The sequence below is a fragment of the Odocoileus virginianus genome, chromosome 8 (genome assembly GCF_023699985.2).
Source record: "Odocoileus virginianus isolate 20LAN1187 ecotype Illinois chromosome 8, Ovbor_1.2, whole genome shotgun sequence".
Classification (NCBI taxonomy): domain Eukaryota; kingdom Metazoa; phylum Chordata; class Mammalia; order Artiodactyla; family Cervidae; genus Odocoileus; species Odocoileus virginianus.
In genome coordinates, this window is record NC_069681.1 from 14,186,451 (window position 1) to 14,434,071 (window position 247,621).

Sequence of the window (247,621 nt, forward strand, 5' to 3'; positions counted from 1 at the left end):
GAAATTTATTCTACAAGTATGCTCACATAAGTGTAGAATGACAAGTCATTTTCAATTGAGCATTGTTTATAACAGCAAGAAATTAATGTCCATGGAGGACTGGTTATAAATAAATTGTTGCCTTCATTCTATGGAGCATAAGGCCGTTGTTTAAAAGATTCAGTCGTATTCTGACATGGAACCATCTCCAAGAGATATTAAGTGAAAATACTAAAGAGCAAAAAAGAAAAAAATTAAAGAAGGGAGAAAAGGCGGGAGGAAAAACAATGTCCAATATGTGTGTGTATGTGTGTGTGTTACTTAGAATATCTCTGTAAGGGTAATCAAGGAACCCACTATAGTGTTGCTTCTGGTCCTCTAGAGAAGAAACTTTAACAACCGGGGTACTAAAATGAGAGATTTATTTTTCACTACATATTTTTGTACTTTTAAATTTTATAATTTTTAATTATAATTAAAAATAGAAACTCATGTATCCTTAGTGGATGAGCCCTCTCTCATGAAATTTTCATAATGTTCAAATAAAAATAAACCTGCTTCAATTTGCCATCCCTAATTAGTCCATTAAAATTGTTGTCATTAAGATTTTCAGTGACCTTTTTGAAACTAAATCTAATAGTCTTTTTCAACTTTTCTGCAGTTTTGGAGTGATGACTCCCTTCTTGAACCCCTTTCCTTTCTGGGACCCCAATCTTCATGTCTCAGGGTAAGATGCAGGAGCAGAAGGCTTGCAGGTCATTTGAGCTTCTTTGGGGCAGGGCGAGCCCTGTATCTGGATCCTGATATTTGGAACTCAGCATCTGCCCTTCTGAGAGTAAATGCTGGGAATGAAGGGGCGCATCAGCTCTTCACAACAACCCCCCGCCCCCGGGGGTACCTAGCGCAAGCTAGGTACACCCTGGTCTGTCCCCAGGTCAGAGTGTGTGAGTGCTCCCGCTGTGTAGATTTGTCTCCTATAGGTTATGCTTGGTCTAAGTTTATAGAAATAGTCTTGTTAGCAAAGGGCAGAAATCCAAGGCGGACTATGAGAGTTTCTTTGGAGGAGCCCTGGGCCATTTGTAGGCTGGGAGACAGTAAACAGCAGAGCCCGGGAAAGGCAAGGAGGCTCTGGGCTTCCTGGGCCACTGGAACCGGAAACTCCTGCCCTCAGGACTGGTTTTGTTCTTCTTTGGGGGTGGGGGAGCACACGGTGTGGCATGTGGGATCTTAGTTCCCTGACCAGGGATCAAACACACGCCCGCGGCATTGGATGTGTGGAATCGTAACCCCTGGACCACCAGGAAAATCCCAAGACTGGTTGTGTTCTAAATCTGCTCCCCTTTGAGTTTCTGTGTCATCAGCCTTAGTCCCTGCAGGTTAATCTTCTCCACGTGGTAGAGTGCGCAGCTGCAGAACTTGACTTTTACAGTTTCAACCACGCCAGGGAGACAGGCTCTTTTTTCATTTGGGCATGAAAATTCCCAGGGAGTTCAACCTGGCCCTCCTTCGGCCCTTCCCGGGCCTTGATTACTGCGTGCTCCATCCACGCTGGTGGCCCATGCATGCTCTGCACTACGGCTCTCGCACTTGTCAACCCCTTCTCCTCCCAGGACTCCAAGACCTGAGCCAGCAGCCCGTTGGAGTGTGCTGCTGGATGCTGGGCTTCGGCTGGACAGGATACCGGGCTTCGGCTGGACAGGATACCACCCCTCTTCCAATATCAGCTCGCTAACTCCACCCTCTCACAGGGCTCTGAGTTTGTCCCCAGATGTCCCCTGGGCATCAACAACACCCCCAGAAACTGACCGCAGGGACACTCAAAAATGGGGTGTCAGACTTAGCGCAGTGGCTCCACATGGAGAGATGACTGCTTTCTCCTGGGGTTCACCAGCAGACTGCCGGCCTTGGCCAGAGAGAGGGCTTCATGTCTCAGGGTAAGATGAAGGAGCAGCAGGTCCTTTGAGCTTCTCTGGGGCAGCGTGAGCCCTGGTAGCTGGATCCTGATATTTGGAACTCAGCATCTGCCCTTCTGAGAGTCCGTGCTGGGAATGAAGGGGCGTGCCAGCTCTTCACCCCCGGGCCCCCACCAGCTGGGGACAGCACAAGCTAGGTCCACCTGTCCCCAGGTCAGGGTGTGTGAGTGCTCCAGCTGTGTACTGAATGTTTTATTTGTTAAGAAAATTCCTTGGGAGAACTCAGGGTCGGCTTGGGTCAGCTCAGCCGCCCACCCCTGGGTCAATGAACTGTGGCTGGAACAGAAGAGGCACTCTTGTTCTGGTTTGGGATAGGGGCCCACCAGGCCCCTGGTGGCTCAGATGGTAAAGAAGCTGACTGCTAATTCAGGAGACTCAGGTTCGACCCCTGGGTTGGGAAGATCCCTTGGAGAAGAGAATGGCTACCCACTCCAGTATTCTTGCCTAGAGAATCCCATGGACAGAGGAGCCTGGCGGGCTACAGTCTATGGTGTCACAAAAAGTCAGACACGGCTGAGCAACTAACACTTTCACTTTCTTTCCCCTGTTTGCCAGCCATCTCCACTTAGAAGTTCCACAGGTGCTTCAGACCCATGCCCAACACAGAATTTCATTATCCACTTGAAGTCAAAATATGCTGCTTTGAGAGAACACGTAAGAAGCCGGTCTGCGGCCGCCGTGTTCCAACCTCTTCTCCTAGGTTCTCTCTCTCTCTCTGTGAACAGTACCACTGTCGATGATGTCACTCAACCCAGAGCCCAGGAGTCATTCTTGACCTCGGTTATGAATGTAATGCCATAGAAATGACCTCTATAACATGCAAATTTGATTCTATTCCTGCCCTACTTAAATCTTTCAATGACTCCACAGCCTTCGGGTTAAGGCACCATCTCTTCTGATGGGCTCATTGTTGAGGGGAAGACAAGGGGTATCTGTGCCTTCCTCCTCACCTACATTTGTGCCACTCTTCACACACACACACACACGGCACCCTCTGCCCGGTGACCAGCCTGGGCCTTCCAGGAGCTGCCTGTCGCCTCTGCCCGGATGCCCCAGAACTGATGCTGTGCTGACACTGCGTTGCACTGGGGCGAATATTGCCCGCTTCTTCTCGGCTCTTTTTCAACAGCACTGAGTCTTTGTACCTGCTTCTGTCAACAGAGCTGCCTTGAGGTAGCAAGTACATGAACTCGGATAAAGACAGCTGTGACTATGATTTATACTCCTGTTTATTTTGATGACAGAAACTCCTCTTGGATGAAACATGGTCATTTTTAAAAATCTTGCAACCTTGAACATCCAGCTTTACAATGTCTTCTAGCTCCATAGCTGACACAGCTTCCCTAGCCAGCGGGTCCCTCCCTCTGTCTTTCTCCCATAGTTCTTGGTACTCTTAGGAGCTGTTTGATTATTTGGTCCCCTCCCTACCCATCATTTTGCCGACAAAGGTCCAGATAGTCAAGGCTATGGTTCTTCTCGTGGTCATGTATGGATGTGAGAGTTGGACCATAAAGAAGGCTGAGTGCCGAAGAACTGATGCTTTTAAACCATGGTCCTGGAGAAGACTCTTGAGAGTCCCTTGGTCTGCAAGGAGATCAAACCTGTCAATCCTAAAGGAAATCAACCCTGAATATTCATTAGAAGGACTGATTCTGAAACTGAAGCTCCAATACTTTGGCCACCTGATGCGAAGAACTGACTCATTTGAAAAGACCCTGATGCTGGGAAAAGATTGAAGGCAGGAGGGAAAGGGGGTGACAGAGGATGAGATAGTTGGATGGCATCATTGACCCAATGGACATGAGTTTGAGCAAATTCCGAAAGGCAGTGAAGGACAGGAAGCCTGTTATGCTACAGTCCATGGGGTGGCAAAGAGTCAGACACGACTGAGCAACTGAACAACTATACTCAGATTGTGAATTCTGTGAAGGAAATAGCCTATACTTCTTATTAGTATTATTGCTAGGGTCTAGCTGAAATATAATAGATACACAGTAAAGTTTGTGGGAAAGAGAGAGTTGGGTGGAAGGATAGATGGATGGATACATTAATACATGGGAAAAGAATATTTTTACTTCCTAAAGATAGCAAGTAAAAACAGCTTTTCTCGGAGTGAAGTAGAGCTGGAAATGTTAGATCTACCACAAGGAGGCACTAGAGTTCCACATGGGTTCCTTCTGCCAAGAAAAGCCAGATCCAACCAAGTGTCTTGACCCGGGCTGATGCCTTCTGACAGATGTCTGATGGAGCCAAAATGGGCCAGGAGGGGCTGTTTGAAATGAGGACTGTGGGGGAAATTAATGCAAAGTGATTACAGCACTGCTATGGCAAAGCGGGAAGATCACATTAAAAGGACTCTGACATAGAAGGACTCCCCTCCACCTTTGGAAAACATCCCCCACCTCCCACTGAAGCCATATCAGATGTTCTTGCCTTTCCCATTTTCCTCCTCCACTAATTAAGCAAAACACTCAGGCTCATGATACAGCAATTTCATTCTACTGCCATGATATTTCCCTGTTGGATCCTCTCTTGCTCACTCAGTGAGAATGAGGAAAATAGAACTGTTACAAATATTATCACCATTTCCCCCTTTTCTTCCTAAGAGGTCACTGAAATGTTCACCCCAGACCATAGAACCCTGGATTTCTGTGTAGGCTGGCAAAAGAAAAGAAAAAAAAAATCCTTTTAAATTTCAAGTATATATCTCTAACTCCTGTGAGGGACTGGGAAATGTAACCATGGAAACCAGAGCATGCCTGTAACCATGGAGACCCATTTAAACCAGCTGGGCCATTACCATGTAGAAGCTGGTAGGGCTTTGACTGTTAGAAGGACAGTTAATATGGTTGGATGATTTCAGTTTAGGTGAGTGTTTTACAGACATTTAAGTAATTTCTGGGTACTGTCTTTTTCCATATACTAATGTATCCATCCATCCCTGCGTCCATCCATCCTTCCACCCAACCCTCTCTCCTACAAACTTTACCGTGTACCTATTATATTTCAGCTAGGCCCCAGAAATAACACTAATAGAAATATACACTATTTCCTTCACAGAAGTGGAAATCTGGGTATAGGGAGGGGACAGTTGGGTATAAGGAAGGTGACAGGGAGCCACCATCACCCTCCCTCAAATGAGACTTTTTGAGAGAATTTCCTCTGTTAGGCTTTTATTTTTTTCGAACTCGTGCCCACTTCAGTGGATGTGTGGAGTCTTAACCACTGGCCTATCAGGGAAGGCCCTACACCAATTTCTGATGGATCTCCCAAATATTTTTCCCTCGCCCTCCTGAGCCATCACTTTATCAGCAAGCAAACATTAATCACCTTGGTGTGCCAGGTACTGCTGGATCTACCAAGTGTATATCCCAGACAATCTGTCACATCTGCTTTAACATTGAGCCAAGTCCTTGAATAAAGGATGCATTTACCAAAAAGCTTCAATACCATTGTTGGAAAAGGAAATGGCAACCCACTCCAGGATTCTTGCCTGGAGAATCCCATGGACAAAGGAGCTTGGTGGGCTACAGTCCATGGAATCACAAAGAGTCAGACAAGACTGAGTGACTAACACACACAGACACACCAGTGTTAGTCATTCAGTTGTGTCCAACTCTTTGTGACCCCAAGGACTGTAGCCTGCCAGACTCCTTGGTCCATGGAATTCTCCAGGCAAGAATCTTGGAGTGGGTTGCCATTTGCTTTTCCGGGGGGATCGTCCCGATCCAGGAATCAAAACCTTTAGTCCCTCTCATTGCAGGCAGACTCTTTGCCATCTGAGCCACAGAATTTGACTTTTGTGTTTCCGGTAAGTGAGCTGTGAACTAGGCTAGTTTCATGTTGGAGGAAACGGTCACTAGCCAGTGTCATAGCAGTGCTTGGCACAGTTCATAAGCATCCTGTTTGTCCGTTTCTTTGTTCTTTCCCTGTGTGTGTTACAACCTCATTATCACCCCTGCAACCACAACTTCGAAGGCCTGATGACAGTTTGGTTTGTGAGCTGCTTTGTAGCATGTTTTTTATACCAGGGGGTTAAAAGGTGGAGCGCTGGAGTCACATCCCTCGTGTCTGCCACTAGCCAGCCTGTGACCCGAGGCAGGTGACTGGACCTTTCTAAACCACAAGTTTGCATCTAGAAGAGGGAAGTAAAACCCTGTCTCATAGGTTGTGTGTGCATACTAAGTAGCGTCAATTGTGTCCAACTCTTTGTGACCCTACAGACCGCAGCCCACCAGGCTCCTCTGCCCATGGGATTCTCCAGGCAAGAACACTGGAGTGGGTTGCCATGATCTCTTCCAGGGGATCTTCCCGACACAGGGATCAAACCCAGATCTCTTAAGTCTCCCCTGCATTGGCAGGCGGTTTCTTTACCACCTGTGCCACTTGGGGAGCCGCTATTACAGGTTCTCCAGTGATAATTTCACACAGCTGGGAAGATTCACACTGCTGGCAAGCTTTATCTTCCAGTCTTATCTGTACCCCACAGTATAACTCAGCAATCTTTCATGTTCTTACTCCCTTCTCCTATTTTGCTTAACAGCTGGCCCAAATCTTGACAGCATCCAGCTTGCATGTGAAACCCTCTGGCTCCACAGAGAACGGGGATAGAAGATGATAACAACAATAGCTACTATACAGAGCTTGTTCTGTGCCCAGGCTGTGTGAAGCCCTTCACAGATTCTAACTAATTTAATTCTTACAATGATCCAGGGACTCCCTAGTGGCCCAGGTTTTAAGATTTGGCCTTCCAATGCAGGGAGTGCTGATTCAATCCCTGGTGTCAGGAAGCTAAGATCCCACATGCCTCAAGGCTTAAAAAAAAACAGAACGTAACAGAAATAATGTTGTAAAAAAAAAAATTCAATAAAAACTTAAAATGGTTCACATCAAAAAAGTCTTAAAATTCTTACAACGATGCATTGAGGAGTATTTGTCACCTCCGCTGTACAGATGAGAAATGGAGACACAGGGTGTTCCAGTAAATTTCTCAAGGATGTAAGCTGGTCAATAGCAGAAAAAGAATGTGAACCCCAGCTGTGCCCCTGGAGCCTGCATCACCGTGAGATGGTCCCGTGTGCGTGTGCGCTCAGTCGTGTCCGACTCTTTGCAGCCCCATGACTGTAGCCCACTAGGCTCCTCTGTCCATAGAGTTCTTCAGGCAAGAATACTGGAGTGGGCATCCATTTCCTCCTCCAGGTTATCTTCCTGACCCAGGGACCGAACCCGCATCTCCTGCTGATCCTGCATTACCAGTGGATTCTTTACTGCTGAGCCACCATCACGCCCCCTCAAATGAGGTGTTTCCTAGCTCACTTAGCTAGAGTCCACAGGCACAGTCTCCCTCAGACGTCTCTCGTTGAACCCCTACACGTGCCACTGCTCGCAGACTTGTTCACCAGCACCTGTCCCCATGCCCTTCCTCTATGGTTCGAAGGGTCAGCCTTCCTCCAATCCCCCACTGCACCCAACCTCCAGGCCCCCCACCCCGGTCCCTTCAAATTCCTTCATGCCTCAATTATCCCCTTCTTTCCTGATCCTCAGCCCATCCCCTCATTTGGCATTTTCCTCTCAACGTACAAGCAGGTCCAAGTCTATTTTCTCTTATTTAAAAAAAAAATTTTTTTTTTTGCTTCCTGGTGGTCCAGTGGTTAAGACTCTGCACTCCCAATGCAGCAGGGGCCATGGGTTCAATCCCTGGTTGAGGAAGATCCTGCTTGCCATGTGGCACAGCCAAAAGATAATTATTTAGAAAACAATTTTTTTTTTTTGGCTGCACAGCATGTGGAATCTTAGTTCCCTGACCAGGGTTCAAACCTGTGCCCTCTGCATTGGGAGCATGGAGTCTTAACCACTGGACCATCAGGGAAGTCCCTGAAAATTTTTTTTTAACTCTCTCTGATCATCTCCTTCTCTTTCCTTTTCACAACCCAATTCCTAGAAAAAGTCTTCTACCTTTGTCTTTAGGCTTCCTGACTTTCCTCCATAGCAGATGAGGGAGAGGACTCCATACATGGTCACCTTCTGGACATTCATTCTGACTTGTGGGTGGTAAGGGGACAAGGTGGTATGTCCGGTGTTAACTTCATCAGTCTTCTGATTCCAGTCGGTCTTGGGGCCTTCTTGCTTGTGGTCAACATGCAGTTAACTTCTTCCACCCGGTGGGGGTTTTAATATCTGCACAACAATTCAAGGGTATGGTTCAGGATATTATCTATATCCCTGGAAGAGGAACTAAAGGTCCTTGACTTTGTTTTATGGCTAAACTCTCATTTTGTCTTGCTTGCCTCTTTCCCTTTGTTTCTCCATTTTCTCACTTCTCTGGTTAAATTTGCTCTTTGGAACTCAGTGAAAGCCTAGGAGACTAAAGCTTTTCTACAAGCAAGAGATGGGAGTATGGCCCCGGGGTGGGGGGAGTCTGTTCCCCGGAAGGCCCACAGTGCTCTGCTCAGGCCCGGGGCAGGAGCTGGGGCATAACGGTAAGAACCGTGTGTTCTCCGCCGTCAGCTCGCTCACGGCCCAGCGAGGTAGACAGGCATGTAACCATCAAACACAAAAGGCTGGGGAAACTGCTGTGATTGAATCTGCCTGGAGAGGGAACACAGGTCTCAGTAAATATCCCAGGCATGGCATTTGGTCTGACGTTCAAGGGGCAAATGTGTTTTTTCAAGTGGCGATGGGAGAGATCCACCCAGAGGGAACTGCACGAACAGAAACCTGCAGGGTTTGAAGCTGAGGCACCTTGGAAACCATTGATTTTTCTCCAGGACACAGACAGCAACAGCCGAGCTGCTTGCTCAGAACTCCACGGGGGCATTCCAGAGCCCGAGGGATGATGTGTGGGTGGGGTGGAGGAGTGATGAGCAGGCAGTGGGGCTGAAGCACATGATGTGAGCTGGGAGGTAAGGAAATAGAGCAGGGTAACAAAAAGTTAACTGTTTAAGAGTTGGGCCACAAGGAAAGCTGAGTGCCCAAGAATTGATGTTTTTGAATTGCGATGTTGGTGAAGCCTCTTGAAAGCCACTTGGGACAGCAAGGAGATCAAACCAGTCAATCCTAAAGGAAATCAACCCTGAATATTCATCAGAAGGACTAATATTGAAGCTGAAGCTCCAATACTTTGGCCACCTGATGTGAAGAGCCAACTCATTGGAAAAGACCCTGATGCTGGGAAAGATTGAGGGCAGAAGGGGAAGGCAGAGGATGAGATGGTTAGACAACATCACTGACTCAATGGACATGAATGTGAGCAAATTCTGGGTAATAGTGGAGGACAGAGGAGCCTGACCTGCTGCAGTCCATGGGGTCTCAAAGAGTCGGACACGACTTATCGTCTGAACAACAACTGCCACTGATCCAACTTTCCTTCTCTGCCTTATCCACACCTTTGCCAGATACAGAAGTAACTCAATAGCTAATACAACAATTTGACCATTCCTGTAGGTAACCTGTGGTTCCCAGACAGCCCCTCTTGCTCTCTCCTTCTCTTCCTGAAAGAGTGTTGAGTTCCACGGTTTTTGCAAACTTGTCACTGTCAGGAAGAGCTGGGGACTCCGGGAACCTGGCACAGCAGCTCTTTTCCCTGGGGTGCTGCCTGCCATGCTGGTATCTGAGTCTGGAAATCCATGATGACTCAGTCTAACTCAGGTGAACCCAGCCCAGAGGCAACCCCTGGACGATGAGCCCTCATTGACCCATTGTTCTGAGGTCGTTCTGTGACTCCCCATCAACCCAGGCTGGGGTGTTCTTCCTTGCACGGGTGTTAGCTGCAAAACCACCTCTTTTGACCCCATCAAGCTCCTCAGCTACACTCTAGGTGGTATCTGGGCCACCCGGCAGTCAAGGGAGACTTTGGACAGCTAAACCTCCACAACTCCTTCTGCCCCACCAAGATGAAACGCTTGCACTCAAGAGCAATTTCAAAATATTTAAGAGCCGTCGGAGGCTGTCTGCACTGTCACACTCATACGCAGTGGCCAAGAGCTAGAAGCAACCCAAGTGTCCCCTGATCGGTGAATGAGGGAAGAAAATATGGTCTGCACATGCAAGGGGACATTATTTAGCCTTCAAAAGGAGATCCTGTCACATGCTACAAACGTGGATGAACTCTGAGATTGTGTTGAGTGAAATAAGCCAGACACGAAAGGACAAATAGTGTATGAGTCAAATTCATAGAAACAGAAAGAAGCTGGAGGATGGGAAGGAGTTTTGTCTCATGAGGAGAGAGTTTCAGATTTCCAAGACTAATAAGTTTTGGAGATCTGCTTTATAACAGTGTGAAGGCTCTGACTACTGCTGAACTCAACCAAATAATAATGGGCTTCCCTTGTGGCTCAGCTGGTAAAGAATCTGCCTGCAAAGCGGGAGACCTGGGTTCAATCCCTGGGTTGGGAAGATCCCCTGGAGAAGGGAAAGGCTACTCTCTCCAGTATTCTGGCCTGGAGAATTCCATGTGACCACATGTCCATGGGGTCACAGAGTCAGACATGACTGGGCGACTTTTGCTTTCACTTTCAGCCTAATAATGGTTAAGATGGCAGCTTTTATGTTATGTGTTTTTTAGCTACAGTTTTAGAAAGGAAAAATTAAACAAAAATATTTGAATGCTTAAAGAGCACAAGCACGATGCAGTCCAAATGGACACCCATCCTTATAATCCCCATCAGGCTGCCAGAACTGGCTGCAAAGCCCCAGGACAGCCGAGTGAAGCACAGGAGTGCCCCCCAAGGCCTCCGCCCTCCCCAGCTTACTGTGTCCATCCCCTCTCCAGACACAGTCCTGCCCACTCTGTTCTCTCCCGGGCCATTCTCTTCTCGCTCCTCTGTATTCTTCTCTCCACAATTTCTCGGGTCTGGAAAGGCTTATATTTCACCCTTCATGGGCTATACATGCACACTTTTTATATGCAAGGGACAGAACTGACTCTGACATAGTTAAGGAGCAAAAAGCACTCATTGGAAGAACGTTGGCACCTTGCAGGGTCCCAGGGGGCACCAGAACTCTGCACCAGGCACCAAAGGCTCTGCAGACAGGAATGGTGCTCAGGGCAAGGCCTTAGAGACGCTGCTGTTGCTATGGACGCTGGACCCCAGAGCTTCCTCCACTGACAGCACCGGACCCTGGGTGCGGCCAAGGTCACCGTCATCACCAACACCAGGATGGACTCTGCACGGCGCCTGCGGCTGCTGAATGCCAGCTTTCAAATCAGAGTCAGGGTAGATGGAGCTCCCTGGCAAGTGCCCTCATATATATTTAAGGAAGCCTGGGAAATCAAGCCTCTCGTGCTTTCTGATTCTACACGGAGTACATGCTCTGCTCAGAGAAAAGGGCCGCAAAGTTTGGCCAGTCGGTGTGAATAGCAGGCCCTGGATTTCCCTCACGTCTTATTTTTCTGTTTCTGTAGGGCAGTGCTTGTCTTGCTCTTCTACACCTTGGAGGTACAATTGTCAGGTTTAGCAAATAAAAAATACAAGATGCCCAGTTAAATCTGAATTTCAGAGTAACAGTGAATAATCTTTTAGTATAAGTATGTCCCATGCAATATTTGGCACAGGCTTTATACTAAAATGAGTATTCATTGTTTATCTGAAATTCAAATTTAATAGGAAATTTAAATTAAATGTAATGTGTCTTATCCAGTGACTCTCCCTAGGGAAATCTTTTTCATATTTTCTGGCTGCCCTACTGGCTCAGATGGTTAATCTGCCTGGGTCGGGAAGATCCTCTGAAGAAAGGAGTGGCTACCCACTCCAGTACTCTTGCCTGGAGAATTCCATGGACAGAGGAGCCTAGCAGGCTACAGTCTCTGGGATCACAGAGAGTCAGACACGGTTGAGTGACTGACACTTTCACTTTTCATGCTTTTCTACACTGTATCAAGACCTGCTTCCTGGGTTTGCTAAACATGCTAACATACAAAATCCATACTTAAAACAATAGTTTTAGCTGACAAATCCTGGATTTTTTTCTGTGTGTGTCTGTGTGTGTCTGGCCTCACCTCAGGGCATGTGGAATCTTAGTTGCCTGACCAAGCATCACACCTGCACCCCCTGCATTGAAAGCATGGAGTCTTAACGACTGGACCACCAGGCACGTCCCCATCCTTGTTTTGCATTCCAAAAATTGGAAACTATCCTGTCTTTCTCTCAGCTTCCCCCCATAACAGATTTTCATCTCCTCCAAATCAGATACATGCCTTTGCAAGGGGAAGGTTATGTCCTTCGGAAAGCAAAGGAGACAAAGCACATTAAAACTGAGGAAAAAAAAAAAAAAACCAATTACCCAGTTGCAATAAGGAGAAGTGAAGTAAACAGTGCAGAAAAATTTCATGAATTTTTTATACTGGGCTCTCTCAAACTCCAGGACCTCACATTTACTGTGACTCACACTTAACAAGGCTTTCATCGGAGGTGAAATTATCAAGTAAATGAAACCGATTTTCCTGAGCAGTGTATGGAAATGAGCTTCGTGAGTCAAAGATTATTGCTGCTCTCACCTCCCATGTGGCAAGGTGGATTCGTTACCCAAATGCCAACATGTTCCTTTCATGAGAAAAGGCAAACGATTTTCAAAGCACCGGATTTCAATATGCTATAGACATGTCCTATTATACCATGTCCTAATGTTACTTAAAGTCCTAAATAACACAAACCAGGCACACAATTTTGCCAAATTTTTCTAGGGAACACACACAAAGACTTCTCTCATTTGCTTCAGTCTTCTGTGAGAAATAATTAGACCTTCCCAAACCAGCATCAGCTTTCTCTGGGCTGCCGGACGAACCACAATGGGATACTTCCAAACCACAGTAAATAAACAGTGTCTTTTAGACCATTAGGCATGCATGTTAGAATATAGTTCACTCCGATCCTTGGGAAGAGAACTGATTGATGTATTTGCTTCAATTACACCTTTTTCTCAGTTCCTCAAATACGCCTTGTGCCTCTCCTTAGTACATATGATTCTCTACTCCTGGAACCCTCTTTCTTGTTCCATCTAAGCAAGTCCTTTAGATCTCTGCTGGAAAATGTCAATTCCCTGATGCCCAAGACTAGAGCGGGGCTCCTTTCTTATCCTGAGTCCACTCTACCATGCCTTCGTAGGCTTTATGAATCTATAGCTGTGTGGGTTTGGGCTTCACGTCTGCCTCCCTGTCATCTTTCAGAAGTTCTGGCTGTGTGCATGTCAGCCAGAGACCACATCTTCCAGCTCCCTTGCAGCTAGATGTGACCATATGACCCAAGTGTGGCCAATGGGATGTGTTCACCCTCTGAGTGTAGCCCCTAGAAGGAATGGAGCACACCTTCCCCATTCTTTTTCCTCCCTCTGGCCAACTGGAAGGCAAACATAATGATGAATGGTCTTTACTGGTGCAGGGACGAAAAGGATGGAAGAAGGGCAGGATGAAAGTGGCAAGCGTTGCCCCAGAACCACCAGGTCAGCCCTCAGCCAGCGATCAGGATCATTACTTCAGAAACACTGAAGCTGTTTGCTTGCTTAAGCCACTGTACTGTGTTTCTTTTGAAAGCAGCCTCTATCCAGCAAATGCAGATTTGAACCCAAGGTTCCTTGACCCCAGGTTGCAAGCCTGGAAACACCACCCCGTGATGTTTCCTCACACCATCCACCTCTTGTCTATATACCCCTTACATCGTGTATCACAGATCATGTAGTGGAACACTTGGATGAAAGGGTCTCACTCCTTGGATCTGTGTTAGATCTCAGAGTGAATAAAAGATGGTACCCTCCAGGAGTTTTTTTTTTTTTTTTTTTCATACTTCTTCCTCTCACTCCATTTTCATGTTTTTACCTCTGGGAGCTTCTTGTAAGGTCCTCAGGACCACCTTAATTTCTATTATTATAAATAAGTAATTTGACTCTTCCCATGCCAGGCAGCAGGCCTTTCTCCCATCACAGCCAGGAGAGAGGCATGATCAAGAGTCTTGACTTCTCTTAGAGGTCAGCATAGCTTTAGGCTGTCTTTCCATCTGTCAATAATATGAATATTTCAGAAATGATGGCTCAAAGCTAAAGAGCAGCCCTTGACCTAGGGAAAGACCTGCATAATTTTTTTTTGGCCACACTGTTTGGCACACAGGATCTTAGTTCCCTGACCAGGAATCCAACCCGTCCGTGCCCCCTGCAGCGGAAGCAAGGAATCTTAACCACTGGACCCCCAGGGAAGTCCCCGCACAATTTTTTAAACTTAATTCCGTCTATATCGCATATAATTTTACATCAATATGCATCATGTGCTACTATTAATATTTTGGTGCAATGCTCTTTTTTCTTTTCTACCTGGTTTCCCCCTTCCTCTCCCCTTTTTCTTCCTCCCTTGTAACAACAGCCATTCCTTCACTAGGACACACACAAAACAGATCACCAACCAAGAACTCATCCTCCCATATTTTCCTCCATGCTCGCGGAATCACATACAGAGATTTGGAGGGGGTTGTCATGGGGTAGGGGGAGCTTTTATAAAAATGAGATCATATTATATATAATTTTTCTGCATCTTTGTCTTCTCATTTAACAATACCTCATAAAAATCTCTCTAAGTCTATTGCTTTAGATTTAATTTAGTCTTTCTAATAACTGAATGGGGCTTCCCTGGTGGTTCAGATGGTAAAAAAAAAAAAAAAAATCCGTCTGCAGTGCAGGAAACCTGGGTTCAATCTCTGGGTCTGGAAGATCCCCTGGAGAAGGGAATGGCAACTCATTCCAGTATTCTTGCCTTGAGAGTTCAATGGAGAGAGGAGTCTGGCTGGTTATAGTCCATGGGGTTGCAAAGAGTTGGACACAGCTGACGACTAACACTAACTAATGACTGAATAATGATTCATGGTGTCGGTATACCATAAGTTATTCAGCCCTGAGCTCTGTTCCCAGCTTTCTGTCGCGAAGGCTAGTGCTACATAGCTATCCATGTACACATATTTTTATGAACTAGTGATTTTCTCTCTATAGGATAGATTCCCTGGTGTGGGCTTGATGGGTCAAAATGCATATGAATTTTTAACTTTAATAAGTACTGTCTTCAGTGGCAATTGATACCTTCCTTAGAGCCAACATTCTGTGTTGTTGTTGTTTTTTTTTTTTTGCCTCACCAGGTGACTTGCAGAATCTTAATTCTCCGACCAGGGATCTACCCCCTTGTGTCCTTGGCAGTGAGAGCGTGGAATCCTAACATTGGACCACTAGGGAATTCCCAGGGCCCATCTTTTTTCCCCTTTGCTCCCTATAACTCTCCTCTTTCCCCACTTCCTACTATGTCATTTCTCTCTTATTTTCTAAAATTAAAGGGCTAAAATGTTCATTGTAGGGCTTCCCAGGTGGCTCAGTTGTCAAGAATCTGCCTGCCAATAAAGGAGAGACAGGAAACATGGGTTCGATCCCTGGGTTGGGAAGATCCCCTGGAGGAGGAAATGGCAACCCACTCCAGTATTCTTGCCTAGGAAATCCCGTGGACAGAGGAGCCTGGTGGGCTACAGTCCATGGGGTCACAAAGAGTCGGATACAATTGAGCACACATGTACGGATGTTCATTTTAGGTCTAACATGCTAAAATGTCAGTTATTTGTACTTAGCTGTGAAAATAAATAGCACAAAACTGGGGGAGAAAATCATAGTCATTAAAAAGCTTCATGAGAAGGAAGCCCTATTCTGCAAGGGACCAAATGATTAAGAATGTGACTATAGGTATGTAACATACTTGTTTTTCCTATTTCTATATTTAATCAAGATCAGTCAGTTAGTCAGTTCAGTCGCTCAGTCATGCCCAACTCTTTGAGACTCCGTGGACCATAGCACACCAGGCTTCCCTGTCCATCACCAACACCAGCTTGCTCAAACTCATGTCCATCGAGTCAGTGATGCCATCCAACCATCTCATCCTCTGTCGTCCCCTTCTCGTCCTGCCTTCAATCTTTCCCAGCATCAGGGTCTTTTCCCTGATGAGTCAGTTCTTTGCATCAAGTCACCAAAGTATTGGAGTTTCAGCTTCGGCATCAGTCCTTCCAATGAATATTCAGGACTGATTTCCTTTAGGATGGACTGGTTTGATCTCCTTGCAGTCCAAGGGACTCTCAAGAGTCTTCTCCAACACCACAGTTCAAAAGCACCAACTCTTCGGTGCTCAGCTTTCTTTATAGTCCAACTCCCTCATCCATACATGACTACTGGAAAAACCATAGCCTTGACTAGACGGACCTTTGTTGGCAAAGTAATGTCTCTGCTTTTTAATAGGTAATATTTTTAATCAGGACACATGTTCACAAACACCAGGCATGGTGGCAACTGAATATTGTCAGTAGCAAATTTCTCAGTCCCCTGTCAGTTTTTTTGTAGGTGGCTCATTATATGGAATACTGCTTTCGTGAGGCATACTCTGCCCCCCAAACCCCACTCCCAAGACCGTTTATTCACTTGACAAATATTGATGGAGTGACTCCACTAGGCTAGGCACTATTCTAGACGGTGAACACACCGTAGTAAAAAAGATGGGGAAGAAGCCACTCTAGCTCTAGGGAAAGATGTTAACCACTAATTACACATGTGTTTGGATCATTTTTTTTATTGTGATTAAAATACATATAATGTAAAACTTGTTGAAGCCACTGCCTTGTGTGTCTTCATGAAACAGCCTGTATCCAAGAGTATAGAGTTAACCATTTCTAAGTATACGATTTAGTGGTATTATGTACATCCACATTATGGTTTAACCATCAACAACATCCATCTTCATAACTCTTTTATCTTGCAGAACTGCAAATCCATGCCCATTAAACGACTTCCCACTCCCGTCCCCCCCAACCCCTGGAAACCACCACTCTGCTGTCTGTTTCTATGAATTTGACAACACTCAGATTCAAACTCTGTAAGTGAAATGGTGCAGTTTGTGTTTTTAGGAGTGACATTTGACTGATCATAATGTCCTCAGGGTCCATCCATGTTGTACTGTGTGATAGAATTTTCTTCCTTTGGAAGGCCGAACAACACTTTACTGCATGTGTAAATATTTTATTTATTCCCCAGTGGACACTTGGGCTGCTTCCACCTTTGGGATAATATTTTTAAATTTGTTTCCCTTGACTTTTTGACTTTTTTTAAAAAGAAATTTAAGCTCCCACACTAGACTTACAGAGCCAGTAAGGACTGGCAAGTCATATCTCCCACGTAACTTTCACTACACATTCCCAAAGAGTAAATATATGTTTGGAGTACTGTTTTTTAAATATTTACCAATGTTTTCTCTCTCTAGTGATTTCCTTGCTTCTCCTTGCTTTCTCCCTTTGAAAAGCTCAGGCTGTGTTCATTGCCCCTGGACACCAAACTTTCCAAAGCTCTCTCTGACTGCTGTTGTTCAACAGCCGAGGGGCCTCAGGCAACAGAACCAGGCAGGACTCGGGGTATATTAGCAGAGAGTTTCAGGGACAGATGACACTAAAGGCAAAATGATCACCCTCGGCACCTCCTTCCCCCCTTCCTCTCTCCAACTACAGGCCTTTGCGTGTGCTCAGTCGTGTCGGACTCTTTGCGACCCCATGGACTGAAGCCCACCAGACTCCTCTGTTCATGGGATTCTCCGGGCAAGAATACTGGAGTGGGTTGCCATTTCCTTCTCCAGGGGAACTTCCCAACCTGGTGATCATACTCACAGCTCCTGCATTGCAGGCAGATTCTTTACTGCTGAGCCAGCAAGGAAGCCCTATAGGCCTTTAGCCCTTCAGAACTACTGAAACTTTGGGGACCCCCAAGTTGACTGAAACTGTATTTCTACCACCATGGTTGAATGGGATTTTTAAATATAAATTAAGTCATATTTCTGGCTCAGCTGAGCCGTGGACTATCTCTACGCCTATAGACAATGAATGATTTATTTTTTAAAATTGACTTATTTTTACAATTTTGGCTGCACTGGTTCTTTGTTTCGGCGTGCAGGACTTTTCTCTAGTCGCAGCGCACAGAGGCTTCTCTAGTTGCACCTTGCGGGCCCTTAGTTCCCAGACCAGGGATCAAACCCGAGTCCCCTGAATTGCAAGGTGGGTTTTTAACCCCTGGACCACGGAGGAAGTGTCCACAATGGAAGATTTAATTACAATGGTATCACATGCTGTGAAAGAAGGACTGGGTTCTTTGAGCACCTATGACAGGGGCCTCATCTGAATGAGGGAAAAGGCATGGCTGGTGATCAAGTTAGGTTTCCTTGAATTTTAGCTGAGAGCTCAAGAATGAATAGGAAGTATTTAAAGAGGGTGTGAAAAAAAATTTTTTTAATAAATTAAACAAATAAAGTGGACATGGGTCAAGCACTTCTTATCTACAATCCTGCTAGACCCCATACTCCCATGTTCTCTGCCTAGGGGAAAAAAAAAAAAATCCCATCATTGCTTTGTTACCAGGAAAATTTGTCCAGCACATCACCTTGCAATAACCCTAGTTTCCCAATTCTTATTATTAATAGTATTTTTGATATGCCCAAAGCTCCTTGTGGATGTTATCATTTTCCAGGAGTTTTAATTCAAGAATTCTGTAGATGCTTTAAGATGCCAGCTTGGTCTTTGCAGCATATCTGCTAAACATCTGGGCATTCTTTATATAATACAGACCTATCAGCTCACATATTTTTCACCCTGTGGCATTCATATTCAATCTGAACACTCCCCTATCCTTTATCATGCAAAGCCATCATGTTGAAAAGCAAATAAAGGAAAAATATTTTTCCCACATCATTAATTGCTCCATTTTGAAGCAGACACAAACACTTTTCCTGTTTGGCTTTGAAACAGCTACTATGGCTGCCAGCTGGGACTCCTGGAGGCTTTAAGAATGTTAATCACTAGAATAATCTTTGTTTTTTTAAAGAAAATAAGACTAAATTAAAGGCACACTCAGATATTTTCCCCCCTGGTTAGAGTAGACACAAAATGTGGGTAATTAATTTCTCAGTACCCACCAGTGATTTTTTTCAGTTACTATTAATATAATTTTAATAACTTTTTAAAAAAATATCAGCAAATTATAATTTAACTATTTTGCCTAAATCTATTTTCTGAGCTTCAGGCTCATTTCCAATTACCTACAGCATCTCCCCTTAGATATCTCCTGAGCATCTAAAAGGAGAAAAATAAATTTCTGGACTCACAATACTTCTGACACAAAAGTCTAAGTTATTTTCCCACGCCAGTTTTCCAGTTCTCTGTAGACATGAACTAGATATCCTGCAATTTTCATTTCAACTCTGACACTCTACCTGAAGTTAGCATCAGATGCCTCAAGTTAAGGGTTCAGTTCCCGACTCAGACAGCAGTCACAAGGCCCAGGTTACCCGCTGTTGTTCTTCTGACCAATCAGCTGGAAGTCAGGGTTCTCAGGACTCTCTTTGAGGTGTATAACTTGGTAGAATGGCTCACAGAACTCAGGGAAACATTTTGTTACTGTTACTGGCTTATTGTGAAGGATGCAACTCAGGAACAATCGAATGAAGAGATGCAGAAGGCAAGGGGAGGAAGGAGGGGTGTGGGCAGCTTCCATGCTCTTTCTGGGTGTGGATTCTCCCTGTGAAACTTACCAGAGAGGGGACCCCTTTAGGACCTGAGAGTGGGCTCTTGTCTAACACTCGGAAGTGAATTGTCCAAGGAGACACACGCACTGATGTGACAAAGCCCAAGACTTTACTGGAAAGGGGCACCCGGCTGGAGAAGAGCAGGCTAAGGGAACCCAGGAGAACTGCTCTGCCGTGGGGCTCACAGCCTCAGGTTTTATGGCGATGGCACTAGATTTCCTGGTTGTCTTTGGCCAACCATCTTGCTAGTTGCCCGTATGTGGTCGGACTCGGGTCCCTCCTGGTGGCGCAAACATCTGTCAGCCAAGGTGAATTCCAGCGTGAGGGTTTCTGGAAGGCTGGCAGGACACATTATGGGCTCATGTCTCCTCTCTCCTTTTGGCCTTCCTGACTTTTCCCTCCCTTTGTGAGAGGGAGTCATGCAAGCTGTTACATGGTGCCTGGCCAAGGCGGACAGTTTCTGTCAATGGTTCCCTAACAAAACTGTATCTCAGATGAGACTTGAACTCAGTTGCACCTCAGATGGGAAGCAAACCCACCATCTCCCCACAGAAATGACATGAGTTATTGAAGCTCGGGTTCTTTATGTCTCTGTGCAGAAAGTATAAAGTAAGAGACAAAGTGATAGGTAAGAAGTGGATTTATTTAGAGAGATACACATCCTATAGGAGGACCTATAGGCGGTCCAGATCAGAAAGTGAGAGCAGCCTTGAGAAAAACACACTCCACAGAGTGTGGGCCGTCTCTGAAGGCAAAAAAGGCCCCACAGTGTGGAGATGGTTAGTTTTCATAGGTTGGGCAATTTCATAGGCTAACAAGTGCAAGGATTATTCAAACTATTTTGGGGGCAGGGGCAGAGATTTCCTGGAATTGGCCACCACCCACTTTTTGGCCTTCATGGTCAATGTCAAGAACTGTCATGGTGCTGGTGGGTAGTATTTAGCATAAGCTAATATATTACATTTAGCATAAGCTAGTTATATGACCTGCCTCTTGAGAAACCTATATGCAGGTCAGGAAGCAACAGGTAGAACTGGACATGGAACAACAGACTGGTTCCAAATAGGAAAAAGAGTATGTCAAGGCTGTATATTGTCAACCTGTTTATTTAACTTATATGCAGAGTACATCATGAGAAACACTGGGCTGGAAGAAGCACAAGCTGGAATCAAGATTGCCAGGAGAAATATCAATAACCTCAGATATGCAGATGACAACACCCTTATGGCAGAAAGTGAAGAGGAACTAAAAAGCCTCTTGATGAAAGTGAAAGAGGAGAGTGAAAAAGTTGGCTTAAAGCTCAACATTCAGAAAACTAAGATCATGGCATCTGGTTCCATCACTTCATGGCAAATAGATGGAGAAAGAGTGGAAATAGTGTCAGACTTTATTTTTTTGGACTCCAAAATCACTGCAGATGGTGATTGAAGCCATGAAATTAAAAGACGTTTACTCCTTGGAAGGAAAGTTATGACCAACCTAGACAGTATATTAAAAAGCAGAGGCATTACTTTGCCAACAAAGGTCCGTCTAGTCAAGGCTATGGTTTTTCCAGTGGTCATGTATGGATGTGAGAGTTGGACTATAAAGAAAGCTGAGCGCTGAAAAATTGATGCTTTTGAACTGTGGTGTTGGAGAAGACTCTTGAGAGTCCCTTGGACTGCAAGCAGATCCAACCAGTCCATCCTAAAGGAGATCAGTCCTGAATATTCATTGGAAGGACTGACGCTGAAGCTGAAACTCCAATATTTTGACTACCTGATGTGAAGAACTGACTCCTTGGAAAAGACCCTGATGCTGGGAAAGATTGAAGGCAAGAGGAGAAGGGTATGACAGAGGATGAGATGGTTGGATGGCATCACCGACTCGATGGACATGAGTTTGAGCAAGCTCTGGGAGTTGGTGATGGGCAGGGAAGCCTGCCGTGCTGCGGTTCACGGTGTCACATAGAGTTGGACACGACTGAGTGATTGAGCTGAATTGAACTTGCCCCCTTCCCTCCTGCCTCACCAACACCTCCATGTATTCACCAACTTAGAAGCTCTCTAAACCCTGTTGTTTAGGGATTTTTATTAAGGCTTTATTACATAGGCATGATTGATTAACTAATTGGCCATTGATGGTTAAGTCAATCTCCAGCCCCACACCCCTCCCCAGAGACAGGTGGGGAGCTGAAAGTTCCCTTTGTTCACAAGGTTAGTTCCTCTGGCAGCCATCCCTATCCTCCAAGAATCACGGCATTAGCATAAATGCAAGTGAGGCAGAAGGACTGACTGTGAATTGAAAGGAAGTTACCAAGATTTTAGAAGCTCTGTGCCAAGAACGGGGAGCAGAGACCAAACACGCAGTTCTTATTTTGTCACAGCATCTCAATGTAATCGTGTCTAAACCTGAGACCTTGATCTTTCCCCATAAATTAATAAATATTTTTGATATCCCCCACGTACATACCCCATCCTTCCTTCCTGCCCAGTATGCTTCTCCTCACTCAATACTTCGTTGGCTCCTATCCATCTTTCAGACTTCAGCTTAAATATCACTTTGTCAAAAAAAGATCTTCCCTGACTTTCTCCTAGTTTAAGTGCTATTCTCTCAAGTTTCCTGCACTTCTTTTTCATCGCACTTACTGAAGTTTTAAATAATGTGTTTGATGATTATTTGAGTAGTGTCTGGCTCCCCTGCTGGTGTGTTAAGTGTGAAAAAAAAAAAAAAAAACGGGAGACCTGACTCTTCCTACAATCTCCCAGCAGAGTGCCTGCTGCATAGTGGGTGATCAGAGTTTTTCGATGATGAGTGAGCTGTCTATAACTGTAAGCTCCATAGAAGTTGTTTTCATGATGATATATTTTTCATGACAGAAGGGTTCTGCAATCAAATAAGTTTGACGAATAACCGAATTAAACAGTTTAGCAGATTTCTGTGCTGCAAGATTTCTCCCAGCCTATAATTTGTCCAAGAACATGTGAATTCAGTACATGACAGGGGAAATGAGACTTTAGAGCTCTTGTGTCACAGAGTGCCTTTCAAGATAAGCAAACAGTAACGATTTACCATTTAGCTTAAAAAATACTCCTTTTAAAAAATACGTGTATGTATAATATTACCATTCTATGGTCACTTTCTATGCCTTCTGTAAGCATTATTCTTTTCATTTACTTCTTTTTTCTTTTTTGAGGCTTTATTGTTTTCAAACAGGTTTAAGTTTATAACAAAACTGAGAGGAAGATACAGATATTTCTCATATACCCTACACATGCATAGCCTCCCCTGATGAACATCACTCACCAGAATAGTATATTTTTTTAACCAAAGATGAACCGACATTGACATGTCATGATCGCCCACAGTCCTTAGCTTACCTTTTTATTCACTCCTGGTGTTGTACATATTATGGGTTTGGATCAATGTTTGATGATGTACATGCATTTAAGTTTCTTCCATGCCTTTGCCTGACTTGATAGATTATTTCTTTTTAGTTCTAAATAATATTCCATGGTCTGTAAGCACTACAGTTTATTTACCCATTTACCTATTAAAGGACATCTTGATTGTTTCCAAGTTTAGGCAATTATCAACAAAGTTTCTATAAATATCCACAAAACTTGGTGCCTACAACTGAATGCTATGATATGCAAATTGACAGTTGCCACGCTTAGGACTCTCCGGCTGCAGCTAAAAATAATCAATTCAAGCTGGCCTCAGCAATAAGATCAGAAGTAGGCAAACTCACAAAGACTGCTAGCTTCTTCTCCCAGTCCAGCCCTGCCCTGATAGAAGGATTACAATTATGCTGAAACGATTTTGTAAATTTATTAAAATTAAAAGAGCTCGACATTCTAATAGGATGATACATAATAAAAAAATAAAGTATATAGAATTTTGATGCTAATAAATGCTATAGGGAAAAAGTGTATGGACCTAGAGACCTATAAAGACTGTTGAGAGCTCTAATCTTCCTCCGTAAGAGAGAGAGAAAGTGGTTGTGATTTGGTTCTTGAAGACACACTCCGAAAGAGGGAGGGATCTTCTCTTTCTTCTGCTGACTGCAACCCTGAACTAAAGCCAGGTGATTCCCAGTGTGCTGGAGAAGGAAGTAGGGTTTGCTGGAAACCAACCAGAAATCAAGAATATGGTATCATACTGGTCTTACATGGAGGAAAGATAGAGATTTTATTTGTGTAAGAAAGTGCTAGGGGAAAGTAAATATAATTAAAGATCTTAATGCAATTTACCCAGTAGAAGTCTGGAAAGGAGAGATGAATCTGGAAAACGGAAGTATAGAAAATACAAGATAAAATGGCAAAAAAAAAAAGCCAGAGAGAAGCAAATGAAAACTTTGAACTCACCATTTAGAAGGCAGAAACTCTCAGAGTCTTAAAAAAATTAGTAAGATCAAGTAATGTTTTAGCTGCAATAAGAGACACACTTTGAAGGATCTAGGTAGATAAAACATAAAGTAATGGGGAAAGATTAAGGCATGAGAACTAAAAGATAACGAAGATAGCGATCTGAATACTAAAAAAATTGATTCAAAGTTTAAATGTCATAAGCAATAAAGAAAAATGTTACATATTGAAGAAAGGAACAATAGACCAATAAAATAATGATCACAGATCAACAACAACTCCAATATATATAATGCATCAATGAATAGAATCCCAGAGAGGAACAAACATATCAACAGGTATTTTTAGAGATTTTAAACACAACAGCTCTAGAAACTGGTAGATCATTTTGTGGGGGGAGGTAAGATTATTTGAAAACTTTATTTAACCAATAGTTATTGAACACCTGTTATGTACCATTGCTCTAGATACTGGGGCTATGTAGTAGTAGCGATAGTTGCTCACTTGTATCTGACTCTTTGTGACCCCCATGGACTGCAGTCCACTAGGCCTCTTAAGATCCCCTGAGGAAAGGGGATTCCAGAATTCTTGCCTGGAGAATTCCATGGACAGAGGGGCTTGGCAGGCTACAGTACATGGGGTCCCAAAGAGTCAGAAATGACTGAGTGACTAACACTTTCACTGGGGCTATAGCAGTGAGCCAAACAGTCAAAATCCTAACTTCCAAGTTTATAAAGACAGAAGCAAATCAGTGGTTGTCTGAGACAGGAATGGAGGGGAAATTACTATAAACAGGACATGGAAGCTTTCAGGGGTGAAGAAAATATTCTAGATATGATGATGATTGATCCATAAATTTACCAAGTTAAAAGAACTCACATTTTTAAAAAACAAATTTATTGAAATATAGTTGATTTACAATGTTGGGTTAGTCTCAGATATACAGGAAAGTGATTCAGTTACACACATACACACATATATATTCTATTATTATTATTTTAAATATTTATTTATTTGGCTGCTCCAGGTCTTAGTTGCAGCATTTGGGATCTAGTTCCCTGACCAGGGATTGAGACCCCTACACTGGGAGTGCAGAGTCTTAGCCACTGGATCACCAAGGAAATCCCTATATTCTTTTTTTTCAAATTCTTTTTCTTTATAGTTTATTATAAGCTATTGAATATAGTTCCCCATGCTGTACAGTAGGTCCTTGTTGGTTATCTACTTTATATATAGTAGCGTGTCTGTTTTAATCCCAAACTCCTAATTTATTCCTCTTCCCTTTTCCTTTCGGTAAGTTTGTTTTCTATGTCTGTGAGTCTATTTCTGCTTTGTAAATAAGTTTATTTGTATCATATTTTTAGATTCCATGTATAAGCAGTATCATATGATATTTGTCTTTCTCTGATTTACTTCACTTAGTATGATAATCTCTAGGTCCATCCATGTTTTTGCAAAGGGCATTAAAAATAACTCACATTTTAATGTGGGGAAATAGACAATAAATAATAAAGAAGGAAAATATATATTGTGTTGATGGTAATAAATGCTGGAGAGAAAGATAAAGAGGGGAATGGGAAAGGGGAGGGAGGAGGAATTGCAAGTTTGAATAGAGTGGGCAGGGAAGACAGATGAGAAGGAGACATTTAAAGGACAATTGGAAGGAGGGGAGAGCACTTCATGGAGCCATCTTTGGGAAGATATTCCAAGCAGAAAAAGGAGAAAACAAACAAACAATCAAAAACCAAAATACTAAAAACAAACAAGCTTAAGAAGTCAGAAAATAAGCAACAGGTCACACCCAAAGAAATCAGAAGAAAGAAATCAATAAAAATAAAAGCAGAGAACATCAACTTTTAGAAAACTAAAAGCTGGGTTTTTTTTAACTGATCAAGAAAACAGTAAACAAGAAGCAACTGAATCACAAAATCAAAAAGAAAAATAACTGCAAACACAGTAGTTTTAAGTAATAATAAAATGAGTAGCTATTTGACAATCTGGATAAAAGAGATTCTTTCCGAAAACAAAAATGTCAAAACTGATACAAGAAGGAAAAGAAATTTGAAGAGACTAATAATAGTTAAAGAAATTGACATTGCTATCAAGGACGTCCCCAATCTTACCCTCAACAAAGAGGCCTGCTCCAAATGGTTCTACTGCTAAATTTTTTAAAGACTACTTTAAAAAATTGTTGTTATTATTTTTGATATTTATTTATTTGACTGGGCTGGGTCTCAATTGCAGCATGTGGGATCTAGTTTCTCGGCCAGGCATTGAACCCGGGCTGCCTGACTGGAAGCTCAGAGTCTTAGCCACTGGATCACCAGGGAAGTCCTCACTGTTGAGTTTTGATGATTTTCGAGGAACAGAAAATAACCATTATACAAATCATCCAGAAAATAGTAAAAGAGGAATAACCTCTTTTCCTAAGACTGGTGTAATTAATTTCAAACCAGGCAGTATCAGGACAAGAAAAGGAAACCTGAGTCCTTTGTACTTCTGAGCATGGATGTAAAAAATCTTAATAAGCTATTAACCATCTGAATCCAACAATATATTCCAAATAAGATACACCATGACCAATCAGTGTTTATCCTAAGGATGGGAGAGAAGACAAAATTAAACTTCTACCAGTAAGTGACTGCCTGGAATATGATGAATGCTAGTAAATATTATTGGTTGTTTAATGATTACTAATATTAGATGGTGAGAGCACAAGCTAGTACAATGAGTTCAGAAAATAATTTGACATTATCTTGTAAAGTTAAACATACAAGTAACTTCCACTCCAAGGACTATACCCTAAAGATTCTTAATTATATGCAATTGTAGACATATGGAAGAAATTGTTAGCAGCTTTCTTTGAAATGGCAAAAAAGGAAATTAAAATTTTTTTGGATAAACAACTTGTGTTATAATCATAATGGATTGCTATTTAGTGGTAGGATTGAAGTAGGAAAATGGAGGTCCAAGATGAAAAAGGAAAAGTAACTTAAAACAGGGGAGAAGATTTGCACCATTAAATGAGCTTGGTGTGCTGTAATTTGCAACTGACTAGGAAAGAAATGAAAAGTCAAGGAATTGCTGTAAGGATATGGTGTCATTTCATGGACCGGGGATGTGACTGGGCTGGGCTTCAGCAAGCAAATGAAATTAAGGTCTACGAAGTTTCCAGATCTCTTTCTCATTCTTTTATCACTGCATCTCCATGTGAATTTGTTACACTCTTAAAAGACGTATTTCCTCTGCATCACCTGCAGATTATCAGTGAAGGTGGCTGCTTCATGGTTGTTAAATTTATAAATTTCAGCTCCAGCCACCTAATGTGTATGACCTAACTCTTCCTGAATCCCAGTTACAGATTTTCAGAAAAAGAGATTCCTTTACAGGGTGTCAAGCACTAGCTGTAAAAACTGTACCCTATGATGCAAATACGGCTGCCAGAGGCCCGCTCCTGAGACCTGTGGATCAAGATGGCATTTCCCAAAAGCAGAGATCCTTGTGAGCCGAGCCAGTATCTACTTACAAATAACCAGGCTCAGAATCAAACTGACATTCACATATAGGTGAGAGGACAAGGAGCTTGACTCTGATGCCCAAAATCTGGGTTTGCAAGCACAAACATTTTGCCTACACCCTCAACTAATTCATCATTTGAACTGATCCAGAGACATATTCCAGGGAGATCAGTAGGGCAGTTTCTAATATTGTCAGAAACAAGGAGACATTAAATGAACATCCCAGATGAGAAGTGGCAGGGCCCCTGATGTGGCCCCTGTACCGATTCCATCAGTTCAGTTCGGTTCTATACTGATTCTGTACTGGGGGTCCCAAATGCAGGGGCTAAGAAAGGCAGAGTAGCTGGGGTCAGACTGTAAATTACTTTGTATGCCTGACATCTGAATTTACCTTTGACTATGTAGAGAGTCCCTGAAGGTTCCAGACCGCAGGGGTGTCATGTGTCTTCTACCGTTAAGGAAAATAAATTCAGAGGACTTAGCATCATCCCTGGGTTTCCCCAGTGGCTCAGTGGTAAAGAAGACACTTGCCATGCAGCAGACACAGGAGATGCTGGTTCGATTCCTGGGTCGGGAAGATCACCTGGAGGAGGGCAGGGCAACCACTCCAGTATTCTTGCCCGGAGAATCCCATGGACAGAGGAGCCTGGTGGACTACAGTCCGTGGGGTTACAAAGAGTCAGACGACTGAAGTGACTTAGCACTAGCATCATCCGTAATGTTAAACAATGAAAAACAATCGTGATTCCTCATGGAAATTATTTCTTGAATTTATTCTGTTCTTCACTTAGTTTATATTTATTGGCAAATATCTCTTGGCTACATCTGGGAAGTTGTTAAGCGATTGTTGCCCTGGGCAGTAGATAAGGCAGTTTATTCACAGAATCCTCCTCTTCACCACCTGCAGAACAGAAGGCAAAACACTGCACCTTCACCCGCTGAGTGGTTGGAAGACATTAAATATAGAACCCGTGGAGAAGGCTCATCGCATTGTGTCTCCCAGGGAAAGTCAGTTCAGTTCAGATGCTCAGTCATGTCCAACTCTTTGCGACCCCATGGACTGCAGCATGCCAGGCTTCCCTGTCCATCACCAACTCCCGGAGCTTGCTCAAACTCATGTCCATCGATTCGGTGATGCCATCCAACCATCTTATCATGGTTTTCCTCATGACAGGGAAAGTCAACACTTTGCAAATCCCAGGCAGTACTACGAGTAGAAGACGCTCTGAAAGTCAGGGATATGAACGAGCCACACTTTAAATGGCCCAGTATTCTTGCCTGGAGAATCCCATGGACAGGCGAGCCTGGCGGGCTACGGTCCACGGAGTCTCAAAGAGTCGGACACGACTGAAGCACTGAACAACAAAGTGCTTCTCACCCTGGCGCCAACTATACCCCAATTACGTTCAGACGCTAAGGGGAGTAAAAAAGAAGAAAGAGATTTGCTAATAGTGGTCTGCTCTTACATTCAAACCACTGTCTCATGGGTGAGAGAAAACTTTTCATCTTGCTAGTTACTCTGTTCTCTGCTGGTTGAAAACCATCTCTTGTGTGAAATGTGGGAAGTCCTGTTCTGAAATTTGATTTCATGTTTACTCATGAATAGCAGTTGCCCACGAAAGCTGTTCACTTTTTGAATAAATTATGTTTGCCTCTGGGCACATAAACATCCCAAAGATTTATTTTATCTTGTGTCTCAAGAGAAGCAAATGGGACCAAACAAGCTGGCTGCTGATCGGGTGGCAGCCTGGAGGAAGGGGCCGTGGAGGGAGGGATGGCAGGGGCCCCATTTCTGGGCATCCCTCTGTCTGGATCCATATCCAGATTGCCACCTAAGCAGGGGCGTGGTGGAGTCAGGACTCTTCTAAGAGCACTTGAAAACATCCCAGTATTTACCCAAAAAACAGACCCTCTGCTCTGAAATCTCCCCCAAGCTTTTCTGGTTATTTAAAACCTCTCCCCACCCCCCACTTTGGGGAGGATGAAAGGGGGGTGCAGCCCACGTGATCCCCCCTCTCCCGTGGCCCCTGCTCTCTGCCTCACCCCTCAGAACCCAACAGGATGTGTTTTTCCTTCCCTGTCTGCCTGGAAGGGATTTCCCTCCTATCCATTCTCTTCCTTCCTGGATTTTATATTCCCCTTGGGCATGATGGCCAAGGAGCTGTAGGGAAAGAATCACAGTCGCTGATGAAGGGGCAACAGGAGGAGCTAATTGGAAACTACTACCCTTAGGTTGGGCTTCCCTGGTAGCTCAGTTGGTAAAGAATCCGCCTGCAATGCAGGAGGTCTCGGTTTGATTCCTGGGTTGGGAAGATCCCCTGGAGAAGGGGACGGTCCAGCCAATAGTCATCTTTTTCCTTGTCTGGGTCCCTTGCAGGGCAGAGTTGGGTTTGTCTTGGGAACTATTGTATCCCCAGCACTTATCATGATGCCGTGTAGCAAATCACCTGGGATGCAGCACCCTAACATATATATTATTTATATATATGCATTAGCTCCCAGTTTCCCTGGATCGGGAGCCATGGCACAGCTGGGTCCCCTGCTCTGGGTCTCGCAAAGCTCTAATCAGGCACCAGTGCTATGAGATGGTCTCACCTGAGGCTCCAAGTGCTCTTCCAGCCTTACCTGGTTGTTGGCAGGATTCATTTCCTTGCAGTTATAGAGCCCATGATGGCTGCTTCAAGGCCAGTAGGAGAACCTAACACTTTCAAGAGTTCAATTCAAGAGTTTCCTCTGATTCAAATCCACTCAGGTAATTTCCCTTTTGATTAATTTAAAACCAATTGATAGGAAAAAAACCCCTTAACCTTTGCCATAAGTACACAATCTCATCACTGGAATGACACCTATCATAGTCACAGATCCTGCCCACCTTCAAAGGGAGGGAATATACAAGGTCATAGGGTCGTCATTTTAGAATTCTGCCTACCCAAAATATGTGCGTTTACTTATGCACCAGATATTCTTCACCTTTTCTGTGTCCGCCCCACAATGGTTTCTTTTCCTCCCTGCCTCTTAATTTCCCCTCATCTATATATGATCTTCTATACACAACACACTTTTCAACTACCTTTGTGTTGATAGATACATTTTTATCATATGGAAACTCTGTATTACATATTAAAGTCCCTCCTTTATAGTATAACATGCATAATACAAAAGCGATCATCCCACCACAGTTTCACAGCACGCCAGGCATAAATCCAAGGCAGAAGCTGTTGGATTGCATATTTTTATAATTCACTTTAGGTTTTAATTACAATGAAGCAATAAAAAAAAGATATAAGGACATTGATCTTGTGGCTAGTGTCTTTATCATTCACTTCATGTTGACAATTCCCATTGAAATTCAAACATTTCTCCCCTTGACTGCTATTCTCTCAGTCTACTGAAAGTATTCAAAACAAGTTACCTGCAGCCTTATGAATATCCAGCTCATTCTTCCCCACTTACTTCTCCTGAGACACAAAACAAAATAAACCTTTAGGATATTTATGTGCTCAGAGACAAACTTCTAATTTACTCAAAAGTGAACCACTTTTGAGAGCAGCTGCTATTCATGAGCAAACATGAAATCAAATTTCAGAGAGGAACTTTTCATATGTCACACAAATAAACCTTTTAATTGCAACTTACGTAAAGCCAGACAAAGTGGTAAAGAGACCTCCAGGACGTAGTTCGGTTGTCCAGAGGAAACTTTTACTGTCGAAATATGAATATCTGGGAACTTCCTGTCAGTCCAGTGGTTGAGATCCCACCCTTCTGCTACAGGGAGTGAGGGTTCGATCCCTGGTTCGGGGAACTAAAATCCTACATGCTGTGCCATGCAGCCAAAAAATGAAATATGAACATTTGGAACCACGGAGCCTGTTCACATTACCCTCTAAACCTGCTCCCTACAACCATTCCACCCTGTTGATTTTCCTTCCAGCATCCAACCTGATTCATTAAAGTGGAAAGAGGAACAACATTTACAAAAGCATGGAGGTGTGGGAAATCCTTCATTTGTGGAAATAAAAGCAACAATTAAAAGACGCTTACTCCTTGGAAGGAAAGTTATGACCAACCTAGATAGCATATTAAAAAGCAGAGACATTACTTTGCCAACAAAGGTCCATCTGGTCAAGGCTATGGTTTTTCCAGTAGTCATGTATGGATGTGAGAGTTGGACTGTGAAGAAAGCTGAGCACCGAAAAATTGATGCTTTTGAACTATGGTGTTGGAGAAGACTCTTTTTTTTTTTTTTTCTTTTTTTTTTGATTTTTTTTTTTTTGAGAAGACTCTTGAGAGTCCCTTGGACTGCAAGGAGATCCAGCCAGTCCATCCTAAAGGAGATCAGTCCTGGGTGTTCATTGGAAGGACTGATGCTGAAGCTGAAACTCCAGTACTTTGGCCACCTGATATGAAGATCTGACTCATTTGAAAAAACCCTGATGCTGGGAGGGATTGGGGGCAGGAGGAGAAGGGGATGACAGAGGATGAGATGGCTGGATGGCATCACCAACTTGATGGACATGGGTTTGAGTAAACTCCGGGAGTTAGTGATGGACAGGGAGGCCTGGTGTGCTGTGATTCATGGGGTCGCAAAGACTCGGACACGACTGAGCAACTGAACTGAACTGACTGAATCACCCATTGAAGTCAGGGGAAGTAGTGGGTGATGGGACTTGAAAGATACTGGAATCATGGTCATTCATGAAGGAGTTTGTGTTCTTCCCAGAGATGCTCTGAATGAGTGTCCTCTGTGATGGTTGAATGGTGGCCCCTACCCTCCAAAGACGTGTCCACATCCCAACCCCAGCATCTGTGAATGTTACCTTATCTGCGGCTATAATTTAAGTATCTTAAGATGAGATCATGCTCAGCCATCCAGTAGGGCCCTAAATTCAATGACAGGTGTGCTTTGAAGGGACAAGAGAGGAGAAGGCCACATGGAGATGGAAGCAGAGACTGGAGTGATGTGACCACAAGCCAAGGAGACCAGCAACCACGAGAAGGCAGAAGAGGCAAGGATGGGAGTCTCCCCCTGAACCCCAAGGGGGTGGGAGGTGTGACCTTGCCAACATCTTGATTTTGGTCACCTGGCCTCCAGACTGTGGGAGAATATACTTCCGTTGTTATCAGCCATCCAGTTCCTGGTCATTTGTGAGTGCTGCCCTAGGCTGCATATTCACCCTTCTCCACACCCTGCTCTTCATGGAGGTGTGCTATTCATCCTTCAAGCTCAGCTCAGGGGTTGCACTGTCTGTAGACTCCCCTGACCAGCCCAGGTAGAGGTGGCCCTTCCTGCTTCCAGTTTCCCAGGTTTCCCAGCGGCTCTCACCCTTCCCCTGCTGTTTCTCCCATTGCGCTTGTTTCATTTTCTGGTGACACTCAGCTGTCCTTGGTCATCTCTTCCACACGGTTGCCTAAACCCTTCTGGGGTGCTCTAGCTGGATTCCCAGGCCCCATTCCAGAGGTGTGACTGAAGCCTTCTGTTTAAGTGATCCCCTCACCTTCACTTGCTTACATGGGTTTTGAAGGCAGGGTAAAGCAGATTTAGAAGTGTCCTTAAAACTGTACCCAGGGCAAGCCTGCAGTTATGCTTTCTTTTTTCCCTTTTTAAAAAATATTTATTTTATTTAATTGATTTGGCTGTGCCAGGTCTTAGCTGTGGCACACATCATCTTCCATTTTTGTTGCTGCATTAGGGATCTTTAGTTGCAGCATGTGAATTCTTAGTTGCAGTATGTAAGATCTAGTTCCCTGACCAGGGATCAAACCCAGTCCCCCTGCACTGGGAGCTGGGAGTCTTAGCCACTGGACCTGCAGGGAAGTCCCAGATAAGATATCTTATCCTTCGGTGGCAACCTTCCCTCACCTTCTTCTGCTCTTGCCATTAGAAATTGGTCCTCATGGCCAATTTCTCTTCTCTGTGATGAAACAGCTCATTAAAACTGTACAGCTGCCTTCCTGGGACAAAGGCCAGAACTCACCAGCTCACAAAATCTCTAATCAGAGGTGAAATATCAATATGTATTTGGAAGTTCCATTGACATGGTAAAGAATAGAATTCATGAACTCTAGGAAATGGTATATTCACTTCCAAAGTCCTTTCTACTTGTCCTGCGTCTGGGTTTACCTCCAGCCCAGTCTTCTTGTCCCTGGCTTCTGGGACCTTCCTCTCAGAGTCCCCATTCCATCTGCTACCTTCAAATCCTCTCCTCTGGAATGCTGAAGATTCCATTCTGGCTCAGGGCTTACTCTGAAATGCAAGCTCAAAAAAACCGGAAGTCCATCTTCCAGAGGGGCTTCCCAGGTGGCGCTAGGGGTAAAGAATCCACCTGTCAGTGCAGGAGATGCAAGAGACGCATGTCCTGCATCCAGATCAATTGTTTGATCCCTGAGTTGGGAAGATCCCTTACAGTAGGAAATGAAGTGGCAACCCACTCCAGTATTCTTGCCTGGAAAATTCCATGGATGGAGGAGCCTGGCGGTCACCACTGAGTGACTGAGCACACATCCTCCCAAGGGAGTTTCTCACCGAAACATCCCAGGGAAGAACCTCTCACCCCAGGCAGCTACTCGGACATCTCCTTCCAGCAGGCACAGTGTTCTCCTTGAGAGGTCCAGTGAAAGAAATTCCCTCCATCTTCTGAAACACATATATTAATATGTATTTACCAAAAAGTTAGATAACATGTGTGAAAGCGTGTATCATACCCATGTTTAAGTAAGTGTGAAGGAGTGCCCTGACAGTTGATAGAATTATGGCATGAGTGGAATACTACTCAGCCATTAAAAAGAATTCATTTGAATCAGTTCTAATGAGATGGATGAAACTGGAGCCCATTATACAGAGCGAAGTAAGCCAGAAAGATAAAGACCATTACAATATACTAACACATATATATGGACTTTAGAAAGATGGTAACGATAACCCTATATGCAAAGCAGAAAAAGAGACTCAGATGTATGGAACAGACTTGTGGACTCTGGGAGAAGGAGAGGGTGGGATGTTTCAGGAGAACAGCATTGAAACATGTATATTATCTAGGGTGAAACGGATAACCAGTTTAGGTTGGATACATGAGACAAGTGCTCGGGCCTGGTGCACTGGGAAGACCCAGAGGGATCGGGTGGAGAGGGAGGTGGGAGGGGGGACTGGGATGGGGAATACATGTAAATCCAGGGCTAATTCATATCAATGTATAACAAAAACTACTGTAATGATGTAAAGTAATTAGCCTCCAACTAATAAAAAAAAAAAAAAATCCAGTATCAAACACGGGGGAAAAAAAAAAATAAATAAAAGTTCTAAAATTAAAAAAAAAAAAAAAAAAAAAGAATTATGGCATGAGAACAGTCTTTTAGGAAGGTTGCAAGAATCTATCAGTGGTTGAAGATGCTCCCTCTTAGACCTGGACATCCTCCCCCTAAGATTCTCCCAGGAGAATCTCTCAGAAGGACATCTGGATGTACATTGAAGCTGCTGGTATAATAACAAATACCAGAGAGTGGATGTTTATTGATAAATTGAAAAATAGGGGACTTCTCTTGATTCAGTGGCTAAGATTCCATGATCCCAATGCAGGGGGCCAGGGATCGATCCCTGGTCAGGGAACTAGATCCCGCATGCCACAACTAAGAGTTCACATACTACAGCTAAAAACCCCGCATGCCACACCACAGATCAAAGATGCTGCGTGCCATAACTAAGACCTGGAGCAGCCAAATACATAAATAAATGTTTTTAAAAATAGTTAAATTAATGTCAGTACATTCACATAAGAATGTCCTTGATGCGTATATTCTGACCTGAAAGGACGTTTCTGGTACATTGTTGAGTGTCTACTCTTCACCTGTGTCAGGGTTGTGAATTCACTCATGCTGCACTCAGAGGATAAATAGAATATTACACCACCATATACGATAACAAATCCGATCTGATGAACTCACGTCATTTGGGGTAACAAGGGTAAACATTTAGTACAAAGCCTCAGTCTTCATCCAATCCCATGATCTCAATAACCACTTGAGTTACTTTCTCTCTGCTTGGATACCTCTATGGTCTGGCTCTATGGGAAGGAGTATGGTTTGGGGAAACTCCTAGGTCTGGGGGAGAAGGGACCTGGCCTTCTGCTTCCTCTGAGGGTCTCACAGAGTGTCTGCTGAGCGTGGTTTGTCATCCATTCCTATTCCCTGGGCCCTTTGCTGGCATCAAACTCTCCCCTTCCCTCCAACCTGCATCCCAACTGCTGTCAGAGTCATCTTTTAAAAAGAGATTTATTTTTATTTATTTACTTGACTGTGCTGAGTCTTAGCTGCAGCAAACAGGATCTTCCATGCAGCACGCAGGATCTTTAGTTGTGGCCTGTGAACTCTTAGTTACGGCGTGTGGGATCTAGTTCCCTGACCAGGAATCAAACCCACATCCCCTGCATTGGGAGCTCGAAGTCCCAGCCACTGGACCACCGGGGAAGTCCCCAGAGTCATCTTTTCAGGTCGCTGCTTTGTATGGCAAACCTTAACACCTCCTCACTGACCTGAGGAGAAAGACACAAAACCCGAACATCATCTGGGTGCCTTGCACGTGTCATGCCTTCCTTGCCTTCCTGCCTCATCTGTGCAAGTCAATTCCCACCCCAGTCCCTCTTTCATTTCCTTGAACACATCGGCTTTCGTGCCTGCCATCCTTCCGTATCCTGTTTCCCCTTGTTAATCCCTCCTTTTCCTCCCGTTCCCTTTTCTCAGCTTCACTTTCTTCGGTCTCCTTCATGCTTCCCTGGTGGTTCAGATGGTAAAGAGTCTGCCTGCAATGCAGGAGACCCAGGTTTGACCCCGGGTCGGGAAGATCCCGGAGAAGGGCATGGCGACCCACTCCAGTATTCTTGCCTGGAGACTCCCATGGACAGAGGAGCCTGGCGGGCTGCAGTCCACAGGGTCACAAAGAGTCGGACACGGCTGAGCAACTAACACTTTCATGTCCACAGTCTCTTTGAAGCACAGTTGTAAGTTTATATTTATTTATGACACCTATCACAGTTGTAACTTTATCACAGTACTAACTTGATATTTATTTGTGACACTTAAGGTGCCTGAACCATATCAGATGCTGAATTAATATTAGTTTCTCCTTCCTGATGTATAATTTAGGCTGGTGCACCTCAAGGGAATGCCTGTTATTCTGCTATTTCCCCCTGCACACTAATAAGTTGAAGTCTGAGTTTATAAAGCAGTTGGCGAATTTTGCTTAGAGTGAGTCAGCTCCCCAAAGCCCAGCTGAAGAGGACCCCGCAAGGCTGTGTTAGGCTCCTGGGGCCACTGAGGCACATTATGACTACTTGGATGACCTAGAGCAACAGAAATGTACTCTCTCACTGTTGCAGAGATCAGAAGCCCAAATCAAGGTGTCTCCAGGATATGCTCTCTCTGCAGACTCTAAGGGAAGGTCCTTCCTCGTTTCTTTCTAACTTCTGGTGGATCTGCCAGCAATCCCTGGTAATCCTTGGCTTGAAGACACAGCACTGCAATCTCTGCCTCCATCATTACATGGTTTTGGCTCAGCGTCCTCTTGTCCAAGTTTCCTTCTCCTTATAAGGACACCAGTCATTGGATTAAGGCCCACCCTCATCCAGAAAGACCTCACTTTAATTTGATTAATCATCTCTGCAAAGACCTTACTTCCAAATAAGGTCACCTTCTGAGGTTGTGGGTGAATATGTATTTGGGGGGACACTATTCAATCTAGTACAAATGTCCATAAGTCATTATTAATTATGTCTAATTTTTAGGCTTTCTAACATGCTTACAGCCAAAGGAGTAATGAACAAAGCATTCCTTTCTCTAGTTAATAAAGTCAAAGTATAAATCTCAAAACAAACTGAAATCTCCTTTAAAAGCAACAGCCATAATATTTTTTAAAATAATATCCTTATTTTGCTTTAGCTTTAAAAAAAAAAAAAACCTACTTATTTATTTATGTGGTTCTGCCAGGTCTTAGTTGCAGCATGTGGGATCTAGTTCCCTGACCAGGGATCAAACCCAGACCCTCTGCATTGGGAGCCCAGAGTCTTAGCCATTGGACCATCAGAGAAGTCTTGAAAAGTAATAACTATAGCATTTTGTTGACATGAAAGAAAGTTTGTGAAACACTGTTCAGTGTTTGCTCTCCTTTGTTGTAGCTGTCAGTCCACTCCCACTACACTCAGATCTGTAAATATAGTGTTACTCTACTTTCATTAATTTTCTGGTCTACCTAACAAGCTCACCTACTGCCCCTATGATATGAAAGAGAAAATGCTGAAAGAAAAAGATTGAAAAATAAATAAAAAAAGAAAACATCTTCAGACTATAGATTTTTCTTCCTCTGCGTGAGTTGAGTTCTCATTAGCTAATTCCTTTCTTTTTTTTTTTAGGATAGTAGTTAATTTATTCTTTTTTTTAAATTTATTTTAGTTGGAGGCTAATTACTTTACAATATTGTAGTGGTTTTTTAATTCCTTATGGCTTAAGTTTTCCCCTTGTCTGCTTTAGATGTATACAGCAAGTATATTTGTATTTTATACTTTATATTTAATCAATGATGAGCTTTTATTTTTTTAACAAAACCCTAAGGCTATGTAATTTATTCGCATTGTGAAAGAGAAGATAAAAGCATTGAGAGGTGATCCATCTGAACAGCCACGTTCTGAGTCACCTATCGGGTCCGCAGAGGTGCAGGCTTGCACTGCTGCCATAAGAATGACCTCTGAGCCTTTGGAACCACAGCCAAATATTGACTCTTGACACACTCCCGAGGTCAACATTAAAGACTGATGTTTTCTTGTAGAGAACGGACATGTGGACACGGGTGGGGAGGGAAGGGGGCTGGGCTGAATTGGCAGACTGGGGTTGGCGTATATACACTACCAGGTGTAAGATGGATAGCTAGTGGAAGCTTGCTGTAATCACACGGAGTTCAGCTGGGTGCTCTGAAGTGACCTGGAAGGGTGGGCTGGGAGGGGTGGGGCGGGGGACCCTAGAGGGAGGGGACACGTGTATACATGTAGCTGACATACTTCATCGTACAGCAGAAACTAACAGCATGGTAAAGCAACTATACCCCAATACATTAAAGAAAAGGTTGGTACTTTCTTGCCGTGCTATTTCTTACCATTCAACATTGTGATCTCTAAGGAAGAAAAGAGAGTTAGAGGACGTGGCAACCAATTACAAATATCTGACTTTGGACTGAAGCTTGGTATGGACAAATAAACTCTAAAGGACATTTCTGGAAATGTCCAGAAAATTATGGGGCATTATGCATCATAGGAAACTACACGTGAACTGGGTGTTAGATAATTTTAAGGAATTATTCTTCAATCTAAGGTGCTGATGTTATTTCAGCAACCTAGGAAAGCAGGAAATGTTTTTAAATTTTTAGCAATGCATACTCAAACAAAAAAGGAAATTATTTTTAAGCAACATTGTGAAGTTCTAAAAGGTTCTAAAAATCAAGATGCTAACATTTATGGTGAAGGGGTTGGAGAAGACCCTTTTTATTTCTACTTGAAGGACTTCTCTGAACTTTTTGCAACATACAGGTGTTATATATATAATATATATATATAAATTATATATATATATATGCATGCATGCATATATATATATATATGTATGTATACATGTGAAAGTGAAGTCGCTCAGTTGTGTCTGACTCTTTGCGACCCCATGGACTGTAGCCTACTAGGCTCCTCCGTTTATGGGATTTTTCCAGGCAAGAATACTGGAGTGGGTTGCCATTTCATATATATATATGTATATATATATATATGTATGTGTGTATTTAAAACTGTCGAAAAAACATCCAGATAAATCCAAAATTGAGTAACATTTTTAAAATAATTGTCTTGCATACTCAAAAATGTTAAGGTTAAGACAAAGCCAGGCTAAAAAACTATTCCAGTTAAGGGAGACTAAATTGGCTTCAGAACTGAATGCAATTTGTGAGTCTGAATTGAGTCTTGGACCAGAAGAAAAGATTTCTCCTTTTTTCCTGTTAAGGACATTATTCGAATAACAGGCAAAGCAGGACATCTGTAGATTAGAGGGTAGTATGGTATCTGTGTTAAGCTCCTGATTTTGATTATTGTACTGTAGTTATATAAGTGAATGTTTATTCTTAGAAAATATACACAAAGGTTTCAGTTCAATTCAGTTGCTCAGTCGTGTCTGACTCTTTGCGACCCCATGGACTGCAGCACGTCAGGCTTCCCTGTCCATTACCAACTACTGGAGTTTACTCAAACTCATGCCCATCGAGTTGGTGATGCCTTCCAACCATCTCAGCCTCTGTCGTCCCCTTCTCCTCCCTCCTGCAATCTTTGTCAGCATCAGGGTCTTTTCCAATGCATCAGTTCTTCGCATCAGGTGGTCAAAGTATTGGAGTTTCAACATTAGTCCTTCCAATGAATACTCAGGACTGACCTCCTTTAGGATGGACTGGTTGGATCTCCTTGCAGTCCAAGGGACTCTCAAAAGTCTTCTCCAACACCACAGTTCAAAAGCATCAATTCTTGAGCACTCAGTTTTCTTTACAGTTCAACTCTTACATCCATACATAACTACTGGAAAAACCATAACCTTGACAAGAGGGACCACTGTTGGCAAAGCAATGTCTCTGTTTTTTAATATGCTGTCTGGGTTGATCATAACTTTCCTTCAAAGGAGTAAGCATCTTTTAATTTCATGGTTGCAGTCACCATCTGCAGTGATTCTGGAGCCCAAAAAAATAAAGTCTGCCCCTGTTTCCACTGCATCCCCATCTATTTGCCGTGAAGTGATGGGTCCGGATGCCATGATCTTAGTTTTCTGAATGTTGAACTTTAAGCCAACTTTTTCACTCTCCTTTTTCACTTTCATTAAGAAGCTCCTCTTCACTTTTTGCCTTAAGGGTAGTATCATCTGCATATCTGAGGTTATTGATATTTCTCCCGGCAATCTTGACTCCATCTTGTGTTTCATCCAGCCCAGCATTTCGCATGATGTACCCTGCATAGAGGTTAAATAAGCAGGTTGACAATACACATCCTTGACGTACTCCTTTTCCTATTTGGAACAAGTCTGTTGTTCCATGTCCAGTTCTACCTGTTGCTTCCTGACCTGCATACAGATTTCTCAGGAGGCAGGTCAGGTGGTCTGGTATTCCCATCTCCTTAAGAATTTTTCAGTTTGTGGTGATCCACACAATCAAAGGCTTTGGCACAGTCAAAAAAGCAGAAATAGATGTTTTTATGGAACTCTCTTGCTTTTTTGATGATCCAGCGAATGTTGGCAATTTGATCTCTGGTTCCTCTGCCTTTTCTAAAACCAGCTTGAACATCTGGAAGTTCTCAGTTCATGTACTGTTAAAGCCTGGCTTGGAGAATTTTGAGCATTACTTTGCTAGCGTGTGAGATGAGTGCAATTGTGTGGTAGTTTGAGCATTCTTTGACATTGCCTTTCTTTGGGATTGGAATGAAAGCTGACATTTTCCAGTCCTATGGCCACTGCTGAATTTTCCAAATTTGCTGGCATATTGAGTGCAGCACTTTCACAGCATCATCTTTTAGGATTTGAAATAACTCAACTGGAATTCCATCTATCACCTCCACTAGCTTTGTTCGTAGTGATGCTTCCTAAGGCCCACTTGACTTCACATTCCAGGATGTCTGGATCTAGGTGAGTGATCACACCATTGTGATTATCTGGGTCATGAAGATTTTTTTTTGTACAGTTCTGTATATTCTTGCCATCTCTTCTTAATATCTTCTGCTTCTGTTAGGTCCATACCATTTCTGTCCTTTATTGAGCCCATCTTAGCATGAAATGTTCCCTTGATATCTCTAATTTTCTTGAAGAGATCTCTAGTCTTTCCCATTCTATTGTTTTCCTGTTTCTTTGCACTGATAATTGAGGAAGGCTTTCTTATCTCTCCTTGCTATTCTTTGGAACTCTGCATTCAAATGGGAATATCTTTCCTTTTCTCCTTTGTTTTTCGCTTCTCTTCTTTTCACAGCTATTTGTAAGGCCTCCTAGACAGCCATTTTGTTTTTTGCATTTCTTATTCTTGGGGATGGTCTTGATCCCTGTCTCCTGTACAATGTCACGAACCTCTGTCCATAGTTCATCAGGCACTCTGTCTATCAGATCTAGTCCCTTAACTCTATTTCCCACTTCCACTGTATAATCATAAGGGATTTGATTTAGGTCATACCTGAATGGCCTAGTGCTTTTCCCTACTTTCTTGAATTTAAGTCTGAATTTGGCAATAAGGAGTTCATAATCTGAGCCACAGTTAGTTCCTGGTCTTATTTTTGCTGACTGTCTAGAGCATCTCCATCTTTGACTGCAAAGAATATAATCTTTATATATATATATATATATATATATATATATATATATATATGTTTAAAATATATATAAACATCAAAATGTTTAAATTAGTATAAATTTTAGAGGCTTACTTAAAAGTTTTTATAGTGCAGAACAATGTCCTCAGCTGCTGGGTTACTCTTGTGTCACCATACTGCACATTAGGAATGCTAAATCTTCGCTCACTTTCAAGTGAAGTTGGAAGGGTAGCAGACTTCTTTCTAGCTCTGCCAACAGTCCTTGGCTGATGGGGATGGTACCACTACAGTATAAAGCTTTCCTTCTTCTTTAATCATAATTGACTCATAAAGACTCATTTTCAACTCCTGATCTTGAAGATCAGTAACTCATGATAATGCACTTTCACAGAAGCACCTCACCCACTGAAGCCCTATTCACTGCTTGAAAGAGCTTTCTGCATATTTTTGGAGGTAGACATAAGATTAGAGAAGTGACTTGTGCTCTTCCATTTCCATTTCGGCATGATTTTTCAGCTTCAAACAATCACTTAGGAAAATCTTATCCTTAAATCTTTTTATTTTAATCTTTAAAAAAATTATTTATTTTTTCAGCTTTGCTAGGTCTTAGTTGTGGCATGTGGAATCCAATTCCCTGACCAGGGATCAAACCTGGAAGCCCAGAGTCTTAGCCACTGGATCACCAGAGAAGTCCCTGTCCTCAAATCTTGAAAATAGAAATTTTTCAGGGAACAGTGTAACTCTTTTGACTAATGAGAACATAACATGTTTTGGAGACATCACTTTCTCTATCCGCTTTCTTCGTTCTGGATACCTTCTCTATTCTTCTCTACACATGGATCACAAATGCCTGTCATGATCTATGCAGTTTTGGAGGGTTTTTGCCTATAAAATTTTGAGATGGTAGAGTTGATACTCTACTTTAAAATTAAAGTTCTGCCTTACAAAATGTGATGAAATCTCTAATACGACCTTAAAAAAAAAAAAAACCCTGTAGCCTAAACTTAATTAAGTACAAAAAAAAATTATAGTGTTACCAGTCAGAACCATAGTCTTTTTTTTTTTTTTTGAATAAACAAGTTTATTTGTAAATTTAGTCAACATACATAATTGGCCTAAAAACTTCAATAGAAGGATAAATTTTAAAACCACTTGGAAAGCCGTCTCTATGAAGTGATTTTCCCAGAACCGATGCCACATGAACACCATTTTAACTGGCAGAGGTTCCATAAGCTGAAGCTGTGTCCCTCCCCCACAGCAAGTTTACCCTAACAATTATAATACAAACCCCACAAGGAAAAAAAGTTCGGTATTGTTTCCTCTTGGTAGAGAAAAGTTCAACCTAGTTATGAGACCAATCACAACACAAAGAAAAGCTGCACTAACTACTGTATTAGTAACAGACGATGCTGGTGTGAATAACTTGTATTATAGTCTAGAGCCCTTATAAATAAATCCCCCTCCCCGTTAGTGTTTGCATTATCAGCTAGAGGGTTAGTTTAACATGTGGTAGAATGAGGACTTATGCAAGGTATAACGCGCCAAGCATTTTGCTACGTAAACAAGTGCAGTCTACTCAGGAGAAAACCAATCGAACTCTAAATTACACACACCTTAAAGACAACACTCCCCACCACATGTCAATGTAAAACATTTAATTTAAAAATGTTGACACTACAATATATAAAATAGCTATTATAAATGCACATAGTGTATTCTATAGCTGCCAGGTTTACTTTTTTTTTAAGGAAACTGTAAGTTACACTGTGGTTAAGACTTGTATCTTCACCCTTGAAAAAGCCCACATTCTATCACAGTGATGTATGGTCAGACTTAACAGCCCCAATTGTTAAACACTTGGATCAAGTCATAACCAGTTTTATTGCAAAAGGACCCTGTACACATTTATCAATTCTAGTACCTTAATAGCTACCCAACAAGTCATTAACATATAGAAACATGCATCATGAGAAGCAAGAAATATCACCCATCCCTTCTGCATATTAGCAACTTGTCACTCCTGAGCAACAGTGCTCACATCACTGAGGTCTGTGAACAGTCACTTTTCGCATTCATCCTGAGTGAAAGATGGAATGACTTAAGTACAAATGCAACATATTATAAACAATTTCTTACAAAAAAAGTCACAAATTAAACCGAAGTATTTTACAGAATTTACTACAAAACACCATAAAAACTGCCTTCACTTAAGCTCTCTCTCCCCTATCCGGCGAGCCAATTGGATGTCTTTGGGCATGATGGTGACTCTCTTAGCGTGGATGGCACACAGATTAGTATCTTCAAACAAACCCACCAGGTAGGCTTCGCTAGCCTCCTGCAGCGCGCCGATGGCGGCACTCTGGAACCTCAAGTCGGTTTTGAAATCCTGGGCGATCTCCCTCACCAACCTCTGGAAAGGCAGTTTCCGGATCAGAAGCTCGGTGGATTTCTGGTAACGACGGATTTCTCGAAGCGCAACAGTCCCGGGCCTGTAGCGATGAGGTTTTTTCACCCCGCCGGTAGAGGGGGCGCTTTTCCTGGCCGCTTTGGTGGCCAGCTGCTTGCGGGGCGCTTTCCCACCCGTTGACTTACGAGCAGTCTGCTTCGTTCGGGCCATTTTCTTTTACCTAATGCAGAAGTTATAGGCCGCTTCTCCGACCACCGCGCAGCCGCTGCTGCCCAAAGAGCCGCAGAAGCTGAGACAGGAGAAGCACCCCTTCCAACGAACCACCAAACTGCTCTGCGCTCCCAGAACCATAGTCTTAACCACTGAACCATCCGAAAAATCCCAGAGCCAGAATGGAATTCAGATTCGGCTGCTCACAGCTATAAAGGCCAATACTGGAGAGACACGTGTTGATTAAAAAGGAAACACTGTTTTACTCAGGAAGCCAGCAACCTGGAGAGATGGTGGACTAATGTCCCCAAGACCATCCCCTTTGTTAGAGGACAGGGTTTTTTTTGTTTGTTTGTTTTGTTTTTTTTTTCTCTTGGCTAATTACTTTACATCATTACAGTAGTTTTTGTTATACATTGATATGAATTAGCCATGGATTTACATGTATTCCCCATCCCAGTCCCCCCTCCCACCTCCCTCTCCACCCGATCCCTCTGGGTCTTCCCAGTGCACCAGGCCCGAGCACTTGTCTCATGTACCCAACCTGAGCTGGTGATCCGTTTCACCCTAGATAATATACATGTTTCAATGCTATTCTCCTAAAACATCCCACCCTCTCCTTCTCCCAGAGTCCACAAGTCTGCTCCATACATCTGAGTCTCCTTTTCTGTTTTGCATATAGGGTTATCGTTACCATCTTTCTAAAGGAGGACAGGGTTTTAAAGGAAGTTTCGGTGGTATACAGGCAGAGTGGCTACCTGCAGACAGCACAGTTAGTTCTGACAACCCTCTTAAAGCTAGTTGTGAGGTGGTCTGGTTAGTGTCATCTGGATGGTTTTATGTGCAATTAATCTTCTACTCCAAAGTCAGCTCACTCCCATTTCACTGAAGCCAGTGCCTGGAATTGTGCAAACCATAAGTTCAGAAATGCTTAAGATGGGCGTGCTTTTGTCATAGCTCCAGTCTGGCCATCATGCAGTCAGCTTTTTTCCTCTGGTGGCGGTTCTAGTGTCTGGAACACAGCTCAGGAATGTGCATCAGATACTCTTATCTATGTCCTTCAGGGGGGAACCAAAGATTCTGTGTCAGCTACAGAGCTGATCTCTTGTTTCAATTGTTGCCAGTTCTCCTGCCCCAACTGTCATCTTTTGTTACTGCATGTTCACATTTTTCCAATCCTAAACTCTTTTTAAAAAATTACTTGATTGATTCTTGGCTGTGCTGGGTCTTTGTTGCTCCGAGTGGGCTTTCTCTGGCTGTGACAAGTGGGGCTGCTCTCTAGCTGCGGTGCAAGGGCTTCATCAGTTGTGGCCCACAGGCTTTGTTGCCTGGCAGCATGTGGGATCTTCCTGGACCAGGGATTGAACCCGTGTCCCCTGCATTGGCAGGCAGATTCTTAACCACTGGACCACCAGGGAAGTTTAGTCCTTAACTCTTGAGCAAGCCTTCTGTGACTCATGAAAATCCTGACAGACTAAAGCTTTTTTACAAATAAGAGGCATGCAGAGAATATGGCGGCAAAGAGGTTAGGGTGGGGCAGGTCTGTCCAGGGAAGTCTCCACAAGGGTCTTGCTTGATTATAATATAGATTCTTAAAGGAAACACATTTGCCTACCATCACGCTTCAGCCCACTGTAGAAGGGGAATATGAGAAAAAGTAAAGACAGCCAGAAGACAGAACAGAAGACCATGAGGCAGACAGGGGAGTGGTAGATGATCAGACATTCATCCCTGGGGAACTAGGTTTCAGGAAGCATGAGGTGCTGAGCTTGCGCTTGAGAATAATGCATCCACAAATTGTGAGCGCTGAGTACCTTGCTTACCTGACTCTAGATTGGTACTTCTGAGTTTCCATTAATATGCATACAGCAAAGACGCAGGTTGAGAGACAGTAGTCTTCTATGGGTCTTGTTGCAATGGGGCAATGACCCTGCGACGGAAGCTGCAAGTGGATTACCGAGAAAAGAAATGGAGTAAGGATAGAGATTCAGGGAACAAGAAAGGATACTGAGCCAATTTCCCCAATAGCTTCTCTTCCCCCTCCTGTATTCTTCTCTCTAGCAGTCTTGGTCTTCCTGATCCAATATGGACCAATCTCTCTAGCCAGACATAGAGCTGTCATTGTGCCTTTCAACACCTTCCTCCTGTGTTGGGTCTCCTCTTACCAAATCTCATGTGCTTCCTCTTACTGGTATATTACTAGACTATTTTGGAGAGCATCCTCCACTAGCTTCCTGAACAATAAGGTACATGGAGGTTACTTTTTGAAACGTTACATGGCTGAAACATTTTTTTTTAATTTCAGTATAAAATCTCACTGATAATTTTGCTGGGACTAGAACTATGCATTGAAAGTCACATTCTTAGAGAATATTTAAGGCAACACTCCTTTCCAATATAGTTGTTGATAAACCAGAGAACATAATTTATTTTTTTTCCATTTATTTTTGTTAGTTGGAGGCTAATTACTTTACAATATTGTAGTGGTTTTTGCCATACATTGACATGAATCAACCATGGATTTACATGTGTTCCCTATCCTGAACCCCCCTCCCAGCTCCCTCCCCCATAATTTATTTTTTATGTTTTATTGTTTCCTGTTCCCTACCTCTTGCCCTGTCTCCAAATTCTTCAGATATTTTGTAAAGGAGTTTACTCTTGGTATATATATACCTTTCTATATTTATTTTTCTGGGTAATCTGAGAGTATTAATAAAAATACTTAAAGTTTTCTCTTAAATTCCTCTTTCAAAATTCTTTATTTAGGTCTTGGTCGTTCATGTCGGAGATCTTAGTAAAATACTTAGTGATTCCAAGCTGCCCATTCATAATAAAAAATGAGGCATTAAAATATCTGATTGGCTTCCTTTGCTTCTGGCCAGAGTGGAGTAACAGTGACCAGATTTATTCTCCTACTTGAAACAAAATTAAGCAAAAAAACAGAAAGATATATAAAACAATGTATTTTTTTTTTACATTCAGTACCAGGTAGCACAGGCCAATGGTTTCTGAGAACAGGAAAACTACATAACATAAGCCCTACAAATGTCCCAGCTTACTGGGTTTAGCAAGGTTGCAGAATTTAAGTTCAATACAAAAAAAAAAAAAGAGTTGTGTTTGTACATACTAGCTATACACAGAAGATGAAATTTGAAAACAATGCAATTTACAGTCATTTCACAAATATGAAATATTTAGGGGAAAAAATTGTCAATGGATGTGAAAGACCTGCACGTTGAAAACTCAAAACACTGATGAGAGAAATTAAAGACTTAAATAAATGGAGAAACATACTATGTGTGCTAATCAGAAGAGTCAGTACTATCAAGAAGACAATTCCTTTCAAACTGAATTGTAGAGTCAATGGAATTTCAATCAAAATCCCAGCAGGTGTTTTTGCAGAAATTGGCAAGTTACTTCTAAAGTTCAGATGGAAATGCAGAGACTAAGACAGCCAAAGCAATTCTGTAAAAGAAGAACAAAGTTGGAGGACTTAAGGACCTGATCTCAAGCCTTATAATAAACTACAGTTATCAAGACAGTGAGCTATTAAGGCAAACATAGTCATATAGGTCAATGGAACAGTAGAGATATGGTCATATATGACATATATGGTCAAATGATTTTTGACAAGGGTGTCAAAGCAATTTGCTGAGGAATAGTTTAGCCCAGTTAATTATCCTGGATAAATTGGATGGTCACATGTCAAAAAAAAAAAAAAAAAAGAACTTTTACCCTTACCTAATACCATTAATAAAAATCTACTAAAAATTAACCTAATGTAGAGTTAAAATTATAAAGTTTCTAAAAGAAAGCATAAGAGAAACTTAATAACCTTGCATAGGCAAAGATTTCATAAGGGACAAAAAGTATGAATTATAAGAGAAAAACCTGTTAAATTGGATTTAATCTAAATTAATGACTTTCACTCTTTAAAAGATGCTGTTAAGAAAATGAAAAACAAGCTATAGAGTAAAAGATAATATTCAGAAAACACCTATCTGACAAAGGATTTGTATCTAGAATATATCAAGAATTCTCACAATTCAATAACACAAGACAAACAATCCAGTTAAAAAATAGGCAAAATATTTGAGCAGACTCTTAACAAAATAAGATATACAGATGGCAAATAAGTACATAAAAAGATGCTCAACACTATTTGTCATTATGAAAATGCAAATTAACACCACAATGAAATACCATTACATAAAGTATAAAGACCATCATACCAAATGTTGCAAGGATGTAGATCAACTGGAATTTTCAAACAACGTTGGAAGGAATATAAAATGAAATAATCATTTTGAAAAACAGTTTGACAGTCTCTTAAAAAGTTACACATACATCTATGTTATGACCCAGCTGTTTCAGTCCTGATACTTATTCAAAAGAAATCAATGTATATATTCACACAAAGGCTTGAACACGAATGTTCACAGCAATTATGTTTAATATTCCAAATGTCCATCAATCAGTGAATGGCTGAACAAACTGTAGTATATCCATAAAACAGAACACTACTCAGCTATATAATAGTGAATTATTAATACATGCAGCAACGTGGCCAAATCTCCAAATTGTTATGGTGGATAAAAGAGAAGCAAAAGATACATGCTATGTGATTCCACATATATGTAAGTATAGAAAGCACAAATTAATCTGTAGGTCAGAAGCAGACTAATTTTGCCCAGGCAGAGAAAAGGTGCGTCAGAGAGGATCAGATCACCGAAAAACAAGAGGAAACATTTTAGGATGATTAAAAGGTTTATTTATCTTGGTTTTACAAGTGTAGACATTGGGAAAAGATACAATTGTACATTTAAATAAATGCAATGTGTCATATGTTAATATGGGCTTCCCGGGTAGCTCAGCTGGTAAAGAATCTGCCTGCAATGTAGAAGACCTCGGTTCGACTCCTGGGTCAGGAAATTCGCCTGGAGAAGGACTAGGCTACCCACTCCACCACTCCAGGATTCTTGGGCTTCCCTGGTGGCTCAGATGGTAAAGAATCCACCTGCAATGCAGCAGAGTTGGGTTCGATCTCTGGGTTGGGAAGATCCCCTGGAGGAGGGCATGGCAACCCACTCCAGTATTCTTGCCTGGAGAATCCCCATAGACAGAGGAACCTGGTGGGCTACAGTCCATGGGGTCGCAAAGAGTTGGGCATGGCTGAATGACTAAGCACACACACGTTATATGTTAATATTCCTTAGTAAAACTTGGGAGGGAATTCCCTGGCAATTCAGTGGTTAGGACTCTGCACTTTAACTGCCAAGGGCCTGGGTTCAGTCCTTGGTGGGAGGGAACTAACATCCCACAAGTCACGTCGCTCAGCCAAAAAAAATAAAGTAAAACTTGATTGGCACCATCTGCAGTGATTCTGGAGCCCCTCCAAAATAAACTCTGACACTGTTTCCACTGTTTCCCCATCTATTTGCCATGAAGTGATGGGACCAGATGCCATGATCTTAGTTTTCCGAATGTTGAGCTTTAAGCCAACTTTTTCACTCTCCTCTTTCACTTTCATCAAGAGGCTTTTAGTTCCTCTTCACTTTCTGCCATAAGGGTGGTGTCATCTGCATACCTGAGGTTATTGATATTTCTCCTGGCAATCTTGATTCCAGCTTGTGCTTCTTCCAGCCCAGGGTTTCTCATGATGTTATATATTAGGTACTTATTAAACATTCACTGAAGAAATTAATGTCCCATGGATAGATTGAATATGTCAATTTATTGAATTATATGTATAATAAAATATAACATTTTAAACTTTAAAAAAAACTTGATTGGTTTCTTAGTGTGCGCAGATTAATTCAAAAGCTCATGTGATGGAACTTCCCTGGTGGTCCCCTGGTTAAGACTCCAAGCTCCCAATGCAGGAGCCTAGGTTCAATCCCTGGTCCGGGGAACTAGATCCCACATGGGGCAACTAAAAGTTCAAATGTAGCAAAGATGTTTGAAGATACCAAGTGCCAAAACTAAGACCGTGGCACAGCCAAATAAATCAATAAAAATACTTTAAAAACTAAAAAGCTCACAGTGTTAAACTGTCTCTGGGATTTTCCCTCCTGGAGAGGAATAGTCACTGTAACTTGCATTCAATCTATTAATAATCCCAAATTTATTAATATTTCAGCCATTAGTGTTCCTTTAAGTGTGTGCGAACTACTTACATAACTAATAAAAGTCATTATTTTGGAAATGAACCTTCTTCAAGAATACAAACATCAATTGCAAATTTAGTCAAATTCTTTGCAAGTCTAATGCCTTAGATCCCTTTAAATGCAGCAGTTACTTTAAAGGCAAGGAAAATATTTATATAATAGTTCAAAGGCTACAAAATGATCAGCATACTCAAAAACATGATGAAGGAGTAAGTACTGTTTGTCACAGGGCCTAGTAGTAAGGGACTAGAGATACATGAAACAGTGGCCAGTATTCAATGCACGATCACTGGGTTATTGGCCACAGCAGAGCAGGCTAGTCAGAGTAGGGAAAGCGGGGATGAACACTCCAGGGGCGTCTCAGCATAAGCTGTGGTCTCCGGTCAGGAAATAGGTTTCCCTGAAAGCATGAGTGGGAAGACGCCTTCTGCTCCAGCAGGATCTCAGCAGTGTCTGTCTGGGATGGGTCTCAACATCATGACGTCAGGCCTCCAGCAAGGAGCCTTCAAGTCACCAGGTTTAGTGGTCTTCTTTCAGGGAGTAACTGTTAGCTCAAGAGAGGGGACCCTGACCCTATCAGTTGCTCCTTCTGTTCCAGTAAAATACATTGCCCATCAAGTTCAGTTCAATCACTCAGTCGTGTCCAACTCTTTGCGACCCCATGGACCGCAGCATGCCAGGTGTCCTTGTCCATCACCAAATCCTGAGGCTGGCTCAAACTCATGTCCATCAAGTTGGTGATGCCATCCAACCAATCTTATTCCTCTGTTGTCCCCTTCTCCTCCTGCCTTCAATCTTTCCCAGCATCAGGGTCTTCCCCAATGAGTCAGTCCTTCACATCAGGTGGCCAGAGTATTGTAGCTTCAGCTTCAGCATCAGTCCTTCCAATGAATATTCAGGACTGATTTCCTTTAGGGTGGACTGGTTGGATCTCCTTGCAGTCCAAGGGACTCTCAAGAGTCTTCTTCAACACTACAGTTCAAAAGCATCAATTCTTTGGCGCTCAGCTTTCTTTATGGTCCAAGTCTCACATCCATACGTGACTATTGGAAAAATCATAGCTTTGACTAGATGGACTTTTGTTGCCAAAGTAATGTCTCTGCTTTTTAATATGCCATCTAGGTTGGTCATAGCTTTTATTCTAAGGAGCAAGCATCTTTCAATTGCAAGCCTTCAGTCACCATCTGCAGTGCTTTTGGAGCCCAAGAAAAGAGTTTGTCACTGTTTTCAGTGTTTCCCCACCTATTTGCCATAAAGTGATGGGACCAGATGCCAGGATCTTCATTTTCTGAATGTTGAGTTTTAACCCAGCTTTTTCATTCTCTTTCATTTTCATCAAGAGACTCTTTAATTCCTCTTCACTTTCTGCCATAAAGGTGGTGTCATCTGTATACCTGAGGTTACTGACATTTCCTGGCAATCTTGATTCCATCTTATGCTTCATCCAGCTTGGCATTTTGCATGAAGTACTCTGCATACTTAAGTGAAATAAGCAGGGTGACAATACACAGCTTTGACATATTCCTTTCCCAATTTGGAACCAGTCTGGTGTTCCATGTTCAGTTTTAGCTGTTGCTTCTTGACCTGCATACAGATTTCTTAGGAAGCAGGTAAGGTGGTCTGGTGTTCCCATCTCCTTAAGAATTTTCCACAATTCTTGTTGTGATCCACAGTCAAAGACTTTGGTGTAGCCAATGAAGCAGAAATAGATGTTTTTCTGGAATTCTCTTGCTTTTTCTATGATCCAATGGATGTTGGCAATTTGATCTCTGGTTCCTTGGCCTTTTCTAAATCCAGTTTGAACATTTGGAAGTTCTTAGTTCATGTGCTGTTGAAGCCTAGCTTGAAGAATTTTGAGCATTACTTTGCTAGTGTGTGAGATGAGTGCAATTGTGTGGTAGTTTGAACATTCTTTGGGATTGCCTTTCTTTGGGATTGGAATGAAAACTGACCTTTTCCAGTCCTGTGGCCACTGCTGAGTTTTCCGAATTTGCTGGCATATTGAGTGCAGCACTTTCACAGCATCATCTTTTAGGATTTGAAATAACTCAGCTGGAATTCCATCATCTCTGCTAGCTTTGTTCATAGTGATGCTTCCTAAGACCCACTTAACACTTCCAGTGTCTGACTAGAAGTTCTGTATTTCCCTGCTCTTAGTCATCCCCACCTGGTCCACCTTCTAGTTTGAGAAATCATTCTAAACTGCAAGTCTTACCACAGTGTTCATCTGCTAAATCCATTTCCTTTTGTTACATAACAGTAACAATGAGTTGCCCCAAGACTTGAAAATAAAAGCTAAACTCCAAGCAGAATGGATACGATTATTTTTTTCCAAGATCCTACTATATTGCCATGGGAGGAAGTACCAGCCCATAGTCCACCATTCCCACCCAGGGAAAATCACAGGCCATGGTTGCTATTAATAATTGATACCTGTTGCATCCATGGATGCAGTGCAGATGAAAAGGCAATTAAGAACCACATTTTAAAAGATATTGTGCCAAAGAGACAGGAGTGGAGCCAAATAGAGATGTGATAAGTGAAATGTGAAGTTAGTAATGAGCTTGTTATTTCTGCCTGACATAAACTAGCTGAACAGAATGGGGTTTCTCATTAGGGAGGGGTGAGAGACAACAAAAGTGATTGTGTGTCCATTGTGATGGGCACCCACAGGTGGCCTTCAACCTACCAGCCCTTTCAAGGGATTACCTGAGCTTTGTAGACAAAAACCCTGTTGCTTCCTGCGGCAGTTCAGTTCAGTTTAGTTGTCAGTCATGTCTGACCCTTTGCAACCCCATGGAGTGAAGCACACCAGGCTTCCCCGTCCATCACCAACTCCTGGAGCTTGCTCAAACTCATGTCCATCGAGTCGGTGATATCATCCAACCATCTCATCCTCTGTCATCCCCTTCTCCTCCCGCCTACAATCTTTCCCAGTATCAGGATCTTTTCCAATGACTCAGTTCTTTGCATCAGGTGGCCAGAGTATTGAAGTTTCAGATTCAGCATCAGTCCTTCCAATGACTATTCAGGACTTATTTCCTTTAGAATTGACTGGTTGGATCCCCTTGTAGTCTAAGGGACTCTCAAAAGTCTTCTTCAACTCCATAGTTCAAAAGCATCAGTTCTTCGGTGCTCAGCTTTTTTATAGTCCAACTCTCACATCCATACATGACTACTGGAAAAACTATAGTTTTGATTCGTCAAAGCTTCCTGGGGCAGCCCACATCCAATAACTGATTGACTGAGGGTGTCTGAGTCAGCCTGGGCCCTTGTAACAAATGCCATAGACAGGGTAGCTTCCACAACAGACTTTCATCTTCTTGCTGTTTGGGAAGCTGGAAGTCCAAGATCAGGCTGCTAGCACGGTCCGGTTCTTGGCGAAAGCGCTCTTCCAGATCTGCAGATGGCTGCCTTCTCAGTGCGTCCTCACACAGCGGGGAGAGAAGGAGCTCCGGTCTTTCTTTCTCTTACAAGGACCCACTAATCCCATCACAGGGCACCCTCATAGCCGCATCTCAATCTAATCACCTTCCAAAGGCTTCACTCCAAATTCCATCACATAGGGGTTAAGTATTTGACAATGAATTTGGGAAGGACACAAACATTCAGTTCACAACAGAGGGGAAAGAAGCCCTGGTCATACTAGCCCTATTTGGGATGATCCTGAAGGGTCTTTCTAGCTTCAAAGTTAATAGGGGTTTATGCAAAAGCTACTGTCCCCTGGATCAGTAACTTTCACCTGCTTTGCAATTTACAAGTAGGTTTTTTTTTTTCTCTACAAGTAGCTTTTGACCACATGTTCTCATTACCCTCTCTAACCCCCATAAACAACATTGTGAAGGATCACTATTTTTCTGCTTTGAGGATAAGGTAACTGAAGGTCAGAGAGGGTACTTGCCCAGGGCAAGTAATATGGCTTATTAAAAACAAGGCAGTGGTGGGGATTTCCCTGGTGGTCCAATGGCTAAGACTCCATGCTCTCAAGGCAGGTGGCCCAGGGTTCCATCCCTGGTCAGGAAACTAGATCTCACAGGCCACAACTAAGAATCTGCATACTGCAACTGAGAACCTCGTATGCCAAAACTAAGACCTGGTGCAGCCAAACTAAAAAAAAAAAAAAAAACTAGGTTGGAAGTGACATATAAGCAGGGTGAGTAGTTCTGAAAACAAAGAAGCAAAAACACAAAGTGAAAAGGAAATGAAAATGAAAAAACAAACCAGGAAAGAAATGGCAACCCACTCCAGTATTCTTGCCTGGAAAATCCCTTGGACAGAGGGGCCTGGCGGGGTACCGTGGGGTCTCAAAGAACCGTATGCAACTAAGTAACTGAGGACGCATACCATCGGCAGAATCAGGGAATTTGGCAGCCACAGCCAGACCACTCACGTTTCTATTTTCTATAGCAAGGCTGCACTGTCATTTGTGAGAGTGTTCTCATTTATATGCCAACATGTTCACAAGTTAGATTCCAAGGCCAGAGGCACTCAAAACATCCAAGAGACCTGCAGAATTTTAAAGTGAAAACCCTAATGAGTTTTCAGGTTTTTTTCTCTGGGAAAGTAACAAGCAAAGCTGCTGTAATTCTTTCCCAAGCAATATGGAACCTAAGACACAGAGATGCCAATAGTCTCCTTAGCAACCACCCAAAATTGAGTTGCTAGAAGATAAAATCCTGGTCTCTATTCTTGCAGCAGATCACATGGGGTCAGGTACTGTTTATCTCTCGAGCAGAAACCACAAGTCACTGAGATTTTAATTGCATCCTTCAGATCAGTAAGAAAAGAAATAAATCAGAGAAATGAGGGCAGCTACTAACAAGCATGCCGTGAACATAAAACATTGCGCTAGCTTCTTTGAAGCATGTGCTTTTGTAAAGTGTGCTTCAGAAGCCACTGCTTACACACACACACACACACACACACACACTGTCTTAGGGCTTCAAACATTGCCTCCTCTTCATTATAATTCTAAACCCACAATCCAAGTGAATTGGATTGCTTTGGGAAGATTTTTCAGTTACATAGTCGTTTGACCATTATATATTTGCTTCATCCAGCATTGCTTTTAACAGTCCTGCTTCCTCAAAAGCCATAATATTGAGCAATCTTGGAGCCAAGGGATGTCTTATAAATCAGTGCTATTCCTTTTCATTAAAATAGGCTTGCTGAGGTAGCAGGTGGTGACTGAGCTTGAAACCAACTGCCGAGTCCTTGATAGATGGGGATTTAAATTACATTTTCTGTTGTCTTTCTGAACTCTATTTCATATTTTCATTTACTAGTATGTTCTTGGTAAAGTATATGTCAAGCGCTCATTAAGATTTAAAAGGATTGATACCCAGTGGTTTAATTAGTTTAACAAAAAATTTCCCCCAACAAATAATCTGATCCACATTGTTTAATCACATGTGTGTAGATTTACAGGACTGGAGATGTTACAGGCAAAAAGCAGCCTGCTTCTCATATGCATAAAAAGAGGAATCTTATTTGCAAGGGTTAAAAAAGGAGCAACTTTATACAATTGACAAAGGATTTTGTCTTAAAAATCAATTTTTTCTTTCAACCTTTGAAAAGAGTCGTTTTGGAAATCTGACCTCTGAGAGAAAGGAAATGACATTTTAAAATAATAGCTTTAGCTTTTGCTTTACTGGCTGCTAAATGAAGGAATTAGACCAAAGGCAGGCAGCCTGAGGCACCTGGGACCAGTAAACAGACACGGAGGTTAGTCCTTGTGTTACACTTCTTTTTTTGTCATACTTTCTTTTACTTTTTTCTGTTCTTTTATTCTCTTCTCTATTTTCTTTTTTACTGCCTACAGGCCTATTCATGGAATTTAAAAGATAAAAATGTTTCTAGACCTGTGGTTAGTTTTTAAGTAGCAAGTTTTGGCTTTGCCACTTTTTCTAGCCCTGTGGCTTACTGTTAGAGACACAACTTTGCAAGACAAGACAATGGATGCCTGGCATGCTGTCAGAATCTCACTGTTTCTGAAACACAACTTTCCCAAGGATTTGTGAAGCAGTTTTGAAAGTGGAGTCAGAGCACCTTGGAACCCTTAAGGAGGCACTTTGCTGCAAGCTGTCAGTGGCAGTGGTGGGTGTTTTAATGTCTATGTGCATACTTCTACTGTAATTTTAGGGAAGCAGTGTTCTGATCTCAAAGGAATTTCTACACACACCCTACCCCACTTTCTCTGGCACCTGCTTTTTCTCTGCAGAGTTTCATGGTACTGTCATCATGTGATGATGGAAGAAAAGCCAGAGAAAAATAATTCTACCTGTCAAAGATTAGATTTTAAAAATGCAAAATTTGAGAGCTAGAAGAGAATTGAAAGTTTCTGACTTGCCTTGTTCACTGCTCTATCCCTGATGCAATGAATATTCAAGAAATATTTGTTGAATAAATGAACGCATGAATTAACCACCCCCACCCCACCTCCATTCTCAAAGTTTCAAGGGCATATGAATCACCCAGGGATGTTTAAAATGCAGACTCTGATTCAGCAGCTCTAGGGTAGGGCTTTTAATTCTGCATTTCCTATAGGGCTCTAAAATGATGTGATGTCAGTCTGGGGACCACACTTTGAATATCAAGGTTCTAAACCATAAGTCTTGGGCTTCCCTGGTGGCTCAGAGGATAAACAATCTGCCTGCAATGTGGGAGACTCAGGTCTGGTCCCTGGGTTGAGAAGATCCCCTGAAGAAGAGAATGGCTTCCCACTCCAGTAATGTTGCCTGGAGAATTCCAAGGCCAGAGAAGCCTGGTGGGCTATAGTCCGTGACATTGCAGAGTTGGACATGACTGAGTGACTAACACACACAAACCATAACTCTCAAACTTCCCATTATTATTATTTTCATCTTAAAATATACACAACTGACCTTTCCTATGGGGGGGGCTATTTTGTTTTATTAGTTAGAGATTTTTTAATTGGATTGTGTTATAATTGTTATATTTACAAATGAGAATTTGGGGACTGCCTGCAGGTTCAGTCGCTCAGTCGCTGACTCTTTGTGACCCCATGGACTGTAGCCCACCAGGCTCCTCTGTCCATTGGATTCTCCAGGCAAGGATACTGGAGTGAGTTGCCATGCCCTCCTCCAGGGGATCTTCCCGACACAGGGATTGAACTTGCGTCACTTCTGTCTCCTGCATTGGCAGGTGAGTTCTTCACCACTAGCACCACCTGGGAACCCCTTGCAGACTGTATGTATGCTAAATAAACAGATTCAGCTAGCTGCTGAGAGACAGAAAGGAACAGGTGGAAAACTAGCCTTGGTATCCTAGGAATGGAAATCATATAATTTCACTTTCATCACCTTCTCTTTGAAGTGAGTCATTATACGAGGGGAACGGGTCCTAGGCTTCACATTCACATTTTGAAGGAAGGAGTATCAAAGAATTGGGATATATTTTACTTTATTTTTCAGTGTTAATACTATTTTATTGAAATTTAGTTGATTTACAATGTTAATTTCTGCTGTACAGAAAAGTGATTCACTATACATATATACATTCTTTTAAAATATTTTAATACTTTAAAATATTTATAATATCTTTTAAAATTATAAATTAAGATTATAATATTAAATAAAATACTCATAGCATTTTAACATTCTTTTCCATTATGGTGTATCATAGGATATTGAATATAGTTCTCTGTGCTATATGGTGGGACCTTGTTGTTTATCTATTCTCTATATAAAAGTTTACATCTGCTAACCCCAACCTCCCACTCCATCCCTTCCCCAACACCCTTCTCCTTGGTGACCACCAGTCATTTCTCTATGTCTGTGAGTCTACTTCTGTTTTGTAGATATGTTCATTGTGCCATATTTTAGATTCCACATATGTGATATCATTTGGTATTTGTCTTTCTCTTTCTGACTTACTTCACCTAGTATGATAATCTCTAGTTGCATTCATGTTGCAGCAAATGGTATTATTTTGTGCTTTTTTATGGCTGAGTAGTACATTGTACATATGTACATATGTACCACATCTTTATCCATTCATCTGTCAATGGACATTTAGGTTGTTTCTGTGTTTTGACTATGGTGAATAATGCTGCTATGAACATAAGGGTGCATGTTTCTTTTTGAATTAGAGTTTTGTCCAGGTATATGCCTCAGACTGGAATTACTAGATCATATGGTAATTCTATTTTTAGTTTCTGAGGAATCTCCATACTGTTTTCCATAGTGGCTGCACCAATTTACATTCCAACCAACAGTGAGGAAGGTTTCCTTTCTCCACACCCTCTCCAGCATTTGTTATTTGTAGACTTTATAATGATGGCCTTTCTGACAGGTGTAAGGTGGTACCTCACTGTCGTTTTGATTTGCATAATTAATGATGTTGAACATCTTTTTATGCGCTTTTTGGCCAACTGCATTTCTTCTTTGTAGAAATGTCTATTTAGGTCTTCTGCCCATTTTTCCATCGGGTTGTTTGCTTTTTGTTGTTGAGTTCTATGAGCTGTTTGTATATTTTGGAAATCAAGCACTTGTCAGTTGCATCGTTTGCAAATATTTTCTCCCATTTGGTAGGTTGTCTTTTCGTTTTGTTTATGGTTTCCTTTGCAGTGCAAAAGATTGTAAGTTTGCTTAGGTTGGGATATATTCTAAAACCACTGTAGAGTCAGCCAATGGCAGCAACAGGAAGGTAGGCAGTAACTCACATCCAAAAGTTTGTTCTGGCATTCTCTCAATAGAAGTAGTAGAGTTTTCCTTTTTCTTCCCTAGTGGAATTTAAATAGCACATAGAAAGTTCATCTAAATTCAACATAGTAACATAGCAGCTGCAACATATTTGCCCCAGTCTGCCTCTTCAACAAGAAGATGTTAGTTAAATCTGCCTGAATATGGAGAGGAATTTCTACCCCAGCATTTGTCTCTCTACCACCTGTCAACATCATCTCTAGAGGCAATACAGAAAATCAGAACTGTTGAGTGCACTTTGTAAATCATCAGTGACCCGAGAAAAGAGAGAGGGAGAAGGAGCAAGGGACACACACAGAGAGATCTTTTAGTCACTGAGGGAAGAATTCTTGGAAAGAATCCTCAGAGTAAATTAATAATCTGAGTCTAAAGAGTCACAGTGATTATTTCATTTAGAAGATGATAGAAGAGAAAAAGTCCATTGAAAACAATCTGCTTTAGAGTTAAGTGAAAAATGCTCAATTATAACTCTTGTAAGACTGATGGTCAATTCTTCATCTGGGTTCTTAGCGAGAGTCGGATTCATGATTTACAAAGAGCATGTTTGACCCCAGGGAAAGCAATTAACATCCTTTTCACAGCAAAGCATTCCTGGCTTAAGGTCTCTGCAAGCTGGAAGTAAAAGAATCAATATAATAAAGTCAATTTAAAAGTGTGATTTATGTAATGCTCTCTGGATTCAGGAAATAGGCAAATCCTGATTATTTTTATTAATGAGGGCTACATAGGAACAAAAGGATATAGACTAATAAATAATTGCTAAGGGCTTTCTGTCCTGCTAGAGTTGAATCTGCACCTTGAAACCAGAAAAATAAAATAGCAGTGGAGCAGAAATATCACTAACTGCGGACTCCCCTCAGGAGTCATTCCATCTCGATCAGTGTTGTCTTCCCAGAGGACAGTAAACAAATAACTTGTTTATTGGTCCCGAGGCATTGCAGTGATGTGCCCACACGGGGCAGCTACTTCCAGAACCAACTTGCTACCCAACCTAGTTTACCCCCACCCAGAGCCAAACTTTAGTGTAAATTGAATAGCGTTACTTGGCACTTGATTCTCTTCGTTTAGCAAAGACAGTGCCTTTCTTTCTGGATGTTTGAGAGGCAAATGCTGTAAAAATCCATTATGTGGGGAAACAAAAACAGTTTGGCAATCAGCCGGTAGCAAGTCTGGGAGCTCCAGTTTTAACAGGCTCTTCTTGATGGGTGATCGAAGGATGTTGTGGGAAAAATAAAACAGAAAAGTCTATGACTTTGGGGTTAAAAGATAAAGAGGATGCAAGCCTGGGTGTCAGAGTACTGCAGTTGGATTGAGAGCCCAACTCCCTGGAGTACTCCTCCAGTACTTGGATTTTGGAATCCAAGTACTCATTGGTCAACTTCATGTGATAAAAATCTACACCTTCTTTACTCAGGTCTGTTCCAGAGTCCAGTTTTTATCTTCTGTCTCATGGGGAATGATGTTGGGAAAGTTTTTACAAAGAAGAAATGACAGAATTTGATTATAACAGTTGTGCAATCCCTAATGAATTATTGGGCTTCTCTGGTATCTCAGCTGATAAAGTATCCATCTGCAATGCAGGAGACACTGGTTCAATTCCTGGGTTGAAAAGATCCCCTGGAGGAAGGCATGGCAACCCACTCCAGTATTCTTGCTTGGAGAATCCCATGGACAGAGGAGCCTGGTGGGCTACAGTGCATAAGGTCACAAAGAGTTGGACACAACTGAGCACTGCTACTGCTAAGTCACTTCAGTCGTGCCCAACTCTGTGTGACCCCATAGACAGCAGCCCACCAGGCTCCTCCATCCCTGGGATTCTCCAGGCAAGAACACTGGAGTAGGTTGCCATTTCTTTCTCCAATGCATGAAGGTGAAAAATGAAAGTGAAGTCGTTCAGTCGTGTCTGATTCTCAGCGACCCCATGGACTGCAGCCTACCAGACTCCTCTGTCCATGGGATTTTCCAGGCAAGAGTACTGGAGTGGGGTGCCATTGCCTTCTCCGACAACTGAGCACGGTCATAATGAATTACTGGCTGTAAGCAGTACTCATCAATGGCTGCCAATATCACAAAAAGAAAGAAAGTTAGACGTGATCCATATCTTACTGGTAGTGCATAAGAGCACATAGCGAGGACGTTATCTTCACCTCCATCAAAATTAAGCCCAAGTCTGACCACACCTCAAGATCTAACTAGGACTTTGTAGAAAATAAAAGGGAAAGAGAAACATCGTAAATGATACCCTGAAGACACAATGAGTAAAATGCAGAATGTAGCAAAGTGCATACTTGGAGACTTCCCTGGTGGTCCAGTGGTTAAGAACCCGCCTTGCAGTGCAGAAGATATGGGTTCGATTCCTGGTTGCAGAACTCAAAATCCACTTGCCGCGAGGCAACTAAACTCATGACCACAAATGATCCTGCATGACTCAGTGAGAATTCCCTGTGTGCTGCAACTAAGTCCCAATGCAGCCAAATAATTTTTTAAATAAGAAAAGTGTATAAAGAACTATATCTAAGAAATGAATCTAATTTCTTTAACAATGAGACAGAGAATGAGAATGAAGAGACATTTCAACCAAACACAGTGTATGGCCCTCATTTGGGTCCCAATTCAGATGATAAATTTTAAGTGTTTTTTAAAACTGTGGCAAAATATACAGAATATTTACTCTTTCAAAAATTGTGTTTATTTTATTAATATTTTGGCTGCATCAGGTCTTGGTTGCAGCACATGGGCTCTTAGTTCCCTGACCAGGGATCAAACATGCACCCCCTGCATTGGAAGTGCAGATTCTTAACCACTGGAGCACCAGGGAAGTCCTAGAATCTTTACTCTTAACCATTTTAAAGTGTACCACTCAGGGGGCAGTAAGTCCATTCACATTTTTGTGCAACCATCACCATCATCCTGCTCCAGTATTCTATCATCTTGCAAACTGAAACTCCATACTCACTAAACAACTCTCATCCCCCCTGCCTCCTAACCCACTATTCTACCATTTTTTCTACTATGCTTTTGTGAATTTGACTACTCTGGATACCTCATGTCAGTGGAATCACACATATTTCTCTTTTTCTGACTGGCTTATTTCACTTGGCATAATGTCATCAAGGTTCATCCATATTGCAGCATGTGACAGAATTTCATTCCTTTCTTCAGGCTGAATAATATCACATTGTATATATAGACCATGTTTTGTCTATTCATTCATCCCTACTTGGACACTTGGGTAGCTTCCACCTCTCAGCTCTTGTGAATAATGCTGCTGTGAAAAAAATTATTTTGAATCTCTGATCAAAGTGATGTATAATTCTTTGCCCCTTTCCCTTTTTCCTGCTGGTTGGAAGATGCAGACTTTGTGGTCCATGATGTAGACAAGGACAACATCAGAGATGGTGAAATAATAAGATGGAAGAACCCTAGGTCTCCAGCAAGTATATGGAGCGGTGGTTGTTTAGTCACTAAGTCATTTCTGACTCTTTGAGACCCATGGACTGTGGCATGCCAGGCTTCCCTATCCTTCACTATCTACCGGAGTTTGCTCAGACTCATGTCTGTTGAGTTGGTGATGCCATCCAACCATCTCAGCCTCTGTTGCCCTCTTCTTCTGCCCCCAATCCCTCCCAGCATCAGGGTCTTCTCCAATGAGTTGGCTCTTCGCACCAGGTGGCCAGACTATTGGAACTTCAGCTTCAGTGTCAGTCCTGCCAATGAATATCCAGGGTTGATTTCCTTTAGGACTGTTTGGTTTAATCTCCTTGCTCTCCAGGAGACTCTCAAGAATCTTCTCCAGCACCACAGTTCGAAAGCATCAGTTCTTCAGCACTCACCCTTCTTTACGGCCAACTCTTACAACCGTACAGGACTGCTGGAATAACCACAGCTTTGACTGCTGCTGCTGCTAAGTCACTTCAGTCGTGTCCGACTCCTAGCGACCCCGTGGACTGCAGCCCACCAGGCTCCTCCGTCCATGGGATTTTCCAGGCAAGAGTACTGGAGTGGGCTGCCATTGCCTTCTCCGTAGCTTTGACTAAATGGACCTTTTTCAGAGCCGTCATCAAATCAGTCATTACAGAAGAATTGAGTAAAGATAACACTGACAAAGCTATTGCAAGAGCTCTACCTGTAGAAAAGAACCTTAAACTGAACTTTTTTTGGTTTTAAAAGATATATGCATGTTTATTTATTTATTTGACTGCACCAGGTCTTTGATGTGCTTGTGGGATGTTTTAATTGCAGACTGTGGGATCTAGCTCCCTGGCCAGGGATAGAACCCAGGTCCCCTGCATGCGGAGCTTGAAGTTTTACCCACTGGACCACTAAGGAAGTCCCTACACTGAACTTTTCTTGACTTTACCTATTGATAGGAGAGGCACAGCTTTGCTTTAGCCAATATTTTCACTGTACCTTGCATGTGGACATGATCCTGCCCCTGATGTTTGTAGATTTGGGTGGGAAGTCGGATCCATCAATAAGGAAGCCTCTAGTTTTAGCTTGTAGCAGGAATATGGCCATAATTCCTCATTGATATTCAGCCCACATGGCTTCCCTGGCTTTGAAATCAACATACTAGTGAGGATCCATCTGTTTAATATGATATTTTAGGACTTAACTGTCATTTGTGATTTTTATCTGGGCACTTTGATCAAGTATTTCAGTGCTGTTTCCTAACTATAATTTTATTTAATATATAAAGTATGATATGACTGTTTTGGTAAATCATATATGAAAACAAATTGAATTTCATTATTGCAATGACAAATTAAATTTTCTCATGCTTTATTTAACACTTTATTCCCAGAGTAATCCCTAATGGGCAATTAAACTGACTTACTGGGACTGAGAGCTTCTAGTAGGCCACAGTAACCATATGTTACATCAGACATAAGACGCTTAACAAAAGCAATTCCACTGAATTATGTCATCCATCAGGCAAAATACATGCAGAGTCGTGTCTCATCTCCCAGAAGGAGCAAGGCAATGTGTGTATATGTGTTTCTGTTTTGTTCTGTTTCCTGGTATTGAGTAAATTTCCCTTGGTAAATGATCCTATTTTTTTTTTAATTGAAGTGTAGTTGATTAACAACATTTCATTAGTTTCAGATATATAACATGGTTATATATTTTTATAGATTATCTGCATTTAAATTTACTACAAAATAATGACTGTATTTCCTTGTGCTATATCCTTGTTGTTTATTTTACACATAGCACTTTGTATCTCTTAACCCCCTCCCCCATCTCCCCCACCCCTCTTCCCTCTCCCCGCTAATGGCTAATTTATTCTCTGTATCTGTGAGTCTGTTTCTGTTTTGTTACCTTCATTTGTTTTATTTTTTAGATTCCAGGTGTAAGTGACAGCATATGGTATTTGTCTTTCTCTGTCTGACTTATTTAACTAACATAATAACCTTCTAGATCTATCTACATTGTTGCAAATGGCAGAATTTCATTCTTTTATATGACTCAGTAGTATTCCACTATATATGTACACACACACACACACACACACACACACACACACACACAGATGTCCCTGGTGGCTTAGTGGTAAAGAGTCTGCCTGCTAATGCAGGATACTTGGGTTTGATCCCTGGGTCAGGAAGATCCCCTGGAGGAGGAAATGGCAACCCACTACAGTATTCTTGCCTGGAAAATCCCATGGACAGAGGAGCTTGGTGGGCTACAGTCCATGAGGTCGCTAAGAGTCACACATGATTTAGCGACAACACACACACACCACATCTTCATCCATTCATCTGTTGATGGACACAGGTTGCTTCCATATTTTGGCTGTTGTAAATAATGTGCTAAGGACATTGGAGTGCATGTATCCTTTAATTTATTTTTTATTGAAGGATAATTGCTCTACAGAATTTTGCTGTTTTCTGTCAAACCTCAGCATGAATCAGCCGTTGGTACACATATATCCCCTCCCCCTTGAAACTCCCTCCCACCTCCCTCCCCAGCATGTGTCCTTTTAAATTAGTACTTTTGTTTTCTTCAACTATATGCCCAAGAGGGGAATTGCTGGATCATATGATAGTTCTATTTTTAGTTTTTTGAAGAACTTCTATACTGTTTTCCAGAGTGACTGCCCCAGTTTACATTCTCACCAACAATGTATAGTCCCCTTCCTCCACATCCTCACCAACATTTGTATTTGTAGACTTTTTGATGACAGCCATCTGACAGGTGTGAAGTGCTCTCTCTTGGTGGTTTTGATTTGCGTTTCTCTGATGATTAGCAAAGTTGAGCATCTTTTCATGTGCCAATGGCTTTAAGTAGGTCTTCTTTAGAAAAAAGGATATTCAGGTCTTCTGCCCAGTAAATGATGATATTTTGCTACATAGCAAGGAATCACAAAACCTTGTCAATTTGATCTCCTAAATGTATCTATATTTTCTAGTTCATCTGCTTCTCATCTCCACTGCCAGCTTCCTAATGCAAACCACTGTCTCCTCCTACATGGATTAGTGTAGTAATGTCTAAACTAGTCTCTTGGTTTCCATTCTGGCCTCTTCCTATCCACTTTTTCCCCCTACAATAGCTAGAGAGATCTTTTTAAAAATGTAAACCTGATTATTTTATACTCAAGCTTAAAACTCTGCTTCAGGGACTTCCCTGGTCATCCAGTGGTTAAGACTCCAAGTTTCCAATACCAGGGGCCTGGGTTGGATCCCTGGTCAGAGAACTAAGATCCTGCAAGCCATATGATGTGACCCAAAAAAAAAAAAGACCCAAACTCACTCTTCTTCAGGTGTGTATTTGGGCTGATCTCCTATTCTCTCTCCAACTGGTGGCACGGTCAGCGCTTCCCCAGTCACTCACCGTGCCCTGCCTGCTGGCACCCCCTCTGCTCCACAGACGCCAACATCCAGGTCCTTGCAGTCTGCAGATGCGCCTCCCCCTTTTGCAGAACACTGATGAGAAAATAAATTATATCGAATATAGAGATAATAAAACCCCCAAACTCATCACTTCTCAATTATTTTACTGTGTTTTACAATTATCTATGCTCTCTACTTATATTAACGAACCCATTAGATGCTTAGTTACCAAAGTTACACTGAAAATCAAGCAAACATTATAAAGCAAGGCTTTTCCTGGGTGTCAGAAAAAGCCAGTTGTTAGATATTTACTAGCACAGTACTACCTGTAATAAAGCTTTTGTGCTTCCTTTCAATTATTTGAGCCAATAGAATTAATGAAGTTACCAAATAGTTTTCACATTGTAAAGTCTCTTTGGTTTTGTCATTTAATCGTGGTCCAACTCTGTGAAGTAGGTATAATAATCTCATTTTATAAGCTAGAAAATAGGTGGAGAGATAATGAAATAATTAGGCCAGGAGGTAGCAGAGCTATCCTTGAAGCTATGACTCCGCACTTCATGCTCAACAGTGTACTCCTGCTAACAACACGGAAACTATTGCAGGGGGTATTTTTGTTTGTTTGATTGTGTGTGACTCGGGAAGCAAGGACTCTATCAGGGAAGGTGGGTATTCTGTAAAAGAGAACTGAGCGGGTAAAGGAGAGGCAGGGAGAATTCAGAGATGGGGTCTTATAGCCTTGGCATGACACTGAAGCAAAATTATCAACCTACACCATTACTAATGTTACTTACTTACTTACCATTACTAATGCAGGAAAATCTAATTAATTACCACATTGCCACATCCAGTTATAATTTTTGGATGAAAATCTTCACGCTAATAACCAACAAATAAGTCTGGCTCATTGAGAAGAATTTTGTAAAAGTTACCAAATTCCAGTTATAAGATAAATAAGCACTCGGGATGTAATATACAACATGATAAATATAATTATCACTGCTTTATGTTATATGTGAATACAGTTAGGAGAGTAAATCCTAAGAGTGCTCATCAGAAGGAAAAATGTTTTTCTCTATTTCTTTAATTATGTATTTTGTATGTATTTGAGATGATGGATATTCACTAAACTTATTGTGATAATCATTTCAGGATGCATGTAAGTCAAATCATTATGTTGGGCACCTGAAACTTACACAGTGTTGTATGTCAATTATATCTCAATAAAACTGAAAGAAAAAATTAAAAAAGAAGGATTTTGTGATAGTGTTTTTTGTTTGTTTGTTTTGGCCGTGCCCCACAGCATGTGGGATCTTAGTTTTCCAAACAGGGATTGAACCTGCGCCCCCCTGCATTAGAAGCACAGAGTCTTAACCTCTAGACCATCAAGGAAGTCCCAGTGATGGTGCTGTTTTTGCCCATGTGAATGCCCCTGGAGGTAATATTTCCTCTTGGTAGAATGTTTCTGAGTAACTACCAACAAAGAGAATTTCTGCCCTAGAGGGACATTGGGCCCACATGGGACAGCCAAGGACAAGAATCTGAGAATTAACTCAGCTTCCATTAAGTGAAGTCACGCAGTCATGTCCGACTCTTTGTGACCCATAGACTGTGGCCTGCCAGGCTCCTCTGTCCATGGGATTGTCCAGGCAAGAACAACTTGCCTGGTTGCCATTCCCTCAACTCACTTGTAACATCCCCTCTGACTACTGCTTATCTTCTAAAGGCTGCCTAATAGAATTGTGGTGTTCTAAATTTACAAAACATGGAGGATTCCCTATTGTCTTCTTGAAAAATTTTCAGCCAACAGTGAGTTCTCGAGCCTTCCCTCCTTGACTTGCATTTGTGCCTTCAGTGATTAAATAAAACTTGACTAGTTAGTCATCTGGGAAAGTAAAGTGGTTTGTTTTTTTTGGGGCCACTCTGCATAGCATGTGGGATCTTAGTTTCCCAGCCAGGGAGCGCACCTCGCTGCTGCAGAAGCAATGTCTTCACTGCTGAGTCACCAGGACGATTCTGTACGCAGAACTTTGCAGTTTCTTTTTCGGTGCTGAGCTCTGTATGTGTCTGTGATGATTAATTTTATGTGTCAACGTGACTGGGCCTCGGGTTGCCCAAATATTTGGTCCAGCATTATTCTGGGTGTGCCCTTTGAAGTCTGAATGAATTAACATTTGAATCAACAGACTAAGTAAAGTAGATTGTCCTCCTCTATCTAGGTGAGCCTCACCCAATCAGTTGAAGGCCAGACTAGATGAAAACGTTCTTGAAGACAGAAGGCACTCTCTCGGCCTGTCTTCACGCTGGGACATTTATCATCTCCTGCCCTCAGATTTGGCCTGGAAGTTGCATCACTATCTCTCCTGCCTCTCAAGCCTTTGACTTCAGCTTGTCAACCGCACATTTGGGGACTTCTCAGCCCCCATGGGGCTTCTGTGATGGCTCAGTTGGTAAATAACCCGCCTACAGTGCAGGAGGCCCTGGTTTGATCCCTGGGTTGGGAAGATCCCCTGGAGAAGGGAAAGGCTACCCACTCCAGTTTTCTGGCCTGGAGAATCCCATGGACTGTATAGTCCGTGGGGTCACAGAGTCAGACAGGATTGAGGGACTTTCACTTGCACTTTCAGCCTCCATAATCATGTGAGTTAATTACTATACAGTAAATGCCTATCATCTAGCTAGTTAGCTAGCTAGCTAGCTGTGTACTTCTCTGGAGAACCCTGACTTATACAGATATTGGTGCTGAGAGTGATCCTAGAGAACCAGAATATTAAGGATGGGTTTTCTGAATTGGTTCTGGGTTTCTGGAATTGGCTGTCTAATCTCATTAGATTTAAAGACACTAATGACTATTTCCAGTAGTAAAGAGAATACTAATGATCCCTGGCATGATTGGCAATGTGTCCTCTGTGTTGTCACTTCAGTCATAGCTGACTGTGACGCTATGGACTGTAGCCTGCCAGGCTCCTCTATCCATGGGGTTCTCCAGGCACAAACACTGGAGTGGGTTGCCATGCCCTCCTCTAGAAGATCTTCCTGACCCAGGGATAGAACCCATGTCTCTAATGAATGGCAATAGAGATGCCTAACATATCTGCACTGGATATACCTAACTGACTGCAAGCAGAAATCCAGGGAGGCACTTCCCTGGTGGCTCAGCAGTAAACAATCCGTCTGCAGTGCAGAAGAGGCGGGACACACAGGTTCAATCCCTGGGTCAGGAAGATCCCCTGGAGTAGGAAATGGCAACCCGGTATTCTTGCCTGAAAAATCCCATGGACAGAGGAGCCTTGCAGCTAGCGTCCAAAGGGTTGCTAAGAGTCAGATACAACTGAGCAGCTGAGCGTGAGCCTGGCAATCCCAGGAACCTGTGTGAGACTCCTGTATTAAGGGTATAGGATCATGGCAGAGAAACATAAAGCTAGATCAAGTCTGGCTGCAGGATCTGTTCCCATGTTGGTCTCCAAAGTCAATCTGTGAGTTCGTTTCATGGAGCCCACATCCTCTTTTCCTCTCGTGGCCCATTAGCATTCTCTTAAAGTTGGAAGGAAATTTGAAAAGGACAAATAGGAGAAGTCTGTTCAACAACATCTGAGGATGATTGTTCTTCCCAATCCCTGTAAGCACACACATTTCAAGACTTCCCATAAGCCATAGATCAAGGCCAATGTCCTAATCCTTTGCTCTGAAGTTCATTACTAGGGTGATCTAGGCTATGTTAATTCTCTTCTCTTATGGTCTTATATTTCAATTTATTCCTTCTTTTTTTTTTTTAAAGGAGTCAAACTCTTTTTACAAATTAATTATTTATGTATTTATTTATTTTTGGTCAGGCTGGGTCATCGTCGCTGCGTGTGGGCTTTCTCTAGGTGCAGTGAGCCAGGGCTGCTCTTGTTGAGGTTCCCAGCTTCTCACCGCAGCGGCTTCTCTTTCTGCAGAGCCCTGGCTCCAGGCACAGGGGCTGCAGTAACTGCAGCTTGCAGGCTCAGCAGCTGCAGCTCCTGGGGCTTTGCAGCACAGGCTCCACACTTAGGCATACAAGCTGAGCAGTCCCGCGGCATGCGGAATCTTCCCAGACCAGGGAACCAACCCATGTGCCCTTGCAAGGGCAGGCAGATTCATTTCATATCCACTGCACCACCAGAGAAGTCCAATTTATTCCTTCTGTTTGATGAAAGCCTAAAGCAGCTCTCTTTACCCACCTGTCCTTTTTATATTTTAAGGCCATTTTCTGAGCTGTGACATAAGACTGTGATCTTCCTCTTTAACACGTGCCTGATCTCCTATTTTTCCTGTTGGGTTTTCCCAGCTGATCTCAGAGCCCTGACAGCTTTTTCCAGCCCTAGGCTGAATAGACATGGAATTTCTTCAATTCTGTGTATGGTTCTGACGCAGGATTCAATATGTCACTTGCCATTCTTACAATATCTTATTGTTTGTTTGTTTTCATGCAAATGTTCACTCAGCCAAAGCCTATTGAAATCTGAGGTGGTGTCAGCTTTGTGCCAGATGCTTTGATTAAACAACAAGAAAACCCACCATTTCTGCCTAGGAAGAGCTCCTAGTCTAGAAAGCAAAGGCAATATGTAAGCAAGTATATTGTAGCTCATCGTGCTAAGTATCGCACACTGTGACGGGAAGAAAAAACGATCTTCCTCTGGGGGAGTTGATAGGTCTCATAGGAAGAGACATTTCCATTAATCTTGAAACCTAAGTAAGAGTCTGCCAATCAGAAGGCAGTAGGGGAAGAACAGGGCATCTGAGTAAAGGGAATCCAGTGTGCAGAGGCTCTGAAATAATTGAGGAACATTCTGATATGTTCCCGGAGGTCTGATGAGTTAGGTGGGGTTAGATGTGTGGTGCATTGAGCGCACCACAGTTTGATGAGGTCAAACTGTGAGGGCCTGTGTAGAGAGGACTGAATTTTACTCTAGAGGCCAGAAGAGAGAGGGGAGACTCTTTAAGCAGGGAAGTTGAACAATCAGATTTTTCTGTTACATGTCTATTGTCATTGACCTCATGAAATGGCTCCAAACTTGTGGACACAGCCGGGAAAGGAGAGGGTGGGACAGATCGAGAGCGTAGCGTTGACATATATGCTCCACCATGTGTAAAACAGCTATTAGCAGCTCGCGGGGAGTTGCTGTAGAGTACGGGAGCTCAGGTCGGGGTTCTCTGACAACCTAGAGGGGTGGGATAGAGGTGGGGTTGGAGGGGGGCTCAAGAGGAAGGGGACATATGTATACTTGCAGCTGATTCACGTTGTCTTAGAGCAGAAGCTAACACAACATTGTAAAGCGCTTATACTCCAATTAAAAATAGACTAAAAACAATAGCAAACAAACAAAAACAAAGGGCTCTGGGTTTTGGAGTCTTAAAGGGGTGCGCCCTACTCATTTAGTTGAAGGTGCTCGGGGTAGCCTTTCAATAAAGACCTCTCTGCTAATTCATTTTATTTATTTCTCCTACCTCGTCCTCCAAATGCTGTCTTTCTCTCCTTGGCCAGGTTTGGACATACACTGACAGCCTTTGTCTCTTTAAACCCCGTTTTTCTGTTTTGACACTTTCTTCTGTTACCCAGACCTGGTCTTTACGTGTACTGCTGATGTTTGCGCCCATCCCAGCCTCTGTTTTAATTACTCAGACACAGCCCCTGGAAGTAGCCACGCCCACTCAAGAAGTTGCACGCCTATGAAGTTTGTCCTCAGTAGCGCGCCGTACTGACGGCCCCAGCGCGCAGGCGCAGTTCCCCGCTCCTGGTGGCGTGTGTTCGTCTTTCCCAGGGCTCCCGGCATCCCGGAAGTTGGACCGCGGGCTCTTCACAGTCACCCTCCTGCTAGTGTTCGCCGTGTGCTTCGGTCCCTCGTCTCGCAGTCCCAGCTCCCGGGGCCGCTGCTCTAGGTCCACAGGTCTCCGCCGGCGACAGACCCATGGCCGAGCGCGGAGAACTCGACCTGACTGGCGCCAAGCAGAACACCGGAGTGTGGCTGGTCAAGGTAAGGTTCGCGTGGCTCCCGCTTGCGCTCCTTTTAAAGTAGTTTTAAGTGACTTGAGGGGAGAAGGAACTGGCAACCCACTCCAGTACTCTTGCCTGGGAAATTCCATGGATGGAGGACCCTGGTGGGCTACAGTCCATGGGGTCGCAAAGGGTCGGACACGACTGAGCGACTTCACTTTCTTTCTGTAGTTCCTTTTGGAGAAGGAAATGGCAACCCATTCCGATGTTCTTGCCTGGAGAATCCCATGGACAGAGGGGCCTGGTGGGCTGCAGTCTATGGGGTTGCAAAGAGTCGGACACGACCGAGCAACTAACACACACACACACACACACACACACACACACACACACACACGACTTGAGACAGTCCCAGTTCACACACACACACACACACACACACACGGGGCCTGGTGGGCTGCAGTCTATGGGGTTGCAAAGAGTCGGACACGACTGAGCAACTAACACACACACACACGACTTGAGACAGTCCCAGTTCACACACACACACACACACACACACGACTTGAGACAGTCCCAGTTCACACACACACACACACACACACACGACTTGAGACAGTCCCAGTTCACACACACACACACACACGACTTGAGACAGTCCCAGTTCACATACACACACACACACACACACACGACTTGAGACAGTCCCAGTTCACACACACACACACACACACACACGACTTGAGACAGTCCCAGTTCACACACACACACACACACACACGACTTGAGACAGTCCCAGTTCACACACACACACACACACGACTTGAGACAGTCCCAGTTCACACACACACACACACACACACGACTTGAGACCATCCCAGTTCACACACACACACACACACACACGACTTGAGACCGTCCCAGTTCACACACACACACACACACACGACTTGAGACAGTCCCAGTTCACACACACACACACACACATACACACTTGAGACAGTCCCAGTTCACACACACACACACGACTTGAGACAGTCCCAGTTCTCACACACACACACACACACACACGACTTGAGACAGTCCCAGTTCACACACACACACACACACACACACACGACTTGAGACAGTCCCAGTTCACACACACACACACACACGACTTGAGACAGTCCCAGTTCACACACACACGACTTGAGACAGTCCCAGTTCACACACACACACACACACACACACACACGACTTGAGACAGTCCCAGTTCACACACACACACACACACACACACACACGACTTGAGACAGTCCCAGTTCGTGCGCTTTTTAGCTCATTACGGCTCTCTCGTTAGAGCTTCGCTTACCTTGAGAGGCAGGGTTGTTTGTTAGGCTTGTTTGCAGACGAGGACATTGGTTCAGGGACGCCCAGTGTGTTTCAGCCAACTAAGAGTCTGAACGTGCTTGGAATGGATCTCCTTGTCCCATGACCTGGATTTTCTGGGCTCCTATCTTGATGGCCCCCCAGTTTGAGCATTTTACACCAGACTGAAGAATTTCTTCGTCTCCTTTTGGTGAAACTGATTTCAGTCATCAATCTCTATAAGAAAGTTGAGCGTTTGCTTTTTGGGTAGTTTTCTGAGCCAGAAAGTAGAACTGGTCTCTGCATACCCTGGTGGCTCAGATGGTGAAGCATCAGCCTGCAATGCAGGAGACCCGGGTTCGATCCCTGGGTCGGGAAGATCTCCTGGAGAAGGGAATGGCAACCCACTCCAGTATCCTTGCCTGGAAAATCCCATTCGGAGGAGCCTGATAGGTTACAGTCCATGGGGTTGCAAAGAGTTGGACAGGACTAAGCGACTTCAGTTTCACTCCTAAAGTGTTCTTTTAGGTTGATGACTCTTACAGAGTTCCCAGGAGAGCTGAGAGAGCTCTCAACTCAGGGAAGGAGAGACCATAGACGGGAGTGTACTTTTAGAGCTCGACTGGGTCTCAGGTAAAACTGACTGTCAGTAATTTTTTTTTTTTTTTGTAAAGGCAGCATTTTGATTAACCCTTAGTAAGTACTTACTGGGCTTCCCTTGTGGCTCAGCTGGTAAGGAATCCACTTGCAATTTGGGAGACCTAGGTTCAGTCCCTGGGTTGGGGAGATCCCCTGGAGAAGGGAAAGGCTACCTACTCCAGTATTCTGGCCTAGAGAATTCCATGGACCGTATAGTCCAAGGGGTCGCAAAGAGTTGGACACGACTGAGCAACTTTCACTTCTTCATTTAGTGAGTACACTATTTATGCCTTACTGTTTTCATATTGGGGACTGTTGTTTTTTAGGAAGTTTTCATAAGACATGTGTATATTCAAAATGTAATTATGACAGTCTTGAAAACTCAAATAAAACGTAGAGACTTTGTTAGATTTTTAGAAAGCTTTTATCACATGTCTGAGTTCTTATCAGTTAAATCTGAGAGGCCCTTCCAGTCTTCCTCTCTGATGTAGCTCCCTTATGATTAAGTTCAGTTCAGTCGCTCAATTGTGTCTGACTCTGCGACCCCATGGACTGCAGCACGCCAGGCTTCCCTGTCCATCACCGACTCCCGGAGCTTACTCAAATTCATGCCCATCTGGTTGGTGATGCCTTCCAGCCATCTCAGCCTCTGTTGTCCCGTTCTCCTGCCTGTATGATTATTCACTAGCATGTTGAACCTGTATTAACATTCTTCAAAGCACACGCACAGTCATATTTCGCAAGAGTAGGCTTCTTGCCTGTCACACCCAGAACTGTGTTTGGCATAAGGTAAATAGCTCCGATAATGTGAGGTATGCATTAATGAATGAACTCTTATTCTTCATCCTTAGCCTTAATCTCTGGTGCTGATTTGACTTATCGCAGTGACATCAGTGTGATTTAAAATGGTGGAGTAACCAAGTATCTCTCTCCTCCTGCATGCTAAGTGGAGAGATATTATTAGGGAGGAAATCTCCTTTGCAGATGGAAAGAGCTTGAAAAGATGGCTAGAGCTTGAGGCGATATGTTTGTGCTTGGAGCACAGTAGATGCTCAATAAATGTTGTTTGCCTTACAGAGGTTTGGATGGGGGGCCCAAAGTATCTCCGTAGCGTACCATGGAGAGTGGTTCTGAAATGCAAGAGTGAACATGCACAGTAACATGGTGTGGGCTGGAAAGCAAAGAGAACATCATGCCTAGAGGAGCAGATTGGGACCATATACTGATATTGTCACGTTGTGAAATGGGAGTGTTTTAACTCTAGTCTACAGGAAATGAGGAGACTCTTGGACGATTTTGAGTAAGGCAGGGGTACAAATGATTCTTTTAGGGGGAAAAAAGAGCTTGAAGATAACCAGAGTCAAAATTAGAAAATTATCACAGGATCCTAGACATTTGATAGTGAAGTCTCAGGAGTTAGGGAAACTTTTTCAGCAAAAGTTGTCAGGATGCGCTGACTGACTAAATGAGGATGTAAGAGAAAGTTACAAATCTAAGAAAGTTACAAATCTACAAAGTTAAGAAATTTTAGTGTTCTCTCTTATATAGCCATTTGAATACATTTTATCACTTTAAAAAGAAGTCTTACTAATGATAGTTCAAATTAGAATTTTTTAATTCAAATTAGAATTTGAATAGAACCGCATACAATTTTAAATCTTTTTGCTCTATGTTCGTATTTCTTATTGTAAATCATGCCTTGAGTTCTGAGCTTTGAGGATCATTTGTTGCAAAATATGTGAGTTCCTAGAGTATCGCAAGTTTATGGGCCATGTTTGTTCATAATTAATTTGTTCATTATTAATTTCATCACTAGACAAGTAAGGAAAAGGATAAATACAGTAAGAGTTATACATACAAGATCTCTGTTTTAAGCAGTAAAAAAGTTATCCGGTAGGATCAGGGAAGACTTCATGGGGAAGCTGACATTTAAGAAGAGCCTATGGAGTTGATTAGTTAGGGAAAAAGTAAAAAGTTCTGAGCAGGGCTGGTGAGTGTGTTCAGGAAAAGGCAAATAGAGTGGAAGATTGTGTACCAGAATGTCCACTACCCGTATCTGTTCTGACCAGTGAAATGCTGCAGGGAGGGAGCAATTGGCCCGCTGGCGGTGGTCAGGCTCCACTCACACCCTACAGCTGGGATCATTTGTGGCTTTGCGCACATGCGTCGTGGTGTGGTCTATATAAGCACCACCTGAAAAGCTCCTGTAGTTGAGGTGAGTCTAGTTGAGTTGGGTAGTTGCTACTGCTGTGTTGCTGCTGCAAATAAAGACTGTCTGCGGTCCCTGTAGTGCCTCGCATCTTCGTCCAGCTTCCCCACTCATGCCTTGCCCACCCTGGGGTCAGCGAACAGTGAGATGCAGCAAGACAAAGGCCATTTCTGGAGTTCTGAATACCTTAAATCTACAAGAGAACGATGATCTAAATAAGTTTTGATAGATAATAGACGTGACTGGATTTAACTTTACAATAGATGTTGCCTGCTAAAAAAAACATAACCTACAGCTTTTCCCTGGTTGGAGAGCTCACTTCTAGGTTCATGGTGCTCAGTCTTTGCCACTGTCAGGCCGCCAGCCGGTCACAGTGCTGCCGTTGCACACTGTACCACGTGATGATCTAAAAGTGATATTTAAGAACATTTTAGCATAGTTCTGTTGTTTGGCTTCCAACATTTAGACTTCTGGAAAAGTCATCTTCTCTAGTTCTGATTGGCTGGAGGGTAGGGTACCTGATGGGGAAGAGGAGAAGATGAAACGCGCAGTGTTTTTAGGAGTGGTGGGGTTTTTGTAAGTAATGAATATCCTATCAGAGCTTGAATGATAAGAAAACTATCTTTCTTGGAGGAAATGGACAAGTGGAGGTATTGACAAGCATTGCGGTAGGTTTACCCAACAGCTTTCTGGCCAGCATAAAGTTGTGTTTCAGGTCCCATCAGCCTTCCTCCTGTGAGCATTTTGATTAATGTTTGTTGGAGGAGAGAATCAGGACCGAAGGGATGGACATCGTCCTCTGTCAATGTTGGGTCCTCCGTTCAATAGCTCAGTTGGTAAAGAACCTGCCTGCAATGTAGGAGACCCCGGTTTGATTCCTGGATCGAGAAGATCCGCTGCAGAGGGGATAGGCTACCCACTCCAGTATTCTTAGGCTTCCTTTGTGGCTCAGCTGGTAAAGAATCCGCCCGCAATGCGGGAGACCTGGGTTCGATCCCTGGGTTGGGAAGATCCCCTGGAGAAGGGAAAGCCTATCCACTCCAGTATTCTGGCCTGGAGAGTTCCATGGACTGTATAGTCCATGGGGTTGCAAAGAGTTGGACACGACTGAGCGACTTTCACTTTCATTCAACACTTCAAAAGCCATCAAGCTTAGCTTTTCTTTTTTCACAGACAAATAAGCAGTTGGACATTGGCAGCCAGAGAGAAAGCTATCTACCAGGGAGACATGAAACTGGAATGGGTGATACCCCAAAGCCTTGCAGGAGAAAAAGAAACTTATAACGTGCCAAGTATTTTACAAAGCAAACCTGTGAAGTAGGTACTAATTATCTATATTTTTCAGATGGTAAAATTGAGGCTTAGGGAGGTTAGTTATCCTGCCCAAACATGGAACAGTGATTCAAATTTAGGTCTGTTTGGCTACAAAGCTTATGCCAGGAATAGGAAGTATCCTTTCCCCCCACCCCTGCCCCATCCCTTGGGTCTCTTTAATGAGTCTTCTCCCTGGAGAACAGAAGTGGCGGGGGGGGGGGGGGGGGGGGTGGGGGGGGGGGCGGGGATTTGTTTTTATGGCGTTGGGTCTTGTCAGCTCAGTACATTGACCTTCAAGACAACGTGTAAGTAAAAGCTGCCTGATGTATATTGGATTCCCAGGGAGGCTGGTTCTGAGGTGATGAGCATGCAGGGGTTTGTTATAGAGTGCTGTTGGGCTCATCCCCTGTGGAAGGAAAAGGACTCAGGCAGGATTGGGCACAGGGTGGTTTGGCCCAGGAGGAGTACGTGATCGTGGTCAACTCTTCAGTGGAAGCACTTCCAAAGAGAGCTAAGAACTGCAGGCTGTCTGTGGCCACACTCCCAGCAGCTCGAGGGATAACGCCTTCATTCCTAAATGAAGAAATGGGTGCCACGTCGGTGTCCACACAGAGCTCTTAATTTGCTTGTTTACTCTGGGAGAAGCATGGCTTTGGAGACTAGTTGTTGGGGAGCTAGATACTTGATGAAGCGAAGCTGGCAGACAAGCTTAGGGGAGTAACCTCTGTATATACCACCTTGGCCCCTTGGCTCCAAAGGCGCAGTTGACCTTACTACTCTGTAGCTTGAGCGAGTGGGCGGGCAGATGGATTTCTTCCACGAGCTTTCAGTGATCATCAGTCATGTGTTCTAGACTCTGAGTACGTAACTGTGAGCAAGAATGGACAGGGTCTGTACTCTGTAAACTAGAGTCTGTAGGGCGCTCCCTGAGACAGACATCGGGCAGTACTGGTCCTAATGAAAACAGTTACACACAGATAGATAAGGTCACTGAAGAAAGATACACTGTTTTGTGAGTGTGAATAACAAAGGAATGTAGTCTAGAGGTCAAGGGAATTTCTCTGAGAAAATGATGCTGAAGTGAGGCATTTGCTGTCACTCCCTGGTCTTGGGAAATCTGAGAAAACATCCCCTGTTGTACCTATTCTCTTGTCTCCACCTGCCTTTCTTTAATGAATGTGGAGACAGTGGAAACAACAGAGCTATCTCACAAGTGACAAGTTGACGAGAGTGTTTGGGGGAAATTTATTCAGAATAGAATTCAGGTAATTATGTGAGGAGATAATATGTTAATTAGGTTGACTGGCTTAATTGTTTCATGTGCATATAAAACCATATTGTACACCTTAAATATACAGCTTTATTTAAAGCTAAAATGTAAGGTTTTAATTAAAAATATCAGTTGTCCAAAAAAATTTTGGAGCATCAGCACCATGTATACCATTATTTTTTCCTTTTCCTTCTCCTTCCTTTTTTTTCTTTAAATATTTATTTTTTTATTTTTGGCTGTGCTGGGTCTTTGTTGCTATGTGCAGGATTTCTCTAGTTGTGGTGCATGGGCTTCTCTTTGCAGTTGCTGGGGCAACTGGGGCGCCCCGGGGCTCCAGGGTGGACGGCCTTTGGGAGTTGCAGTCGCTGGCTTAGTTGCCCTGGGGCATGTGGGGTCTTCTTGGACCAGGGATCGAATAGAGTTCCCTGCTTTGCAAGGCGGGCTCCTAAGCCCTGGACCACCAGCCAAGTCCTCTTCCCAACTTAATGAGTTGGAGCTTTGGGGAAGCCCATTCCCATAATCTCTTGGTATAAAAAGTTATATATGATTGACATACTATCATCATTGTATTCTTCTAGTTTTCATTACAAGGGTATAGTATTTTGGCAACCTTTTGAATTAAATAAGCTAGTAGGCTTACCTTAGGAACTTTCAGTTTTATTTTAATAATGATGACAATGCAGTATCAGTTCCAGACTTGTTTTTATCACTTAACTTCAGGCACATAATCTTTTTTTTAAGTTGGCCAGTTGCTTGTATTAGATTCAGTTATTGTACTGAATATGATTCTTAATTTTATTTTATAATACGTAGTTACTTCATTTAGAACTGTTGTCTTGTTTGACGGCCTAAATTGTGGTCTCAGGCAGTTTGACCACAGGGTCTCTGACCTGGTTATGTATTGAAGGACTGTGGTCTCAGCAGGAGCTCTGAAACATTCTTGTCTTCTCTTTACCTTAGCATCATGGCAGGGAACCAGCAATAAGGGGTCAGTGGCAGGCTGGAAAATGTTTCACTCTACTCTTGGTGTTTTCCCCTTCTCCCTCCCCCTGATTTTAAGGTAGATCTCTGGAATAAGGTTTCCCTTTGAGAATGTAGTGAGATTGATTAAATTCCGTAGCCGGGGTTTATTCTGCTAACACCATCATTGTCATTACATTAACAGTGGCTAATGTTTCGTTAACAGGATCCAGTCATTAAAATAATAACTCTGTTGCTACCGTGTGGTAGGCATGTTAGGGATCTTCATGTTAGGGATGTGGCAGCAAGCAGAACAGACAGACAGCTGCCTCGTGCAGGTTACGTTCTAATGGAGGGAGAGTGAATGATAAACAGAAGCGTATAGCAAGTGCTGAGTGCTCTGAGGAGAAATAAATCAGGGTGAAGAGTGCAGAAAGTAGCTGAGGATGCTGTTTTAATAAGGTGGGAAGGGGCCTCACTGATAAGCTGGGCCTTGAGCAGAGCAGGAATGCCCTTCACATATTTGGGGGAAGAACATTCCAGACAGAAGTAACAGCAAATCAAAGGCCCTCAGAGGGGATGGTGCTGGGAATGTTGATGGATCTGTGTGGTTACAGTCAAGTGAGTGAAAGCAGTAGGAGGTGAGGCCATGGATCTCAGTGGACTGAATCATCTGAGACGTTACAGAATTTTTACAGTGAATGCCATGGGAGGCTAGTAGCCATAGAGAGGAGGCATGGATGGTGATGGTGGAGCCGGACTGCCTCGGTTAGAATCCTGGCTTCACCACTAGTAATTGTGAGACTTTGGATGAATGATAACTTTTTGGTGCCTTACTTGCTTCTCTGTGAAATGGGATAATAATAAAGTTGTTATGAGGATCAAGTGAGGTAAAGTTTTAAAGTGCTTAGAAAAGTATCTGGCACATAGTAAGCACTATGTAGATGACTGTTAAATTAACTGAAAGGCTTTGAGCAGAACAGTGTCATCTGACTTCTGTTTTAATATGGTCACTTTGGCTGCTGTATTGAGACTAAAGTGGACATGGACAGTAATCATACAAGAGCTGATGGGGGCTTGGATTAGGATGGTAGCCCTGGAGTTGGTGAGAAGGACGTGGAGTCAGATATAATTTGAAGGTATTGCTGACAGGCTGTGTCAGAATGTGAGAAAAAGGAGCTATTCAGGTTAAGTCCATGGTTTCAGACTGAGTACCTGAAAGGATGGAGTTGACTTTTACTGCGTTATGGAAGGTTGCAGGGAGAATAGGTTCATGAGTAAGAATCAGTTCTTGAGTGGAGATTTTGAGTTTGAAATGTCTCCTGAATATTCAGATGGAGAGTTTGAGTAAGCAGCTGGTTGTATAATTTGGAACTTGAGGGGAGAGCTGTAAATTTGGGAGTTGTAGTTACCCAGATGATATCTAAAGTCTTGGGATGACTTTGAAGAGGAGAGGCTTGAGGATGGAAATCAGCGCCCTCTCAGGTTAAAAGGTCAGGAAGATGAGAATCTAGATGTGTGGAGGCCGAAAAAGGAGAGTCTGGAGAAGTGGGAGGAAAATCAAGAGAGGCTGTGGTGACCGGACGCCAAGTGAAGAAAGCGTTTGAAGAAGGGGGAGACAATAGATTCTCAGATATTTCTGATAGGTCTGCAAGATGAGGACTGAACGTTGGCTTGACATTGCGGAGAGCTTTTGTAACCATGGGCAGCGGTGTCAGTGGAGTGGTGGAGGTGAGAGCCTGCCTAGAGCAGAAGACAGCGGCAGAGGAGGAACTGTGGTCAGCCAGCAGAGACAGCTCACTCAGAGCCTCAAGGTGGAGAGAGGCAGAGACACGGGACGGGGGGTGGGAAGGATTAAGGAGCCTGCCCTTCCCAGGGGTGTGACTGCGAGTCCATTTGCTCACTTCCCTGTGCCTCAGTTTCCTCACTTGTAAAAAGGAAAAAATAAACGGATTGTGTATTAAATGGTTAATATATTTTAAACATTTAAAAGAGAGTTTGTCAATGTGTTTGTTACCTATTGCTATATAACCTATCACCACAGGCTTAGTAGCATAAAATAGCGCACACTTTTGATATCATAGTTTCTGTGGTTCGGGAGTTCCCTGGCGTGGCTTAGTTGGGCAGATGCAGTCAGGGTGCTACACAAGGGTGCAAGTATCAGCGGGTGGGCTCATTGAGGCCATCTTAGGGTCTTCTGCCACTCTTGGTAAGCTCTCTGTTCCCTGGCGGCTCAGACAGTAAAGAATCTGCCTGCAATGCAGGAGGCTTAGGTTCGATCCCTGGGTCAGGGAGATTTTCCAGGAGAAGGGAATGGCTACCCACCCACGTGTTCTTTCTTGGAGAATTCCATGATCAGGGAAGCTTGGAAAGCTACATATAGTCCATGGGATTGCAAAGAGTTGGATACCACTGAGCAACTAACACTTTCACTTTGGGCTTCCCTGGTGGTTCAGATGGTAGAGTTTGCCTGCAGTGTGGGAGACCTGGGTTCAGTCCCTGGGTCAGGAAGATCCCCTGGAGAAGGGAATGGCAGCCCACTCCAATATTCTTGCCTGGAGAATTCCATGGACAGAGTCGTCGTGGACTTGGGGTCGCAAAGAGTTGGACATGACTGAGCCACTAACACACACACATCATCATTGTTATTCTGTTGGGAGAATAAAGAAGGGAGTGGAGGGGAGAAAGGGTAGCATGGAAGGAACGATGTCCTAGGTTAGACTGGAGGCAAAAATGCAGTGCGCATGTGGAGGGAGTGGCCACAGTTCATCTGTGAAGAGAGAGAGCGCGGAGTAGAAGGCTCCCCTGTGGCTAAGCGGTAGACCTAGAAGCTTTCTTCTGATGGTTCAGTGGAAGAGGAAGTTGGGTTATCCTCTCGAGGGGCAGAGGGAGCAAGAGGTGTCACAGGGTTGAGGAGTGATGCGGACGTGTGGCCCGTCTGCGGTGGTTTTCCCGCTGCAGGTGACAGCTGACCGGGGAGAGGGAGTTAGATTGCCCAGCATCTTGAAGGGCTTACTTGATGTTGTCACCAAGGATTTCAGGGGAGACCATTTAGCATGGTTGTTTTTCTTCAGATGCTCAGGTGCAAGTGTGGAGGAGGAATAACACAATCAAATAAAACAATACATAGATTAATTAATAAGATAAGCAATATTACTAGTATCACTTGGCTTTAATCAGGGTTAGGTTCTGCCAGGCCAGTATGATGGTAGGAGTTAGGGACAAGAGAATGATTATAATGACGGGATGTGAAATGTAGTTCCATCAAAGAGAGAAGGGAGGACATGAGCAGATGGGGACAGAGTCAGTGATGTGAAGGATGGAAGAACTGTTGGAGCTGAGGTACCGAGGAGAGGGCCAGAGAGTTAGGAGACGGTGGTCAGAACGGTTCCTTGAAATACACTTTATGGAAAGGGTAATGTTCTTGTCAATGAGAACGTCTTAACAGTATTTGAATCAGATACTTGGAATATAATGTAGAAAATACACCATCTTTCCCCTAAGGACTTTATTGGGAAGCGTAGCTCGCGATTGATTGTTAGAGCAGGCTGCTATCTGTAGTACTCCACTTCCTCTTTGTGTTAGAGTAATTGATAAGAAGATTCCCTTGGGCTAAAAATCAGACAAAGCCAGAAGCAAAGGCTAACGTGTTAGGCAGGATTTCAAGATTGCGGCCATGAGGTAATAATTTACATAGTCTGAGGATTCAGGGTTTTATTTGATGTAACAGTATTTGCCCAGATCAGTTTCACATCTTGCATTTAGTTCCGACAGGTACTGTTGACCTTTGCTTCTTTGACTCACCGTGACAGCACCTTGAGTTTCCTTTGTGGGCACCACCGCTCCCCCTCTTCATTCTGCTGATCCGAAGGGTGTTGACTCTCCCTCCCCAAAGGTGTCACTGGCTCAGGCTGGCAGTGCAGGGCTCTCATCTCTGGTTCAGTAACAGGCCAGACGAAGAACCCGTGACCTGGTCAGAGCCACAAGAGAAAAACGATTTTGCTGGGGATTTGGGGAAGAACTCTTCTTCAGGAGTGGCTTCAGCTGTTGCGCTGCATACGGGGGAAGGCTGTCACAGAAATGTCAGTGTGGTGAGGAGAGCTGAGAGATGGTGAGAGTCCTTTTGACGGTATTTGAGCCCTTAACACTACTTGTGGAATATTTAGTTACTTTTGCCAATAAATCTTCTGTATGCCTGAGTGGGTTTTCTTCTCATCTGTAATCAAAGCAGACCTAATAGGTAGGTACAGTTATCAAAAGAAATTTGCCAAATCCTGTAAGCTTGCATGAATAGTGAAGCACAGTATTAGTTGAAACTTTAAGATATGGAATCTTCAAAACTCCTTTTCCTTTAGAGGATCTATAGTATGTAAAGGATGGTGTACAAAGAGAGCATTTGACCAGTCTGGAGTCTTTGACTGATACTAGCTAACCATGTTATTTCAATCCTCTGAGCCTCAGTTTTCTTATCTACAGAATGAGGAGAGCGTTAGCAGTTTTGCGGGGTGATTGGGAGGATTAAATGGGATTGTGGGTGCAAAATGTACAGCGTGGTGCCTGACACTTTGGGCTCCCTTCCCCTGTGTCTTTTCCAGCCTTCTGGCATATTTTTGACACAGTAGTTGTTCAATTTATTTTAGTGTAAGGAATGAACAAACACCATTAGGGTCTTCTTTTCTTAAATTTTTACTTGATTCAAAGCACTGCAGTTCAACTAACAGTCATGTGGTTCTTCTTGTAAATGAAACTTTGTTAGAATGTTTTCCTTTCCAGCTTTGGAAGCTCTCTTTGACTCTGTTACACATTCATGCTATGATTCCAGACTTACTGTGGAAAGTAAAACGGCACCTGACGCTCAGCCCTTGGTTTGTGTGAGGCGTCGCGCTTCACACTTCATGTGCAGCATCTCCCTCCTCCAGGACAGGGTCACCTTAAATGTGTGCGCTGATTCCCGAGTTCCAGCTGTGTCTTAGAGGAAATCACAGATGGCCCATAGTGGTTGTATGCTCTTAACCTTTTGAGATTTTGATTGCATATATCTGGTTGCACACACAATATAGTGTATTGGTTAAAAGCATAGGCATTGGAACTAGAGTGCCTGGATTTGAATCCTGGGTCCTCATTTGCCAATTTTATACCCTTGGCTAAATTTTATAATCCCTGGGTGCTCCAAATGCATAGTCTGTGCAGTGGGGATAATGAACAGTGCCTACCTCATATAGATGTGAGGTATAAATGTTTGAAAAGTGCATATCACAGTGTCAGGAAAGTAGTGTTATATAAGTGCTAGTTGTTACATTGAATAATTTATTTCAGCAGATCCTTCATCATATTAGTTATCTTATATGTAACAAAACATGACTTTTCAAACCATCTTAAACTCATTAGTGTCTCTACATAATGTGTCAGTGTTATTCTCCAAGAAGCCTTTTCTGGTAGCTTTTCTCATCTCTGAACTTTTATTAGACTTTCTTGGGGACATAAATTAGCACTTCATTATTGTTCAGCTATATGACCAGTTTTACTTTTGTGTCACCAACTCAATTGGTGTTAAACACTTTGAGAGCTAAAATCATTTCTTACATATCTTAGTATCTCTTTAGTGCAAAACATATAATCAGAGCTTGCTATTTAGTGGTCAGTTATGACGGACAGAAACTAAAATAGAAGCTGTATATCACTTTATGCTTAAAAGGATTTGTTAGCTTGTTTGCATCCAAAATCTAGTTTAATAGTGTTTTGTTTTGTTTTAGGTTCCTAAATATTTGTCGCAGCAATGGGCTAAAGCCCCTGGAAGAGGTGAAGTTGGGAAGCTGAGGATTGCCAAGTAAGTTATTTATGAATTTTTGACATTTTATGAAACTTGTTTGAATTTATTTTCCAAGTGCTTTTAAATGTAATTATAGAGTTCTTTTTCAAACAGAGAATTTATCTGGAAAATAAGAAATGATGAGCTTGCCAAGGCTTGTTAAGAGCTGGTTAGGTGCCCTGTAAGCAAATTGTACTTGATATTTACACCTGTCGTCAGAGGAATGTGTGTGTGTGCATGCGTGTACACACACACACTCCTCTGACGACAGGTGTAAATATCAGGTACAATTTGCTGCTAAAACCTATTGGCAGTAAAGTAGCAGAGTATGTAGTTCTCTCATCCGTTCGTCCTCTGCGTCTTTGAGGAGGTATGCTTGAGTTGGCCATAGCTGGATGCACCAAGTGCTTCAGTAGAGGGATTTTGCCGCTGTGCCACCATACCTATTTATAGAGGCTTTGGAAGGGGGCAGGGCATACCTCTCAAACGGCGCAAGAGTGCTTGGTGTTTCCTGGTTGAGGAACTGGCCTTGTTTGAAAGGGAAGCCCTTGTAGCTCAGCTGGTGTCAGCCACAGGCCTTGCATTCCTTTCTTTCTGCCCATTCATTCATAGTCCAACTCTAATCAGATATCCGCGCCCACTACTCCACTGAAAAAGCTCTTATCTACCACCAGTATCCTCTTCTTTATCACTGAGTTTTTGCTTGTTAACAGACCACCCCAAAGTTTAGTGGCTTAGAACAAAACCATTTTATTTGTTTTTAATTCTGTGGGGGCAGTTCTAGACAGTTCTTGTTGTGGCTGACCTGGCTGGTCTTCCTGGCTAGAATGGTCTTACTTGTGTGCCTGGGGTTGGCTTACTATCAGCCAGGGCAGTAATGGTGAAAGAGTTCCTAGTAGCAAAAGAGAGGGAAACCCCACTGCACAAACACTTTGCAAACTTGTGCTTGCATCATGTGTGCCAAATGTAGCTTGCAGTAGACTCCACCTCCAGGTGGGATTTGCGGTAAAGAATTTGTAGCCTTTTTTAAAAAACAAAACAAAACAATCTACCACATTCATGGGTTTCCCTGGTGGCTCAGTGGTAAAGAATCTGCCTGCAGTGGAGGAGATGTAAGAGACACGAGTTTGATCCCTGGGTTAGGAAGATCCCTTGGAGAAGGAAATGGCAACCCACTCCAGTATTCTTGCCTGGAGAATCCCATGGACAGAGGAGCCTGGTGGGCTACAGTCCATGGGGTGCCAGAGTCGGACACGACTGGAGCGCAAGCACCGTATCCATATTCTAAAATCTAAGACTCAACTAGCAGCTCTTCTTGGCTGACCTTCTACGTAACTTGACAGCGTTGATCACTTCTGCCCTCACACTGTACTTTTTTCATCTCACTTCTGAGACATCACTTATCTTCTCAGTCTCTGAATGTTATTTGAACACCCTCTGGAGGTGTTCTTTGGAGGAGCAACGCTCTGTTCTTGGATGACATCATGTCTTTAAAGTAAGAAACTTTGACACTTTTGTTGTGTTTATGCCCCTAAGTACTTTTTGTTCTTTATCTTACTTACCTTTGTTTCAGACAGATCTTTTAGTTCTTCCTTTTGTTTTCATAAGCCATATTGGAAACAGGCCTGCTTTTATATCCAGAGTTCTGAAATTAGGTAGAGACCGGTAGTATCTTAAGACGCTACTACACATTTAATAGCAGAACCAGCCTTGAAATCAGTCCTTTGAGTGGTAAGAAAACTCAAGCAGCTTCCAGTTCTGGCCCTGTCAGTTACTCTCCATGAGACTGTGGACAGACACTTAATCTTCTGAGCTTAAATTCCCTTCCTTTCCCTGCCATGAAAATTGCATTCCTGAAAATCTCTGTGTACAGAAAATACCTAGTTTAGGATTGTACAGTCTTTCTTTTGGTGTAAGAGGAAGCTAGTATGGGAAATAGAGTCAAAGGAGCTGAGGTGTAGGGAGACCTATGTAAGCCCTGAAAGTGAAAGTGTAAGTCACTCAGTCATGTCCAACTCTTTGTGACACCGTGGACTTCTCCAGGCCAGAACACTGGAGTGGGTAGCCTTTCCCTTCTCCAGGGGATCTTCCCAACCCAGGATCAAACCCAGGTCTCTCACATTGCAAGTGGTTTCTTTACCAGCTGAGCCACAGGGGAAGCCTATGCAAGCCCTAAGTACTGCTTTGATGCCTGAAGCATCTGTTAAAGATAGCATGCTAAATAGTCAATAACGGGTATGCTGCGATTTTTCTTGATCACTCTTTGGAAAAAATTTCAAACCCGTCCTTAGTTTAAAGCAGGTCTTTTATATAGTCACATCCAGTATGCCTAGGGTAGCCATGTCCCCATGTTATGGCCAGTTTACATGCTTTACAGTTTACGTAGTTTTCTGTGTGGTTATTAATAGTGTCCCCTCTCTCACTCCCAGAGTATCCTGGTTCTGGCAATAAATTGTATGTAACTGCTCTGCTGGCTCAGTCGGTAGAGAATCTGCCTGCAACGCAGGAGACCTGGTCCCTGGGTCGAGAAGATCCCCTGGAGCAAAAAGTAGCAACCCACTCCAGTATTCTTGCCAGGAGAATCCCATAGACAGAGGAGCCTGGCAGGCTATAGTCCATGGGGTCACAAAGAGTTGGACACAACTGAGAAATTAACACACACTTGCCCTTAATAATAACAGATGTATGTGAATTTTATATGTAGACTAAAAACCTAGCAGATTCTCCACCTAACGTGAAATATAATCTTGCCTTGTAGAAGAGCTTAGATGCTGTTAATGATGAGAACAGATATATAGTGATTGGTTCCCCAAGATTGCTGTAGAAATCCTTGAAAAGAGCTTGTTCTGGAGTATGTCTCCTAACTATCTCATTTATGTTTCTAATGTACTTATTTTTCATTCTTCTTACTGATTACTAGAGTCACTATTAAATATGTGTAGGATAAGCAAGGAATGGCTTAGCAGTGCATGTGACTAGGTTATCAAGACTTAATTTCAGCTAAATATGAGTCATCAAAGTTTTGTGGCTGTAAACAAAAGGCTTCATTTATTGGATGATTGTTGTTTCGAGTGAAGTGGGATGATAACCCCTCTTCTTTGTCAGTTAGCTTACAGGGCAAACATTGTGTTCCATTTTCAGTGCCCCACTTAGAGACGTGGACAAATAAGTTCATTCAGTGGAGTGAGACTAGGACAGTGAGAAAACTAAAATCAATTTCCTGTGAGGAACATTTGAAGGGACTGTGGCTGTTCAAGAGAAGATCTAGGGCAGACCAGGTGAAAGTATCTTGTTTTTAAAAACTAGAAGATGTATAATTAAGTATTGATGTTTAGAGGCAGAGTAACCCTTTATGGGTTATCTGAGTGGTTCAAAAAACATATATTTGGGTAAAAAAAAATGAAAAACAGCTAAGGTTTTAAAAACGCAATGTGCCATACTGATGAGTATAGACTCAGGAGTCAGTCAGCTCTGGGCTTTATCCAGACGCTGTCATTTACCAGCGATGTGACTCTGGAGAGGTTGCCCTTTCTTGTTTGCTTATCTGTTAAAAGGAGATGGTATTAATACCTCATGGATTCAGTGTGTGTAAGATACTTAGTAAGTGTTCACATGCTGTCATATCCCACATACTACCCAGCACTGCACAGATGCATCGAGTCTGATGTCCTCTCTCCCGCTCCCATCCCCCCGAGTTCATCAGCAGCACCGGCTTCCTGTGCGCTGGGCCGAGAGCGGGGAGAAACGTGTGGACGTCGATTCTAGCGAAGACAGGGTCCTGGGGCCGAGGACTCGAGGGAGACTGGGTGGGGAGGAGGCGGGCTGCCGCGGGCGCGGTTCTTGGCGCCTGAGAGGAGAGCCCAGTTGTGAGTAAGCTGAGGGTAGCAGCCCACTTTAACAGCGGTAACGTTTGGGCCGTTTTCATCAAGTGTTCCCCACCGCGTCCCTGAATCATTGTACTTGCATTTTTTTTAATACCTTTGAACATCGGGTGGGTATTGCATTTTAATTGGTTTACAGTTTTGCTTTAGTTGTTTAATTTTAAAACGAGCCTTTCTACATAACCATCCTGCCTCAGAAAACTTCAGTTTTCAAAATCTTTGATAAATGTCGTGTTTTACTGACAGTCATACAGTCTGTGATAATACAGCTTCTTTCAGAGATGTGTCATTTCTAGTTTTGTTTCTAAACACATTTAACATTCAGGGTCATGTGGGGGCCCACTAATAATGGAAAATATGCAAATACAAATCAGTGAGATAATTTTCTGTTATAAAAATTGACTGTGTACAACAGTGTTACACTGTTGATAGGAGTTTAAATCAGTACAGACTTTCTGAAGGGCAGTCTGGCAACACACATGTGTATTAATGCACATATGTATACACACACACACGTACGTATACGTACATATCATATACTCAAGCGCAGAGACACACTGCTGCTCAAAACAAAGTAGAATTTAACAGTCCACTCTTTTCTCTGCCAGTCAGCTCACACTTCAAGCATTATGTTCAGTTCTTGGTGCTATTGTTACAGAAAGACATTGAGAGACTCATTTCCCAGAGGGGAACTCAGACACTGAGAAAGCTAGGATATTAATAATAAAATCCTCGTGCCTTTGACCCAGCAATTCCATCAATTTCTAAAACCTACCCTGTCAGAATAACAAGTTAGTGATGCAAAGATTGATACACAAAGATAATCGTTTCAGCATTGTTTGTTATGGAGAAAAATGAGTAGCATTCTCAAATTTCTTAGTAAGGGATTAATTAAGTAAACTGGGGACATTTTTAAATTGTTTAATATTTTTAATTTGAAACAGTCTCAAGCCGCAGAAAAGCTGGAAGAACAATATAAAGAACTTTTCCACCATATAGATCCGTGTAACACAGCATCCTGTGACTTTTCAGGAATGTAATTTGAATGATTTCCTGTTTTCTAATGTATCATACATTGATATTAACAAGATATCTTTATAAAGTTAGAAATATCAAAAGCCACATTAACTGTTTCATTTTTGTTATTATTTTAATAAATATTTAAATCTCTAAAAGAAAGCAGTAAGGTTTCCCTTAGGGATATATCTCTTAAATTCAGAATGTGTTAAAGTATATACCTCACTGGGGGAAATAAAGAACTACTTTCTGACAAGGGCATTCTCTTTCGCAGTCACAGTTCACCCTTACAAATCTATGAATTACCAACCAAATAGTACTACTGCCTAATCATCAGACCTCACTTAAGGTTTGCCAGTTGTCTCAGTGATGTTTTACAGCAAAAGGATCCAGTTCACAATCTGGCATTACCTCCTGTTGTCAGGTCTCTCTAGTTTTCCTTACATCTGGGAATCCTGTTACAGTTATAAAATCCTGTTTGTAACTGTCCATGGATTGGGACTGTTTTTGTTTTTGCTTTCCCATTAAACTGAGACCTTGAGGATGAAGACCTGCACTCACGCCGTGCACTTGTCACAAGGCTGTGGGTGTGCAGCAAACCCTGAGTGCCGGTGAATGAATGAACCACTGAAGGAAGGCACAGGTTGGAACTCAACCAGTGTTGCTGAGAAAGTACTTTCCTAACTAGTCTTCGTGTCTATTCTATGTGTATTTTTTGGTATAAGTTTCTTGGATCATGTCTTTGTCCTTGTTATACTTTTGTTCTTAATCGCTCAGCAAACTCAGTGATTGATCATCAGCTAATAAATACCTCGTGTGAGCTTAGGGAGTTTAACCCTTTAAGTTTGAATGTAGATGTTAGATTTGGAGGAACTTTGAATATGGTACTTGTTATGAACTTTGTACTTGTTATACTTTTGTAGCGTTCCATTGCCTAAAGAATAAAGTCTGTGCTCTGTGCTGTGATATTCAAGATCTTTTATGGTCTGGTCCCATTTTTCCTTTATAGTTCATCTCCTACTATTCCTTATTTTGTACTTTCCCTCCCAGCCCACTCTGATCACATTTTTCTGATCAGACTCTTCCATAACTTTGCTTAGCTGTTTACTTTTGATACTAGTTCAAAAGTTGCCTCTTGCTGAGCCAATACTTCCCTCTTAAAATAGAAGAGATAGTGTTCTCCTGTCTGATCCTGGCATATTGTGGCTCTCTTAATTAAAGTTTATCTCATTTTATGGTTATGGGTTTAGCTTTTATATCTTCTGCTGGCTGGGAAAGGGGCCCTGCACTCAGTACTTTGCATATGACAGGTATTTAATACATTTTTTTAAAAATTAGGCTATTATTAGGGGGTACATTGATGCTGTATTGGTAAAAAACAATTTTAAAACATGTAATTCAAATAAATAAAAAATAGTATGGGACTTCTCTGGTGATACAGTGGATAGGAGTCTGCCTGCTAATGCAGGGGACACAGGTTCAATCCCTGGCCCAGGCAGATCCCACATGCTGAGGTGCAGCTGAGCCAGTGAGCCGCCCCTACTGAGGCCGCATGCTGCAGCTGCTGACGCCCACTTACCTGGAGCCTGTGCCGTGCAGCAAGGGAAGCCGCTCACTGAGACACTCTGCACACCACAGCTAGAGAGCAGCCCCTGCTCCCTGCAGCCAGAGAAAGCCTGTACACAACACGGGAGACTCGGCGCACCCAGAGATGGAAAATAGATTATAGAAATAGTATAGAGGGATGTTTACTGTAGCTGATAGTAGAAGATGTTAGCAGTAGAATCTTGGCTAATTTAAACATTTTTTTGGCTTGTCTGTAATAAAATTATTTCTGTGTGAGCATATTATTTAATAGAGAAGATTGCTTATAATTTTAAAATAAAAACTTTTGATCTTTAAGATTTTGTTAAGTAAATGAAACTTCTTCAGCTGGACAAAATAGTAAAATTTGTTGAAGTTCTCTATATCTGGTATTAAACATGCCATTCACATGCTGCTAAATGCTAAAAATACTCAAGAATTAAAATAAGAATTGTAATAAGATCATTATTTGGCTAAAATATTATTAGGGCAGGTTGTTACAGTGTTAAGAGACATGAGCTCATAACATCTAAGATATTCATTGGTGGGACTTCCCTGGTAGTTCAGTGGTTAGGACTCCATGCTTCCACTGCAGGGGACTCAGGGTTGATCCCTGGTCAGGGAACTAAGAACCCGTGTGTGGTGCAGTGCGGTCAAAAAATAAAATAAAATGAAATATTCATGTGGAATTAATGTGAATTTTTTTCTCCTATAGGATTATAAATAGAATAGTTAGGAGAACCATAGGTAAATATTAATCTCTGTAAATGTAATATTTTAATGTACATATGAAGTTGTGTTTCTTTTATTAATAGTTCTTAGCTTACATTTGGAAAAAACATGAAATTAAATAATTGAAATGTTTTCTTTCCTCTCTTTCAGAAATCAAGGAAGGACCGAGGTAAGATTATTTCTATGGAAATTTTATTTAAAACACAAGTTTATTTTACTGTGCATTAGAATTAGTAAAAAGAGGGTAGTGTTTGCTCTGGAAAACTCCACATGAAACTGGTGGCTGGTCAGGAAAACATAGTAGTGTAAATGCCACTCTTGTGTCAGTGAATAGGCTCCTTTCTAGTTGCTCATACTTAGCATTTTTCTACTTTGACTTAAATATCCCCTCTCTTAGTACTATGAAAACTAGTATTGTTTCAGTAACACTTTAACATTATTTCAGAGTGGCAAATGTATTTGACAGATTTTTGAAGGCCTTAGATTTTGACCCATTGAATCTAGGACATAATTTGTGGTACCTGTCACATAGTAGAGAGATACTTAAATAATACTTCATAATCTTTCTGTGTGATTGAAAGATCAGCACTTTAAGTTTATAAATCCCTTTGATGAAAAATTTGGGGAGATATGGTAAAAAGCATTTTGAAAGATTGGGTCTTTCAAAAAAGACCTACTGGGTCTTTTCATTCTAAACCTCAATATTGAGTTTTCCTTATAAATATTTAGTTGTATTTGTTGAAATATTTGAAAGTAAAACAGCACTGTGTACTCATATGGTAGTCATTGGATCTAAAAAAGAAAGCCATCCTCTGCTTATGGGAGTATTTAAGCTTTCTGAGTAAATAGATCACTTCCCCCTGCTTCAGGTAGTTGCTTTCGTAATACTTAAATGTTCACTCATTCAGCAAATACTGTTTTTCTTCTATGTGCCAGGCATTTTGCTTGGAGATGGGTGGATGAATGAATGGATGGATGGATAGTTCTGTTTGTCTATCCATCCATCCACCTAATATTTATTTATTTACGGGTATAAATATAACAAGACATGGTTCCTTGACTGCAGATACCTTAGGGAAACAAGTTACTTCTATTTTACAAATAGAATTTTTTCAGCCATAGACCAGAGGAAACATTTGAAAGCTATCTTTATAATGGTAGGTTAACCCCATTGTTCAGACAAATAGGAATAGATTCTCTTTTTATGGCTAATTATTAAAGCTTATTTGATAAAATTTTTAAAAATGCTTCATAAAATGATTGGAAAAGAGTCACAGTAAAATATTTGATTTATAGTCACAGTTTCTGTACAGATACTTTGAATACAAAAGTATATTGTAATAAGCTCTCGTTAATGTGTCTACTAGGTTTCATTTACTTTGAATGAGGATCTTGCAAATATTCATGATATTGGTGGAAAACCGGCTTCAGTCAGTGCTCCTAGAGAACACCCATTTGTCTTACAAAGTGTTGGAGGACAGACATTAACCGTGTTCACTGAGGGCTCCTCAGGTGAGTGGGCACAGAATCACTTAAATGCAGCTCCTACACCTGTTGTGTGGATTCTCTCTCTCAACACGCTCTCGAAGGTCACTCCCAGGGCCCTTCCACCTGTGGTTCTTTCTGCCTCTGATTCACATCATGCTGCTTCTCTGCTCGGTGCTTGAAGTCCTTTCCTGTGATTGAGGAATTTTTGGCTGTTACTGGACGGGTTTAGTTTCCATTTGGGGCATGAAGAAATAGAACAAAGCAGATGGAAGAGTGTGGTGCATCAAGCTGTCTTCTAGGATGTTGAGGAAACAGTATTATGAGTTTTGCCAAGATAAGGTCATCCTTGCCTGTTTTGGTAAATTGATATTCAGCAACTGTAAATTGTGTTTTAAAAAATACTGCTTAATACTAGGGAATATTTAGTCAAAATATAGGAAATACTTTGGCTCTTATACGCTTTCTTTATTTCTTAATGCATAGGGATTGACTTCTTTTAATTGGTATCGACTTCTAAGAAACTCTGTGCATAGTTTTTAATTTTGTGTGTTTGCTCTTTAATGTTTTAATAGCTCAGTAAAAGGGGAGCAGGTGTTTCAGTTTATGAATTAAATATAGAGGGGACTTTTTTGGTGGCATATGTAAGAGTCTATGTTCATTTTCATTGTTTCTTGGTTTTGAAGCTTCACTGAATTTGCAATATTACTAGTAAAGCAACAGGCCACCTCATTTTAATAGAACTAATTTCTCATACCTAGTTCAGAAGGTTTATTTGGTTGTATAAAAGAAAAACATCCATGGTTTTTGTTGTATTTTCATTAAACATTACAAAGAAAGCTGTAACAAATTATATGTTAAGAATATCATTGTTTTAACAGAATATACAGTTGATCCTTGAAAAATGGGAAGGTTAAGGGCACCAACACTCACGGTTGAAAACATAGGTGTAGTTTACAGTGGGCTCTTCGTGTCCAGGGCTCCTTCATGTTTGCAGTGGTGTGTGCTTGAAGTCAGCAGCTATAGATTGAATAGTGCTGCTGTTTTCACCATTGAGAAGAACCTGCATTGAAGCAGCCCCTGAGGTTCAAGCCCTGCTCTTCAGGGTCGGCGGTGCTCCAGCAGAGTCTGTGCTGTCTTAGACTCCCACTGTCTGCATAAGCTGGTGTCGGAGAATCAGTGGTTTTTTTTTTTTTTCCCTTGGATGTAGAATTTAGAAAGTGGTAAATTGTAAATTTTCTGTGATGTGGTTTAAAGTCAAGGAAAGTGAAATTGTTAGTTACTCAGTTGTGTCCAGATCTTTTCGAGCTCATGGACTGTAGCCCACCAGGCTCCTCTGTCCATGGAATTCTCCAGGCAAGAATACTGGAGTGGGTTGCCATTCCCTCTCCAGGGATCGAACCTGGGTCTCCTGCACTGCAGGCAGATTCTGTACCATCAGCCACCAGGGTTTGTTTTATCTCATTATTCTGTTGCCATAATTTGTAGTGTAATATTAAGGGAAGTAGAGATTGTTAAACATATGCGTTTTCTCCTGTAGAAGATCCAACCATTCAACAAATATTTATTGTGTGCCTCATTGTGCAGTGCACAGCATAGGCAGAATTAGTCTAGCAACTGGTTGGATTTAATAAGACCTATTTAACCTGTGAGGTTTTCTCTACTTTTATGGTTGTTCCTGGAGTGGAAGAGGTGTGGCACCAAGATGGTTAAAAAGAAAGCAGAGTCTGAAAAAAAAGCCTGAGGTGGGGAAACTTGTACTTCCTTGGTAGAAAACTGCACCCTGTTTCAGACTTCTTACCTCTTATCAGGTTGACTCGTTGCTGGTACTTATACAAAAGACGGTGACTTGGAAAGCTGAGGTTTGTTATCCTCAAAATTAATCTTCCGTATTTAATCTTGTGAATCCTTTCATTAGTGTTGTGCTCTTCCTGAACATCTTGTATTCACCTTTGGGGTCACAGTGTACTCCAAGGTGAATATGGATTATGAGGATTATCTTGCCAGGAATATGGAAAAGGATCAAGATTGTCCTTCTTCTGGAGTTTGTACAGTATGTTCTTTGTAGAGCTGTGATAATGCAAGTGAGGCCGAAGTTGCCGTTAGATGGTGCACACTACATGGGAAGTCTTTGGTGCCTAATCAGTCCTTCTGTCTCATTGTCATTGTTCCCTAACTCTCTTTGCACCTTTCTTTTATATATATATATATATATTTATTTATTTTATTTGGCTGCTTTGGGTCTTAGTTACAGCATGTGGGGTCTAGTTCCCTGACCAGGAATCTAACCTGGGTCCCCTCCATTGGGAGCACAGTGTCTTAGCCGCTGGACCACCAGGGAAGTCCCTTTTTGCATCTTTTTGTGGTTTAATTTCCTCGAGAACAAAGGTGGAAGCTGGAGGCTGTTGCAGTAATCCCGGGAAGAGCTGACAGATTTGTATCAGCCTGGTAACAGCAACAAAGGTCTAGTCTCTCACCTGATGTCCAGTCCCATCCTTCGTTGTCTTAACAGACAGTCCACTTGGATTTCTCATCATCTGAAATGCAGAAGATACAAAATCAAGTTGACTTCTTCACTCTTTTATTCTCCGTATGTCTGTATTTCTGTCAGTAATGCATCGTTCTGTTCTGAGCCTGCTCTGACTCTCACATTCAGTCAGTTGCTTGTCAGGTCATTTCTGTCGTAGAAATACACATTTCCTTCTTGCTTTTTTTTAAAAAATATTCATTTTTATTTATTTGGCTCTGCCTGATCTTAACTGCGGCTCGTGCAGTGTGTTTTAGTTGTGGCCTGTGAAATCTGATTCCCTGACGAGGGACTGAGCTTGATCCCCCTCCATTGAGAGTGCGGAGTCTCAGCCACCGAATCCCCAGGGATGAACCTCATACACATTTCCTGATACCACTTAGCCCACCGTCCTCTGAACACCTCAGCTGTCCTCTCTCCCCTCCAAGCCGCTGGAACCCCATCTCCCTCCCCAGAGCCTCCGACCCACTGCCTCTCCCCCTTCCCTTGTTTTCCTCGGCCAGGGGTTGGTTTGCTTTCTGCAGTCATAGCCGTCTCCCTTATGACTCTGGTCTTTGCTGACTCCGTTCATCTAGACTTTGACGGCAGTAAGGTTTGTGTCACTTACTTTGTCCCTGAATTAAGCCTTACGGGCAGAGGACCATGTCTCATGCTTATCGCCAGCGTGTCTCATATAGCACTGAACACAGCACATGGGCTTGCTAAAGCAGATATGCATTGAAATAGTTGATTTTCTCCTAAGAATTACTGGTATTCTAAAGGCATTCTATAGAGTGATTTTAAGTGAGATGGCTTGTTAGTGACAAAGGATAGATTTTCTTATTTCAAAGTTAAGTCTTTTTCTTAAGACACTTGAGATTCAAAATTGAATATTAAATTCCTTTGTTCCCTACTTTATTTCTTGCTCATTATGTTTTTGTTTTGGCGTGAATGATTCTTTTTCTTTGCCAATCTGGTTAGTTCAGTGCTCTGTGATGTGACGCTTGGTTGACCACTAGACACGTTATCATGTTGCTTGGTGCATTTCCTGTGTGCTGAGAATCAGTTATATAATTTTCAGAGGTTTGAATTAACCTTTATGTGTATCTGTGTGTGCTTTATAGCACTCAAACTACTGCTGTTTTCTTCTGTTGAATTTTTTTCTTATCACTGCTTTTACGTGAATTTTGCTGTTGTGTAAATTATCACCATCTGCATAGTGCTAGTTGCCATTGAAATGGAACTCTGAGTTGTTTTTTTTTTAAGTATAGTTGATTTACAATGTTGTGTTAATTTACAATGTTGTGTGTTAATTTCTGCCATACAGCAAATGATTCAGTTTTATACACATAACATTCTTTTAAAAATTCTTTTGGTTTATGGTTTATCATAGCTCCATGTGCTATACAGTTGGACCTTGTTTATCAATTCTGTGTATGATGGTTTTCTGTGTCTATGAGTCTCTTTCTGTTTTGCAAATAAGTATCATGTTTTTAGATTTCACATATGAATGATATAATGCATTTGTCTTTGACCTACTTCACTTAGTATGATAGTCTGTACTACATTGCTACTACGTTGCTACAACTGGCATTATTCCATTCTTTTTTGTGGCTGAGTGGTATTCCAGTGTAAATACTGCATCATCTATCCATTCATCTGTTGGTGAACATTTAGGTTGTCTCCATGTCTTAGCTATTGTGAGTAGTGCTGCTATGAACATAGGGGTGGCACATATCTCTTTGAATTATAGTTGAATTATATTCTTGTTACATTTGCTGTGGTACAGAGTACCCTATATCATGCTATATTCTCATAACTATTTGGTTTAGGAAAATTGAAGGAACTTTTTGTTAATGTTTACATCTTTTTTGTCATTAAGCAGTGATAGTTAACAGAAATGGACCATCTATTATACACTTATTTTGTCCACTGTGTTGAGTACTTCTTAGCAATTATTTCACACAACAAGCCATGGTGGAAACCATTGTCATTTAATTGATGAGAGAAACGGAGTTTACTTAGGATATAATTTGACCAACATGCAGCTGGTAGACCGGTGCCCTTAATTATCATACTAGTGGTTTTCAGAATGTAGGTGCAAAATTAATTTTGTGAGTAACTGACAGCTTTGAAAAAAAGAAATTGAATGGGGAAGAAAATGAACTTTTATATTTAGGAACATTTCAAACACATTCTGAAGTAGAATAATATAAACTCACCCAGCTTTTTTAAGGTGCTGTTTGTAATTAAGAGGGGCTTCCCAGGTGACTTGGTGGTAAGGAATTGACCTGCCAAGCAGGAGATGTGGGTTCAGTCCCGGGTCGGGGGTGATCCCCTGGAGAAGTGAATGGCAATGCACTTAAGCATTCTTGCCTGGGAAATCCCATGGACAAAGGAGCCTGGCAGGCTACAGTCCATGGGGTTGCAAAGAGTCAGACATGACCTAGTGACTAAACAGCAGCAGCAGTGGTTAAAAACATATTACTTTTGTAAAAAGATATTTCCCTTTTTTCAAATATGTTTGCACCCCTCATTTTCCTGCTGCATTTTATTTCTAAGCCTTTATAAAATCTATAAATCACTGTGATTTTATCTAAATGATATATCGCTTCACTTACAAACCTCAGTTCCTTTGTAAATTGCCTATTGGGTTTGCCCTGCAGAAACAAAAATAATTTGTCTGATCATTGTCTGCAAATTATGAGTATGTTTTTAACCTGCCACTTTCCAGATATAAAGCTGTGTTTCTATATTATGTAGTGCAGTGATTGCCACCTGGAAGGCTGCTTTGCAGCATTTTTTAGGAGACATTTTTGAGGACTTCCCTGGTGGCTCAGTGGTAAAGAATCCACCTGCCAGTGCAGGAGCCGCAGGAGACTTGGGTTCAGTCCCTGGGTCAGGAAGTCCCCCTGGCAATGGAAATGGCAACCCACTCCAGTCTTCTTGACTGGAGAATCCCATGGACGGAGGAGCCTGGCGGGCTACAGTCCATGGGGTCACAGGGAGTTGAACTGAGTGACTGATACGTACACAGAGACATTTTTGACTGTCATCCTGGGTACGTGCTCCTGGCACGGAGTAATTGGGGATGTCACCAGACAACCTGCTGTGCACAGAACCACTCCTTGCAGCACAGAACTGTCCAGCCCAAAATGTCGGTAGTGCCGAGGATGAGAAACCCTCCTCTTGTAGGAAGGAAGGTGTTATTTTAAGTGGACAAGCTACTTGGTATAACTACTGGTGAGATTAAAGTTATAAAATAAAAAAAAAATTTTTTTTGATGGCGCCAACAGGAGTGATGAGAACCTGTTCACCACACCAGTAGCTGGTTTTTTTTTGTTCTTCTCCTGTTCTTCCCCTGCCCCTCCTGCTGCTGCTGTTTTTCTCCCTTTTGTTGTATCAGAAGATATTTCTGTGCCTTTAGGGGACTGCTTTTGAGGTTTTAGCTTAACTTTTAGTTGGAGCATTTATTCTGTTTACATTTAAGATAACTATCAATGTGTGTACTCCTATCGCCATTTTCTTAATTGTTTGGGGTTTGCTTTTTTTTTGGGGGGGGGTTTGTTTTTGTAGGTCTTTTTTCCTCCTTCCTCTTTCTGTCTCATCTCTTGTGTTTCCCACCCAGAGAAGTTCCTTTAGCCTTGTTGTAAAACTGGATTGGTGGTGCTGTATTCTCTCAGCTTCTGCTGGTCTGTAAAGCTTTTGATTTCGCCATGGAATCTGAATTGAGAGCCTTGTGGGTTGATTGCTTTTGGTTGTAGGTTTTTCGCTTTCAACACTTTAAATATATCCTGCCACTCCCTTCTGGCCTGCAGCTTAACTTTTCATTGTGGAAAAAAATTTAAGCGTATGTGAAAGTAGAGAAATAGTATAGTAAAACTCCATGTGCCTGTCATCTAACTTCAGACGTCAGCATTTGGTCAGTCTTGTTTCAGCTCTTCCCCAGCCACTGTTCTTTGTACCTCACAGGGTCATTTTAAAGACAGCCCCACACAACATATCATTCCACCCTTAAATTCTTAGTACATTGTCTCTGTAAGGATTCCTTTTTTAAAGATACATAAGCACAGTAGCGTTATGGTACCTAAAAAAAAAAGGGCATTAATTGCAAAATACCATCATAGATGTCACCAGTGGAAACTGTTTAATGCTCACACTCCAGTGTTTCTTGATTTTTTTCCCCCTCTTTACGTTCTGTTTTCTGATTTATGGTTCAGCTGTATGTGAAATCACAGTGATTTGCAATTTTATAGCCTACGTTATCCACTTGAACAGGTACCACTGGAGAAAATACAATTCATCAAGTCATTTGTATTACTGCGAAGGCATGGAGCAATCTTTCTGCAGAACTGTTTGAGAAATTTGGCTGACAAAGAAGTGACAGAATAGAAAATCATTTTTAGAGCTGTATGTACCAAGGCACCAATGTGAAATTTGTAACACTGTTGGAGGGGAAAATACTTAAGTGATGTTTACTGAATGTCATGCATTATTTTCAGATTGCATAAAATTAAAGTTAAAAAATACATACATTTAGAAAAAAGATCTTGTCAATGCAGTATGACCAAACTCTAAAGAAATAGAGGGCTTTTAAAAGAAAAACTAACAGTAAAATAGAAGCAGTATAAGAATTTATATGATGACTGGACTAAAGGTGTTATTTAATTCAGTATAATTTCTTTGAGTAGGGAATGTGCTAGTGTATCTCGGTAAAGCAGTAGGGATATACAATTTGTATATAAACCTCAATTTAAAATATTAATTTCTTGTTTCTTTAAACATACTTTTATTTATTTACTCACTGGCTGTGCTGGGTCTTTGCTGCTGCGTGGGCTTTCCTCCAGTTGCGGCAAGCAGGGGCCGCTCTCTGGTTGTGTGCGGGCTTCTCCCTGCAGTGGCTTCTCTTGGTGCAGGGCACGAGGCACGTGGGGTCTTCCCGGATCAGGGATTGACTCCATGTCTTCTGCACTGGCAGATGGATTCTTTATCACTGAGCCACCAGGGAAGCCTTAGAATATTAATTTCTTGAAAAATTAAAGAAATTGATCATGAAGAATAGAGAAACCAATTTCATCTAGGTTGAGTTTAAGTTTAAACCTCTTGAAAGTTAGGTCAGTTTATGTCTTTAGTGCAGAATGACTTAGTAAACATTTTAAAACTCTGGAATAAAACCTTATTCCTCCGTGTTTATTCCAACTTGTTAGAAATAGGCAGCTGTGGCCTGGCCAGAGGTGAAACCCTGAAAGTGTGCTTTCTGAAAGACTGTTTGAAAAGAAATTCAGCTGAAGTCTTTTTTAAAATTTATTTTAAGGACCATGTGTATGTGTCAACCCTCAGTGTCTTGCTTGTTCTGTGTCATTAACTATTCCAAAAGAAGAAGGTGGGGGGAACCCTACAGACACATAACTGTTTTCACATTTTTTCCCTCTTCCTTTAAAAGAGCTTTTCTGGAGAATGTTTTATGTTTGGAAGTTGTAGCCTTCTCCTTCTCACAGAGAAAAAAAGCACACCACCCAGGGTTATTTACAGCTTTGGTTTCTTTTATATAACTACACACAACTTCATGACTGTGAGGATTTGGTAGATTTTTTTCTTACTTTGTAACTTGTTATATATCATAGCTAAACAGTTTTTTTGAGAAGAGCACCTATATTGTTCAGCAAAGGGAAAATATCTGGTGATTTGGAGCGGTTCTTAATCTCTTTTCTGCGTCTTCTAGGTGACGGGTGATGTTCCTTACATTCCCAAGTTAGGGACAGGTTGCCGTGGTTTAGGAACTGTGGCGTTCGTGTCATAGTTGCTCTGGGTATTCGCCCCGCCCCCACGATCCGTCAGCCCTAGCCGTTCCTGGGCACAATGGCCAGCGCCTACACCTCAGCATCTCTCTGCGTCTGCTGGCCTGGGGGGTGGGTCAGAAATGACAGGGTGTCAGCCCTCACCCTGGGAGCCAGTGTGGAAAGGACTCGGTGGGCGAGTACCCAGCTCGCCTAGTGCTCGGGTCGAGTCGCCCAGGCGCGTCCTGCGCCGTCTCGCAGAGTTCTCCGCACAGCGCCGCCTGTCCACAGCGCTGTGCGGCCGCTCCTGTTTTCTGGACGCAGCTCTTTAGTGACTTCATTCCCCTCCCTGCCTCTCTTCTCCAGTCCTCTTCCAGTGGTTCCTGGGATCGCCTCACCAACAAACTACCTGGGAACCTTTGGAGCTTCTGGAGGAACACTGACCAAGACAGAGATAGTGAACTGTAGTGCTCTCTCTATTCACGAACTGAAAGCGGTGTCTTTATAGGGGTCGCCTTGGCGCCCACCTCCTGCTTTGGCCGTGCCGCTTGGTGTATGGGGTCGTAGTTCTCTGATCAAGGATTGAACCCATGCCCTCAACAGGGAAAGCCTGGACTCCTAACCACTGGACCACCAGGGAATTCCCTGGCACACACCCCTTTTTAAAAAATTGTGGACCAAATGTGGTATTATAATCCTTTTTAAATTAACACCATACTTCACAACTGACCATGTCTACTCACACTAGTATTTTTGTGAGAGTTCTGGTGTGTTCTCTGATCCTCTGCCTTCTCTCTTGAGGGGTCTGTGCATCCAAGAGATTTTAGACCCTAATGTGTTTTCTGGGGGCACTGCACATGAAGCAGGCTCTAAGTGACCCAGATATCCCGAGCCTGAGGTTCAGGAAGGTTTTATCCAGGGAGTCAAGATGCGACTTTGGGCCAGGTCAGTTTCTCGTGGTTGTGTCACTGCCTCCAATCACCACCTGTTTCTGCTGCTGTCCCCGTCCGTGCCGGTCACCGACCACTGTCGTCCTCCTCACCTGGCTCTGCTCCCACCAGGATGGCGGGTCACGCTGCTGTTGCCTTCACCCGGCTCTGCCTCAGCTCCCCGCAGGCCCCGGGGCAGTGCTGCTGCCAGCCCTGCCCTTCTCCTCGCCGGGGCTCTTCCGGTTCCCCCCTGAGCTGCGGTTGTGATGCTGGTCGAGTGTTCTCAGGTGCTGCTGCCCCTCCCCTGTTCTGGATTTCAGCACCTAGTCTTTCATTTATGTAGTTCTCTGGATTCTCCAGCTTTTTGAAATAACGACTTCAGAGCCACAGACCTTTCTCATTAGAATATAATTTACTCAGGAAGACAGCTGCAAGGGGAAAACAATACACGGTATCTCATTAGTGGAAGAAGCTATCATTTGTTGGGGACAATTTTATTTCAAGACTGTAAAATTCATGAAAAGTAATTCAAATAAATTAACTGCATCACTGATTCAGCTGGCATTCACTTTCCACCAAAGCCTGTACTTTCTTCAAAGTCTTGTCAGAGAAGAATATTAAAAGATGTTAAGTGGGAGAAAGAGAAATTAATTGGAGCCTATTTGATAACTTCACCAGACTGTGTGTCTCACAAAGATAACCACAGTGTCTCTTCAAAAAAAAAGAAAAAAAGAAAAATACATAAATAAATAAAATGCTAGAACCATGACCCATGACTCTGGTTGGTTTCTTAACATGTTATTAGTCCTTTAGAAGTTTAATGTTTCTGATATTGCAGTATTTCTAAATGGTATTGGTTATGCCAGGTAAGACTTAGGCTTAAAAGATAAAAAAAAAAATCTGTATTAAGAAGGAAAAAGTTACTCAAGATCTGTAAGCGATTAGTCTAGACAATTCAGTATTGAATCTGTGAATTCAAAAAGCTTACCTACCAATGTTTCCTGTTTTGATCTGAGTCGTGGTTGCATGAATACATTCACTTTGTGAATTTCCATCAAAGCTGGAAATTTATGATTTGTGTACTTTTCTTCATTAAAAATTTTATTATCAGAGGAGGCAGAAAACACATTTTTCTAAAAAATCCAGCAGCCAGCTCTCTTAGTTGGTTCAACAAAGTTAAATCACAGGTATTAAATCACCTTGTATTAGTTTGCTAGGGCTGCCGTAACAAAATGCCACAGACTGAGTAGCTTAAAAGACAAATTTATTTTCTCACTGTTCTGGAGGCTGGAAGTCCAAGATGAAGGTGCTGGCAGGTTTGGTTTCTCCTGAGGCCTCTCTCCTTGGCCTGCTGGCGGCCGCCCCCTTACTGCCCGTTTACATGGCCTTCCCTCTGCACACACGTACCCCTCGTGTCTCTTTGTGACCAAGTTTCATCTTGTAAGGACACCAGGCACGTGGCCCACCCTAGCTCTTGAATACAGTAACTGTGGAGTTGCAGTGTACTGTCTTTGTCTTGGTTTGGTTTCTCCAGAAGTTCACCCTGTGGGTTATGATGTGACATTTGGTTGCGAACCCGAGAATGACTGCAGTGCAGGGTGATGTCTGCCGCGTAGTCTACGTGTCACTGGAAAGTAGTGTATACTTGAGTCAATGGAGTCGTGTTGGCTGAATTTATAGAATTAGGAGGAGTGCCATTTAAATGGTGGTTTTCTCATATTATTAGTGGACAGGGAAATGCCTATTGACCCAGACCATTTCTGAATGGGAATGTGTGTGTGTGTGCCTGCACATGTGCAGGGTTGTGGTGGTAATGGAATATTGGTTGGAAGGGACCTTATTTTACTAATAAAGGTAATTCTGACATTCAAAGATGGTGGCTCTGCTGCACAGTTAAAAGGAGAGTGTATTGGGAGAATAAAAAGTCATAGACTGAAGGGGAGTTTTAGTACTAGGCCAAGCGTATGTTAGGACAAGACATTCAAGGATATATTGGTTCATTATTAAAGTAAAATAGAAAGCAGCAAGCTTTGGACTGTTGAAACTGCCGCCCCGCAGCTGTAGTATCTTTTAACTTGGCAAACATGGCTCTCGTCACGCTTTTTCTGTTTGTTTGTTTTTTAGTTAAATTTCAAAGATAGAAGAGGAAGTGCTTAAAGATTATCAGGTTTAGCAATGAACTCACAAATATAACTCACAAACTGATGTGTGTTACGGCTACTAGGATAGAAGAGCCTGGCGGACTAAAGTCTACAGGATCCCGGAGTTGGACACAGCTGAGTGGCTAACACACACTCGGCTGCTGAAATACTGCCGGTATGACAAGTGAACCCACTCTGCACGCCTATTTTATTTGGCTCAGTTTTTTTTTTTTTTTTAATGAATACTGAGATTCTAGACAAGGCATTTCTTCTTCAGAGGGCCAGGATAGTAACCATTATTCCTTATTATACTTATTATACTTAGCTGTTTTGCATAATTATTTTACCTGCCCCGTCTCAGAAAACATTTGGATTAGAGACTGCCTAATTTTAGTTCAGTCTGTTTTTTTGAGGCAGGGAAATTGTTCTGAATGCCTTTGAGAAGTAGAACTGGAGACCAGTTTTTGTTATTCTGTGTCCATGTCCTTCCTGCCATGGAAAGAAGTGAAGAGATAAGAAAAAGCCAAGTTGTATGTCTTTGGACATAGGACAGAATGATAATAAGCTCTGTAGTTTTTGCTTTAGGAGTCTGGATAAAAGTGAAACATATTTAAGTGATTTGGGAGATCCTGTCTGACTATTCATTTTGCACCTCTGGAGTAAGAAACGCTATAAATTTTCCTTTGTATCTGAAGTTAGGGGAGATTAACATTCCCTCTCCGGGAATTTTTCCTTTTAATATTCCTGAAGGCTACCAGACCCATCTTAGGGGTGGAATTGCATAGTTTATTTGGCTAGGGGATCAAGAAGTTAGACGGTGAAGACTAACACTGTTAGTGTAACTGTAACGTAGGGTGAAACGCACTGTGAGTCACTGTCTAAAGGATAAGCATGTGTGTACGCGTGCTCAGTCATCACTGACTCTTTGCAGCTCCATGAACTGCAGCCCGCCAGGCTCCTCTGTTCGTGAACTCCTTCAGGCTCGAATACTGGAGTGGGTTGCCATTTCCTCCTCCAGGGGATTGAACCTGCATCTCTTACATCTCTTGCGTTGGCAGGTCATGCTTTACCACTAGTGCCACCCGGGAAGCCCATGTATAGGTTGTAAAAACCCATCATTTTGTACACTGCTTCACAGCATACTTCTGCAATACTATCACATGATCCTCAAGAATTCTGATAGGAGAAATAAATTACCCAAGATGGATTTAATTTGACCACTTACTGTGAGATCATTATTATAGTTGAAGACACACAGTTCTTGTCCTCACAGAGTTAGCATCTATAAAGGAGGTAGTGGTGGTGGGGGGCGGGGTTCACTGGGAACAAAAGAGAAGATGAAGCAAATTATCCTGGATGAGTGAGAGAAGCTTTGTCAGGAACCCAGCTTGAGTTAAGACCTGAAGTATTAGTTGGGGTTCTACTTGGGCAAGCGAAGCATGCCTGTTGCCTTCAAGCAGTGTGTGCGGAGGGTTGAGAGCAGGATGGGGTTGAAAATTTGCAAGTGTGAAAGGATGAGGCATAGAGTGAGGAGAGTTGGGACTAGGTGTGTATGCCCATCAGAGAGTGACAGTGACCTGAGCTCTGATGATGACTGCTTTTCCCTGCTCTGCTAAAGGGAAATGGTAATTCCTAGAAGTTTGTGAATCCTGGTGAAAATGCTTTGGGATCATTAAAGGTTGGCAGCATCCTCATATTTCAGGAGGTAGGGGCTGTGGTGCAGAGTAGCTCAGACTGAGCAGTGCTATTAGAATAAAAGTTTGAATGAAAGAGGAAGAGAAGAGAAGTGATTTAATGCCTGGAATTTGTCAGACATCGTCATTTTCAAACTACCACACAATTGCACTCATCTCACACGCTAGCAAAGTTATGGCTCAAAATTCTCCAAGCCAGGCTTCAACAGTATGTGAACCGTGAACTTCCTGATGTTTAAGCTGGGTTTAGAAAAGGCAGAGGAACCAAAGATCAAGTTGCCAACATCTGTTGTATCATTGAAAAAGCAAGAGAGTTCCAGAAAAACATCTATTTCTGCTTTATTGACTACTCCAAAGCCTTTACCTGTGTGGATCACAGCAAACTGTGGAAAATTCTTAAAGAGATGGGAATACCAGACCACCTGACCTGCCTCCTGAGGAATCTGTGTGCAGGTCAGGAAGCAACAGTTAAAACTGGAAATGGAGCAACAGACTGGTTCCAAATTGGGAAAGGAGTATGTCAAGGCTGTATATTCTCACTCAGCTTATTTAACTTCTGTGCAGAGTACATCATGCAAAATGCTGGGCTGGATGAAGCACAAACTGGAATCACGATTGCTGGGAGAAATATCAATAACCTCAGATATGCAGATGACACCATCCTTATGGCAGAAGGCAAAGAACTAAACAGCCTCTTGATGAAAGTGAAATAGGAGAGTGAAAAAGTTGGCTTAAAACTCAACATTCAGAAAACCAAGATCATGGCATCCGGTCCCATCACTTCATGGCAAATAGATGGGGCAACAGTAGAAACAGTGAGAGACTGTTTTTTTGGACTCCAGAGTCACTGCAGATGGTGACTGCAGCCATGAAATTGAAAGACACTTGCTTCTTGGAAGAAAAGCTATGACCAACCTAGACAGCATTTTGAAAAGCAGAGACATTACTTTGCCAACAAAGGTCCATCTAGTCAAAGCTATGGTATTTCCAGTAGTCATGTATGGATGTGAGAGTTGGACTGTACAGAAAGCTGAGCACCAAAGAATTGATGCTTTTGAACTGTAGTGTTGGAGAAGACACTCGAGAGTCCCTTGGACTGTAAGGAGATCCAACCAGTCCATCCTAAAGGAAATCAGTTCTGAATATTCATTCGAAGGACTGATGCTGAAGCTGAAACTCCAGTAGTTTGGCCACCTGATGCGAAGAACTGACTCATTGGAAAAGACCCTGATGCTAGGAAAGATAGAAGGCAGGAGAAGGGGATGACAGAGGATGAGATTGTTGGATGACATCACCGACTTGATGGACATGAGTCTGAGTAAACTCCGGGAATTGGTGATGGATAGGGAGGCCTGGTGTGCTGCAGTCCATGGGGTCACAAAGAGTCAAACACGACTGAGTGACTGAACTGAACTGTAATGTAATTTCAAATGGGTTAATCCTTTTAAGGGCTACCGTTTTCTCAGGAAAGACGCTGTATCATTCTGAAGTTAGTTGCCATGCAGCCACAAATATTTTATGTACATTTCTATTTCATCTTTTTATTGCTAATGCTGAAGTATTGTTCAAAAGACAGCTGTTAACTTTCTCAAGTGCTTCATTCATTTACGAATAGTGGCTGTTTTCCATATTATCTCTCATTACTTTTATTCAGTACAGTACACAGTACTTCTTATACTGTAGCACTTGAATATTTGTCATTCTAAAGTTTAATTTGCTTTGAGTACTTTTGTGAAGGATTTCACATTTTATGATCATTCGTTCTACACAGTTACCCTCCAGTGAAAAGAATTTGTTTTACTAGTGCTTTGCTATTTAAGGTCTTTCTTAGTTATGTTAATCACTAACTCTATTTGAAACCAGTTTTTAATTGTCTTGGTTAACATACTGTCTAATTGACTATGCAGATTGTTCCCTGAGTATAGTAATGTTTTATGAATAGTAAGAAATATGTTTAATCTGCTTTAGATCTAACTAGATGATATATATTTGATACAAGTTGGTAAGAATTTCCATTTTAAAACACTGCCTCATTGTGGAGGATACTATAGTGCTGTCTAAACTGTGTAGGAATTTAGATATATTTGAGAGTCAGTGGAACCATTTCTGCAGAACCATAGATATCTTTGTAAAACTGATTTTGTAATATTTTAAAACAGTTTTTTGGAAGTTTGGTGCTTAAGGTTATATTTTTATTTCTTTTTTCTGAGATGATTAATATACTATCATCATAAGAGTTTGTCTAAAAATCTCCAGAACTAACCATGGGGCAATTGGATATCTGTCAGTACCAGGTAGAGAGGGTGGTACAGAAGCGAAAAATGTGCACCTTAATTGTATTCTCGACTCCTTCCTTTGATTTTTCCTTCTTCCCCAAGGTGTATGGTCCAACTAAGTCTACATTAAGTGATGTACGGCCTGTTTATCCAGCATTCTTAGTAATGATGGAATTGGACAAACCCGATGTCCAAAAACAAGTTAACTGGTGAAGTAAATTATGACGTCATATATTAGAATATAATTATTGATTTGTTTTTAGAAAAATGCTGTCTGCTGCACCACCAGAAAGTCCATGGTTTTTTTGTTGTTGTTTTTAATGGAAAATTTCAAACATAGTGAAAGTGAGGTCAGTTGTGTCCGACTCTTTGTGATCCTGTGGATTGTAGCCCACAGGCTCCTCTGTCCGTGGGATTTTCCAGGCAAGAATATGGGAGTAGGTTGCCATTTTCTTCTCCGCGGGATCTTTCCGACCTGAGGACCAAACTGAGGTCTGCCACATTGTGGGCAGATATTTTACCCTCCCGGGGTCAAACATAGTAAAGAGAGTAATAAATGAATCTCAATATACTTATTACTCAGCTTCAAAAATTATTAACAGGGACTTCCCTGGTGGTCCAGTGGTTAAGAATCCACCTACCAGTGCAGGGGACATGGGTCCAGTTCCTGGTCTGGGAAGATCCAACATGCTGTGGGGCAGTTAAGTCCTTATGTCATAACTACTGAGCCTGCAAGCCCGAGAGACTGCTCTGCAACACGAGGAGCCCCCTCAGTGAGTAGCACCGCTCCTAGAGAGGAGCCCCCACTCCCTGCAGCTAGAGAGAGCCTGCTCACTGCAGCAGGACCCAGTGCAGCCAAAAATGAATACGCAAATTTAAAAACAAGATGTATATAAGAAAGCCACAAACAGCCAGTCCTGTTACATTTTTATCTTCCTTCCTTACCTCTCTTATTCTCTGCTGGATTACTGCAAAGCAGATCCCAGGTTTATCACTTTATCTGTGCATACATTAGTTTGGTCCTCAGATCCTGCTCCTTCTTTAAGGATTGCTGCATTCCTTCCTGTCTAAAATAATATAAAATAAGAAATTGCTCCAAAATGAAAAAATTATCTTTTCTGCTTAAACACTGTATTGAATTTCTGGATTTTTAAAATTTTCTATTTTGTCTCTAAGTAAATGTGATGTCATTTAGTGGTCTTATAAATGAAAAAGTATTTGTATAATATTGCCTTTTTTAAAAGAAGAGCTTTATTGATCTGTAATTCACTTAGCATACAATTTATCCACTTGGAAGGTACAATTTGGTGTCTTTTAGTGTATTTGCAGAGATGTGCACCCGTCACCACAACCAGTTTTAGAACATTTTTATCACTTCAAGAAGAAACCCCAATGACCTGTATGGGAAAAGAATCTAAAAAAGAGGGAATATATGCATAACTGATAGGCTGTGCTGTACCGGAAAAACTAACACAACATTGTGAATCAGCTATACTCCAATAAAAATTTTTTTATAAAGAAGAAACCCCACACCTATTAGCAGTCACTTGTTATTTTCACCTCAAACCCCCATCCCATAGGCAACCACTAATCTGCTTTCTATCTCTACAGATTTACCTGTTCTGGGTAGTTCATATAAATGGAATCGTGTAATATTTGGTCTTTTGTAACAGACACTTTTCGCTTGACATAGTGTTTCCAAGGTTCATTTATCTTTTAGCATTAGTCAGTACTTCACTCCTTTTTATTGCTGAATAATATTCTATTGTATGGCTTTTCTGTATTTTACTTATCCATTCATCAGTTGGTGGACGTTTGGATTCTGTCCGCTTTTTGGCTATTATGAATGGCGTTGCTGTGAGCATTTGTCTTTTTGTGAATTTTTCATTTCTCTTGAGTATTTACCTAGAAGTAAAATGGTAGCTCACATGATAACTTTATGTTAAACCTTTAGAAAAACTGTTTTCCACAGCAGTTGCACTAGTTTTCATCCCACCCAGCAGTATTGGAGCATTCTGATTTCTCCACATCCTCATCAGCACCTCTTACTGTGTGTCTTCTTGATTACACTCTTCGTAGTGAGTGTAAAGTGGTCTCATTGTGGGTCTGCTTTGCATTCCCCTGATAGCTCATGATTTGAATATATTCTCATGTGTTTGTTGACCTGGTTTTTTGGGGTTTTTGTTTGTTTGTTTTTTGAGAATTGTCTGTTCAGATCCTTTGCCCATATTTAATTAAACTTGTTGTTTAATTAAACTTGTTTTTTGTTACTGAATTGTGAGAGTTGTATATGTGTATGTTACTTTATCACATGTAGTTTTCTGTAGCCACCGCCATAATCATTATACAGAAAACACCATCCCCGCAGACTCCTTGTGTTACCCTCTGTAACCACACCACGTTCCTCCCACTCCCAAGCCCTGCTCACCCCAATGCCATTTTTATCCCCTGGCAACTTCTGATCTATTCTCCATTTCCATAATTTTATCACTTGAAAAGGATCATAAATGTTATGTGAATGCTTTTTTCACATAAATTTCCTGGAGAAATAACTTTCCTGGAGATTCATCACAAGTTGTGTGTGTGTCAGTAGTTCATTCCTTTTCTGTCACTGACTATTCCATAGGATGGATATATCATGGTTTTGTTTAATTAGTCACTCTCTCTGGTTGTTTCCAGTCTTTTGCTGTTAGAAATAAAGCGGCCATGAACATTGTGTATAGATTTTTGTGTGAACATAAGTTTTTATTTCTCTGGGATAAATACCCAAGAATGTCCTTTGCTGGGTCATATGGTAATGTATGGTAAATTCTGTGAGAACTACCAAACTTTCAGAGTGGCAATTTTTAAAAATAAAAATATAGATAATTTTTTAAAAATTAAAATAAAACTAACAAATATAGAAAAAGGCTTCATTAACATAAGCAGTTGAAATAGGACATGTCCAGCTTCAGAAACTGCTGGATATCTTTCCTCTATCATGGCTGGTTCCTTCCTCCAAAGAGGTAGCCTTTATGATTGACATTTATGATAATCACTTCCCCCTGTAATTTTAGCATTTAAGCCTTCATTCCTCTGCAGTATATTTTACATTGCCTGTTTCTGAATGTTAAATAGGGTCATAGAGTATGTGCTATTTTTTTGGCATGGCTTTTTCACTGAACACTGTTTTCTAAGATAATCCATGTTGTATATAGTGGTAGTTTATTCATTTTCCTTGCTGTATTCCACAATGTGTATTTAGCTCAGTTCATCAGTTTTTACTGTTACTGGTTATTTGTGACTTGTTAACAGTATTGCTATCAGCTTTTTACACTTGTGCTCTGGTACATAAATTTTTAAAGGTATATGGACTTTGATCACAGAGTAGATATGTTCACTTCCAATTGATAATGCCCACCTCTTCTCCAAAGAAGTTCACCAGTTAACAGTCCCGTCAGCAGCGTCTCTGAGTTCTGTTTCAGTTCCTCTCCAGCCTCTCCAGTGGTATTACTTTTTTGTTAATGTTCGCTGGTATTATGGATGTGTAGTAACTTGTCTGTGTGGTTTTTTCCAACATTTCACTGGTTTCTAATGCAGTCATATTTATTGTCCATTTGGATTTTCTGTTTTGTGAAATTCATCCTTGTTCAGATCTCTTGTCCAACTTTTACTGGATTGGCTTTTCCTTTGGTTTGCACACACTGTGAGTATAGCCTTCTGGTATTTTAATTTTTTATAGTAAGATGTTTCTGTTAGGTTTTCCACCTTATACAGGCTCTGGATTTTTATTTCTGTCCCCCGACACTTGCCTTGGCTATCCATAACAAAGGGAGAACTTTTCCAATTGGCCCATGACCACAGAGATTCTTGTTTTCCCTATCTTTGGAGCTTGGTGTTCACTTATTATCTTGTAGTCTTTTTTTTTTTAAATCTTTCTCAAATCTGTTGCAGTACTGCTTCTGTTTTTATGTTTTGTCGTTTTGGCTGCAATGTCTGTGGAATCTTAGGTCCCCAACTAGGGACTGAGCCTGCACCCCCTGCATTGAAAGACAAGGTCCTGACCACGTCAAGGAAGTCCCCTCTGGTAGTCTTTTTAATAGTTTCAAGAATTTATTCAGCTTTTACAGTTGTTTTACAGGAGGTTTGATCTAAGTAACTTAGCCCATCATTATAGGAAATAGGAAGAAGCATAGTTAATTTGTTGGAATTAACAGAAGAAAGACAACTGAAGAGAGAGATGCTGAGTGTCAAATAAATGCTTCTTTTCTACAAAAAACATAAGAGTTCACAAGAGCTCCTTCTGAAGTTGGGGATTGGGAGTGTGGATACTCTGAGCAGAGAAAAATTAAGGGATTAGAGTCATTACATTTTTTATTTTTTTTAACTCCAGGTTTCAGTTTTTTGCCAGTCTTGTTCTGTTACAAAAAATTAGGAAATTATTTTCCTCACAGTTTCATTGGCTGTATTTCCGCTTTCTGCCGTAAGGGTGGTGTCATCTGCATATCTGAGGTTATTGATGTTTCTTTTGGCAATCTTGATTCCAGCTTGTGCTTCCTCCAGCCGAGCATTTCTCATGGTATACTCTGCATATAAGTGAAATAAGCACGGTGACAATATACAGCCTTGACGTACTCCTTTTCCTATTTGGAACAAGTCTGTTGTTCCATGTCCCGTTCTAACTGTTGCTTCCTGACCTGCATACAGATTTCTCAAGAGGTAGGTCAGGTGGTCTGGTATTCCCATCTCCTTAAGAATTTTACACAGTTTGCTGTGATCCATGCAGTCAAAGGCTTTGGTGTAGTCAATAAAGCAGAAATAGATATTTTCTGGAACTCTCTTGCTTTTTCAATGATCAGCGGATGTTGGCAATATGATCTCTGGTTCCTCTGCCTTTTCTAAAACCAGCTTGAACATCTGGAAGTTCACAGTTCACGTACTGTTGAAGCCTGGCTTGGAGAATTTTGAGCATTACTTTACTAGCGTGTGAGATGAGTGCAATTGTGTGGTAGTTTGAGCATTCTTTGGCATTGCCTTTCTTAGAGATTGGAATGAAAACCAACCTTTTCCAGTCCTGTGGTCACTGCTGAGTTTTCCAAATTTGCTGGCATATTGAGTGCAGCACTTTCACAGCATTATCGTTTAGGATTTGAAATAGTTCAACTGGAATTCCATCACCTTCACTAGCTTTGTTCATAGTGATGCTTCCTAAGGCCCACTTGACTTCACATTCCAGGATGTCCGGCTCTAGGTGAGATAATCACCAATGGGATTATCTGGGTTGTGAAGGTCTTCTTTGTACAGTTCTTCTGTGTATTCTTGCCACCTCTTCTTAATATCTTCTGCTTCTGTTAGGTCCATACCATTTCTGTCCTTTATTGAGCCTACCTTTGCATGAAATGTTCCCTTGGTATCTCTGATTTTCTTGAGGAGATCTCTAGTCTTTCCCATTCTATTGTTTTCCACTATTTCTTTGCACTGATCGCTGAGGAAGGCTTTCTTATCTCTCCTGGCTATTCTTTGGAAGTCTGCATTCATATGGGAATATCTTCCCTTTTCTCCTTTGCTTTTCGCTTCTCTTCTTTTCACAGCTGTTTGTAAGGCCTCCTCAGACAACCATTTTGCTTTTTTGCGTTTCTTTTCTTTGGGGATGGTCTCGATCCCTGCCTCCGGTACAATGTAACAAACCTCCATCCATAGTTCATCAAGCACCTGGTGTGCTGCAGTCCATGGGGTCACAAAGAGTCGGACACGACTGAGCGACTGAACTGAACTGATTGTCACTTTATTAAGGTTTTTAAGATAAGCGTTCTTTCTGCAGCTAATTCTCTGGTTATTTAACCTTAGTATTTAATTGGATAAATAGATTTTCACTTTGCTTCTATGATCACTTTTTGATCATACCATCTTATTCCTAAATTATTTATTTTCATTTATCTCTTCATTGTCTAGACTTTAACAATAAATCCCCCTTTTTTCCCCAGAAAGGGTTTATGGATAACTTTAGCAAAATACCCATTATTTTCTTTTCAGCTCCACTGTAGAATTTTAATGTCCATTTTAGATCTGCTGTTTTGTGTCTGTTTTCAATATGTAGTTATAATTTTATATATAAAGAAAATGATATACCATATATACAAGATATATGTATCTTTTATTTCTCAAAGACTTCTAGGCAGCTAATAAATGTTTATTTTTACCCTGGCAGTGCACTGTAGTGCATTTGTGGAAGAATTGATTTACTTATTGAACCGTACTTCCCTTTTTGCTCCCCTCCACACTTCCTGTCTTTATTTCCTTTGATGTCCAAATCTAATTTTTAATAAGTTTGCTTTGTCTTAATTATAAACTCTGATTTAATTTAGTCAATATTGCTTATATCATGTAAAAATGATTTGTCCCTTTCTCTAGTTTTGTGTGTTTGTAGTGAAATGGATTGAACTGTTATTTCTTGGGCTTATATAATTGAGACCTGTTAATTGTCTTAAAGTATTGCTTTAATAAATTTTTATTCAATAAAAATTATTCAATTAATTTTTCATGTATGTCTCAGTGTTGTTTTAAGAAGGTAGTGTGACCTGCCAAAGGCAGGACTTTTTCTCGAAAAGAAGTGTGTTTGTTATTTGGGTAAATTGCCAATCTCTTAAGCGTTATTTGCTATATATAGTCATAAGAAAACCAAAAGTGATATTTGGATAGCCTGGCATCAATTTTCTTCACACACCTCACTTCCTTCTTTCTTGCCGGCTGCCTCAAAAGGGAGAGGGTCACACATTTCAACTAATGGCAGCTTGGAATTTATTTATTCATAGTAGTTTTAAGGAAAGTCATTGTCATTGTTTCAAAATAATAAAGTCAAAAAGCTGGCCCAGAGAAATTTGGGGAGAATCTTTGAATGAATAGCTATAAGACTATTTAAAATGTTTCAGTTACTTATGCATATAAACATTTCTTTCTAATGTTCTTAAAAACACTTTTTTGACGAGCTAAGCACCTTTTCTCTGAATGATGTTTAAGTTGTTTGATGAACATTGTTTTTCAGAGATGGAGGAATAAATCAGTTTTCTACTTTTCAAAGCTTAGAACAGAATTTATGTTGACACAGTTTATGTGGTGGTAACTGAGAAGGGGTTCTGGAACCTGATTGCTGAGTGAAAACCCTCCTCATTTAGAAGCTCTGAGGTCTTTGACACACTTCTTTGTCACACTTCATAGTGTCTTCATTTGTAAATTAGGTGTAGCAATAACAATATTTTTAGCACAGTGCTTGGCATGATTTAATGCTCATCTGAACCTTTTATTCATCTTTAATTGAATTTTTATTATTTTTATTTTACATGTATAATATGAGCCTATAATTGTGCAGGCTAGAATTTTGAGCAGTGATGAAGAATAGACTTAAAGGTGTAAGGGTCTTCAGCTACAAGGACAGTTTTAAATAAATGTCCAGTGTAAACATGTTATAAAAGTATGAGTCTAAGAAAATGGATTGCTTTGGCCTATATCAGCTTACAATAAAATTTAAAAGAAATCTGTCATCAGTGTGAAGCCAAGCAGATGTTATTAGCAACTTCAGTAAGATGTGTGCTCAATCCAGAAAGATGGACCAAGGACTGACATTGGTCCTGTCCTTCTCTATTTGATTTTATAAAATTCTGGTAGGAACTAGGGTAGCAGGCATCTTCCTTGAGTGTTTTAGAATAAGAGCATTTCTCTCTCTGTCTTCATCTGTTTAGTTATTTGACGCACTCTGAGTGACTAGAAGCTAAAAGATGCCTGAGTTCCAAGGCAACTTTTGGGATTATGGGTTTTTTTTTTTTTTTTAAACTATGTTGATTTTAGTTGACATCTTTCATTTATTTGTTTACAGATATTCAAAATGCTTTTTCTGATGAACTTTTTTTTTAAAAAAAGATATTGTTTTTGATGTGTACTGTTTTTTTCCAAATCTTTATTGAATTTGTTACAATATTGCTTCTGCTTTTATGTTTTGGTTTTTTGGCCTTGAGGCATGTGGGATCTTAGCTGTCTGACCAGGGATCAAACCCACACCCCATGAATTGGAAGGTGAAGTTTTAACCACTGGAAGTCCCCTGATGAACTCTTTTATGCTGTCTTCTTGTGTTCAAGACTTCTAATGATTTATAAATAATTTGCCATCCCTGTGGCTGTGTAAAATAAAGTTTTAAGCCCTAGTAACTCTATTTTATCTTTTAAAGCTATGCAATACAAAAACAATTAGTATGCATTTAGAAGTAAATTTAAAATAAATCTGTAAATATGTGGATGAGTGTGTATTGCCTATTAAGGAATCATCAACTTTGGGTTATATAACCAGAAAGACTCACTTATCATTATCCTTTAGGTCATTTTTTACCTGGTTATTTTAAAAGGCATGTGAACTATAGCATCTGTGCTCAGTATTTTAACTTGTGCTAAAAAAGCTATCAGTAGCTTTTCTTGATCCTTCTGTTACCATGTTCTTGGGGGAAAATGTCTAATTATTTGAGTAGTTTGCCACAAGCTTATTAATTTGGAAAATTGAAGATATTACTAGCTACTTAGGGAACAAATGGCTACCCTGCTGGTTAAAGCCTCAGGCCCCTATCTGTGTCTGAAGGTAGCTCATTTCTTTCGCATCGTACTGTTTCTAAAAAAATTGGCCATGTCTGTCTCCCAGCTTCCACAAGTTCAGGTTCTCAGACTGCGTTTCTCTTTCTCAGTTTTCTTACTTAATTCCCTCCCAGAAGACTCTGAAGCATAGCATACATGATGCTTTTTCATCCAGAGTATTTTAATTGCTTGATCCTGCAGGGAAACAGGAGGATTATTCACTTCTCCATTCACCCTCACACACACCCCCACGCCTAAAGCAGGGGCGGTGGTAGTAGTACAAAAGCTGACTATGTCAGAGAAATCTGTAGAGTTGTTCCTTTGGTTACCTAATATATAAGCACCCTTCCCCTCCATCCATCTGCATAAAGAAATTTAGTTACTCAGCTGCTCAGTCATGTTTGAATCTTTGCGACCCCGTGGACTACAGCACGCCAGGCTTCCCTGTCCTTCATTGTCTCCCAGAGTTTGCTCAAACTCATGTCCATCGAGTCGGTGATGCCATCCAACCATCTCATCCTCAGTTGTCCCCTCCTCCTCCTGCCTTCAGTCTTCCCCAGCATCAGGATCTTTTCCAGTGAGTCGGCTCTTCACATCAGGTGGCCATAGTACTGGAGCTTCAGCTTCAGCGTCAGTCCTTCCAATGAGTATTCAGGGTTGATTTCCTTTAGAATTGACTGGTTTGGGTCTCCTTGCAGTCCAAGGGACTCTGAAGAGTTCTCTAGCACCACAGTTCGAAGGCATCAATTCTTTGGTGCTCAGCCTTCTTTATAGTCCAACTCTCATATCCATACATGACTACTGGAGAAACCATAGCTCTGACTACACGGACCTTTGTTGGCAAGAATTTTGGCAAAAATTGGCAAAAACTAAGAATTTTTAGTTCATTTTTAGAAATTAGGTAGCCATTTTTCTGGATTTAATCTGACGATGATTCTGGACCTGAATGAGGAAAATCTGCCTGGCTCACAGAGGTTTCTTTCTAGGTTAAACATATTCCCAGACCTACCAGTTACCCCTTTTCCTTTCTGTGGTAGTGGCTGCACACTTCTCATCCATGGATTCTCTGTTCTAGTGTTTTCGTTTCTTTTCTGTAGAAGACTGACTGGGTTCCCTTTTTCGTTAACTTTGCTGTCTTCCAGTAATTTAAGCCAGGATTTGATGTAGTCTAATGAGTGGACAAGCTAACCTTGCTTCAGCATTGTCTTGCCTGTTGTCAGGGCTCATGTCCTTTGCAGAATCTCTCACTCATTTCCTGGTATGTGGTCTGAAAGTGGTGTTATGCAGTAGCTCAGAGCTTGGCACTTTGGGGGTTGCTTACTATGCAGATGACACTACCCTTATGGCAGAAAGTGAAGAGGAACTAAAAAGCCTCTTGATGAAAGTGAGAGGAGAGTGAAAAAGTTGGCTTAAAGCTTAACATTCAGAAAACTAAGATCATGGCATCTGATCCCATCACCTCATGGGAAATAGATGGGGAGACAGTGGAAACAGTGTCAGACTATTTTTTGGGGGCTCCAAAATCACTGCAGATGGTGACTGCAGCCATGAAATTAAAAGATGCTTACTCCTAAAAAAAAAAAAAAAAAAAAAAGACACTCCTTGGAAGGAAAGTTATGACTAACCTAATAGCATATTAAAAAGCAGAGACATTACTTTGCCAACAAAGGTCCATCTAGTCAAGGCTATGGTTTTTCCAGTGGTCTTGTGTGGATGTGAGAGTTGGGCTGTAAAGAAAGCTGAGCACTGAAAAACTGATGCTTTTGAACTGTGGTGTTGGAGAAGACTCTTGAGGGTCCCTTGGACTGCAAGGAGATCCAACCAGTCCATCCTGAAGGAGATAAGTCCTGGGTGTTCATTGGAAGGACTGATACTGAAGCTGAAACTCCAATACTTTGGCCATCTCATGCGAAGAGTTGACTCACTGGAAAAGACCCTGATGCTGGGAGGGATTGGGGGCAGGAGGAGAAGGGGATGACAGAGGATGAGATGGCTGGATGGCATCACCGACTCGATGAGTGTGAGTCTGAGTAAACTCCGGGAGTTAGTGATGGACAGGGAGGCCTGGCGTGCTGCGATTCATGGAGTCACAAAGAGTCGGACACCACTGAGCGACTGAACTAAACTGAACTGAACTGCTAGCTGTGTGCCTGTGGCAAGTTGCTAACCCTATCGGTCTGTTTTCTCATTGGTAAAACAAGATCTTTAATACTGCCCACCTCTATCTGTTAGACATCCTAAAATATCAGTGACGCAAATGTGTTTTTCTTCTTTGTACAGAAGTTCCGAGGTAAGAAGTCTAGGTCTGGCATGACGGTCCCATGGTTAAAAGCAACTGTCTGCCATCATTAGTTTGTGGCTTCCATTCTCAAGGTGATCCAGAATGACTGCTGTGGTTCTAACCATCACATCTACATTCCGGGCAGCCAAATGGAGGCAACAGGGCAAGTCAGAAAGGCTCACCCAGCTCTGTGAGAGGACCATATCCAGATTCATACCCTATCTGTTTTGCTTCTATTCCTTTGGTCAGAACTTGATGACTTGACCTTGCACTTACAGAACATCAGAAAATACCAGTTTTTATCTGGGTACAGTTGCCGCCTCAGTGGAATTAGGGTTCAGTTACTAACAAAGAAGGGAAGAATGGGTGCTGGGAAAGTAGCAGTCTGTACACCTCAGAGATAAAAGAGACAATGCATGTATACTAAGTACTGATACAGAGTACACCTCTGTGAATGCAGGCATTTTTATGATTTTTGCTAAAAGGTCAGATTACTAGCAGGTCCCACGTTTTCTTATTCCTTTCTACCCATTTATATACTTTTCAGGGTAGTGTGGTCTTTTATAGTATCATAATGCCCAAAACCAAAACAACCACAGATGATTTCTTTGAAGGGTAGAGGTAGGTAGGTAGTAGTTGTGCCCCTGTTGGAAAACCATTTGTCTCTGTAGAATAGGTTTCATCTTTTTTGCTTCATTAGCCGGTCTTAACAGTGGTGGAGTTGATACGTCCTTTTAAAAAAAAAAAAATTTATTTTTCATTGCACTGGGTGCTTGTTGCTGTGCCCAGGCTTTCTTTAGTTGCAGCAAGCGGGGGCTGCCGTCTGATGCAGTGTGCAGGCTGCTCGTTGCGGTGACTTCTCTTGTCTCGGGGCACAGACTGTAGGCACACGGCCCTCAGTAGTTGCAGCAGGCAGGCTCGGTAGTTGCAGCTCGTGGGCCTAGTTGCCCCAAGGCATGTGGAGTCTTCCTGGGCCGGGGATTGAACCTGTGTCCCCTGCATTGGCAGGCAGGTTCTTATCCACTGCTCCACTCGGGAAGTCCGGTATGTCTTTTTTTACTTTGATTTTTAAATCTTCAACTGCTTTTCCTTCCCACTACTTTGAACCAAAAAGGCCGCTATTAGTACATATTCCTTTTTGTTTGTTTTTTTAAATAAAGAGAATTAATTTACTTAAAATGTTACATCCTTTAAATTGTCTTAGGGTGATACAAAATGACAGTTGGGAATGATTTTACTTAATGCTTAACCTTGCTTCATTAAACAACCTCAGTGTTACCTACCAAATTTTTATATCAAGCTTTACTATTTTTCTATATATTTGTTGTGTAGTGAATTTTATAATATACAAATTTTTGTTATATAATTGTAAGAGAGATAGTTGAGCCTTCTTGCCTCTTGTTAAGTACAGTCTACCTTATATCCAAATAATTAAATTTTGATAAGATAGGAAAAAGAGAGGAGTGATACATAACTGGGAACCAAAATGACATTTTGATAAAGCCTGCCTTCAGTTTTCAAGGTAGCTGAATATCTGTATATTGAATCCCAGTGTGTTTCTTCTGGCTGTGTTGTGAAAGGTAAACATATATGTGTCATAAATGCCTGTGGGTTGCAGTTTGTGGTTCTGTTTTTTATAAATCAGTCACCTGTGACTTTTAGATTCTTTTGCTTGGTATTTCTGTCTTAATAATCATCAACCTTTATTAATAATTATTTCTATACACAGTGATATAGTCTTTCCTTTACATGGATAGGAAAAAATGCAGAGTTCCAAGTAGTTTTCTTAGGATGTCTACACTTACATTTAATGTTTTTTAAAAATAAATATAAATAAAAATTCATCAAATAAGATACCTGAAGTAAATGCTAAATGTTGTAGTTCTTGTAAAACCACCTTAAGTCATAGAAGTTCATCAAACTCAAGTAATCATTAAGATTAAAGTTTGTATCATTCAACAGTTTTAAGAACCTTTAATATTAGTTAACAAACGTCCTATAACAAGGTAAAATCAGTAGCATGGAATTTTTTAAAAATCAGACTTGCCCAATTTTATAGTTTAATTATGTAGAAAAATATGTACTGAAGATTCTAAAAGGCTGTAATCAAAATAGCTTTTGAAAGATTGGGCCTGTCTTCAAAAAAGAATTTGTAAAATAACTAAATCTTAAAAAAAAAAAATTAGTGAAATTTGCTGTTAAATGTAACTGAATATTCTGGAGTCCTCAGTTTGGAAAAACCTGCTGTACTGTTAGGTTAACTGCATCTTATTTTATTTATTTTTACTTTATGCTGGGGAACAATTTTTTAAGACAGGTAACAAGGAAATATAGTATAATTGTTTGACTTTTTAGTATCCAATATATTTTCCAAAATGTGTAGTAATTTAAATAAATTTAGAGTTACTATATTTTATGTAGAAAATGCTTGATATTGCATAGTTTTTGCATTCTTGGAAGGATTTAACTAAGTGTAAGTTATTTATAATAGCTTGTGAGACTTAACATTAATATTGGTGACTTTTGTTTGATTGAAACTCTTGAACTATTGTGTATCTTTGCAAAGAGAAGCAGGAATACAGTCACCTCTTTATAAATTAGGCAAATTCAGATTTTCATCTTAGATATTTCCCTCTTCCCAGCACATCTTTCTTTATCACCATCCCCTTGGTGTTTGTTCACAGAAGCAAATTAATTTTATTATTAACTTAGGCAAAATATGATTAGGAAGGTGAGTCTGCTACAGAAGTAACCATTATATATTTCAGAGCTAAACATGGGGGAGGGGCAAAGGGGGATGGATGGAGTGGTTGTTTGGGTCTAGTAGATGCAAACTGTTATGTATAGAGTGGATAAACAACAAGGTCCTGCCTGGAGCACAGGGAACCATATTAAGTTATCCTAGGATAGACCATAATGGAAAGAATATAAAGAAGAATGTGTGTGTGTTTCACTGAGACCTTTTGCTGTACAGCGTATATTAATACATTGTAAGTCAACTCTACTTCAATCAAAAAGATTTAAAAACCGAAATATAAATAATTTCTAAGTTTCATGCTGTTTTGGATAGTTCATATTACATCTCTGCTTTATTTGCAAGATTATTATGATTCCAGTGCTCTGATTTTAACCTTGACTGACACCATTGCAGCTTAAGGCATTTGATCATAATTTATTAGATAGGGGTATCTTTTAAGAGTGTGATATCACGTTATTCCTGACTGATTTTAAATTGCTGATAAACAGTTGTAGTGATTATTTTGCTTTTGTAGATTTTGCATATGAAGCTAGGAGATAAATGTCCTAAGAAAAATTTACCATATGTATTTTTAAACTAATAAAGTTGAAAACTGCATTTGCCTAGAGCAATTTAAAGTAGAGGCTTGTATCTTATAGAATTCAACACAGTACTAAGCTTGCATTTGTTGAAAGTTCTCTGTTCTGTTCATGTCTAAGTTGAAAGCCTAATTAATGTAAACGTGCATTTTTGTGCCTGTTGTTCATGGTTATGTCATGAAGGTACCTTTGCACTGGATAAGGTAAGAACCAGGCTGTGGAAAGTCTGTGATGAGTGCGGCATTTTACATGGTGCTGTTCAGTTGCTCAGTCGTGTCCGACCCTGTGACTCTGTGGACTGTGGCCTGCCAGGCTCCTTTGTCCATGGGGATTTTCTGGGCAAGAATGCTGGAGTGGGTTACCATTTCTTTACTCAGGGATTTCACATGTAATATAGAATTTAATTTAAGCCATATAAATGCCCTATCAACTGTTCATTACTATCTGTTTTCCTGTAAGGATGTTGAAGTTCGAAGAAGTAAAGAATCTTGCTTATGGTCATGTAAGCAAATTAGGGGAAGTTAATTGAATTTGAACCCAGGTCTGACTCCAGAGCCCATATGTGTTTCGCTGTCCTGTATTTTCTCCTCATAGTAAGTTCTCTGGACTTTATAAGTCATAAAAAGTAACCCCCCTTTTCAGCAAACCTGACATGTGAAAATCTAGATTTGCCAATATACAAATTTGGGATATTCTTTATTCTTGTGAGATGATTCATCTCATGTTCTTTAAATGACACGACATGACATTTAAAATATTATTTGCTTTCCCGAAATCCAATTTTTCTCTCAACATTTTAAGAATACCTGCTTCGTGAGATTTTATCAAGTGAGGCAAGCCTCTATTTTGGTATTTGTTTAGCATGTACTTCATGAATGCCTGCTCTATGCCAGGTTCTAGGTGTTACAGAGAGAAGTGACCTGCAAAAGCATAGTTCCTGCTGTCTCTGGAACTGGTGTAACTGGGTTTCAAATACTGGTTCCACCTTGATCTCTCAGTAACTGTAGGATCTTAGCAGGTCCCTTAGCCCTCTGAGTCTCTTTCTTCATCTTTCTTAGGGTTATCGTAAGGATTAATTGAGATAATATATATGTTCATAGCATGGTACCTGGCATGTGAAAAAATACTAACGTTACCTTTTAACATCTTAAAAATAGCACTTGAAATATAAGTCCTTTTCTTTAAAAAAAAAAAAAAACAAGCTTAATTAGTATCGTGATCCTCAGTCTGAGACAGTAGTCATCATTTGAAGAGCTGTGTAAGCATTTCCCTTGGTTCTGCACACTGCCACACACATTCTAGAATACAGTATGCCTTAAGCTGGGTGCTTGGTTTATATTCTAATGGTAGTGCTAGAAGACCGTGGGGGATAATTCCAAACATGCGCATATAGATGTTAGGCGCGTGGCAAGTACAGTAACCTGTTTTCTTATTACCTTTCTTCTGAAAAAGAAGATAGAGTCACTTTGTCATTTATTCTTTGGAACAATATGAGAAAAGATTTGAGGAAGAAGTTCGTCATTGATCACAAACAAAAATGTTGTGACAGCTTCACTCTGACTTATAGTAGGCACTTTGTACAGTTACTTGAGCCTTTTGGATGGGAAGTATTCCTCAGTATTTTTTAAAGTAGTGAAGTTTAAACACTAGGTCGTTCCTTTGCTGTATACCTGAAACTATCCCCACATAGTGAATCACCAATATTTCAATAAAAACTTAAAAAACTAGGTATTGCGTGTGTACTTACAATATGTAGACACTTGAATATATAGATACCAGTGCAAGTGATTTTGAAGATATATTTATGAAGATTACTGCAAGAATAATCAATCTAGCCATATTTCCTTCTAGATTACTGAATGTTTTAGGATATTACGATTTATCAAAAGCTTAAGGAGGAATTAAATACATTTAGAAATGATTTTTTAGAGATGTTCAAAAAAATCAGTGACAGATTTCCTTAAGTAATGGTTTCCATCAATAAAATTTTGTTATAACAGTTAAATTTTCTTTTGTGAACTGATGCAAAAGCCTCACTTATAATACTTCTAAGGAGATTTGTACAAACTGTATCTCCTGTAAAAAGATGTGTCAGGGCTATTTTTATTATCTGAAATGAAACCTTGAGAAAATCTTACTTTGACATTAAATCATTACTGTTTTGGGGTTTTTTTTTACATTACAAAGTCCAAATGCCAAGGAAAAGTCAACTCATAAGCTGGAGAGGTATGTAGACAGTTCAATTATAGTGACTGATAAAATAGATTTTAGTATTTTTTTTTCTATTTTCATAGTTCTTTTGAATCCTGATTAAGCCGTTTTTAAGTACATACATAAGGGAAAATCTGATGTTATAAACTTTTTACTTGTTATACCAAAAAAATTATGCAGTTGATGTGGAGATTTTTGTTTTTAACATGGATTTTTAAAGGACTTTTTTGTACAGTAGGTTTTAAAATATTTCTTTTAGTATGTACAACCAACTTTTGTATTACCTTAGATGTTGTAATGGGAAGTCAGTTACAGTTCTGAGTGAATATTAGCTATCCTCAGTTTTTATGTGTAAGCAAACTTTTTGCATAGATGCTAACTTATGTAACCTCAGTTAAGATTTTCAGAAATATTTTGTTGAAGTTTATTAAAGTCAAGATTTAATGACTAGTTTTAATGGTTAAATTTTAAAGGAGTGAATTAAGATGTTATTTGTACTTAGAAGTCAAAGAAAATAAGTGGCATAGAAATAAATTATTTAGCTGTCCTTTGGGAGGAACAAATGTTCTCACCTTTAAAGCTAACTTTCTTGATTATTTAAGTGAGATAGCCATACGTAAAACCTAATTTTTAAAAATAACTTCTTGTTTAGCATGAACTAAAGAAATGACCACAAACTCACTGAGCCTGAGATTTACCATCAAAAGAGGTACTGAAAAGAATCAATAAACTTCTTTCATAGGAATAATGTTTAGTGTTACTCATGTATTATTTTTGAGCTTGAAAGATGAGATATTTAGGATGATTCTGAAAATGAACTCTTTTCATTATTCTAATACCGTATACTCTATTGAGAATAAGTTACCCATGCTGTATTGGAGTTTAGTCTGCAAAGAAATGAATTGGCTGATTTTTGTCACTTGCAAGTCCAGCCAGGGCTGCTATAGCCTGCCAGTTGACTGCATCAATGCATAATACTGTATGAAGTCATTTAAAGGCATATTTTTTTAAAAATGACACATGTAACTTTTTACTATAATTATTAACTATAAGCAAAGAAGTTAGTCATGCTTTCATTTTTTTTTTATTGTCATCAAGCAGTTTTCTAGGAAATTTCAGCAGTATATCAATCCAGCTATAATTCTAGTATGAAATACAGAAACTATGAACAAGCTTTTGGTGCCTACCATCAAAATTAAATCCATAGCTTTAATGCTTACAGTCTCATTTTGCTTTCACCACAGCTCTGTTTTAGTAGATCTGCACATCTCTCTTGCTCTCAATGGTTAATTTTATCAGTTCAGTTTCTTTGTAGATTTTTGCCATGAGTAGAAAGGATTTAAAGTCTCATAGTCCCTTAAAATATTTTATTACCCTTTCCTTGAAAGAATGATAGATAATGTACATGCTTGTTCATTGTACAAGTACCCAAGACATTCTGATTGAAAGACAGCTTAAGGAAAAATAAACAAATAGCAAAAGCATTCCGTCTTTATTTACAGTATGTAGAAGATCACTGTTTTCACTTTAAGTGTAGGAGTCTGATCAGCAGGAACACCCTAGAGAAGGACATCTTTAGCGATAGAATTTACATACCGTTAGCTCACAGTAATTGATTAGCAGCAGGACTCTGAGTACAGAACTGTTGGGCACGTTATTTGGGATGCCTTTGATGCTGAGGTTTTCCGAAGCTTGCTGGCTGCATGCTTGTTGCCTTTGTTCGTGGCACAGGTAATTACTTGATAAAATGAAGTGCATCGCTGTGAACAATTGACCCTTTGGAGCAGTCCAGGCTTGTCAGCAGTCTAAAACCACACTTTAAGGCCATCATTATGGCCTCAAACTTAAGAGTTTCCAAGGTGCAGACAAAGGTGTTGTCTTCCTTCAGTACAAGTCGAGTGCCATTTTCAGACTTTATGAAGTATTTAAACTGAATGATATTTGACGATATCGAAAACTCCTCAGGAAAGCCATCCAGCCTGCTTTTGGACACCAGGACAATGCGAGATTTTATTTTTGATATGAAATCCGGAGCATTACAGAAGATTCTCAGTCCTTGTGAGCGATCATGGTTATCTGTTATTTCCAAGAAAGTGGTCTCCCTGGGTGTCAGCTGTTCTTTTTCCCACCTGGTCTTCACTTCCTCCGCCAGTCCCTTGAGCTGAAAGAATTCTGCTTCTTGTGCAAGAAGTTGATTTTCTCGAAACCCTTCTGGCAGTAGAAGTTCTCCATTTCGTAGGAAGTTTAGAACATGCCTGAAGAGGAGCCCATCCCTGTCTATGAAATAATGACCATCAGCATCAAACGGGCAGAGAATTTTTCCGTTGACTATACCTTCAAGGAAAGTGTCTGGGTACTTGGTCAGTGTTTGTTTCTGAGTGATGTATAAGTATCCACCAACGTTGAGGGTCATCAGAGTGGATTTGCAGTTCTTTCCCTGGTCAGCATCTTCCAGGCTGTTGTGTTTCCCTTCATAGTCCTTTTCTTTTTCCCTTCTGTTTATTTTACGCTCCATTTTTGAACACGCTATTTCAGCTTGTTCTTCTTGGCGTTGAGATTTTTAAAAAAGAAACACTACCACACAAACACGCCTTTATTCAGCCCCAGCCTGGTGATGGAATGGAAACGCTGGCAGCATCGCCTGCGCTGTCAGCTCGGTTTTGCAGTAGGTGGCGTATCAGCTATGTATGCAGGAGCTTTCTGGAGTAAGAGGGAAAAAAGATAATTTGCATTTAACCGTATCAGGGAAGGAACCTGCTGTGAAAAGGTTTTCATAGATATTCTTAGACATAAATAAAAGTTACTCAGTGAATTGAATTTCCTGTGGGCAGTTAAGCAGTTATATATATTTAATTCTCCAGCTAAGTGTGAATTTTTATTCACTTCTCAGTGTCAAAATTAAGTTATTAATCAGGCAGGCTTAATACTGAACAATACTATCACCTTTCAGAGATATATGTGTGGAATTGCTACCATATTTTAAAGTAAATTATAAGTAGGAAACCTAAAGAGAAAGGACCTAGGTGTATAGAATTTTCTCTCCTGTAAAAAGCCACACATTTCACAGTGGTGTTGTCATTTTAGAAACACAAATGAGAATACTTAAACCCATTATTTATGACCTTGTACTTAAGTTTAATTGGATTTGCATGTGATTCTGATTTGGGAATCAGAATCTGATTTGGGGAATCAGTAAGTGAAAAGAAATTTTCTTCATGTCTTTCAACAAAAGGTTCTGTTATGTTGGCTTTTTACCCTACAAGTAAAAAAAGTCAAAAATACACAGGCTTTACAGTAAAAATTTTTTTTTTTTTTTGGTTGAGATTTCCTGTGGAAAATCCATAAGCTTGTTTCAGCCTAAACATACTGAACAAAGACTTGGACTGCTGTGGAAGATACTGTAACCGTGTGCTTGTGTTTATGTGTCTGTGTGTGTGCACAGGAACCACTGCTCCCTCGAGAAGATAACATAGAGACAGATTCAAAATACCTGCTATAAAATAATGTCATGGGCCGGATTAGTTGGGTTTCTTTTGCTGCTGCTGTTTTTTTTGTCCCCCAGTGTTCACAAAAAGGGAGAGAAGAGACCAAAGCCTGTTGCCTTTTTATTTTGGAGCTCTAGCAGTGTGAGTATAGTGGTCCCCCCCCCCCCTTTCTTTTTTTTCCTTCTTCCCTCGTAAATTGCCTTCCAAAACATTTTAGGGATCTGAGTTTTCATTTCTAGAGTTTAAAGACCCAGTGGTAAGAAATGTGAACATGGTCCCCAGTACACTATTATTTGGCTGATCTACCTGCTAAATTATTCTGAGGAACTACAGAATTAGACTTCAGATTTTGTCAAATTGATTTACATTTTTATTACATTAAAGGTATTTAAAATTTTTCAACTTTGATAGAGGTGGGCTTCCCTTGTGGCTCAGCTGGTAAAGAATCCGCCTGAAATGTGGGAGGCCTGGGTTTGATCCTGGGTTGGGAAGATCCCCTCGAGAAGGGAGAGGCTACCCATTCCAGTATTCCAGCCTAGAGAATTCCATGGACTGTATGTATAGTCCATGGGGTTGCAAAGAGTTGGACACAACTGAGTGACTTTCATTTTCACTTGATAGAAGTATTATTGGTGGAGATTCTTCTAAAAATGTTTGCCTTGCGTTTTTTCGAAACAATGTTAGATTTTCTTCAGATATTAAAAAAAATTGATTTTTAATTATAGCAGTTTGAATTCAGTGTTTATGTATCATTGAGCTTATCAAAAGTTCATTGAAATTAAACTAGAAATCAAAGGCATAACATTTTTAGGGCTGAGTTTTTGCTGAGAGGACTTCCTTGGTGTCTTAGAAGGTAAAGAATCTGCCTGCCTTGCAGGAGACCCAGGTTCAGTTCCTGGGTTGGGAAGATCCCCTGGAGAGAGCAATGGCTGCCCACTGCAGTATTCTTTCTGGAGAATTCCATGGAGAGAGGAGCCAGGGGGCTACAGTCCATGAGGTCGCAAAGAGTCAGACCTGACTGAGCGACTATCACTTTTGCTTAGAGACCATGAAACTGAGCCAGAGAAAACTGCATTCTGGAGAGTTTTTAGTGTTTTATCTAGAACTTTATAGTTTGTTGATAGTAAGCCAACACTTTAGACTAAAGCTTCCTCTCAGCACCACATCATTTAAGAAAAGTTTACTGGTATATTCTAACAATTTCATGTGTGTTGGTTTTGTGGTTTGGGAATCAAGTCTTATCTATGGATACGACCTTTTCTGAAATATGGAATAGGTTTGGGGCGGGGGGTGGCGCAACTTTAAAAATGGAATTATTTTCTTAGTAGTAAATGCATCTGAGTAGCAACCACATAATAGCATAACCAGGAAAGGCATGCCAGTTTCACTTACAGGCATAGTCCTCTTTTAATGAAGTTTAGGGCGGTTTAGTCACTAACTCGTGTCCAACTCTTGCGACCCCATGTGCTGTAGCCTGCCAGGCTCCTCTGTCCATTGCCTGGATTTTCCAGGCAAGAATACAGGAGTGGGTTGCCATTTCCTTCTCCAGGGGCTCTTCCTGACCCAGGATTCAAATGACGGGTCTCCTGCACTGCAGGCAGATTCTTCAGCTGACTGAGTCGTGAGGGAAGCCCACCCCAGGAAGTGTATCAGTCCTGTCTCAGTCACATAGATGTCTGTTCTACCTATCACGGTCCAAAGAATCCTTGAAAATTCATTTGTGCTAACCCCTTCTTTAAAAGAAAGGAAAAAAACTTTGCCTCATTGAAGTAATGATAGACCTTTTTTGGTTTTTTCCCAAGTTTTTTGTGGATATTCTTAATTGCTTTTTTTTTTCTTTTTTAGCTCTGTAAGGCCCATTGAGAAGACTTCATTGAAGCTTTCTAAACCAGTTTTTCTCATTCAAAAAAGTTCTTAGGTTAATTTGATTTTTGTTCTATAGGTCCCACCCAAACAGTTATTTACAATGCACATGAGACACCAGAATCAATAGAACGGAGCTGTAGTATAGTGGTGGAGACTGCGCTCAGATTTCTTTGTTTGTTTAAATCAAGTGAGGTAGTTGAATTCTGTGTAAGCCTTGGTCTGCTGCATTTACAGTGTTTGACCCGTTTACTGATGCCTTCCTGAGAGAGCCCTGGGGCTAGTGCTGTTAGAGGCCCGGCACGTGAGGCAGGACACCGACCTCCTCAGCCGTCACCCCCGGGCCCCTGCACCTGCTGACTCGCTCGCTTCTGCTTTCTGATTTTTAAGCCTCCTGGTGTGTGTCTGTTTCCCTTCTGGCTTTCCGTGGCCGTGAACCACCCTGTCGTGTGCCTCTAACCCTTGACTGCCCTTTCTCACTCTAGACTTCGCTCTGAGGTTCTTGGCTTCTGCAAACCTGACCTGTAAGCTGTGTTTGCCACCCGTGGCGGGGCAACAGTGGTGCAACAGCAGGCTTGTCCTAGTGCCTCGCTGGAAGCTGAGAAGAATCTATAGGACTTTTTTTTTCTTTTAATGTCCTGTAGCTCCCAACTTGCAGTCTTAAGAAAGAAAAATGGTACCCAGGAGACCCCGCCTTCTCTGCGTTGCTCCACTCCATCCCCATCAAAGCAAGATGATTGCAGTTTACATTAATCACAGGGCTTTTGTTGCTCATTGCCACTGTTAAAGTTCATGTGCTTCTGAGGAGAAAGCCAGGTTGTCTTCTTCTTAGCCTATTCTAAGCTTATATTTACTTGCTTTGGGGCTGAGGGTGGGGAGAGTCATGTCAGTCAAGTCCACATAGCCCAAAAACTGTAAAAATGGTGCTTCGATAACTATTCCGAGGCGGACATCCATGGGTTTGTGTGACCACCTTTCTCTTCCTCACTGCACATCCAGACTGAAGCAATCCGTTAATTGGTTAAGCAGAAGGGCTTAACCTACACAACAAAGATGAGCTCGTTTGAATCCACTTGATCGCTAGACTCGAAGATTTCATGTGTTTTGCAGGCAGAAAGATATTTTTTTTTAAGTGTCTATCATAGACATCTGTAATCACACATATAAAAGAGCCCTTTAGTCAACTTTGAAGATATGTTTTCTCACATACATCTATATATCTGTTTTTCCTTCATTCAGCTCTGTTTTTTGCATTAGTTCGGGCTGCTGTAGTATAGTACATATTTCACTACCTCTGCGTAACACAGAGTATTTCACACCTAGACACTCAGTGAATGTTGTTTTTGATTCCTTGGTGATGGACCCCCAGGCTGCCTCAGTCCCTTGCTGTGGTGAGCAGTGTAAAGCATGTCCTCTTCTAGGTGTCTGTGGAAACTCGTGAGGCAGATCCCCAGGGGAGCGCTTGCTGGGCACATTCACTTTCACTTAGCACTCGCAGATGACTCCCAGGATGCGCTCTACCACCAGCGGTGCCTGTGGGTTCCTGTTTGCCCACATTTTCTCCAGCACTTGGTGTTCTCTGGCTTTTGTTTTGTTTTCTAGATTTCACATACAAGCGACACCATACAGTGTTTGTCTTTTTCTGCCTGACCTGTTTCACCTAGCATAAGTCCATGCTAAGTTGTTGTGAGTCTGTCCATGTTGTTGCATATGGCAACATTTCGCCCTTTTTTTGTGGCCGAGTAGTACTCCATTCTGCACGTGTGTATGCACACACACACACCACATCTTCTCTAGCCATTCACCTGGGGATGGACCCTTAGGTTGTTCCGTACCTTCACAACTGTAAATAATGCTGCTGTGAATATTGGGGTCCTTGTATACCTCTTTTCAGACTAACATTTTCTCTGAGTATATACTCAGAAGTGGAATTGCTGATTCGTACAGTGGCTCTGTTTCTAGTTTTTGAGAAACCTCCATACTGTTTTCCACAGTGGCCGCACCAGTTTACCTACCCCCAACAGGGTATGAGGTTTCCCTTTCTCCATGTCCTCACTCACCAACATTTCTAATTTGTGTTCCTGTTGGTGATAGCCAACTTTGAGGACTTAAACAGTGTCACTGACAGGTTCTTTTTCTGACTATATTCATTGGTTAGGCCCAATGCCTAACCAAATTTTAGCAAAATCTTTCTGCTGTATGGTGATGCTAATCTTCCACTGTCTGCATTAGGCAGAACTTATTACAGGCCAATGGGAATTCTTATCTGCCAACTCTTGATGGGAAATGAGGTCATCATCATCAACGTGATTGACACAGAATATGCCAGAGATATTTTCCTGCCATAAGGAAGTAGAACCTTACCAAGAAGATCTCTCTCTTGGTTGGAAGATAAAAGATTTGGTAATTCCCCTAGGCTCAACAGATCACTCCTTTATGAAATTCAGACACTCCTTTTCAAGGAAAAGGGATGAAGCTGCCTTTATTAAAAACATGGGGTTTTTGGTTCTTCATTCTCTGCCTCTACCAAATCTTTTTGGTTATTTTCACCTGCATGCATTAATTCCTTTTTTTCTTAAAAAAAAAAAAAAAGATGATTTCTTGTTGCTGCACTAAGAAAGAGAAGCCAGCTACAGAAAGAGCAGCAGCTATTAATTTTTACTTAAACCTGTCTGTGTCTCTGCTGTGAACTTCTCCGTATTTTTTGAAACTTATTAATCTGGGTCTCTCTTCTTCACTTGAATTTGACACCCATCTACTTGATCTGCAGTGATATCTTTATCTGTTCATTTTCCAAAATCTGGCTAACCTTTGGCCCTCTGACTTTCATGTCCTCTGATTCCTTTTTGGCTTGACATTCCTATACCTTTCACAAACTGAGCTGTTGTGTTTTTTTTTTTTTTTTAACGTATGTGTTTCTTGTTTTTCATAGCCTCCTGTTAATAGCATTGAATGTGAGAAATACTCATTTTGATACTCGACTATAATTATGTTACTTTAGTTTCTTTTTGGTGTTGAAAAATAAAGGAGACAGTGCTACGTATTAACATAGTTTAAGAATTGCGTATTAACATAGTTTAAGAATTGCGGATTTTTCTATGTTAACCTAATTCTGTTTAAATGCCAAAACTTTAGTTTTGTTTTGAAATATGAAAGTTTTCTGCATTAGATGTTGTCTGGTACTGGGCTTCATCAGCACAAGTACTGTCTCACCCAGCTTGTAGAGCTGACTGACCGCTGTATCTCACCAACTATGCAGTGTCATGTCCTCCTGGGACTCATTCACTATAGCTTCTGGCAGAATGGTGATGTGGATGTGTAATTCCAGTCAGAGGAATAAGCTTGTAAGTGTTTTACAGTAAGCTTGTAAGTGTTTTACAGTGTTGAACTGAGTCTTCAAAGAAGCCCAGGAAACTGCTGCTTCAGCAAATTTTTAAACCCCACTTGAGAAGTATAGAAAAGATTAAAGAGCTTTGTGTCAAAAGGAGCACAGATAAAAATGACAGACTAAAGGAGAAGTTCTGACAAAATTCCATTCCACTGTTTCTTTACTTTTCATTACAAAGGTAATCTTGAAAACACTTTACAAATCATGCTAATTCATATTTTAAATGTACTTTGGGAGATGAGTGTTGCAAGGAAACCTGAGTTTTATAATTCTGTAAGCAAAAGTCATTTGAGTTTTTAAAATGAGTGTGCTCTTTTTTTTTTTTGAAGTGCAGACTATGCATTATTATTCACTGGAAAATTTTATTGTAACTAGATGAGCAAAGCATTTCTATGAGCCATCAAATGAACACTGAAATTATATTATTGTAGAAAACTCATTTTTATAGTGCAATTTGGCAAAACAGAATTTTGCCTTCTCTTTCAGAAGGAGATGTTTTAAGTTAATAATCATTGTCTACAATCTCAAAATGAGGGGCATGACTTTGAAAAATTGTAACGTGAATATTGCTGTGAAATCAGGGACCAAAAGAGTCCCTGCCCTCAAGTGCTGTCCCTTACCACTGTCCCTCGTGTTACCATCTTCTCTTCAGATTCTCCTGTGTGATGAGATGGGTGGGGGGAGGTAGGGGATTGGGGGGCCTGAACCAGCAGGACAGGATATTATGGTTCACAGGGGGACATGGAGTTTCTTACAGAGAATAGAATGATTGTAAATCAGGGATGGAGAACTCTTATCATATTCTTTACATCTGACATTTCTGTTATCGGGGTGTGTCTTAAAATCATGGACTTGTAAAATTTTCATGGTAGCGTTTTGTCTTCCTTGGTGGCACATAAGATAATGGTGAATATTACAATTGATGGCATCTTAGATTTGATGACATATTTGAGCAGTTCTGTAAGCTGTTATCCCCACACCACCAGGAAATTCAATTAACAGAGAGACAGGGAAAGGTGAAGGTGTTGGGGGAGAGGAGGAGAGAAGTATCAGGGCAGCAGTTCTCAGCCTTGCCTGCTGCATATTAGAGTTGTCTAGTGAGTGTGTAAAAACACCTCTTGCCCACACAATGCAATTAAGGTAGAATCTCTGAGTGTGGACCCATTAGTTTTTAAAAATCTCCCCAGGTGATTCTTAGGACCAAGCAGAATTGAAGAACTACTATATTCAGGAAATTGATGAGCTCAGTAAAGCAAACTTACCTCAAAGGAGTTCTTAATGATGAGGGCATAATTTCTCCTCTGTGGTTATGAGGATCACTTCTTATTAAAGGATCTTGAAATTTGTAAAGAACTAAACTAGTGTGTGGTATTAGTAGTTACTAAACATGGTGAAGAGAACTGGGGTTATTGAGGATGAAATTAATAAAACTTGAATCATATTCAGTGATGAAAAAATGTGTCATCAGATTGTCTCTTAAGTATTTTGTTAATGTTATCTCAACTATACTACAGGCTTTCTTAAGTACAGGGGTCTGTATTTTTCTTCTTTTGTACCTCTCATCACACCTTGCACCATGTTTGATACTATTTACCTGTAATGCAGCCCTGTGGTCAAAGCCTTCTCCTGGAGACTTAATCTTTCCTGGAAGGGTTTGTTTTTCTATTCATATAATCATGGTTGCTGTTGTTCTTGAATTATTTCTAATTTCTAGTGCAAGTGGATAGCACCTTTTGATGCAGGTTTTACCAAAACAGACTATTTCAGTACTATGATTTTCTTTTTCATTTATTATTATAAAACAGTATTGCTTCATTTTTTCAAATGATAGTTTTATTTCTGGGTTTTATTCAACCTCTTATTCTTAAAAGCAGCTTTTAGGTTAGACGTCATGTCTGTTTATGTACATCATACCCATATCTGTATTTGAGAATTTATACTGATGAATTGTATATATATAATTATACATATTGTGTATATTAATTATGTATAACAAGCAAAAAGGAAACTTATTGTAAAGTGTAGGAGGAAAAATAACTTGTGAACTTGCTTCATAAACATTAAAACACAAATGTTTATTTTTAAAATGTTGTTCACTAAGTTATTTCTTTGATCAAAAGTTTGTTATGGCTTCTGTAGACCCATAGAGCAGTCCAGACTCCTTTGTACATTTAAATCATCTGTCTTTGATTTTGTACCTTAGGTCACACTTTTCTTTCTTCTCCTGGGCAGCCAGTCTTGTCATTCACAGATACTCTTTGGTGAGCATTACAACATCCCTTGTATAGGAATGTACAGAAACCTTCCTTCTCCCAGTCCACAGGGGAGAAGTTGAAGAGCAAGTACTATGAATGAGGAAACTGAGATGTTTTCTGATCCTAAGTCTGACCCTCATAATTATGGTTTTAGTATTCGATTTAAAACTGGGAACTCCCAGCTATTCAGGCATGTTTGTAATTTGAATATCACTACAAGAAAACACGACATAACATAATTCAGCAGGATACTTAAATGGCTGCTCATTATGTTGCTTTTGAAGTAATTAATAAAATGCTCTGTAGGCTTACTGAAATCTGAGTATGATCTTTTATTCCTAAAATTCCTGAATATTAAATAGATCAGAACATCAATTCACAAATCTGAATACAATTAGAAACACCTTCTTAATAATGCAGGGATCGAAACTTTGCCCAGCTGGTTTGTTAAGATGCCAAGTAGCTTGTATTAATAGAACTTACCCTAACCACAGGCAGAAACTGCTAGGAAAAGATCTTAAATGAGAACAGTGGAGACTAGCAGGAATATGAAACAATAGTTTACCTTTTAAATGCTCTTGATCTCTTGAAATACTCTTCTTTAGTCCTTTTCCAGAGGGGACAGACACAGGTGTGAGGTAAAGAAGAATCCAGAAAGTAGCTTCAAGGCCTCAAGGATGAGCCCAGAACCTTGACTCTAACCTTGTCTGTGTTTTAACTTGAGTTGGCAGTGCTCTTAAAGGCCTCCATGTTGAACTGGATCCAGAGTGGTCTCGTGGAAATGAACGCCTGTAACTTCCTGATGCCCAACGTCTTCTTAACACACTGCTCTCATTACTTACATGCCAATGTTAATAGGCACCCTTCCTGCTTACCTGTCACTTTAACTTGTTTAGACTAGCCAGGCCCTTAACTTGTAAAAAGTGCCAGTCAGTCGTTTCTCCCGGGTTCTACATCATACTGTGTGTTAGTCTCAGTCATGTTCGACCCTCTGCGACCCCATGGACGATAGCCCGCTGGGCTCCTCTGTCCGTGGGATTCTCCAGGCAGCAATACTGGAGTAGGTTGCCATTTCCTTCTCCATCATCATACAGTGAAGTGAAGTCGTTCAGTCGTGTCCGACTCTTTGCGATCCCATGGACTGTAGCCTCCCGGGCTCCTCCGTCCATGGGATTTCCCAGGCAAGAGTACTGGAGTGGGTTGCCATTTCCTTCTCCAGGGGATCTTCCCGACCCAGGGATCCAGCCCGGGTCTCCCGCATTGTAGGCAGATGCTTTACCTTCTGAGCCACCAGGGAAGCCTATCATCATACAGTAGTATATGTCAAACTGAGATAAAGAGTAGGAAGGTCTAGCTTAGAAAAAGAAGTTTGTGTGATTTCAAGTCCTGGACAGCTTCTCAATGTTTTCTCTTTGTTGTTCCCAGAAAGCATTTTTCTCTAATTCCTACTCAAAGAAAATTTAATTATATCTAGGTCTTTTAGTAAGTATTAGGGCAAACAAAATAGATGTTGATGAAACAATAAGACATCCCCAGTTGGAAGGAAGGGCCAGTTTTGTTTTGTTAATTTTAGTGAAAGAGAATTGGAAGAGATCCCAGTGACTTCCTTATGCATATGGATGCCGAGACCCAGAGATGTGAAGTAACTTCTCCAAAGTAACTCCGCTGTTTAGTGACAGGTTTAGAACTGGGATGCTTCCATTCTTGTTATAAGAATGCACTTTGTGTAACTTTCAGTTTTTTTCTGAAACTAGGTGGCAGTATATAGATCAATAAAATACCATCACAAAGGTGTGTGTTCATAGTCATGAAGATTCTTTGGGCTGCAAAGAGCAGAAACCAGTAAGCAAACTAGTCTAGCTCAAGAAGCGGGGGAGGTGAGAAAATTTAGAAGAGGTCCTGGAATAGTTCCCAGAATCTAAAGAAAAGTTGAACAAGCGGCCAGGCCTAAGGAAAGATAACCCTCATAAACGATAATAAATTCTACTTAGTACAGTAGAATCCCACAGCCTCTATGGAAGGACCAGTAGTCCTTCCAGTAGTTAAATTAAAAGGTTGGGAATCATGATAATAGAACGTATTCCTACTGCCTTAAACACTTTAAGACCCACAAATGTACATTTGGTCACCAGTGTCCACGTAGGACAAGGCCTTTGCTGTCACTGCAGGATGCTGATTATCTGATTTCCCTTTCTGGTGGAAAGTAAACCCATAATTTAGTTTAGATTTTTAATTTTGGTTTCTTGAAAAAGGAGCAAGACTTTAGACACAGTGAGACGATACAAATGTAGAATCCTTCTAGACTTTTGTTTCTCTTCTAGTCTCTAGTCACTCCAGTACCTAATCTGACAGGTTTTCAACAACTTATCTTTAGATCACATCTTGCTGTTCTTTAGTTGCTCAGTCGTGTCCGACCCTCTGTGACCCCATTGGCTATAGTCCAGCCAGGCTTCTCTGTCCATGGGTTTCTCCAGGCAAGAATACTGGAGTGGGTTGCCATTTTCTTCTGCAGGAGATCTTCCTGACCCAGGATCAAATCTGCATCTCCTGCTTTGCCTGCAGATTCTTTATTACTGAACCACCAGGGAAGCCCATATCACATCTTACAAAGCATTAAACTTAGTTTTCTTAGAAAGTCTCCCTCCCCCATACTCATAATTAATAGGATTATATAATATATAATTAAATTGCATAATTACTAACAGTAAAACTAGCATAAACAAGTTCTAGCATAGCTTGAGCAGAAGTGTGTGGGAGTAATAGAGATTAACCTACTACCCACTAGTGTATAGCAAGCTCTGGGCATCTGTCATTATATTTAAGAGGGAAACTGAGAGCCTTGGTAATCTAGAAGTGGGTTAAGTGGAGGCCTAGCAGAAGTGCTCCTTGTGTGTTAGGGTAGTTTATATACCTGTCTCATACCAGCAAGCCCCCAGAAAGTAATCTGGAAGCCACTAGGTAGAGGTTGGGTCCCTGAGACACTTTCCAGGGGCCTGGGAAATCAAAACTATTTTCCTAATGATACCAAGCATTTTTGCCTTTTTCACTCTGATTTTCTAAGCATTTTTCAGTTTTCATTTCTAGTATGGTTAATATCAGTAGATAAAATCCACATAAAAAGTTCTTTTGGATCCTCACATTTGTGAATGGCTGCACTAGACTCTGCTCCTTGAGGTCAGGAGCCCTCATATTTCATATTTCTGTTATTTCATATTTCTGTGTTATTCCTGATGTGTTGGTATTATTTTTTACATAAAAGGCACTCAGTAAATATTTTCAAAATATATGAAAAAAGCTCATTTTTCAAGTATTTATAGTCTTTCAAATTGAGCCAACAAATAATTTTAAGTCAGGGTTCCTGTATTAATGAATATGATCTGTAATTAACAGCAGTGATGTGCAAGTGAGTGCTTTCAGCTGTCTTAAAATGTAATATGTAATAGCTTTCCCCTGAAATCTTAAGTGGTGTTTTAGAGAAGCAGCACAGTTTAGTGGAAAAAAAAAATGAAAGCATGTTCCTGTGAGGTTTTAAAAGTGTGTGATGGTTTCATATCTTGCTTAGGGGGCTGTATTATAAGTAAATTGTTTTTTTTTTTTTTAATTTTATTTTGGAAGAGAGGGGAAAGGGCAAAGAGTGAACAGAGATGTGGCCTTATTTAAGAGCAGCCAGTTGATGGAAATTTTCATTGCTGCTGCTGAAGAATTTTCCTTTCACTTGAGAAGCTATTTTAGATTTGAAAAGAAAATATGATGGACAGGAAATCGTGGTTTGGGGAAGTGAATTTTCCTACTTTGAGTGACCTTGTTGGAGAAGAGTGATGATGAGTGGCGGCCAGGTTAAAGCAGGTAGGTGCTTTAGATGCCTATTACTCTTTCAGGTATCATAAGTGTGAAACGTCTTCAGCAGAAGCTTTTAAATAAAAATTAAATTCACCCTGTCCACCCAAGAGTGCTGTGCTGTGCTGTACTTAGTCGCTCAGTCCCTTCCGACTCTGCTGTACAGGTTTTCAGCAACTTATCTTTAGATCACATCTTGCTGTTCTTTAGTTGCTCAGTCGTGTCCGACTCTCTGTGACCCCATTGGCTACAGTCCAGCCAGGCCCCTCTGTCCATGGGGATTCTCCAGGCAAGAGTACTGGAGTGGGTAGCCTTTCCGTTTTCCAGGGGATCTTCCGAACCCAGGTCTCCCGCATTGCAGGCAGATTCTTTATCAGCTGAACCACCAGGGAAGCCCAAGAATATTGGAGTGGGTAGACTGTTCCTTCTCCAGGGGTTCTTCCCGACCCAGGAATCGAACCAGGGTCTCCTGCTTTGCAGGCGGATTCTTTACCAGCTGAGCTACCAGGAAAGCCCCCACCCAGGAGTAGGTACTGCTAAATAAGTGGGGAACAGTCACAGGTGGTATTGAAAGGTAACTTTTTAGTATTCAACATTAGTAAGCACATGGGTATGCAACTAAATTATCTTTGGAGACAGTATTCTAGATTTAAAAAGGATTAATTTATGTTTCAGTAGTGAGCTTTTCTCATGCATTTAAGGCCCTGTAGATTGGAGTCAATCTACAATCTTGTGATTGTTATGACAAGAATCATTCTAGCTTGAACTTTCAGCTTCAGTGGAGGGCCATGCTTGAATAGAAGATTTGTTTTTGCTTTAAGAAAATTCAAATTTTAGTCTTACTGAATTCATTAGTAAGGACATTACTTTTAGAATTTAAATTTAATATGAAATAATTTCAGCCTGCTTATTCTTCCCTTCCTGCCATATTTTGGTGTAAGGTAGACATGCTTCTCATCATCACCCTTTGCCATCGTCTGTCAGCCTGTACCTTGAGGTTTGTGCTTATGTTGCATTGCATTACTGTGTGTTTGCAGTTAGTACTTGGGGGCCGTAATAAGGAGTTACAGGATTTTGGAGACAAAAACCACAAAAGATCACCATAAAACTTTTGGCGTGTGGAAGATCTCTTGTATGGATATGGATATGCGGGGCCTCTGTTGCTGCGTACGGGCGTCTCTAGTTGCAGTGCTCGGGCCTCTCACGTGGCGGCTTCTCTTGTTACGGAGCGCGGCTTCCTTAGCTGCGGCTCTCAGGCTCAGCAGTTGCGGCACTGCGGCTCTAGAGCGCATGGGCTCAGTAGCTGTGACGCACAGACTTAGTTGCCTCGAGGCACGTGGAATCTTCCCAGACTGGCGATCGAACCGATGTCCCCTGCATTGGCAGGTGGATTCTGAACCACAGGACCACCAGGAAAGTCCGGAAAATTTTTCTCATATAAATCATGTGGGCGTGGTTGCATCTGCGTTTTACGTTTTGGTCAGTTTATCTGTTTGCCCAGTGAACTGTGTGCTTCTTGAGGACAGTACCGCATCTCAGTCATCTTCGATTCTGCAGTGCCTAGATGGTTCCCTTTGCATGGTAGGCACTTGGTTAATGTTTGTGGATTGTATGAGGTCATTGGCCCTCCAAAGATGGATCATAAATGCATTGCTGAGGAGCCAGAGGAGTTCCTGAATCTCTCCTGGGTACTTGGGTGAATTCTCTTAGAAATATGATTGAACTGTAACTGTTCCTAACCATAGTCATCCATTTCCAGACTGCAGTAAAGCTGGTGCCACCGTGGGTCAGTCATATATGCATTATCAAATAAGATGAGATCTAAAGTGACTTGGTGCCTAGTAGGCACACAGTAGTAGGTGCTAACTTTTGTTTCTCTTGAATATTATATCAGTGTCACTGTAAGAATTCTTACAGTGGGAAAATTTTTCTTTCTGTTGGACAAATATTCATAGCATTTAAAAGCTCTAATTTTACCACACCCATATTAATCATTTTGCTAAAAATAAAAGAGCAACTGGCAGGCGGAACTGGTATTCTATATAACCTAGGCAAGAACCTGACTAGTTTCACAGTATTTTTTAGGCTAGCTGTTCTAGTCACAGTGTATTCTAGAATTTTGTTTTTTGCACATATATGTGTGTGTACCCACGCATTCAAATAACGTGTTATGTATATACCTTTGATTTAGTGCTTTAGACTGTGTTTTCAGAAGTTACTTCTCTGTACACCCTTCAAAGATGATATAGCCTGTACACCCTTCAAATATTTATTTGATTTTGTGCCTTTTTAAGCTACTCTCTTTAGAAAGAGCTAAGTGTATAAAAGCTGTTATTGGCAAGGGGCTGCAGCAGTCTGTAAATAAACCTGAGAGGAGCCTAGTTTTTTACTATCTACGAATACATTTTTTTTTTTTGCTATTCTGATCAGTGATACTACTATAAACTTAAAAATATTCCTTTTGTTTCCTTGATTTATATTTTTGACTATATTTGTGATCAGTTACTGTGGTTAGTATGTCAAAATACAGTCTTGAAAATGATAAATGTTACCTAAATACATTTGTTAATTTTTTTCTTTCCATTTAAGATAAGCTTTCACTGGAAGGAATAGTGGTACAAAGAGCTGAATGCCGACCTGCTGCCAATGAAAACTACATGAGGTTAAAGAGGTTGGTGTTTTTTAACTTTAAAACTACCTGGTGTGTTTTTTTTGTTTTTTGGTTTTTTTTTAGAATTGAAATACATGTATTAGATTGCCTATTGACTGCATAAAAACAATGGTTATTGTTACAAGTGTTTTCTTCAAAGCTTATTTGTTTTTTAAATGAAATAAATAAGAACAAATTTTTAGTTACAAAATAAGGAAGTCATGAGGATGTCATGGGCAGTGCTGACTATAGTTAATAGTAGTTTCTTGCACATTTGAAAGTTACTGAGAGAAGAGATCCCAAAGGATCTCATTGCAAGAAAATAATTTTTTTTTCAACTATGTTTGCTGTCAGAAGTTAGACTTACTGTGGTGATCCTTTTCCAGGGTATACACTTGACTGAATCATTACCATGTATACCTGAAACTAATACAATGTCAGTTATATTAAAATTAAACTCAAAAAGAGTTTCTTTAGTAAGGGGACTTTCAGAACCTAGGCTGTTGATTTGGGTTGTATTAAGCTACTTTGTTACTATAACCTGGAATCAAAATTTGTCTTTTTCTAGTTGTCCTTGTAAATCTTGATTCTCTAAAGACATGTTTACAAGATCTTTGCACCATTTTATTTTCAAGGGCTATAATTTTCCCATGATGAATGTATATCTCAAATACTATACACTAAAAAGCAAGTATAACCGGTTGCTAGAATACCATCCTTTTTTCTTAGTCTACAAAGAACTTTTATAAACTATTGCCTTGTTGGAGATTTTGCTTTGGTGTCCCTCCTCCACACTTTTGGACGTGCTTATTACCCTTTTGTAATTCATGCTTAAAGGTTATGATTGCAAATTCTTGGTACTTCAAATTTTGTGACTTTCAAAGAGGCAACAATTTTTTAAACTTGGAAGAAATGTATAGTACTTGTTTCATAATTTATATTGAATATATTTCAATCCCCCATATAGTCTTGAATTACACATTTTTAAATTTACCCCGTACTTAACTATGTGAAATAGTAGTGAACAAAACAAAAGAAAATCTCTGCCCTCATGGTGCATACATTTTAGAAGGTTGTAGCTGCACTGAACTTGTAGTTGGGCTCACACTTCCAAGTGGCAGCCACAGCCCCTCTGAATATCCACATTGACTGAACTGGATCAGCTCTCAATTTCACATCTTTTAAACTCCCCCACGCTGCCCCTCTCAATTAGATGGGATGTCTGTCTCTCGGGAATGAAACAGAGACTAGTTTTCTTGTCCAATAACTCTTCTAATTTCAGTGCCTCCCCAGGGCAAGGGAAAGGATGACAATCAAAATGAAAATTTTTTAGAACAGTAAATAACTTTGGCACACAGGCAGATGTTCCTCTTTGTTTTTAGCCTATAAAGTTTATTATGTAATACAAGTCTTTTTGAGAATTTATCTTCTTCAAATAACTACTGAACTTGGAAAATGCAAAATCTGATTACTCAGCTCTTTGCCAAAACATTTTTCTGTGGTCTTAATTTTCTTTAAAAGTTTCTAAAGATCTCTGGTGATCAGATCAGGCAAGTCATCTGCTGTGTTGTGAAACAGCTGCTTTTTTCTTACCAAAGAAGACATTAAAATTGTTTAGCCTTTTGGAGTACGCTGAAAGACCAGCTATCATATAGTTCAGTTTTGTCAGTAACTTAAGGAAACAGGGTAATTCAGGAGATGATAATCATGTGAGTTTCATAAATAGATGCTATATGACATAAGTCTCGAAGCCTGAGACTTTTTTTGACCAAGTGGGAAAAGATGGGAGTAAGAACTCTTTAGACACAGGCAGGCAGGCACAGAGACCTGGGGAAAACATCAGGGAGCCATGTAGGGACCTGTGTGTGGTTCCAAGCCTGGAATGTGGGTTTTTTTCGATCAGAGCAAACAGCCGCAGCCTTAGGGCCTTCCCTGGGGGCTCAGTGGTTGGGAATCTGCCTGCCAGAGTGGGGGATGTGGGTTTGATCCCTGGCCGGGGAACTAAGGTCCCACTTGCCAGGAGGCAGCTGAGCCTGTGCAGCACAGTGACCGAGCCTGCGTGGCCTGGAGCCCGTGCTCTGCAACAGGAGAAGACTGCAGTGCGAGGCCCTCGTGCCGCTCCTGGAGAGGAGCCCCCACGCACGGCAGCGGGAGAAAACGCGTGCGCAGCGGCCACGAGCCTGTGCGCCACAGTGGACCCTGTACAGCCAAAAAACTTTAAATGTTTAAAAAAGAAGCAGAAGCTCCAGCCCTTTTTTGAGCTCTGAACTTAAATATCCAAAAGCCTGGTGGGAAGTCCAGTTGACATGTTTCAAAGATGTCAAAAACTGAACTCCCAGTCTTGCCCCCCCCCCCAAACCCGCTCTGAGCTCATGCCAAGTCTGTCCTCCCATTTTCTTAGTCCAGAAGCCCTGGTTACATTCTTGACTCCTCTCTCCCACCTCACATCCAATGTGTCAGAAAAATCTTCCTGAGTGTACCTTCTGAATATTTCACACCTGCTGTCTGACCATTTCCCAGCACCCACGTGATCTGCCTTTGCGTCTCACCTGGATCGTGGCCAGAGCCTCCTAGCAGAGTTCCTGCTTCCACCCTTGCCCCGCTGCTGTCTGCTGGCCGCGCAGGAGTCAGAGCAGTTCTTGTAAAACCTGTCAAGTCTTGCCGTTTCTTTGCTCCTCTGTCACTTGCAGTGCTTCCTATGTTACTCAGAATAAAATCCAGTCCTTGCAGTTGTCTGCAGGGCCCTCCACGGTCTGCCGCCCTTCTCTCCCCCTTCTCCCCATCTGAACCTGCTCTCTCCCTCCCCTAGCTCACTCTGCTCTGTCCACACCAACCTCTAACAGCCCAGAACTTGCTGTCTCCCTCCGTCCACACCAGCCTCTAACAGCCCACTGGCGCAGGCACACTTCTTTGCACCGGATGGTCTTTCCTGCCTGGAGCACGCTTTCTCCAGATAGCTTCATGGCTCGCTTCCTCATCTCTGTCAGGTCTCTTCCCAAATTCTGCTGTTTCAGTGAGGCCTGCCCGACCACTCTGCTTACTTCTATGCTTGTGTGCAGCACGTATTAACCTAATGTAATTTACTTACTGTATGTATTGCCAGCTTTGCCCCAGTGCAGTTTAAGCTCCCATGGTTTGTTTTTTGTTTTATGTATACTTGCTTTTTGTTTACTCATGCACACGCACACACACCCTGAGTGTCTGGAATAGTTCATGACATGTAGTAGGTAGACAGGAAATAGGTGTTGAGTGGATAAATGGCAGGAGAGACGATTAGAGTCTCCTGTGCTTGTTAGACAACTTGTTCAAGAGTCACATGTGGTGTGGTAAGAAATCTGGACTTGATGTGCTATTGCTATTGAGGAGGCACTGAAGGGTTTTAACCAGGATGGGAAGTGAAGGGATTGTGTTTTAGAAGGGTCATTCTAGCCACGGCTTCCCCGGCGGCACAGTGGTAAAGAATGCCTGCCAATGCAGGAGACACAGCAGACTCAGGTTCAGTTCCTGGATCAGGAAGATTCCCTGGAGGAGGAAATGGCAACTCACTCCAGCTTTCTTGCCTGGAAAAATCCCATGGACAGAGGAAACTGGAGGGCTACAGTCCATGGGGTTGTAAGGAGTCGGACACGGCTGAGTGAGTGAGCACACAGACATGCTTTCTGGCCATGGTGCAGAGACTGAGACCAGAGAGGCAGGTTAGAGGCTGCTGTCATAGTCCAGGTACAAGCATCGGAATGACTCAGCAAGGTGGTTCTAGGCCCAGGGAGGTGAGAGACTAAGTTTGAGGATGTTTGGAGGTAGAGTCGGCAGGACTTGATAAACTCATCTCAAACTTCCCGAGTTGTGGGACCGGGGCTTTCTCCAGGCCCAGACTGATTGTGCTGGCTCTTCTGTTGTGACCAAATGCATGTCCTGCTGTGAGGCTCAGACTAGCTCTCTACCACCCTGTGTAATATGCTCACGAAGGCAGAGGGGTAGAGACGCCCTTAAAATTTCAGTCCGATTGACAATTTATGTAAAAAGTTAAAGAAGCAAGAAGTACTTAAACTTAGGAAGAGTACCAGTGGGTAAATTACCAAAACAGGAAAGTAAGCTGAGCCCTAAGTCGTAGCTTGTGTATTTTGTTTATCATTAGTCAACATATTCAAATTCCTTCTGTGATCACTGGAGAAGGAAATGGCAACCCACTCCAGTACTCTTGCCTGGAAAATCCCATGGATGGAGGAGCCTGATAGGCTACCGTCCATGGGGTCGCAAAGAGTCGAACCCAACTGAGTGACTTCACTTACTTACTTACTTAACTGTGATCACTAAGTTAAGACTCGATTTTAGAAAAATCACTAGATAATTCTTCTTGCTCTAGAGAGTTTTCCATCTTTGAACCTCATGAAAACACACAGAGAGGATTATCTAAAGACATTTATTGACAGTGCAGTGAGGGAGGAATAGAAACGTGGTGGCACTGCTGATGTCAAGTGGAAAGCCAGATTGCCAGATGTGGGTGCTATCGAAGCGGAAGTGTCTGAGACAGTCAGCACCCAGTATCTCAGGTGTCCTGGACTGGCTATCTCACACACTGACTCAGAGTTTTTTACGGCCCTTTTTTCTTTCTTTGGCTGTGCCGCGTCTCTGTTGTCCCGTGGGCTTTTCTCCACATGCAGCGAGCGGGGACTCCACTTGGTTTGCGGTGCCCAGGCTTCTCACTGCGGTGGCTTCTCTCGTTGCACCGCGCGGGCTCTAGGGCCCTCGGGCTTCAGGAGCTGCAGCACGTGGGCTCGGGAGCTGTGGCTGCCGGGCTTAGTTGCTCAGAGGCATGTGGGACCTGCCCAGATCAGGGATCAAACCACGTCTTCTGTGTCGGCAGGCAGACTCTTTACCACTGAGCGACTCGGCAAGTCACGGCCTTCTCTGACTGCCCTTGAATGACATCCGGGCGTTTCTGATCGTCTGGCTCCCGTCTCACTTCCTGGCTTCGTTTTCAGCTCGTCTCCTCTGCCTAGATGCCCAACCGTTGCAGCACACTCTAAGGTTGTCTTCCCAGATGCACGAGGCTCCTGTGCGTTTTATGCCTGTGTGACCTGTTGCATCCTTTCCCTAGAACACCGTAGCTACCTTCTGCCAAGAGCCTTTAAAAGCAGCCCAGGTGGCACCCAGAGAAACCTCGTGGCTTCCACTCCCCCGTCCAAGTAGGATCTGACCCCGCCCTTTCCTGTGCTCCCCCGTTCTGTTCCTCTTCACTGGTAGTGTATAAATGTCTGCTGCTGAGGTGTATGTGGTTGCATTTTCTACAGCATTACAAACTGCATAAGAACAGAGAACGAGAGCTTTATTTTTCTCCCTTTCCTGTCCTTTTTCCCTTCTTCCTTTCCTTTTTGTATGTTCAGCACTTAGCATAGTACTTTACAAATAATAGATATCTGGAAGTATTTGCTGGGTTGAAATGGATTGAAATAAAAAGGGAAAGCAAAACTAGGTGCAGAAACATGGAAGTCAGCCGCATTCAGCTTCTTTGTTTAACTTCTGCATGTTTATGTCACTAATTGAGCCAAAAATCCTTGTCTCAAAAGTTTTTATTTTTAATTCTTTCATTGTTTGTGGGTTTTCTTCAAAAACCTGGTAAGAAAAGCCTCTCCCTTTGGGAACAGAACACTGGTTGCAGAGGGGTTTCACTTCTCTGCTAAGACTCCAAACAGCAGGGAGCATGTTGTGATTCACATTCTCTCCTGGGGAGAACTTATCTTGCTGTATCTGCCTTGTCTTGTTAGGAGGAAAGCAGAAAGGACCCTCTCACTCAGTAGATCTGTATATAATTTGTGGGGAGTGTAATTCATGCCCAGAGAAGGATCTGCAAATAAAATTTTTGCCTAACACAGTAACAGCACCAAAGCATTTTCTTTCCACCACATTTAAACTAGTCCTTGGAGTTTTTACTTTTCTCCATATATACATTTCATAAAGATTAATTATTTTATAAATGATTTTTCTTATATTTTAGGATGATGATCTTATAGCCAGGTCCCTTTATATTTAAAAAAGAAGTACAAGATGAGTTGTGAATAGGATATGCTGAGTGCTTAGTCGCTTCAGTCGTGTCCGACTCTTTGCGGCCCTATGGACTGTAGCCTGCTGGGCTCCTCTGTCCATGGAATTCTCCAGGCAAGAATACTGGAGTGGGTTGCCATTTCCTTCTCCAGGGGATCTTCCCCGCCTAGGGATCAAACCAGCGTCTCTCAAGTCTCCTGCATTGGCAGGCCGGTTCTTCACCACTACCACCACCTGGGAAGCCCTATAAATAGGATGATTATATAATTAATCATTTAAAACCGGATGCTTTTTTCTTTTTAATTTATTTATTTTAATTGGAGGCTAATTACTTTACAGTATTGTAGTGGTTTTTTGCCATACACTGACAGGAATCAGCCATGGGTATACATGTGTTCCCCATCCTGGACCCCCCGCCCACCTCCCTCCCCACCCCACCCCTCAGGGTCATCCCAGTGCACCAGCCCTGAGTGCCCTGTCTCATGCATCGAACCTGGACTGGCGATCTACTTCACATATGATAATATACATGTTTCAATGCTGTTCTCTCCAATCATCCCACCCTCGCCTTCTCCCACACAGTCCAACAGTCTGTTCTTTACATCTGTGTCTCTTTTGCTGTCTCACATATAGGGTCATTGTTACCATCTTTCTGAATTCCGTATATATGCGTTAGTATACTGTATTGGTGTTTTTCTTTCTGACTTACTTCACTCTGTATAATAGGCTCCAGTTTCATCCACCCCATTAGAACTGATTCAAATGCATTCTTTTTAATGGCTGAGTAATATTCCTTTGTGTATATGTACCACAGCTTTCTTACCCATTCATCTGCCGATGGACATCTAGGTTGCTTCCGTGTCCTGGCTATTGTAAACAGTGCTGCGATGATCGTTGGGGTACATGCATCTGTTCCAATTCTGGTTTGCTCAGTGTGTATGCCCAGCAGTGGGATTGCTGGGTCGTATGGCAGTTCTGTTTCCAGTTTTTTAAGGAATCTCCACACTGTTCTCCATAGTGGCTGTACTAGTTTGCATTCCCACCAGCAGTGTAAGAGGGTTCCTTTTTCTCCGCACCCTCTCCAGCATTTAGTGTTTGTAGACTTTTTGACAGCAGCCATTCTGACCTGTGTGAGACGGTACTTCGTTGTGGTTTTGATTTGCATTTCTCTGATAATGAGTGATGTTGAGCATCTTTTCATGTAAAACAGGATATTTTTAAGAAGGAAGGTAGGCCTAACTAAAGAGAAAGCCACACTGAGACAACAGTATAAACTGTCCCAGATAAACTGGGATGTAAAATGACCCTTACTGTGAATAGCCTGGATAAATTAAAATGCCAACTTTAAAACAAGAACTTAAAGAGTCAAATAATGAAAGTTCTGGCAGTTAGGAAGCATATACCACAAAATCTAGAATGTTCAGGTATGGCTGAACATAAGCTTGATGTGAGTCCCAGTAACCACACAGAGTTGGGCATATGACAGTGTTCTTTTCATGTTTAAATGTATGTCTACATAATATTAATGTAAATTTGTATATAAAGTTTCTTAAACAGTAATATGAATAATAAACTAAAATCAGTTTTATAGAAAAACAGTTAATTGTTAATAAAAATTGATGTCATAGAAGTAATTCAGAGTTCAATAAAGATAATTTTATGACCAGAGAAATAATAGTATTGGGTTTTAGCTTTCTGGTGGTCTTATTTGAAGCACATTTTATTGAATAGAGTTTTTGACAAATACTGAGGTTAATGGTTAGTATACTAGTTAGATGCTTGCATTTGTGTCAGAAAATCCAACGCCAACTCGCTTAAAAATAAAAGACACCTCTTGACTCACATGAATTGAATCCAGTGGCACTGTGCACTTTAGCTGCAGCTTTCCTTAGGAGTTCTCCGTGTCACCAGTATTTTAGCTCTGTTCTGATTTTTTTGGGCCTGATTTTCTCCAGCTCACCTGTTTTCAGACTGACCTTTCTCTGGGTAGCAAGACGGCCACTTGCAGCTCCCAGGATCACCCACCTCTTTTTTCATGATGAAGCCCCAGGAGCTAAGTGACTTTGTCTTCAACCAACCCTTCACTTCCTTCCACGGGCCACCATGGACTCTGGGTTTATCCTGGAACCAGTAAATGTGTCAGTGAAGATGGGAAGCATGGACTAAGGCTTCACGCCCACCTGTGGACATGTACAGGAGGGAGGGTCAGTCACATCCAGAACACGTGGCTACTGCTCCGTAATGGAGGGGCTGGGGTAGGGGCTGGGCCTGGGGAGGTAATCATCAGTTCAACAGCAAAACTGTTGAACCAGCAAAACCAGAAAAAGCATCTTAGGTCAGAAACACTCATCAAGGATGTTTGCATCCTTTGTTGCTTCCTTTTGAGGAATGACCATCTTTTCTCTCGTGAGACGGTCCAGATTTTTATTAGAAAGCAGCTCTGGACCTATGAAGATGCCTTAATAGGGTGAGATGAATGAGAGATAGGGCTCTGGGGTCTCACTGCATGGTTTCAGAGACTGGCTTCCCCAGTGACTGGCTGGCTGATCTTCAGCGAAGTACATGGCCATTCTGTGCCTTCATTGCCTCATATTCTGTAAAATGTGATAGTGGCGTTTATGTCAGGGTTGTGATAAGGATTAAATAGCACTATATAATATATGATGTGTCTGACACAGAGTACTCAATAAATATTAACTATTATGTTTATGACTTACCTGAGTAAGTACTCCTGTCCCAGAGATATTCCCAGCCCATCCTGGTTTGTCTTTAGTTCTCATGATGAAAAGATACTTGCACACAAAGATTCTTTTTGAATTCCTGCCCTGAGGCAGATAAATTAGTTTAATCAAGTTTAAATTGGAAATAGAGCAGAAAGAGAACTAGAGCTGAGAAAAAGAACATGAATTTTTTTTTTTAGAGAGTTCGTGGTAATAATTCTCTTTTCAAAACAAAATACCTAAAGTAGTGGTTGAGCTGTTCCTAGATATTATCCAGATTCAGGCACAGGGATCTGAGTTCACTTTTTCCCTGCACAATCTTCATCTATCCTTCTCTTGCCCTCAGAGACTCCTTATCGTGCCCACCATCGTGTATAGACCTGAAACCCCTGGAGTTGTAGTGTATAAATCTCCTACTAGATGTTCAGAATCTTTATGAAAAGTATAAAGGATACTAATCTTGAAAATTTCCCAAGTTGCCTTTGGAAATCTTATCATCCCTTCCTGAAGTGATGCTTTGGCTGACGGCTCTCCTGAGGCACCCAAATGTGTGGTTTTGTAAAACATGGGGCTGTAAGTCTTCTTCATCAAAGATTTTTTGAAGGACCAGGGTACTGGAAGTCCTAAAGAGCTCACCCAAGAAGGCAGGTAGCTTGCTTTGCCTTTAAGCATGCCCTGTTCTCACATCCTTTCCCCTTAAACTGCTCCTTTTTAATTATCACTTAAGAGTGAAGGATTATGTGAAAGAAGCTGGATGTCTTCATTGAAGTGTTAATACAATAATTTTAAAATGTATTAATAGATAGCTGTAGTAAACTTGCAAAAATACCAGTGGTATAGATATACCATGAAAATCTAGTCATGGTGTTTTATCCAGAGTTTTTTAAAAGGCCACCACAGGTCCTCATGAGGAATGCTGTTTGGTGCAAGCAAGCCTCGTAGGGAAATTAATGGTAAACATGGTCCCTTTCCCTCTGAGAAGCCATAGCAGGTGTCCCCGCAGCCCTTAAGCTGTAGACTGCTCCTGAAGGCTTAGTATTTTGATGAAATAGGATTTCCAAATGATTGTAAAAAGTTACTGGGAGTATATATGTGTATGTATGGATACACACATACATATACATAATTAAATCATTGATGTAATTAAGCAACAAAGATTTTATATAATTTCCTTCTTTCAAGTCCTCAGATGTTTTTACCTTAAGGCTGGAGGAGGAGAGGGATATTTTTTCATCATCTGGGTACCGTTCTGTCTCCCTGAACAGCGCTTGTCTTTGGAATTCCCCACCTCTCCTGCCTGCTCTCTGGCTCCTCAGGCTTCTAACCCCTTATTCTGCTGCCATCCCAGCTCAGGTGCGCACTGGTGCAAAACCAGTCGTTACCCGTCTTCCCCGAGTTCCCTCCTGCCCCACTGTCTGCAATGCTCTTCGTGCTTGCCACGCTCCTGTTCTTCCTTTCAGATTCAGCTCAAATGTAAACCTCTCCAGCATTTCTTCCCACTCAGGATAAAAGCCTCATGTCCACCACGTTCCTGTAATGCCGCACATCTGCTAGTAAACCACTAACCACATGCGCTTTCCAGTTTCTTTTCTGTTTCTGTTTACATCTCTACCGGACAGTGAGCTCCTGGAGGGCAGGGACTGTGAGCCCATTCATCTTTGTCCCGGCAACGTGATGCTCAGTAAAAAGCTAGTACAGTAATTGACCAAAAGTCAGTGTTTTCAAGTTAAGAATTTGCAGTATACCTTGATTAATGAATCTCTCCAGGATGACTACTCTTTTAAAAGTGCACTTAGCTGTATTTAAGATTCAAATTATAGGTCCTGAGAAACAGTATTGGCAATGTGGTGCGGTTTCTCCAAAGCTTCACAGCTTTGCAGGATAAAAATACCTCAGTACACAATTTCTCTTTGTTCACTCACAGTTGAAAATCAACAGGGCTAAACCTTTGGCAAAACTGTGAAGTATGGAAAGTTTATCTTTATTATCCCAGCATCTCCTTTCTTCACTTCTTTTCTTCTTAGTAATACTATCTTGAGGCATCTTGCTTTTTATCCTGTTCTGATCTTTTTTATTCTATCAATTCTGAATACATTTAAAGAGTGAAGGGGCATAAGTCAAACTGGGCATTTGATTTTAAACCTTTTGTTACTAAATGTGAAATAATAGCCATCAGGTTACCTGTTGAAGGTATTTGAGTAGGCAGTCTTTTCTTTTTTCATGAGGAAGTAAAATCATTGAAATTATACCATTTATAGGTTGGCCTAGTACACACACTGAGTAGTCCTTTTCATTTGTCAAGGGGATTTACCTCCAGAATAACCATCTCTGCTTCCTGGCTCCAGTGGGTAGATCTGACCTGGCTGTATTTGCTGGAGATCTGTTCTGAGAATTTTATCACTTGCTGCTGGATTTTGACTGCAAAAGTAGCCAAATGGTCTTAGGCAGAATTGGGACCACCTCTAGTCCATATGGTGCCATGTACAAATTTTTAAAGGTGATCCTTCCTCAAGTGTTTTTATTTGTATCTGTTAGAAATCATGGTAATTTATGTATTTTGTTAAATAAGGCATTACTACCATCTGCCAGAAAATTGCCACAGTAATTAGACAAGTCTTCGCTGTCTCTGGTGTGAATGTGCAGAACCGCTGTACACACTAAACAGATGAAGCTGAGAAGGAGCTCTGCTTTCTGGTTTGCTGCAGGCCTTCATGTCCTATATTCCTACCAACTGATCTAGAGTTTAAGTTGCTTGCCTGATCCTTGAAGGCACTGGATTTTCAACTGTTGGTTTGTGATTCCCTGGACCTTTTGAAAACGAAGGAAAGATACTGTGTGTGCCTTTATTAAGAACAAGGCTCCCGTTTAGTTCATTGAATTGGTAGAAATAATGATCATCAAGCCTTTAACTTACTACTAGGAAGAACTAGTCTAACTTTGGGATGATCAGGCTTTAAATATTCTTAGTAGTTTGTTAATCAAAGTACAAGAAAACTGGACTCATGAACATCTTACATGTTCTCTCTCTTGCTTGAAGAGTCTAATGCAATTGTCATGAGATATATTGTTTTTATTTTTTAAAAAAACTTGGATTTTTTTTTTTTTTTTAATTTTTATTAGTTGGAGGCTAATTACTTTACATCATTACAGTAGTTTTTGTTATACATTGATATGAATTAGCCATGGATTTACATGTATTCCCCATCCCAGTCCCCCCTCCCACCTCCCTCTCCACCCGATCCCTCTGGGTCTTCCCAGTGCACCAGGCCCGAGCACTTGTCTCATGTACCCAACCTGAGCTGGTTATCCGTTTCACCCTAGATAATACACATGTTTCAATGCTGTTCTCCTGAAACATCCCACCCTCGCCTTCTCCCAGAGTCCACAAGTCTGTTCCATACATCTGAGTCTCTTTTTCTGTTTTGCATATAGGCTCCCGTTTAGTTCATTGAATTGGTAGAAATAATGATCATCAAGCCTTTAACTTACTACTAGGAAGAACTAGTCTAACTTTGGGATGATCAGGCTTTAAATATTCTTAGTAGTTTGTTAATCAAAGTACAAGAAAACTGGACTCATGAACATCTTACATGTTCTCTCTCTTGCTTGAAGAGTCTAATGCAATTGTCATGAGATATATTGTTTTTATTTTTTAAAAAAACTTGGATTTTTTTTTTTTAAGAATCCTTTATATATAGACAAAGAGAAGATTGTTTACAGATTTTTTAAAAACTGCTTAGGGGAAACGATTTTAGGGGTCACACACTCTTAAATGGCTTTGTATTAATTAGATGTTTAATTACTTTTTTTTTAAGTCTTATTTCCATTTTCAGAAATGAGACTATTGAGTCATAGAGAAGTTGTGGTTTGCCCAAGCTCACGATTTGTAAATGACAAAGCTAGAGTTTGAACCGAGATCTAATTGATTCCAGTGTGTTAGATGGCAGGCTGACTCTTCTGGTCTTTATTGTTTAAAAATGTTGCCTGGCTTATCAGTAGGGAGAAGAAACAGAGCTTGTTCTCTTTCTTTCCTCTCTTACTGTGGGTGATTATTGCATTGATGTCCCTCGGTGTAAACTATTACTGGTATCGTTAGTATCGTTGTTCTATTTCATTATACAGTAGGGTAACATTTCTGTATTTATATATAAGATATAAACTGGCTTCATTGTTTCAGTTTAGATTTTTTTTTTATCTAATTTAAGATCCTACAACTTAACAATGAACATTGCTAGCATAACTTGATTGAATTTTAAAGCCCCGTGTATCTGTAGGAGAGAGGTAGAATATTAAGTGATTTTGTGTCTATGGAGTTTATTATTTTACTTTTGTGATATTTATGTGAAATTTATAATACTTTGAGTAGTTTTGATGAACTAGTAGTTGAGCTATTTTAAAAATCTAGTTTTCTTTAATATACCCTAGTATTATAGTTGTCATGTACTGTATACTGATGAGTGTGTGTGTGTGTGTGTGTGTGTGTGTGTGTGTGTGTGTGACTTTGAAGACCACTGAATGTCTGAAACTCGTCTCTTGTAATATGTTCTGTATTTGAGGAAAACTGAAAAGATGGAATTGGTAATAATAATAATATTCACACAGAAACTTTTCAAACCAAACAATAGTAGACAGATGGGAAAAACAGGGGAGAAAGATGTAAGCTTATACAAAACAAAATATGCCAGTGAATGGTATTCCCACTAAAATGTAGTTCCGTGAGGGCAAAGCTTTTTGTCTGCTTTATTCACTGGTGTATCTCTAATGACTGGAAGAGTACCTTGCACCTAGTAGGTGCACAGTGAATATTTGTTGGATGGAGAAAGGAAGGAATGAGACTTAGGTATTGTCTCAGAGACTGCCTAGGACTTTGATCACAGTGAGACATGCTGCTGCATGCCAGGTTAATTTATCTTCTCGTCACTTCCCCATATTTCATAGCTTCGAAGCATTATTTATTACTCATTTGTTCAACAGATACTTACTGAGCATCTAATGTACATACTAAGCAGTGTAACATACAGCAACCAGAGCTTATTCATTTTGGGAAGTGGATCATCGCTGATCGCTCAGTCGCTCAGTCGTGTCCGACTCTTTGCGACCCCATGGACTATAACCTACCAGACTCCTCTGTCCATGGGATTCTCCAGACAAGAATACTGGAGTGGGTTGCCATTTCCTTCTCCAGGGAAGTGGATCATAGATGGGTACTAAAAAATAATTTAATTATATGATTGTATATAATACGAGGTTGACACAGGCAGTAAATAACAGGTTTCAGAAAATACTGATTTCGTGAAGTTAAGAGAAAGGAGGCAGAGAGTTTGCCTAGATGAGGACAGGGAGGGAAAGATTCTAAGTGGAATGGCACAGTGTAATTTGAGATCAATCAATAGGAGTGTTTTAGGAAACATAGATCAGCCTGGCAGATTAGACAGAGGGCTGACTGTAGGGTGTTTCAGTGTTACACTGAACAAACAGGTGATCAGTGAATCACTGATGGAGCATATTTCACTCGGAGAGAGATTCCTAGGTCTCCTTCATAGCTCTGTCCTTGGCACACTCTCCTTACTTCAGTTGAGTTCAGTCGCTCAGTCGTGTCTGACTCTTTTGAGACTGCAAGGACTGCAGCACACCAGGCTTCTCTGTCCATCACCAGCTCCCAGAGCTTGCTCAAACTCATATCCATTGAGTCAGTGATGCCATCCAACCACCTCATCCTCTGTCGTCCCCTTCTGCTCCTGCCTTCTATCTTTTCCAGCATCAGGGTCTTTTCCGATGAGTCAGCTTTTTGCATCAGGTGGCCAAAGTATTGGAGTTTCAGCTTCAGCATCAGTCCTTCCAATGAATATTTAGGACTGATTTCCTTTAGGATGGACTAGTTTGATCATCTTGCAGTCCAAGGGACTCTCAAGAGTCTTCTCCAACACCACAGTTCAAAAGCATCAATTCTTCGGCGCTCAGCTTTCTTTATAGTCCAACTCTCACGTCTGTACTTGACTACTAGAAAAACTAGGAGTCTTTGTAGCTCCTGCTTCTCTCTTTAACTCTTCCCTTCCTACATTATCTTACTGAGTGATCCTATCCCCTTTAAACACTTACTACATGGGAACTCCAGAATTTGTATCTCCATCGCAGACCTGTCTCCTCACTTTTACACCCATACATGTACAGCATTCTCCTTGATAGTATCACTTGGATATCTAACAGCATCTCAACTTCACAGGCCAGAAATTGGATTCTTGGCTTTTACCCACTCTCCCAGCCCTAACGCAGTCTTCCCCCAGTCTTCACCATTTCTACTCAGTTACTCGAGTAAAACACCTGTGACTTGTCCTTAGTTCTCTTTTGACAAGAACATGCAGTCCATTATCAGGGTCTACCAGCTGTACCAGCACCATTCACTGACCTGCTGCGTATGACCACTGTTGCTTCATTGTTCTGCCGTCTTCACTTGTATTTAGGGCTGACTACCTAATTGCTTCCCTGGTGGCTCAGATGGTAAAGAATGTACCTGCAGTGCAGGAGACCTGGGTTCATTCCCTCAGTTGGGAAGATCCCCTGGAGGAGGGCATGGGAACCCACTCCATTCTCCTTACAAGGAGAATTCCATGGACAGAGGAGCCTGGCAGGCTTCAGTCCATGGGGTCACAAAGAGTCGGACCCAACTGAGTGACCAACACTTTCACTTTCACCTAGTTTGCAAGGCCTGTTGCAAATGGAAGTACAACGCCCCTTGTTCATAAATTATTAAGAATTGCAGAATGGTAACAGCATTGCATTGTCAAGTGCAAGGCCCTTAAGTGCAGGACAAGTGTGACTGCACACGGCACTTGCTAGTGAAGCTGGCCTTCTCGCTATGATAGCAAATGCTTCCTAACTAGTGGCTCCCTGCTGCCCCCTATAGACCCTTCTTTGCATGACACTGAGAGTCTTCAGAGTAGGTCAGGTCACACCACTTCCCTGCTTAGAGTTTACAGGAATCCCCCACGCTCTGGCCTTCCAAACTCGATGCAATCTGATCCTCAAGCTTCTTCAGCCTCTTGTTCCACCATACCGCTCTCTCATCCCCTAAGCAGCAACCAGAATGGCCACTTTCTTGTCCCTTAGAGCAAGAACAGTCCTATTTGAGGGCTCTTTCAGCCTAAGCATAAGTCTTTCACCAGATCTTAAAGGATCATCGTCCTTTCCAATATGCCAGGTCGTATGTCACCTCCTCAGATAAGTCTTTCCTGACCGCTCCTAGGTGAAGTAGTAAAGCCTCCTCCTGTTATGCACTGCACCATCACCCAGTTTTATTGTATTCTTAGCACTTACTACTGTGCACTGTCTTTATTAACTCATAGTTATGACTTATTGACGATATCCTTGTCACCTAGCATAATGCTTGCCACAGGATAATGTTCAATAATTATTTGCTGCATGAATGAATATTTCATAGTCTTTTTAGCCTCTTACATTTCGAAAATTTTAGGTTAACAGGGTTTTTCCTTTTTTAGCTCTAATACTTTTTGTTGAATTCTCATAAAATTGAATTAATCTATGTTTAATTTATAGATATTCCAAAGTTAATTTTAAAATCTGAAGTCTTTTTTTCTTTAAAATAGCATGTCTTTGGTATGACACATTCTATATGCTGCATAGCTTGGACAGGAAATTAAAGGTGCTATTAGCTGTGGAAAGTGAAGTTAATAGTATAGCATGAATAAAGTTCCCCCTCAGAATCAGTCTCTTACATTGTAAGCCAAAGGTTTCACAGCTCAGGCTTCACAGGTTTATGGAAAGCCATTTATTGTGTAAATATTGTGAACACCTATTATGTACCAGACACCCAGGAACAAAAAGATAAGACACTTTCCCTTCCCTTGATTGCTCACTTCAGAAAACTTGTCCTCTGATAGGCAACATTCTTGTGTAGTTTCAAAAGAAAAGCACTAAATCTACTGTATGAACCACACTGTGTTTTCTAGCTCTTAAAAAGCCCAATTGCGTGGTCTAAAACAATGCTACTGTATAGAGGAAATACATCCACTTTATGAAGCTGACAAGATTGTGAAATATTTAATTTACAAATCTGTTGTTTCCCAGTACTGTCTGGTACACACACCAGTTTTAGAGGGGGTGGGTGTGGTGGTGACCAAATGCTATGGTTCACAGAATTTTCAGCGCTTATTACATAATTGCATTGAATGCCATATGGCATTTTATCGCAGCTCATTAAATTACTAGGGGCTTATACTTCTAGTTGAGTTATCTTTAGTGCGTTTCAGTAGCACTATTTTTTTAATATAAATTTAAAAGTCTTTCTTTTTTGTAAAATATTCTTCAGGATGAAAATAATTTGTAGAATACAGAACCCTGGACTTTTCCAGAAATAATCCCCATTTGGCTTCTAAGTGGTGACTAAATGGCAGGGTATACGCTATAGAGTTCTTCAGAAATAGAAAATAGGGCTAACTACCACTGACCATGTCAATAAAGAGATACAAAATTATCTTTTTCAAGGACGTTTGGTTTTGAAAATTACCTCTTAGTATTAGCATTCACATCTTTTTTCTTCATGGAACTCCACAGGTGAATGGGTTGTTTCTAATACTTTTCCAAATAGCTATCACTGAATTCTTTTTAAAAGTTTATAACTTAAAAGAAATTTTTTTACTTTGTTTTCATGAATGAATCTTTCTAATTATATTACACATGATACCTGTATCCATACCTCATGCACAAAGTTTATTGGGAACATAATTTAGCCTACTCTTTAACTTGTTTTCCTTCATGAATGCCTATGTGGTAGCTGCCTCCAGATACCATCAAGAAGAGTGGGTCCTTTGCCCTTTCACAGGATGGCCACAGAGTATTGTGTTTTGTGAATTCTTCTGATTATTTTATATAGTTCTTCACTTCCCTCTTAGCAGCTATCATTTTATCGTGTTGATTGTGTTACTGTCAGCTGCAGCCCCTCTCTTCGATCTGATTTAGTGTTTTTAATTTCCTGTGAGCTTGGAAACCAGTTTTAAAATTCTATTAGGATGAATGATGTGTGTAAAAGAAGACCAAATCGACTATGAGTGAAGGTCTAATGGGCTCACCTATGAGTCAAGTGCCCAGAGCTGTCATATTTGGCCTTGTGACATCTGTTTTGGTTGCTGAGATGCTCTTTTTGCTTCTTTACTGGTACTAGTTAGGACAGATGTCATTCTGTTTAGTTAATCACAAAACAGAAAAATATGTAGAATATCTCATTTTGTAACCCTTCCTTTGATCACTTGGTCCTTTGTACACTGTACTATCTATCTGAAACTCAGATATATAATAAAGTATTGCTAATTAAATTTCCTGATATCTTTCCAAGTGCTTTGCCATGAGACTGAGTCATACAGTTTAATGAACTCAAAAAGCTGTTGATTTCCAAGGTTTGTTTCTCTATTCTTTAATCAGATTTCTATCATGGCTGAAGCTTGCAGTTTCAAAATCAGTCAAGCATTGACAGCATAACAAGATACTCTGCAGTTAAGGACAGTGTACCTTCAATAAATCTGCAACACGCATAATGGGATATGTACTTTGTCAGGCATTGTCCCGGGTAGGAGGCCTAAAATGAATAAGGAAAACAGGGTTTCTGTGTTTAAGAGGCTTATGTGGTACCCAGTCACTCCCACACTTTTTACTGGTATATACAGATCACCTGGGAACTTTGTTAAAAAACGTTGATTCCAGGGCCCAGTCTGCAGAGTTCTTGTCTCAGTAGGTCTTGAGTTGGGAGCACAAATATGCATTATTAATAGGCAGCCCGGTGATTCTGATGTAAGTGGTCCTGAGAACACATTTTGACAAATCTAGTCTGGCTGATAAGGAGTTCTTCACAAGGAAGTGTGTACAGTCTTCAGATCATATATAGGCAAAACAATATGTTTCTGTGTTTAATCTGATCAATATTTCATCTGTAAGCTAATCTATCTCAAGAGTCTTACTTTTTAAATCACTGGCCTATGTTTCTACTTTGTACCTTTATGTTGAGATAAAATTACTGGAAACAATGATTAAGTCTCAGTAGGGTGATTTCTTGTCTATTAAACGTCACCACCAATTAGTCTTTTCCATAAGAATGACATTGGCCTATGACAGGCTGTCTCCCAAAGATAGCTGTGAGAGTGCTGGAGTGCAGACAGAGCATCTCTGCCCAGCAGCTTCTCCAGAGACCAAGTGTCCTGGTCAAGTGGGGGGCGTCCGACGTGTGTGTGAGAAGCTGGATCAGCGTTGCCTTCAGAGAGAGGGTCTGGGTGTCTAGGAGAGGCTTCTTAGTTGACGTGTAGTTGACTTACAGTATCGTGTTTCAGGTGTACGGCATGGTGATTCAGATTTTATATATGTATATACACACACACACGTTCTATATATATATACACACATACACACATGTTCTATATGTATATATATACACACACACATTATATATACATATAGTTGATTTACAGTGTCATGTTTCAAGTGTACAGCACAGTGATTCAGATTACATATTTGTATATGATATATGTTATATATCAAATACATATAAATACATACACACATTTTTATATATATAGTATAATTTACAGTATCGTGTTTTAGGTGCACAGCATGATGTTTCAGACTGTGTGTGTGTGTGTGTGTATACACACACACACTTACACACATGTAATACATATATATTCCTTTTCAGGTTCTTCTCCCTTACAGGCTATCACCCAGCGTTGAGTGCAGCCCCCTGCTCTGACCCACGGTGTCTTGCTGTTGTCTGCTTTATACTCAGTAGTTTACATACGTCAGTCTCGCCCTCACGATTCACCCCTCCTTCCACCCCCCCTTCCCAGTTTGTCTTCTGTCTGTCTCTTTCTGTTTTGTAAATAAGTTCATTTGTATCATGTTTTTAGATTCCACAGATAGGTAGTACCATAAGATGTATGTCTTTCTCTGTCTGGCTTACGTAGTGTGATAAACTCTAGATCCATCCGTGTGGGTTGCTTCTTAACCTATGTCTCAGTTATTATAAATCATGCTTCAGTGAACATTGGAGTGCATGTATCTTTTGAATTAAGAGTTTTCTCAGGATATATGCCCAGGACTGGGACTGCAGGATGATATGGTAACTCTATTTTTAGTTTTTTAAAGATCCTCCATACTCTTCTCTATAGTGGCTGCACCAATTTATATTCCCACCAGCAATGTAGGAGGATTCCCTTTTTTCCACACCCTCTCCAGCATTTGTTATTTGTAGGCTGTTTAATGATGGCCACTCTGACTGGTGTGAAGGGATACTTAATAGTTTTGATTTGCACTTCTCTAATAATTAGCAATGTTGAGCATATTTTCATGTGCCCATTGGCCATCTGTATTTCTTGTTTGGAGAAATATCTGTTTAGGTGTTCTGCCCGTTTTTTGATTGAGTTTGATTTTTTTTAAAATTAACTTGTATGAGCTGTTTGCATATGTTGGAAATAATCTCTTGTTCATTACATCATTTGCAAATATATGCTCCCAGTCTGTAGGTTGTCTTTTTGTTTTGCTTATAGTTTCCCTTTCTGTGCAAAAGCTTTTAATTATTACTATGTCCCTGAAAATGTTTTTCTTAATTCTTACCTGCTGTGTCTTCCATGTCAATTTTAGAACAATTTTTTTCCAAATTCAAAAAATTCCAATAAATTTTATTTTAAACCTATAAAATTATTTGGGAAAAATTAGCTTATCTTAGCATATTTAATCTTCCCATTCAGAAACACAATAGTTCTCTCCATTTATTCAAACCTCTTTATACTTTCAGTAACAATGTGTAATTTTCTTTATATAGAGTTTAACATTTTTGGTAAGGGTTGCCCTGTGTGTTTATATTTTTGTTGCTATTGTAACTTCTTTTCCCTTAAAAAATACATGGCTGGGATATAAGAAAGCTCCTTTTGTATATTTGTACTCTTTCTAGTCTGTCATTGTTCAGTTGTTCTGTTTTTTTAAAGTATATAGTTATATTGCCTGCAAATGTATACTGACATTTATCAAACATTTCATTAGCTTTATATAAAATAATAAAATTTCTATGTTCTTAAATTCCTAATATTATTGATCATAAATAGGCAATAACTTTTTTAAAAAAGATTCAGTTTGAGTTTATTGATTCCTCCAAGGGGAAAAAAGAATTCAGCATGGAGGAACCTAGGTTGTAAGGCTGGGTGATTTTTCTGAAATAGGTATTACATGGTTTCACAAGTATGTGCATATGTGAAAACTCATCAAATTGTACACTTCAATACCTGCAGTCTACTGTATGTCAGTTACACCTCAATAAAAATTGTTTTAAAAACAGTATCACAAAACCTTTGCTTGAGTCAGGTTTCTTCACTGATAATGTTGCCTTCATCTGCTTTCATTGACAATTTCTACTACAGTTTTTGCTAATGAACTTACGAGGAGTGCAGTTCAGTAGTTACCATGGTCCCTGACAGGTAATAGACACTCTGAATGTATTAGGCGGGATGTAATTGAGTAACATTAGATTGCTTTTCCTTTAGTACAGTGCTCACAGCACTCGCCTTGCAGGGAGTGCCACCAGGCTCCATTGAGAACTGTGAGCCATCAGTAAAGGACAGGGGAGGCAGACAGCCCCCTCTGAGGAAGGGCTGGCTTTGCTGGCGAGGCAGTGGCCCAGGAAGGAGTTTGCCGAGCAGAAAAGGAGGAGTGAGTGTAGAAAACAAGGTGGCAAATGCCACAGGATCCTCAGTCGTTCTAGAGGCTCTTTGTTTGAGTAGCAGTCTGTCTTGCCTGGTGGCACTGGTGATAAAGAACCTGCCTGCCAGGAGACGAAAGAGCCGTGAGAGTTCCATCCCTGGAGAAGGGTGTGGCGGCTCACTCCAGCATTCTTGCCTGGAGAATCCCATGGACAGAGGAGCCTGGCAGGCTGCAGTCCGTGGGGCCACAAAGTCAGACCCAATTAAGCGGCTTAGCACACACGCACTGTCTTGCCTGCTCTTCCAACAGCTGGTAGGTTTTTCAGTTTGGTTTCTCCTCCAGTACCTGACACCAGGCCTAGCTTACGTTAGGTCTGCAGAACCCTCTAGAATTCAGCGTCACATGTTCACTTACTGTACTCACATGCTGCTCTGCCCCTCTGCTCACGGGTACTGCACAGCTTCTCTTCATCTCGTCTTTGTCTCCCCGACACCAGTCTCTCCTTAGCCTGCTTCATTCTCCGTGTTGCAGCCAGAATCAGCCTTGATTTTACGATGGTTCATTTGCTGTAGCCCCCATGGTTAACAGCTGTCTCCTGATAGCTTTGGTTTGGCATAACAATGTGATTCCAGTCTCATTTGTGTGTCTTGAGCAGTGCTGATGAAAAAGCCATTCAGATGGGAAGGAAGGGCAGCTGTCTGCTGTGGAGTAATGTGCACAAGTCACTGGGCTGAAGAGGATAGGATTAGAAAGTCCCGGTCGAAATCCGGGAAGATAAATCGAAGTGTCCTGTGAGTGTGGCTTTTACACTTGGATGTTTATACCAATCAAACAAGGACAAACCCAGGCATAGCATTACCTCGGATTTACTAGAAGTCAGCCATAAAAAAGAAGGGAAATCTGTCGTTTGCAGCAGCCTGGAAGCACTTGGAGGGTATTATACTAAGTGAAATAAGGCAGAGAAAGACAAATACTTTTTGATATCACTTATATGGAATCTAAGAAGTATAACAAACTAGTGAATATAACAAAAAAAGAAGCAGATAATAGAGAACAGACTAGGGGTTACTCATGGGGAAGGAGGAGGGGCAATGTAGAGGCAGGGGAGTGAGAGATACAAATTATTAAGTTTATTTTTTTTTCCATTTATTTTTATTAGTTGGAGGCTAATTACTTTACATCATTACAGTAGTTTTTGTCATACATTGAAATGAATTAGCCATGGATTTACATGTATTCCCCATCCCAGTCACCCCTCCCACCTCCCTCTCCACCTGATCCCTCTGGGTCTTCCCAGTGCACCAGGCCCGAGCACTTGTCTCATGTATCCAACCTGGGCTGGTGATCTGAAATTATTAAGTTTAAAATAAGCTGCAGGGGTATGTTGTATGGCAGGGGAATATACCCAGTATTTTGTAATTATAAATGGAGTGTAACCTTTAAAAATTGTGAATCAGCATATTGTATACCTGTAACATATCATATTGTACATCACCTATACGTCAATAGAAAGATTTTAATTTAAAAAAAGTCAGGATATAACTAACATCATTTTTGTAATAAACTTAATATGATAAATTTATATATTTATATCACTAACATAAAAAATAGAAGCACATCTTTATATTTAGCTCCTATATAGTGTCAGTTAAAAGTGTTTAGAGGCAATGTAAATTCCTGAAGAAAAGACAGAAACATTGGGGATTTTTAGTATGTAGCCTTTGTTTTTAGAAGATTAGAGTAAGAATATGTAGAATGCTAGATGATTTAAATTCTTTGAGATAAATCTAATTTTAGCATTAATCTTTTGTCACTGTGTTACAGAAGTTCATATCCAGCTTTTATTTTCATTCTTGGATGTAAAGTTTAAATTCTTCAAAGCTGAAATATAGGCAGAAATATTCTTTCCCTCTTTCCATTCATTTTCTTGATGGAGAGAAGTGAGACCGTATGGCCTTGAACCCCATGCACAGTGGAAAGTCTGAAGCAGTGATTCAGTAGGGAGTCCTTTCTCGCTTTGGCATCCCTTATGATAGTCTAAATGACTCCCTTTTTCCGATCAACGTCAGGGTCACCGCAGCTGGTCCTAGACATAAACTCGTGAACCCAACCACTCTTCTCATTTCCCCCCAGCTTTCATTTGGTTCTAGTTAATCTCACTTTTTAATTTTTCAGAGGTTGCCAAAACAGCGTGTTAAAAGTTACCTTATATTTTCAGAAATTCTCTCTGAATCCCAGCCCACACTGATGGCCACATCCTGCCAGATATCCCCCATCTATTATTCCAGCATTAATGGTTTCATGGAGTCGCTAATGAAGTAGCCATTTGCTAGAGTTGCTTAGTCTCCATAGCAACAGTATCTTGGTTCGTGTGTGCCTGGGTAGCTTCTTACAGCTTGACATGATACGCAGCTAATATTTCTGATTTTTCCTCAGAAGCAACTGGAAATTTGCAGGGCGATATTTTAAAATTTGCTGAATAGAAGTTGTTTGATTCCACTGTTGTATTCTCTTGGCACCCATCACATAGTCATAGGATCATAGACATTTTAATTTGGAAAAATGATTCATACTTGCAGTATATATCACAGGGACTGGCTAGAGAAATGCTGTGTCTGTCATCATAAGCAGCTTACTTAATCCCTAACCTAAATAATTTTAGGAGTAAAAGAAAGAGAGCCGAGGTTAGCAGTTAGGGCTGCTTGATGATCTTGGATGCTTAGCTTTAAACCATCTTAAATAATTCTGGTTATAAGTATTCAAGTTGCAGTATAATAAATATGAAAATGGGAAAGTACTTGTCACAGGAATTTTTCCAGTCTTTTATTGTGAGGTTTCTGTTAGGTCGGCCTCTTTGAACCGCATTACCTCGTTTGTTTCCCCTCCTACACACCCACTCTTAAGCTCCTTCAGTCAGTACTGAAACTAACAGCTACAGAAATCTGTTTCCAGTTTTAAAATGTGTTTTCTTCAGATTTCACATAGTGAAAACATGCACCTTGCAGAAAATACACATCCTCTAATACACATTATTTGGACAAGACAGTGTAGCCTGTTGTGATAGAATTCACAGTTTCAAGAATCTGATCTCATCTTAAATGATAAAAAATTATTGCTGTACCATCTGTTGTAGAATATGTAAAAGCTCACTTAAAACCACCAAGTTCTTTTCACACCTCAATTGCATTTTATCAAACACACTCCATACTTTAACCCCTACCTCATATATGAATGAATGAAACCCACAGATGCCCACTTCCCTTTAGTTATCATCTTGATCTGTATAAAAATGCAGCAAGCTCAACAAATCCTGACTAATTTCTTTCTTGGCTCTGAATATTGAACCTGAAGAAGCACTAGTATATTTTAGAATGTGTTCATTCAAATATATATGTGTACATATACATACTTTTTTTTTTTTTTTTCACTTTTTCCTGCCCAACTCAATTACTGAATGAATTACACTAGGAGACCAAAGTTGCAGTCTGAGAATGTTACCTTGGATTTTTCCGTGGACACTGACTTCACCCTCACCTTTAGCCCGCAGCACTGGAGGGATCTAAGGACTTCCCTCATGGCTCCATGGTAAAGAATCCACCTGCCAGTGCCGACGGGAGACGTGGATTCGTTCCCTGAGTCAGGAAGAGCCCCTGGAGAAGAAAGTGGCAGCCCACTCCAGTCTCTTGCCTGGAAAATTCCATAGACAGAGTAGCCTGGCAGGCTACAGTCTGTGGGGTCGCAAAGAGTCAGACGCAACTGAGCACAGATGCGCACCAAGGTTGCTGTCTGAGCGTGTTACCTGTGGACCTTCCATGGACACAGACTTTGCCCTCACCTTCAGCTAGCAACACTGGAGGGATGCGGGGGAAAGAGCTTGGCATAAAACTGTTACCACAAAGGGAGAAATAAAGCAAGAGTCTGTTTCCTTACTGCTATTCAGCCTCATTCAGGATGTCTATCAAAGCAACACTTACAAAAAATAATGACTCAGATCATTATATAAACAGTTTAGCAAAATAAAATGGATTTTGTCATAGCCTCTGTAATAACTTGTATCATCCATGCATGTTGATGATGCAGAAAGTATTTTTAAGCATTTCTTTGGGGCCCATGATACTAGTCATTCTCTGACTAATAGGAGCTACATGAAGAATAGCCTGATATCCCTAATGTCTTATAGCAGTTAAAGACCATAAGTGACTAAAATTTGAAGCTACTCTTAAATAGCGCTAGCAGTGCAAGTAAAATGACACATAGAGTCTGAATCCATAAAGCATCAGGACTGTTTTTGCCCACACCTTGTTTAGAAACCATTTTCCTATATGCTCAGTTTTTTGCCTCTGTACTAAGCCCAGCTATAAAAAACCTAGACTTGATTTGAACAAGATAGTGTTTTATGTATTTAGAAAAACCAGGACTGAAACATTTCTATAATACCTTCTTCTCTACTAATAGCAAGAAAAATTATTTTCTTAAACTTATAAAATGATATATTCAGTTCTCAATACATCTATCCGTAAGCTCTATAAAAGAAAATTTGCTCGGTAACTTCATGTCAGTGTTCACAGTTCCTCACCAAATGATAACCTAGCCGGAAGCCTATTTATCAGTCCGCAGGTAAGAAGTCTTAGACGCTTACAGAAGTGGGGGCTGGATGTCTCTTGAGAGGGCTGGCAACATGAACTGCCAAAACTGTGAGCATAGAGAATATTAGGGTAATGATTGCTCTCAGCGCTTGATCAGTGTGGTAACATGAGCATTAGTGTTTCTGTTATGAAACTTGAGTTTTATTATATGAGTGGTCATCTCTAGCAGTTTCTCTTCTACTTTTTAAAGCATTTTATCCACAAAAGTAGAACCTGTATGAGACTTCTAGCTCTCAAAAGCAAATTCAACTTTAAATTAATGAATACATTTCAATTCTTAATGAAAAGAAAAGGCTTTTGCATTCTGTTTCTTAAATACTTGATTATTAAGGTGTTTAACTTAATGAATATATTTCAGTTCTTCATGAAAAGAAAAGGCTTTTGTGTTCTGTTTCTTAAATAATTGACTGTTAAGGTGTTTTTAATCCGGATGTGTATGGTGTGATTTGAGAATATTCAAGGGCTCCACGGCGCCAGGACCGCACCCTGAGCTGCCACAGTGACTGCTTGGCCGGCAGTTCCCTCCTCCCGTCGTCTCAGTCGCAATCCCTGTGGGGTCCTGTGGGGTCCTATGGGCTCTTGTTCATGGGGACTCCACAAGGACGCGGAAGACAGCAGTCAGCTCCTGAGCTGGGGGGAAGCTCAGGCAGGAGCTCGAATCAGTATGGAGGCAACAGCTGCCCTCTGTAGAGGAGAGGGATCTGGGAGAAGGGGTGGGTGGCGAGATCTGAGCGCACGAGTGAAGTGATGATGTCAGGATCTCTACACGCTGTCTACGTGGATCCACCTCGCACAGGAGTCTGTGCGGGCCAATGTGCTTAAGTGTTGGGCCAAGCAGTTAAAGGACATAAAAATCTCAGCTAATCATTAGATGTTATGGGCAGAAAGGGGCCCAAGAGTTACTGTTTAATGTCCCCTGAAAGCATTAACCTCTTTGGCCGATGAAGTGAAACAGTGCATGTGAAATAATCTAAAGCTGTATGGAAAAAAATCTAGAGAAAACCAACTAAAAATGTCCAGGCAGCAAAAAAGAGGGCCAAGTGAAACAGATAAAGGGAAGGAGGGGAACAGATACTTTGTTCAGTTGTATCCACTCTACAGTTGGTCTGGAAGTGACCCTGTCTCCTGGGAAGAAAAATATATAACCTTCTGTAATCACGTTTTATATGAGGAAGACGGGAAAAGATTTTTTTAAACTGTTTAGTTTTAAATGGTTATGTGTTATCTATGTAACTTAAGATATTCTGCTCAAGTGCATTTTTCTACTTTCCTTAAACTCAAGACTCATGTTCTAGTCACTGCTGGTTGAAAGTCATCTATGAGAGACTGATTTGAGTGCCCTGAGGATTAACTCCAAAAATACTTTGACTGCATCTAAAATTCAGTAAATTTAAAAAAATTCTGATATATAAACAGTTACCCAAAACTGTAAACTCCCAGATTTTTAATATGCCTTTTGGTGCTGTGGTTTAATTATAATTTGTTCTAGTTAGCACTTTTATGAGCATTACATGTTTTACCCGCAGCTGAATGACATTTAGAAAGAAATTTTCTTATTCTTGAAGACATCAAAGACAATGAAAGAAAGTGCTTTTTATCTGATGTAGCCAGATACCCCTATCAGGATAAAGGATGAAGATGGTTTCTATAAATCTTGGTTTTAAAATCTAATCAGTGAAGCAGATTATTATTAAAAGTTGTGCTTATTCAAATAACTTCCATACATTTCTGTTTAGTGTGACTGTTTTATTACAATGAGTAAAATAATAATAAAAGGTACTGAACTGTACTTTGGGACAAGCCACTTATAAGTGTTTAAAGATTATCTCGCATATTTCTGTTGCTATAATTATCATTTTTTCTCATGAGAGTGCCACAGTGCTGAAGAGATTGGTTAACTTGACCAAGGTAACACCTAGTAGTAGAACTAGACCGTAAAACCAGAGTCTGGTTTTAGATCCTGCCATGCCATGGTGTATGATACATTTTGTCTAAACTAAGCATTGTTCAGAGCCACTTTGGGTGCCATACATTTGCTTTAATCTTTGATTTTTGTTTTTAATGGGAAATTATCAGCATGAATCTGAATTAAAAAGGTATTTCTTTGTTGCTTTTTTGAATACAGTCGTCCCTGGGCATCCATGGGACATTGGTTCCAGGACCCCCTGCAGACACCAAAATTCCAGATGTGCATGTCTCTTACACAAAATGAAATTCACAGATGTGCATGTCCCTTAAATAAAATGGTATTAATACAGTTGGACCTTATTATCCGCACATTTTGCATCCTCAGCTACAGAAGGCCGCCTGTATTGAGTTATAAGTACAGTTCCTAGTCCTTTTGACAGATAAGCTTTTACCCACCACTCTGGGAATCATAGCAAAGTATTTAGATTTTTTCTTTTCTTGGAGTATGGAGAAAGGAAATAAAAGTTCTTAAAAATGAAACAAGTATTTTTGTCATTCATCATCCATTGAAGTTTAGGGTAATTTTCAAGAGTAGCTACTTGGACATGTCTTGAGAACTAACAAATGATCCCTGGTTTGCTGAACTTTTTTCCTCTGAGTTTCTACTTTGTGCCTGTACTAAAATGTTAACTGTTTGATTGACAGGAAAAGCAGAAGCAGTAAAGGTTTTTACCTCAAACGCTGTTTCCTCCTTCTGCCCGCACCCCCTTCTGCTTTGCCTGCCCTTGTTCTTCCCCCGTCACACACACACTTACGTTGAAATACGGTCTTTCCAAGGTGAAAAACAGTTTGCTTTCAGGAGATGGTAGAAGAAATCATGCTTGACATGGTCTAAAGAAAAAACACATTGTAGTGAATAAGTTGCAGGTGACCAAAGTTCATAGTTCTTCAGGCAGTCTGTCAGATCTAATCCCTTGAATCTGTTTCTCACTTCCACTGTATAGTCGTAAGGGATTTGATTTAGGTCGTACCTGAATGGTCTAGTGGTTTTCCCCACTTTCTTCAGTTAAAGTCTGGATTTGGCAATAAGGAGTTCATGATCTGAGCCACAAACCAAAGTTCATAATTATTTGAACAAAAACTCCAGGCAGTGTAAATCTTAGGTACCCTTTTGATTCCCAGACTCACAAGAACCGGTTGTGTGTGCTGTCTTCTGACCCCCTTCCTCCAGTTCGGTTATCCGTGTGGTACTTGGATACGACCAGAGTGCTGGTGACTGGGAAGTAACGCCACTGCATAGGCCGAAGGCGGGCTTCCGTAGTGGCTCAGGTGGTGATGCCTGCGATGCAGGAGACGTAAGAGACATGGGTTCCATCCCTGGGTTAGGAAAGATCCCCTGCAGAAGGGAGTGGCTACCCACTCCAGTGTTCTTGCCTGGAGAATCCCATGGACAGAGGAGTCTGGCGGGCTATAGTCACGGGGTCACGAAGAGCTGGACACAACTGAGTGACTAACACAAACAGCCTGAAGGTAGTTACTGAACATGCCTTCAAGTTTAAGGTAATAAGTGGATTACTTAACGCAAGAATATGAGAGAAAAGGAAATTACATAAGGTAGTAAAAATATTCTGGCCTTTGGGTCAGATACTTATATTTTGGACTATTGAGTGGAGATTCTGTATCTTTTAGCTAATGGAGGATCCTCTCTGAAATGTTGGTGTGATGTATGCTCTTCCTGGAGAAATGACGATTTGACAAGGGATTGAGTCTTACAGTGTTTGGCTGTAAAACAAAAATTAGGCAGGAATTAAAAAAACAAAACCAAGACACTTACAAAGTGTCTTCATTATGCTCTCGTTGTTTTACCTTACCCAACACATACCAAAAGCTTGTGGGTGACTGTTGTTTGTAACGAATTTAGGAGCAAGCAAAGTCTGCTGTGAATTTTCATTCCCTCACCAATGAAAGAAGTATTCTGTCTGTATTGTCCTGTACGGTATCCACATGTGGCTGTTGAACACTTAACATGGCTGACGTGTCTGAGGAAATGAAGTTTGCACGTCACTAGTGGCTGCTCTATTAGCTAGTGCAAGTGGATAATGGAGGGTTTTTTTCACTTTGTTGGGTTTTTCCTGCAGAGTGAAAATTAAGCCTTATGTGTTTTAGTCTCTTCTCTGAAATGGCAGATCTGGATGTTAGCATGTGCTGTGCTGAGCTTAAGTCGCTCAGTCGTGTCCAGCTGTTTGGAACCCCATGGACTGTAGCCCACCAGGCTCCTCTGTCCATGGGGATTCTCCAGGCAAGAATACTGGAGTGGGTGGGTTGCCGTTTCCTTCTCTATATTACTGTAAATCTTATGATATGACATCCAAATTACCATTATTGATTAATTGCAGCCTAAAACTTTGCTTCTTCTCTTCTTTTTTCCCTCACTTGCTTATTTAAAACATTTATATTGCATGCCTAATTTCTAGGCCCTGGGAATATGAACAAGGTCCCTGTTTTCATGAAGCTTAAAATAATTAACAGGTATTTGTAAGTCACTTAAATTACTTAATTTTAATGTTTACTCTCTGTAATCCTTCTAGTACTCCTTCCAGGTAAAGATATGTTTGATTACTTGTCAGTTGCAAGTGCTGAAATTTTTTCAAATCCACATTCTAACAAACAAATGTGTATTGGATTGGCCAAAAAGTCCATTCAGGCTTTTCCTTAAGATGATATGGAAAAACCCAAACGAACTTTTTGGCCAACCCAATACTGTTAATCCTATTACTATTCCTCTGAGAAACTCTCTGTCCTGTTGAAGCTTCCTATAAATGTACTGTCTTAAAACTAGGCATCGTCAGAACCTTTTGGTATTAGTAGATCACCTGGTTATTCCCTACCTTGCCTTTCCCCCAGGCTTCTGAGCTGAGCCTTCTTCGGCACATTGCGTTTTGTTTTCTGACTTGGGGCCAGAAGATGTCCTCTCGCTCACAGGCAGCCCCAGCGCTCTGGCTGTTCCTGCTTCTCCTTGCAGGGACACTTTTCTCTTGCTCACCCTGCAAATGTCAGCCTCCTGCTCCCCTTTGGGAAGCACTGTTTACCTCCTTCACTGCTTTACTCCCTCCTTTTCAAAAATGAAATCAACATCGTAAGATAATTTACCTTCTTTTGTGAAACCTGTCATTTTAAGAATAGCATAAATTGCAGTCAAATGCAGCTGGAGCACAAAGGACAGATGAATGCTAAAGTAATGATATTTACATCATAAAATGACTCCTACACATTGGCAGTTGCTGATGGAAACACTTGTTTTTCAGTGATTTTGGAGTTGCTTATTTTATGTGGTTGACAACCAGATTGGCGAGGCAGTATTACTTAGGGATTTTTGCTTAGGCAGGAGAATAGTCTTTATGTATATAATGAGGTGTTACTATGGAATTTGTTAATGCGGGATTCAGCCTTTTCTCTTGTGATATAATTGTCCAATAAAGGTGTCATTTGTTCATTTCTTTAACCGATATTCATTGAGTTACTTTTACATAAGATGCACTAAGTGAGATCAATGAAGGATTAATTGAATAAAATATGTAGACTTGTCTTCCCCAGTCTGCCAACAGCTTAGAGCAATAGAAATTTGGCTTTTTTTCATTGTTTTAGATTTTGACATTTAAAATATTTGGAGGGTGTTTATACTACTTTTTTATTTGAGAACTGAATTCCCATTACAGTGTGTAGATTGTAATACACTATAATGAAGATCTTTAAGTGACTTTAATAAGGTGGATTATGAACCATAATTATAGCCAGTAGCTAGTGACATTGATGAAATAGGAATTTTTTTTCAGTGTTATAAAGAAGAATGTATTGAAAAAAAAAAAGAAGAATGTGTTGGACGTCCCTGGCAGTCCAGCAGTTAACACTCCGTTCTTCCCATGCAGGGTGTGTGGATTCGATCCCTGGGCAGGCAACGATGATACTACATGCTGCTTGGCATGACCAAATGTTTTTTTTTTTAAAGAGAGAATGTGCTCTTTTGTATGTGTGTGTGTAGAATTGGGCTAACTGAAAGCAGGTGGGTACCTTCAATTTCCTTTCCAATAAAGGAAAATTGCTTTTTTTGAAATGTAGTTGTTATACAATATTATATAAGTTTCAGATGTACAACAAAGTGATTCATAATGTTTAAAGGTTATATTCCATTTATAGTTATTATAAGAGAATTACTTGTTTTGAACTAAACCCAATGAGCTTTTAGTTAGAGATGTTATTTAGTTATATGGCCTTTTAGGGAGTGTATAGATTGAAGCTTTGGGTTAAAAAAAAGAAAAGATCTGAGTTCCGTTGTTTTGCTTTCTATAAGGAAAAGGTAAGATTGAGATGTAGGCAAGAGCTTTAACACAGTTTCTACAACATAGTAAATACTTTATAGATGTCTGTTGGTATGGTTATTTTATTAGTGTTTTCGCTCTTAGGTTATGTAGCCCTTGAGCTTTTCCTTTGATTGGAAAGTGAGAAACTGACCCTTTAAATAATATTCTAGAAAGACTGGTAATTCAGTGCATCCTAGTCTTCTAAGACTGTGGGCATATACTCTAAACTGTCCTGAAATGGTGGTAGTAATTAGCACCACACTTTTTTTTTTTTTTTTTTTTTTTTAGTGGTTTGTAAAATTAGGGTCTAGCTGTGTCCAAATGATCACATAGTAATATTTTTCTATTATTATTTCTTGAAAATAACACCATGTTTTTAAATTTTCTGAAAAAAGTTAAGAATCTGTTTAAAAAAAAAAGATTAGTTACTTCTGGGTGCCTGGGCCCGCGCTGCTGTGCACTCAGGCTTTCTCCGGTTGCAGCGCGTGGGGACTATTTGTTGCCTCGTGCAGGCTTCCCACCCAGGTGACTGCTTTGGTTGTGGAGCACGGCCTCTAGAACAACAGGCATCCTCCTGGACCAGGGATCAAACCCATGTCCTCTTCATCGGCAGGCGGATTCATAACCACTGGACCACCAGGCAGATCCCAGGCCAGTTTTTTCAACGATTGGGACAATAAAGCTGTCAGCTTTCCCCGAGTCCAGCCCCAAACCTCTGTGTGTAGTTTGCTGTTTCAGCTGTGCAAACCAAATATTTCCTCATTATATTATTTTGTACAAGCCTAGTTTTAAACCTTATTTTGACTTTGAAGGCGTGTTGAGGTCAGTGATGTTTAATTTGGTACATTGTTCAGTGGTGAAATGCAGTTGCAAATTGTTCTGACACTTCATGGGATAATGTTAAATGAATTATTTAGTGTTAAGTAAAGAACCCTGCTAAATTATTTTAAACTATTCAAGTTAATTAAAGTATTTTAAGATTTAGTTCTTTAAAAATATATTTTCCATCCATAGGTTAACCTTTTGAGTTTTGAATCTTAAGATATCCTCTTTTAATTAAAACAAAACCTTTGGACTTGACTTTTTAAATGTATAATAAGAACGTTAAATTTTTAAATTTAAAAATCTTTAAGCTCTGGGTTGTTTCGAGAGAGCAGCATCGAAACATGTATATTATCTAGGGTGAAACAGATCACCAGACCAGGTTGGATGCATGAGACAAGTGCTCGGGCCTGGTGCACTGGGAAGACCCAGAGGGATCGAGTGGAGAGGGAGGTGGGAGAGGGGATCGGGATGGGGAATACATGTAAATCCATGGCTGATTCATGTCAATGTATGACAAAAACCACTACAATATTGTAAAGTAATTAGCCTCCAACTAATAAAAATAAATGAAAAATAATAATAAAATAAAAAAGAAAAAAAGTTAATTCAGTGTTTTCCTTTATATATTTAAAAGATACTTTGAGGATAAAAATGGCATGACACTCTATGGATGATGAAATTGGCTGTTAGAACTTCTGCATTAGAATGGAAAGGAGACCATGCCACCTAAATCTGAATCAGGATACAGTGGCTGAAAATAAATTCTAGTGTAAGAGTATGACAAGAATAAGCTATCATTTATAAAAATGCACTTAACCTAAACACACTGAAATCCCAAGGAATTTTCAAGCTGTGAAGTAATGGGAACAATCATTTAATGTGGAAAGAAGAAGCCAGTACATGCTTCCCTCCTTGAATGTCTCATAAGATCAAATTGTGGAGTGAGGTGATTGTAACAGAAAAGGTAATTTAGTGGCAACATAAAAGCTAGAATACCATTTAGAGAGGCCAGGCCCCTGAGAACTGATTGCATTAAGGGGATAGGCCTAAGGTTAGAATACAGAGAGAGGCGTTCAGGAACAGGCTGCCACTTGTTTTTTTTTCCCTCCAAAGGATTTACACATGCATAGTTCTCGGTTCAATTCAGTCACTCAGTCATGTCCGACTCTTTACAACCCCATGGACTGAAGCACACCAGGCTTCTGTCCATCACCTGCTCCCGGAGCTTGCTCAATCTCATGTCCATCGAGTTGGTGATGCCGTCCAACCATTTCATCCTGTCGTCCCTTTCTCCTCCTGTCTTCAATCTTTCCCAGCATCAGGGTCTTTTCCAATGAGTCACTTCTTCACATCAGGTGGCCAAAGTATTGGAGCTTCAGCTTCAGCATCAGACCTTCCAGTGAATGTTCAGGACTGATTTCCTTTAGGATTGACTAGTTTGATCTCCTTGCTGGCAACCCAGTCCAGTGTTCTTGCCTAGAGAATCCTGTGGACAGAGGAGCCGGGTGGGCTGCTGTCCATTGGGTTGCACAGAGTCAGACATGACTGAAGTGACTTAGCATGCATGCATGCATTGGAGAAGGAAATGTCAACCCTCTCCAGTGTTCTTGCCTGGGGAATCCCAGGGACACAGGAGCCTGGTGGGCTGCTGTCTATGGGGTTGCACAGAGTCGGACATGACTGAAGTGACTTAGCAGCAGCAGCAGCATAGTTCTAATCCTTTGTAAACATTCCTATACCTGTCTGCAACTGTTTGTTTCCTTCTAAACGTTTATCTCTCAGTCACTTTGAGACATCTTCTCGGCTTGGAGGAATCATTTCCGCTGAGTCTTTAGGGCTTCACCTCTTACGAACATGGGCTGTCCTGCTTCAGCTTACCAAGTGCACATCTTGGAGTTACTCTTTACTTCGTAGTAGCACACAGTCAGTTCTCATAATACCAACCGCCTGCCCTCTTCAGTCCTGCAGATAGCCAGGTATAGGTAAACATTTGTTTAATGTTTGTCTTCCACTAAGCAAGTCTTTTCTTGGTAGGCATAGGCACCCAGAAAATATCCTGATGCTGGGTAACATTGAAGGCAGAAGGAGAAGGGGAAGACAGAGGACGAGATGGTTGGATGGCATCACCTACTTGATGGACATGAGTTTGAGCAAGTTTCGGGAGATGGTAAAGACAGGGAAGCCTGGCATGCCGCAACCCGTAGGTTCACAGAGTCAGACACAACTGAGCCTCTTAACAACAACAGGAATAGGCACCCAGTAAAGATTTGCTGGGTGACTGCCTGCAAGAAGCCTCTTCTAAAGTCTGGGCATGGCACAGCTGCAGCCATGGGGATGCACATGAGGGAGAACAGTGGATTGAGCTGGAGAGGGAACAGTTGCTAGATCCCAGAATGACATGCAGTCATGGGAAGAAGCTTGTGCATCACCCAAGAGCAGTTAACAGGCCGTTGAAAGATTGTAAACCGAAGTCCATCTTTGGGTGGATATCTCCCTTCTAGGTCTCTAGCTAGTGCTTTCTTCCTAGTTTATAGAAACTCTACTTGGCCCATGAAAACAAAGTAACACAATACATACAATTTATGGTTACATGTACAATAAATTTCTGTAGACATTTCTAGAGTACTTTTTTTACACTTCATAAAATGACAATCTTATATAGTTAAAGGATGTATATAGATTTGTAAATTGGAAGAATTAAAATATATTTTAATACTGAAATAACTATACTCAACTTGGCAATCACAGTTAAAAACAAAACCAGTAGTATTTACAGCTTTTTTTTTTTTTTTTAAATAAAAACAGTCCCACAGCATTTATTGTCATCTGGTAATAACATAAGCATGAGCAGAACAATATGAATACATGTTTTAGAACTACATCTCTAACAAAACACCTAAAACAACCAACGGTATTGCCAAACAATTTCTCACTTCATTTATCACTTCTAGTTGGAGACACTTTGGAGCAGAGTAATGTTATCTCCTTTTAGCATGATCCAACCCAGTTGTTTTCTTGACTTTGTTTTAGAATGAATCTTTGCTGCATCATCTAATACGAGGTTCATATACTCATCAAAACCAATGATACAGCCTTCTATCTGCATATTCACTTGCTCATAAAGCCACACCTGAATCCACGATCTGTTTTGCAAGTATCTGAAGATGAGACTGATGGGCTGCACCATCACCTTTTGCACCTTCTGGCCCTGGCCCCAGTATGCCGTGCTGGAAGCTCACAAGCACCACACTGCTCCACACTCTCAGAAAGCAACTTCCGTAACAACCAGCATCTTTCAAATTAAAAAAAGAAAGAAAGAAAACAACTAATTGGTAGATCTCTAATATCTCCTGAGGAATTTGGTATTATATATCAAATCTCAAAGAAAGGCAGTGCCAAAGAATGTTCAGATTACCATACAGTCGCAGTCATTTCACACACTAGCAAGATTATGCTCAAAATCCCTCAAACTAGACTTCAGCAGTACGTGAACTGAGAACTTCCAGATGTACAAGCTGGACAGAAAAGGCAGAGGAACCAGAGATCAAATTTCTAAAATCCACTGGATCATAGAAAAAGCAAGGGAATTCCAAAAAAATGCCTACTACTGCTTCATTGACTATGCTAAAGCCTTTGACTGTGTGGGTCACAATGAACTGTGGAAAATTTTTAAAGAGATGGGAACACTGGACCACCTTACCTGCCTCCTTAGAAATGTGTATGCAGCACAAGAAGCAACAGTTAGAACCAGACATGGAACAAAGGACTGGTTCCAAATTGGGAAAGGAGTACATCAAGGCTGTATATTGTTACCCTGCCTATTTAACTTCTATGCAGAGTACGTCATGCAAAATGCCAGACTGGATGAAGCTCAAGCTGGAATCAAGATTGCTAGGAGAAATATCAACAACTTCAGATATGCAGATGACACCACCCTTATGGCAGAAAGCGAAGAGTAACTAAGAGCCTCTTGATGAAAGTGAAAGAGGAGAGTGAAAAAGTTGGCTTAAAGCTCAACATTCAGAAAATGAAGATCATGGCATCTGGTTCCATCTCTTTATGGCAAATAGATGGGGGAAAAGTAGAAACACTGACAGATTTTATTTTCTTGGATTCCAAAATCACTGTGGATGGTGATTTCAGCCACAAAATTAAAAGATGCTTGCTCCTTGGAAGAAAAGCTATAACATAACAACCTTAGCATATTAAAAAGCAGAGATAACACTTTGCTGAGAGAGGTTCGTATAGCCAAAGCTATGGTTTTTTCACTAGTCATGTGCGAATGTGAGAGTTAGATCATGAAGAGGGCTGAGTACCAAAGAATTGATGCTTTTAAACTGGGGTGCTGGAGAAAACTCTGGAGAATCCTTTGGACAGCAAGGAGATTAAACCAGTCAATCCTAAAGAAAATCAACCCTGAACATTCATTGGAAGGACTGATGCTGAAGCTGACACTACAGTACTTTGGCCACCTGATGTGAAGAGCTGACATACTAGGAAAGACAGTGATGCTGAGAAGGATTGAGGACAAGAGGAGAAGGGAGTGACAGAGGATGAGATGGTTAAATGGCATCACTGACTCAGTGGACATGAGTTTGCACAAACTCAAGGAGATAGTGAAGGACAGGGAAGCCAGGCATGCTGTCGTCCGTGGAGTTGCAAAGAGTCAGACACCACTTAGTGACTGAACAACAACCACCTAAAAATAAGCAGAAGGAAACAGAAAAGAAGCTCCATCCAACAAATTAATAATAATGTTATTAAAAAAAAAGTTACCTTTTATATGGCAAGTTGTTCCTTTGAAGGAATTTTAAATGAAAATTATTTCTAAAGTCCCATTAAAAGAAAGTAATATATTATGTTCAACATATATTATTTTTAAATGAGCACCATTTTTTATAGCTTTCAAACTAACCTTCCAAGAAACAATATTTCTTTTTCCTATTAAAGAAGTATACTTACTTTTCTGATTATAAAAGTGATAGATGCTTATTACAGAAAATTTAGAAAATATATGGGAATTTTAAATGCCTTCATTCTGATCTCTTCCTATCTTTCATGTTAAGTTCCACTTTCTTTAAAACTATATCTTCTTTTTTTTGGCTGTATCAAGTAGATAATTTTCTAATATGGTTCTCAATTTCTTTGCTGTGATCATTGATTTCACTCGTTCCTTTGGAGTTCATTTAACTTCTTGCTGAAATGAATCCTTGAGTAGTTCTCTTGGTGAGGATCCATGTTTTTGTAAGAGTATTTTTCTTTCATTCTTACTCTTTGATTATAATTTAGCTAGATATGGCTGGCAAGTATTTTTCCTGTAGTGCTTTTAAGTTAAAAAGTCTAGAGGTACAGTGGTGCCTTTTGTCCAAGGGAGCTGGGAGGGGGGACCGGGATGGGGAATACATGTAAATCCATGGCTAATTCATTTCAGTGTATGACAAAAACCACTGCAATGATGTAAAGTAATTAGCCTCCAACTAATAAAAATAAATGGAAAAATAAAAAATAAAAAATAGTTACTTTGGAAAAAAGTAGTCATTTTGGAAAGCTATACCTTTTCCCACCTTAAAACTTTTTTTTTAGATTTACTGTGCTCATATACCAGAATAGTTTAATTTTTAAAATAAGTAGTAAATGGTTGAATGTGAGTCACTGGATATGGTAATACATGTTGTTGTTGTTCTTTAATTGGTAAGACGTGTCAGTCTCTTTACAGCCCTAAAGAACTATAGCCTGCCAGGCTCTTCTTGCCCATGGGATTTCCCAGGCAAGGCACTTGAGTGGGTTGCCATTTCCTGCTCCAGGGGATCTGCCCACCCAGGGATGAAATCCACATCTCTTGCATTGGCAGGTGGATTCTTTATCATTGAGACACCAGGGAAGCCCATGGTAATATTTAGTCCAAAACAAAATCTCCTAAGATTGCCGTTTGAATATGTACTAGTATTTTATAATACGCTGTACATAGTGTCATCTGTTTATTTTGTAGTTCTTTTTCCAAAAGCGCTATTTTCTGTTGTGTTTTAATTCAGATGGGTCACTTATCTGCACTGTCCAGTGAAGCAGCTGCTAGCCCGAGTGCTGATGTGTCCTGTTTTTATATACTTCTGTCAGATGAATGGAAGTTTTGTACAAATACCTTGATTAGTTTTAGACCATGTAACTTAAGATAATTCAGTTTTACATGCAAATTTTTTTCCCCACAAATTTAAAGCTGGTTAGCTTCTTTGTTTTAAAAGTTAAGGTTTGACTACAGTATAAGATTTAGAAGGAGGTTGTAGAAATAAATGAGATGGTTTGTATGTTTAGCTGGTGGTCTGCTTTCCACGTTATAGTCATGTATAGTGTGTTTTTGAAGTATTAAGGCTGATATCTCTTCTTTGTATGTGAAGTATTAGGTCTTGATAAGAAGAATTATCGGAATACCTGTTCAGGTTTCACTCTAATAAACAAGTAAGTTTGTTGATAATGCCTTCTGTTTTTCAGATTGCAAATAGAAGAATCTTCCAAACCTGTAAGGCTGTCGCAGCAGCTGGAGAAAGTCGTGACAACCAATTACAAGCCTGTTGCTAATCATCAGTACAATGTAAGTCTTCATATCTTTCTTCATTCTGGTCTGTCTTTAATGTCATACTCTTAGGTTTTGAAAGGACCTCAGCAGTCACACAGCTTGCTGTCAGCTGCTTGAGGTATCCAGGCTTAGTGGGCAACGTAACAGTTTGCCGAGCTTAGAAAGGTATTCACTCTATAGCCAGAGTCATACAATGAGAAGAAGACAACCACTGTTGAAATGACTGCTGAAAAGTTTTTCAGAGAAATAAAACATTTCTTCAGTGTTTCTAATGTTTTGAAGCATAGTATCCTTAAAAAAATATATTAGCTTTAGAGTTTTTTTCTATACTTTTATAACTGAGAGTAAGATCATGAACCAATGGTCATTCTTCCCATTATTAAGATTGCTTTGCCTAGTTTCAGCTTTTATAGGGATTTTTACAGCCTCACACTACTATGTGAAGTGTGGGCTGCCTGTATGTAAAAAAACTTTTTCATTAAAGTATATTGTATGTACTATATTTATTATATATTATTGGAAAAGGAGATATCAACACACTCCAGGGTTCTTGGCTGGAGAATTCCACGGACAGAGGAACTTGGCAGGCTACAGTCCTTGGGTTAGAGTCAGACATGACTGAGCGACTGGCAGACTTTATAAATATATAGTGTATATATTTGTACACGTACCCAGTTTATGTATATATATAGTACACACATGTGTACATGTTATATGTACTTCGTGCCAGGCAGTACTGCGGTTCTAACTTGTCATTATTGATGTGATCCTTACTTTACAGATGAAGGATCTGGGGCACAGAGAGATTAGCTTCCTTGAGGTCACACAGCCAGTAATCAAACTGTCCAGATATTGAACCATGGAACCTGGTTTAAGAGCCTTGCAATTTTTTTTAATTGAAGTATAGGCAGCTTACAATATTGTGTTAGTTGTCGGTATCCAGCAGAGTGATGTGATTATATATATGTGTATGCATGTATATACACGTGTGTGTATATATGTGTGGTGATGGTGTTAGTCGCTCAGTTATGTCCGACTCTTTGTGACCCCGTGGACTGTAGCCCGCCAGGCACCTCTGTCTATGGAATTCTCCAGGCAGGAATACTGAAGTGGGTAGACATTCCCTTTTCCAGGGGATCCTTCTGACCCAAGGACTGACTCTGGGTCTCCTGCCTTGCAGGCAGATTCTTTACTTTCTGAGCCACCAGGGGAGCCCGTGTGTCTGTGTGTGTGTGTTTCTTTTTCGTTTAGGTTATTTCATATATAGCAGTATTTATCTGTCCATCCCTCTGCCCGTCTCCCCTACGATGACCGTACGTTTGTTTTCTGTGTCTGTGAGTAGGAGCCTTCCTCTTAAGAAACCTGTGTTGCTGTAGACCCTTAGCAGTGCCTGAAGAGCTAAGTGATTTGGATCTTGAGGTACCTGCAGTGTAAGGAGAAAGTGACGATTTTCTGAGAATAAGAGGAAGTCCAAGTTAAGTCAAGTAGCAGCTGAGAGTTGATACCTTTGTGTCCTGCTTTGTTGCTTAAGATTTCCCCTTGATACTGCATTTAGGAAGAAATGAATACCCTTTTTTAAGTTTTGCCTTTAAGTTCCAAGCTTATCAAATGATGCAGGTTAGTATCTGCCCAATCACTACTTTATCAGATTTGAATATCTTATGGTTATTTTATGAAGACAGGTAGCAAATGTAGATGCCTCCAGGGCGAAGCAGGCATCTTCTTGGGTAGGATGCTAAAATTTAAGAAGGTAAATGGTGGAGACTATGATGAACTGAAGTGCATGTGCCCCTTCTAAAGACATCCAAATTTTAAAAATTGCTACACTCTGTTTCTCTCTATTGTTTATAATAGGAAAAGACTAGAAAGAAATGTCCAAAAATAAGGATTAATTCAGTACTTTAACAATTGTTATTTTTTTAGTGATAGGTGCTAGAGTGATTTTATCCTAATTGTCTTTTTCATGAAATCTTTTTGAATTCTTGGAATTGTCGATCTTTTTTAATTGTTGGAATTGTCACTGGTGAGTACCTATTGTCTGAGAAGTGAAAGTTTTACTGTGTAAAGTTTTTCTGTTGCTATGGGAAAAGGAGGAAAGCTAGGAAAAAGTGTTAGTACTTAGCCATGACAGTGTCCTACCACAGTTACCTAAGATCTGTCTCCTCTGAACAGAAGATGTTTTTTGTGTTTTTTTTTTTTAATACCAGCTTTGTGCCTGAGATACCTACTCTTGGCGAACCAAATAAATAAAGTTTCTGTCTTCAAGGAGCTACCATTTTTTTCAGTTTCTCTGGTCTGTTCAGAGAAACTTTCAGACCCTGTTCTGGTATAATCTATATTTCCTTTGACCACATTTTTAAATTGCAATCGTTTTTTTCTTTAGTTCCATTACAAGGGTCGCTTTTGTTATACTGCTACATACCATCATTTCTGAGGCAAAAGGAAAATCTCTTTTAGGTCAGAGCTGGCACTTTTGCTTATATCAAAGCTCTGACCTCTAATTCATGTTCAGAGTGACGTTGGCACTATACCTACCTGGCAGGTATAGAAGGGCAAATTCCAAGTGTCATATTTTTGGAGTGCTTTTCATTGCTCTCTTTTTACTACTAAAATAAATACAAATACATTGTATTCTGAACCACTTGTTAGGATATAAAGCTGTCACATCCCTTTTAAAGAGACTCTTTAACATCAAGTGACATTTCAGTTCATGGTATCAACCTTTATTAAGGTTGTCATAGCATGAATGAATCATTAATATTAATGTAATTATAGTGATGAGTCATATAGGAATCTTTAATTAACAAAGATTGTAAGCTACCATGTTACGTTGCTTGAATCTTTAGTGATTCCTGCTTCCCCCCCAACATGGGAGTATGTCGGAAATTGGTGGAGGCACCTGTGTAGCTCTTAAAAGCATAGTCAGCATTATAATAAAATCCCAACTGTAATAAGAGTATAAAGCTTTTGTTTTTGTGGTCAGGGAACTAAGAGCCCACAAGGGGAGTGACAGGGGAAAAAGGTTGTTTTTTTTACTGATAGAGTCATATAATCCAAACATAGAGTCACTGATGTGTAAGACTCCTTTCAACCACCTCCATCCCTGACTGCAGGTAAGGGTGCCTGTGTATGTTCCGTGTGCTGGTTGACTTTGTGGACATCATTATCCTGCCTGTGTAGATGTCATAGTATTCTTTTATGTAGTCTCCTGTCCTAGGACCTTTCTCATAAGGAATCCCTTTTCTCATAAGAAATCGTGACCTCTGTTGTCTAGACAGTGGTCTCAATGCTGGCTGTAGACTAAAATCACCTGGGAAGCTTTTAAAAAAGAAGAATACCTTCAGAGATTGGTTGTATTGATCTAATGTGGAGGCCAACTATCTTTAAATTTTTTACCTAGGTAGTTCTAGCATTCAGCCTCTGATCCAAAGAGACAGGAAATTTTTATAGTTCTGTCTGCCATCTCCTGTGGCATGGGGAGCAAAAATGATACCTGGAAGGGAGACCAGGAAGTCTCTCCTTTAAACCTAAGGCTTTTAGAAAGAATTAGTATCTTCTTGTCTCTATTATCAACTTCCTCCCCCCCTCCCACCCCCGCCCCAGCTTGAAAAAAAAGACTTCCTTTTCCTTTTCTCCCCACCCGGCAAGAGCTCTTGGTCTGAAAGTGATAGAACATTAGAAAAAACTGAATTAGAAAATTAGTGTTGGAGGGAGCAGAACTGTTACATAAAATCTTGAAGTAAACCCCCAGGAACTAAAAAGAAAATTTATTATATGCATACTCTGTTTCATTCTGTGAAACAGAATGTGTTAACCAGCTGTGTTAATCTTCAGAACTAAGGTTGTTGAGGGGGTTTTTTCAGCTTGGCTTTTTGTTTGGTTTTTAAGTATTTATATATATATATATTTATAAATATATATATAAATTTGAAATTTTGTTGATTAAAGTGGATGCCTGCAGGACTGAATCTAAAGGCCTTTCAGCAATATTTGCCTACTGTAATATATAGTATAGTATAAGAATACTACATGGTTTAAAAAAAAATGCTACATGCTTTGTCCATTTGAATTTGCACACCAAAGTCTGATCAACCCTAAAGAATTAATTTCTTCCCAAGAGATAACAACATATTAGGCAGAAATAGAAGCACTGGGGGTAGGGGAATCTTTCATAAGGATTTAAAATGCAAACCATGATATTCAAGGCTGTCAGGCTCACTTTAAAAGTTAAAAACCTCCACAAAGACTGCCTTGACAAAGCAATCAAAGTATTTCTGCAAACAACAATCTAGAAATTTACAGACATCTGTATTATAATATTTTAATTGGAAGTGGGTGGCATTTATAATTTTAGTCAGGGATTATTGTCTCAGTAATGACAATTGAACAGCCCTATACCACATCCACAATGGGTGCTCAACATTTGGTTGCAGTTCAGTATTGAATAATTTGTTTTATATTTTCAAAGTAAAATTGTATATGATGGAATTTGGGGATTATAAAAATTTGTACCTGGAGATGAAAGTTCTTTCTGAATTGACATTTCTATGCAGCTGGTGATGACTTAGCTTATGGTCACTGGGGGCAGATGTCAGTAACTAAAATTCATATAATACAAAAGCTATTTTTAGTCTAATAACTAGCCCAGTAGTATTTTGTGGTGGCTGCGAACAAGTTGGAAATCTGATTGCTTTGAGTGTCTTTCCTTACAGTGCCAGTGCAAAACAAAATGCCCACAGGGAAAAGAGCTAAAAGGAAAAGAAATAGCATTATCTCAAAACAGTAGTCTTTTCCTAAATAGACTAGTACATATCATGTGTAGTTTATTTGTGGAATTAATTTTTAGTACAGAGTTATAAGTACAATATTAAGATTGCCATTTGTACACTGATGAGCTTAAAAAAGAGAAGTTACCTCAGGGATATTAGTTTTGGCATGAATATACTTAGTTGCTAATAATTTAATGATCATGGGATCATTGTAGTCCCTTTTTATAATCACATGTAATTTGGAACCACCTGATACCACAGGTATCAGGGTGATGGATCCCTCTTGAACATTATAAAAAAAAAAAATTTAAATAACGCTTAAACATTATAAAAAAAATTTAAATAATGCCATACTACAAAAATTTTATTGAGCCATTAATAGGTATGGTTAACACAGAAAGATAAGCATACAAGTCTTGTCTGTTTTCTCCCCATTTTAAAGGAGGAGAGCACCAATGTTAAATGCAGTGTTTTTGAGATTGAAACATGTAAACCAAGATTTAAAAAGAAAATTTTCTGTGTATAATTGGTACTTTTCTCACTGCTCATTAACATTACAGATCACAACCTAATCTGACTCTTAATCAATACCTTCAGTATTGATTTTGAAGTTTCTTTCTAATGTATTCTCAGTTCTTATCTTTAGTCCTTTTGGGTCTGACCTATGGCTCTTAGGGTTGGGACACCTTGATAACCACTTTTTCTCTCCACTGCCGAGTGGACTGTATTCCCTCACTAAAGTGGACTATCTTGCTTTGCCAGCATGTTTTGTTGCTTGAAAACATTTTTCCTGTTCATCCTCCTGGCTTCTCGAGTCATTTTACATGAGGAAGAGAGGGCTAACAGTGGAAGCTGAATATACCATAACTTCTGTTTCATATTTCCTGAATTTAACTTTTTCCATCTTCTTTCAGCATAAATTAAAGCTGGGATGGAAGAGAAGACAGAATATCGTACAACTGTAGCTCCGTACTGAGAGTACAAAAGCATAGGTTTTGCTAGGTTCCCACCTCTCTGTCTGGTTTTTCCTGAGGACCAGTGACCGCTCGCTGAATGAAATCCCACACCCACTCAGGCCTGTGAGAAGGAAACAGTCTTTCTCCACTCTCCTTAGTCTGATTCTGCCTTCCTCTGTTTTGTAAACGCCAAGTTAAGTTTCTCTTATCCGCCACTTGGTCGGAGTAAAGGGTTATCATGTCCTTATCCAATGGTCTGGACTTTTATACTCTTTCCTCCGGCCCTGCTTTCTAGACTGTCCATCACAGTGGACAGAGCAAACCCTTTCAAGCACAGTGCAGCTGTGGAAAGGAATTTCCAGATGCAAACTGAGTACAGTTATACACGGGGGAAAATATGACATATTTTAGACATTGGTCAGCAAAGCAAGGCTTACACTTTAATCACTTCCGTAATGTGATTCCTCTTTTTAATCCAAAGACCCTCCTTTTTGTAGATCTGTGGGCTTTGTCTCGGTCTGTCATGCTTTCTTTCTCTGTCATACAGGCACTGTCTTAGCTCTATCCTCCTTTTAACCCGAGAGAAAGAAAATTCTATCTTGAGTGGCCCTCAAGTCCATCTCTTTTGGTCTTGGCTATAGCTCTGCAGCCTCCTTTCTCGCAGAATTGGGGCAGAATCTGTGCTTCTGCCTTTGACCACACGTCCATTTTTTTCCACCTGATGCTGGGCTGGGTTTCATTCCTCCCCAGCAATACAGTCTGTGCCCTGCATTTATGCTTTTTTCCCAACATCACAAAGTTGTCCTGGGTAACTCTGGTCTCTTTTACATTACTACATTGAGAATACTCAAGGCCTGCTGTATACATTTTAGTGCATGAGCCTTAAGAGAGGGATACCTTTTGAAAGAGAGTATCTTATTTACTCCCATATTTTAGTGCAGTTGGTTTTGTTGTGTAGTGGCTAAGTCATGTCTGACTCTCTATGACCCCATGGTAGCCCATCAGGCTCCTCTGTCCATGGGATTTCCCAGGCTGGAATACTGGAGTGGGTTGCTATTTTCTTCAGTTTCAGTGCAATACCAAGCATCTAATCCATGCTTACTCTATTGAGGAGCTGAACGGATTTCGAGTTTTACTCTCTAGGTATACATATCACAAAAATTAAGACATTCAGTTTAGTGCTTTCTCCTTGTCTAGCTCCTAATTTTATTTTTGAAAGACCAATACTGTTGTCAGAGTTACTTCTTGCCTCTAATTTGAGTCTATGATTATATTTAAGGTATATTTTTAGTTTTAACATCAATAGAAATTAGATTTTTTTTTTTACATCTCTTTTGTTAAAATACAGAGAATAAGCCTAACCATATGAAGCTGGAATTTGTACATAATTTAGTTGTACGTTTTGATATGCATTTCTCCGTCTTTGAAGCTGGTCCCTATCTTACAGTAATTCTGTTGATGCACAAAAGGTTGCTCTCTGACAGCTTTTACCCAGCCTGCTGATGCTTTCTTGACCAGGTGGGCTGCTGCAGTCTCTATTGTTGTTTAGTCACTGAGTCATGTCTGACTCTCTGCGACCCCACAGACTGTAGCCCAGCAGGCTCCTCTGTCCATGGGATTCTCCAGGCGAGAATATTGGAGTGGGTCGCCATTTCCTTCTCTAGGGAATCCTCCTGGCCTAGAGATCAAACTTGCATCTCCTTCATTGGCAGGCTACTTCTCTACCACTGAGCCACCAAGGAAGCCCTACAGTTTATATATATCTGTCCTCTAACAAGTTTCTGAGGCTTTATCAAGATAAAGGTTATCTGTAAAAACAAAAGAAATTAAAAGCTTAATCAACTGACATGAATGCAAGCAAATTGCATGTTTTCAATAAAAAGTTCACTTTTTTACAAATGCACACATCTCTGGCTGGTAACATCAGCAGAGAGTTTATACATTCTCTTCGTGCCATTGCTTACTTCATTTTACAGAAGAAGCCAGTTCAAGGAGGTCACGGGGTTGGGAGGAGAAAAGGCCACCCGTCACCACCCTTGTTCTTTCCTTTTTACCAAGGTTTCCCAAGCTTTTCCTCCCTAGAAAACCTGTTATCTAATCTGCCTGCCCCTCAGCCTTCTTCCTGCCCTGAAAAACTCTCATTTTGAAAGATATTATCTACCAAAGGACATGGAGCAGATAAACTCTTTTACTGTATTTTGGGTAATCAAAAACGAAGAGTTGCAAATAGACTTTGTGATCCACATGATGTGATTTCGGTAAAGATGGGCTTTGGGGGAGGAAATGGACACATTACATAAAGCTTTAGGGAACAGTGAAAATGGTTTACAGGTGGGCATTAACCTTCCTGGAGCCTTACAGGTCTGAGGAGCCCTCGGAGCGGTGAAGGCCACAGGTACTGAGCCACCACTCTTTGACCTGCTGTCTTGCAATTTAAAATCTAATAGTGGAGGACGGAAAAGAGTGCCTGTGTTTCAGAGTGAGCACATTGAACTGATGCCTTCGGGATTTTTGCTTTTTCACATAGATTGAATATGAAAGGAAAAAGAAAGAAGATGGAAAACGAGCCCGAGCTGATAAACAACACGTTTTGGACATGCTGTTTTCAGCTTTTGAGAAGCATCAGTATTATAATCTGAAGGACTTGGTGGACATCACAAAACAACCTGTGGTATGTATATGCTCACATTGATCCTTTAAACAGATGTAAATAGGCTTCATTAACACCGCTTTGCTGAAGAGAAGCGTATTGTGAATTAGTCAGTTCAGTTGCACCTATGCTGGTATCAGGCTTTGCTCCAACATGGAAAAGATGTCTCAGTATAGTCTTTTTTCTTCCTTCCTGTCTTCCCCTTTGCTTTCTTCCTCCCTCTTTCTTTCTGTTTCTTTTTTTAATCGAAGCTTCATTGTTTTAATTTTCAATACATTTAGTATCAGTAGCTCATATGAAGAAAAGGCGGGTTTGTCCTCCTTTTGAATGATCCTTGATGTTAAGCCTGAATCTCTTTGTTTATAGCATTTCTAGTCTTTCATTTGTTCTTCTGCCTCCCTCTGGAAAAGCTCACCTCTAAGAGTGACTGTTTTCTCACAGTGAGTGTTTATCCCTGTCTTGTGAGCTGTTCTCTCTGGATTTTTTTTAATCATCTAGCACTAACATTAGGTCCTTGCAGACGAGCTGTAGAGCCTCACGGTGCTTGTTGAGATTGTGCTTGGGTTGGCCTATTCTCCATTTTCAAGGAAAATTTTAATAAACTTGATGTTTTAGAAAATTTTTGTTCCATGAATAATCATTTTTTTATCACTTCTCCAGACTTTTGTATTAATACCTACCTGCTAATAATCTGTGTTTCTAATCCATTTAAAATGCTGGACACAAGGAAGGGATCAAAACCCTTTTTGTAGTCTTTGGGTCACGTTTCCTTCTGTTTACCTTCCTCACACCTAAGCTTAGCAAAGTGTCATATTGTATTATAGCAGTATTTTACTTACAGGTTTTTAAAACTTAGATGGAAACCGCTTTACTTTTGTCCTCTTACCCAGCTTTCTTTATCATTTTATCCACCTTGCCAGGATACCCAGGAATGTGTTAATTCTAGCTGCTCCATTTATTTGCTTCAGAATATGTAACAAGATAACTAGTTTTGTAAAATATTTTAACACAAATGGCTCCGTGGGGGTGTTTTTTTTTTTTTAATGTATTCAAAGCTTCAGGAAATTATTTCTGAAACTTCAGTATTGATGGTGCAGGTTCCCACTTCTGTAGAGATTTCTTTACTGTTACGCTTCATCCTTTCACTTTTTCATTAAGAAAGAAATTTGAATTCCAAAAGACCTAAATACTTTTTCTTTAACCAAAGAGTAGGAAAGTGCTCATGCTGGCAGTATTATCAACTCATCTTAATGACTTCACTCCCTTCAGCATCAAAGCCTTAGAAACAGCATTCCAAGCTAGATTAAAAAATTTGAAATAGAATAATTCATAAGCTAAACTCCATTTCTTCTGCTTTTAATGAAGTTTATCTTTGTATTTTTATATATACATGAAAAGGCTATTCCAGATATTCTGGATGCAAATGACATAGTCTCATAGAATAAAACACACACACAATTAGATGTAGGAAAATAAGTGTTTGTAAAGGGACATTGAGATAAGTACTAAGGAAAGCTCTTTCTTTGCCTGAACATGGAATGATATAATGTTTCTAAAGTTTATTCATTTTGCAGCAGAGAAAAAGGATAACTAGCTTTCTCTCTGTCTTGGCTGTTCAGATAGTTTTTATGCGGTGGAACTCAGTGACTCTCTTAACAGAACCTCTTAATTCATGGTCAGTAGGTGGGCTTTAGGAGATCCAGCAACCGCCTGAATATGTACAGAAATGTGTGGATTTTTCTGGGGAGCAGATTGGTAGTTTATGTCAGATTCTCAGAGAGCCTGGGAACCTCAAAGAGCTTGAGAACCACTGATCTAGAAACTGAATTATTTTATAGTAGTTTTATTATTTAGGGACTAAATTGCCTCTAAAGCATTAACTTTTTGAAGGCAGGTTTGTATATTGTTCACATCCCTAAATATTCATACATTCCACAACACAAACATAGTAGCAGTCCAGTAAATATTAGATGAATTGACTTAAGGAAAAGGAGATGGTGGCATCCTTTACCTTTTAGGACCACCATATTTTCCTCAGGTGGATTTTGACTGACCTCCTGTTGTCTGTGGCAGGAGCCAGGTACAAAGAGCTGTCTTAGTAAAGCATAGAATGCCAGAGCCGCAGTTTCTCTTGTGTAGAGAAGAGGACAGGACGTGGTCAGCATGGGTTCTATCCTGCCATTTACCTCGGTGGGAGCTGGACTGGATAATCATCGTGACCCCTTCCAGTGCTCCATCTGTGATTCTCTCCCTCTCCTGTTCCATCTCCTCCTCTCCATCTCCTACTCACATTCGAACCGAGCTGGCAAAGCCTGTTGACCTAGAAAGTGGCTAGAGCCCAGCTCTCCTCCATGTAGGTAATTCTCCCTTTTAAAAGGGTCACAGTGGAGAAGGAAATGGCAATCCACTCCAGTATTCTTGCCTGGAAAAGTCCACGGACAGAGGAGCCTTGCAGGCTGCAGTCCATGGGGTTACATGACTGAGCATGTGTGCACGAGGGTGGAGGGAGATGGGTTGGTAGCAATAAAGTGGTAGAACTAAAAAAAATAAAATGGTCACAGGACATAAGTCGGTCTGTACAAATGGGCTTCAGTACACCCTTACTAATTTGATTTTAGTCTGAGCAGTACCAGGAGAATGAAGGAACCCAGTGTAGCTTGCATGTCAGTGATCCAGGAAGGAGACAGGACTGGGAGTAATAGAACCTCACTTCAAGTCCCAGTCCTGCCATCTAGCCAGATAGTCCCAAGTACTTGAATGCATCTAATGTTTTAATATGATATATAATTAATATTTAACTTACTTGATATATGACATTCTTAATATAAAATTTACTAATATAATCAAGTTAAATGTGTATAATATTATACTTTGTAAATTTGTCTTAAAAATACCTAGTTTATAGGTTCCTTGTAATAATTTTAATGTTTATGAAAGTTGCATTTGTCAACAGCACAGTATTTTGCTAATATTTATTCTTAGCATTATTAAACAAATTTTTGAGCCCTGTGTAAAAGGGAAGAAAAGAGATCTTCTTGGTGTTGATCAGTTCTTTAGTCAGTGCATTTAATGACATGCTCTGGTTTTCTGATGGCCCCCAATGCCACTCTTGAATACCAGGTTTCTAACCATAATGTGCTCATTTTAACATGTCCTCTTTGTTATTAACACTACTACTATATTCTTAAGTTACCATCTGCTTTCTGACCTTTAGGATGTCATTTTTGACATGTTGAGTGAATCTGAAGTGTTTTCTTGTTTTTCCAGTTCCTTCCCTTCTATAGTCTTCTTCCTAAAAACCTTCACTCCTGCAAGCGAAATTATTGATTAGAGAAACTGCCCTTAAGGGCCAGCCTGTATCCTTCATTCACCAGCGTGTGACTTGCATAAGCAATCAGAGAGTTAAAGTTACTCATTAAGGACAAATAAGCCAATTTTAAAAGGCCAGGCTCTGGTAACTGATAAAAAAAGTCAGAAACACAGTATCCATTTAAAGGAGTGTTTTCATGCATTTTAAATTTTGACTCCCCCCCACCTCTAAAGTGAAATATCAGAGGAAGCCTATTATTTCTCTGTTGACAGTCTTTGCTCTTTTACCTTAAAGTGTTATGTCTAGTCTTTCTTCATATTTTATTGTGTCTGTAAACTATAGCATAGCAGCATTTCCTTCAGGAATTCAAGCCACTTAAAGCTTTATGTAATTGCTCCCTTTGAAACCCCAGACTGCCAAGACCACTATGAGCCCAAGCACCCTGTTCTCCAACACAGCATCCCTTTCCCAGGGTTTCTTCAGACATCCATTTCTGTTTAAAGTGTCATCAGAAATCAGCTCTAATTGTAACTGAACCTCCTCATTTCCTTGTGCCCTGCATCCATTTGATTTCAGATCAAGATTCAGGGAGCTTTATCTTTAATTACTGATGATCCCTTGTAAATCAGCAGTCCCCAGTGACGTCGACCCAGTGGGCCATTTGCCTTTTAATTCAGAGTGTGTAATTGAACAATTTGCATGCTTTTATAAAGTAAGTTCACATCAACATGAAAAATGAGGCAAAGATTTGCATGGCTTTGATTTTGAAGCAGCTTGGTACCCATAAGCTTAAATTGCCCAGCGCTAAATAATGCTCAACAGGCTGTTGCCCGTTTGCCCAAAACAGGCTTTTGATAAAGCCAGTGCAGCAATAAGGTAATGTTAACCTGATCCTCATAGCTTGTTTCCAGGCAGGCCTGAATAAAAATAAGCGGAATTTGGTATCGGTAAGATGCAAGAAGATAATGGGTTTTTGTTTGTTTGTTTGTTTTTTAAGATAATGTTTTTTAAAGGGAAAAAATGGCTAAAGAATTTGATGTACTGAGCATTTCTCCTGTCAAAAGATAAAAGTTTATTTACAAGCATATGTTCTTATAGACCTGTCAGTTGGCTGGGACTTGTTCAGCTGCAAGAAAGGAAAACTGAGCTCAAACTAGCTTAAGCAAAAATACAGTGTGTTGGCTCCTGTAGCTGAGAAGTTCAGGAATGCATCTTGCTTTAGACATGGCTGGATCCAGCTACTAATATTATTTAGTTAGCCTGGTTCCTCCCCATCCCTCTCTGTCCTTATCATTATGTCTTTCCTGGGTGTTGTCTTTCCACTCGGGCAGGATCTAGCCATACGGTAGACAAAGTGACCTCCTGAAGCACTTCACAGCTAGCAGTCTCGAAGCATACAGAGAATGTCTGCCCTGATTATTCCAGCAAAAGCTCAGGGAAGATCTTAATTGCCCTGCCAGGGGTTGGATGTTCATTCCTGAGCCAAGAGGATGGGGTAGAACCGTCCATCGGCCAGGCCCGCTGCCTCTCGCACCCTTGTGCCACATTGCTTGGTACAGAAATAGCACCTGCTGAGTCAGTCATTTGCTGTTATCTCAAATTTAGTTTGTTGAAAACAGAACTCTTGATTTCTACATCCCTCCAACCCTGACCCCCTGCACTGCCCCACTGCAGTAACAATACCATGCCCCGGGTTGCTCAAGCCAGACATGTGTACTCCTGTTTTCTCTTCATGATGGCTGTGTTACACAGTATGATACATATATATCATACATCTCTGGCTCAGAGTCTTAAAAGGTGAAAGTAATCTTAGAGACAGCTCAGTCATAGTCCCAGAGAAGGAGTTGCCTAGTGGCTTGAGCCCAGGTCTTACTGCATCGCCTCTTCTCTTCAGACACGTGTGTATATCCAAAGACAAATACAAGAAATACTTTAATGATAATGGAAATCCCTTTTTAATGACAGGAGGAGGGAGTTAATTTCTCTCTCAGACTGCTTTGAAACTTTCTGTATTATTAAGTATCGTCTCTTTAGCCATATACATGGGAAATGGAATCTAAGCTTTATGCTAGCTCATTCAGTTCCTGACCCAAGTAAAAACAGGACTTTTTTTTTTTAGAAGCCAACACAACATTGTAAAGCAATTGTCCTCCAATTAAAAAAAAAAGAAAAAACCTGTTTTTTTTGAAGTTCAGTGCTTAAAGTTCATTCCCAAATGAACTGCTAAATAAGTGTTTTTCTTATAATGTCTTGTTCTGACATAGGCTTTTCCTTTTTTACATGATTCCTTTTCTCTTTTTTTCCCCCAAATCTTTATCATTTCCTTTCTATTCACATATTTCCGTTCAGTTCTCTCTTCATTTTCTCTATAAATGGAAGTTTTTAATTTCAAATGGTATTACCAAAACTAAAAAGATCACCAGTTGCCTAACAAATCATATTAACTAGTGACAGCCCTTTGTGAGACTTCCATTTTAAAAAATAATTATTTGCAGCAGCTGGTTAATTCAGTTTGTTAGAGTGTAGTGCTAAAAAATAATTATTTGCTATCTTGTTAATTTGAGCCTTACTTAAAAGTTTTAGAGTATGAAATGTCATATTAAAATAAATTATTAACTATGTTGAATATAAATGGATAAAATTTAAATGCATTTATAAAATTTTAATGCTTTCCTTATGAAAAGAAGTTGCTAATAACTAATAGATCTACGACCAAGTTTATTATGAAATGGTAACATTTTCTCTTTTCATTTATTCTATGATTTGTCTCAGCCTTTTTATTTTTTTACCTAATTCTGAATGAGGTAAAATTGGGGGGTCAATTTGTTGATGTAACCAATCAAGTCATTATTTTATATGAAATACTATGTCGGTAAAAGTAGTATCTGACATAGGCTCCCAGTAAGCAAAATTGGGCAGTATCTACATATAAAATTTGGAGTTTTTAATTAAGCAGTAGGCCATACAGTTTGTATTTATTCTGAAAATGCCATTACCCATAAAATCTCCTTCTCTACCTTTCCAGTCCCATTTGATTTTAAAATAAAATGAATAAAGGTAAGAGGTAAAAAATACATGTTTAAGCTCATTAGCTGCCTCCTCCTGATTTCGTTACCCTAAAGCGAGTCCCTAAAGCAAACTGGAAGGCCAGACTTGTTTCAGGCTTACCATTGTGGGAATTGTCTTGGAGAAGAAGTCGTTTTCTTTGTGTTGGTCTCTACCTAAGAGAAGACATTACCCTGTGGGCTTCGATAAGTGTCTGAAACTTCCTGGTCTCTCTAACTCAGCAGGGGCATTGATCCCAGAAGATACACCTGTTGGCAGAAAACCCTATAGTGCCTTCCTGGCTGGCCACCTTCAGTTCTGTATTGCAGCAGAGAGCCATTCCTTCTAGAATGTGCCAAGACAGATATTCTAATTCCATTGTATTTTCCAGTCCATATGGACTGATCCAAAGAGCTTGCCACTGTTAATTGGAAATGTTACTTTACCCTTGGTAATTTGGTAATAAAAAATGGTGTTATCTTAATTTGTTATCAGCTAGAAAGGTCTTTTTTTCTCATCGGTTTAAACCTTGTTTTCAGTACAATTATATATATTTTTAAGTTACAGTTCAGTGCATTTTCATATATTCACATAGTTGTACAACCATTGCCACAACCAATTTTAGAGCATTTTATTGACCCCTCAAAGAAACTCTGTACCTGTTAACAATTACTCCTATGCACCCACCCACCCCTCCCCCCCAGCCCTAGCAAACCACTGATCTCCTCTATGTCTTTAAAGATTTGCCTGTTCTGGACATTTTCATACAAATGGTGTCATATAATATGTGGTCTCTTAGGACTGACTTACTTAGGCGTAATGTTTTCTCAAGTTTCATCCATGTTGTATCATGTATCAGTATTTTCTTCTTTTTTTATTGCCAGATATATACCGTTCTGTGGGTATGCAGTGATTTGTTTATCCATTCGCCCATAGATAGCTGTTTCCTCTTGTTGGCTACTGTAACAAGGCTGATACATGAACATTATGTACAAGTTATTGTGTGAACATATATTTTTATTTCCCTTGAGAGTTGAACTGCTGGGTCACTTGGTAACTCTGTTTAACTGAGGAACTCCCCAATTGTCATCAATCCTCTTTTAATCCTTAGCCAGCAAGAGCTTTTATATATTGTTGCGTTAGAGTAAAACTTTACTGTCTGTTCCGTATATTTTAAGGGTGAATAATGCTTCATCATCGAGAGTGCTAGCTAATTTTCTAAAAATTGTCTGTGGTAAAATAAATGCCTAAAGACTTTTTTGCTTGCCATTTAGTTTCTAGCAGTGTTTTCAGATGGAGTAATATGACTATGTCAGTTGATATCTTCTTATTCTTTGTACAATCTAAACTACATGTCAGGCAGTAACCAACACAACATTGTCAAGCAATTTTCCTCCAACTAAAAAATAAAAATAGCTAAACTACTCATCACACTAATTGCACTAGTAGTTAGTTTCTGTAGTTCTAAATGCAAGAATTCATATTTATATTTCAGTAGGAATTTTTTTCATCTGTATCTAGTTTTGAGTATCTTTTGATTGTACTTTCCTAATTAGCATTTTAACATTAACTATATGTATGTTTTCTCCCCCCATTGGTAGCCATACTATCCAAGCCAGTATTCCAAGGTTAAGTTATGTTATATTATGTTTAGCATACAACTAAACTAATACAATTTAGAAAGCATTAAAGACATAGTTAAAATTCACAGTTTTGGCCCAAAGGAAGTAAACTTTATCTGAAATATGTGAGCATGTGAGTCACTTGCCACGGCTGGACAGATGAAGTGTGACTGAAAATAAGATGATTTACCAGCATATAGATGCTAATGCAGTAATAAATTTCTCTTTTTTAGAGTTTGGATTAGGGAGGGAGGGCCATGGGGTGGGTAGGGTTTGTGGCTTGGCCATTTCGTTACCCATCATCTCTGTGTTCCTTAGAGTTTTACAGAGGGAAGAATGCAGCCTGTGGGACCCTGAGGAAAACAGGACAGAGACTAGTGTGAAAACAGAGACAAAACCAGCAGGAACAGGGGAGAAAATTGCTGAGATAGCCCAGGTTCCAGAGAAACCCTCAACACTGTCTTCCCTCCCCCGTTCAGGGTTCTCTCTAAAGGAGAGAAAACATAGGTTGCCTTTGTTCACAGCTTACGCATAATGTGTAGTTTGTTTAATTTGTTTTTTTTTTTAATGCAAGAACGTTGTGCCTTGGAGCCACTAACATCTTCGTCAGTAAGTCCTCTGTTCTGTCAACCTTGCTTGCAGGAGTCACAGTCAGTCATCCAAAAATCACATAAATATGAAGTGATACTTTGAAATGATAACAGAACTGATCGTGGATGCCCTTGCCACTGGGTCACTTTATAAAAAGCATACAAGCAGTTTCCCTTTGGTGACTGTATTAACCAGTGCCATCTTTTGGTGTAGATTTATGTAATACACATTCACTCCAGCCTTTGGGGACTGTTTTGTGATGAAAAGTCTAGTAAGTTTGTATCTTTAGCTTACCTAAAAGCATTATTGTTTGGTGATCAGCTCTCTGTCAAAGATATATGTTGGTGTTTTTTTAAATCAATTTTTAGGAATAAGGTATAGTTAATTCATTATTATCTGTGGTAATGCTTGACACTAATTTATGATGAAATGAAACACAGATAAATCCTCCATTTGCAGTAGAGGAAAAGATGATATGAAAAGTGGCAGGGGTGGAAGGAGATAAGGAGAGTGAAGAAGAGAAGCTAAAACAGGCCACTGTGACTGGGTTTGTGCCTTGTGACTAGGTTTGTCCTGATCTTGGGGGAGAAGTCAGGAATTTGACGTGTGAATTTCCAGCCTTTTGGCCACCACAGTTTTGTCTTGATCCACAAATGCATAGCACATCCTGCTCAGTAGACTTCTCGGCTCCAGTGTGTGCCTTGCCTCCTTGCAAGGAGGCTGTGCTGTCCCCTCCCTTTCTTCTCTGCGTGCAGACTCGCTGTGGATACACCCCCACACATTCTCTTTGATGAAGACTTGCTGGACTTGAGCCAGTTTATTATTTCAGTTCTTGTTCCGCCAAACTGTCCATAGTAGGTAACGAGAAATCTTTCCAATCCTATGTGACATAAAGGTGATCTTCTCAGTTCTGGAATCCTCTGTTTAAAATACAAGTGGTTACGCGAAAGATTAAATTGCAGAATCAGTGTTTAGAATTATTTAACTATAAGAAGAGAACTAGTGCCCCTTGGTCTCCACGCAGAATAGCCGTTTAGTTCAAATGATCAAGTGTCCATCCTCAGAGGACCTAGCTGCTTGGCTCTGGCCCCTCTCCGGTGCTCCCCTGATGTCCGCCATGTGTGCCCTTGTTCCTCTGCCTCTCTTTAACTGTGCCATTGCCTGCTCCCGTGCCCGCGCTTCCCCATGTACACCCTGAGCTTAAACTGGGAACTCTGTGAGGGTGAAAACAGGCTGTGTACCACTCAGCCTGGTGCTCAGATAAATCCCAGTGTGAAGATACACAGTTTTTTACAAGGGAAGTCCGATTACAAATTAATCTTCAGTCCTGCTAAAAGCTTTAAAAATTTCCACCCCAATTGGCTTTGTCTCAATAATATTTTAGCACCACAGTACAGATGTTAGTAGTAAATTCAGATTCAGGTAATACAGTTTTATCAATTTTTATTCTCAAACAGGGTCATTGCTCTATATGGTAGTGAGATGAGAAAGGAAAACAGCTAGAGTTAGTAGAGTTTATTCCCTTGGGCCTTCTAAGTGATCTTCCCCCTAACCACCACCACCCCCCATACAAGAGCGAAACGCTCCTGGCCCCTCTCTAACTCTGAAGCATCCCCGGTTCATTCAGCGTTGGTGCACCCCGTGCCTCTGACAGCAGCCAGGCCCTGCGGCGGCCGCGCAGGCTTTGGTGGGAGAGCCAGACCTGAACACACAGCGCTGATGCAGTGAGGGCCCTCCCTGGAAGTCCTCACCGCATGACATGTGGATCTGAGGGCGGGGACCGCTGGAAGGTTCCCCTGAGAAAGTGACATTTGCACCCACATCTAAAAGGATGAGGAGTTCTGACCTGAAGGAACGGGATAAGCCTTACAGGGAAGGCAAAGGGCGGGCACAAGAGCGTGCGGACGAAGAAGTGGCCAGTGCCCGGCCACTGTGAAAAGACAGACCTGGGTGGATGCCTGCACGAGAGTTTGGAATTTAACCTGGAGGCCAGAGAGGAAGTCAGAGAAGTTACGTAGTCTCACTGTCCTTTCCCTGTGTCCTTCCTTCTAGGATTCTCTGACCTTGCTTTTCTCTGTTGTTACTACTTCTTTCTCTGCTAACGCTGTGTGCCAAGGTAATTCAGCTGGTTCTAGTAGAGTGCTGTTAGGTTTGGGGTTTGGAACATTGTCAAACTTCTGAAGTCTGCCCCTTCTCCCACCCCAGAAAAGAGTTCTGTACTATGACCCTGATCCCATCTTGTCAACTGACAAATCAGTGGACCCCTGACTTGGCATTCTTATTGATAAAATGCCAAAGGTCTTGGCATTCTTATTGATAAAAAAGGAAAAAAAAAAAGTGTGACATCTTTATACATAAAAAAAGTACTCCTTAACTTTATTATGCTAATGTAATAAAATGAGAGTGAAGGCGACTGAATTTGTACACTTAAGACACAGTATTTTGTGTTAAACCCTTTCTAGGCTTTTCATCCTCTGTATCCAGGTTATAACATGGGCATGGTAGGCCTGAGAAGACAGTGTCTGTCTGGCAACCTCAGTGCTCCTGGCACCTGCTCTCTTCATTTTTGAGCTCTTGCACTGTGTCCCCAGTTGTATGATTGTTTGCACCCAGGGTCTAGCCATTCTCACAATAAACCGTTCTTTGGAATTTTACAAAGAAATCATTCATGGCACCCAAGCTGAAAACCAAAGCCCATCCTGTCATTTTCCATTTATGATTCCTGTTTAACTAGAAAGTCGTTTATGAACAGTGTCCCATGTTTTCTATGCAATCTGAAGTAGCAGATGGCAGGCGTGCATATTACCTGGTTGTCTGAAGCCCACTTGAGTAACTCGCTGACTCATTTACACGGGTCCCTTGTTGGAGCCAGCTCCAGAAGGCGTGGGAGGCAGCAGGCAGGCCTCCTCCTGGGGAAGCCCAGGCCTCCGTCAATTCATTGCTGCCACCTGCTGGGGTGGGGAAGCCGCTCAAGCGAGAGCTGAGCCATCCAGGCTGTTAGAGAGACCTGTATGTAGCTCCAGTGCTCACCAGGGACCCCAAAATAAAAGTTGAAACTGTAGAACACCACACCAGTCAGTGTAAGGTGGTGTTCGATGATGTCGGTTAGCACACACTCTCCAGCAACAGTGAGGCTCAGAAAACTAAACAACACTGCAAGGACCGAAAGAGCCCAGAGCTTTAGAGCCAGAAGAGTGTTCTGAGCAGTTGCTGTGGACTTTGGTTCAGTCAGGCTCCAGGGGGCTTGTGAAATGCAGTTTCCCATGCCTGGCGCCGGAGATTTAATTCACTCGACCTACAGTAGGGTTTAGTTCACAGGCCCCCACGAAGTTCTGATGCAGGTGGTCTAGCATCACACTTGAGAAAGGCACCGCCTTCAACATTATCAAGCCGTTATCAGCCATTTTTTAAACTAGTGCCTTATTTCCATAAATTAAAAAATTTACATCCTATTACATCTTCCATCACTGTAATGTACCTGTAACTGGTTCTATGAAGCATACACACAAAAATTCTTGTTTGGCTCGTTGGTTGTGTAGGGGGGGAGGAATTCATTTTAAATATTTAACTTTTCTCTCTTCCCCAAGAAGGAAGTACTGTAATTTATATTGGTTTATAGTGAGATGCTTTTTCACCTTGGGCATTGGCAAGCAAAGGTGGGGTTCGATACTACATTTTTCATAGCCATCATTTTCATGCCTCTAGTGATCATTTGGGTAATACGTGAATTTTCAGGTGCCTGAAATGGCATAATACAGAGTTCTGACGTCCATCATTTCTCACCTCTATTCTTTGGTGGACCCAAACCCAAGAAAACTGTAGCCCTCAGGGTTTTTAACATAACTTATGCTCCCTTCCTCTGTCTAGGCAACCTTGGCCATGTGATACAAACAATATTAAACGTACATAATGACTTACCTTATTACACAAGAAAAGCAAGTAACCCAATAGCAAATTTGAGAACTCACCTTAGAACTGAGAATTCTGGGTACCTGTCATGTGCTTGCTTCATAGAAAAATAACATATGCTCCTGCTTCTAAAATGACTCTTTGCTATCCAAGAATAACCCTATCTGACTGTGAACTCAGTGATACCACGGAACTCAGGGTCTCATTATACTTGGTATACTGTGTAAATTAAGTACCAGCAAATTTTCTAGTGTGTTTCCTTCTAGACTCTCTTTCCTTCTTTTTTTTTTTTTTTTAGCTCTCAAGGCTGCTAGCACACAGGACTTCCAAGCCCTTTAATGCAAATAATCATATTTAGTGCAGTTATCATCTATTGTGTGCAGATAATCGAAAAGGCAGTTTATTGATATTCATTATAGAGAAATCTAATGGGGCTTTCAGAATCACAATTCTTGTTACTTGTAGATGTAGTTTAGTGTATCATTTATTTTATATTTTTGTTTCCTGCCTTCTTTATCTCCTCTGTCAAGGTTATTTTGTTTCTGTTTTTCAGTCGTACCTGAAGGACATCTTAAAGGAAATTGGTGTTCAAAATGTAAAAGGGATCCACAAAAACACATGGGAACTGAAGCCAGAATACAGACATTATCAAGTAGAAGAAAAAAGTGATTAAGAAGATTCGAAGCCCGCCTAACAGAACTAAAGGATGATGAGCTGAGCAGACAGCCTTGATACGTGAATCCTTGAGCACCATCTATTATAGGGGGGAAATGACTGGTATTTTCATTTCTCTAGGTAGATTTTTTAAACAATAATTCTTGTAAAGTTGCTTAAATGATTTTTGAGGAAAAAGAAGATCTTTATTTATATACTTGTATTAAACCAGATTATTATGGGGTGGGGAGTAGAAAGGTTTTTCTTCTTAAATATTAACTTTAAAATGTAAAATTAGGAAATGTTTTCTAAATGAGGACTCCCCATCTTTGCGTGAAGAGTTGAAGTGATGTAGATCCAAAGTGATTGGCACAGCAGGAGAAAAAAGTAGGCAACTACAGAAATTCTCAAAAGGAACTAAAGAAAAGTTCCTTATTCTGAAATTGTCAAAGAGCAAGGCTGTCTTTTTTTTTTAAAACAGGTGGTTGTGTTTCATATTTGCACGTATTCATGAAAGGGTAGCATTTGGGTATGTACTCAGGTAGCTGTTTGTTTTGTTTTTTTTTCTTTTTCAAGATAGCAGATTGCATCATTAGCTTACTTTACCCTAGTGACAGTGACATGAGAAGTGGAAAAAGACATGGTCAGTTGTTCTTTCTTTCCTCTTTTCTTCTTTTAAAATAATTAGAAATTAAATGCTTTTCCAATTCGGGATATACATCCCCCATCATAAGCTTCTCAGAGATGTTTACTGCACACCCAGTGAGCCTATATTGACTGGTGTGTGGCAAAGGCTGCTTAACGCCTAAAGGAGGGTTGTAGGGGTAAGGTTGATGTGTACAGACAGACAGGTTAACGTCAGCTCCTGGGGAATGAAAGTGTTTCTCTTGTCTTTCTTTTTAATTAGTTTTAAATAAAAACAATACCTGTCCATGGTATTACGTAGCACAAAATGTTATATATTAGACAATCCAAAACCATGAATAAGATCACCAAAACAAAAGAAGCTTTAGCAAACTAAACACAATTAAGAATTTATTTATACTTGTTAATTTTGTCAGCTGTTTCTGTATGCTTAAAACCAAGAAGCAGCAAATGCCAAAATTTTTTAATGTTATGTAATTAAAACAAATCATGGAAATAATCTGTCCACTGAGATAAATATTTTCTTGTATTATTTGATTTTTTAGCAGCAGAATGCTGAAACTGAGTACCAGTGCATTAAATTTTTTGTCCTAGGATTCCCAGGGAAATAAAACAAAGGAAAGTGGTCCCATCCCCTCTCCCACCTCCAGCTATCTTATCCTGCCTTATTGTGCTGCAGTAACCAAACATTGTATCTCCATTACCTTCCCTTTTTTTTTTTTAAGGCGTTGTTTGTTTTTGATGTGGGCCATTTTTTTAAGTCTTTATTGAATTTGTTATAGCTTCTGTTTTATGTTTTGGTTTTTGACTGCAAGGCATGTGGGATCTTAGGTCCCCAGGCAGGGATTGAACCCTTGAACCCACACTCCCTGCATTGGAGTTGTAACCACTGGACCACCAGGGACATCCCTCCATTACCTCTCAATTCCTCAGTGTGGGCAAGCAGATGAATAATGGTGTGCTGTATCTGTATATAGCTGAGAATTCTGGGCACCTGTGATTTGCTTTGTTCAGAGTTTGTCTTTTTGGATGTATGACACTGCTCTGAAGCAGACCTGTGTCTCCTCTGCCCCTGCCTTTTGTTTTTGTAGTGACAGCACCTGCCAGAACTTGCTGCTGGTAGAGTTGCCAGGGCAACTTTGTCTCATCTAAAGCTGTGCTTTGGTTATTTTCTGCCAACTTGGTTGTTAAGCTTGTTTTCGTTACCTTGCACCTTATCACACTGACAGTATCTTATCTCTTAAATACTTATTATCTATTCAGTAGAATAGGTGGTAGACTGGTGCCATTCCTGATTAATTTTTTTGAAATCGCTTTCTTATTTAGTACAAAAATACAACTGTTGGTCAAGAAGGAGACTCTCTCTTCCACCTGGGTTCCCTTTTTCTTTTATCTCAGGACTCTCTTTCTCTGATAAACATGGTTTTGGCAGCCAAAAATCCTAAACCCTTATAACCACTGTGAGATGGTGAGAGAGGAAAGCTGATGAGGGAGATATACACCTGGTAAGATGTCCCATCGTAAGACAACAGGAAGGCCATATGTAATCAATGAGATTGTTAAACTCAACCAGTGCACACACTTTGGGGATATTTTAACTGACAAAATGCAGTAAGATTGTGGTTGCTTGGCATTGGAAAGATTTGAAATCACATGTTACCAGTAGCATCCAAAGTGATATATCTTTAAAAAGTAAACCAGTTTAGCTCTATGGTATGGTATCAGAAGCAGCTCTCCTGGATTTCAGCAGAGGTGCAGTTGTTCCTGATGATCACATTTTCTTTGAAGCCGTTTTCATCACCATTGGTACATATTAATGAAAATAAGAGGAAACAGTGCCTAATGATGTATTAAATGCTCTAAAATACTATCTTGTTTAAAGAATTAGTGCTGAGAAGTAGATAATGTCCATTTTTTATTAGAACCATTTCCTGCCCAACATATTATCATGAATCCCAATCCATCTTTAGGAGAATTCTGCCCTTTTGGGATAAAGTGAATGCTAGAGTATACCTTCCCAGAAGCCCATGAGTCTCCCCCCACTCCCCCTTGTCTTACCTCCAGACCAAGAAAAAGGCGATCCAAGTGGCAACCAGTGGTCTTTGGCGTCCCCTGCCTGAATCCAGACATCAGCCCTTCCTGACCCACAGGACACGGTTACATTATCTCCTTTAAAGTCAGGCTCCTCTTGCTAACTTTTAATCCCTGTTACACTTCAAGTACCCACGTAGGGGGTGCAGCATTAGAGTGGACTGCTTGAGCTCCGTGGGCATCCAGGATCACAGTGGAATGTGATGGGAAGACACTAGCTGTGGCACCAGCTGAAAGGTAGCTGCCTTCGTCCAGACTTCACGTGCTGAAAGCCTGCCTTTTGTCTCAGTGTACTGACCATTTTCCCTGGCATTTGTGTGGTCCAAGAGGTGACAAGCTGAGAATCTGTTTGGTTCAGTTTTCATTGCTTTGACGGTCCAAAGCATGCTCCTAAGCCTAGTATCGTTTTCATAGTGTGTAAGAGGAGGCATCGGAGATCACTTCGTCACATCACTCTTCTCCACGCCCTCCCGTGCTTGCTTCTCCCTACTTCCTCTCCTCTGAGCAGGTACCACCACTGATTATACAGCAGCATGACGTGACACCCGACAGACCGGCAGTACAAGTCTTTGATGGTTTATCATAGGAAAATTAACAGCTTCTGTTGGATTTTGTTGGAAATCATCTAAATTAAAAAGGACTTTTTCAGTGCTGTAGCTTCCACTTTAAACTGTTTATTGAACTCTTACTGTGTGCCAGACACTCTGCTGGGCATTTGACCCCTAAGACTCATGTAATCCTCACAACAGCCCTACAACGTGCAATTCAGGAGACTCGGTTCCATCCCTGGATTGGGAAGATCCCCTGGAGGAGGGCGGGGCAACCCACTCCAGTATTCCTGCCTGTAGAATCCCATGGACAGGGAGCCTGGTGGGCTACAGTCCATGGGGTTGCAAAGAGTGGGACACAACTGAGCGACTAACGCTTTGACTTTCTTTCAACTCATGTAATCCTGACAACCGCATGTGTTGTGTGTGTGTGTGTGTGTGTGTGTGTGTGTGTGTGTGTGCTAAGTTGCTTCAGTTCAAACCAACGTTCAGTGAATTGTGTGTTAGAGGTTTGAGGTCCCAATCATTTGTCTGTCGCCACTGCAAATGCTAATCAATAAAGACAGGGAATAAGAAATAAATAGGGTCAAAGGACTCCTTTTTGGAGGCCCATTACTCCTAATTGGCCTGGAGGGCCTCCCTAAGAGCTGAGACTGAAGTAGAGCTTTCTCCATTTATCCTTTTCCTCACTTAGTGATGACTAGCCACCACTAGTGGGTGTTTGGCCTGGCTTACTGTTTGCAGGTGAAAAGTCTGGAGTGGCTGGAAGAAGACATGCAAATGGCCAACAAGTACATGAAAAAATACTCAGCATCACTACTCTTCAGGGAAATGGAAATCAAAACCACAGTGAGCTATCACTTCACACCTGTTAGAATGGCTGTCCTGAAGAAAGGCAAGAGATAAGAAGTGTTGGTGAGAATGTGGAGAAAGGGGACCTCTTGTGCACTGTTGGTAGAAATATACATTGGTTCAGCCCTTATGGGAAACAATACTGAGGTTCCTCAAAAAGTTAAAAATAGAACTACTGTATGATCTAGAAATCCCACTTCTGGGTGTGTATATACCCAAAGGAAATGAAAACAGGACTTCGAAGAAATATGCACTCTCCCATGTTTGTTGTAACATTATTCCCAACAGCCAAGAGATGGAAACAGTTTAAGTGCCCATCAGTGGATGAATGGATAGAGAAGATGTAGTATACATATGTTATGCAATGGGATATTATTCGGCCATGAAAAGAAGGAAATCCTGCCATTTTCAACGTGGGTGGACCTTGAGAGCATTGTGCTAAATAAGTCAGAGAAAGACAAATGGTGTCTGCTGTCACGTGTGGAAGGTAAAAAGGCTAAACTCATAAAAACAGAAAAGTGGTGTTTTCCAGAGATTAAGGATGGGATAGGACAGTTGTTGCTGAAGGACACAAACTTGGAACTAGTAGTAAATAAGTCCCGAAGAGCAAAATGACTACAGATAACACTGCTGTATTATTAACAATAATCATCAGACTTGCTCAGAGACTAGATCTTACTTATACCACAACAGAAGAAGTAATTGCTTTATAGAAGAGCTAACTATACTTCATTGGCAATTATATCACAATATATAAATTATCAAATCATGTTGTATTCCTTGACAGTGTTTCTATATCAGATGTATTTCAATTAAAAATAGTGAAGTCAAAACACCTGAGCTTTCTAGAGGCAAGCACAGCCTATCATGCTCATCCATGAACAGTGAACATTGGGACTCAAGAATGGAAACAGGATGAATACAGCTGTGTCTGAGCTGTCTGTCAACACTATTAAGGAATCTTTGTTAATTCGGTGGAAATAGAAAAGGTGAGTTTTGCAAAAGTCACATACGATGGGATGCTAGGCTTCCAAAAGAGTTCTCAAATGAATCCCTTCCTTAAGTCAGCCTACTGCGCAGTTCCCCCTCTAGACCACTGATGACCTTCTCCTCACCCCCAGGACACACCCGAGACAGTAAGGAGCATTCATTCAGCCGTGCATTCTCTTAACATTGTCACATGTGGGTCTCCAAAGAGAGACCCGTGTAGCATGAAACTGCTAATAGCACTTGAGAAATAAGTAACGGTTTCTCATCAGTGATGTTGAAAGGGAGACTAAACATTCTATAGACAGACTTCCTTGATGGTCCCGCGGTTAAGGATCCACTTGCCAGTGCAGGGGACACGGGGCCGATCCCTGGTCTGGGAATATCCCACATGCCTTGGGGCGACTAAGCCCAGGCAGAACAACTACTGAGCCCAAGTGCCGCAGCCACTGAGGCCCACGCATCACAGTGACGAGTCCCCGTCCCCCTGCTTGCAGCCAGAGAGCCCTCACAGCAGCAAGGGCCAGGAGCAGCCAGAATTAAAAACATCCTGTAGAGGAGTATACCTTTACAAAATACAGATAGAATACTTATATCTAGACTGTACAAGGGTCTCTCAAATAATAACAACCCAGTTTAAAAGTGAGCAGTAACTTTACACATACACCTCACCAAGAAGCTACAAAGAAGCCCTTGGAAAGCTGCTCAGCATTGTTGGTCATTAGAGAAATGCAAATTAAAACCACCACAAAATAATGTCACACACCTACCAAGATGGCTAAAATTCTGGAGCCCTGACAGCACCGAGTACTGACCTGCACAGCACCTGGGACTCTCATGAGAATCCCTCATGGGAATACAGAATTATATAGGTCTGCTGAAAAACAGTATGGCAGTTTTTGGTCAAGTTAATCATACCACCATATAACCCGGCAGTCTCACTCCTAAGTATTTGCCCAGGAAAAATGAAAATAATATGTACATACAAAACACCTGTACACAAATGTTTAAACAGATTTGATCCTAACTGCCAAAAACTGGAAACCACCCGAATGTCCACCACCTGGTGACTAGATAAACTAGCGCAGACAGTGAATGTATACAGCTCACTCAGCAAGGTAGGTGAAGGACTGAGTGATGCAGCCATGTTGGCGAATATCTGATCCCTTGTGCCAAGTGAAAGAAGCAGGACTTGGTGGTGGTGGTGGTGGGGGGTGATGTACTATATACTTCCAACTGTATGACATTCTGGAAACAGGAAAACTATGGGGATAAAAATGGGCCAGTATTTGCCTGGGGTTGAGGGTACATGAGGTTTACTACAAAGAGACATAAGGGAACTTTTGCAGCCGTGGAAATTATGATCATGGTGGTGGTTACATGATGGTTTGTTAAAACATAATCTGCACATTTAAAAGGATGGATTTTACTGCATATAAAATATCCCTCAATACACCTGGTTTTAGAAAATTAAGCAGGATGAAAACTAGGAGAAATATCCGTCAACAAGGAAAGGTTAAACTTTGACTCCTCTGTATTATGGAGTGTCTGCAACAGTTAAACAATGAGACACAGGAATGCACTGCCCTGGTGATAGCTCAATATTCTCGAGAGCAAAAAGCAAGTTTCATAATAGTCTTCATAGTAAGGTCCCATTTCTATTAAAAATGGAGCAAAATATGTATTTCTGCATGAGCACCCATGTATATAAACAAGTCAGAAAATGCACTGAACTCTTAACAGGGCAACCTGTAGGGAAGAGGGCAAGGGGGAATCTCTTCATGTGCATACAGTCAGACCTGTCTTGTCAGTGTTCATTGTACCGCACCCTTGTTTATAAGGAACTTGAACACCTGCAGATTTTGGTATCCAAGGAGGCTCCTGGAACCAGTCCTCAGAGGTACCGAGGGATGGCTTTCTATCATGAAAGGGATGGTATTTTTATAATGAGAGTATATAATGACAAATATTTGAATTTGTGTGTGTGTGTGTATATATTTGCTCGTGCTCTGTCATGTCTGACTCTATGTGACCCCATGGACAGTAGCCCACTAGGCTCCTCTGTCCAGGGAATTTTCAAGGTAAGAATACTGGAGTGGGTTGCCATTTCCTACTCCAGGGGATCTTCCTGACTCAGGGATCAAACCCATGTCTCCTACATCTCCTGCGTTGTTAGTTGCCACTGGGGACTGCACCACCTTGGAAATTCCTTGCTACACTGCATATATTTTAAAAGGAGAGCATATGTTTTATGAAATAACTTAAAAGATATTCCATTTGTACCCCATTGGGTGTAGGGGCTAGAGAGTATCTCAAGTCTCCCCATCAAGGAAGAACCTCTCCCTCGAGGACTAAATGTGGGAGAAAGCCTGGACTTCATCAGACTTTTATTGAATGTCACTTGTTGCATCCTAGGTGCCACCCGAGCAGTGCAGTGGGGGAGCCAAGTGAGGCTTCAACCCTATCCTGCAGTGCAAGCCTCAGGTATCTGTGGATCACCTCTGTCAGGGAAGGACCTGAGACTTAGGTCAGTACCATTTAGAGTGTTGGGGAGAGGCCTGCCCTGTTGCCTTCACCAATTCTCCTAGGGTTAACAGAGGTCAGTTCCATCCCCAAAAGGGAAGAAAGTGCCTATTATGTGCACCGATGAAGGCCTTGAATTAAGTCCACTGAGAGAGGATCCACAAAGGCACTTATGCATGCGTGTGCCTGCTCAGTCGTGTCTGGCGCTCTATGACCCCCATGGACTGCAGCCCACCAGGCCTCTCTGTCCATGGGGTTTCCCAGGTGAGAATATTAGGGCGGTTTGCCATTTTCTACTCCAGGGGATTGACCTGACCCAGGGATCAAACCTACGTCTCCTGGATTGGCAGGCAGATTCTTCACCAGTGAGCCACTGGGGAAGCCCATATGCCCACAGTACATTGGGAAGATAAGTGTCACTGAACAAAGAGAAACCTATCACTTCTTTAATTTGCTGAGTGTATGAGAAAGCAACTTTGAATGATTACTTCCTACTGTTAGTAAGGGAGGTAAGAGATCTGCTGTTTGGAAAGCAGAGTGAACCAAGGTGCATTCTCTACTGTGTCTCCATAGGACTGTGGAAAAGCTGAGGCTAGAGTTCAGGGCAGCTTGAGCTGAAACTCCAGCTAATGTCAGCCCCACAATGTCCACTTTCTCGTGCCTCACACCTTGGGATGAGGAGCCTGATCCCTGCATTGAGCCCAGGGTCTGAGAGGAGATCAAGGAACCCGTCCCGTACTGGGTCAGCCAGGCTTCCATGAACACAGACAAATAGATGTGTTCAGATGCAGCTTCTGGAGGTTGTGAGCCCTTATTACTCACCAAGCTGTGTATCTTTTTAGAAAATAAAACTAAGTCACCCTCAGCACTGCCAAGTGAAACCTCATCAGCATGTCAGCCAACTCCAAGATTGCATCCTGTTAACCACCTACACGCAGATTTGTCCAGAGCCCACAGACCTTTGCCTGCAAGCCTGGTACATTGAAATGGGAACACCTCTGTGTGTGGATGTATCGAGTCAAATGTTGTTACAGGCAGAAACCCAGTAATCAACTGGGAAAAAGGACCCGAAAGAACAACAGCATCATCTTGTGTTTTTTGAAAAACACTTCTGTTGGGCCCAACTAGTTTCATGATTTCCTCATGAGAAAAGTTGAGTGTGTCAGTCAAGATTCAGGTATCATGTGTGTGAGAAATGAACTCGGAGAGAGGCCAGGAAGTCAGAACCGGAGTTCACGTTCTCCGTCACATCTGATTACTTACTCTTGCCAGGTGTTTTCAGGTGGTCATCACTAGTATTCTGGGATGGAGAAACTTGTGGTTGAGGGGAGACTGCATGGAGACTGGTCAGTGGAAGTGAATGTCTATACTTGGTGAGAAGTTGGTCAAGTTGATCTCCAGCGTCCTTTCTGGCTGTAAGATTCCGTGTTTCTAAACCATGGGCCTGGCCGAGCCGGCATGTCAGTCCCACCTGTCATGAGACTGGAGAGGGGTTTACCATTCTCACTCAGAGCTTCTGCCCATGGCACAGACCAGCTGCAACACACACACTGAGTTGTGCACATCATCGTCCTAGTGTGAACAGATGGCATGGCTCTAGCCAGGCGTGTGTGTTCCAGGAAAAGACCACTCGCTACCTGGCTTCACGGCTTCACTGCCCCGCCGCTGTGGGCCCGCCTGCCTCTGCACATCCTGCCTGCATCTGGAAAGACTCCTTGGTCCCCCAGCCCTCACCTGACCCCACCCTACCCTGCGCTCTTGGGTTGTAAGAAGGAGAAATCCACTCAAGTTGGTTCAGAGGAAGCAAGAACAGCCCTCGGGGGGTCGGGCCCTTCTTCCCTCCATCTTGGGCCACTAGGTCTCTGCCTTTGGTCTGCCTGCCTCCTGAGCTTGCGGGCTGCCCTGGCTCCAGAGGTCCATGTCCCCCCAGAAGTGCTGCCTCCACTTTGCTTTATCCTCCACTTCGGCCTCACTTTTCCACTCCCGACCAGTAGACAGAAGCATGTGTGTCGACAGAGCCCCCTCCAGTGCAGGGGCGGGGGGCTTCCCAAGGAAGCAGTTCCGCCAGCTGAACATCCGCGAAGGGTGCCCTCTGCAGAACTCTCAGGAACGCACGGCAGGGAACAGGAGAACCCCGGGTCCCCGCTCCAGGGCGTTCCTCTCTGCGGAGGGGAGTCTGTGCCTGAAGTCCCAGCTGAAGAGAGAGCACTGGGGACCATCCACCAGTGAGTCTCGGGTAACAGCGGAAACTCTAAGGAAAGGACTTTCCAGTTTTAAAATTCCTATGCTCCCACGTAAAGACAAAAGAACAGAGACTGCTCAACCAATGGAAGAGAAGGGTGGCATGCTTACGTGAAGATTCAGCTAATAAAGGACCATTTTACTCACACTATCAGCAACAATTTTAAAGTGTTTGAATCTTAGTTCTGAGAAGGTTAAGGAGATACGTGTGTTCACACAAGGTCAGTTTTCATGCCAATCCCAAAGAAGGACAATACCAAAGAATGTTTAAACTACTGTATAGTTGCACTCATTTCACATGCTAGGAAGGTTATGCTCAAAATCCTTCAAGCTAGGCTTCAGCAGTGCGTGGACCGAGAACTTCCAGGTGTACAAACTGGGTTTAGAAAAGGCAGAGGAACCAGGGATCAAATTGCCAACATCTGTTGGATCATGGAGAAAGCAAGGGAATTCTATAAAAACAAATCTGCTTCATTGACTATGCTAAAGGTTTTGATAGTGCGGATCACAACAAACCATGGAAAATTCTTCAAGAGCTAGGAATACCAGACTACCTTCAGTTCAGTTCAGTCGCTCAGTCATGTCTGACTCTGTGACCCTATGAATCTCAGCACGCCAGGCCTCCCTGTCCATCACCAACTCCCGGAGTTTACTCAAACTCATGCCCTTTGAGTCGGTGATGCCATCCAGCCATCTCATCCTCTGTTGTCCCCTTTTCCTCCTGCCCCCAATCCCTCCCAGCATCAGGGTCTTTTCAAATGAGTCAGCCCTTTGCATGAGCTGGCCAAAGTATTGGAGTTTCAGCTTCAGCATCAGTCCTTCCAATGAACACCCAGGACTGATCTCCTTTAGGATGGACTGGTTGGATCTCCTTGCAGTCCAAGGGACTCTCAAGAGTCTTCTCCAACACCACAGTTCAAAAGCATCAATTTTTCGGCGCTCAGCTTTCTTCACAGTCCAATTCTCACATCCATACATGACCACTGGAAAAACCATAGCCTTGACCTGACGGACCTTTGTTGGCAAAGTAATGTCTCTGCTTTTTAATATGCTATCTAGGTTGGTCATAACTTTCCTTCCAAGGAGTAAGCATCTTTTAATTTCATGGCTGCAGTCACCATCTGCAGTGATTCTGGAGCCCAGAAAAATAAAGTCTGACACTGTTTCCACTGTCTCCCCATCTATGTCCCATGAGGTGATGGGACCAGATGCCATGATCTTAGTTTTCTGAATGTTGAGCTTTAAACCAACTTTTTTCACTCTCCTCTTTCACTTTCATCAAGAGGCTTTTTAGTTCCTCTTCACTTTCTGCCATAAGGGTGGTGTCATCTGCATATATGAGTTTATTGATATTTCTCCTGGCTATCTTGATTCCAGCTTGTGCTTCTCCCAGACTATCTTAGCTGCCTTCTGAAAAACCTGTATGCAGGTCAAGAAGCAACAGTTACAACTGGAAATGGAATGACAGACTGGTTCAAAATTGGGAAAGGAGCATGACAAGGCTGTATGTTGTCACCCTGCTTATTTAATTTATATGCAGAGTATATCATGTGAAATGCTGGGCTGAGTGAATCACGAGCTGGAATCAAAGTTTCCAGGAGAAATACCGATCTCAGATATGCAGATGATACCACTCTAATGGCAGGAAGTAAAGAGGAACTAAAGAGCCTCTTGATGAGGGTGAAAGAGGAGAGTGAAAAAGCTGACTTAAAACTCAACATTCAAAAAACCAAGATCGTGGCATCTGGTTCCATCACTTCATGGCAAATAGATGGGGGAACAATGGAAACAGTGATAGGCTTTATTTTCTTGGGCTCCAAAATCACTGTGAAAGGTGACTGCAGCCATGAAATTAAAAGATGCTTGCTCCTTGGAAGAAAAGCTATGATAAACCTAGACAGCATATTAAAAAGCAGAGACATCATCTAGCCAACAAAAGTCTGTATAGTCAAAGCTATGGTTTCTCAAGTAGTCATGTGCAGTTGTGAGAGTTGGACCATAAAGAAGGCTGAGCACCAAAGAACTGATACTTTTGAATTGTGGTGCTAGAGAAGACTTGAGAGTCTCTTGGACTGCAGGGAGATCAAAACAGTCAATCCTAAAGGAAATCAACCCTGAATATTCATTGGAAGGACTGATGCTGACACTGAAGCTCCAATACTTTGGCCACCTGATGGGAAGAGCCAACTGATTGGAAAAGACCCTGATGCTGAGAAAGATTGAAGATGAAAGGAGAAGGAGGAAGCAGAGGATGAGATGGTTGGATGGCATCACCAAGTTTGAGAAAGTTCTGGGAAATAGTGGAGGACAAAGTAGCCGGGCGTGCTGTCATCCAGGAAGTCTCGCAGAGTCAGACACGACTTAGGGACTGAAGAACAACAAGTGTGCGCCGAAAAGTGCTTTGAACATCTCAGACAGTGTAACGGCTGTTTCTGTCCCCATTCTGCAGACACAAACAAAGGCACAGAGAGGTGAGCCATCCCCAGCCCCATGGCCTCTCCAGCCCTGGATTCTCAAACCCACCTAGTCATTGTAGCAGTCTGAGTGCAGGCTGGAGAAGTCCAGACACAGAGCATTTCAGAAGGGAGTGAGTTTATTAAGGACAGACAGCAGGAACAGCGAAGGCGCTGCAAACACAGCGGATCAACCTCCTGACCAGGGAGGGTCACGGGGCGTGTCAGAGCAGCGGGCCAGCTCAAGGGAGAGCTGACGCCTTTTGTGGGCTAGCAGCCAGTTCTTACAGCTTCAAGACAAATTCCTATTGGAGGGTGGCGTTGGTTAGGGCACTATAGGGTGAGTACCAGGAGGGGCATTTTTGCCTGATTTGGGGTCAGGAACTTTGCTGGTGATGATCAAGGGGCTTTTGGCAATGGTTACAAAGGGGCTCAGTTGGTTTCAGAGGTGACCTTGGTTCTGGGCTCCGTGTCTGTGGCCTTGGTTCAAGTCCTCACACCTGTGACCTTGGGGTGGGACTCCATAGTCTCAGAATCATTGCGGGTGGGGATGACATGCCAGGTGCAGACTGCTGGGGGCTACCTGAGAACTGAGGCAGACCCCTTACAATGGGGCTGTTGCTTCAAATTTTAATGAAGTTCCACAGTTCCATCTAATGGTCAGCCAGATCTGGAAACAGTCGCAGTCATCAAAGTTTTCAACCCAGAAACAAGTAAGGGTGGTTGTGCTCTCCTGGCCATGAAGGGCTTGAAGAGAAGTTTCCAGCTTTCCTGAGAGACCGCAGTGAGTCTGTTCTGTAGACCTCACGGCCCCCACAACCTACCCTGAGGACCAGAGGATGAGGCCACACTGACAGGGTGATGGGGACACCTTCAGAATCCTGCACTCACCTGAGGCCCCAAGATGAGAATGCCACCTCCCCACCTGGGCGCAGGGGTTAAGTGAGAGCTTATACTGCCTGTGGCTCAGTGTCTGCCCTGTAATATATGTTCAAAACTGTTTATTGTTGAATCTCTGGTGACCCAGATGGTAAAGAGCCTGCCTGCAGTGCAGGAGACCTGGGTTCATACCCTGGGTTGGAAAGATCTCCTGGAAAAACAAATGGCAACCCGCTGCAGTATCCTTGCCTGGGAAACTGCATGGACAGAGGAGTCTGGTGGGCTAAGGTCCGTGGGGTCGCAAAGAGTCGGGCATGGCTGAGCGACTAACGCTTTCACACTTCCTGTTTCCAGGGGTAGTGTCGCTAAATGACAGAGGTAACCTGCACTTAGCAGCTTTCATTTCTGGCCGATTCACAGGAAATGGCCGAAACCATGAACAGGGATGAAAAGCAGAAGACCCAGGGCATCCAGTATTGGATCATGGCACTTGCTTTTATCAAACAGGCTAAAGAGTAACTCCAGTGTGAGGTAAAACAAAGGTAAATATTGACTGGCCCTCAAGCCTTGCAGACTGGTGTGGAACCCAGTGGGTGCAGGTACCCCAAGGCCCTGTCTCCCCAACCCCCACTCTCTCCAGCAGGGCAGCTGGAGTGGGTGAGCCGGCCCCCCAGGCCGTGTCAGTTGTCCTATCACAGTGCGAGGAGGAGATGCTCGTCTCCCCACTGCCCAGTGGGCATGACCTTCCCCTCCACATACCCGTCATCTGGGATGTTAGGTCCTTCAGTTCCTTCAGTGTCTGCTCGGACTTCCTTCCTCTGACTCGTGGATCTAGGAGATGTGAGCACCAAGAACAGATGGAGAAAACACCACTTCTTGGTCACTCCTTGGAAGGCAGGCACTTTCAGTCATACCCTCAAGTCCTCGACACTTTGGGGTCCACAGTGGTGAGGAATGGAAGGGGTGTGATGCTCAGAGTTCTCACTGGGTTGGTGCCGTAGTTGGCATTCATGTCACAAGGAGATGCGGACACCTCTGAGCTGGGCAGTCCCTCACCTCAGTGGGTAGCAAGGAGCCCGGACACGTGTTTGTTTTGGTGCAACAGTTGGCTTCTCACACCCTGAACAAGTTCCGTATAAGAACGTTTCCCCGGATGAGGTTTATAACATAAACCTTAGCTGGAAAACAGTTACTCGCCGCCCTCCATCTTCACCATGAACTGAGTGCACAGCTGTGTTATTTATCCAAGCAGAGACTGCACACCTACACGATCCACTTTGGGTTTGGAGAGGGCGGTTATGCTCATGAGGGCCAACTTGCCAAATCAATCTAAATCAGGTTGAATAGCAAAGCCAGCAGGCAGACTGAAAACACTCGGACTGACCTCAGAGGTCAAATGGTGGGAAAGAGTGGGATCCAGTTGAGAGCCAGCAGCGGGGTCAGCCCAGGGTAAAGCATCCATCCAGGGAAGCTGCTGAAGGCAGTCTGCAAGCCCCATCACTAGGCCTGCAGGAGCTTCCACTAGTTTTCCTGGCACCTGGCACCATCCCCTCACTTGGCTGCAGAGAGACGTGATAATGGGGGCAGAAATAGCTCCTTCCTCTCAAGTGGGGAAGGAGGTAGGAAGGGGGAGGGCGTGTGCTGGCTGAGAAGTTAGCGATTTCCTGAAAGCTTGGACTAAATCTGTGTAAAGGGAAGTCTGTGTGTGTGTGTGCACTATTGCTCAATCATGTCTGACTCTTGGCGACCCTTTGGCTCCTCTGTCCATGGGATTTTTCAGGCAAGAATACCGGAGTGGGTTGCCCTTTTCCTCTTCCAGAGGATCATACCAACCCAAGAATAGAACCCATGTCTCCTGTGTCTTCTGCATCCTGGGGTGTTGCATTTTGCCATTTGGTTCAGGACCCATTGTCCAGAATTTGAAAGAAATTAGAAGGATATAAATCAGACTGTGGAAATATTCAAATTAATGATTAATGAGAGCATAGCTTCTAATTGCACTGCTTCAGTTGATCATGTATAGGCAATGTGAACCACACCCATCCTCAGAAAATGTGTGAGGTCACTTCCTGGACAGATGAGAAGGGGGCTGGAGAAAAAAGAGAAGAGGCTCTAGGGCAGAAACTCTGGCTCAAATTGCAGCTGTTTGGAACCGGTCTCTTATCTTGCATTTCTCCCTTAGAAAGGGTGGGATGTCCCTGGTGGCTCAGATGGTAAAGAATCTGCCTGCAATGCAGTAAACCCGGATTTGATCCCCAGCTTGGGAACCTGCGTTCCCTGGAGAAGGGAATGGCAACCCAATCTACTGTTCTTGCCTAGAGAATTCCATGAACAGAGGAGCCTAGTGGGTTACCGTCCATGGGGTCGCAAAGAGTCGGACACGACTGAGCGACTAACACTTTCACTTTCTTACAAGGGGTACAGCACAGTGCCTGCCTTACATTGCTTCCTGTAAGGGTAAAACACTGTAGTCTGTCAAAGAATATCCATATGTTAATTATTTTATTAGTGTGGGCCGTTTGGGTTACAAATGACAGAAAGTCAAACTGGCTTAAGCAAAAAAATAGGCATCTGCCCCATGGGCCCAAATATAAAGGATGGAAAAGCAGCAGTGTGATGATGCAGTTTATAGGCCCGTTTCTTGTTCTCTCTTTCCTTTTTGGCTGCACCTCGTGGCATGCAGGATCTTAGTCCCCCAACATGGGGTTGAACCCGTGCTCCCTGCAGTGGAAGCACAGAGTGCTAACCACAAGACCACCAGAGAGGTCCCTATAGGCCTGTTTCCTGAATACTCATCCCGTGACCTTATAATTTATTGGAGTCTTGTCAGTAAGGAACTCAGCTGGCGTTCTCCAGATGGTTACATTCTGATAGTACAAGTACTGAGCTTACAGAAGCTAGTGGTTCTGTTCAGGCTGGTGGTCAGCACGTCCCCTGTGTCTCCTTTCTCAAATCTCCATGCTTTTACAGCCCTGACCTCCTCCCTCCCCAGCATCGCTCTGCGGGCAAACATGCTCAGGAGGACTCAGGGGAATTCTTGTTGCTGCATTGAATTGCCTTCTTCAAGAAATGGAGTAGCAAGTTCCAGGGAGATGGGCGAATTGTGAAGCAGTGGCAGTGTTAAATCTCGTAGACCCTGGGGCAGAATTTGTGTGAACATGACTTCAAGAGAAGCTCAGACTGCCTGGCCTGGTGGGTCAGTGGCGGGGAAGGGGGAGCAGGGAGACCCCCGGGAGGGCAACCCCCAGGCTGCCAGGCGCGAAGCCACAGGCAGATCCGCCTCCTTCCCTGGTGGCGCTTGGAGTCCGTGCTGGGCCCTTGTCTGGCACACTGCTTGGCACACGTGAGACATTTCGTAAGTACATGTTAAATGAGTAAACTGATGAAGTTGAGAATTAAGATGGAAATGGATGAGAAGAGTAGAACAGAGAGGTTCTGAAGAAAGAAAGAACCAGAATTAGTAACCTATATGGAGGATGAGCAAATTAAAAAGCAGAGACATGACTTTGCCAACAAAAGTCCATCTAGTCAAGGCTATGGTTTTTCCAGTGGTCATGTATGGATGTGAGAGTTGGACTATAAATAAAGGTGAGCACTGAAGAACTGATGCTTTTGAACTGTGGTGTTGGAGAAGACTCTTGAGAGTCCCTTGGACTGCAAGGAGACCCAACCAGTCCATCCTAAAGGAGATCAGTCCTGAGTGTTCATTGGAAGGACTGATGCTGAAGGTGAAACTCCAATACTTTGGCCAGCTCATGCAAAGGGCTGACTCATTTGAAAAGACCCTGATGCTGGGAAAGATTGAGGGCAGGAGGAGAAGGGGACGACAGAGGGTGAGATGGTTGGATGGCATCACCGACACAATGGACATGAGTTGGGAGTTGGCGATGGACAGGGAGGCCTGGCGTGCTGCAGTTCAGGGGGTCACTGAGAGTCGGACACGACTGAGCAACTGGACTGAACTGATGGAGGATGAGGAAGAAGAAAGATCCAAAATGAAATGATTTGGGTATGTTTATTTGTTTACTGAGGATTGGTAGGGAAAGGGCTTCCCAGGTGGCACTCGTGGTAAAGAACCCACCTACCTATGCTGGAGATATAAGAGACACAGGTTCTATCCCTGGGTTGGGAAGATCCCCTGGAGGAGGGCATGGCAACCCACTCCAGTATTCTTGCCTGGAGAATCCCATGGACAGAGGAGCCTGGTGGGCTACAGTCCGTGGGGTCACAAAGAGTGGGACACAAACTGAAGCAACTCAGCATGCATGCATGCATAGCAGAGAAAAGCATTGGCAGTTCCCATTTGGACATGAAGACTCCGCACTGCAGTCAGGGCACCCAAGTTGAAGATGTACTGAAGGCTGGGGGTCTGCAGGCAACAGTTACTGACACAGAGGTGACAGTTGCTGGAAGTGGGGGAAGTGAGCAGAGAGATGTGAAGAGCTGGACAGGAAACCAATGTCATCAGATAGATGGTGGTGTTCGATGATGGCAGTGGTGATGATGTCTTCATGGAGAGATGTGTGAAGCCTGGGCCAAGTGGAAAGGGAAGGAAAGAATTCCCTCATGCCCTTAAGAAATAGCCCCTTGCTTCATGCCACATGCCAAGCTGTGCCCAGGGCTGATGGGCACATTCAGATTCATGTAACCCACTTCCACTCCAGAGCATTCCTCATGGGTTTCTGGGAAGGACAAATCCTTGTCTTCTTAAATTTGACTTGAGGGACTGAGGCTGCTGCATGTGCTGGGTGAGAGGGTATTGGGAGCCTTGGGTGGGTAAAAACGTAAAAGTCCAGTGTCAGTACTGTCCCGGTGCCCAGCAGTTCTGTGGAGGGTTAATTCTTTTCCTCTGCTGGGAGAAACCGAGACCCTCCAAAGGGTCTCAGCCACCTGCCCATCAGTCCCTGACCCAAAGGGATCCAGGCATCTGTGAGCAGCCACAAGCCGTGAGCTGACAAGAGCCGCCCCCTCTCCCTTCCGCGCCCTCCCTGGTCCCTGTGTCTAGCTCATCAGCGCTTTCTCCTTCAATGTCTGCCCCCAGCTTCCACTTCTCACTTGGCCCAGCGTCCCTCCCTGCAAAACCCAGCTCCTCCCCTCCACATCGCGTGAGTCCCTGCGCTCAGCCGCCTGGAGAAACCTCCTGTCAGAACCCCTCTGATTGGAAGTTCCTGGGAATAATCTGTTCCACTTTTAAATTGATTTCTCATCCCTGCCAGTTAGGAATGCGTGACCCAGGAGAGGCAAGACGGGGCTAGGGGATTAAGAGGAACAAACAACTATGTATAAAGTAAGCTACAAGGATATATTGTAGAGCACAGGGAATATAGCCAATATTTTAGGTGCAGTATAATCTATAAAAATATTGAATCACTGTGCCACGCACTTGAAACTGTTTTAAGTATTGTGAATCAACTATACTTTCATTAAAGAAAGCATGTCCCTCGTAGGAAGTTGAGAAAGTATAGAAATATGTAAAAGAGACAGAAGAAAAGATTGTCTATAAAATAAATTATTGTTGTTGCTTAGTCTATAAATCGTATTCCATTCTTTGGGACCCCATGGACTACAGCCCACCAAACTCCTCTGTCCAATGGATTTCCCAGGCAAGAATACTGGAGTGGGTTGTCATTTCCTCCTGCAGGGATCTTCTCCACCTAGGGACTGAATCCACGTGCCCTGCATTGCACGGTGGATTCTGTACCACTGAGCGGCCAGGGAAGTCCCACCTGCCAGTTCCTGGTTCACCCCCCAGCCCTTCTTGGCCTTCTTGCCTTTCCTCTTTGACCTTTAACCTGGCCTGCTTGCTTCCCTGACTCCCTCTTACATGCAGAAAAATTGATGACAAATGTGAGAGGCCTCAGGAAGTTTATTTTACTTTTTTTCAAATATACTTATAAAGGTATATTTTGCAGTGTGTATGTATGCATATATTATATACACAAATAGACTCATAGCATACATAGTCTTCTGCAAGTTGCCTTTTTTAACTTAATATACAGTGGGCATCTTTCCATATTAGCTTCTAAAGCTCAGCCTCCTTTTCACAGCCTCATAGGATTTATAAGGATGTATTTATGATAAGCCTCATAGGATTTATGATAAGTTATTTAAATATGTTGCCTTTTTAGGTGTTCCCAGGCTTGTGTTTCATTTTTTTAAATATTTATTTGACTGTGTCACGTCCTACTTGCCGCACACGGTATCTTCACTGCATTTGGGGGCTTTCTGCTTTGGTGTATAAACAGTCCTTCACTGAACATCCTAGCCCACAGATCCTTGTGTTATGTGACCGAACCTCTTTTAGGAGGTACCATCCTTGAATAAGGGACCAGCGTCTTTAGTAGGAGGGCTTCTCAGTTGGTGCTAGTGGTAAGGAATACACCTACCAGTGAAGGAGACTCAGGTTCGATCCCTCAGTTGGAAAGAAGGAAATGGCAACCTACTCCAGTATTCTTGAGTGGAAAATTCCACGGGCAGAAGAGCCTGGAAGGCTACAGTTCATGGGGTTGCAAAGAGTCAAACATGACTTAGCAAGTGGACAACAGTTGACATCAAGCCACTATGTGTATGTGCTGCTGAAAGATCAGCTAACATGGAGAACTTACAAGGAAAAGCAAGAAGTCCCTAGACCATCCCTACCTCCTCCTTTCTCAATCTCTTTTTATCTAGACCATGACTTTTACAGCTCTTTGTTTTCCTAGAATTTAAAATTGCTGTTTGTTCTCCTGTCTGTCTTTACCCTCAAGTGTTTTCAAGTTTTCAGTCATGCTAATAATTCCATAGAGTTCTCTTTCCCATCTGGAACCATCAGTCATCTTTCTCCAAACTAGAGTATCCTGCTGCCCCCCTGGGAGTTCTCTTATCACTTTTTGTTGTTTTCATCCTCAAGTAGCTTGCTAAGAAAGGATATAAAGGAAGTAACTGTTCTCAGTCTGAAATATCTGAACATGTCTTTACCTCCTGCTTCATTGGCAGTTCGGCTGGGGATAAGTCCAGGTTGAAGTCATTTTCAGAAACAGTAACACATTGAGCCATTTCATTTTAACATCCAGTATTTCTGGGAAAGGCTGCATACATTTCCTCGGAGGTGAACACTTGGTAGCAAACAGTACGCAGTGTGTGTAGGTTAGGAGGGCATAGGGCTCCTGGTTGAGACTGCCTGACTTCCAGCCCAGCTGAGTTACTCTTTGCTGCCTAGGTGATCTCAGCGTCCTTGTCTGTGGAACAGGACCGATCATAATACCTACTCACAGGGCTGTTGTAAGGATTGAAGAGGAAGAGACCTTAGAAGAATTCCTGGCACATATTAGAGTTCCTGGGACTAATAGTCATATTTTTCCTTATTCAAGCTTTTTATTTTGATTTATCTTCAGTTTTCTGACATTTCACTAAATGTGACCTGTACTAGGACACATCAGACAATTCATAGCTGATATACTGAAATACTTGATGTGACTTAAGATGGGTTTTTTCTATTTTTTGATGTTTACTGAACTCAACACTTGATATTGCATTCAGTTTGACGATGTCCCTTTAATATATCTGTTATATTTCTTTGCTAATTTCTTTTCCTCCATTTTCTCTGTTCTCTCATTTTTTATATACTATTAGAGGTTGATTCCTAGATTGATTCTTTAAGGGTTTAACCATTTCTCTCAATTTCCTACATTGCCTTTTTTAAAAAAATTATTCATTTGGCTGCGCTGGATCTTAGTTGTAACATGTAGCATCTTTTAGTTGCAGACTGTGGGATCTAGCTCCCCGACCAGGGGTTGAACCCAGGCCCCTTTCATTGGGAGTGGGGAGTCTTAGCCACTGGACCACCTGAAAGATTTCCTCATCTTTATTTTCCAATCCTTCAGGATAAGATTTTTTAATCACAGTTTTTCCATCTCTGGAAACTCTGTATATTGTAATTAGCCTCCAATTAAAATAAATTAATTTAAAAAAATTAAAACTGGTGATTTTTCATATTTCTTAGCATCTTGTTCTTCTTTCACAGATGGCTCCCCCTTTGTGATTTTCTCTTAGGATGCTAATTAGAGGGTATTATTGTTCTTTTCTGTCCCCTGAATTCTCTCTGTTTTCTGTTTGTTGTGAAGTATGTCTTTCTCTTTTGTGCTGAAGGTTTTCCTAATGATGATTGCTTATTTGTTCACATTTTTTTGAACAAGGGAATTGCATGTTTGATAGGAGCTCTGTGTGTGGGGGCAGGATCTTTCAACTAACAGACTCCCTTTGTGGCAAGCAGGTGGAAGCCTGGCCATGGTTCTGGGGATGCTGAAATGCCAGCACATGGAGAACCTAAATATGGGGCATCACGTGTTCTCACTGCCCTGATGTTCCCCAGAGTTTATTCAGTTTTTTGTAAGAGAAAAATCCTATGTAATGTCATATTATGTTTCAGACAGATCACTTCACAACTACCCAGGAAAGTAAATATTATCTCCATGCTTCAGAGGAACATATAAATATTATCTCAGTGTTTCAGAGGGATACATTCAGCCTTAGGTTAAATAAAACATCCAGGGTCTCACAGCCAATGTGACATGAAGGGAGGATTAAACTCAAGTCTCTCTAGCCCCAAAAGTCATATGCTCCTAACCACGAGAGATGGGTGGTTTTGGTGGAGCTTGACTTATACCCCTCCCCAACAGATTGATCTTTGTTCTAGTCTTATACAGAAATTGGAGGATCTTAGTGTTGAGAGAGTCACTTTGCTTTTTAGCCTCTATTCAGCCTTAATCTTTATCCTCAAGAGAAATAGCCAGATTCCCTGGATGTTTGTTAAACTTGACTTTCTTGACAAAAAGAAAGGCTCTTGACTTGGCATTACCCTTTCAGGCCCTCTCCCACTGAAAATGCAAAGGGCATTGCACTTCGGCACGCTCTCTGAAGCTGAGGACTCTGGGGGATTGTGGCAGCACTACCGTGTGCCGGGGCCCATGACAGAGCTCTCTGACTCCTGGGCACTGCCTCTGCTCTGGACAGAAGTGGAGGAGCTCTGCTGCGGGACTGGCAGGGCCTTTCTTGACTTTTTAAGGTCATCCAAAGTGAAAGTGAAGGTTGCTGAGTCATGTCCGACTCTTTGCAACCCCATGGACCATAACAGTCCATGGAATTCTCCAGGCCAGAATACTGAAGTGGGTTGCCATTCCCTTCTCCAGGGGATCTTCCCAACCCAGGGATTGAACCCAGGTCTCCCGCATTGCAGGCGGGTTCTTTACCAGCTGAGCCACAGGGGAAGCCCAATGTCATCCAAGGTTACCATGAATTACAACTGAGTTTTCAACCATCCTCTAATTCTGAGGTTGCTTAGACTCTATCTGCCTTAGAGCCCTTGTCTGTGAAAAGAGAAACTAAGACTCATTCCAGGAACCATTTAGGGATGACCAGTGTCAGGTCATACAAGAAAAGTCTTGGGATTGTTTATTATGAAGCAAAGTGAACCAGTAACTCCTTGAATGAGCTTATTGAATCTTATTGTTTAATATAACTTGTCATTTTCTAGACAGTCTGCATGCAGAAATCAACAAGAGCATTCTCAACTAGAAGGTAGAAAACTTCTCCCTAGTATGTTGGTTTTTACAGTTGTGAGATATATATATCCTGTGTTTCTGTGTGTATAGAGATACATATATCCTATAGATACATATATCCTATGTATGTATATACATATATGTGTGTGTATATGTACATACACCCAACACACACCTCTTTAGAATCTGTTTTTTGATCTACAAAGGAGAGGTCTTTGTACTCATAGGAAAATAAACTTCTGGTTTACCTTTAAAAATCGATTTAAACATACATCTTTTTTTTTTCCATTTATTTTTATTAGTTGGAGGCTAATTACTTTACAGCATTGCAGTGGTTTTTGTCATACATTGAAATGAATTAGCCATGAATTTACGTATATTCCCCATCCCGGTCTCCCCTCCCACCTCCCTCTCCACCCGATCCCTCTGGGTCTTCCCAGTGCACCAGGCCCGAGCACTTGTCTCATGCATCCAACCTGGGCTGGTGATCTGTTTCACCCTAGATAATATACATGATTCGATGCTGTTCTCTCGAAACATCCCACCCTCGCCTTCTCCCACAGAGTCCACAAGTCTGTTCTATACATCTGGGTCTCTTTTTCTGTTTTGCATATAGGGTTATCGTTACCATCTTTCTAAATTCCATATATATATATATGTGTTAGGATACTGTAATGGTCTTTATCTTTCTGGCTTACTTCACTCTGTATAATGGGCTCCAGTTTCATCCATCTCATTAGAACTGATTCAAATGAATTCTTTTTAATGGCTGAGTAATATTCCATGGTGTATATGTACCACAGCTTCCTCATCCATTCGTCTGCTGATGGGCATCTAGGTTGCTTCCACGATTTAAGCATACATCTTAAAAACAAGAATATTAACATTAAACATGTAAATGTGCATTTGAAAAGCAGTTTAAATATGCATTTTGGAAACAAAGTGAGTGGTAGTCAGCCTCCAAGAGGCTCTTCTGTGACCTCCTGGCATTCACACCCTTGGGTAGGTAGTCCCCTGCCACACTGAATAGGACTGACTTGTATAATCTTTAGAATGTTGAGGAAATAATAGTTTATGACTTCCAAAGCTCGGCCACAAAAGATATCGTGACATCTCCCTTACTTTCTGCTGGATCTCACTGTGGGGAAAACTAGATGCCTATTGAAAGTGAAAGTCGCTCAGTCGTGTCTGACTCTTTGTGACCCTATGAACTGTACAGTCCATGGAATTCTCCAGGCCAGAATACTGGAGTGGGTAGCCTTTCCCTTCTCCAGGGGATCTTCCCAACCCAGGGATGGAACCCAGGTCTCCCGCATTGCAGGCGGATTCTCTACCATCTGAGCCACCAGGGAAACCCAGAAACCCATTGGGGGCACTCAGATAGCCCTGTGATGTGGTCCACAGGGCAAGGAATTAAGGCTTTCTACCCCCAGCCAAGGGAGCGAGCTGCTTGGAAGTGGATCTTCCAGCCCAGTCAGACATTCAGATGACTGCTGACTCAGCTCATAGCTTGACAACAGCAGTCTCATGAGAGAGCCCCCAGGCTAAAACTGTCTCACTGAGTCAAATCTGAGTTCTTAACCTATAGAAACTGCAAGATAATAAACATTTATTGTTGTTTTAAAACACTAAATTTGGGGCTTATTTGTAACACAGCACTAGATAATACAGTGAATCACAGTAAACAAGATGAAGAAAATTCTGATATGTATTTGAAAATAAAAGGAACCCTTGTATTTATTCAAAGCTCTTAACTTTTATTTTTTTTTATTTTTTTTTTGGATCAACTATTTTTAATATAAGATTAAAAGATCTTTGAAATGCTCACTTCCCACAAATGTGCCTTTGTTTATAATGATTGCTATCTTTGTCTTTTTATTAACTGAAATAAGATATCTTGGGTATAAGCATGGAGTGAGGAATGTTTTTTGTTTTTTTTTTTTTAGTGGAGGCTAATTATTTTACAATATTGTAGTGGGTTTTGTCATACATTGACATGAATCAGCCTTGGAGTTACATGTATTCCCCATCCTGATCCCCCCTCCCACCTCCCTCTCCACCCGATCCCTCTGGGTCTTCCCAGTGCACCAGGCCCGAGCACTTGTCTCACGCATCCAACCTGGGTTGGTGATCTGTTTCACTATAGATAATATACATGCTATTCTCTCGAAACATCCCACCCTCGCCTTCTCCCACAGAGTCCAAAAGTCTGTTCTGTTCATCTGTGTCTCTTTTTCTGTTTTGCATATAGGGTTATCGTTACCATCTTTCTAAATTCCATATATATGCATTAGTATACTGTGTTGGTCTTTATCTTTCTGGCTTACTTCACTCTGTATAATGGGCTCCAGTTTCATCCATCTCATTAGAACTGATTCAAATGAATTCCTTTTAACGGCTGAGTAATATTCCATGGTGTATATGTACCACAGCTTCCTTATCCATTCGTCTGCTGATGGGCATCTAGGTTGCTTCCATGTCCTGGCTATTATAAACAGTGCTGCGATGAACACTGGGGTGCACGTGTCTCTTTCAGATCTGGTTTCCTCGGTGTGTATGCCCAGAAGTGGGATTGCTGGGTCATATGGCAGCTCTATTTCCAGTTTTTTAAGAAATCTCCACACTGTTCTCCATAGTGGCTGTACTAGTTTGCATTCCCACCAACAGTGTAAGAGGGTTCCCTTTTCTCCACACCCTCTCCAGCATTTATTGCTTGTAGACTTTTGGATAGCAGCCATCCTGACTGGCATGTAATGGTACCTCATTGTGGTTTTGATTTGCATTTCTCTGATAATGAGTGATGTTGAGCATCTTTTCATGTGTTTGTTAGCCATCTGTATGTCTTCTTTGGGGAAATGTCTGTTTAGTTCTTTGGCCCATTTTTTGATTGGGTCATTTATTTTTCTGGAATTGAGCTTTAGGAGTTGCTTGTATATTTTTGAGATTAATCCTTTGTCTGTTGCTTCATTTGCTATTATTTTCTCCCAATCTGAGGGCTGTCTTTTCACCTTGCTTATAGTTTCCTTTGTTGTGCAAAAGATTTTAAGTTTCATTAGGTCCCATTTGTTTATTTTTGCTTTTATTTCCAATATTCTGGGATGTGGGTCATAGAGATCCTGCTGTGATTCATGTCAGAGAGTGTTTTGCCTATGTTCTCCTCTAGGAGTTTTATAGTTTCTGGTCTTACATTTAGATCTTTAATCCATTTTGAGTTTATTTTTGTGTATGGTGTTAGAAAGTGTCAAAACTCTTAACTTTTAGAACATATGGCTAAGTTCTTCTGATTAGGTAGAGCTGGTTTCACTCGTTCTTCTCTGTGGATGTACACATCCCCTCATTCATACTTACTATTCACCAGGCTGTAATTAACACCTTTCCTGGGATAGTCATTGTCCACCATTGCTCTAAGAGTCCTGGGAGGTAGACAAGTGGAGAGGGGGGGGAAAGGGAAATTCCTACTGATTGGCAGCAAACCACAGCTGAGAACAAGGTCCAGACCTTCTCGTCCACCAGTGGGCATCAGCCCAGTCATCTTCCAGTTCCTACTGATGGTTCTAGGGTTATCAGCCCTGCTTTTCCATGCCACTTTCCAGGAAGGAGACCCTCAGTATTCAACCCTCATGGGCTGAAGCTGTGTTTTAAACTGCAGCATGCAGTTTGGTAGGACGCAAGCTTGGGCGCCCTCTGGTGGCCTTCTGACAAACCGTACCACCCAGACTTTTCTGGGCTCTTTATTTCTATGTTTTAATATTTACTGATTTATTTTTGGCTGCACTGGGTCTTCCTTGCTGTGGGTGGGCTTTCTTTAGTTGCAGACAGTGGGGGCTACTCTCACCCCACTGTGGGGAGATGTGTGGGCTTGTTATTGCAGTGGCTTCCCGTTGCGAAGAACGGGCTCTAGGGCGCCGGGGCTTCGGTAGTGGCAGCACATGGGCTCAGTAGTTCCGAGGCTCTAGAGCACAGGCTCAATAATTGTGGCGCAGGGGCTTAGTTCCTCGTGGCATGTGGGATCGATCTTCCCCAACCAGGGATTGAACCCTTGTCCCCTCCATTGCAAGGCAGGCTCTTAACCACAGGACCACCAGGGAAGTCCCTGGGCCCTTTATTTTTAAGCACCTTGGCCACATAGGAGTGAATTTAACCCATTTTCTATTCATATATTATGTATACAGCAGCTGGAGTATGATTTTACCACATAGTTGCAGACATTTCTCATTCCTTCCCACATTTATCTATACCTTAGTGGTGAAACTAATGGGTTATGGTTATTGACTGGACGAATTGTAATAAAATCACAACAATCCTATTGCCCAGTCTATCTCCTGGGAAGTCTTGGAGAAGTGGTTGCAAAATTGATTAAATTTTTCCTGAGTGCTGGAATAGCAATGGTTGACTCAGCTTCTCTTATATTTTCATGCTTTCTGATTTCAGAAGCGCCTGGCACAAGATTTCAGATATTAACTATAAATATGTTTACCCTCCCCACCCTACACCCTTACCAAGTCATTATTTTTCCTGCTTTTGCCTTTTTTGATGAAAGGGTAGGAAAAATATGGGCAAAATACAATCAGAAGACACAAAAGGGTGATAACAGATATTGGTATGAATAGCTTTACATAAGTAAAGACAATTCTGTGGTGAGGACATGTGCTTTGCACAGTGATACTTAATATGTTGGGAAAGAACAAATTCATAATAAACATGCTAACCACTGAACATTTTAGAATGCCTAGAGAATAAACTGACAACAGAATTAGACTGAACTGAATGTACCAGCAGCTCCGTTTCCTCTCATTTCCAAAGGAATGTTAGGTAGCTTTCTGCAAAGATGTATTTGGAAGTAAAAGCGACTTCTCTCTCTTCACTTAGCCTTCAGGCCTTTCAATTATGAGATGAGCGGCATCCATTTACTGTGTACCACCTGCCTTTTGTAAATGTTCACCTTAATGGTTTTTTATTAACACTTTATAACTCTACTGTTGCTAAGCAACAGGCCAAGTCCGGGCTCTTCTCCACCAGGCCATAAAAATGTCTGCTTAGTTTTGGTTCCGAAGGCAACTTGACTATATCAAAAAGCTGCTCTTCAGGGTGGTTTTCCTCCTGACCTTCTCTTCTTTTTTTTTTTTTTTTTTTTATTACCCTGAACCGCTCCCAGCAGGGACTCCGCGAAGCTTCAACACAGCTCAGAGCCGCCGCCGCGCAGCAGGCGCCCCCTCCAGGCCACATCTCCCGGCATCCGCGGACTCGGGAGAGGGGAGAGAGGCAGGGCGGTTCAACTGCAAGCCCAATTGTCGGTTAGGAGTTTATTTTCACTCTCCCGAGCCAAAGAGAACAGCCGTTTGAATTATACGACTGCAGCTGCGGCGGCCCACACTCTGTAATCAGAGATGGCCACTGCTGGTCAGAGTGCCCGGAAAGAGAAGGAAGAGAAGGAGAGTAATGCTGACGGCTGCCTTTTAAAAAATCTGGACAAGTTCGAATACATTGTGCTAGGAAAAGGCAGTACAGGAGAAGCTAAAAGGTGCGGGCGTTTCCTGAGCAGCTTTGGTCTTCCTCTTAAAAGCAGTGGCGCAGAGCCAGCTGCGGTCCCCCGGGGACCGCCTGCGCCCTGCGTCTCCGTCTCCCCCTCCCTCCCCGACGTCCTAGCACTCTCAGCCGAGAAACGCGCGTTCCGGACGAGGGTCCGGCTCGGGAGTCTTCGGGCCCCAGCCCCTCTCCTTCCTGCCGAAGGGGCGCTGGCGTGGCATCGCGGGGCGGGGAGGAGGCAAGGCCGGGGGGCGCAGATCGTGGGGTCTGTGGCTAAGGCATTTCGGACAGAAGCGGTGGGTGTGGTTCTGAGCCCCGGTCTTGGAACTTTCTCCAGGATGATCGGCGGGCAGAGGGGAGAGGGCTTCAAACCGCAGGTTCCACGAATAGCTTCTTAAACCTTTGTGATTTCCTAAGAGATGAGAGCTTTAGGGGCAGCTTTTGTTCGACAGCTCCAGAATAGCTCCAGAGGATAAAGGTGAACTGCGTTTTGGGTTTTGTGGCTGTTGTTTTGGTCTTGGCCACCCTGCAGGACTTGTGGGATCTTCGCTCCCCCACCAGATATTGAACCCGCGTCCTCAGCAGTGAAAGTGCGGGCCTCCTAACCACTGTACCAACAGGGAATTCCTGAACTGTGTTTCCGGTGTTCATTATAAGTCGATTCCAACCGCACCTGACTTTACAGTAATGGGAATGACTTCTGTAAGCTTCCACAGGATGGGGGCTAGTGGCAGCGCAGGGAGGGGGGTTTGGGGGGTGTTGGGAAGAGATGCAGTTGGAACTTTCAGAGAGCGTTGGAGCTTTCAGCCTGCACCCCACCCCCCAGACCACCAGGAACCACCAGAGATAGAAGAGGGGCTGGAGGTTGAGTTCAGTCACCAGTGGCCAGGGACGCCATCAATTATGCCTATGTAGTAAAGCCTCCATAAAAGCCCAAAAGGACAGAGATTCCAGAAGCTTCCAGGTTGGGAACACATCCACATGCTGGGAGGTGGTGGCCCCAGAACAAGGCATGGACGCTCTGTGCGTCTTTCCCACGTACCCTGCCTTAGGCGTCTCTTCCATCCAGCTGTTCCCAAATGACAGTCTTCCTTGGTATTGTAGGGGGATTGGTACTAGGATCTCTGCGAATACCAAAAGCCATGGATGCTCAAGCCCCTTATGTAACATGGCCTGTATTTGTATGTAACCTACACACATCCTCCTATATGTTTTATTCTTTGAAAGATATATATTTGAATATTTATTTATTTGGCCCCCAGGATCTTCAGATCGTCACTGTGGCACGTGGAATCTTTAGTTCTGGCAAGCACACTCTCTTGTGGCATGTGGGACCCAGTTCCACAACCCAGGCCTCTTGCACTGAAAGTGGGGAGTCTTAGCCACTGGACCACCAGGGACAGTCCCCTCCCATATACTTTAAACCATCTCTGGATCACTTATAATATTTAAAACAATGTAAATGCCATGTAAATAGTAGCCAGCATGCTACAAATTCAAGTTTTACTTTTTGGAACTTTCTGGATTCTTTTTCCTTTCTTGCATGCAGAAGCTATGATTATGGAGCACTGACTATAACCTTTTATATCCTTTTATAGCAAACTGGAAATCTGAGAGAGTAAAATATTCTCCTGAGGTCTGTGTGCTGCTCTAGCAAATTAATCAAACCCAAAACGGGGTGGTGGTAATGGAACCTCTGATTTATAGCCAGCGACCTGCACCAGTGCTTGGCATCCGAAGTGGTGGGGGGAGCAACCTTGTAGGACTGAGCCCTTAACCTTTGGAATCCGATGCTTTCTCCAGGTAGATAGTGTCGGAAATGGGTTGAATGGTAGGACACCCAACGGGTGTTGCGAAATTGCTTAGAAAGAGGAAAAACCTACACACATCTAGCAGCAAGAGTATCAGAAGTGAAGCACAGTACTGAGGGTAAAAGAGACACACAGGAGTGTTTTTCCTTCCAGTTTTTTAATTCACTTTTCTATGAATTCATGTTGATTATATTTTACAAAGTTACTGGTTTATGACAGATTGGAAATGTAAAGAAATCAGCCCTTTACCTGAGATGGTTTGGGCAGCACTGGACTAGAGTTAGAACAACGCAAAGCAAGGTTTTTGTTTGATAGTTTACACCAGATTACTGGTGAAAGGAGAGAGGGGGAGAGCATGCACACACACTGATTCAAAGTTGGCTGCTATGGAAGTTGTGATTTGTGCAAGGTGTGAAAATGTGGAAGGAGTGTGAGCAGCAACGGTGAGCGGGACTTAAAGTGGCAATTTAATGATAGCGCTATAGGCTTCAGACTCTTGCCCTCCACCCAGGACTTTGTACTATATTCAGATTAAAGTCTCAGCTGCTATTAAATAAATGAAGAACAAAATAATGGGGGGAAAATCGAAGCTTTGTTTTTCTAACGCTAACTTTCTGCTATAACCTGGAAGGTTATAGCTGCTTTCAGATTTTTAAAAGAAATTGTTTATACACAAGGGAAATGTTTTAAAGAAATCTAAGAAGAGAAGGAAAGGCTAATGTAACTAGACACTGCAGGGGAGCGTCACTGTGTAATAACTCCCCATGTGGGATGGGTGACAGGTTTTGGGCTGTGTGCCTGACAACGCGCCATGTCGTTATATAATAACAGACACCCTCCTCCAGGCCTCTCTGCCTTCACCGAAATACACAGCTACTGTGACTGCTCAGAACACATTGAGAAACAGGCATCCAGACACATTCCCAAGGCTAAACGATGATCAGTTAAAAAAAAAAAAGACAATCCTTGTAACACAGGGAGCAGATGATCTTCTTGAAGACGGGAAAACTGTACCTCGGGTCTCCTCATCTGCCCGGGTCCAGGCTCACTGCTCTGTCGGGGCAGCTAAGATTTTGAGATTCTGACCCATGTTATGTGAAATTACAACACATGTGTTAAAAAACATTTCAATCTATAAAAGATGGTACAAATATGAGGAAGGTATTTGATGCTCCCTAACTGATGTTGTAAAAAGCTTCTGTGTGCTTTTTCCACCGCTCGCCCCAGTATTACCTGCGGATTCCCAACACCCAGCCACATACTAACAAGGTGGTCTCTTCACACTCGAGTCCGGAATTAGATGCCTGAATTAGATTATGGCATAGCCAGCTGACACCTTATATGTGAACTGGCTTCCTTGGTGGCACATCTTAGCCAACAATCTTAGCTGTTGGACATCAGATTATGCTATATCTCACCCCCCAAGAAGCATGCCCAGGAGATCCAACATTTGAATAATAAAAAATTCAGAAAGTGAGAACTGAGAAAGTGGAAGGAAAAATAGGTTTTTTTTTCAAGAAAATCCTTACGAAATTAAAAACATTAAAAAAGAAAAATTAAAAACATACCCAAGTTAAAATGACTAAGTGTCAGTTATGTACAAAGACACTTACCAAGGAAATTCAGAACACCAAGAACAAAGAGAAGATCCTAAAAACTGCAAGAGAAGAGAATAAGGAGTTGACATGCAAAGAAGTGACGATTAGAATGGCAACTTCTCAGTTGCAACACTGGAAGCTAGAAGACAGTGGATTTCTGGACAATGTCAAAAATCTGACAAATGATTCTTCCCAGTCTAGAAGTCCATACTTAGCCAAATTATCAATCATCAAATGTGAGAGGAGAGTACCCTTTAAAATAAAGGTATTTTATGCAAGTAAAGTCTCAAGAAAATATAACCTCCCAATAAGTCATAAGAGACAGAATTTGGGTGTGTAGTGAAGGGAATCCAGGCTGAGCGGAGGGGTCTCCACGTGACCACAGGCAACAGGTGTGGACACTAGTCTGGACTGGAGCAGTAAGGAAACAAGTCTCCACCAGGGAGCCCTCCCAGAGGAAAAAAAAAAAAAGTGGGCCTAGTAGGTCCTGGAGCACTTATAGTTTTGAGAGGAAGTTTACATTTCTTGCAGAGAGCTTAAAGGATGTGTTAGTGATGACCTCCTAGAAAGCAAAGCAGCAGGGAATATGAGAATTGTTAACTCCAGCAAAAATTAAAGAAATGTTATTATATGGCTCCATTTGGAAAAAATACATAGCCATATCATGATTTGTTTTTTTGCTTTTTTTTTTTTGGCTGCCCCAGATCTTAGTTGTGGCATGCGAGATCCACTTCCCCAACTAGGGATCAAACCTGGGTCCCCTGCATTGGGAGCATGAAGTCAACCATTGGACCGCCAGGGAAGCCCCTCAAGATTGTTAATTTAACTAAACTGTGAGATAATTGTATGGGAAGATGGAGAGGGAGTGAAGACAGAGGTCAGATGGGAGTCGGGGACAGCAAGAAAGCTCAATCCTCATCTTCCAAGGAGGAAGTCAAAAGATAGTATCTAAACTGAAACTAAAAAATCAAGAAACAGTAGTTGAGTAGTCGGCAGTTCAGTGGTTAGGACTCCATGCTTCCACTGTAGGGGGCGCAGGTTCGATCCCCGTCAGGGAACTAGGATGCTGCATGCCCAAAAAAATAAAAGATACTGAGAGAACAGCTCATGAAGGACTTGCTAGGACACTGTAAACACGTAGGCTTTTCACTCTGGGAGATTTGTGAAGCCACCAGAGGATTTTAAGCAAAGAAGAGGATGATCCGAGTTGTTCTAGAAAGATCAAGTGTTAAGATTAAACTGTAGATTGGTCAGTTTGGAAGCAGGGAAGTCAGTCAGCAGGCTCCTACGGTTATCTAAACAAGAGCTTGGATGAAGCCGGTAACCATGGAGGTTGTGAAAAGCAGACAGGTTCCGGATATATTTTGAAGGTAGAGTCCCTGGGATTTGCTAATAAACTGGATGTAGAATGTGAAAGAAAGAAAAGTCAAAGATGAAGCCAAGGTTTCAGGCTGAACCACTGGAAAGATGAAGTTGTTCATTTGTTGAGATAGGAAAGACTGTGGCTACAGGAGGCTGTGGGGGTGCTATTGCTGGGTAGGTGGTTGGATATGGGGGTCTGAAATTCCAGGCAGAAGACATGACTGGTGGTATAAATGTGGGATTCGTAGTTCTAATGATCAGAACCATTCCTTTGCCTTCTGAAAGTGAAAGTGTTAGTCACTCAGCCGTGTCCAACTCTTTTGTGACCCCATGGACTGTAACCCACCAGGCTCCTCTGTCCATGGGATTCTCCAGGCAAGAATACTGGAGTGGGTTGCCATGCCCTCCTCCAGAGGATCTTCCTGACCCAGGGATCTGGGTCTCCCACATTGCAGGCAGGTTCTTTACCATCTGAGCCACCAGGGAAGCCTTGTCTTCTCCTGAAACAGTAAACAATTACCAAAATAAGGCTGCAGAATAAACTAACCCCAAACTTAGTGGCCTAAAGCAACCACCATCTGCTTAGCTTAAGCTTCTGTAGATCAGCAGTTTCGGCCGAGCTTAGCTGGGCGGTTCTGGTCTTGTTTCATTTTGGCCAGGCTTTCTCGTGCATCTGCGTCAGCTGGCTGGTCAGCTGGCAGTTCTGGGATGATCTCGGCTGCAAGGACTCACCGCTTCTCTGCTTGATCCCTTATCCTCCTGCAGCCAGGTCAGGATGGTTCTGGTGGAGGCAGAACTCCCAGAGAATAGAAGTGCTCAAGGCCTCAGGAAGCCTAAACTTAGTCTTGCCACACTGATGCTTCTGCCAGTCTCCTGGTCAAAGCAAATCCCAAGGCTGGAGGTGGAGAGGCAGGCAATAGACTTCATCTCTTGATGGAAGGAGCTACCAAGTCACAAAGGCAGGGGTCCAGAAGGACCAGCGGGGCCATCATTCATTCGATTTACCACATGTCTCAACTCTAAAATGTTTTAATACTGGGGTGGGTTGCCATTTCCTACTCCAGATCTTCCCCCACCCAAGGATCGCACCCACGTCTCTTGCATCGCCTGCGTTGGCAGGCAGGTTCTTTACTACTGGTGCCACCTGGGAAGCTGTTTTCAACTCAACCAGATATATATATATATATATATATATATATATATATATATATATATATATATATATATATATTGGTCTCACTGTGCAGCATGCAGAATCCTGGTACCCTGACCAAGAATCAAACCTGTGCCCCCTGCAGTGGAAGCGTGGAGCCCTAACCACTGGACCACCAGGGATGTCCCCAACCCAGCCATACTCAAGTTTGGAGTTGTCTTTTCTCTCTAAGAAGGACTTTAAAAAGATCTGCCTATGACAGACAGGAAATAAGTGAAGTTGGTCCAGTTTTTGGCTCCAGCTAGAATCTCAGTGGGAGGGGACAGGGTCCAAGAATATCAGGACACAGTGAAGTAGGAACATCTATTTTGAGGATACAAGCATGAAGAAGAGGGAAACGATACTTTGCAACCACATCAGGAGGCCTGCAGAAGCCATCAGCCGCAGGCTGGGACTTCCCTGGTGGTCCAGTGGTTTGGAATCCGCCTGGCAATGCAAGGGATGTGGGTTCGATCCCTGATCCAGCAACTAAGACCCCACATGCCGAGGAAAGACTCAGCCCATGAGCCACAACTAGAGAGTCTCTGCGCTGCAACGAAAGATCCCACGTGCTGCAGCTAAAACCCGATGCAGCCCAATAAATAATTACTTAAAATAAAAGAAAAACACAGGCTGAAAGACCCCACATATTGTTCATACTTTCACACAGCCCCTTGCCTCTAGGAAGGGATGTGTGAAAAATATTCCAGAATGATATCCAGTTTTGCCACTTTAATCATCCCATAAAACCTTATTAGCAGGTCATGTCAGTGCCTGATAGCCTGGTGAAAATTCCCTGTTTTCCTGTCATAAACCCTTCCTTCTGCAGCGATCTAAGTCTAAATCTTCTTTGATCGCAGATTCTCAGAAGGAAGAGGACGATAGTATTGGTTGCTTGGATATCTTTAGCATCAGCCAACTAGGTGTTCCTTCTCCATGTAGACAAAAACAGAATCAGTCTAAGAAAGAATTGGAAAGTTTTATTCAAGCCAAATTTGAGGATTATAATCCAGGAAGAGATTCTCAGAAAGTTCCAAGAACCATTCTGCTCATTAGAAGTCAAGATGCAGTTCACATAAGCTTTTTGAGACAGAGGACCATGCATCAAATCGACGTTTTATTGACAGTTTACACGATCCAGATCTAATCGCCATCGAGGTGGGTCATGTGACCCCTTGGAAGATCAGGAAGGAATGTTATCTTTTAAGGCGTTGTCTTGTGTTGATGCTGGGAGAACATTGCTCCCCCCTTTTCCCTTTGGCAGCACCATGTGGCTTGTGAGATCTTAGATCCCCCACCAGGGATCAAACCTGCACCCAAGGCAGTGAAAGTACTGAGTCCTAACTACTGGAATCCCCACTTTACCCATTTTAGATTTTTTTTTTTTTTTTTTTGCCTCACCACGCAGCAGGTGGAACTTCCCTGACCAGGGATTGAACGCTCGCCCCTCGCAGTGAAAGCTCAGAGTCGTAACCACTGGACCTAAGCACCAGACTGCCAGGGAAGTCCCAGCTCACCCATTTTAAAGTGACATCTAACGACTTGTTAACGCTGAACGAGAATCTTAGAGTGACTCAGACAAGTTTGAATCAAGAATCAATGGCCTAAGGGCTCAGGAAGTATAGATGTATAGAAGATGGGAAGACCTAATCACCTCATCTTGGACCACTGCTCTGTGGCTTTGGCGGTCTGGGCCAGTCCACTGGGGTCAGGACTCATGGCTCCCCGTCCAGGCTCTAGTCCACAGACCTGTGTTGTCAGCCGTCTCTCAAACTGCTGAATGCATGATGGCAAGGAGATTTTGAGTGAAAATAAGTTTTGAGGACAGTGGCCAGGTAGTAGGTAATGCCCATGAGCTAAAACATATTTTTGAAACATGTTATCAGGGCTATCTAAAAGAGAATGTGGGGACTTCCCTGGCTGTCCAGTGGCTAAGACTTCACCTTCCAGGACAGAGGTTGCAGGTTCAATCCCTGGCCTGGGAGCTGGGATCCCAGGTGCCCTGTGACCAAAAAAAAACCAGCAAAACGTAAAACAGAAGCAATATTGTAACAAACTCAATAAAGACTAAAAATTTAAAAACATATTTAAAGAGACTGTGAACAGGCATCCCATATTTTGCACCTGATTCACAGTAGAGACCAATGTTTAAAAATTTCCTGGGACCTCCCAGGTGGTCAAATGGTTAGGACTCCTTGTTTTTTAACTGCCAAGGGCGCAGGTTCAATCCCTGGTTGGGACATTTGGCATGACGAAAATAATAATAATAATAATTTCTCATGGTAAAGAGATTCCTATGATATCCTTCATTTATTGAACCAGAGTATTAACCTGCATTTTCCAGAGGAAGATACTAAGGCCTGGAGAAGTTAAGATGCTGCAGTTCTCACAGTTAGTACAAGTTGGGGTTTCAGTTAGAACCCAGATTTCAAGACTTCACCTCCGCGCTGTGCTCATCCTACATGCTTTCTTCCAGAATTTGAAATAATGACTTTTTCCTTATGTTTGCCAAATGAATGCAAAACGGTATCATCTTCCATGTACTTTAGCAGGCCTAAAATGGAATTTCAGAAAAAAGAATAAGGAAGGAAACCACATATGGCACAAATCAGATGCTGAAACATCTGGTGTGCAAAGTGAGAAAACAGTGTCACAATGTGTTCATAAGTTTCCTGCGTGTGCAGCAGCACCCGCATCTGTGGGGGGCACATCTGAAAGACAGGAGTTTCAGCTAGTAGAAAGTCCAGCCCAACATGAGTTACTGTGTGCTATTGTAAACTGCCCCCACTCCCCCCAAAAATGTAAGTTTAAGTGCATTAAAATGTTAACATAGCCTGTGGAAAATGAGGCCAAGCCCCCTGCAGAAATGCAAGGCTCTCGGGCACGTTGGCCAAGAGGACTGTAGGTTGAGGGCCCTGAGCACTGAAGGGGGAGCATCTGTTGACTTCTCTCTTATTTATGTATTATGTATCATTTTTGGTCGCGCTGGGTCTTGGCTGCTGTGGGAGGGCTTTCTCTAGTTGCAGCGAGCAGGAGCTACTCTTCATTGCAGCCCTTGGCTTCTCCTTGCGGTGGCTTCTCTTGCTGCAGGGCACGGGGCTCGAGGCTAGCAGACTTCAGTAGTGTAGCTGCAGGCTCAGTCGCTCTGTGGCATGTGGAATCCTCCCGGACCAGGGATCGAACCCATGTCCCCTGAATTGGCAGGCGGATTCTTATCCACTGTACCACCAGGGAAGTCCTCTTTTTTTTTTTTTTTAATATTTATTTTTTTACTTGGCTCTGCCAGGTGTTGGTTGTGACATGCAGGATCTTTAGTTGTGAAATGTGAACTCTTAGTTGCGGCATGTGGGATCTAGTTCCAGGGATCTAACCCAGGCTCCCTCATTGGGAGGGAGGAGTCTTAGCCACTGGACCACCAAAGTCCCCATTTGTTGACTTTTGAGACTTCTTTCTACTCTGGTGCTTTTGTTCCTGCAAGAGGGTGGGAACTGTGAACTAGCAATGCTGGTTGTTTGCTGTTTGGTTATCTAGTGAAGTCATTCCCTGCCCATAATTCCTGCTATAAGACTGGTTCTTCAGCCCCAAGCTGGTGACAGACTCTCCAGAGGGACTTTTTAAATGTAGACATTCTGATTCAGTGGGTGTGGTGTGGGGCTCAGCTTGCAAAACATTGAATTCGTTTAATGAATAACACATTCACATGAATCAAAGGTTACAAAAAGTCCACAGCAAGGAGTCTCCTTCCTGGAGTGTTTCCGATTTCCTTCCAGAGATTTCCTATCTTTGTGTATCCTTTGTGTGCTAAATTGCTTCAGTTGTGTCTGACTCTTTGCGACCCTGTGGACTGTAGCCCACCATGTTCCTCTGTCCATGGGATTCTCCAGGCAAGAATACTGGAGTGGGTTGCCATTTCCTTCTCCAGGGGATCTTCCTGACCCAGGGGTCAAACCCGTGTCTCTTAATAGTCTTCTGCATTGGCAAGCAGGTACTTTACCACTGGCACCACCTGGGAAGTCCTTTGTATCCTTTAGAGACATTCTATGCCCATACTAGCAAATAAGCTTTTTTTTTTTCCTGAACACACTGTTCTGTACTTTGCTTTTTCACACAAAAATATTTTTGAGGATTATTTCATAGCAGTACATGAAGACTTCTTCATTCTTATGATTGCATATTATTTCAATAAACAAATATTTCAATCTGCCCAACACCTGCTGTGGTCTGCATTCCCAAAATTCATCTGTAGAAATTCTAACCTCCAATATGATGCTATTAGGAATGGGGCCATTGAGAAGTGATTAAGTCATAAGGGTGGACCCCTCATGAATGGGATTAGTGTCCTTACAAGAGACCTCAGAAAGCTCCCTCACCATCTACCACGTGAGGACACAGTGAGAAGATGGCCATCTCCAAACCAGGAAGTGGGCCCTCACCAGAACCCGATTATGCTCCAGCCTCCAGAACTATGAGAAACATCTGTGCTCTTCAAGCCACCCAGTTTATGGTACTTTGTTGTAGGAGCCCACGTGGACTGAGACAATGCCATAATTTATTCAAACAGCCCTCCATCACTATCACAAATGATACCTCAAAGAACAACTTTCTATATGCACTGGTTCATTTGCAGTGATTATATAAGTAGAATAAATTCCTAGAAAGGAAGGTCATGGTCAGTGGTTATGTGCATTTGTGATGTGATGTGTTAGTTTCAGGGGTGCTTGTTTCTGTTCTGTGCAGCCTCCACAACAGAGGAATACCAAAGTGTTCTATCTCTGCAACCTGATGGGTCAGAAAGAATTTTTGTTGCTGTTGTTTAGTCTCTAGGTTGTGTCCAACTCTTTTGTGCCCCTATGGACTATAGCCCACCAGGCTCCTCTGTCCATGGGATTTTATAGCCAAGAATACTGGAGTGGATTGCCATGTCCTTCTCCAGGGGATCTTCCTCACCCAGGTATCAAACCTGCATCTCCTGCGTTGGCAAGTGGGTTCTTTACTACTGAGCCACCAAAGAAGCCCATCAGAAATAATATCAGAGTGCAGTTCTTACTTGTATTGCTTGTATTCTGAGTGAGGAGGAGTCTCTTTTCTGTGAACTCTCTGATTATACTCCTTGCCAACTTTCCTTATAGAGTTGCTGTTCTTTTTCTTATCAGTTTTGGAAAACAATTCTTCAAGAATTTCTCACATTCCAGTATGGTCTGGGTCTTCCGAGAAACAGGCATATTTGGGTGTTTTGGGTTTTTTTAATTGAAGTTTAGTTGATTTACAGTGTTGTGTTAGTTTCAGGTGTACAACAAAAATGATTCAAATATATTTTGTTCTTTTTCATATTTTTCCGTATGGTTTATTACAAAGTACTAAATATAGTTGCTGTGCTCTATAGTAGGAGTTTGTGGTTTACCTCTTTTGTGTATGGTACATTGCATCTGCTAATCCCAAATTCCTGATTTATCCCTCCTCCTCCCCTTTCCCCTTTGGTAACCATAAGTTTGTTTACTATGTTTGTGAGCCTGTTTCTGTTTTGTATATAAGTTCATTTGTATTATTTTTTAGATTCCTCATATAATTGATATCATACAATGTCTGTCTTTGTCTGACTTACTTCACTCACTATTATAATCTCTAGGTCTATCCATGTTGCTGCAAATGGCATTGTTTCATTCTTTTTATGACTGAGTAGTTCAGCAGCGGCCACAGGACTGGAAAAGGTCAGTTTTCATTCCAATTCCAAAGAAACACAACGCCAAAGAATGCTCAAACTACTGCACAATTGTACTCATCTCACACACTAGTAAAGTAATGCTCAAAATTCTCCAAGCCAGGCTTCAGCAATACATGAACCGTGAACTTCCAGGTGTTCAAGCTGGTTTTAGAAAAGGCAGAGGAACCAGAGATCAAATTGCCAATATCCGCTGGATCATCAAAAAAGCAAGAGAATTCCAGAAAAACATCTATTTCTGCTTTATTGACTATGCCAAAGGCTTTGACTGTGTGGATCACAATAAACTGTGGAAAACTCTGAAAGAGATGGGAATGCAAGACCACGTGACCTGCCTCCTGAGAAATCTGTATGCAGGTCAGGAAGCAACAGTTAGAACTGGACATGGAACAACAGACTGGTTCCAAATAGGAAAAGGAGTACATCAAGGCTGTATATTGTCACCCTGCTTATTTAACTTATATGCAGAGTACGTCATGAGAAACGCTGGGCTGGATGAAGTACAAGCTAGAATCAAGATTGCTGGGAGAAATATCAATAACCTCAGATATGCAGATGACACCACCCTTATGGCAGAAAATGAAGAAGAACTAAAGAGCCTCTTGATGAAAGTGAAAGAGGAGAGTGAAAAAGTTGGCTTAAAGCTCAACATTCAGAAAACTAAGATCATGGCATCTGGTCTCATCACTTCATGGCAAATAGATGGAGAAACAGTGGTTGACTTTATTTTTTTGGGCTCCAAAATCACTGCTGATTGTGACTGCAGCCATGAAATTAAAAGACGCTTACTCCTTAGAAGGAAAGTTATGACCAACCTAGATAGCATATTTAAAAGCAGAGACATTACTTTGCCAACAAGGGTCCATCTAGTCAAGGCTATGGTTTTTCCACTAGTCATGTATGGATGTGAGAGTTGGACTATCAAGAAAGCTGAGTGCCGAAGAATTGATGCCTTTGAACTGTGGTGTTGGAGAAGACTCTTGAGAGTCCCTTGGACTGTAAGGAGATCCAACCAGTCCATCCTAAAGGATATCAGTCCTGAGTGTTCACTGGAAGGACTGATGTTGAAGCTGAAACTCCAATAATTTGGCCACCTGATGCAAAGAGCTGACTCATCTGAAAAGACCCTGATGCTGGGAAAGATTGAAGGCATGAGGAGAAGGGGACAACAGAGGATGAGATAATTGGATGGCATCACTGACTCAATGGACATGAGTTTGAGTAAACTCCAGGAGTTGGTGATGGACAGGGAGGCCTGGTGTGCTGTGGTCCATGGGGTTGCGAAGAGTTGGACATGACTGAGCAAGTGGACTGAACTGAGTATTCCATTGTGTGTGTGTGTGTGTGTGCCTCTGTGTGTATACATACATGGATAAATTGATAGATAGGTAGACCACATCTTTTTTATCCATTTATCTGTCGATGGAGTTTTACTTTGCTTCCATGTCTTGGCTATTGTAAATAGTGCTGCTATGAACATTGGAGTACATGTATCTTTTTGAATTCAAGTTTTCTTTGCTATATGCCCAGGAATGGGATTCCTAGATCATATAGTAACTCTATTGTTAGATTTCTAAGGAACTGCCATATGTGCTGTGTTGTGCTTAGTCGATCTGCTGCTGCTGCTGCTGCTGCTAAGTCGCTTCAGTCGTGTCCGACTCTGTGCAACCCCATAGACGGCAGCCCACCAGGCTCCTCCATCCCTGGGATTCTCCAGTGTTCTGGAGTGTCCAGTGTCCACTGGATTCTCCAGTGTTCTCCAGGCAAGAACACTGGAGTGGGTTGCCATTTCCTTCTCCAGTGCGTGAAAGTGAAAAGTGAAAGTGAAGTCGCTCAGTCGTGTCCAAAACTTTGCGACCCCCATGGACTGTAGCCCACCAGGCTCCTCTGTCCGTGGGGATTCTCCAGGCAAGAACACTGGAGCGGGTTGCCATGCCCTCCTCCAGGGGCTCTTCTCAACCCCGGGATTGAACCCAGGTGTCCCACGTTGCAGGCAGATTCTTTACAATCTGAGCCACCAGGGAAGGCCCAGGAACTGCCACACTGTTCTCTGTATTAGCTGCACCAATTTGCATTCCCCACCAGAAGTGTAGAAGGATGCCTTTTTCTCAACACTCTCCCCAGCATTTATCATTTGTAGACTTTTTAATCATGGCCATTCCGACCAGTTTGAGGTGATACCTCATTATAGTTTTTACTTGCATTTCTATAATTAGTGATGTTGAGCACCTTTTCTTGTGCCTGTTGAAGATCTGTATGTCTTCTTTGGAGAAATGTCTATTTAGGTCTTCTGACTATTTTTTGATTTTTTTTTTTTAATTATTGAGTTATATGAGCTGTTTGTGTATTTTAGAAACTAATCCCTTGTCTGTCACATTGTTTGCAAATATTTTCTCCCAGTCCATAGGTTGTTATATTTTTGTTTTGTTTATGGTTTCCTTTGCTGTGCAAAAGCTTTTGAGTTTAATTAGGTCTCAATTTGTCTATTTTTGCTTTTATTTTTATCGCCCTGGGAGACTGACCTAAGGAAACATCGGTATAATTTATGTCAGAAAATGGTGAACCTTTGTTTTATTCTAGGAGTTTCATGGTGTCATGTCTTACATTTAAGTCTTTAAGCCATTTTGAGTTTATTTTTGTGTATCATGTGAGAGAGTGTTCTAATGATTTACATGATTTCCATGAGGCTTTTCTGAACACCACTTGCTGAAGAGTCTGTCTTCTCCATTGTATATTCTTGCCTCCTTTGTTGGAGATTAACTGACCATAGGTGTGTGGGCTTATTTCTGTTTTTTGTTTTTTTTTAAATTCTGTTCCATTGATCCGTATGTCTGTTTTTGTGCCAGTTCCATGCTGTTTTGATCACTGTAGCTTTGTAGCATTGTCTAG

The 247,621-nt window shown here is 41.6% G+C and overlaps 4 protein-coding genes across 4 annotated transcripts; 1 reads left to right on the forward strand and 3 right to left on the reverse strand.

Annotated features, from left to right (window-relative positions):
- Positions 1 to 43,592: 43,592 nt before the first annotated feature.
- Positions 43,593 to 44,422, reverse strand: LOC139036279 (histone H3.3A-like). The gene has a single exon (XM_070471200.1). It carries the CDS (start codon positions 44,345 to 44,347, stop codon positions 43,934 to 43,936), a length of 414 nt encoding a protein of 137 aa, XP_070327301.1. The 5' UTR covers positions 44,348 to 44,422; the 3' UTR covers positions 43,593 to 43,933.
- A 27,400-nt stretch (positions 44,423 to 71,822) lies between these two features.
- Positions 71,823 to 208,158, forward strand: GTF2F2 (general transcription factor IIF subunit 2). Its single transcript, XM_070471201.1, has 8 exons — positions 71,823 to 72,066; positions 85,522 to 85,595; positions 92,942 to 92,960; positions 94,159 to 94,303; positions 143,437 to 143,518; positions 183,176 to 183,275; positions 191,513 to 191,656; positions 204,666 to 208,158. Exons 1-8 carry the CDS (start codon positions 72,001 to 72,003, stop codon positions 204,783 to 204,785), a joined length of 750 nt encoding a protein of 249 aa, XP_070327302.1. The 5' UTR covers positions 71,823 to 72,000; the 3' UTR covers positions 204,786 to 208,158.
- Positions 127,493 to 128,699, reverse strand: KCTD4 (potassium channel tetramerization domain containing 4). The gene has a single exon (XM_020904534.2). The coding sequence runs from the start codon at positions 128,532 to 128,534 to the stop codon at positions 127,755 to 127,757; it is 780 nt and encodes a 259-aa protein (XP_020760193.2). The 5' UTR covers positions 128,535 to 128,699; the 3' UTR covers positions 127,493 to 127,754.
- Positions 179,473 to 182,228, reverse strand: LOC110144598 (small nuclear ribonucleoprotein E-like). Its single transcript, XM_070471151.1, has 2 exons — positions 182,210 to 182,228; positions 179,473 to 179,923 (listed from the first exon to the last, which is right to left on the reverse strand). The coding sequence occupies exons 1-2, from the start codon at positions 182,226 to 182,228 to the stop codon at positions 179,637 to 179,639; spliced, it is 306 nt and encodes a 101-aa protein (XP_070327252.1). The 3' UTR covers positions 179,473 to 179,636.
- Positions 208,159 to 247,621: the final 39,463 nt, after the last annotated feature.

Bases quoted from the DNA above. Each gene is read 5' to 3' on its own strand.
- GTF2F2 (XM_070471201.1), top strand. From the start codon at position 72,001: ATGGCCGAGCGCGGAGAACTCGACCTGACTGGCGCCAAGCAGAACACC. The intron at 72,067-85,521 runs GTAAGGTTCGCG...GTTTTGTTTTAG, and splicing joins CCGGAGTGTGGCTGGTCAAG to GTTCCTAAATATTTGTCGCA. The intron at 183,276-191,512 runs GTAAGTCTTCAT...TTTTTCACATAG, and splicing joins TTGCTAATCATCAGTACAAT to ATTGAATATGAAAGGAAAAA.
- KCTD4 (XM_020904534.2), bottom strand. From the start codon at position 128,534: ATGGAGCGTAAAATAAACAGAAGGGAAAAAGAAAAGGACTATGAAGGG.
- LOC139036279 (XM_070471200.1), bottom strand. From the start codon at position 44,347: ATGGCCCGAACGAAGCAGACTGCTCGTAAGTCAACGGGTGGGAAAGCG.